The sequence below is a fragment of the Ambystoma mexicanum genome, chromosome 3q (assembly GCF_040938575.1).
Source record: "Ambystoma mexicanum isolate Mex_15411 chromosome 3q, UKY_AmexF1_1, whole genome shotgun sequence".
Classification (NCBI taxonomy): Eukaryota; Metazoa; Chordata; class Amphibia; order Caudata; family Ambystomatidae; genus Ambystoma; species Ambystoma mexicanum.
Genome location: NC_090926.1, coordinates 228,077,642 through 228,365,999, shown reverse-complemented (window position 1 = coordinate 228,365,999; position 288,358 = coordinate 228,077,642). Strand labels below are relative to the sequence as shown.

Here is a 288,358-nt window from a genome sequence, read left to right as displayed (position 1 = left end):
CCAAAAAACAGGAAAATTCCAACATGAAGATTAAACAATATCTGAAAAAGTCTTTAAAAACAATGTGGTGACAATATGCTTGTGTGTAAGCGAGTTAAAGGATTTTTTGGAGGGATTGCTTAGATAGGTCCATATAAATATCCCCTCTTGTCTCTACTTTATTTAATAGACAATATGTGTGCTACACAGAACGATAAACATGACCCACTAATGAAATGCCACAATTACGTTCTCGTTAAAGTGTTATTTGATATTTTCTCACTCAAAGCAGTATCTAATATTTAAAGTGCTGCTTTGTTTCAGTGTATATATATAAAGGTCAGATGTTGCCACATGGAAGGGATAGCTTGACATCTGCATGCAGACCTTGCATGATGACTCTTTTCTTTGTCCTCCCATCTTCCCCACCTGTGCCGTAGGTTGGCGGCGCCGTCCGAGAGATCACGGGCTACTCCACGACATACCGGCAGCAGATCAGTGTGCAGGCTGGCGACGAGCACGGGGACTGCCTGCGCATTCGGAGGGGCTTCCATCATAGGATCGAGGGCTTCCCGCACTGCGTGGTCACGGATGGTGTGGTCAACTTCTTCCTGGCTCGGACGGAGAAGGTTCTGCAGGTGGGGTTTGACCCACGGCTCAGCCGCGTGGGACACCTAGGTAGGCACCTCGAGCATTCCACCCTGCTCACTTGCATGTACTTATTTGGTTCTTGTTTTTGTTGGAGCGCGCCACATGGGGCATTTAGGGCGCAACACTATAAAATATAAGGTGTAATGTGCATATGTAGCCCAAAGAAGAAATGGAATAAATATAACAATGGGGGAGCTAAATAATAACACTAGCAAGCCCCCTCTTCTCTTGTTCCCTCCCTTTTGTCTATAGGTACTTTGTTCTTAGTCCTCATGTGGTGCCTAATAGTGCCCCCTTGCTGATGGCTGGCAGTTCACAACTGTGTCCTATATTCCATTCGCTCGCCCTGGTTTAGCCAAACCGATTAGTTCCATTGATCGGACGCGCCATTTTGATAGTTTAAGGAGATTTCATACTCATTGTTTTTAGTTTGATTTTTGATACTGTGAAAGGGGTGGGTACCGGGTCTATTGCTCGATCCTTTCAGCTCGCCAGTAAGTGGTCGCTAGGTGGGAATGGTGAACCCACTGGCGGCTCTCAACAATTTGGAAAGGTGCAGCAGCAAGGGGGTGGAGTTATGAAATGGAGGTGTGGTGTCCAACCATTAAGAGCAGGGCTAAAGATATTGATTTAAAACACCTACATGTTTATAATATTCCCAACACAATTTAGTCAATAATGTAAGAGAATGGACATACTGCAGTTACTAAATCTCTTTGTTTACAGGGTGTTTACTTCTGTTTCTTGGAAGAACCTGTATCCTTTAGCAGTCTCAATGCTCTAGAAAGCTGTCAGGTGTGGGTGTTTCCTTAGTAATATACGCCAGCACTGACCCCAAAGAAAATGCTATGTCTTTTGCAAATCATTCATGCAGGCATTGCCACTGTAAAATATATTGATGTTGCCTGTGCAAAAAAGACCATCCTGAGAATATATGAAAACGCAGGCCCTCTTAACAGTTAGGTGTGCTAAAATAAAATAATATATGCCAGCACTGCCACTATAAAACATTTCCGTGCAGCTTCTGCCCAAGATCATCATGGGTTTTGCCTCAACACTGTATGCCATTGATGATGTTGGTTGTGCCCAAAGACCATCAAAACGCTTGCCTGACCAATGTATGCCACTGTAAAACTTTTTCATATTGCTGAGTGTTAGTCACAGAGACGGAAGAGTGATGAAGAGATGGATAGTGAGTGAGTGGTGGAGTGATTGCTACAGCTGAAGAACTGCCAACGCTTCTTTAACATGGAGATCCCACTTAACATTTCTAAAGCTCAATCTATTACCATTATGCCTGCATTCCTTTTGATATTCTTTTCACATTTGTGTGGTTCCTTATGAAGATATATATACATTAAAAGAGATGCATAGCTATCAAATGGCCCCATATCATTCATGTATGTCACCTTTAGATGCTAGGACTTGCATTATTACAAGATTGTTACATAAACACAAGAGACTCAGGGGGATTTCTCAGTATTATGATAGTTAACAACCCATGGTCTCAGAGATCCCCCTGTGGTTAGCCACACATGATCAAAGCGTGTGTGTGTGATAGGTCCCATCCTTTTGTAGAAACATCATAATTAAAAAGAAAACACATCGATTGTTAACTACAGTGTTAAGGTTTTATTTGAAACAATTGGCAATTTTTACTCACCAAATCATTTGGTGAACTAAACTGTAGTAGAAAAACAAAATAAAGGAGAATGAAAGAAAATTGAAGAGGACATGAAAATATGATGCCTTCCAAGGGTATACCACTACTCTTAATTTTATTCAGGGGCATGTTTTCCAGGGGTGCAGCATGTTTTCATATGCACATTGAGTGTTCTTCTGCCACTGCCCATGTTTAGTATGACAAAGCCAGCCCACAGACGTTCCCCTCTGAGTTCATTCATCCTTCACCCAGTCGTAACCTGGCGAGGGGTGCGGCTATTCCACAGTGGTGTTGTGAGTTGAGGCAGCTTTGGTGGCCCAGTGGAAGAGGTTATTAAGAGAGCACCTATATTAAGAAGCATTCCTGGCCAGTGGCTGCTGTAGATCTTTTCGTTGACGGTGCGTTTAGGTTTCCCCTGAATTTTTATATGCGACCAAGTGGAGGGAGGGAGCCTGCACCAGTGTCGGAGGGTCTGAGGTGTGTTGCTCCACCTGAGGAATCTGTTTTAATAATATGTCAGAATAGTGCACTTTACACCATTTTACACTGTCTGTGGCGCAGTGGGCTAATGCATCCATTACAGGAGCCTGTTTGACATCATGGTCACCGGTTTGAATCCCGGCCGGTCCACTCAGCCCTTCATCCTTCCGAGGTCGATAAACTGAGTGCCATTAAGATGGGTAACAATATACATCTGTTATCTGTCAATAGCACCAAGATGCCCCTCTGGAGTGAATGTGTGCTCTACAAATACATTAATGTTATATCACAGCACCATTTTTGATAGAAAACTTGGTAAAAAAAAAGCCATACAATTTACAATTAATAGTACCATAATTCCATGTAAACCTGTCGCTATGGTAGGGGTGTCTTTGAGGTGCCAGTGGGCCATCAGTAGGATGGTCCCGGGAAATTGACTAACTACAAACTATGGGCCCAGCGTTTGTGCCCTGGCATAGCATGACTTAACATAACATTGCACAATGCAGCATACCATGACATAACAGCTGCAGAAAGAATTTTCATAAACAACTAAATGCAACTGCCTTTGATTTTTCCGAAGTCACAAATGTTTTTCCGTAGTTATTTGGTGGACTGCTCTACAAAGTATGGCAATAATGATCACTTCTAATAATTTTTACTCCCTCCGTAACCGACAACACATCTTTACACATTACTGCAACATAACAGCAACACCGAAACAACACATGCTATATCAAGAGTTTTTTGTGCCACTTCAATCGCCACTGCAGTGGTCTTATGGCACTGAGACCAGGTCCACTAAATAGTCTGGTAAATAGGGGCAGAATGACCCGCCAGAGATACCCAGGCTGTGGTCTGGCATAAGTAAGAGTAGCAAGGTGAACCAAAAAGTAGAGACAGAAAAAAGAGGTGAAGAGATAAACTGAGGCACAAAGGAATGTGCAGGATGGGGACGGGGGAAGAGGTGGCGTCATTCTGTGCATTTGAATATGCATTGTGCGATGTGGGAAAAATGGACCTGATTGAAGAAAAGGAAAACGGGATTCCTCATGGACATCAGCATTTGCCCATGAAGAGAAGTGTTTAGGGAAGTAGTGAAGCATGCATGCGTGATGGACCAATGCAGTGCTTGGACGTTCCCTCGTAATAATAGCACAATGGAACATACACACACACCAATCCCTGCACTTGGGTCTGTATCTGTAACCATACAGCCCCGCACCCCTTTTTCCTGCACTTATCAGACATACACTGGCCAGTGGCGTCACCAGGAATCAAATTTAGGAGGGGCACAGAGGGGGCCAAAGACAAAAGTAGGGGGGGCACAGACAAATGTAGGGCGAGAACATGGTCACTCCTCGTCTTAGGTGGGGGGGCACAAGAGGGGGCACAAGGTTTCACAGGAGGGGCCCCGGCCCCCACAGGCCCCCCTAGCGACACCACTGACACTGGCTGCTGCCTCAACCTACCACTTGCCACATGCTGGCTGCACCACCACTGTTTTGTTGCCTTTATTATTTATCTGTTTTCCTCTACTCCGCACTTTGCACTTCACCCCTTCCATGCACTTTTCCCCTTATCTTATCCCATGCACTTGCACGTTGTCAATGTCACTGGGCCTGGTAAGATTGTTGTATTTGTTCTCCCCTGTTCCCCTCCCTTGCCTTGTCGTACTCTGAAACACTTGTGTACGAGTGCGATACAAATAAAATATCATATAATATCATTATTTTTACAAAGGTAGCGGGCGCCCTTCTCTCGCAAGAACAGACATGATAACCTGTTCAGTGGTTATTAACCACTTGAGAGTTCGCAGCCACTGCTTTTACTCACTGTGCCTTTCACAGATGGGGAAATATCCATTTGCATATCAGTCTTTGTCCTGCCCAGGGGCAGTCCAGCACCGAAATACAATGGCAACTCCAATCTGAACGAGAGTACCACCAGCAACCCCATACACGTGTTTCACCCTTGTTGGGGATCATCAGTGAGGTGAAGCTGATGCCTCTCTAAGCACAGTGAGAGGGAGACCACGTCTGGTTGCCCCCAGGAGACCTAGGGTTACCAATCCCAGGTTCCTTAAAAAATAGTTTTACAAAGGTAGCGGGCGCCCCTCTCTCGCAAGAACAGACATGATAACCTGTTCAGTGGTTATTAACCACTTGAGAGTTTGCAGCCACTGCTTTTACTCACTGTGCCTTTCACAGATGGGAAATATCCATTTGCATATCAGTCTTTGTCCTGCCCAGGGGCAGTCCAGCACCGAAATACAATGGCAACTCCGATCTGAATGAGAGTACCACCAGCAACCCCATACACGTGTTTCACCCTTGTTGGGGATCATCAGTGAGGTGAAGCTGATGCCTCTCTAAGCACAGTGAGAGGGAGACCACGTCTGGTTGCCCCCAGGAGACCTAGGGTTACCAATCCCAGGTTCCTTAAAAAATAGTTTTACAAAGGTAGCGGGCGCCCCTCTCTCGCAAGAACAGACATGATAACCTGTTCAGTGGTTATTAACCACTTGAGAGTTCGCAGCCACTGCTTTTACTCACTGTGCCTTTCACAGATGGGAAATATCCATTTGCATATTAGTCTTTGTCCTGCCCAGGGGCAGTCCAGCACCGAAATACAATGGCAACTCCAATCTGAACGAGAGTACCACCAGCAACCCCATACACGTGTTTCACCCTTGTTGGGGATCATCAGTGAGGTGAAGCTGATGCCTCTCTAAGCACAGTGAGAGGGAGACCACGTCTGGTTGCCCCCAGGAGACCTAGGGTTACCAACCCCAGGTTCCTTAAAAAATAGTTTTACAAAGGTAGCGGGCGCCCCTCTCTCGCAAGAACAGACATGATAACCTGTTCAGTGGTTATTAACCACTTGAGAGTTCGCAGCCACTGCTTTTACTCACTGTGCCTTTCACAGATGGGAAAAATCCATTTGCATATCAGTCTTTGTCCTGCCCAGGGGCAGTCCAGCACCGAAATACAATGGCAACTCCAATCTGAACGAGAGTACCACCAGCAACCCCATACACGTGTTTCACCCTTGTTGGGGATCATCAGTGAGGTGAAGCTGATGCCTCTCTAAGCACAGTGAGAGGGAGACCACGTTGCCATCTGTGAAAGGCACAGTGAGTAAAAGCAGTGGCTGCGAACTCTCAAGTGGTTAATAACCACTGAGCAGGTTATCAGGCCTTGTTCTGTCGAGAGAGGGGCGCCCGCTACCTTTGCAAACTAAATTTCAAGGAACCTGGGATTGGTAACCCTAGGTCTCCTGGGGGCAACCAGACGTGGTCTCCCTCTCACTGTGCTTAGAGAGGCATCAGCTTCACCTCACTGATGATCCCCAACAAGGGTGAAACACGTGTATGGGGTTGCTGGTGGTACTCTCGTTCAGGTTGGAATTGCCATTGCATTTCGGTGCTGGACTGCCCCTGGGCAGGACAAAGACTGATATGCAAATGGGTATTTCCCATCTGTGAAAGGCACAGTGAGTAAAAGCAGTGGCTGCGAACTCTCAAGTGGTTAATAACCACTGAACAGGTTATCAGGCCTTGTTCTGTCGAGAGAGGGGCGCCCGCTACCTTTGCAAACTAAATTTCAAGGAACCTGGGATTGGTAACCCTAGGTCTCCTGGGGGCAATCAGACGTGGTCTCCCTCTCACTGTGCTTAGAGAGGCATCAGCTTCACCTCACTGATGATCCCCAACAAGGGTGAAACACGTGTATGGGGTTGCTGGTGGTACTCTCGTTCAGGTTGGAATTGCCATTGCATTTCGGTGCTGGACTGCCCCTGGGCAGGACAAAGACTGATATGCAAATGGATATTTCCCATCTGTGAAAGGCACAGTGAGTAAAAGCAGTGGCTGCGAACTCTCAAGTGGTTAATAACCACTGAACAGGTTATCAGGCCTTGTTCTGTCGAGAGAGGGGCGCCCGCTACCTTTGCAAACTAAATTTCAAGGAACCTGGGATTGGTAACCCTAGGTCTCCTGGGGGCAATCAGACGTGGTCTCCCTCTCACTGTGCTTAGAGAGGCATCAGCTTCACCTCACTGATGATCCCCAACAAGGGTGAAACACGTGTATGGGGTTGCTGGTGGTACTCTCGTTCAGGTTGGAATTGCCATTGCATTTCGGTGCTGGACTGCCCCTGGGCAGGACAAAGACTGATATGCAAATGGATATTTCCCATCTGTGAAAGGCACAGTGAGTAAAAGCAGTGGCTGCGAACTCTCAAGTGGTTAATAACCACTGAACAGGTTATCAGGCCTTGTTCTGTCGAGAGAGGGGCGCCCGCTACCTTTGCAAACTAAATTTCAAGGAACCTGGGATTGGTAACCCTAGGTCTCCTGGGGGCAACCAGACGTGGTCTCCCTCTCACTGTGCTTAGAGAGGCATCAGCTTCACCTCACTGATGATCCCCAACAAGGGTGAAACACGTGTATGGGGTTGCTGGTGGTACTCTCGTTCAGGTTGGAATTGCCATTGCATTTCGGTGCTGGACTGCCCCTGGGCAGGACAAAGACTGATATGCAAATGGATATTTCCCATCTGTGAAAGGCACAGTGAGTAAAAGCAGTGGCTGCGAACTCTCAAGTGGTTAATAACCACTGAACAGGTTATCAGGCCTTGTTCTGTCGAGAGAGGGGCGCCCGCTACCTTTGCAAACTAAATTTCAAGGAACCTGGGATTGGTAACCCTAGGTCTCCTGGGGGCAACCAGACGTGGTCTCCCTCTCACTGTGCTTAGAGAGGCATCAGCTTCACCTCACTGATGATCCCCAACAAGGGTGAAACACGTGTATGGGGTTGCTGGTGGTACTCTCGTTCAGGTTGGAATTGCTATTGCATTTCGGTGCTGGACTGCCCCTGGGCAGGACAAAGACTGATATGCAAATGGATATTTCCCCATCTGTGAAAGGCACAGTGAGTAAAAGCAGTGGCTGCGAACTCTCAAGTGGTTAATAACCACTGAACAGGTTATCAGGCCTTGTTCTGTCGAGAGCGGGGCGCCCGCTACCTTTGCAAACTAAATTTCAAGGAACCTGGGATTGGTAAACCTAGGTCTCCTGGGGGCAACCAGACATGGTCTCCCTCTCACTGTGCTTAGAGAGGCATCAGCTTCACCTCACTGATGATCCCCAACAAGGGTGAAACACGTGTATGGGGTTGCTGGTGGTACTCTCGTTCAGGTTGGAATTGCCATTGTATTTCGGTGCTGGACTGCCCCTGGGCAGGACAAAGACTGATATGCAAATGGATATTACCCATCTGTGAAAGGCACAGTGAGTAAAAGCAGTGGCTGCGAACTCTCAAGTGGTTAATAACCACTGAACAGGTTATCAGGCCTTGTTCTGTCGAGAGAGGGGCGCCCGCTACCTTTGCAAACTAAATTTCAAGGAACCTGGGATTGGTAACCCTAGGTCTCCTGGGGGCAATCAGACGTGGTCTCCCTCTCACTGTGCTTAGAGAGGCATCAGCTTCACCTCACTGATGATCCCCAACAAGGGTGAAACACGTGTATGGGGTTGCTGGTGGTACTCTCGTTCAGGTTGGAATTGCTATTGCATTTCGGTGCTGGACTGCCCCTGGGCAGGACAAAGACTGATATGCAAATGGATATTTCCCCATCTGTGAAAGGCACAGTGAGTAAAAGCAGTGGCTGCAAACTCTCAAGTGGTTAATAACCACTGAACAGGTTATCAGGCCTTGTTCTGTCGAGAGCGGGGCGCCCGCTACCTTTGCAAACTAAATTTCAAGGAACCTGGGATTGGTAAACCTAGGTCTCCTGGGGGCAACCAGACATGGTCTCCCTCTCACTGTGCTTAGAGAGGCATCAGCTTCACCTCACTGATGATCCCCAACAAGGGTGAAACACGTGTATGGGGTTGCTGGTGGTACTCTCGTTCAGGTTGGAATTGCCATTGTATTTCGGTGCTGGACTGCCCCTGGGCAGGACAAAGACTGATATGCAAATGGATATTTCCCCATCTGTGAAAGGCACAGTGAGTAAAAGCAGTGGCTGCGAACTCTCAAGTGGTTAATAACCACTGAACAGGTTATCAGGCCTTGTTCTGTCGAGAGAGGGGCGCCCGCTACCTTTGCAAAATCATATAATATCATATCATACCTAGACAAATGTATCTGCACTAAATTCCCCTAAGCACCACACCAACCCAACACAGATACACCAACACAACCCTCCACAGTCTCCTTACACACCCCTGTTCCCGGCAACACAGACAATCACGTTACCAACTTGAAGCACACATATTAACCACTGCTCCAGATAACTTTCAAAATACCTAAAAGATACGCACCACACAGAGCTCTAGCTTTTCGGACCTGCTGACGTTATTCTGCAATAAAGCTGCCGAGTTTCTTCTACTGTGACGCCAGTGGCCTACCCCACTCTTCGCTTTCAGATACTGAAGTGTCAAAAGGACATGAAACGGCTAAAGGTGTGCTCTACCAGACACAATGATAACATAATTACCTAGCAAACAATTTATCATTCTACGAACGGGTAGAGCTCTTTCTTGCCCAAGCTACTCTGGTGACTGGCAGTAGCAGGGGAGGAAGTTAATGTTGGCTCTGCTGCAGCCAGTCCACTGTAGTAGAATCCTTGGTGCCCTGACTGACTGGTCAGACCATAGATCCCCTCCCCCCCCCCGCCAAATCAAGCGATATGGGACACAGACCGAGCCAAGGTTTCAATAATACAATTCTAAGGGACTGCCTGTGCGATCACTGGCAGAGGAGGACCAAGGGACACGCGTTTTTTTCTCCTAAAACATTAGCTCTGCTCCATTGTAGGGGAGACTTTGTATGAATCAGTTTGCAGATGAGACACAGTGGCATTCAATCATTTGCCCAGGATCACTCATTTTGAATAAGTAGTGGACCCATGATTTGAACCTGCTCTGCAATGTAACGACTTGACACAATATTTTCAGAGCTCTAGTTGGTACAAGTATCTAAGTTTGGCTTTCAATAACTTCAATTTAAAGAACACCTGCAAGTTAGCCAAATCACATAGTAAAGCATCCTAAAAATATGTGATTCGTTATAGACCTATGTTAAGCGAAATGAGAATGCTTGTAGCTTTATTTTATGCATCCTGAATAGATGACTAAGGGAGTTTTGTTTGTTTTGGGGCACATCCAAAACGACTGGCGGTAAATGTGCTACTGTCATTTTTACCCAGTTCTCCTCATTTTGTTAAATGTTCAAGGGGCAGTTAGAGGGCAGGCGGGGCACACCATTTCCCCATCTGCCATGCTAAGGTGGGTGCATTAACACGAGCAGGGATTTTCATGCTGGCCTTAATGTAATGGATGGAATCTGGCTGAAAAGATACCTTGTAAAAAGCATGTGAATCATCCATAAGAATCCATTGTAAATGTAGTCTGAAAAGCATACTTTGCAGGTGGCATTTTCAGTGAGGAGTTAAGGTGATTTTACCTATATTTTACTCCTCAATTTTCCACCACTTAGTGGAAAGGATGAAGATTTCACGGAGAGAACATTTTGCACAATAGTGAAAAAGGAGCCAGTTCCCTCTGATGGAATTAACATGGGAATGAAAATGACCCACAAAAATGTGAAGAATGCAAATTATTGCAAGTGTGAAAGGTCTGCTCTGTTTTACATCACTATGAGCTTGCATTACAGTAATTGCTTAGCACAAACACCCAGCCTGCTGTTATGTATAGTGCGAAGAAATGATGAATATTCGGAGCTCTAAAATTCCCGTGGACTTGAGTGAGAAGGACATCCCGTAATGTTTCTTTACACTTTCGATGCACAGACTTTTCGTTTTTTTCCCACTTAAAATTGAAGAAAACTACAAGTCTCAGAACGCAAAACAAAAAAGGATTGTGTGGCTTTCTCACAAATGGTCACAGGAAACTTGAGATCTCTGTCTTATGAAAAAAGCCGACTTTTGAGTATGTTAATGTGAAAGGAAATTTGTACCGCGCACTATCACCACCGGAGTGGTCCCCTGGCGCTCTATGTAAAAATAGCAGACATCATGCATATATGATAAGCTGTACAAAGATCCTTTATCACCACCGGAGTGGTCCCCTGGCGCTCTATGTAAAAATAGCAGACATCATGCAGGTTGCCAGACATTTGGTCGAAAAAAATTGGTCGACCAGACAAATGGTCGAACCAATTTGATCGAAAACCAAATGGTCGAATTTTTTTTTTTTTATTTTAGCCCTTTTTTTTCATTTTTTTGGGGGGTACCCCCCCAGCCCCCTTTTTTTCTCTAAACACCCCTTTTTTTACTAAACGAAAACCCGAAAAATAAATATATAAATAAAAAAAAAATTCGATCATTTGGTTTTCGACCAAATTGCAGTCGACCAGTTTTTTTTCGACCAGTTGACTGGACACCCATCATGCATATATGATAAGCTGTACAAAGATCCTTTATCACCACCGGAGTGGTCCCCTGGCGCTCTATGTAAAAATAGCAGACATCATGCATATATGATAAGCTGTACAAAGATCCTTTATCACCACCGGAGTGGTCCCCTGGCGCTCTATGTAAAAATAGCAGACATCATGCATATATGATAAGCTGTACAAAGATCCTTTATCACCACCCGAGTGGTCCCCTGGCGCTCTATGTAAAAATAGCAGACATCATGCATATATGATAAGCTGTACAAAGATCCTTTATCACCACCGGAGTGGTCCCCTGGCGCTCTATGTAAAAATAGCAGACATCATGCATATATGATAAGCTGTACAAAGATCCTTTATCACCACCGGAGTGGTCCCCTGGCGCTCTATGTAAAAATAGCAGACATCATGCCTATATGATAAGCTGTACAAAGATCCTTTATCACCACCGGAGTGGTCCCCTGGCGCTCTATGTAAAAATAGCAGACATCATGCCTATATGATAAGCTGTACAAAGATCCTTTATCACCACCGGAGTGGTCCCCTGGCGCTCTATGTAAAAATAGCAGACATCATGCCTATATGATAAGCTGTACAAAGATCCTTTATCACCACCGGAGTGGTCCCCTGGCGCTCTATGTAAAAATAGCAGACATCATGCCTATATGATAAGCTGTACAAAGATCCTTTATCACCACCGGAGTGGTCCCCTGGCGCTCTATGTAAAAATAGCAGACATCATGCATATATGATAAGCTGTACAAAGATCCTTTATCACCACCGGAGTGGTCCCCTGGCGCTCTATGTAAAAATAGCAGACATCATGCATATATGATAAGCTGTACAAAGATCCTTTATCACCACCGGAGTGGTCCCCTGGCGCTCTATGTAAAAATAGCAGACATCATGCATATATGATAAGCTGTACAAAGATCCTTTATCACCACCGGAGTGGTCCCCTGGCGCTCTATGTAAAAATAGCAGACATCATGCCTATATGATAAGCTGTACAAAGATCCTTTATCACCACCGGAGTGGTCCCCTGGCGCTCTATGTAAAAATAGCAGACATCATGCATATATGATAAGCTGTACAAAGATCCTTTATCACCACCGGAGTGGTCCCGTGGCGCTCTATGTAAAAATAGCAGACATCATGCATATATGATAAGCTGTACAAAGATCCTTTATCACCACCGGAGTGGTCCCCTGGCGCTCTATGTAAAAATAGCAGACATCATGCATATATGATAAGCTGTACAAAGATCCTTTATCACCACCGGAGTGGTCCCCTGGCGCTCTATGTAAAAATAGCAGACATCATGCATATATGATAAGCTGTACAAAGATCCTTTTTCTTTTGCCTAGTTACTGTTTCAGAGGGAAATGCCCCATTGCCTTTTCACTCATGTGTTAACTAGGTAATTGCCAGGCCCTTATTAAGTGCTGCTACAAGTATCCCGGACATTGCACATCTTCTGCCTGCATGAGAAAGCTCTGAAGGCAGAGAGGACAATGGCCCACTGTGGGCGTGGAGGTGGACTCCAAACACAGTGGTGTGGCTGGTCAAACAGGAAGGGCGCTCAAATAAACGGTGCAACACGTATTGCAGGTGCTGCATCTGGAGGGCATCTAGCGGGTAGACCCTTCAAGCAGGGAGACCGGTCCAACTGATCGACTGCTTAGTGGCGAGGTGGAACCCTAACTTTCAAGGCAAGGATGGGACTGGGATGCGGAATTCATGGTGGGGGTATGATTCTATGGTGGGGAGAAGGTTGCGGTGCAGGGAACGCATGGTGAGCGTATAATTGTCAGGTGGGTGGGGGAATGCATGGTGGGCTATTCTGGTAATTAGGGGAGGGGCTTGGTGTAGTGGGGCCAGGGAAGATGTGAGGCTAACAGGAGGGGTATTGTGGAGGGGGAGTAATACATTGGTGAAACAGGGAAGGGATGCTAGGGGGTGATGCAGTATTGGGGTGGTGGGTGACGGAGTTCGGGTGGTGCGATAGTGCGGTAGGAAAGGAGGGTACAGCGGGTACCCCCCTTAAAGGAAGAGCACATAGAGGGTATTGGTGGAGAGGGAGAAGTGCACAAGGGGAGGTGTAGGGATTATCTTAAGTGAAGAAGTTCGAGCAGTTGCATATGTCGATCACCTGGGTTTTGACCATTATGCAACTGCTCATAGGCAGTAATGAGGGATGAGCAGTTGTGGTCCACCAGTAGTAAGGTGGTCCACTTGGTTGTCTATAAATTAACATTCATTCCAAAGGTGTAACAACAGGAAAGTAAGCAGTGGAATACCGTTCTCATTTCAAATAAATAAATAAATAAATAAATAAATAAATAAATAAATAAATAAATAAATACATTTAACATATTGTGCCTATTCTGGTTTGTAATCCCAGTTGCGTCCAATGAAAACGAATAAAAAAAAAAATAGATGCAAACCAAGACTGGCAATAGTACTGGGGTAGGGTCAGCAGAAAGTTAAGTGCACAAGTCATCGTTTTAACTCTCCCCAGGGCCCTGAAGCATTAAGTGCCACCGCCAACTTCCCCTTTCTGAGGAAATGTCTTTTAGGGATCCTGGGAGGGGTAAATGATTGCGAAATGAATTCTGATCATGAATTCCAAATTGGTGAGTACCAAGTTTAATTTCAAGCAAACCAAATGCTGTCAACCTGACAGCGCAGAACTGAAGGCCTCCTCCCTTACCTTTCCAAGCCTCCCTCTTCAAGCTGTGGAGACCAACAAGACATGGAAGGTTGCAAAAGCTCGGCTGGGGGTTCCAACGAATTGTAGACCCTGTGCATGTGCCAGAGTCCTCAGCCAGTACAGTGGCTTGGAGAGCCCAGCTTTGCCTGTTAAATGCTCACCAGGTGTGGGCAGCTGGATCATTTCCTTGCAATCTCTCCTTTCTCTGCAATGTTTCTTTTTTTTTTTTAACCGAACCTCTCATGTTTTGTTTCTTTCTTCTTTCTCCTTCCAGAGTTTTTCATTGACGGCTTAGGCCGCCTGCACGTGGGCTCTTGTGATGACGTAATCGTGGACCATGCTTCCAAGATCAAGCTGCCATGGAAGAGCGATGAGAAGGGACAGGAGTACGCCAAGTTCCGCTACCCCACGGGCAGCGTGGGCAACTTCAGGCATGAACTCTTTTACTTCAAGAACCGCTTCCAGTGCTTGACGGGAAACTAGGCCCTTGGCTGCCGAGGGAAGCAGCTAAAGCATACATTGAAGGACAAACTCTTTTGCACTTTTTATTTCAAGTGATATTTTATGGAGAATGATATGAGAATGTCATATTTTATGGGCCTCAAAAACGTTCGATGTATGAACAGTCTTCATTTTTGTAAGAAAGGCGCATTGTTTTTGCTTTTTTTGATGACCTCAAAAGTGCAATGGTTGAGCCGGCCCCAGAGATTTCCGGCGCAGTTGCATGAAGGAGCTGGTGCCAGTGGGGTGTCTGGAAAGAAATGTTCGATGCTCCTTCGGAGCCGCTTGGGTTCCTCGGCAACGAACCCTGAGCAATCGAGTGCTGGAGTTCACAGGCAGCTCATGGAATCGGGGGGCACACATTAGGGATGGGATTTGCATTGAGGGTGCACCTGTAAAACGGTAAATGTGACAGTGAGGGTGAAAAGAAAAGTGAACCCCCAATATTTATTTTGCAAACATGCATACCTCATTCAGAGTGTGGGATCCGCGCGGCGCGTGGCTTTTTGGACCATGTTTGTGGGCTTGAGTCTAAAGTAGCTGTGGAAGTGCTGTAGGAAAAGGAATATACATGGACCGGCGAAATCTAAGAGGAAGCTGTGACATGTCCTACTTCATCGGGAAGGGTGGGACACTTGATAGAGGTTTAGGGGCCACCCATAACCCCTAGAGGGGCATGGATCTAAGCGGCTCACTTGCACAAGAGCCAGATGCAAAATCTGTCCATGGCAAATCCGCCATTGTGCTTTGCTTAACTTGGGATCACACCAAACCTTACACTGAACGGAGTCTTGTAGAGTCTAACGCTGCAGTTTGGAGGTTCACGTGGTCATACTAGTGGGCATTAACTGTGGATGGTCGGGCGCCTAAAATTGCTGCACTGTGTCTCTTCTACTGCAGGTGGAGGGCCTGAGGGGCAGCTTAGGGAAGGGTCAGATGTTGAACAAGCCATTTGCTGTATAAAGTTGCAAATCTTTCTCTCCCGCAAATAGCAATACCTGAAGTGGCATGTAGAAAACAAAGCATCGGTGCACTGCAACTTGGTAACAATCTCAGTGCAAACTTTGTGAATCACTTTCAAGGGTTTGCAATAAAACTCAAACAGAAATTCCTACGTACAACCCTACCTACCCGAGGAAGAGCTTACGGCTATTACATCGGAGGTCTTTTTTGAAAAAGAATTTTTGGACACATTGCAAGGCTTATCCCCACTTCCATGAAAGTTTACCTGATATGGCATCCGTTATTGATTTCCTTTGTTGCTATCTTCAATATCATTACATAGTAGATGTTAACATTTCACAAAAATCTCTCTTACTGAATGTTGCAGTGGCCAGACTAACGTGCGATGCACAGGTATCGTAATAGAATTGTTAGTCATCGGGGCTTGTACAATCCACTAGCCCACTCCCATTGGTAAAGAGATATTATGAAGGGCGGGTACCATTTGCTTCCTACTCAACCTTGGTGATGAGTATGGGGATGTTTGAAACTTTTATATGACAGTTACTGCAAACAAACTTTGTTTGCAGTAAATGGCAAATAAAAGTTTCACTGTGCATGTCTGGTCTTTGGGTGGCAACATTGCACCAAATATTAAGTTATGTTGACCTACACCATTTTACAGAGGCACTTGTAAGTATTTTGTCACCGTCACCACAGGGCGAGTGCATTACTCTTAGTTCGAGTATGTAAACCTAGGCACTCGCCCTGCAGGTCTAGTAGGATTCTTAAGAATTTGCCAGGCCTTCTCAGCAGCTGAAAAAACAACATAACAGCAAAGGAAATAGGAAAAGAGATTGCAAACAAAATGTATTTTTGAAATAGAGCACATTGGTTGCATAATGAGAATGCCCACAGAGTCTTCGATCATGAGCGTGCTGGAAATTATTTTGGGCGTCATTACATATTTTGCAACCATTTAAGACCAGGTGTGAACTTATGTTCACTTTTCGAACTGATGTGCATGGTTCGCATATTTTAATATGTATGTAGTGGGATTTGCTATTTACGATTCCTTAAATTTACAGATCTAATCCTTCGCCCTTTCACTTTCTGTTGTCTTGCCTGGGACAGTTTTGTTCGCACATTCTGAACTGGCTTTGCAGCCACCTGAGAATTTGCTACTATTTTGCAAGTCTTCGGCAGCAGAAGGCAGACCACTAGTCCGAAAAGGCCCATAAATCTGGACCATGGCTGTCCTTGATTGGTGGAGACTGGTTCCACCCTCTCTGTGCCCAATACAGTGGTGTGTTTTTCATTGGACTTCGAAGGGACGGCTACGCAACTTCAACGGTGGGCACACAGCACATGGCATTGGCCTGTTGGGGGACATACAGAAAATGTTGTTATGCATTTGAAAAAAGCCTAAACATCTGCTCAAGGGAATCCGCTAGTTATAGGTTCGCATCTGTTTACAGCATAATCAGAGAACATCTAAATATTTCAATGCAGCCCTATCTGTTTGCAGGACACGCATGTTCTTAACAGTTCTGCTAATCCGCCCCAGGTGTCTTCCTTCAAAGGAGGTTGTTGCTGGTCATTTCATGCTCCCTCTGTTTTAAGAGGACTTACCTGAAATGCTAGGAGCTTGTGACATCGTATAGTTCTGTGGCATATGAAATAGAGCGCAAGGTAGCTCTACAGGTTGAGTACCTGTTGAAGAGATCTCAATTTAAACTACAAGTCATGGGTCCTGATCACAGTTAGACACCTTAGTCTTGTGATATGTGCTGCAAAACAGTCAATATAATCATTATTTAATTGAACACTACTCGTGGTTCATAAAGGTTGCACTGAATATTATCTCCTAGTGACTGATATTAAAAGTGACAGTACTATAAGTGGGCCAAATGGTGATATGTCGTGCCACCTGCACCACAGCTTGTTTGACACTCTGGACACCGTTTTCGGAATGCTACGCTTCTGGGCAATGAGCATAATGCAAGAAGTGGAACAGGGCAGCCATGTTGAAGGCATTCCAGCACCGAGAGGAACGCGTGTGCGCCTGTGTAATGTGAACCCTTGCTCCTCTCCATTCCACCTCATGGAGGGCACCAGGCAGGCGGGTCCGTCTTTGCTATCCTCAGCTTTGCATGTCTGATTTTACCCAATGCCCGGATCAGCTGGTGACCGCGGGCATAACTTTGCTTGAATCAGGTTCCCATTAGCGTTATGTTTGGGGATGCGGTGATGAACCCACAATTTTAGTCTTGGCAAGCGGTTGTCTTGTGTGCACCCTCTGAGCAAATGTGCTGTCTCCTTTGTCTCCCGGTACATATCTTGTGCCATATTGACATTTGTAATTTATGAACGGTTCATGTTTCTCTCTCTCTCTCTCTCTCTCTCTCTCTCTCTCTCTTTCTCTCTTTCTCTCTTTCTCTCTTTTTCTCTTTCTCACTCACTATTCCATTGTGCCCCCCATCTCTCCCCATATTAAACCACTTTTAAAGAAATCCGGCTTTGTTTTCGTTTTCTGTAATTAACTGTTTATTTCAGTTGTCCAAGTCTTTTGTGTCAAAAAAACATGTTTGTGTAATGGGAGTTCACGGGGGCATTTGCAGCCTCCACTTGTCCAGAAGCGGGTATTTCCAGTTTCCAAAACGCCTGGCAACAGGTACAAACATCCTATGCTTACCAAACAACAAACATGACTAGTTTCCACATGCCCAGTAACAGGTATAGCAAGCTTCAAAATGGCCACCAAGGAATGGACGGCCTTCAAACGCCGAGAGCAAAATGTATGGACAGCCTCCACATGATGGGTGACCAGCCTCTCCGTGCTCAGCACCTGGTATGTGCAGTCTCCACCATCCATAATATTTCTAACAATAGTCACGGTCAGCCTGAATGTGCTCAGCAAAACCTCTGGGCCAGTGTACCCTAACCAGTGGTACAAGTGTACTGAAAAAAGTAGTGGAACTGTGGTCTCGGCAGGGGAGAGTGTAGGCGGATGCACAGTGTCACATGTAGCAAGGGGTTGCGGCCGTGGCATTGCAATTGTCTGACTAGTAAAAAGGCTGCTATCACATCTTTACACTTGCACAGGGACATGAATGGACAAATCCTCCATGTAGATTGGTGAATATGATCATAAAAAGTAGAGGAACTGTGGTCTCGGCAGGGGGAGGGTAGGCTGAAGCGTAGTGTAACATGTAACAAGGTGTTGCGGCCGGGGCATTGCAATTGTCTGACTAGTAAAAAGGCTGCTATCACATCTTTACACTTGCACAGGGACATGAATGCACTAATCCTCGGTGTAGACTGCTGAATATGGTCGTAAAAAGTAGAGGAACTGTGGTCTCGGCAGGGGGGAGGGTAGGCGGAAGCGTAGTGTTACATGTAACAAGGTGTTGCGGCCGGAGCATTGCAATAGTCTAAGGTACTAGTAAAAAGGCTGCTATCACAACTTTACACTTGCACAGGGACATGAATGCAAAAATCCTCCGTCTAGACTGGTGAATATGGTCGTAAAAAGTAGAGGAACTGTGGTCTCGGCAGGGGGCAGGGTAGGCGGAAGCGTAGTGTAACATGTAACAAGGTGTTGCGGCCGGGGCATTGCAATAGTCTAAGTGATTAGTAAAAAGGCTCCTATCACAACTTTACACTTGCACAGGGACATGAATGCACAAATCCTCCATGTAGACTGGTGAATATGGTCGTAAAAAGTAAAGGAATGGTAAACAGAAAAAAATAAAAGCAGTGGAATGCCACTCCCGACCGTTCCCGCTCATTTCGATCACTGATGTCAACAGTTGATAAGCCCAGCATTCCCACTCCAAGCAACTGAATGGGCAGCTTTCACATGCAGAGCAAAAGTCATGGCCAGGCTGTACATGCCAAGCCACAGGCAAGCAAGGCCTCCACACACCCAGTAACAGTAATGACCAGCTGCCAAAAGTCCAGTAACATGTATGGAACGCCGCTATAATACAGCAACCTGACGCGATGCTTCCACATACCCAGTCATAGTATTTTTATTGTGTTTACGGTTTGACATAAACCTTACACCAACCTTTAACATATAAAAGAACATACATAAATCTGCTTAAGACTTTGATAAAACATCCACCCTTCATAAACAATGTTAGACAATAATGAATGGTGACTAAGACAGTAATAGCAAACACCAGAACCCCCCCAGCTAATATCCAGAGCACGTTCATCATTGGGGGTCCCGGAATCTCGTTAATACAATGAGTAACTGCCAATGTCAGAGAAACCGATCTTCCTTCTAAAATCTCAGGCCAAAACGACTACCGATCAAAGAGCCTACACTGTTTCATAAAAAGGATTTAAGTACTTGTATCTAGTCAACAAGGTTTGTCGACAGCTTAGCAACAGATGTTCCAACGTTTCAACTACACTATTATCTACACAAAATCTACAATGCCTGCGGCTTCTCTCAATACCATTCCTAGCTCCTTCAAACTCTCTAGTGGGGAATACATTCAAACAAAGTCTTAAAAACTTTGTTCTCCACGTAGGAGAGTGGAACCTCTGTATGTAGAATTCTAGAACCGAGAGGGGCTTTATCATTTTTGAAACAGTACGGAATAGGAATGTCCTCTCCCACAGCTTCGCTCGCCTGTATTCAGTCCGTCTCTTGCACAGCCATTTTGACTTAAGATGGTTCTAAATCCAATGACTCTCAGGATCTATCCAGACCGGATAATCCAGACAGAGTACCATTTATCCATCCTGAAAACTCTGAGGGGGAATTATTCACCAAGAGGATAGAAAGCTTAGAGGACAGAGAATTCTCTTGCGGAAATCTGATCTTACTAAAAAGTATAGGGACTTCCATTCCAAGAAGGCCTTCATAGAAAGGAGACCAATTTCATAAAGAATCGCAGAAGCCGGGACTTCATTGGCAAGAATGAGCGCTGAAAGAGACCCTCAAGAAAGTTCCAAGCCGAAACATATGCAGGGGAATAGATATCGATATTATATAATAATAATAATAATAATTTAGCATTTATATAGCGCTACAAACCTTCAGGTATCTGAGTGCTGCTTATTATTACCCACGGTGTGTGATGCTCATTTATTGACCTCGGAAGGATGAAAGGCTGAGTTTGGCCCTGCCGGGATTCAAACCTGCCTGAGCAGGCTCTGCATGTATGTCAAAGCGAGCGCTCTACTCGCAGTGGTATCGGACCGGCGTTAATAATAAAGCAGGCAACGCCTTGGACTTTTAGTATGTTACAACCAGTAATAAAGAAAACGTCCCCAGTTTCCACACAATCCGCTTCATCTGAGCAGCAAAAGGGCCACATTTTTTCTTCATACATTCAAGGCGTACCGCTTTATTTTGACAACCATAAATGGTGTAGCCTAGATAAATATACCTAACAACCTGCTCGAGGGCCATGCCCTTCACTCTCCATTTAAATTCACCTTTCTTCCTCTTACTCCCACAAATCAAAACCTTCGATTTGTGGCAGTTAATTTCCAAGCCATGCACATCCATAAAAACAACCAAAGTATTCAGGGAACGTTGAAGGCCTATGGGAGTTTAATTCATCATGAGCAAATCATCTGCATATAATAGATAGTGAAATTTGAGGGAGCCTAAATTAGGGGGAAAAGAAGAGAGGTATAGATGAAATAAGACTGGAGCCAGGACACGCCTTGTCTAACTCCACGTTAAGTAGTCACTGGCTCTGAGAGCCCGCCCTCCCCCTCAAGCTGGACTTGCACTTTAGTTTCCTCCTGAATGGCCATGAGTATCTCCAGCATAAAATTGGGAATGACCCAGGTCTTTAGTTTCCGCCATAGGGTACCTCAATAAACCCTGTCCAACGCAGACAGTAGGTCTACAAAGGCAACATAAAGGGGATTCTTTTCAGATCTTTCAATATTCACTAACAAAGTTAAAATAAAGGTATTTATCTGGGTGCCAAGCCCCTTCTGAACCCATATTGATTTATATCAAACCACATAGCACGCTGTATGCAATCGTTCAGGGCTTCCTGCACAAGCATAGCAAAAGCTCTGCTGCTCGCATCGAGAAGGGCGATAGGCCGATAGTTAGGCAGAAGCCTATTGCCCTTTTTAAAAATTGGTTCTATGATACCAACCTTCCATGAATCCGGAATGGAATTCCTAAATAAAATTTCCTGAAACAAAGTATATATAATTTCTGCCCAAAGGGTTGGATCAACTGTCATTATAAAATTAGAGATCCCGTCCGGACCTGCCGCTCTAGAGGGCTTGGCGATCTTTATCAGATGTTCAATGTAAGTTCTTGTCGTAGTCCCTGGATCCAGCACAGAAGTAGCACAAACTCCTTCCTCCCCTTAGCAGTTTTGGAGCCTGGGACTTAAAGCACACAGGGCACCACAACCACCACGGGGAAAGAGGGTTAGGGTCTTCGGATTGGATGGGTACGGGGGTTGTAGGATCACCGGGTAGAGGTTAAGGTAGAAGTTATGGATAGGTAGGGGACTTGGGGATAAACATGCCCCTGATCTCTTGAAGGTGCTTGGTTGTTATGCTTAACACCTTTGAAGAACACTTTCATACATACACTCCACACTCTCTCAAAGGGCCACACTCAGTTAGCTGAACTGAGTAAAAGTGGATGGGCCACACTCAGTTGGCTGCACTGAGTTAAAGTGGATGCTTAGCTTCTTGACACTGATTCAAAAGCTGGCACCCTTCCTAGCCTGCTTCGGCTATATCACCATAGAATGACACTTACTTCAGTGTCATACAGAGTAACGTGGAATCACCTTACAGTACTTTCTGTTTTACCACAATCTAGAACCCTCTACACATTGGGTACAGGTGCAGGCTGGAACCCCCACTTACACTGCATATCATGTGATAACAAGTATGAACATATGTGCTCCAACGTTGGTTTTGTACTGGTCCAAATACTAGGCTGTCAATAACACAACACAGATTCAAACCCAAATAAACTGTAAAAGACTTAGCTTCAGTGCTTGTCTGAAGTCCGGTTTGTCAGCAGCCCCAGCGGTGCCTTGGAAACCGTGAGCTGCGTCTGCCAAATGAAAAAGTATTAGTATACGGTTTGCAAGTATGCAATGTTCACCAATGCTTGACTCGCGCACAATTCTTCATGCGATTAGTAACGTGTGCCTGATGGCAAAATGCGCCCTAGGGCTCCTTTAGTAATCGGGTGCTACCCGGGGTGTCAATCCCCCCGTGCCGTCATGCAGTTAGTAGTTCAGGGATTATGAAGCTGGTCTACGCTCCATGCAGAAAATAAGGAGTACTTAGCTTTTGTGCCGCGGGGCCGCGGTGAGGTGATCTGGGTGAGGGATGGCCCCGCGTAGGAGTTTTGCCGTCTCGGAGCTCTGAAGGGCGATAGGCCAATAGTGAAACACCGGGTGTACTTTCATATGGGTAGGTAACTGTAACCTCATGGCCACTGGATTTATGATATGTGTAATGCGAAAAGGTCCAATGAAACGGGGCTTGAACTTGCGAGATCCAGGCAATTTTAAGTGTTGGGTAGATAGCCATACCTTATCCCCAACCTTGTAGGTGGGACACGCTCGCCTTTTAGTATCAGCATGCTTTTGACTTGATTCCTTTGCTGTGAGCAGGTGTTGGTGCACCTGTTTCCAAGTTTGTGTTAACAAATCCAAGCGTGCTTGTACAGATGGCAAAGTACCCAGGATGGCTTGAGGGATGGTGGGCTGGACATGTGGATCATATCGTAGGTGGTGTGGAAGGGCGAGAATCCCGTGGAGGTATGACGTGAATTGTTGTACGCTATTTCTGCCATTCATAGAACCTCCACCCAGACACCCTCCGTACTGTGTGTGTAACATCTAAGATACTGTTCTAGAGTCTGGTTCAAGCGTTCTGTCTGCCCATCAGTCTTGGGGTGGTAATTGCTAGACATTTGCAATGTAACTCCCACTTTTGTACAAAATAGCTTCCAGAACCGTGAAGTAAATTGCGCCCCTCTATCTGACACAATGTGTTGGGGTATTCCATGTAAACGGACTATGTTTTGTAGGAACAGGTCTACTAGTTCGCTGGCAGTTGGGAGTCCTTTACAAGGGACAAAGTGGGCCAATTTAGAAAAAGAGTCCACCACAACAAGTATGACTGTGTAGCCCTGGTCGGGAGGCAATTCTACTATAAAGTCCATGGAGATGGTGTGCCAGGGCTGTGTAGGCGTGGACAAAGGTCGCAAAAGTCCCATTGGTTTTCGATGATCAGACTTACTCTGTGCACAGACTTCACATTGTTGTACGTATTTTTGTGTTTCCCTTAGAAGACCAGGCCACCAAAAATGTCGTTGTAGTAGCTCTTGAGTTTTCTTAATCCCAGGATGTCCGGCCAGTGGGGAATCGTGGCACCACTTCAAAGCTTGTGCTCACAGAGCAGCAGGGGCAAATACACAGAGGTTCCACGATATGGTATTCCGTCCCGCAAATACTGTTCTTTTTTCGGATCTTCCCATTGTAACAGTTCCTGAGCTGTCATTGCTTCCCTAATCTGCTTGAACAATTCATTTGTAACACTTGCCACAATTTTTTCAGAAGGTATGATGGGTTTTGCTTGTTCTTCTGGATTTATCATCGCCGGAATCTCGGGATATCTTGATAGCATATCAGCCTTTTTATTTTCCAATCCTGATTGATAGGTTACTACGAAATCATAATCCGCGGAGTACATGGCCCATCGCAGTTGGCGTGGGGTTAGGGCACATGCAGATTTGAGAAATTGGAGGTTACGGTGATCGGTAAGTACCGTAATGGTGTGTCGTGCTCCAAGTAAATAATGCCTCCATTCTGCAAATGCGGCTCGAATGGCCAGTAGTTCCCGGTCCGCTATAGTGTAGTTTTGTTCTGCCGGATTTAATTTCCTGGAGTATTAGGCCACTGGATGCAAATGGCCCGTTGGGTCCCGCTGAGACAAGATATCCCCCAAAGCGTAACTGGAAGCGTCTGTTTCTACAATAAAAGGTTGCGTGGGATCAGGATGTAGTAAAATAGGCACGGATGTAAATGCTTCCTTTAACTGGTTAAACCTATGATTAGCTTCTGCTCCCCAAACAAATGGCGTTCCTTTCTTTAACAGTTTGGTAATATTTACCACCTTTTTCGCAAAGTCCCGAATAAAGCGTCGATAAAAATTGGCGAATCCAAGAACTGCTTGAACTTCTTTTATGCTTTTAGGGGGCGGCCAATCCAGAATGGCTTGTACTTTTCGGTTGTCCATTTTTACCCCGTTTGGGGATAGGATGAATCCTAGAAACTCTACTGTAGTGCTGTGGAAACTACATTTCTCGAGCTTAGCGTATAAATGATGCTCCCATAGACATTGTAAGACTGATTTAACGTGTTGCACATGTTCTTCCTCAGTAGATGAATAGATCAGAATGTCATCTATGTACACCACTACGTAGCGGTCGAGGAGACCGCAAAGGACTTCATCCAAAAAATGCTGGAAGGTGGCGGGTGCGTTGCAGAGACCGAATGGCATGACCTGGTATTCATTGTTGTCTGCGTGGGGCTGCAGGCCCCATGTGCTTGTTTCTGGTTGTGCTGCTCCCGGAGGCTGCTGGGAATTGTAGTTTTGGAGCCATTTCTCGCTCTTGATGCTGTTTTAGTCCAGCAGATGCCATTCTTCCCCATCTGAGAGTTCTAGAAGTGGGACATAGATGGCATCTGCTGGATGTATAAGTTCCCACACTGGTGGCTGCCATACTAGGCCCTTGCTGGGCTCTGACAGTTTCTGTCCAAATCCAGGTCCCAGTTATGAGATGCAGGCTCCAAAGAGAGAAACAAATTTCCTTCATTGAAGGAGTACAGCACACTAATGTGCTCTAGCCACACATCCACCAAAATATGATTAGCCTGCGTGCTCCTGCCGACCCGAATTACCATTCAGCAACTTCCAAATAGCTTTGGAATATTATACCTTAAAATCTGCAAGATCTTCTCTCCATCTTGTTGATAAAGATGCACCTTTTGGGATTTCATCCAATTTCACCCAATTCTTAAAAAACAGTTTTCATTTTGTAGCCATTACAGATATGCAACACCTGCGGTTGTCTTTCTTAATTCACATACAATTATTTGAAGCTCTTTTCCTACCTTGAATAGCACTGTCAAATATACGGTATTGGCCTCTGCTACCAGAAAAACCAGGGGCCCCGATCCTAGCCTCCAGGGCACAGATTTCACCCTTAATAAAGTGTGCAAAATTAGACACTGAGAGAGAATCCTCCAAAAATTCTGCAAGAACCAACCCAATCGTCCATTTTAACGCAATATTACATTTTGAAATGGTCTCTGGGTGGCAAGTGAAATGGTTGCCTAACTATTCACATATAAATTAGTTACGGAGAAGGGGGCTCTTTCTACAAACGGCAATTTGAAAGAGGAACCTAGTAGGGAAAGTTTGCTAGTAGATAACCTGTAAATGTTAAAATCGGAACAAATATTTAACAGAGAACGGGAGGTGAACATGTAATCCAAAGTCAAAGCGTCATTTAAGGCATGCCAAGGTTTGCCAAGAGGTTCACCACCTGCATGCACCACATTCAAGTAATGCCGATCCCAAGCCCTCAGCAATTCGATCCATCGCATCAGAGACCCATTCTGTAACAGTCAGGACCAGCTGCCAAAGGTCTAGTAGCATGTATGGAAAGCTACTATAATCCAGATACAGTATGCAAGAACTCCACATTCCCAGTAACAATAATGGCCAGCCGCTAAATCTCTAGTAACATGCACAGAAAGTCTACATAGACCAGCAGCAAGCATGACCAGCTTCCAGATGACCAGAATCTGATATGACAGTCTCCACATGCCCATAAGCTTGTATAACCAGCCTCTGCCTATTCGGAAACATGGCCTGCCTCTACATGTCCATCACCATGTCTGATCGGTCTCTTCATATTATGAAACAGATAATCCCAACCTCAGCAACAGTTATGGCCACTCAACACATGTCCAGCAAAAGCCATAGCTATGCTCCACATGCCCAGGAACAAGCATGACATGCCTCAACATAACCAACTACATATGTGGCCAATTTCCCACATACCCATGAACTGATATCACTCGTTTACAAAAACAGACGTGCCACTAGTTTTCTGAAACAGATGTTTCCAGTAGTCTCTGTTCTTATTAGCTGCAGTTTCGGACTGGCTTGAGCATAACTGTTACCCATAACTGTTACCCATGCAACCTCTCCCTACTTCCTTCTACACAGCCTATCTTCCCTTTATCCTTTCACTGTCCACCCTTCGTTCATACCATCTGCTACACCTAATATTCCCTAGCGGACAGGGTAAGTGGAATCCCACTGGGGGTGACCCCTATGACATATCGGGAGGATCGGCCCCTCTCCCCAAGGCGGAGCACCCCCTTTGAGGCTAGGAAGGTGAGCCTGTTCCGCAAGACCCTCCCTAGGGGTCTGGGCAGGTGAGACCTCACTGGGAGTGACTCTCCCTTATGGGAGAAGGACTCCTGTTCCAACAGGGAACTACCAGGTCCAACCAACATATCTGCATTTATAGGACTACCTTCCTCAAAGAATACTCTGTCATCATTCTATGTTGCTCCAGGCAATGGTAGATCAAACAAAGGCAGAGTATCTTTTTGAGAAAAGATTAGTATTTAACTGATACGAGTGGACCACAATGAGTGACAGAGTAGGGTGTGCAGGGGAAGCCCTCTGATGTAAGCACAACTTGGAGAAGCGGAAACAGGAGAAAGCTGCATAGCCCGCAGCAATTGGAAATCTGCAGAACGCCATCCTGAGAAACTGGAGAACCATCAACGAAGAAAATGGGGAAACTGTTGTATCGGCATGCAGAGAAAGCATGTCCAATGTGGTGGCATGACCACAGGTCCACCGTGGTGGGCCAGCGCTCATTGAACAACGCTGAGACCATTACCACAGGGGGTGGAATGCAACCTTTTCCTGAGATGCCGAGAACAAGATGCGAGCGAAGCCAGAGACGGAGAAGTCAGAAAGTCAAACCGATAAGACGACGGAGTGCTGGACCCCGCAAGGTCACCTTGGAGAAACATAGGTACCGAGGTGAACGGGAAGAGCAGGAGGCTGCTGAGGTAACCAAATGTAAGAAGTCAAATGTCTGAAAGAAAGGAGGGCAATATTTCCCTTTAAAACCATCATAACTGGAGACCTGATGAATTCATAAACAATGTAACGAAAAGGGCTGCTTGGGAAAAACAGGAAAACTGGAAAAGAGAGCCCTGGGAAAGAGGGAGAAGACCACCAGAACTACTCAAAGAGTGAGGAGAGGACTCCTTGATACAGTGTCCCATGTTTTGTGAATTAAGACTGTCAAGTAAACATAACAGGAAGAACCCAGGAGAGGGGAGCTCCTAATACAGGTAAAAGTATTCAAGACCTAAGAAAGGGTGAATCTCAAGAAGCTGAAAAGCATGAACTTAAAGGAAAGATTGTGAAAGAATATATGAAGGAGAGACCTTCTAATCAAACCAGAGCGAAGGATATAAAACCCATGAACTGAGCTCCCGAAGGAAACGCCATGAGAGTCTCGGAGAAGAGACCTTTGTACCTCGAGCATAAAAGGAAACATGATAGACCCGAAGAATTAGCCATGAGAAAGGAAGAAGGCATAAAGGTAAATGTCCAGAAGATGAGAGACATTCTTTTCACCTACTTTAGCGATTCATATTGGTGGTAGGGTTAGATAGAGTTAGGTTTGGACTGAGGACATTTATTTCGGACTTCCTGATGACAAATGAGCACCTTGAGGTTCTTTAGTCAGGCAGGGCAGTCCCCATGGCAATAGGCTTAGATAGGCATTTGCAGTCAGCATGTCCAAAATATGTCTGACTCCTTCCTCCGGCCCACAACACCCCCATTTAGGGGACAGGAAATACCCAGAAAGAGATATAAGTTGTCCTCCCGTCCCCCAAACTCTAATACTTTTGTTGGCTATGTCGGAGTTAAAACATGTAACCTAAAACTTCCTGTTACAATGGCTGGTTTGGTTTCTGATCCCAAGTATCTACAGTCCGCCTGAAAGTGCAGAACAGTGTGCAGCCCAGCCGCTTGGAGAAGCACTGGATAAAGAGCCACTCACTCACCAGCCACTCCAGATGTGCACTCAATATACGCCCTGGTCCGGATGTCCCTCGTTATAGGCCACCTACAATGGCGTCGTGGGGCTCCGGATGGGTGTCGTCCTCTACACTACTAGTGAATAGCCAGAGTCACCTGCACAGGTAGAAAAGAACATTTTAGCTGTGACTGTTGGTGTTTGCACTGCATATCACTGTAACTACTGTGCCAATTGGCTTTGTGTGGGGCAATTTCCATGTGCATGCTCTAACTCTGTAACACTTGGGTTGTCTGTGCTTTTGCTGGACCTGTGCAGAAAGGTAGAGTTACCCTGCTCCATGGTTAATGAGTTCACCCCTGTTCACACATCAATACCACAGTTAACACAATCCCCATGCCAATGGACCGTTTGCTCACCTATCAGATCTGTGCTGCTCATTGTGGGGGTATCTTAGCTTTGAATGCCTGTCAGAATGTGACAGGGACCTCGATAAATGCAAGGAATGAGGTGGGTGTCTACATTCATGCACATCTGGCTGCTCCACTGCGATTTACATCCAGATCGCTCTGCACCCGGGGAGGGTGAGATATAGGATGTGGCCTACTACATGCATCTTGTACTCGACATAAGTAGAAGTGGGAGGACAAGTGGTCCTTTGTGGTGCGTCGAGTATTTTTTCCCTGGACACTACTTGGAGGCGGAGCTTTGCAGCAGTGAACAGCTACCAACTCTACTTAACATCATTTCCAGCGCGGAGCGCGCGCGGACAAGTGGTCCTTTGTGGTGCGTCGAGTATTTTTTCCCTGGACACTACTTGGAGGCGGAGCTTTGCAGCAGTGAACAGCTACCAACTCTACTTAACATCATTTCCAGCGCGGAGCGCGCGCGGACAAGTGGGAGGACAAGTGGTCCTTTGTGGTCACTTGTGGACAGCGGTGGACAGCGGGGGACAAGAACCTTAAACCCCTCCAGGATCTACATAAGGGGCACCGGAAGAGCGGTAAGGAACCTGATACACCCACACAGACGGCAGTTGGGCCGGGAGACTGCGGAGGGCGATTCTACCTCTTTGATCCCTATCATCGCTCAATCTGTCACAGTGGGCTACGACACATATCGGTGACCGATATATAACCTGCATAGCACGATCTCAGTTTTATCGTAATCTACGGCACACCCCCCAGTCAGACGTGCGGTGGTGTGTTCCGTAAAGAGAATGACTAAAACAAAAGCAGGAAACACTAGGTACAACCTACGAAAAGGCAATAATGAAAAAGTGGAGAAACTACCCCCTAAGATCGCGAATAAGGCAACAGTAAATGGGGACAGTGTTATACCTGAAAAAGGTACTATTCCTGCCATGTTTGGGAAGGGTAAGCCCAAAGCTAATACGGGGGCGGATATTGCCGCACCAGAAAAGGAGACGCTTTCGCCCACTCACAATGGCAGTGATGTTTTAGACTCTACCAATTATCAAGACATCGACAATAACTCATTACTGGAGCTATGCTTATCTATCCAAAAATCAATGGCAACTTCAGGTAGACCAGTAACCTCAGTTGAAAGATCCACAATTGTGGTGGAAGTGCAGATCCTGAATCCGGCGCATAAGGAGCAACAAAAGGACATAGAGATCCCCAGTCCTAAATGCACGGATAACTGCACAGGCAACTCAATCTCTGATCTATCAGGTATACTTTCCATCCAGCCCACACCCATCCCATCAGCACAACCAACGATGGGACGACTGTCTGCATCCCCCAGCCTCTTCATGGATCCTGAAGAATTGGACCACACGGGCGAGTTGTGCAATGGGATGCCGAAAGACTCCAATGGCTTAGCCATAGCAGAGTTGCAGGCTTCCATGGCATCTCTCCAATTTGCGCAGAAAATTTTATTACAGTTGTGTGGGAGGATTCACACTAACACCATCATGCAATTGGGGACAACAAATCCGACTGGGAGCATGGATCCAGCATCATTAATACCTCCTGCAATGGAAGAAGCTCCAATACTTACGGATCAGCCGGACATAACAAATCCGGAGGAGACTGAGGAGGTTGATACGGCAGTACCTTTAACCAAAAAGCAACGCAGACAACAGAAACGAGATGCTGCGAAGAACGCAGTGGTAGAAATCGCCTCTCCCCTACCGGCTACCATTCCCATGGCTGCTCGATCAAAAAAAAGCAAAAGAAGGGGTCGGAAGGCAAAGAAACGTGCAAGAAAGGGGATGGGATCTTTATCAGGCTGGATAATTCCAGACCCATTGCATGAAGCTAAAAGCATGGCCCATGAAGTCGTGGACTCTGAATTATCGATCAGTATCATCGGTGAATCGACTAAATGCTCGACACCAGGCCGAATTGAAAAAACGGATGGTGAAGAGGTCCGTGCATCCGTGGGGGGAGAGGAATCGGAGGAAGTGGAAGACACCTGTGCAAGTAAAATCTGCATAATCAAAAATCTGCACCAGAAAAAAAGAGACGTATGGTTGACAAGGACGGAAGTACTGGCTAAACTACACATGATACCACAGTTACGTGTTATACGCTCGGAAGACTTCCTGTTTGTCGAACCACTGGAGGTGCGCAATCCAAATGTTTCCGCTCTTCATTGTAGTGTGCTAGCATCGGCACAGCTGATTCGAACACATAAGAAATCTCTAATGCAGATTGGTGTGGAAGTTGATGCGAATAAAGATAAGGAAGATCCTTGCTTGCCCAGCAAGGATTATGGGACATCTGAGAATAAGGTTGGCAGACCCCCGCAACCATCTAAGGAGAAGGTCCAATTAACTGATATTCAGAGTACTCTGAAATGGATAGCAGATTCGTTACCGATGGTGCTTCGGCAACCATGAGATTGCTCCCTATTGAGCTGGAACACCCATGGACATCAGCATCTTCTCTCGGATAAGGGCTCTCTGGCATTCATTAACAACTACCCTATTATATTATTGCAAGAAACTTGGTGGACATCTCCCATGGATATCGATGGGTATATGACATATCACACGCTGGCGAAAAAAGGAGAGCGGGGGCGCCCCTACGGGGGTCTATCTATTGGAGTGACTAATAAGATCCTGAGTAAAAAGATACCAGCGGTCAATTGTGATTATATATGTGCCGTTGAAGTGATTCTCAACATAAAAGGATTAAGTGAAAGAATACTATTAGTCAATATTTATAATCCCCCTGGTGCAAGACTAAGAGAACTTATCCAAGAGACCATGCATGAACTTCTTGCTGAATGGAGATCAAACAATGAGAAGTTCCTTGTTATTGTTGCTGGGGACTTAAATTGTCATATCAACAATGGTGGAGGCACTGGTAATAACCCTCTGTTATCCAGGAATAGCTTATGGGACCTCCCGTCTACTGATGAGGAGGGGGAGGGTTGGCTGGGTTTTTTTGGCTGCTGGGAACTTGAAATAATTAATGGGCGCACACAAAGTGACAGGCCGGGCAGGAATACTTGGAGTAACAGTAGATCGGGAAGCACTCTTGACTACATCTTCACTAGCTGGGAGGTGGCCCTGATAGTTTGTGATATGGTGGTTAAAGAATGTGAATGGAGTGACCATGACCCCCTGATTCTGACTATGGGAGTTTCGGCCTACAGAAGGGAGGAAGTCAATCTGGGGCACTTGTTGAGTAACCACTCCCATAATCGTATCTCCTGGTCGGATAAAAATATATTAAAGGCCACTATGGCTATGGAAGAATGGGGCCCTGATTTGATCAAGCAATTCTAACATATGTCACCAGTGCAAATTGAGAAATGGATTAGTGATTTCTCGGGTAAACACGGCTCCTGTAAAGTGAGAAAGATGGTGGGAAAGACCGAGAAAGAGGTTGTTTATGATAGGGACATTAGAGATAGAAAGCGAAAGCTTAGAAGTGATATCCGACGGATTAAAAATGGCCCTCTAACTAGAATGGAAACGGCCATTAAGCTGAGGAAAGTGAAAAATGATTATCGGTGGTGGCTAAAAACACACAAAAGGTCAAGAAAATTGGCAAATTGGCATCACACGGTCAGCACATTGTGTAGTAGAAACACTCGGAAGATCTGGTCTATGCTAGGTGAAGTCAGAGGACAGAAATCCACATATACGGTCAACCCTATAGGTAACAGTGAATGGACCGCTTATCTGGAAAAGCGTAATGGTGGGATTAGTAACAATACTAACAACCCGGTGCATATGAAACCTAAAGCTCACCCTTTTGTGATAACTATTAAAGAGCTTCAAAGCCGAATTGAGGAGTTAAATTCGTCCCGTGCCCCGGGGCCTAATGGTCTCTCCAATGCGGTGCTGAAGCGTAATCCCCTTTTCTGGGCCTGCCTACTTAAAATACTTTTTAGGAAGATTCTGTATGAGGGCCAAATACCGCCATCTTGGCAGGCAGCAATCCTCATACCTGTGTTTAAAAAAGGCAATAGAACCGAACCTGAAAACTATAGGCTATTGTCCATGTTGGATTGCACTGGCAAGATATTTGCTGCTCTTATACTTAGTGAACTCCTAAAATGGATGGAGAGCGCGGGCATTTTGGACAAATTTCAATGTGGCTTTAGGGCTGGATACTCGACCACACATAATCTGTTCATAATGAATACATTTAGAATTAAGGCCTTAACACATTCTAATCCACCATTGTATGCACTCTTTATAGATTTTAGGGCTGCTTTTGATTCATTCGGTGAATCGTTCTCTCCTATGGAAGAAACTCAGTAGATTGGGATGCCCTGAAACCTTACTTTATTATTTAGAACTCCTACACACAAATAATACGGTACAGGTTCGACTAGATAATGCTGGGGCAGTGACTAACCCCGTTCCCCAGACTAGAGGAGTGAAGCAGGGATGTGTCACAGCCCCCACTCTGTACAACTTATTCGTATCTGATGCGCCAGAATGCTTACAGGGAATCAACAACTGCCCACCAAAGATTGGCCCTAGTCATTGTCCCATGCTTGCATATGCAGATGACTTAGTGATCCTCGACCATACCTTTAGTGGGATCCTAAGATCTGCTAAACAGCTATGGGATTATGCGGAGGCCAACGAACTTGAGATCAATATCAGCAAAACAAATCTATTATTGTTTTCAGCTGGAAGAGTAGCCAGACCCCGCATGATGATAGGAGTGACTGAAATTAACTATACCCCCAGCTATAAATATCTAGGTGTTGAATTTGATCATAAGGGAAATTATCTTACCTGTATTCAATTGCGCAGAACAAAAGCAACACAACTTACAGCACTCATATACAAATTCACGCGAGAACGGAGTGGTTTCTCTATATGGGCGGCACGACAGCTGTATATCCAATGTTTGGCCCCGATGGTCACCTATGGGCTTCATCCCCTCTACAATATGAACTTGGGATGGCTACAGCTGGTTGAGGGTAATTTCTGGAGGAAAATCCTCGGCCTCCCCCAATGTATACCCATGGCCCTGATTAGATTGGAACTAGGAATTAGTTCCCTCAGAGCCATGGTTTTGAAAAAACGGATGGAATTATACATCCGTCTTAAGAACGACCCTGGAAATGGCCTTCTAATTACTATCAGCAGGGAGATGGAGGCAGGCAAACTGAAAAACTTTGAAACCCAGATGAAAAAACTAAGTGAGGAAACCTGCTGGCAGCCGGAGTGGGGTCGAGAAAACAATTGCTTGTTCAACAATTTTGGGTACCGTCTCAAGTTATGGGACTGGCAATGTAATTATATTCACCTTGAAGGACTGAAAAGTTACAGCTTTGTCTCACACGTTCTCTACATTTTTATGAAGGCGCAGCCTTATTTAAACCTCTGTCCGTCGGATCAATTGAGGCGCTTTCTCCTACTCCTTCGTATTAACCATCTCCCAATATTGGCGGCCAGGGGTCAGGAGATGGGTCTAGCAAAAACGGAGAGGTATTGTAGAATCTGTGATCTGCCCAATGAACTTGAAACTGCTCGACATGTTCTAACTTCGTGTATTGGGATGAGAGCTAGCTATATTAAACATCTTGGTAGATTTGTGCATAACCCTGAATTCATAGAGCAAGCAGAATTCTGGATACAATGTATCAATACCCTTAACCCTAAACTACATATGGCACTATACCAGGTATGGCGGGATGCTTTTGCTTGTGCACTACAAACCCACAGAGGGAGCCTTGGAGTATTAATTATGTAATGGGAAATGTACATGCATGCTTGTCTATCCCTTCTCTTATCTACACCTGTTCAAGAAACATAGTTAAACAAAGATGTTTATGTATTTTATTTAGGTATTTATGGGAAGCTGTATAGCTGTAAATCTTGTACATTTTGAAATATTATATGACTATAGGATTCTATGAGGATGAATACCTAATTATTACCTATTTATTTCTTTTATCGTTTTACGCTCTTTTATGTGGAATATGTGTAAAGTTTGTACGTATATACTAAACTATATCACATTAATAAAATAAATAAATAATAGGACAGGCAGTTACATCACATAGTATGTGTGCGTGGCCCTATTTGACGCCTCGGGTATGCTAATGCTCCGGAGGGTTAAAGGGGTGGGAATCATAAAATCATGTTATTGTGAATATGTGCGTATTGCACAGGGTTTAATAGGGGTATGCATTCATGACATATGTAATGTGGGTATTCATGTATCCTGGCAGGGTGTGGTTCCTTAGGAACATTATGTCACTGGTTGAACCCTGAAAACGGGCACAGAGTGGCTGATGGCCAGATTGGCATAGACAGTCATGTGCGTGTTCATGTAATGGCATTGTTTCCAGTTGAGATGCACCTGATTGGCTGCCTGCGGTGTACTAATGCCACATATGCGCAGTCCAATGCTGATATCATATTGAAGATGGGGGCTATAGTGTACAACTATCTGTTTGCTGCGTACATCTGGCCCAAGGTGATGTTCAGGGAGATGTACTGGTAGGCATTTGTTATGAGTGCATCCATCATCTGGACCTGCACTTTGTAGATGGTTGGTTGCAACATGCCATGCAGCGTCCCAACAGTGTGCTTAAACACACCTGTAGCACAGAGGTGCAAAACAAACACTAGCTTCTGCAGGCGTGGGCTTGCAGTCCTGAGTTTGAGCCTGCTCTGGAGGTGTGCTTGATTCATGGTCAGAAGATCTGTGACGGTTTTGTGGTTTAGGTTTTATAGTCTTTTTTTAGATTATTTGTTCCGGACGGTGACGAGGAATGGGTAGCCACGACAATACACGACTCCTCTGCTTTTGTGGTCCCTGCTATGGCCCTGCATGCTTTTCCAAGTCAATGAACACTTTCAGGTTTGTTATGCCATGGTTCATGTTTGCTAGTGGTTGCATGTTGCTTTGAAGTGCCGTTTAGTACCAACTGGTGCACCTTGGACTAATTGGACATCGCCTGGATTCTTTTACTTCCAACATTTAGGTGGAGGTAATTGCAAATTGCACAGTTTTTTTCCTTTCTAGGAATTATTGCCTGTTTTTGGCAGTATTTCTGCAGAATTTCGGGGTGTCATACTTTGGAATTAACATTGTCTTTTCAGGGCTAATTCCACTGGTGCAATTACCACCATTTGTCAGCGGTAATTCCTAAAAAGTTAATTCCTCTGTTGGAATTATCCATTCATATAGGCTGATCAGCAAACACAAATGTGTGAGATGAAATCCAGGACTGGATTGAAAAAGGGACGAGGAATTTACTGTGTGCACTTACAGTTACTTATGTGACGGAACCCAGCAATTCTCAAAGATGGATGGGGATGCAGGAATTACTCATACATCAATAATCAAGCCAACTCAGGAAGTTGGCAAAACTCTGTTCTGTTTTACTAACTATTATCTAAAATGGGAGGTTACAACAGACAACAACAGATGTTCACTAGAGTTCTCAGTAAATCTCATAAAAAACACATTTATATACAAAAAATGTGCTATCACTGATGTCATCCTACGTGGCAAAATAAGAAAACGTATTAGGGAAAGTGATAGGCTTAACAGGAACATCTAAGTATACATTCCATACTGAAGGGAACGGGGTCGTGATTGGGTTTCTAAGATCGGGTTGACAATTAAGCCCATCCCAAGTGCAAGTCATCTTCTGTGTCATACTTATACACAGGACCCTATTGTTTACACAAACTATAGGGCTCTTTACTACGTGGCCCTCCATAATTGATTGGCTCACTTGTACCCTTCTGGAATATTCCACTTGCTAGCAGCACGCAAGCTGGTATCTCCAGGTGCTAGGAGGATTGCCCTGGGCATGCCCTCGTCTGCTTTCGTTAATGCATCTGTACAATTGTAAACCGACTGCATTTTCTTTGGTGCTTCTTTCCATAGACAATCTTCATTTTCATTCCGAAAATGTTGATTTACTTTAATACTTCATCCTCAAATTCTGTCTATATTCTTTCTTCATTGGCACTTCTTCTGGGTGCGTCAGTTCTACTTCGCATGACATCACCAGTCTTCTTTCTTGCTCATTTTCACACTTCTTCTTGGACTTCTGGGTACCTTGTCTCCAGGATTCTTTGCGGTATAGGCTCCCTCAGTGGAACTGCACGTGTCACAATTTCTGGTTACGAACATATAGGCAACATGGGGGTGGAGCTTCTGGTAGAGGTACTTGGCTCCTCCTCTACACTCCCCCATCTCTGGGCGATTCATCAACCACTCACTCATCAATCTTCACATCCAGACATCCTCTTCTGAAGATGTGCTTCTTTGGAGTCCATATCTTTATGACTCCCTTCAGGCATCCTGCTGATTTCACATGCTCATCAATGCTCCAGGTCAAAAGACTGCATTGTCTATTTGGACTGCAGTAGATCCATCTTCCCACATACTTTTTGTGGTTCCTTGGATACAGGAACTCTCCACCTTCGGGTGCATGAACACCGTCCTTTACGTAGTCTCTGATTTCTTCATCTGTCAGCTATTTGGGTTTGAGCTCTGATTCGACATCGATCACGATCTTCATTCCTACTGCTTTCTTTGCAGTCTTCTTGCATTGTGTGATTATTATCCTGATCACACAGACTCCAAACTTGATCATCACCAACAGGGCTCCAAGGAACTTGAAAATGTTCGCCATCCATTGTGGAACCCATGAAAAGATCGATGCAAACTGTCAACTGCAATATCTTCCACTTCGTCTTTTGTTTTGATGTATACGTTTGTCAGCATTGTTATGGCCTCTGTCAAGGTGCCATTCTCGTCATTGTGAAAAGGTATGAATGTGTAACATGATTCTCCAATTTTGGCACAAACACCTGCATCCATTGATGTAATCATATCCAAGACATATCTGTACTGAAGAGTCATCAGCGTTGAATCCCTTGATGGTAGTATTAATTGTCTGCAGGAGCTCCCATCTGGTTATTTGTAACCATTTATCATTTGTCATTGTCTGGATCCCAGGCATGAAAATAATTGTGAAAACTGAAGCAGTCTTGTTGAAAAATCAGTGTTAATATGGAATAGCATCAAAAGCTTCTATTGATTTGGCTGAGAAGTAATTCTCACTTTTCATTCGATTAAGGAGTTCAGCAGATCTCTTCTTCCACAGGTGAGCATCTACCTTTGGGAACTCACCAATGTTCAGGTCACTTTTTGGAATCACCAATGCTGAAACATGAACAATCACTACAGAACGCAGTCCTCCCCAATCTCTGGGCAGCTTCATGTAAGCTCTGGATCCGCAGGCCCAGTATTGATCCATTATCACCACTGTCCCATCTTTCATTCCTGGCACATTGAAGATTCGAATGCACTGTTGATTTTCTCAGACTTTTCTCATGCCATTGTTTCTGAAACATAGTTCTGCACTAGCCAAAGGCACTATCTCCAATGAGCCTCCCTTGTCTTCGACCCATGTCAGTAATTTTGCTAGCCTCGGCCAGAGAGGTTTGCATCCATTTTCCACTCAGTCTATAACTGGTTTATGATGGCCAGTTACTGACACAGCTCTGCATACGACTATGCCTTCTTCCCAACCATCTGGAGATAGTACTGTCCCCCATATTCACATCTGGCCTCTTTCCTTGCAGCTTTGAACTTCTTCATACGTTTTTCTTTCACAAATGAGTCTTCAATTTACTTCCCATCTGATTCCAGCTCCCTTCATGCCCTGCTGTTCATATCTTATCACATGATTCTTTGTATGCCTGATTGCTCTTGTCTCTAAATCTTGTTCACAGTCATCTTCATCTGGTAAGGACCATTCTGTCACCCATACGAAGGATGCCGTTCGACCCTGAAATTGACCTCTTGTATGGCAGAGTGCAAGGTGTGTCAGGCAATAGGCTGTTTGAACATCTATCTCAATAGCTATGAATATCTTGGACTTACCCATAGCATAAGGCAGAAGTGCACATACATAGCAATCCTCCTGAGAAGTCTCTTTGCCACTTCTTTCATGTGCTGATACCACATGTTATTTCTCACATGTGATGTACTGTCTAGATAGTCATTTAACTCATAATTATCTTCCTTTGCACTTTTTTTGGATCGCTTTCTTGCTAAGTGAGCTTACATTAGCAACTCACTAAATACACATCCTCCCTATAGGAGGAATCATAGGAACACTTGTCAAAGAGATAGGTGCCTTCTCATGCATCACTGGTGTAGGGACAATTACATATGGCCTAGGCCTTCTTGTAATATCTGGCTCTGCATAAGTACCTGGAGTAGGAAGAATCAGAGGGACTCTTGCTTTCTTGGGACCAACGAAATACACAATGTGGATTAGCAGAATCAGGAAAACATTAATAAATCTGAACAGGCATATATTATGCACCAATACATTAGGCTCCACCATCAATGTCTCTCCATGCGCTGTTGACTTTGCTCACTTTGTGGAATCGCAATGTGCTCAAAAGACCACATGATTGCCTGTAATTACTTTTGTGGAAGGAAAAACTTCTTTAATCAGGCAATCTTGTTAAGTGCTCAGGTAGCTGCCTTATTTGTTCTTTAATCTCCACAAGTAATGGACTGATTGCAGGATGATTTATAGGATCTTGGGTAAATACATAAGTGTTGGTGTTGCACCAAAGAAGATAAGGGTGAACTTCAAGCAAATAGTAAAAGGTCATGACAAGTAGTTTGCTGGCATCCTCGTTAGATAGGACCATTTGTGTGCTCAAAGAGATGTTCAGGTAATTGTCTGATCTGTTCTATAATTGCTGACAATAAACGTCTAATCGCTGTGCCATTTTTAGGATCTTAGATAAAAGTACGCATATCAGTGCTCCTCCCAACAAGAGCAGGGTAAACTCAGACTATAAAAACAAGGACAGCAAGAAGTGGTCTGTGAACATCAACATCCGAAAGGACCATTTACTCTCACAAAAATACATTTATTGAGAAACGACTCAGGGAACTGCTCCTCTTTGCAGTCGAAGAGAAAAGGACGTCTAAATCAGGCATTTTCCATTTACTTCAGCACTCCTAAAGTCTAACGTCACCAAGCTCCTGTGGCTCAAGAACAGTTGCTTCTTGCACTCCTTCTAAATATCTATAAGAGTGTCCCGGAAAGAGACATAGTCTAAATGTTCACTTTCGTCTATCTTCTGGGTAGTCTTTGCGTCGTTCTTCCTCATCATCGGTCTAGTCTGCATATGCTGAACATTTTCTTCTTGACTTGCTTCTGAATGGTTTGGGGGTATGTCAGGCTCTCCAGTGTAGATGTTCATGTCTCCTTGGTGTATCCAAGCTTGTCTCCCTTGGACCTTTAATGCTGAAGGAGTAATGTCTTCCACCACAAAGGGACCACTTAACCTAGGCTTGTGCCATTTTCGTGAGAAGTTCCTGATTAGAACAGCATCTCTGGTAAATAATTTAGGAACACGTAGCTTCTCAAGTCCGGGTTGCTGTATTGTCTTCATCTGTGTCCTGAGACCGACACCTCTTCCGCTTGAGTTGATTTGAAATGACAATGACATATCTCGTTATGTCTTGCAAGAGCTTATTTTCTGCCACTATCGATGGGAAGCTTTGCGGTCCTCCCGCAAAATGGCGGAGCATGACCGATATTCGGAGACACTTGAAGAAAAAGCGTACTAGATCAATGGGTCTTTAACCATCACCTCTGCTACTATGTGAACCCCGGGACCCTGGGGTCCTTTAAGACGGGTTTGCAATACTCAGAGATGGATAGGGATACAGGAATTACTCATACATCAATAATCAAACTGACTCGGGAAGTTGGCAAAACTCTGTTCTGTTTTATTTACAATTATCTAAAATAGGGAGGTTACAATGGACATCAATGGAGGTTCGCTCAAGCTCTCAGTAAATCTCATAAAAAACACATTTATATTCTAAAGATTCGGCATCAATGATGTCATCCTACGTGGCAAAATAAGAAAACTTATTAGGGAAAATGATAGGCTTAACGGGAACATCTAAGTATATGTTCCATACTTAAGGGGGTCGTTATTGGGTCTCTAAGATCATGTGGACAATTAAGCCCATCCTAAGTACAAGTCATCTTCCGTGTCATACTAATACACGACACCCTATTGGTTACGGGTGACACACTAGTACACTTCTGGAATATTCCACTTGCTAGCAACATGCAAGCTGGTATCTCCGGGTGCTTGGAGGGTTGGCTTGGTCATGCCTCTCCACCCAATTAGCCATCATCCATCATCCCTCTTTCAGTCTGCCATTCAATTAAGGCTTTGAACTTGGCCTTGTAGCGCTCTTCAAGCCTGAGAATAAGAGGAAGTATGAGCCTAGCCTCTCTTCTGGTTTCTGTGTAGCCTGACCCGAAGTCTAATTTCATCTGACTATGTGACTGGAGACCACATTTCGAGCTCTTCTGTTGCATAACACACTATTAAATGATGAACTTGTGACACCTTCAATGTTTTTTCATTCCACTTCAAACAGAAGTTTGTTTCTTTCTCATGTTCATGTAACTTCTTAACAGACAACCAGGCTCACGGTGGCCTCAACTCTTGGTGCTGGGCCAGCCAGCCTTTCTTGAATTCTTCCTCCATCAGCTACTTTATTCAACTGCGCCACAGTCAAAACCTCTTCCGTTTAAGGGGTTCAAGCTTGCATACATACATTGGCGCATTGCCGCAATTAAATTCACTACGTAGCCAGCCTCAAGATTACTTCGTCTGCTTGCGTTACTGCATCAGTACAATTGGAAACCGACTTTGCATTTTCTTTGGTGCTTCTTCGCACAGGCAATCGTCATTTCGATCCTGAAATGTTGCTTTATTTTAATACTTCATCCTCATATTCTATAGAGTGTCTATATTCTTTCTTCATTGACACTTCGTCTGGGTGTGTCAGTTCTACTTCGCATGATGTCACCAGTCTTCTTTCTTGCTCGTTTTCATACTTCTTCTGGAACTTCTTCCAGAAGACCGATATTTCTTCGTGCGTGCATATGAGGTTTTCTAAATGGGTACCTTGTCTCAAGGATTTTTTGTGGAATAGGCACCCTCACTGGAACTGCATGTGGCGCAATTTCCAGTTCCCAACATATAGGCAACATGGGGGTGGAGATTCTGGTATAGGTACTTGGCTCCTCCTCTACAAGACTATTCAAAGGAGACCATGATTTTGAATAAACGTAACAGGAAGGAATTACATGATTTGGGTAGTAGTGGTCCTTGATCTTAGAGTGTTTAAACATTAGTCAGCAAATTACCATCCAGGTATTGGGTGACAAAGCATCAGACAATCACAGAGCTTAGAGTGAGTCCGTAACCAAGGGCAAGGGGAAGAACATGTACCACTGGATGCACTCCAGGCGATGTTGAAGGCCACCTCACGTTATTCCAGTATTAAACATGAAGATGGAATTGTTGCATGCATGATAATCCTTCAAAAGTCAGCACAAATAAGGACACTCCCCCCCAACTATGGCCATCACAGATCTCAAGAAATTTGTACTCAGACACAACATTCTTTTCCTTAATGGGAGATACTTCTTTCAAAAGACCGGAATTGCCAGGGGCCAAAAAGGGCACCTAAGTATGCAAACCACTTCCTAACATATCTCGAACAAGAGTTCTTTCAACACCAATCCCTGAAACCATTAACAGACCTGTGTTGAATTGAAGACATCTTCCTGATTTGGACCGAAGGAGATGACTCTCATAAACAATTTTATGAATCACTAAATGGTTCCAACCAATGCATCAAGTTCACAATGCAATACTCCAAGAAGAGCCTACACTTCCCGGATACAAACATCTCTGTTGGAAGGAATGGTCCACAAAAACTCATGGACTGGGCCAAATACATGCACAGGACCAGTTTCTATCCAAGCCACACAAAACTGTCACATATCTACAGCCATGCCTTCCAGTGCCAAATGAACATGCTATACAAAAGGAAAAGAAGGGACAACAAACCTGCCACACTTCATGCATCCTTCTTATAAAAGGGTCACTCAGCCAGACAAATTGACAGGGTTTTTGGGTGTGCATTGAGACAACATGATACAATGTAGAAATATCATAAATATGATCAACCACCAACATAATTGAATAGTATTGTGAACAACCTACAACCAATATTTAGCAGGCATGCTGAGCTGAGAGAGATTTTCAAAGAAGTTCCCATAATTGCATGCAAATGAGAAAGCTAGCACAGTCTCTGATCAAGAGTAAATATGCACTGAATCAAGAAAAAGGAAGATCTGCAAAGTACCCATATAATGCCAGGAAATGCAAAACATGTCAACACATCTGCACTTGATTTGCCATAACAAACCCATAGAACTGAACAATAAAGACACATGGGAAATAGAACTGCAGGTAATCCAGGTCTGTATACCTCATTCACTGCAAGAGATACCTGCAAAGATGCAATACAAATATGTAGGATAGACCTTCAGAAGGCTGCATGAAAGGATAAACCTACAAAGACACACCATTTCCAACCACAAAATAACTCTATGTAAGAAGGAGTCTGTGTTAATTTGAGAACAATCCACATCTCTTCACCCCCAAGAGAGAAGGGCAATTAAAAACCTACAAACAAACAAGGAAATCAGAATAAAACCACCTGATAGCGGTGGTGTGTTTTGGCCATGGATACACAGAAATGCAAAAGGGAAATATTCCAACAACTCTGTTACATGAATTGTTACCAGGAACTAAATGATGAACCCAACACAGAGTACAAACGCTGTGCAACAAATCATCATATCCATGCCCAGCAGCACTGAGGAACACCTCCAACATCAGATACCAAACAATACAACTCCTGGAATGTTCTATCTGCTCCCAGAGATCAACAATCAAGGAATACCAGGCTGCCTGTTCATCTCTGGAATGAATACATACACCAAAGCCATACCTAGATATATGGAATCGATCCTGATATCTCTGGTGGTGGACTCATAAAGCTTTATAGAGGAAACAGCACACTTCCGCAGTATGCACTCCCGGCCACGTTGGAGGCCACCTCACTTTATTCCAGCATTCCACATAAATATGGTGGAACTGCTGCACACCAAATATTCCTATAAAAAATGACCACCAACACAGACCCTCCCCACAACGATGACCATTGCGGATCTCATGAAATCCACACTCACATGCAACATTTTCTGCTTCAACGGAAGACAGTTCCTTCAAAAGACCCGAACCTCGATGGGCATCATAATGGCACCTCAGTATGCTACCTCTTCATGGCAGACCTCCAACAAGAGTTCTTTCAGCAACAATCCCTTAAACCACTAACAGACCTGTGATGAATTGAACACATCTTCCTGATTTGGACAGAAGGAGGGGACTCTCTTAAACAATTCCATGAATCACTAAATGGCCTCCAATGATCCATTAAGGTCACCATGCATTACTCCAAGAAGAGCATACACATGTATCTATTGGAATCCATGGTCACAGAGAAAAAGCTGTCTACAAAAATCCCATAGACTGGACCCAGCATATGCACAGGACACATTTCCATCCAAGCCACATAAAACTGTCACATATCTACAGCCATGCTTTCCGGTTGAAATGCATATGCTCCAAAAGGAGGAGAAGGGACAATGAACTTGCCACACTTCATGCACTCTTCTTGCAAAAGGGTCACTGAGCCAGGCAAATTAACAGGGAATTTGGTTGTGCATTGAAAACAATTTGCCACAGTCCAGAGATAGAAGACATATCCTCCAGCACCAATGCAAATCAATAGGATTGTGAAGGGCCTACAGCCAATATTTAGCTGGGATGATTACATGAAAGACATTTGAAAAGAAGTTCCCTTAATTGCAAAGAATTGTTCAAACCAGCATAGTTTCTGCCCAAGAGTACATTTCCACTAGCTCAAGAACAAGGAAGACCTGGAACATACTCATGTAATGTCAGGAGATGCAAAACATGCCAAAACATCTGACCACGGATCTGCCATATGAATCCCACAGAACCAAAAACTAAGATAAAAGGGAAATACAAGTGCAGATCATCCAGTGCTGTATATCTCATCCAATGCAAGCAAGTCCTGCAATGAAAATATGTAGGTGAGGCCTTCTGACGGTTGCATGAAAGGATAAATCCCATAGACACACCATTCCTAACCACAAAACAGAACACCAGTGGGCACCCCTACACACAGGATGGACACACATTGCAGGATGGATTGGTGAGGGTTTTGAACGTTGACTTCTCAATATCACACACACCGAAGAACATGGGAGTTCAAGTACTTGAAGATGCTTAACCAAAAATACAGAGGTCTGAACACAGAAATAGGTTTTATGACACACTGCTGTCAACTTTGAGGCCAGGGCCAGAAAAGCAATTACATCAACAAAAGCAATATGACATCCCTCCAGTGCCAACTCCCACCTGTAGGTGGTGGACGCTGCTGTTCAGGACCCCTAATGGTGAGGACATCGGACATCTTGAGTGTCTATGCTAAAATCCTTAGCACCCTTTGTTTCGAGCATGAGAAAAACTGTGATGACAGAGGAGATTGCACAGTTCAAAAATGGGTAATGTATTTGCCATTTGCCACATTGAATACAAGCAGGGAAGCCATACAGATGTAACACCAGAGATTGTACCAGTCAAACCCGGTGCACTTAATTTGTAATGTGGCCTTTTACATTAGGCAGTAAACCTGAGCAGCTGTATTGAAACCACACTATGGTCCTGGCACTGCATAAAGGCTGCCAAATACGTTTACACTCTATGCGAGGAAACACACATCTTGCTTTCCAATGACGCGGTTTTAAATCTTTCACTTTGATATCTTCCTAAAAGAGTATCAGTACTTTTTGGACATTACTGGATCCCATTTTCAGAGTGCCCGTGCCTAACTTTGAGAGCTCTTACAGCTACACATCTGGACTGTTTGTCAGTGAAACCCTTTACATGTTCTGCTTACAGGAGTTGTATGGTCCTTTAGATAAGACAGCCACGCCAGACCTGCATTCTGCACATACTTTCCCTTCAATTCATGAAAATGCTCTTTGTTTTCTTCGATCTGAGAATGATTTGTAATTTGGGTGATTTTTTTTACTAATCATCTGCCTTTGTGCCATCTGATGGAAAGGTCTATTGGGCTTTTATAGCTGATGCATTGCTCCATCTCTGCATATTGTTTCCTCTTAGACTAATATAAGATATCAGAACCTGATGTGTTGTGTGATTTTAAAACGGAATTGACACAGTGCCAGACTTTCCTTTGAGGGACACACTAAAGAGTGTAGCAACAAGTGAATTGAAATAGGTTCCCTGTCCTTCCTAGCCCAGCTCCATGTGCCACTTGTCAGCGTTCACAGTACTGTTGTCCTCTGAGAAGTGGGTTATCTGATGACACACTAGTCTTTCATAGCAGAACATAACACAACATACCATTAATAAGATATGAGTAGTTCGTCCCTGCCTATATGAAAACAATGTATGTTAGGTGAATTAACACTCTGGAAGATGTTGGTGCAGTCGCTTAAGGTGCATACAATAGGTTGAATGCTACATTTAGGTGATACTTAAAGAGGTGGTAAGGAAACCCCAAGAACGAGATAATGTCTTGGGTGGTTGTGCAGAGACTCCTGAGAAGAGAACCTAGGGCAGAGCATTAGAGGGGGTTTGGATGTCACTATGAGCTGCGGTACCATGAGGCATTATGACAGAGAAAAGAGGACAATGGTGAATTTGGAAATAAAGTTTTGTTCTCTGTCAATGCAGATCGCAGAATGCTTATGTTGCACCTTCGCTTGGAGCGCGGTCTTCGTGGGCGTGCGCGCTCGCGCAGCAATAAGACACGGGAGCCGATGCGTAGTGCTGCTTACTTTATTAAGAACATCGGCGGAACTGCCGAACCCCGTTCCCCGTTCCTCCCCTTCCCCTGACGTCACGTCCGGGCGTCATGTCCGTGGGGCCTCAACGGAGGCCCGCCCACACAACGATGTGGGCAACTCGACATCTCCCCCCTTTTTAACATATAAGTCCTGAGGCCTCATTCTTACCCCATTTCTTCAATGAGTCGCATTGGCTTCATGCGGCTCCTCTGGGGTCGCTTTGCCTTGCTCGGGGTCGGTCTTTCTCCGGTGGGGTTTGGGAGATGTGCTTCTTCTCCTGACTCTTCCCCGTCTCCTTGATACGCCTTTACACCTCGCCTGTCGTCGTCGCTGTCTCTGTCCATGGTCCATTGATCTTCCTGTGCTGGACTGACGCGCTTGAAGTGCGAGCTGTTCCTGGTCACTACCGACCAGTCGTCCCTTTGTGCGGTGACCATGGTTCCTTTCTTGTGTGTGACTATGAGGGGGGTGGACGCGAACGTGGCTTCTTCCTTCCGATTCTTGGGTTGCTTGAGCCATACTTCGTCCCCTGGTTGCATTATGCTTTCACAAGCTCTTCTTTTCCTGTCCGTGAATTCTTTTGTCTTCTCTTTCCTCACAGTGTCATTAGCTTTCGCTTCCTGCTCCAGCTGTGTCGGTTCTTGCGGTCTGGGATCCTCAGGCAGCCTCGTGGTGATTGGCCTCCGGAATAGCAGGTCCGCAGGGCACACTCCCGTCGTGCTGTGGGGTGTGTGCCTGTAGTCTCGTAATAACTGATTGAGGGCCTGTTCAAACGGCTTATTTTGGACATGGGCGATTTGTAATGTTCTCTTTATGTTGGCCATGAACCTCTCGACCATGCCATTTGCTTGGGGCCATCGGGGGGTTATTTGTCGGTGTCGAAACCCCATGTATTTTGCGAAGTTTTGGAAGTCTTGACTTATGAAGGTGGGGCCATTGTCCGACTTTATGATCTTTGGGATGCCGTAAGCAGAGAGCATCCTATCGAGGGCCGGGATAACGCTCGATGTGGTGCTGCTTTCTACTATCTGAGCGTCCGGGTATCTTGAATGTTCGTCCATGAGTACGACCACATGTGTCCCGTTGTTCAGTGGTCCAAATAAATCTACCGCTAGCTCCTCCCACACTTTGAGCGGCATCGTGACGATTGTAGTGGGTTTGGATGTGGCGGGGGCGCCACTTGCGCGCAGACATGGCAGCTACCAACAATGGATTCTACTAGACGGTCAAGCTGTGGGAACCAGGCTTTCTGTCGAAGGAGGCGCTTTGTGGCGACTACTCCTCTGTGCCCTTTGTGTGGCAGGTGTACTATTCTCTCACGGAGTGACCTTGGGATGACGACCTTGCATCCTTTTAGTAGCACGTTGTCTTCCATTACTGTCAGCTCTTCTTTTACTTGGTCCAGCCACTTGACGTCCTCCTTTGTTGTTTCCGATTCCTCCCTGGCCTGTTGTCTCATGAGGGTCGTCTTGTTGGCCTGTAAACAGTGCCTTGCAATTCGAAGCGCTGGGTCCGCCTCTGACTGCATCGACAGTTCCGACTATCCTACTGGGAGCGGTTGCAGGTGATGTATGATGTAGTTGATGTACGCGTCCGCTATGGACGGCTGTGAGACGGTTGTGGACATGGGGTGTCGTGAAAGGTAATCCGCGGGGTTCTACTCTTTCCCCGGGTGATGCTGAATTTGAAACCGGTAGTCCTGTAGGCACAGGCCCCATCGGGCTATCCTCAGCGGCATCCTGGCTTTCGGGCTTCCATATATGGTGAGCAGTGCCTGATGGTCCGTGATGATGGTAGATTCCTTGCCAAACAGGAAGAGGTGGAAGTATTCGCAAGCCCAGACGACTGCCAGGCTTTCCTTTTCTGCCTGCGAGTAGGCCTGTTCGGTGGTCGTCAGGCTCCGGCTTGCATATGCTACCATGTGTGTGATGTGTGGCTCCCTGGGATCTTTCTGGGTCAGTATGGCGCCGAGTCCGACCGGGCTGGCGTCCACGATAAGTTCGGTGTCACGGCTGGCATCAAAGTGTGCCATGTCCCCAGCTTGTGATATGGCCTTTCGTATTGCCTCAAATGCTGCTTGGCATTCTTGTGACCATATGAATGGCGTGTCTTTACGGGTGAGTAAGCGTAATGGGTTGCTGACAGTGGCATAGTCTTTGAGATATCTGGAGCAGCAGCTGGCTAGGCCCAGGAAAGATCTTAAGTCTGTGGTGTTTATCGGGGGCGAGGCCGAGTTAAGGGCTTCAACTTTTTCTGGGTCGGGCCTCATACCTTTGTCTGAAAAGACGTTTCCGAAGAATCGCAGGGATCCTTTTGAAAACTCACATTTGGATTTGTTCAGGGTTAGTCCTGCGCCCTCTAGTGCCTGGCATACTCTGTGTAGTGCCACGTCATGTTCTTCCTGTGATTTGCCGTAGACTAAAACGTCGTCCGAATAATTTAGACAGTTGGGGACGTGCCTGATCACCTTGTGAATCTCCTCCTGAAAAATTTCAGCGGCCGAGGAAATGCCAAAACTGAGTCTTTTGTACTGAAAGAGTCCAAGATGAGTAACAAAGGTGGTGATATATCGGGATTCAGGCGCAATTTCAATTTGGTGGTATCCCTTGGTGAGATCTAGTTTAGAGAAGACTCTCGCGCCGTGAAGGAGGTGGATCATGTCGGTGATCCTGGGTGCTTGATGCCTCTACCTTTCGATGGCGGTATTGGCTCTGCGCATGTCTACACATAGACGTATGGATCCTTCAGGTGATTTCTTGGGGACGGGGACGATGGGAGAAACCCAGGGTGTTGGACTCGACACGGGTTCTATGACGTTCATTTTGATGAGCTTGTCCAGCTCCTCTTCCACTTGGCGTTGGATGTTGAATGGAATTCCTCGATAATGTTGGGCCACAGGTTTGACTTGAGGATTGATATGGAGATGAACTTTCCTGTTTCGCAGTTTTCCGAGGCCGGTGAAGAGTTTTGGAAATGAACTTTCGATTGCTTCCGGTTTGGCAAAGTACTTGTGGGCCATCAACCGGTATAAAATGTGCACTAGGCCCATGTCAACCGCTGTCCGGAAACTCAAAATGCATCCGCTGTTGGCCTCTGTGTCCAGGATGTATAACGGAATCTTGGCGGTGTGTTCTTTGTGGGTGCACCATGCCGTGATCATGCCCTTACATGGCAGAGGGGTAGTGGAACCATAGGGGTATATATCTACTGTGGCTTTCTTGATTTTGGGTGGCGTGGCCAGTGATTGGTATGCTCGTTCACTTAAGATGTTGACCGTCGCTCCGGTGTCTACAAGAAACTTCACTGGGGTATCATTCACTTGAAGTGTCAATATGGGACTGTGCTGAGTCGCCGCGGTATTGTCCTTTAGGGCCCACACGTAGCCTTTCCTCCTTTGATCATCCTCTGATGATGGGGAGTCACTGCTGGTGGGGGACCGTGTTTCCACGTATCGTACGAATCGCCGTCTGTGTGAACGTCTTGTGTCCTCTGATGAGCGTTTGTGTTCCCAGGTGTATCGGCTTCTGCGGTCGCTGTCTTCTTTCCTGTTGTGCCTTCTTTCGCTATCCCCCACTGATCTGGGGGGGCTCTGACGAGTGTATCTGCGTCTGTCCTGATTTCGCTGTTTAGGTGGCGTGTGTGTCGGTGCGTTCTTGCACGTGGCCCTGTAGTGATCCATACCTCCGCACGCAACGCATTTTTGTCCTATCGCCGGGCATTGCCCTGCGTGCGGGTATTCCTATCCGCATTTGAAGCATGTGGCTCCGAGGGGTTTGTTTCCTTGGGCGGGGTGGGCGTGCAGTTTGTTGATTGATTCAGTGTTTTCACTGTGTTGTTGTAGGGTCACCTTGCCCAGGCTGTCCAATTGAGAGTCCACCGCGGCTTCCATGCGGGCCAGCGCTAAAATCTCTTCTAGTGACCTTTGCTTCTGTAGGAGTTGCTTGCGAAATGGTTGCGAGAGGCACCCCGCTATCACTTGTGACCTGAGCGCTTCTACATTGGAGTATCTATGGAACTCGCAGTGTTTGAGTTTAATATGGAGGCGCATTACGAAATTGTCTATAGACTCCCCTTTCTCTTGTCTGGTTATGTGGAACATGTGGCGTTCATAGTCGACGTTTGTATGCGGCGCGAAGTATTCTGATAATTTGGTGTGTAGCTCCCCATAAGTGACTGTGTCAACATTTAACAGTTCTCCTGCAATGTCTCTTACCGCAGGTCCCACTGCCATGAACAGTGTGTTTTTTAGCCTTGTGTCATCTGTTAGCCCAATGGCGCCGGTGTAGAATTTAAAATCTCGGAGCCATATGTTCCATCTGGGTCCCAGATTTGAAGTGTCTCGTATTTCAAAGGGGTTGGGCATATGCATGACTTCGGATGCCCCTCCCTCATTTTGTACTTGTTGGCCGATATCTTGCGCCGTGTCCGCATTTCCAGGTGCAGTTGCCGCTGTTCCCGCCCCTCCAGAGGAGGATGCCGTGGTGCTTGCCGTGTCTGACATGGCTGCAAACCGACGATGTGCCCGTGTGTGGGCGAGTAAATGAGGTGCTTGTCTTCCCCACCTGGCTGGTGTCACGTGGTGCAGGGAAACGGAACGCTGTGTCCTTCAGCGTGTGGCGTGGAGATGGCCTTCCGGCGACACCCGCCGGGTGTGCAGCATGCACGTGCGTCCCCTCCGTCGTCAAGGAGGCAGACGCGCGGTGCCCATGTGCTTCTCCGGGCTCAGTCGCGCGGGAGACGGATTGGGTGTGCTGCATGCACGTGCATCCCCTTCGTCATCAAGGAGGCAGACGCGCGGTGCCCGTGTGCTTTTCCCAGGCTTGGTCACGCGGGAGACAGGGCGGCGTGGTTGTATATTGCCGCGAGCCGGCCTTGTCAGTGTGCGCCCTCGGGGACCCGTGTGCTGCTTGTGGGCCTTCGTTCACGCAGGAGGCGGGGCAACGCTGAGTGCAGCTCACCGCTGCCGAGGTGCACCGACGCGCAGAACTGCCGATTGCAGACCTCGACGCGGCTTCGGCGGGGTCCGTACCCGCTCGTCGCCAGTGTTGCACCTTCGCTTGGGGCGCGGTCTTCGTGGGCGTGCGTGCTCGCGCAGCAATAAGACACGGGAGCCGATGTGTAGTGCTGCTTACTTTATTAAGAACATCTGCGGAACTGCCGAACCCCGTTCCCCATCCCTCCCCTCCCCCTGACGTCACGTTCGGGCGTCATGTCCGTGGGGCCTCAATAGAGGCCCGCCCACACAACGATGTGGGCAACTCGACAGCTTATTTCGTGGAAATACATAAGCTGCTGTGTTGAGAGCTTGTGTGAGCCTGCTAAAGAGTAACCTCTCAAGAGTTTTGGAGTACAAAGGGAGTAAAGTGCTAAAATGTTAGAACGGTGAGCAAGTGGCTTTTATGAATGGGTTCAGTGGAATAGTTTGAAAGCAGGAATGGTTGATACCAGAGAGTAGAAAGAAACTGATTTATTAAGAAACGTGAATATGGATCGGTTCCTGTAAGGCCAGCATAAAGCCTGAGCTGGGTTTCCTTGATTTTTTGTTCACCTTTGTATGAAATGCCAAAAGCCTGACTTTACAGAACAGAATGTATTAATAGAGAATTTCGTAGGTCAGAGATAACTTCTATGCATATAATTCTCTAACGATGTCTGTGCGTTTGGGAACTCGCCATCCACACAGGCATCCCATCCTCTTCTTACTTTGAGAGGCTTCTGGTTTCATGGAGAGGAAACATATCTGGAAATGAGATGCAGAGTGGCCTCAGATCCTGCAGTGACAGATATCAAAGCCATTTTATCATCTCATCTGAGGCTGTCCAAAGGGGTATATATATAGCTCAAAAAGTAAGGGTGAGTGTAGTGAAAACTGAAATGAACACCAAGCCCAGTGTGCATTATGTACTTAGTGAATCAATCAACCCTTTATCCCACACATATCACACACATATCCCACATTAGTCCCGGGAGGATAGCTCAGCGGCAACATGCTCACCTTGGAAATAAGACGACACGAAGCAACACAGGTTCGATCCCTGGGTCTGCGCATAAAAACCTCTGGGTATTTAAGCGCGTTATAAATACGCAACTAAGATTGAAAAAAACAATTACGCAACTAGAAAATAAACAATTCCTGTAACAGTGCCTCGATGCCCATGAGCTGTGTGAGTGCTTTAAAAATGCTACATAAATATCTGTCAAATATAAAGATTGGTGGCCATTCTTATGTTCTCACAATGCTCTTTGGTTTTATAAAAAGCAGGCAGCAATCCTGGTCGGTGCTATTTATCTCCTTCCCCTTTCTCATAGTGTAAAGAGTAAAATAGGATGGTCCATCTTAGAATGCTAACCTATCAGAAAACATTTATAGCGATACTCTAGGTTCTAATAAGGTGCTTTGCTCAGAAAGACAAGCATAACTTTCTTATTATAAATAAAATATACACTGGAAGTGATCATTAGAACCAAGCATTCTATAATTTAAAAATTGCCAGTTTAAAATGTTTGTACAATTAAATAAATTACATTTTAAATACCTTCTTTTACCGAAAATGTTGCCTCTCAACACGTCCTTCCTTCTTGAAAAGGGTCATGCTGGAGAGTGACTGTGATCGGGCTAAGATGGCTGAAATTGCCTGAACCCTGACAAAAGAGCTCTCTCATCCACTGCAAAGGCACTGACACCTACCCCGCGCTGGGGCCTTGAGGAGGAAGCGGTCCTGAATGCAGAGTTTTTGGAGAACAAGGGAGTGTTGGGATCCAGCTGATGACTGGGCCATGACGTCTACAACACAAGAACCAGCAGGGCATGGTGACAAGGTGCGCTGGGAAGGTTCCGTCATGCTCTGAGGAAGACAAGGGTGGTAAAGCGTTGAGCATTCCCCCACATGGCCAACAAAGCACCAATGAGAAGACTGCCAGTAAGAAAATCAGTTATTGCCGTAGGCAAGGCCACAATACCACTCTCACACACAGAAGAGTATGGATTGAAACAGCATCCTCTACAATTTCAACAGAAAGGGAACTATCTGTCTTGTTGGCAGACATCTTGGAATAGTATTCATACTAACCCACAGACATAGAAATGGAATCTCCCACTAGTACAAACAGGAGCGTACAGTGAGAATGCTGTGCTGACACCTTGCCTTATTATTGAATGTGTAGACCTTAATCCTATGATTTATAAATAAACACTGACATGCTTCAGCCAATCCTCCATCCAACCAACCAGCTAGCAATAGCTATCTTGCGAAACTAAAACAATACCAGAGCAGTTTTGTTTTCTTATTGGGACACTGACTATTTAAATACAACAAGAGCCAGACTTTACCCCTGCACTTGCGCGATCTGAATGACACCTGGCCTATTAGGATCGTTGTCTGTCTTCCCCTTGTTCCCCCCTCCCTGCCTCGTCGCGCCTTGAAACACTTGTGTATAGGCGCGTTACAAATGCCATATCATAACATAACAATGCCTGAATCAGAAACTTTGGCAGCAAAAACAACCACAGACCCTTTCGTTGGAAACACTGCTTCAAATATGTTGGCTGCTTTATCATAACTCCTCCGTCAGATGTCTGGGCCTTGAACCACACTGAACTCATTTAAGACAGTTACTTTAGCGGCTCACACAGAATTAATATATTTTTTTTCTGAGCAGTTCAAGCAGGCAGACTACTTGACATACAGGAAACGATGGACACAATTAGGAACAGAATTGAGGTTCTGGAGCATATGCAATCGCAATTACAAAAGCTGAAGGAAGCCAACATTGACCTGGAAGACCACAGCAGGCTGGGTATCATCCGCCTTCAGGGAATTCCCTGGAACTAGAAGGGGAAGACTCAGTCTCTTTCCTCGAACAGTGGTTCACAAAACTAGTCTGCATTGACTTCAGCCTGCCACTTGAGAGCACACTGGATCAAACTAAAGGATCCCACCTCTCCTGCAAGACCACCTCCATTCATCGCATGTCTTCTCCGCCATAAACAGACCAGACAGATACTTCCATTAGCCAAGATGCATAACCCATTTATGTATGAAGGCCAGAAGATCTATATAACAGCCAACTACTCAAAACATTTCCCGAGGCTGTGCCCAAATTGGGCTCTTAAATATGTTCGGTCAGATCGCCTCCACAATGATAGTTTCAAATAAGGGCAGGACCATAGAATACGCAGACCCAGAGAAGTTACAAGAGTGCCTAGAATCCCTGGAACAAGAAGGCTTGGATGAATGGTCTCTAAATAAGGAACTCACCACCCACCACCTGGAATGCTCAGCAAAAACCTAAATCAATAGAAGACATATGGCAGTGGTTTCGCTATAAACAAACTCTCAAAGACAAAAAACCCTTATCACTACGTGCCTCATCAGTCTCCGAGAAAGAAGACCACACAAGGGACAAATCATATCCTATTCTGAAAAACACAATCAGAAATGTGAAGTAGAGCGCAATCTCCAGACCTATTGTGGGAAGAAAAAAAGGCAAATTCTGCATCATAGCATGCATCTAGTTGCACGACACCCAAGATAAAAAAAGATAACTCCCAAAGCCCCCAAATGATCATGGTAGTGAGTCCAATACATGGATTCACTAAAACCCACAGTGAGCTCCCTGGGAATACTCAGGAATTGAAGAAGCAACACCAGCGAAAGTTCTGAGAGAAGTGTACTGAAGCAAAGAATTATCAACTCTCAAAGTGCGGGTGACGCAAACATTATGGGGTCAGGTTTTTATATAAGGTCTGCACCAGTTGACTTTGTTTGCCAACTGTGGCACAGCCATACCTCCCTGGAAACCTCGCTTACCAGTTCAAGGAAAAGACCCTCAAAAACTCGGGAATAAGCCAAGGACGACCACAGAATGTCTCTCCTATCAATATAACCCAGGAAACCCATGAAGCCACATATACTCACCCAAGCCCTCACCATATCCATACGTAACGTCCTCTCCATGAATGTCAACGGCCTCAAGAGCTTTGTTAAATAGAAATAAATATACAATACCTCAGATACAGGAGACCAGATGTGCTGTTCAGTCAGGAGACGCACTTGACCACAGAACAGCCATCGCAACTCTAAAGGGATTGGGTGGGGTGAGCATTTTAAAGGTGTTTACATTAAAATCAGGGGACATACAAAATGGCGATTGTCATCCATAGATCGGTGACACGCAAACTATTGAAAACATGATGAGCTGGTGAGGAAAGGATTATCTTCTTTCTCTGGACATGGGAATATATAAAACAACTTTAGGGTATATATATATGCACCAACAGACCCCAAATCTCCTACTGAACAGACTTCTAGTGGAAACAGGGTTTGCGCCTGCAATATTAAGATTATAATGGAATCTCATGTGTGACCCCCCCTCCCTCCAAGACAGGCCATAAAATAAACTCTCAGAATCTCAGAGATTAGTGAATTCTAAAAGACACTCTATCAGAGCAAGGGCTGATTGAACCCTGGCCACTAGAAGACCCAAAAGGCAGAGACTATATGCACATGTCTTGCGTGCACTGCACAAAGATCAATGACTTCCTTATATCGGAATCGCTCATGCAAGCGATAGCATACTAGACGATCATCCCGGCAAGACGTTCAGACCATGCCCTAATAACATTAGAAATTAGAATACAAACCAACAGTCTCTAAATGGAGGATGAAGGTAAGTCACTATATATATATATGCACCCAACAGATACAAGTTCCTTTAATACGAAGCTGAAAGAATTCTTGGAAATTAGGGAAGGCACATCCTCCTCCACCCATTTAATATGGGCCACTCCCAGAGCCTATGCAAGGGAGTAACAGCTACAGACTTCCTCAGTGCGAAGAAAGAGGAAGGCGCAAGAACCTCAGAGCCTCAAGAGACCATAAACCAATGCACTAGTAAATATGTGAGGTCTCCAACCACTTTAATCAAGGCCAAGTAAGAGAATAAGAGTTATGCTCATATTAGATTCCGCACGCTGCACACCCCATCTTTTACTTAAGACAGAGATATTATGAGGAAGGTGAAAAATCGGGGAGGCTCCTTACGGCACAATTTTTCAAAAACTGCAATATGTGTCCAATACCTTATCACAGATGATAATACCTTAGTTACACACCCAGTCAGAATAACACATGAATTCTCTACTTATTACAAACCTCTCGACTTCAAGGAGACACTTCCTACGAATCCAGAGGGAGAAGTCTTTATTAAAAAAAAACTTCATCTCCCCTCCCAAGATGAGAGCACGAGGTTTAAATTAGAAACACCCTCCACTGAAGTTGGCAAGGCCCTAAGAGAAAAAATGGCCGTTTGGAAAATCCAAGGAGAAGACGGATTGCTAATTGAATATTACAAATATTGCGAGACAACGATTTATTTATTTATTTATTTACAAATTTTATTTATATAGCGCCCTAAACCAGGAGGCATCAAGGCACTGGTTGCAGACATACATGTACACATCGTTTGTTTGTTTGTTTGTTTGTTTGTTTGTTTGTTTATTTTATTTTTATTTATATAGCGCTCCAGACCCGGTGGTAGAAGGGCGCTTAAGGAAGCGGTTACAAAGTGGCAAATATACATTTACATAATCGAACCAAATGGGATATGTGCAGTTTCAAATCCAACAATTTGTGCAAATTACAAACATGATTAAGCAGTAGGTCGTATACTTGGATAATTGGCGATAAGAAATAGGTTACTATTAGTTAGGTGTTACATTTTGTTCAGTAGTCAATCAATAACATGTTTCCTAAAAATCTGAAATGACTCGATAGTTTTTATGTTAAGTGGTAAAGTGTTCCAGAGTTGGGATGCAAGTACTGAGAAGCTAGTGCCACCTACTCTTTTTAAGGAAAATCTAGGTGCTGTTAGGCATAAGGTATTGGAGGATCTGGTGGTTCTAGTGGCGGATTTCAAGGTAAATTTATTGGTGAGATAAGGTGGGGCTAGGTGGTTTAAAGCCTTGTAAGTAAGGCAGAGGGTTTTCAAGTCTATTTTTTGTTTTATGGAAAGCCACTTGCATTGCTTTCTGATTGCGGAAATGTGCTCTCGCTTGGGGATGTTAAGTGCTGCTCGTAGTGCATTGTTTTGGAGCACTTGAAGTTTGGTGATTATAGTTTGGTTGGCACCTAGGTACAAGCTGTTGCAATAGACCAGTTTGAACTGTATGAAGGCCCGGGCAAGAGTGAGGCAGCTATTAGGGTATAGGAAGGGTCTGCTACCCCTGATCAGCTTCCCAGTGTAGGCAGTGGCTGAGGCGGTCATATTGATTTATTTGGAGAGATTGGTGTTAGCATCAAGGTAAAAGCCTAGGGTTTTTACGCTTTTAACAATGGGGATAATATTGCCATCAATGATGATGTTCTTGTAGCTGGGGCTCAGTTTAGACAAGTTACCAGGAGAGCCGACAAGGAGAAGCTCTGTCTTCTCATCATTCAGGCATAGGCCGTGTGTAGCCATCCATGCCTGAATGATGGAAAAGGTTTTGTTAATCTGGGTGATGTCCGCGTTGTATTTACCTGAGATGGTAAGGAGTATCTGGGTGTCGTCTGCATAGTTGGTGTAGGTGACACCCAGACGGTCCAGTTTGTCGAATAGAGGTTTTGTAAATATGTTGTAAGACATGGGGGAGATGCAGGAGCCTTGTGGGACTCACATGTGATGGGGATGGGGTCTTCTGCTGCTATTGTGGAGAAGACCCTGATAGTTCTATTCGCCAGAAAGGATTGTATCCATGTGGAGGCGGAAGGGAGAAGTGAGCTGCGGTGGATAGGTGGCTGCAAAGGATTTCGTGATCATCTAGATCGAACGCCGCTGAGAGGTCTAGGAAGAGTAGGATGGCGGCATTACCTTTGTCTTTGATTTCATCAATCTGACTTTTGAGGTCAACAAGGGCAGTTTCTGGAAGGGACAGCTGCCCCCTTTGCAGTTGGACGGTTTTAAGGAGGTGATGATTTTTTGAACTTCTAAGATGGTTACCTTTTTAAATGTGAATCCTGCATCTGTCTGGATGGGTGTTGGTATGCTTGGATTAGTGGATATGCTACTAGAGAGTTGTTGGCGCTTGTCCTCAATTTTGGTTTGAAGTCCTGCAATTTTATTATTGAGGGCGTTTTGGATGCTAGTGCACCAAGGTTTTTCTTTTGTACAGGTATCTGGCGGTGGATTGGGGTTTTCGAGTTCCTTTAGTATTTTAAAAAAGTTCTTTGGTACATGAGCCTGCTTGATCTATCCTGACATTATAGGCATCTTTTTTAGTGCAAATTATCTCCTTTTTATACAGTGAAGATATGTTCGTCAGATTGGATTTGTTTTCAACTGATGGATTTGTTTTCCATAGGAGTTCTAACTTGGCTTTCTTTTTTCTGAGTAGTTTGAGTTCAGGGGTGAACCAAGAGTTCAGATGAGCTCTTAGTTTACCTATGCGTAACTTCAGTGGGGCGATGGTGTCAATGGCATTGGCCATGGTTTCATTGAAGGTGTCGACCAGGAGGTTTAGATTAGCATTAGCTGGTAATGCGTTGAGCGTTGGTAGGACCAGAGGTAGTAGGGGTTCGGCATTGATGTGGCGTTTATTTCTAGTCGGGCAGGCTGGTGCCATAGTGCACTTTATAGGTACTGCAATATTGATGTTAATTTCAATAGGGATGAGGTAGTGGTCCATCCAGGTGAGAGGTTGGGGGTGCTTACAAGAAGTATTGCAGTTGAGGACCGCTACCCAGTCAATGGTTCTGCCTTTCTGGTGTGTGGGTAAGACACTAAGTTGAGAGAAGCCGTGCTCAGTTAGGGCGTTGGCTAGTGATATGGCTGGGGCGTCATTAGGGTCATTTTAACCAAGGGTGAGGTCGCCGAGGATAATAGTTTGAGCTAAAGGTTTGGAGTTTTCAGCAATAAGCGAAGTGATGTCTTCTTTGAAGGCTCCCGGGGGACCTGGCGGCCTGTATATGAGGTGAAAGGAGATTGTGCTTTTGGGAGAGGTTTGTAACTTGACTGTGAGTAGCTCGCAGGGTTTGAGTGATGAGGAGGAGACTGATCTGCAGTCTAATGATGATTTAGATATGATTGCTATGCCTCCTCCCCTAGCATTCGGTCTATTGGCTCTGATGATAGAGTAGTTGGCGGGGATACCTAGCGATAGGTAGTGTCCTGATGCTTCATGTAGCTATGTTTCGGTTAAGGCAAGGAAGTTAAGATCGTTGTGAGAATGATGTCTGCGATTTCAGTGGGGTGGGCGGAAAGGGATCTAACATTAAGTAAGGCACCTTTTAGTGGGGGTGGTTGGGGTTTGTTGGGGTCCTCAGGTTTTTTGTTAGTTTTGTTGTAAGGTCTGGCAGAGATCCTACTAGTGGTGAGCGGGATCCTAGCGCCTAGTCTAATGTTACGGTTGGCAAGGTTAGGATTGACTGAGTGTGTAGGTTCAGGACGCTTAGGTGTAGTGAGCTTGGTATTGCATTTGGTGTGGTTTGGCTTTGCTGGATCGCTAGTCTATGGTGATCGGGAGAACGGTTAAGGATGAAGTTAGCTGGGTGGCCGTTGTCTTTGGGCGTGGTCTGGTGGGGGTGGTAGCTCGATGGGAAGGGGGTCAGGGAGGGTAGGAAAGGCGTCGGGCAGGGGAGAGGGTAGTGTCTTGGACATCAAGTTTGGCTAGGCCGTTCTTAAAGGCAACATAACTGTTGCCACTGCAAGGTACATTGTCCTACACAATGCAAAAGGGGAACATAGTGAAAGTGAGCCAGGTAATCATAGTTTGCTGAGAAGCTGAGAGGCAGTACAATAGCACTCTTAGTACAATGGGGGGTCTGAGTAACACTCTTAGGCTAGGATATGATAAAGCAGCAACTGGATATAGAGTGGCACACTTAAGCTGAGGTGTAGAGCGGCAACATCTAGAATTGAGGCAAAACTCCTGGACTAAAATGCAATGAAATTGGGTAACACTTTAGCAATACAATGCACTGCGGCAACATCTAGAATTGAGGCATCACTCCTGGACTAAAATGCAATGAAATCGGGTAACACTTTAGCAATACAATGCCCTGCGGCAACATCTAGGGTTGAGGTAACACTTTAGCATTATAATGCACTGTGGCAACATCTAGAATTGAATCAACACTCCTGGACCAAAATGCAATGAAATCGGGTAACACTTTAGCAATACAATGCACTGCGGCAACATCTAGAATTGAGGCAACACTCCTGGACTAAAATGCAATGAAATTGTGTAACATTTTAGCAATAAAATGCACTGTGGCAACATCTAGAATTGAGACAACACTCCTGGACTAAAATGCAATGAAATTGGGTAACACTTTAGCAATACAATGCCCTGCGGCAACATCTAGGGTTGTGGTAACATCTAGGGTTGAGGTAACACTTTAGCATTATAATGCACTGTGGCAACATCTAGCATTGAATCAACACTCCTGGACCAAAATGCAATGAAATTGGGTAACACTTGAGCAATACAATGCACTGCTGCAGCATCTCGAATTGAGGCAACACTCCTGGACTAAAATGCAATGTAATTAGGGTGTCACCCTTGAGGTAAGAGACAATGGGGCAGCATCAGGGTTTGGCATGGCACCCTTAGGTTAAGAGTCTATGATACCATTAAAGGCACCTGGAATAGGCAGAGGCACTAACCAGTGTTTACACTAGCTAGTAGGGCTTGGCAATTACGGCAAACATAGTATTAAGATATAGGTTACCTGCCGCGGGCTTGGGGCTGGGCGCAAGGTCGGAGATATGTATAGGTGTACATATGCCATGGTAGCTAGACAATGATTTCAGAGAACATGTGTACAGTGTATGGTGTAGGTCCCCAGTAGGTATGGCAGACGGCCAGGTCATGGGATCGCCTATCTTTCAGGTGAGGTGATTGTTCATAGTACTCACGGTGCAATGTTCACGTTATCGGGTGGCTTGGGTCCTAAGTTCCGGGATCGTGTTTTGCCTATGGAGCATGAACAGCGCTCGTGTTTCTGGCGACAGAGAGGTACTCGAGCAGAGTTTCAGGGCCTGGGCTCTGGCAGTCTCTGGACAGGCTTAGGACAGGAAGCCTTGGTAGCCTGGCCTTAGGAGGCGGGCCGGCTTCTCGCCTGCCGGCGAATCCCCTTGTGGATTTGAGGATGGCTCCAGCCAATCCTAGAGGTGGTTTCCCAGGGCTGGTTCACTACAATGGAGGAGGGGCAGCACCCAAATTAGGGGCGGCCATCTTGGAAGGGGGAAACCCTCGTGGTTTTCGGGCACACTCGGGCAGGATCAACACATTTAGCGACTGATTACACGCTGAGGAAAGATGTGTTTAAATTGGATGAAAAAAGCTGCATCAGGATGCGTGGGACAGCAGCGCTGTGAGCCATTTTGCTAATGATTCTGAATCAGCGGTGGGGCAGCAACAGGCTTACCGTGTGCAGGGTGGCTCATCCAGAGGTCACCCACTGCTCCAACAGTGGAGTTGGAGCTCCTGCTTGTTTAGCTGGCGTTGTGGCTGATGGGGCTTAGGACTGGAGTAGCCAGGGTGCACCATTCAGGCATATGACTTGAGAGAGAGTCAGTGTAGTGTCAGGTAGGCCAGGTCAGTTCAATTTGATGGTTGGTGAGAGCAGTTCTCAGGAGGTATAGGCTTGGGGAAGGAGGGGCCCTTGGTTGCCTCCTGTGAGACTAGCAGGGACTTTAGGTGCATGCGGAAAGTCCTGTGTGATTGTTCAGCTCTCAGCAGTTGTGGTAGTGCGTGCCAGTTCTTTGAGGCAACGACCGGGTGCGGGTGGACCTTACGGTCTGCTCTTTAGTGAACTTCTGCGACAGATACCTAGGTGCTGAATTTGTACAATAATACACCCTTTAACAAAATTCTATAATGAAGCTGATTAAAAAAGGTGATTTAGTCTATGAATTGAATAGTTCACTAATAGCAGTTCTCCCCAAGGTAGGAGGGTATGATAGAAAATGTAGCTATTGACCAATCTCACTCATCAATGTAAATATTCAAATCCTAGCTACACTACTGGCCAAGAGACTACCACATACTGACTCATGACATACGGGTAGGTTATATACCACACAGGCTGGCCAGAGATAATGCCAGAGAAGTCCTCCGTGTACTTTGGAATAGAAGGGAAGCCAAACTCCCCACTCTGGTCCTATCCCTAGACTCTGTGAAAGCCTTTGACAGAGTAGAGTGGGGTTACACGTTAAGAACCCTGTGTAAGTTTGGCCTAGTTGACCAATTTATAAGGAAAGTGAAATTACTATGCACAAAACCGATGCCAGAGTATTCTGCAATGGTCACTTCTTAGAAGAGCTTAGTATTGAAAGAGGAACATGCCAAGGCTGCACACTTTCATCCCTGCTATTTAAAGTGGTGTTAGAACCACTCCCCCTGGCCATACGACAAAACAAACTCATCAAGGAGGTGGCACTGTACTCAGGAGAAATGGAACTTAAATTATACGCAGATGACATTCTCCTTACACTCATTGACCATGAAATTCCATAAAAGCATTATTGGACTATAAACGGATTCTCTAAATAAAAAGTATATACAATTAATTGGTAGAAATCCAAAGCAACGGCAATATGCAAAATCACAACAGAGGCAGACATACACCAATACACCCTCCACTGGGTACCCTAGAGGCTGAAATACTTAGGTATCAAACTAAACCCAGGATTAGATAATATAATATCTGGCACCTTACAGCCCCTATGGGGAAACCTTAGTGCAGACATGGAACGCGGGAGAGGATTAAGGGGTCGATTCATGGACGGGAGCGCATTTTCCCCAATGGCTGTGCACCATGAACGACACTGAGTGCCAATTAAAAAATGCATGCCCCGCGTATTCATGGAATTGACTGCGCAAACTAACCGCATACGCAAGTCGCGCCAGAAACGTCCTCAGCATGCCCCCATGCAAAGTAAAAACAGCCAGAACAGCCACCTTTGCGTGCCACCCCGGCCCAAATAGATGCACCTTTTAAACAGTACGTGTGGTCCTCCATAATGGCTCTGCATCTCGTGGACCATGCGCTGGGTCACGCATAACGGTTATCGGCACCAAACAACATGCGTACGATGTATCGTAACTCGGGTAAAACGTGGAAAATCTCCTTGCGAATCCCCGTTAACCGTTCCTGCACCACACTACACTGCACAAGTGCACCCCTAAGTCCAATCGGAATCCTGGTTGCGTACATGCGCCCCTAAATCCGACATGCAACCCCACCTCCACGCTGCGATTCCTATGCACAAGTGTACTTTTGCCTGACTTTGAGTGGCGTGGAGATGGAGGGATTTGCATGGCCATTTCACAGGTCAGAGGTTGCATGGTCACATCCATGAATACTCATTGTCGTGCACATTTGTGGGCATGCTAGGGACCGCCTGAGGCCGCCCCTCATAACACCCACTGTTTCCCTTGTTTTTCCTCATTTTCCTAGTTCCTCCCCCTACTCCGCCCTCTGCTCAGGCCTCGTCCATGCTCTGCGTGGTGTCTCTCACAAGGCACTTGTTCAGAAACCCTGCAAGTTACTAAAAAGTGATGTGCAGTCGATTCCATGAATCGGTGAACGGGGATTTGCACGCAGTTTGGCTTGCAAATCCCTGATTTTCCATGCATATAATTCCATGAATCAGCCCCTGAATGTTTTACATCTGCAGCAAAGTACAAATATCAAAAATAACAATAATTTTTTTTATTTTTTTTTTTTATTTTTTATTGGTTTATTCAAACCTTTAAAAAGAAGAAGGAGATAAGGAGACACATCATCCATTTCCACCTTCGGAAACATACATGAAATCATATTTCAGGATACAATCATGAGAGGTCTGTCATCCGCAACTAGGGCCAAAAAGGTCTTCGTATGTGACGTCGGATGAGCTGATAAGGATCCATACGGGCCTATACCATCAGCCTTCCTCTTCGATGTCCCTCAACTCTAGGCTTCGTTCAATTTCCTGCAGAAACACGGTTAGCAACCTTGTCAGCTGTGTGTTAGAGCCAGAGAACATCAACTGCCACCATTCTTCTGCATTCCTTATTGAGTGCTCAGATACTAGTTGTCCCAGGTGTTTAGTTCTTTGTAGTTTAAAGAATGGGCAGAATAAGACAAGGTGCTTAAGTGATTCATCACAGGTTTTGCAGTATCTACAAACAGTGTTTGCGACGACGTTTCCTGTCCAGTTCTTTGTCCGATCTTTAGTTCTGAAAAGGTTTAGGCGAAATCTCATGTATGTTGCCCTTTTAACGTTATCCGGAAACAAAACTACGTAGTTTTGTAGTGTGTTGAATGCTCGTGCCTCAGCTGGAGCGTCCTTCATTGATTTGGTCATTCTTCTGTCTTCACTAGTTTGAATCCAGTCAGCTTCCCATATCTTTTTCTTCACCAAATCTGGGTTGTCCTGAAGAGTTTTAATATTCGTTCCGTGAGTGGTTAGCAGGACTTGACATCTTTTGTACCACAACGCTAGGATACTGTCTGGGCTAGCATTATCAGGATTGCGTAGTATTTTGAATTGAGGTGCTGTTACAGACAACACAGTTTTCCTGAAAAGGGCCAAGGTGTTCCACATGATCCGAGCTTCAAGCGAGATCATGCCTAGCTCATAACGTATGCAGGATGTGGGGGTGCTGTTTGGTAGGTGTAAAATTTTTACCCAATAAATATGCTCCAGGGTTGACCAAAAGTCCGCCGGGCATCCAAAGGCATTCTCTGCACCGTATATCAAGGCTGGTACAGCCTTCTGCTGATAAAACGCTATCACAGGCTTGAGTGAGAACTTTCCATATTTTTTGTTTAAGATTGAGGCTTGGGAGGCTAAGTGTCGACATTTCATCTTTGTGAGCTCCATCCAGGGGCTATCGTTTATATTTGTATTAATTTGCATCCCAAGATATCTGGTGCTTTCCACCGTAATTAGTGTTTCCTTTCCCAGGTGCCATCTGAATTTGTTGTTTTTCTGGTGGCATCCAGTTTGCAAATTCTGTAGTGTTAGTATTTCACTTTTTGAGTTGTTAATGATCAAACCGTTGTTTTCCACGTAGCGTTCGACTGCATTTATTTTACGCTGGAGGCCGATTGGGGTAGAATCCAACAAGATCAGATCGTCAGCATACAACATCCATCCTAATGCAGAACCGTGTATCATGGGAGAAAACGATCGTGGCTCGTTTATTGCGAAACCAATGTCTGAGAGAAAAAGGTTGAAGATGATTGCCGCCAGGGGGCAGCCTTGTTTGACACCACGAGAAGTGTTAATTTCTTCTGTAAGCAAACCTCCTTGGTCAAGGCGCACTCTAATGGTGGTAGCAGAGTGGATTTCTCTGATGGCAGCTAGCAGACTCTCGGGACACCCCCAGTTAGACATTTTCGTCCAAAGTAGCTCTCGATCGATGGTGTCGAAAGCGTGGGAAAAGTCTATCAAAGCGAGATAGACCTTTCTCCCAGCTCTAATCGCTTCCATTTTCAGCAAGTTTATCAACAGGAGGTTAAGGCCACAGCCGACCCCTCTTACAAAACCTGTTTGTCTTTCATCCAGGTGGCCACTTTCGACAATCCATTGTGAAAGTTTCTGTTGCAGCATTGTTGCATACACTTTGCCCAGTACGTCTAAAAGAGCAATAGGTCGATAGTTTTTTGGTTCAAGCCGGTTTCCTTTTTTAAAAATAGGCACAATTATTGCTTGCTTCCAAGACTTTGGAGATTCTTGTCTTCTGCAGATACGAATGAAGAGTTCCTCACAAAAGTCCGCCCATAGATCCATATTTTGTTTTAAGGTTACATTGGTCAAACCATCAGGGCCAGGGGCCCTTGAGTCACTGGCGTTCTTGATTATCTGAAGAATGTCTTCTTTGAGGAATGTCAGGTCCCATTTAGTTAGAATTGGTGTTATAGGGGCCTGACAGGTCCCTTGTTTGCTGTACAAATTTTTGAAATGTAATGTCCAACTCGCTGCTGGTACCATGTTTGACATCAGTGCAGATTGAGGGGCACCTTCGTTGTTTAAAAGTCTCCAAAACTCTGCCGAGTTTTTGTTGTTCATTTTTTGCATCATTAGTTCGGCGTCGTTTTGGAACATGAGAGCTTTGTGAGATTTTATCCAATTTTTATATTTCTGTTTTGCAACACGTTTTCCTCGCTCTGCTTCTGTAGGATCTCTGAGTCTCAGGAGTCTGATGGAGGCGCGTAGTTCTCTCTTTCTTCTCATGATCTCGACGTCAAACTTATGTTTGTTAGCAAAGCCAAGTTTTCTCAGGCCCTGCAAAATAACAATAATGCCTAAACTGAATTACGTCTTTGAAATTATATCGATCCAACTAAAGCAATCTTGACTGAAAAAAGTAATGAAAGAAATCAAGGACTTCATTTGGAATCCACTTTGCCCTGCATTCTACACATCTAAACACGTCAGGAGGCCTAGCAGCACCAAATGCGGAACTTTACAGCCTGGCCTACCACATTGCATCATACACCACTTTCTTCCGAAGAGACACATATAAACCGGCTGAGACGGTCCTAGAATGCGGATTCTAGCTCTCTCATAAGACCATTATATGGGAAGATGAAAGAAATCAGAAATCCTATTCTAGTGAATACAACATAATGCTGGTTGAAAGCCCACAAATTGCCACAGATGAACCCTCATATACGTCTTGAGTCACCCGTATGGATTAATTACGGTCCTATGATAGCAGGCCATTCATTCCATGGGCAGGAATGGGCAGAAAAGGGCATTAAGTGTATTAGGGACATCTGGGATGAGAGTCCTGAAGCAGATACCCCATTCCCCATGTAACAGACCAGATTCCGCCTCTTGGATAAACATTGATGCCAATATGTTCAACTACACAGCTGTCTCTTAGTAGCGATATCACACTCTTGGGTGGAGTTAGTGAGTTCTCTGCTGGCAAAGGGTCTTGAAAAATGGGGAATGACAGAGGAACTAACTCTGTTTGCTACAAGAGGCTCCTAGATGCGACAGACAAAGCACATACGTCGGCAACTCTAAAGAACCAATGTGAGAAAGGGCTTCAGCGTACATGCTCAGTGAATGAATGATCTTGGATCCTATCCCAACACACTACTGGCCTGAGAGAAATGAGAGCGAAATTATCCCAGTTCAGAATACTGCACCATTGGGACTGGGCCCAGCTAAACTAAGCATGACCAGACAACACAAGACAGACAAATGCTGGAACTGAGCAGAAACAGGAGTAGACGTATCACATATACTCTGTCATACCCATCCATACAGTTGAATGCCTTTTTTAAGTGTGGCCTCTTTGCAGTGTGATGTTTTGGCCTGGTGCAGTTTCCCTGCTTCTCCTTTTAGCACGGCCTGTTGGCCACTCACAGTCGTGTTCATTTAAAGAACTACTTCTTTTTCTGAGCGTGCACTGTTTGCCTTGCATCTGTTGATATCCTAGGCACCTCATTCATTTAATCGTGCTGTAACTTACCAACGCCGATAGGGCCATGCGCTCGACTAGCTGCGGCCAACAGTCCACGCCAAAAGGAGAAGTGTGGCAAAGGCACTGCACCGAAAGGTCCAGGGGCGAAGAAGCAGCGCCCAACGACCTGATCCACACATACAGGAGTTTTGGTTAGAAATATTTTCAGTAATAAACCAGTTTCTCAACATTCCAATAGTAGTGACTAGGCAACTGGTCCTCGTACATGATTCTCAAGATCTCCAACACATTAATGGGCACAAAGGCAGATGGCTGAGTTCCACTTTAATGGCAGCAAAACAGTGGGGGTCATTACGAGTTTCGAGGTAGCCATGGCGCTATTAGCGCCATTGCTGCCTCCAAACCCGGGTCCGGGTCAGGGTAGGCTGAATGGGGACTTACCGGGACATTCCGACCTATGCGGACCCGGTAAATACCCATGCCAAATACCATTCCCCATTCCCATTCAAGCCCCCATAGGGCTCAATGGGAATGCGCTAATAACGGGCCCGCAAATTGCGGGCCCGTTATTAGCTCCAAGGTCCCTTAACAGGTCCCGCTAAAAACGGCGGTCAGACCAGTCGTTCCTGCTGGGACCCGCTAAGGGACCTCAGAATAGGGCAGTAAGGGTTTACCGGCACTGGCATCCTTACCGGTGCCGGTAAACCCTTACCGCCCAACTCGGAATGACCCCCAGTGTATCCTTAGACATTGGAGACAACCATACACACCAACCTTAGAAGAATGGATACAGGAAGTGGCCAAAATGACCTGATATGAACAATTGGTCTATCGTCTAATGGATATAGAAGAAAGCTTTTAGAGAATTCTGGAGTCACTTCCTAAACCAAGGACTGTAATCCAAGTACCAAAACTTAAATACCCCACTCATCGTTGCATATAAATCACTACAGCTGGGGTGAGACCCGGACCATATCATCGTCCATATTCCACTGCCGGCAATCCTTTCCCCGAGCTTCAGGATCATTGATGTAATGAAAACGAAGACATGGTTGCAAATGAGTCATGATAGCGATCATCAGACTGACTCTATTTAGTTCTTTCCTGTAATGGTAACAGCTTTTGTTTTAAGGTATGCAGCCATACCTTTACTTATGTAGCAATTTATGTGTAAAAAGCTCTGTTCTAATGGTTGTTTTCATATCCATTGCTTATACAGCGTTAACCATCTGCTTCCAACTCCAAATGTTTGCATGAAAGTATTTGAGAGATATTATGACTGAATACTTGAAGGTAAAAGTCAGAAGGAATATTATCCTCTAAAGAACTGAACTATGGTTCTAAGGAGAACTATCTCTAGAAGACACTTGTGTAAATGAGAGGCAGTCACTTATCATGAGTACTGTGTGTCTATGTCTTAACCCTCAGGCTACCTTAACCAGGGTTGGACTGGCCTATAGGGAACTCTGGAGATTTCCCGGTGGGCCTCTGCACCCTGGGACTCTTTTCTGTGGTATTTCCAAATTTTCTCATAGGAAAAGCATTGGGCTTGCTGAACATGTGTCATATGGGGCCACTTTGAACTTTATTTCCAGGGCCTCTTTTGGTCCCCAGTAATTATTTCCAGGGCCTCTTTTAGTTCCCAGTCCAGCCCTGACCTTAACATCAATATCGCTCAATTTGTAATCACTCGAATCAGCACAATGTTCTGCTGCTCATGTTTTGTTATGTCAACAACTCTAATAAGGAACTGAATGTCAATGAAAAAGTAAAGAGTAATGCTAAGGTTAAAACCAATGATCGGTGTGTTCTATGTGCACCAAGGCAATGTTTACTTCTAGTGCTGGTCACTGATAAGTTGGTAGTGCTGCCAAACCCACGCATCCATTACAGTATCCACAAACACTAAAAATTAACCGAAAAGAGAAAATGGCAAATGCATTTGTAGACACTATAGTTTGGCCCTCTGGTGCTTTGCCAGGTCTGTCAGAACATATCTGTGTCCCCCTTCAGCTATTCATATATGAACTATGCGCCCTCAGCATGATGGCGATATTGTTTCAAGAGAACAATGATGACAATTTGTTTCTCCATATAACTGCCCAGTCCCCACCTTGGGGGATGCCTCTCTCGCTGCTGCTCTCATTCTACTTTCATCTAGGTTTTGTCTATGGATGCAATGGGTGGGGTTTTTCTAGCAAACATGCATCTGGTGGCAAAGAGATACTCGCCCAGAGAGAGAGGGTGTGAAAGAGACACAGAAAGAGAAAAAAAGAGTGCAGATAGTGACCGAGAGGAAGCCAGAGAGAGAGATGAGAGAGCAAGGGAGATAGAGAAAGAGAGACAGAGCGAGAGATATAGAGGGGCAAAGAGAGAGACAGAGAGAGAGACAGAGAGAGATAGAGAGAGAGCACTGTAGCGGCCTTATGACACGCCAGGTGCAGCTTGTTGTTTCCTAAGGGTTTTGATCGGTTGGTGGAAGATTCCAAGAATAAGTAGTGTTTCTTATATTAAGGTCTAATTTCAGTTGTAATGACCTCAACAGCTGGGAAATCAGATTTGACATATAGTTCCTGACCCATTTTAGCAAGCTCAGGAAATCCTGTTTCTTTGAAGTTCCTTTAAATGTCAGCGTTGGCCAAGTGATAAGACTGCAGGTCAGTGCTGAATGGAAATGAGAGCTACTGGAGAGGCATTTTATTGCTAACAAGTCTGGTGCTCACACTTAATCATTTATTTCTCTAGGAGAGTGTTTGAAAGAGAGGAACTCGGATGCTCCATAGGACCATTCTACGGAAGCCCGAGTGGAACTGTGCCAGTGCTCTGTCAAAGATGTCAGTTTCCAGCACAAAAGCTTTAGAAATATCACAATATGTCTCAGACATTCTTAAAAGTTTCAAAATGTGCTTTACACCTACTCTCCAATGGCAACTTAAAATCTCCTTCTCAAGCAACTCCCAGAAGCAAAACGGGCACAGCTCTGAATAAATGGCCTGTTATAACAAGTCGCAAAGTCCAGAAGACTTTGGAGGTCATCATTTTGGTAGTCATTACCACTGCTTGGTCTGGCAGATTTGCCACCGGATACCAAGTGGTGGTATTGCAGTGTTAATCCCCATTTTTGGAGTCCATAGCACTGCATGGCAGTAATTCCGCCCATAGTGATACGATGATTTTTGACCTTTCAGTGGAAGATTTTCCAGCAACACAATTTTGTTTTATTTATACATTTATAGCAGCGTGCCAAACCCTAGGGCATCAGAGCACTAGTTACATTGGTGGGAAGGAGTAGTGAGTTCAGGGTCAAGAGATTAGGTAAAAAGGTGAGTGATTCGTTTTTTTCTGAAGAGTTTGTAAGTCGCCTCAGATCGATGGTGAAGTGGCAGATTGTTCGAGAGGTTAGCCACAACCGTTGGGAAGCTGGATCCACCTGCTCGTTTTGTCTGAATTGGACAGTGCGCATTTGTTAGCTCTTGGAGGATCTGAGTGTTCTGGCTGGTAAGTGTCTTTTGACCCCCTGGGTGAGGTACATGGCGGCTTTATTGGCCAAGCAGCAGTGTGAGATAGAGAGGATTTTGAATTTAATTATTTCCCGGTTGGGGAGCCAGTGGACTGACCGCCTTATCTCTGGGATGTGGTCTGTTTTTTTCAGAAGGCATTGTTTTGAATGACCTGAAACTTATTCAGGTTCTTGTCTGAAGTTCCACAAAGTAAGGCGTTGCAATAATCAAATTTGGACAACACCAAAGCGCAGGCGATCGTGAGACATGTTGAGTGAGCCTCAAGATAAATGCCCAGTGTTTTAACTGAGGTGGAGATAGGGATATTGTGACCATCTGTGTTAATGAGGTGGTATGCCGAGTTGTGATTAATGAGAAGAGTTGGGGGGCGACTAGAAGGAGCTCAGTCTTCTCGTCATTGAGGCAGAGGCTCTGTTGCGCCATCCAGGTTTGGATCGCTTCATAGATGGTATTTAAAGTGGAGCAGTCTTGATCATAGGTGCCTGACAAAGGGATAAGTATTTGTGTATCATCCGCGTAGTTAGTGAAAGAAATTCCCATGGCATCGAGGAGGTCGAACAATGGCTTTGTATTATAAATACTGTAAAGAGTTGGGGATACACAGGATCCCTGTGGGACACCACATGACATTGATGTGGACTGGCCTGCGGCTTCACCAGTGAAGACTTGTGAGGTTCTTTTTTCAAGGAAGGAGGCAACCCAGTTGGCTGCTTCTGGTGCGAACTGAGCTACTGATGTAAGGTGACGGCAGAGGGTGTTGTGGTCCACTAGATCAAATGCAGCAGAGAGCTCAAGAAGCATCAGGAGGGAGATTTTTTCTGCATCATTGGCGTCATCCAATTGATTCTTTTCGTCAAGGAGGGCGGTTTCTGTTCCGTGACCGGGGCGGAAGCCTGATTGGCAGGGGCTGAGGATGGAATGTTCTTCAAGGAAGGCCTGAATTTGGAGAAAGGCAATCCTTTCAAGGATTTTTTAGTAGGAACGGGACAGTAGTGATAGTCTGATAGTTGGTGCATATGGTTGGGTCAAGCAATGCTTTTTTTAGTAGGGGGATGACCCAGGGTTCGTTGAGACTGCAGGGGACAGTGTTAGAGGCGAAGGAAGAATTGATAATGGTGGTGAGAAGGGGGTGAGTGGTTCCAGGCACTCTTTGATCAAGGTGGCTGGGCATATATCTCCTTTGCACCGTGAGGGTTTGAGGCTCTTTACCACATTTGCAAGGTAAGGTTCCATGATGGGAATGAACTGGAAGAACTGAGTGAGAGTGGGGGGGGGTGCATTTGGTGGGAGGGGTGTCAGGCTGGCTGCCACATTAAGTGATTTGGCTTTAATTATGTTTTGCAGTTGGGCAATTTTGCCCGTGAGGGTGTACTGGATGTTGCTGCACCAGGTGTTATCTTGGTGAGGGTCTAAGGGAGTGAAGCGGGGGTTTCGAGTTCACGGAGAATGGCAAATAGTTCATGCAAGCTTGATGCTGCTTCTGATATTCTGCTATTGTAGTATGCAGCTTTGGTTGTGAGGGTGGCATGTTTATATTTCCTACCTAAATTGTTCTAAAAAAGTGCCTTATTTGGTGCACTTGGGTCTTTCTGCCAGGCAACTTTGGCGGCTCACTTTTCTGCTCGTATGGTGTAGAGTTGTGTAGTGAACCATGTATTTAGGTGGTTGGAATTCTTTCTTTCCATAACGTGAGTGGGGCTAGGGACTCTCCTATGCATTGAATAGTAGGGAATTATACTTTTCTACTAAGGAGTTGACATTGTAATTCGTTGGTAACTCTGTGGTGAGCAGAGGTAGTAGCCGATCACTTGTGAGGTTCCGGGTACTGCGAGCTAGTGTGGTGGGTAGGCGGGAGGATGGGATACTGTGTTTCTGTGGCATAGGTAGGGAGAAGATGATGCAGTGGTGGTCAGCCTGAGGGCAGGCAGCATTGGAGATGACTGCTGTGTTGCCGTAATGCTCAAGTAGCCATTCTAACGTGCAGCCTTGGTTGTGTGTGGGATGTACTATCTGTTGAGAGCAACCAAGGGCGGAGCTGGCTTTTGCTAAGGCTGAGGCATCAGTGTCTATCGGATCATTGAATCCAAGGTTGAAATCTCCTAGGACTAAGAGCTGTGTATTGGACTGGAGGATGGCACTTAAAGGTTGGAGACAGTCGCCCTCAAAGGTATTAGGGGGGCCTGGGGGTCGGTAGAGTAGGAGGAGTGAGATGGAGCAGTTTGGTGATCAGCTGAGCGTAGTGGCTAGTATTTTGCAATTAGGGATGAGTGCGGTGTTGTTCCGGCGAAGTGGGATGGAGGCCTTGTGTATAAAGGCCACTCCGCCGCCTTTGCTGCCTGGCCTGTCTTTCTCTAAGTATAGGTTAAATGAGGGGATAGCAATGGAGGATGCTGGACCAGCTGCAGGTTTAAGTCAGGTTTCAATGATGGCTAACATGTCGAAATCTTTAGAGATTATCATATCATGAAGGTCAAGTCCATAAGCAGTGACAGATCTAGCATTGAGCAGTGTGCATATCACAGGTGGAGGCTGGAAGCTGTTTGGAATAGTGTTGTGTGCTGTGGCAGGTGTCTTGGAGGTCCTGGGTTTGGGGTGCGGATTGCGAGTTTGGGTACGGAGATGCAGGAGTGCGTTGCGTGTGCTGATGTTGGGGTGACTAGTAAGCATCGTTGATGTCTGTCCATTACAGTGACAAAGGCATATTGGGTCGGAGCGAGGCGTAGTAGGGGATACATCGTGGAAATTGTAAGTCTTGGGGCTAGTTTTAGTGCAGGTGTGGTAGTGGTGCTTTTCTATGGTGCATATGTTATTGCAGGGTTACTACCGATGAGGCCTTTGGGCAAAGGTAGGCTAATGGTTCAGGCTTTTTATGCACAGGGCTGGTGCATACAGAACTCTTGGGTGCGGGTATATTGATATTGCAGGCATTAGCCGCAGTGGGCACAGGGCTGGTGCAGGCATTAATCTGGGGAACAGGTAGGCTAGCAATGCAGGCTTTTGGTGCAGTGGATGCATGGCTGGTGCAGGCATGAATCTGGCTCACAGGTCACTGAAGGCATTAGGTGTTTTGTTAGTGCATCGGGTAGCAGATATGTGCTGTGTGCATGGAGGGGGAGTGTTAGCGTGGCTGTATTGCACCCTGTAGTTATTTTGAGACATAAAGGTGCACAGAATATTGCATGGGGGCTTGTTCAGCATGCATTAGGGTGGGGGCAGGGAGGTGGTAGTGCTGTGCAGAGCTAATGGATGCGGCTTGGAGTAATGTATGGCACAGTATGGCACAGAGCACAGGTCGTGATCACTGTCAAGCTATTGTAATGACGTGTCAGGTGCAGGCTGAGCACGAGACATAGGAGTGGAGCAGAATAGAGCGGGCATTAAGCGGGCGGGGGTGGAGTAGAATAGACTGGGCAGCTGCTGATATATTCCTGATGCCGACTCATTGATTGTAAACATGGTCTCAGCTAACCAACAGACCACAATATGAGAATGGGGAACAAACGGTTCACTCACCAAAAAGGGACCAGACCTTTGATATGAACTACTGCTACCATTAAAACTTAAGACTGATCCCCTGAATTTCAGGAAGGCGGTAAAGGCACCCCAGTTTCACCAACATATCCCAAGGGGAGGATCTCTACGACAGACCTTCAATAAAGTCATGAAAACAATGTTAGCTTGGTGGCTAGAATGCAACTTTTATGTTGAAAATTATGAACTCCTTCCTATGAACTCTTTCTTTTCCATACCGTGCCCTCCTCACATTCTTATCTATTGCATGCCCCTACCCGTTCTCTAAACTTTCTTGAGCCCTGAAACCACTTGTAATGTAAAACTGTAATAATAAACACATTGATAAATAAATACAAACCTAACTATTCCACTGATCGGGGATCTCAAAATGGGTTTGGCCTATGAATGCAGTGTCCACAACCCTTCAGTGATCCTTAAAAGTGTGGAGCGAAGCGTGAGAGGCAATTGGCTGGAGACCAGGGTGACTGGGGAGCTGACTGTGTCCCAGATGCCCTGCAGATTAGTGCATCTGCAGGACTGGGCATCGACCGCAATAGTGTGGCCCGTGCAGGTTATGAGAAGGCGCACAAAGCGAGGCAGACCTGGAGACAGCCGGAAGCCTCAGGAGATGTCTCTGTACTGTGCGGATGATGATAGCAGATGATCAGCAGTGGAGCGTACCTCTCCAGCTCCAAGCCCTGCGACCGTATCTCTCCAGACCTGAAATCTCTCCACCGGCTCCCGGTGGCTACAGGATCAAGTTCCAGACCCTCTGCATCGTCCACAAGGCTTTCTGGGGCCGGGGACTGCACTACATCCAACTCTCTCGTCCAAAACACCTTCCTTCTCTAGCCCTTTGCTCGGCCACCTCAATCTCTCTGAGGGTCAGACCCTTCTCCGGAAGAGAGTGGGGGGTAGATCTCTTTTTCGCTTAAGGTGCCACCCCCTTTAATGACCTTCCTGGCCCTCTGAAACTTGAGCCAGACTATCTGAAGTTCCAGAAGCAGCTCAAGACCATCCTTTTCGCCTTCTCTCTCTCTCTCTCTCTCTCTCTCTCTCTCTCTCTCTCTCTCTCTCTCTCTCTCTCTCTCTCTCTCTCTCTCTCTCTCTCTCTCTCTCTCTCTCTCTCTCTCTCTCTCTCTCTCTCTCTCTCTCTCTCTCTCTCTCTCTCTCTCTCTCTCTCTCTCTCTCTCTCTCTCTCTCTCTCTCTCTCTCTCTCTCTCTCTCTCTCTCTCTCTCTCTCTCTCTCTCTCTCTCTCTCTCTCTCTCTCTCTCTCTCTCTCTCTCTCTCTCTCTCTCTCTCTCTCTCTCTCTCTCTCTCTCTCTCTCTCTCTCTCTCTCTCTCTCTCTCCCTGCCCTGGCTGCACTTCCCCCTTCCCTCTCCCTGGCACTTCCGCTTTCCCCCTCCCCCCTGCACTTTGTGTTATTGCACTTGCACGATCTGAATGATGAAAGGCCTAGTAAGATTGTTTGTTTTGTCCTCCTTCTGTCTTCCCTCCATTGTCTTGTCGCGCCTAGAAACACTTGTGTACAAGCGCTTTATAAATGACTCATCATATCATATCATAGCCTGGTGGGGACACATCAGTCACTCCAGAATGAAATAGGCCCTTCAAAACTACTGGTGTGAGTGAAAGGAGCTGTTGTCCATTAATTATCTCCTGGCACCATTGCTGTGGAGATTGGCTCTGGCTCGGATAGGTCCTAGCACACCAAGTCTCCAAAGAAAGCCCAGGGGAGCAGTTTGACTGGAGTCTTTCCTCAGCCCCGAATGAACAGGCAAGCGGGTGCTGCTTATGAAATGGGCAAACAAAAAAGGGAAGAACTGACCCCCAGTGAACCGGTCCTTCTGAAATAAGCTGATGCCTTTCATCAGAATGTGGAAGGGCTGGAAATTAAGATGTCTGCATTGGAGCCTAAACTGAGGAAAATAACATGGTGAGTGGCGACCTCCTTGCAATTCCTGGGAGGAGCATCATTAGAGTGAAAGATATGACGACGGAGGTGGAGGGCCTGAGGAACAGCACAACCATGTTTTTACACTGTGGCTCAGGACATCCAGCTGGAACAACCGACGGTCGCATCGAGGAAGGAGAACCTGAGGGTGACGGGTCTCCCTGTCCAGGCAAGTTTCAGGTGTCCTGGTTCCTTTTTTATGGGCTTTCTTAGGAAGGAACTGCTTCTGGGCTCTTCAAACTCACAACACAAGGTGAGGTGTACAGGGTACCAAGGACTAGGGTCTATGACATAAATGCCTCTGGAAGACCTGTCATGCTAGTGTACTGTGATCCCATGCCCAGGGAGTATTTATTCTTTGCAGTGGTGAAGAAAATTGAGATTTTGTTTGTTGGCACATGGGTCAATTTTGGTGCCTAATCTTGAGCCGTGGCTTATACACCATGTGTTGCAATCTGATGGAAGTCTGAGGTAGCTTGGTCAAGTAAGTATTAGCTGTGTCTGTCCTGTGCCCAGTAAAAATGGTTCGCAAAGAGAAGACGTGCGCGTTTACTGAGGTGAGGATCCATTGGGATTCCACAGGTTGTTCTCTGCTCTGGCTGTGCCTGCAAGGCCAGTTAATGCTTCTTATATCTGCTAGCCTAGAGGGATGAATTTCTAGCTTGGTAGGTTGACTATATGAAGAGAAGTAACCCTCCACACACTCACTGGTGGGTGGGTTCTAGAGTTACACACCTTTGACCAGATTCACAAAAAGTAGTGCAAATGAAAGATGTGGAGACAATGCACTCATTTCATTTGTGCTACTTTTAGACATGTTATTCGCAAAGGTGACCTGTGCATTACAGGAGGGGCAGGACAGTTGCCCAAACATGCGCTGTCCAGCTCCCTTGTATACATTAATGTCAGGAGGGCTCCTTCAACAAAGGTTTGAGAGGCTCCCATAAACCATGTGGTTGCGGGGAGTGCATTTCACAGATGTGGGCCTTAAAAGTACCCGTCGATGTGAAACCCTAAAAGTAAGCAAAAGTATTTCCATTCCTGTTTTGGGGATGGAAATGCAAGTGTTACAGCTGCGGTTTAAAAAGTGGCGGTCACACTTTTATTGTAATTACTATTATTAGAGTATTTATTGAGCGCAGACCTAGCTTTGGGAAGTAACAGAGCATTTTACAATAATTAGGGAACAACCCGTGAGGGAAACAGAGAAACAAGTGAGCTAGCGAAAGGGGAGGGGGAGGGTGGGCAATTTGGAAGCAAGGGATCTACTAGCAAGCAGGGGAGGAAACAGTGGGGAGCAGATCACCCAGTCTCAGGTAGGCTTGGTAGTGGAGGGTGTGTGGACCTAGGTGAAAGGGAGGAGCTATTTCATGAAGAGGAGGGTCTTGAACTGAACTGTAGAAGCAAAAGGGCGAGTCTGATGTTGTTGGGAAGGAGGTTCCAGAGTCTTGGAGAATAGACAGAGAAGACCTGTCTTCTGATTCTTTCCTTCCTGCAACATACAAGTTCAAGTTTGCACATGTCCTTACTTCTGGTGGATCATAGACCTCTCGAGATGCTGAGTTTCTCTGTGAGGCAGCTTGTGACTTTAGAGAGGCAGCTTTCAAAATGATGCAGCAGGATTTAAAGGTGATACAGGCTTGTAGCAGGAGCCAGTGCAGTTCGATGAAAGGTCAGGGTGATTTGGTCGAATTTGCAGAGTCCTTTGATGAGTTGTGCTGCAGCATGCATGACACATCTCAGGTGCCATGGTAGTTGCCAAGGCCTTCCAAAAGGGCATTGCAACCATCTAGGTGGGAGAGGACCAAGGCCAGTGGAGTAACTTTGATGAAAATGTTGGGGGGACATTACATCTAAAGGCAACGTGCCCCTGCCAAATGAATAGCGACAAAATGGTGTGCCACAAAAGTTGGGGGGGGGGACACCCTTGTCCCCCTCTAAAATTACACCCATGACCAAGGCGTGTACAGCAGTGCAGAAAGTTATTTTCTTGGATGAAAGGATTGATTTTCCGCAGGAGAGAAAGTTGATACCAAGCCGTTTGTTTCTTCCTTGATATCTGCTGTTTGAAGTAAAGGTCTCAGTCAAAGTCAAACCCAAGGGACGGGGCTCAGGTGGCCCGCTAGGGTGGGAAGCACTGCAGGTTCCTAGCAGAGACCCAGGTATGGATGCCAGGGTGTTCAGTGTTGTTAGTCAGCAGTAGGAATTAATTCTTGGAGGGGTTGAGCTTCAGATAAACCTGGACATACAGAACTGGATCAATGTGAGGCAGCCCTTGAGGCTGTGGAAATCTTCGATGGAGGTTATCTTAAGGTTGATCTGTGTGCCTTCTGTGTTTTGGTGGATGAGGATGTTGTGTGGAGGGAGGAGGGTTCAGAGCGGTTCCATGTGAAGATTGAAGATCATGGGGGAGGGGATGGATCCTTGTGGGACTTTCGAGGTGATGTGTACTGTTGCTGATCTAGAGGAATCCATTTGTACAAGCTGGTGGTGAGTAACAAGGTAGGATTTGAACCAGCTGAGGATGACCTTGCTGATCAACATGTAGTGATGCAGATTGGCTATGAGTGTCTGGTGGTTTACTGTGTCGAATGCAGCTGAGCGGTCAAGGGAACCAGGAGGCAAGGATGAATTCAAGAAGAAATCATGGCTGGGTCAGAAATGAATTACCATCCAAGATGCACTCAAATGCCCTTTGTGAATTGAGCTGCTCCTTTCTGTTGCAGAAGTGATGAGATGTGTTAGCACATCTCATCAGTTGCACCGAAAATGTTTTGAGAATCTGCCATTTTTCATTCCTTGGGGGATTAACTTTAATAAAGAGATGAGTGGTGTGAAAAACCAGAGGGTGGTTCACTGTGTAGACCCCGGGGATCCCTTTCTCAGGTGGCCAGGGCACGGCCGTTGCCTTTAGATCCAGACCCTGGGGGTGGACAAGTGCAGGAGGATCACCTGGGTGAGGGGTCCTTCGGGGAGTGGGGGAGGAACGCCCGATGGCGAGACATGGTATCCTCCCTTTCCAAATACCCTTGTCCCATCCTATTTTATAGGATATTCCAACTTACCAAACCCCTCCCCCCTTTCCTACACAAACTCTGATCTGAGGAAGAGGAGGTCTGAGGCTAAAAGGTGAACCACCCAAACAATACATTGTTCATGTCCCACTAATAAGATAAGGCAGGATCAGGCACTTGATCTTAATTACATTCACCTGGTACCTATTAGCTCTGCCCACATGGTTAAAAGGTGGAACACTGAGAAACACTCTGGGCAAGGCAATGCATGAGAAGGAGAAGTTCTTCTAGTGCGACGGTGAACCAGGCGGAGCAGAGCGACAGGCCATGGTATGGAACTGGGGTACGGAGAAACCTTGGATACCGTGGCGAGAGATTGTGACCTCCGAATGGACTTCAAGGTTGCACAAGGAAGCCCAGTCAGAGAGAAGAGACCTCATTTGTGTTTCAAGGATTACAGCCACCCTCATGGGTGAATGGCAGAGTTGGGGAGGTGCAGCAGCAGTTGTGGTATCAGACAGATTACAGGTATCATAGGTTGTGCGCTCCTTCAGTTTTTTATTTACAGTTTTTCAATAAGTTTCCATGTTTAGGATACTTGTGTATACATTGTTCGCATTAACTTCTGATTCTTCAAATTCTGTGCTCTCATTTTTTTGAAATTCACATATTTTTAATCCCTTATTACGTGCTCCAATTTTTTGAAATTCATGTATTTTTAGTATTCAGAAATCCCACTCTAGTCTGTACTAAAAGCACAATTTATTGATGTACCAGGGCTCAAGTTGCGGGTACACGTGGGTGGACATAGTCCACCCAATTTTTTAAGAGGGTGGACTCAGTCCCCCTAGCTAAAATGATAAATATTGAGTGTCCTCTTTGAATTTATGAATTAAATCCGACCTCAAGGATCGAACCAATGCCGGACACTTCACCACTGCACCATATAACTGAATGAAAAATATCAAACAAGTAAAGGTGAAATGTCCCATTTCGGTGCTGCAGGTTCCAGGGAAAACATTTGTATTGTTTCATGGAGTTTAAAAAATGAACACCTTCTAACGTATTCAAAAACACTATTAGAAGAAAATATCCTCACTTGGTTTTGTGTGTGTGTTGATTTTATGAAAGGTTAATGCCATTCGTCCTATGCAATTTGGGTGGTTATGCAAACCCAATTTGATGAAATGTGCATATTTCACCTTGATATGCTAATTTCCCGCGACGTCACATAATATTGCGTTATTCGATGTGTCCCCCCCACTTTGATTTTTAGGACTTGACCCCCTGATGTACACTGAGAAGTGCAAGATCTTAGGAACTGTTTTACCCTAAAGGGATTGCAAATACATTTAATGATAGAACAGTGTATCCCAGGCCATAACTATTATTACGAACCTCCATGCACATCACAGCATGAGCCCAGGACAGTAGAAAGTCAAAGAATTTGTGTTCTTTCACCAAGCATGGATCCCATCTGCCATTTTGAAAAAGGATGCTTATTATGGTGCCTCAGTTGTCAACAGTCCATGGCTTCTATGGAAGTCTGCTCCAAGAACATGACTAGCTGTAGGACCAGTAGTTGCAAAACCTCCTATTAGGAAACAATCTTTCACAGTTTAATGTCAGATGAAAATCTCTATCCCTGACTGATGGGTCCGGCCGATAATAAGAGTCGGCCATTTAATTACATTCCAGTGCATCTCCTAACTGGTGTCTCTAATCCAACCCCACTGCCAAGATGCTCAGTCAAGATTAAAGCTCTCTTCTCAGGTGTTCAGGTACTTCACAGCAGTGGATCTGGTACCTCCTCCAGCCTAGGGGGAAGGAATATTCTCAACCCTCTTCTAAACCCAAGAGCCATAGGAGGGTTAAGCCTGGGATTGGCTCTGAATGATGTGTGCAGGTTTGACTTCCCTCGCCAGTTTTGGATGTTGACATGGCAATAAATCCTCAGGTTGGTTCTATGCCGCTACATCGCCATGATTTTTTTCAAAATCATTTTTTTCGAAAAGAATTATTTAGAAAACATCATCTAAATGTATTTGTTTTTTATTGTGGGTTCCCCAACAAATTCCCCTCTTCCCTTAATTGTAAAACCTACCCCGTCCCCCTCGAGAACCCATATAACCCTTACCCCACTACCCCATATAGTTCAATGAGATTTTTCCATGTATATATTTTTTCAAGAATTACATCGAAAAAACTCCAGGGAATGAAACAATGCAACACCTTCAGGCTTTTTGATCCTGGCGACTTTGTGTCATAGATGGAGTTGAAGGATGCACGACTCTTTACATCCCATTTCAACAAGGAGATCAACAGGTCCTAAGCTTCACAGTGGGAGAAGGTCATGTTCAGTTCACAGCGTTGCCTTTGGCTAGTATCTGCCCCTCAACTTTCTCACTAAGGTATTGCCACCATTGGTAGGACTGATGCATTAATAGGTGGTTCAGGGTGTCAGTGACCTGATCCTGTCTTCTACTTTCTCAAGGGCGTCCATTCTCAGAAGGCCTAATTACACAGACAGACGAGACTCATCTTCACACACATCAAGCCACTATCCCAACACATCCTCTCCCACTGATCCTCCAGCATCCATGGAGCACAGACTCATCCCAGTCTTGTGCAAGGTCTTGAGTGTTCCTCGGCGGTGCCAACATTGTGTATCATCAGGATAGTGCACTCTTAATGGTCGGAGTTTCTCTCAATCACCCAGCGCCAATCTTTGTAACCATGGATGCCAGCCAAGTGGGTTGGGGGATAAGGCTGGGATCCAGGGGAACAGGTAATCCCAGAGAAGGAGGCCAGCGGCCAGAGACCGCACTCACTGCATTGGAAAGTGTTGATCCATCAGGCTCGTCTTGCTCTTGATGCTAGCTTGATTAATCTGAATGTCATGGTTTGCACAGACAGAAAAGTGGTCTGGTGTAACTTCGGCGGGTGGGAGGGGTGGCACAGGAGCCCTTGCTATCTCCACGGTAGCTCAGAAGGTCTGTGTCAAGGGAGAGGTGAATGGGATGTCTACTGTATGATCCAGTGGGTCTCCTGCTGTCACTTCCTTTGAAACCTCGCTTTGTGCAGAGGTAGCATCTCTAATTCAGAAGACTCGTATGGCTGGACTATGTCACCACAGACAACCTCGGTGCCTCAAACCCCAGGTTATTTCTGAGGTGATGGAGCCCCTCTAAAACCACTTGGCCTGTGAAGGACACGACCTTCTGCTCACGAGGGAGCTATGGCAATACATGTGCACATAGGGCAGCCCTGGCCACCTGTTCAACACTTCATTGGACTTCCCGCTGTGTGAACGCTGTGATATGATGTGATATGATATGGCATTTATAACGCGCCTATGCACAAGTTTTTCAAGATGCGACGAGGCAAGAGAGGGGGGAACAGAGGGAAGACAGAGACAACGATCTTACTAGGCCAGGTGACATTGAGATCGCTGAAGTGCATGGGAGGGGGGAAGGGGAAAAGTGCGGGGGAAGAGGGCAGTGCAGTACATAGGATCAACAGTAATAAATAAATAAAATAAATAAAAATGATAGGTTAAAAGTGCAGCCAGCTTGTGGGAAGTATCGGGGTAAGTGCAGACATCAAGTGTCAAGAGCTGGTGGGGAGTGTAGAGAAACAGAAACAGTCCCAAGTTCAGGGGTTTCCTGGGAGGAAGCTGGCGGAGGAGGGGACCTGGGCCCGAGATCAGAGGGTAGCCAGGTGACCAGTGCATTTTCAGTCAGAGGTTCATGAAGGGAGAGGAGGAGAGAAAGCAGAAGCAAAGAGGATGGTCTTGAGGTGCTTCCGGAACCGGAGATGGTTCTCCTCAAGTTTCAGGGGGGCTGTTCCAGAGGGAGGCCCCTGCCGAAGAAAGAGATCTACCATCAACTTGTTGCTTGGAGAAGCAACTGACCCTGATGGAGTTGAAGGCGGATAAGTGAAAAGCTCGAGAAGGAAGATACTTAGGAAGAGAGAGCTGAAGGTATTGAGGCCCCAGGCCCCAGAAGGCCTTGTGGACAATGCAGAGGGTTTTGAACTTAATCCTCGCAGCAACTGGGAGCCAGTGCAGAGATTTCAGACCTGGAGAAATACGATCCCTGGGCTTGAGGCCAAGGACAAGTCTCGCAGTCCTGTTCTGGATGAGTTGTAGAGGTCGGAGAGTAGAAGCAGGCAGATTTAGAAAGAGGCTTTTGGAGTAGTCCAGCCTAGAGAGAACCAAAAGCTCTGGAGACAGTGAGCTTCTGGGGGAAGGAGAGGAAAGGAAGAATACCTCTGAGGAGGTGCAGAAGGTAGTGTGACTTCTTAGAGATGTCAGAGATGTGAGGTGAGAAGGAGAGTGCAGAGTTGAAGATGACCCTGAGGTTTTTAGCCTCACAAGTGGGAGAAGCAAGAGGGCCAATAGAAGCCAGCCAGAAAGCGATAGGCAAGGAAGGAGCAGGAGTGCCGATGAGGAGAATGCTGGGGCCGTCAATAAACAGGGGGATTGTGATGCAATAGGATAGCATCATGCCTCTGCATCTGTACATGATAGGCCCCTTGCTTTCCGCTTTGCCAGCACCAGCTCTATGCAGGTACATGCAGACATCCCAGGAGCGTTCTGCTTAAATGTGTGCATTTGGCATGCCAGCACCAAAGCGGTGTTATGGCAACCCTGAATATGGCTCCCTGTGAGTTATCACCATTTTGAGGTCGGGCAGCATCCAGATGGAGATGCCTTGTGGGAAATAACCTATGAAACCTCGCTGAGCTGTGTCAATGCTTTTGTGAGACTGGGGCTCACTCGGGTGCTCGCTGCAGCAGGAACTGCCTTAATGGTTGCTAGTGGTATTCTATCTCCCGATTCCTCTGGATGACCCGCCAGAAGGGGCCCTAAGGCCTCTCCTTGAATACCCTGTCTTGTGCCAAAATAGTAGACATGTGGATACCCTACTAGCCAATAGGAAAAAAGCACAAAACAACTTCACCACAATGACTCACTTTCTAGAACTGAGGGGAAGAGGTGAAACATGCTCAGAGAAGGCAGTCCTCCAAGTTAAGTTTTCTCAGAGTCTCTTGTTTCTATTTGGAGGTCGCTGCTGGATCTTACGTTTCCTGGGTTGGTATCGGGTGATTTTTGCTTGTTGGAATTCGGCTCCTTGCCTGTGTGATGATCTCTGGCCAATTCAGAGGGCTTTGAAATTGATTTGTTTCTTGACTGGTTGCCAATGTAGACTTCTGAGGGCTGGGGTGATGTGATCTCTTCAATTTAGTAGCAGGATAATGTCTCTCTTTGGAGAACAGCACCCTAATCGTTAAGGACTGTGATGAGGAAGATGGATGAGGAGCGTATTGAAGCATTACTGGTTAAATGGAAGTCAGAATGTTCTTACTTCGCCTATGCATTACTATTAACTCACATACAATAATCCTTTACTACTGCCAGTAAAGTGGGTGCGTGCGGCTAGAAGAGGAGCATACGTCCAGGGCAATTCAGAAACCTGCTGGTTGCACAGGGATGTGCAATCGGCTCACGATATCCTCCAGCCAGGAGGATGTATGCGCATGCGCCCTCGTTGCTAGAGGGGTCCTGCCTGCTATAGAATGGCCAGGATGTCGGCGCAAGTGCCTTGACACATGTCCTGTCATGCATATCTGAAAGGTCATTTAGCTGCCCACCCATGGATGGCCATTGACTCCCAGTACCCAGGTGAGCAGGGGCTTGTGGGCAGACATCCCCCATTGCAGCTGCTGGGTTTAAAGCGCCTGTCATAAGAAGTGCTGGTTTTGATAATTCCAAACCTATTGCAGGAGTGGGAATCAGTGCTGGAAATGGAAATGTTCTCTTCGGGTTCCCCACCTCTTTCTGTAGTGGTAGGCGGAAAGGGACGAGAGGGGGTTAGGAGAGAAGGTTATGTGGGCGAGCTGAGGGGCAGAGTCCCAGGCCAGGTGTAGCAACAGCCCTTCTTTTCAGGGACCCCAATCCTGGCGATTTGCATAAAAGCAAAGAGCATTTTGGGTACATAAGAATAAAAATGCAAGCTAATACAGATTCAGCAAAAATCCTTCTGAGTAACTCTCCTCTTTACTCGTTTCATTTGACTCAAAACTCACCCTAACAGCTGTCTGTGCATTACAAGACATATTTAGCTATTTGAACAGCGTGTGCACAGGATGTGCGGCAAGACAAACTTTGCCAGAGGGCAATTATGTCTTGTTCCAGCCCTACTCTGGCGGGAAAGTAAAAACGAAATCCAAATGTTTCTGTTGCTCACAAGCTTTCTATTTTCATCACTGCAGGGAAGGCAAGTCTCTGAAAAGACCCCTGTTTGCTTGCACTTCCCCTGGGCCTGGCCGGTGAAAGGGCAGACGCGGGTGCAAGGGAAGGCTGCCAGGGCAACGCATGCACTCAGAGACATGCTCAGGGATGTATCCGTGCACCACGGCATGTAAGTACACATCCACACATGTTGCGTTGCTCTAAAAGCATCCACACAATCATTTGTGCATGCTGTGTTTCACTTTTGTGAAGCAGCCCAACGCTAAATGCGTTGCTTTCCCCTATTTGCAGGACCAGTGGGTTTGCACACGTGAGGCAAATCTTCTGTCAATGTGGCCCCACATGCAGCTCCCCATAGATATGTATTGATTTGCAGAGATGTGTGTGCAAACTGCACGGACATATTCCAAGTCCCACAGCATGCCAATCCTTGCCTCCTTATGTTGACAAGAAGTAAGTGACAGTAAGCCGGGCACTAGACACAGCGGTGCTGTAGAGCTTTCAGGAACTCAAGGGCAACACTCGAGCTCTAGAGAGACCTTGCCGAGGACTTGCTTTCCATGCTTGGAAAGTGGTCGAAAGGCACTTGTCCTCATGTGACCTTTTGTAGAAGGCTGGCTATCTCATCAGAACTGATTCAGCCACCACTTTATGAAAAACAAGCATTGGCAAAATCAACAGTTTTCCTTATGCAGAGGCATGGAAAGGGGATTTACCAGGCACTGCCACAACGGTACAACCTGGCCATAATGTGGAAACAACTGGAAATTGGTGCGTGTAACTAGTCATATATTAGCACTCTCTGGCAGATTCCTATGCATTGCCTATATGCATATTAAAATTGTTGGCTTTGTCAATGTTTGTTTTAGTAGGACTTCAGTGCAAGGAACAGATGGGAGGACACACTGCTTATAAATCAAGTGGCTGAGGAAAAACGTGTTTAGGATATTGTTACTACATCAGGAGCACAATTATAACAGCAATTAAGCCATTAACTCACAGAAGAATACTTAGAAATAATACTGACAGATCCTATACAGCACAAGGTTTGAAGCTACTGCTTGACAGAACTTGCTCAAAGAGATCATGGGAGGATGTGATTGGCCACATACCGGGTGAGAATGGCTAAAGGAATTAGCATGGCCATGGGCAGTCACTGGATGGGTAAATAGGCAAACATCTAAAAGTGTATCCCTTCACACATCCCTTCTCCCTCCTAACTGTGCTCCAGTGCAATAGTTTCAGTTTATAGCACCACCTAATTGCCAAAACAATCAAGCTGTGGTGAAGTGAAGGGAATCAGGGCAGTTAGAGTGACAGCAGAGGACGGATGGCAAAGATGTAGCCAAAGAAAGTGAAAGAGACTGCGTTCTACCATGGGTGAGAGGCTGTCTCCACTCCAGATTCCTTGCCCTTGTCACGGGTGGCACAAGAACTTGCGACCAACCTGGGAAAGAGAAGGGCAGCATGGGGGCAATAGAAAAAGCAATACCAGAGGATCTTTGGAGCAAGTTGTGGTTTGCATGTTTGCCATTGAGGTAGAGAAATGGGTCAAACAAGACAGACTTCTTTTGAACAATAAACTAACCTTAGAGGGAAGCTGGCACTTTCTATCTATCCGACTTCACGTTTTATCTCCCATGACGGTAACACGCCCACAAAGAAATTGAACATTTTGGCTGAGGAGAGTGAGTGGGTGCGGAGGGATTGCTAGCCTAGTGACTGAGTTTCTTCAAGTCCCGGGCAGGTGCTACCACTAGGCAAGGTTAGGCGCTTGCCTATAATGTGAAAACGTTAGAGCATCAAATGCCACCAAAGTCAATAACCACTGAACCACCTTCAAGCAGGCTTCCAATCTGGTAAGATTTCCCTGGACCAGGGGTTTCTGCGGCACTTAATCATATAGAAGCACTTGATCCTGGCAAAGACCAAGCAGTTAGCAGCCTTCCACAGCATCCCGAGAGGCCTATTATGGGAGACTCTATGGCCCAAAAACATACCAGGTAACCTCGTAGATCCAATCATGCTCCTTTATTCCAATAACGAGGCTGGAGTATCGGGTGAGAGGTTACGCAGCCGTTTGATGTGGCTAGGAGAGTCAGGCAAGGCTGCGTCTTGGCTCCGCTGCTATTTTCTATTTACATTGATTACGTCATTAAGGAGCTACTCTTGACTGCTCCTGATCCCCCGCTGCCACGGAATTACAAAATCCCAGCCCTCTTCTTTGCAGCACTCCGGCTGGGTTGCGTGCAGCACACTTGTGTTTTCTTACGGAATTCAATGAGCTGGGCTTGGAAATTAATTGCAATAAAACTAAGTCTATGGTCTTTAGCCTCGGAAGGTCCAACATCAAAACACTGCACCGAAGCACGGGTGGCACCGATTTAGAACAGGTGCATTGCTACGACTACCTTGCCATACATTTTGCTGGTGATATAGGCTGGGCTCACCAGCTACTTAAGACCAAGATAATAATGGAAAAATATACTGGAGCACAGGAAAAATTATATCACAAACATGGAGGGGGTGCTATTAAATCAGCATTAGAAAGTTCAGCTTTGAGTACTGCGGAAAAAAGGGGTTATTTGGGTTTGGCTGAAAACTTAAATATCTCTCGAAGCTGAATACTTTCCCCTACAAAATACATTAAGTACTGCTTTCGCTGTGTGCCTGCAATCACCCAGGCATGACATGTTTATCTCTTAAAAGGATCATGAAACAAATGCTGCTGTCACTTTTTTGACTCAGTACGGATAGAGCAGAGGAGTGAAAGTGTAAAGTCCCTGCCCTTCATGTGCTGGACAGACAGATTTCCATCTGGTGATTTGCTAAAGAAGGGTGAGCTGAAGCAGATCTCAATATTTCGAATGTATCCAGTCTGCCCTTTTAAATTTGAAAGTTGTAAACCATTGAGCTGGAACAATATTTTATGGAGTCACTATTGGAAAATGGGGCTTTCTTTAGGCACTTATTGATTTGCTGATGGCCTGTCTAAGAAATCTGAAATGTAATGGTTACAATCCCACCAATTCCAAATCCAAATACTTAAGTGGATAAATATGGCTGTTGCAGAGATCACAGTTATTTCCAAACCCTGGGTAAAATAGCGCAGGAGGTAGTGTACCTGCAGCAAGAACTGTGTTCAGCCTGCAGGCTGGCCTTCTTGGTGCTGGTGAGCTTATCTTAACCATGGCTTCCCACCAATTAGCATCTCTATCCATCATCACCTCAGTGGTCTGCTATCAATTAGGCTTTGAAGATTGGCCTTGAGTTTGTTCTGTACTGTGGAGAATTCAGGGGAGTGTAGGCACGCTCTGCCCTCATGCGTAGGTGTAATCATCTTGTTCGTCCAGCTTCATCCTTCCACGTGACTGAAGACCATGGAATCGAGCTTCTAGTGTCTTTAAATACGATTTTTTAATAGACCTCTGATGTCTTCTTTGTTCTGTTCATGCCTTCTGAACAGGAGTTTTGTTCTTTCACACAATTTGTATCCAATGTCACTTTACTCAACTCTCTTTCTGAGATTTCACTTTTGTAATTCAAGTTGCTTTTAACTGTGACACACTTAGAAAAGAGGCCTTCTTTCTAAAGTCCAGCACTGCTATAACACATAGTGGAAAACATCCATCTTTTACTTGTCCATATTCTATATATACACATTGGCGCTTGCCGCAATGTATTCACTATAAAGCTAACCTCAAGATTACTTTGTCTGATTGCATTTCTTTTGCATCTGTACGCGTGTAAAATGACTTCATATCTTCATCAGTTCTGTAGCATAAGCTTCTCCACCTTGATCCCAAGATGTCACTTATCTTTGATATCTTCTTGATGCCTTATAGAATATCTTCATTCTCTTGTGTCTGCATCCTCTTCATACTTCATCTCGACTCAGTGTGACATCACCATTCATCTTTGTCATTTATTTGCTCTGCTTCTTCGGGAATCTTATTCAAATGGCCATCATATTTTCTTGTATGTAGGTATGGTTTACTCAATGGGAACCTTGCTTCCAGGATTCTCCTAGGTATCGGTATTCCCAATGGTACTGCACGATTTGCACACTCTGGTTCCCAACATAAAGGCAATACGGGTGAGGTGGTTGAGGTGGGGGTACTTGGCTCCTCCTCTACACTGTTGTCAATGGCAGAAGGTTCTAAGATTCCCTGGTTCTTACATGTTAAGAAATGATTGGTAGCACTGGGGATGAGCTTCTACTGGGAAGAACCATCGCTCTTTACATCAGAGCTCAAATTAATGTGGCATTGCACAACTGCAGGAGGAGAAAGATGGCATCTGAGTGTCCTGTTCTGGTTCATGGCTCAGAATATCTGAATCTGAAAGTTATGCTGGGGCACGAGAAGTACCTTGATGTGATTACACCAGGTCATGCGTGAGCCTTAGATATTAAATCCTGCATCGGCTACTTAAATTGGCAGTCTTCCCCAAACCGCTCGGGGAAACTCACATGTACTAGTTGTCCCTCACGAGGAGCTGGGGTCGAAAATCTCCACTTTATGCTATTTTCTGAGAGTTATAAAGGTCTAAGAATAATGTATCTCAAACCATTGTTTGTCCTGCACAGTATCACCACGAACCAAGAGGATGTGAACTTCTGCAAATCAACCTGAAATCTGTACGTGGTTTATGTTTCCAAGTATGTTCATCGGGCATGGCTCAAGAGGAAAATTACCATGGAAAATGTAATATAATGTATTGTTTTGCGCTGTTGTATTACTCTTTGTAATTCATGACTACGATTTCTTAGTTTTTTATATAGTTACAAGAGTTTAAGCTTTGTATGTCAAATGGTTCATTTAAATAGTGACTGTCCTGGATGTTTAACACAATGTTTTTTTTTTTAACAAACTGAGCTGCACCATTTGTATTGCTATTGATTTGTGATGTGTATGTACTTATTGACTTTATGTCGAATAAAGGTCATACAACAGCAAATACCTCTTATACATTTTTGCATACATATATTTATTATTCTCTCTTCAAGTCATGAGGCGGACCGCCCTCTCAGCACTGTCTGCAGCATCAGGCAGCATAACAAGCATTGTGAGGTTCGGGTTGGGACTTGGGGGTTGGTGTGGTGTGCTGTGTTGTGCGCAGGGCCTCAGGCCGCACCTGCAAATGAGCACTGCATGTGCCCTCATGACTGATTCTTGTGCAAATGTTCTTCTTCTCTTCTGACCAGTCATTTGGTCTGGACCATCTGTGGCCGGCCATGTACACTAGCTGCAACCTGCCACTGTGGGCCGTGGGTGGTGGCCCTGCCTGCTGAGAGAGACTCAGACACACGCACAGCACAAGCAGGTGAGGGGTGCCCTATTATTGTAATTGTTCTGTTTCTTAGTCTCTGGGTGGCAACAGCCGAACTGGGTGGAATAGAGGGTAGCTGTATGAAAGCGGAAGGGAGAATGCGTGTATACATGTATGTGTGTGTTATTGTGACTCCTGTGGCCATGGGCCGTAAATTAGCTGGGATTCGCTGGACCTTTTCCCAGGTCACAGCTCATCAGGGAGAGGGGCAGGGCCCAGTCCCGGGGGCCAGGACTGATGCCAGCACTGCCTGCATTGCAGATTGCTACCAACACTGCTTTCCTATACTTAAACAGCCTAGCAAAGCAGAAACTGATTGACACAAACACTGTGACTGTAGCCATTCTATCTCTTTTCCTGTCGACATATGCTCATTGCCCCCATAGGCTCTTTGTCTTTCATTTTTACAATGCTTTGAAACCTCTAGTCTGTGTACCAGGGTGCTAAACATACATAAGTACAGGTGTGCCTGTGTTTTTGGCACCAAGGTGTGTATTTGTGTCCATCTGTCCTACAGGAAATGACTGCTGTCTGCCACCAGCTTTGCCTTTGACCACAGCACCGGTCCTGACAGCTGCACTTCCAAGGCTAAGCATGGAAGACAGACACAGAGCTCAAGTTAACTCAGGCCTGTTATGTACAGCTCATAAAGCTGCCACTCGTATATGCTTTCTTTTAGTCCTATGACTATTGCAGTTGACCAAATGTTTGAGGTGGCACTGCAGTTAAAACCATACTTCAAAAAGCTGGGCTGTACTGTACACAGATGTTATTTAATTATTTACTGCACCTGGAGAGTGGGAAATGAGGCTTTCTGTGTTTTTATTTGCCCCACCCCCATCTTCCTTAGTCCTTAGTTTTGTGGTCTCGTCTCGGTTGTCCTCTGCTAGGGCCTCACTGTCTTTCATCAAGGAGACCTAATCAATTAAATAGCACTCCCATTTAAATACATATTTTCACAAGGAGTTGCTATGTGGTGTGATGCTCTGCCCAAAACTAAGATTTAAAGGCACAGAGAGCGGGCTTGGGTGGGAATACTCTAGGTCAGACTGTGGAAAAACGAAACTATGAGGCAGGTCCTCCTAGGATGTATTCAACTAAGGGGGAGAGGGCTTCAAATGAGGCAGAGGTGCGGAGGAGCATCCTGCTTTAAACCTCCAAGTTATTGTGTCTCCAGAAGCAATTACTTTCTATGCCACTACTCAAGTGCTCGAAGTTGTATATTTTATGGCATAATATAAAGCCCTTTTTCAAGCTTTGTGGCAGGAATGATGATCAAATGAGTGAAAGTAACTTCCCTCTTCTAATGAGTGTGTCACTGTTTGGGTTGCTGTATTTGCAGTCCGTCCTTCTGTTTGTCACTCTCTATAACTGAGCCTAAATACTAACTTCTCTGTGAGTCTGTTCACAACAACCCTATAACTGGGACCGGGCACAGACTGCATTTTGCAGGGCACTTGACAAGGCAGGCAACAGTCACCCACTTAACCAGCATTGTATGAATGTGTGATTTTTGAACTGAGATAAGACGTCAGCAGATGGAGTGCAGTTTTACAACACAGTCTATAGTATGCCATCTTTATGTATTAGAGTCCTCGAGCTGCAAAACATTATGCCCTTAAGAATACATTTGTAGGATGAGACGTTCTCTCTGTACCACGCATGTCTCCTCTGTGTACATTTTTTCTGAGCCAACAAGACTAGTGGCTCTGCCTGAGCAGTGTGCACAGTCATTCTCACTGACCATCAGCATGGTGCGTCAATGGGGGGCACAGTAACAAGGTGTCAAGCCTTTTGCTATGTGGCATTATATTGGGTGATCATTGCTGTGATGGGTGATAAGTGTGAGAGTGACTTAATCTTGAGGTTTATATTAGGCGCACATTTCAATGGGCACTATGGCTCAAAACAAAACATCTATGTGCCCTTTGTGTCTCTTCTCTTGTAAATGTGTTCTATCTCATCTCCCTGGGTGTTGGCATTGTGTGAGATCACAGGAGAATGTTGAGTGAGGAGGTAGAATGTGTATGATTGAAGGAGGTTCCAGCCCAGGCAGTTGATGGATGATAGACTGGCTGGTGGGAGCCAGCGGGTCACCAGCAGATCTTTACATGGTTTGTGCTTCTAATTGATGTAACAGAATGAGAGGAACTGAATGTCAATTTACCTGATCTCCTGTGCATTTTTCATTACCGTTATCTATCATTATTGTGCCATAATACATAGGTTTACTGAGCTACCATCTGCTTGCCAAGTCTTTAATTTGAAAACATGAAATTAATTTAAAAGATAAGGGGGGGTCCAGTAATATTGTTTGTACTTACATAATAAATAGGTATATATGTTCCCTTAACCAATCCCTCCCTTCAATAGATTTTACAGTTTGCCACATAGGATGATATCATAGAGGATGCATATTGAGGTATAAAACCTTTGTATAATCAAATTTGGTTGTGAGTGTGTAAACTACGCTTTTTGTTCGCCAGATTGCCCTACTTTATATTATGATAATAATAAAGTAGTACTTTGCCATATTCTTTGAGTCTTTCCGGTTATTTGGGTCCGAGATCATTATTGGTAATTGCATCTAGCACATGAGACGCTTCAAGGTGCTAGAGCACACTGATTTGGGATTTTGGTTCGAAAACTCTGTTAATCCACCAAGTTTGTAGTTTTGTGTGTTCAGGTATTTTCTTAAGTGTAAGGTGTGCTGCAAACTCTCATCTCAGAACAGGTTATCATGCCATGTTCTTTCTGGAGAGGAGCGCCTGCTACCCTTTTTTTAAATGTTTGTAAGGAACTTGGGGTTGGTCACCCTGATTTACCTGGGGGCAACCAGACGTGGACTCCCTGCTCACTGTGCTCAGAGAGGCACAGCTTCACCTCACTGATGAGGCCCAAAAAGGCTGAAAGACGTGTATGGGGTTGCTGATGGTACTCTTGTTCAGAGAGGAATTGCCATAGCATTTCGGTGCTGGACTGCCCATGTGGGCGGGACAAAGACTGATATGCAAATGGATATTTCCCATCTGTGAAAGGTACAGCTAGCAAAAAGCATGTGCTGCAAACACATCTCAGAACAGGTTATCATGTCATGTTCTTTCTGGAGAGGAGCGCCTGCTACCTTTTTTTGAAATATTTTATTATGATGTGTTAAACTTCTTATTTTTTAGCACCCTAAATTGTGAAACTTAACCTGAAGTGAGCTGTTAACTCAATGCAGGCAGGGACCATAATCTTGGTTACATTTCTGTCTACAGTGTCTAGAAGTAGAAGGTAAATTAGTTGTAAATTCAGCATACTTAATAGCGCCCTGAAAATCAAGCAGAGATTTTGTGCCTGTTGCTCAAAGAAATCAAGCATTACATGTTAAAAACAAGCATTGGCAAATCCAGCCATTTTGGCTTTTTAAAGTTGACGCTGTGTTGACACATGCAGCCATTTAAGGCCCACCATGCCAGGTATTCCATCAAAATGGCAGATACAGAAAAATGATAATAAATGTAAACCAAAAAATTGAGTATGTTAGCAGGCACGCAAACAGTCATCCATATGTATTCATTCATCAGGCGGGTATTTAACCCATGACTATGGCAATACAGATTGAAGTAAATAGGTAAGCAGTGGTTATTCACCACAAGACTTCTAATCATGTGGAAACTTGCGGCTTTGTATATATATTTCCTGTGTTTGAATGGCACACATGCTAAGGAAGAAAACTCATTGTTTTTTTTGTTTCTTTTTGTCTGTTTATTTTCCCCAACTGTATATTTGTGTTGTGTGCTCTTCTTTCCTAACCATCCTCCCCTTCACCCATCCTCAATTTCTATGACTGTACAAACAATGGCAATGATTTCTCAATAATATTGTTGGCATTGGCACAATTGATTTAACATATACATATTTGAATTAACATGTATATTTTTCTGGTCACTATGTATTTCCTTGGTAATTTAAAATGCTTCTGCAAATGTAACAAAATACTTTTAATGGACAATCCTCCAAACCCCCCCCCCCACCCCTTCTATGTCCATGAAATAGAAGGGAGGAACACAATTGTTTAATTTTGCTTGTGAACTAGCCGTGATTTGAGAAAGGCGCTGGAAACGCCGAAACACGTGTCTTCACATAGGGCAACACATACAAAAAACTATCCAATAAAAATTGGAGTATACCGTACCTCTGATACAGTGTGGTATTTTAATCTTTTTTGGCGCATGAATGTACGAAGCAACACCGCTCTGATAATAAATTTATATAGCGCTCCAGGACAAATTCCCTGCAACTCAAACTGCTGTAATGATCAGTGTTATTACTCCTTAACTCAAAGGCCCACAATGTATAGCACTTGCAAAGGCTGAAGGGCTGTGCTGTCACTGCTGCCATTTAAACCTGTGACTGAAGGTTAGGTAATAATAGCATGCCATATTGATATAGCGCCTCATGCCTGTTTATTCACGTATTTAAGCACTGTAAAATGTGCTATTACTTATGCAACTGAATAGTTTTCCATTTTTGAAGCTCAGAAGGATGAAATACTGATTCGGCCTTGGAAGCATTTGAAACTGGGACTATAAGTTGCACACTAATCTTTGCATTGGATACTTAACTTGATCTGCTATTTTATAGAAAGGTGTTGAGAATATATGTCCTGAACTACCATCAAATGTGCAGGTGTATTCACATCAGGGCTTTAAGTGGGCCGGGGCTAGCCTGGGAAGAGCCCCGGCATGCCCAGAAGTATGGGACTGAGGCGGGCCCTGCTGGGGCCCTTTAATGTCCCCTGGCATCTCCGGGCGCTGGAGGACAAGGCTTTTTTCTAAAGCCTTCACTCATAGGCATCGGAAAATAATTCCCTTTCTCTACAATGGTGGCGCTGACAATGGTGAGGCATCCCTTTAATCAATAGTCGCCTGTGGGCCTGTGGGCCGGGCCACCATTAAGGCTGAAAACATGTAGCTGCTGTCCCCCAACATGCATCCTTTTAGGTCATCGTTGCAGAGATCATTACCCTCTCCCCATTTGGGGAGACGGGGAGAGGGTGCTGATCTCTACAAAGGGCTGTCTGGTGGGGTGCCTGTAGCTCATTAAGCCAGGGCTTGTCAAGTGGTCATGGCCTCAAGAGCCAGCAGGAGACCCCCCCCATTGTAAGGTCACACCTGCTTCATGATCTCCCAGCTCGTTTTGCTGTGCCACTTACGGAACCGGTTCACGTTATGTGCCACGTATTGACATCCAATGGGTTGACCAGGTACTCACGTCACATGCCAGTTGGTCTCAGAACTGCAAGGTGACATCATGTAGAGGGTGAATGGATGATGCAGTGGGTGAGATGATGCAGGGCCTAAGTGTTCACCATGGGAGAGGTTTGCAAGTGCAGGACAAGCACTTGCCGGGCCCCGGTGTACAGCTGGGTGCAGTAGCGCTGTTGGCGATCAGCGCTCCATCCCCATAGTCGCTGCTGAGTGCTCCTTTCCCACAACTACATGGCCCTCCAATATTTCCCCAGGGAAGTTTCTGAGTGGTATTTGTAGAGTGATCACATATATAATTGAATTAGGTATTTAATGGGGTTAAATAAGGCATTATATTATAAACAAGCTGCTTCAAAACCACCAAAGCTAAAGGGGGTGTGGTGGAGAAATGGGGGTACCAATCCCATCTATGCTAGGGTTACCTTCAAGGATACTGGGAAACTTTGAAACTGAATAGGTACAGCAGTTCAAATATTTTGGATGGCTCTATTTGGTTTTGTCCTCCTACATGACAAAGTGGTTAGTTACTTGGTGGTAGATTTCTTTGTGGTTTTATTTCTTTTAATACAGGGCCCTCCATATCTCCCCTCCCAGCCCCATCCACTTCCACATCCTTTTCCACTCCTCCACACCTTGTACCCCTCTTAACATCTGTTTTTACCCCTGATGAAACCTACCATGGATTAATTTACCACTTCCTAATGTGTGGGGATAAATACTGCGGCACACAAACCAGGATGCCCTTACAAAGCCCAAAGACATAGTCCTGGGTGAGGTGGGTGGTTTCAGGCTGGGGGGGCTGCTGAAGGCTTCAGGCAATCAAAATTTGAGGTACTTCCTGAACTTCAGGTAGTTTTGCTGGGCTCAGAACTTCCTTGCGAGGTGATACCATAACTTAGTGTCCACAAAGGCAAGGCTTCTTACATGAGCATGCTTCTTTCTGCAGCATGGCTGTTGCGTGAATCATCCGAGGATCCTGGTTGTCTCTAGAGACCTTGTGGCTGATGCTTGCTTCTTTCTACAGCATAGCTGTTGTCTGGATGATCAGAGGATCCTGGTTGGGGCATTAGGCTTGAAAAGCCTGGACAGATATTGGGGCCCCGTATCTCCATAGACCTTGTGGCTGATGCTTGCTTCTTTCTGCATCATAGCTGTTGCGTGGATGATCTGAGGGACCTGGTTGGGGCATAATGTTTGAATAGTCTGGACAGATATTGGGACCCCTTATCTCTAGAGACCTTGTGGCTGATGCTAGCTCCTTTCTGGAGCATAGCTGTTGCCTGAATGATCTGAGGATCCTGGTTGGAGCATAAGGTTTGAATAGTCTGGACAGATATTGGGGCCCCATATCTCTAGAGACCTTGTGGCTGATGCTAGCTTCTTTCTGGAGCATAGCTATTGCCTGAATGATCTGAGGATCCTGCATGGAGCATAAGGTTTGAATAGTCTGAACAGATATTGGGCACCTTATCTCTAGAGACCTTGTGGTTGATGCTAGCTTCTTTCTGGAGCATAGCTGTTGCCTGAATGATCCGAGGATCCTGGTTGGAGCATAAGGTTTGAATAGTCTGAACAGATATTGGGGCCCTGTATCTCTAGAGACCTTGTGACTGATGCTTGCTTCTTTCTACAGCATAGCTGTTGTGTGGATGATCTGAGGAACCTGGTTGGGGCACAAGGTTTGAGTAGTCTGGAAAGATATTGGGGCCAGTGTCTATTGAGATCTTGTGGATGTTTCTAACCACCTTGGCCTGGATCCTCTGTTCCATTGGGAGCTTGTGCAGGGACATTAAGACCTGGTTGATGTGTTCTCGATTCTGTAAGGCCCATATAAGTGGCAGTTCCGCTCTGGATGAGTTGCAATTGATATAGGCCTTATCTAATGCCTCTGTGGGCATTCTCTGGCAAACTCCGCTGGGATAGGACCAGGACTCCAACAAATCTGTTCTTTGATAGGCTCCTAAGAGTGGAAGGGCTATCTTCAGAAGGTGAAGTTGGAAGTCAGCTTTCTATTAGTAGTGGTGAACTAAATTGTGTAGGGGTGCTTATTTATCATATTTATATTAAGTGTACTTCAACTATTCATGAATTGTATTTTTTACATTATATGACGATCTGTTTTTTTATTAACCATCAAACAAAAAAGAAAATCAGCTTTTTGGCATATAACAGCATCATTTATACTTCATGTAACCTGGCACGATTTTTCCAGTTTCTGGCTTTCCTTTTGCAAACTATTCTAATCTTTAGTCTATTGGCGTGAAACACGACTACTGCCAGAATGCATCAGTTTGTTAAGTGAAAGACCAGGATAGGACACAAGGGTGTCTGCGATAGAGGTGATGGCTTACTCGACACAGGTGGAAAGGTCATTCGATGGCAGAGTGGTGTCTTATTACTTGACGGCACAACACATGACCGAGACTGTGATGCCGATCATGAGGGCTATGTTTCTGGGCTTCTTGGTGGTGCCAGGAGCGAGCAATGCCAACATGCCCCCTTGCATTTAGTGGGGGCTCGCTCGTCCTGTTTTTCCTTGGATAGAACCTCCGAGGTAACAGCAGTGACCTCAGAGCAGGGTTGCTTCAAGGCCCCGCCTCCAGGGGTGTAAAAGGATGTGGGTGGGACACAGAGGATGGGGCTGTCCTCTGAGCTAATGCACACCACATAATGCACCCAGCTATGAGCCAAAACTAAACAAGGCAGATGTTGGGAGTTTAGTTGCATAAGGTGGCACCCCAGGGGGAGCATTACTGATTTTAAGGCACATTACACATACTCACATGAATTTTCTGTATGCTAGCGTTGCTTGTTCATTTCCTGTCCATCCGTGTTCCTGTGCTTCCATGCTACCATTGGTCAACGTGCATTGAGATGGTAAAGGCCACTCCTTGGCCCACCACAACTAAACATTTCACCTGTGGCAGATCTGAGCCATCCCCAGTTCCTCATATCCATCCACCCTCCATCTCCGGTGCCCACTGCTGTGTCCTTTGCTTCACAGAAAGTGGTCTCCGGGCCATTTAGTGCCCTATGAGGGCTAAGCATGCGCACATCAGGGCAGTGGTTTCAAGAACAGCTCTTCCAGCCTGTCCCTTAAATCAAGAGGAAGGTGGGGCGGGGGGAAAAAAAACAAGCGATGTATTGCAGGAATCACAAGCTATTGTTTTGGAAACAACAGTTCGTTCTAACGTGCTAGTCATATCTTTTTTTAAATTTTAAACCTCTGTGCCAACGACTCAGTGCCCTCAATCCCATGTGAGCTGATGGAGGAACCGATGCCCTCGCTTTACGCAGGGCATCACTGCCTTGATCCTTGAAGCACAGTCCCTAACTTATTGCACCAGTTGAACCCTATGCTCACCATTATGCAACCCCAAACAATCACATCACTGGGGCTGACCACCTGCAGCCCCTCCTCGACCTTCACCTCTGCTATAAAGGGAAACGTCACCAGACAATGGAAGCCATCAGTGAGCTGGGGTCCTTTCGACGCCAAAATACACACAATGATAACATCAGGGCTTTGTGTATAAATATATATTGTCACTCTCTCATTGGCTGTGAACGAGAATCCGCTCAGTGTCACAAGAATACAAGGATTCCATCTCAGGTCCGCCCGCTTCAGTGCGGCAATGTAAGGGCGGCAGCGGGTCCCATTGTTGACTTCTCCAGAAAGGGGTGGCTCGAACGGGTGCTATGGTTACATAAGGGTAATGCACACATTTCAGGAAGCTTATACTTGCTTCCCTCTACCATTGTTAAATATCAGGTCCTGCTGTAAACAAACGGTATAGAAATGAAGGCAGGCAATAAAAAGTGCATCAGAAGTTGTTCTGATTGAGACCAGCCCTGCATACATTGTTCTCTTCCCAAACCCCGCGGGTCGGATCACTTGCCGCACACACCTATTTCTCCCTCATTTCAGGGATCCGCCGTGTCCTGTGCACCGCCCAGACTCGTCCTCTTTTCTGCAGTTGACACTTTCCACCTATTCCAGCACCAACAACTCCTTGGAAAACGGTGGCGAATCAGGGCCGTGTTCCGGAGCATGCGCAAATGATGCTAGGAATTTGATGTGGCTCGGAGTAAACATTGAACTCGGTAATTCATCCCACTCTTCCGAGTTTCCCGCCAGCCGATGGAAATCCTAAGAGTCTGTCAAGGTGAAGGAGGCGTGCCCTACTCCGCCATGTAATGTGCCTGCGTCTTGAGTTCTGCATGGTCCAAGTGCAGTTTCCAAGGCTCTCTACCCACTACTTCAAGTAGGTCCATTAAAAAGGCAGTCTGTCATGTGCTTCCTTCTGCAAATGGAGCGCTCCACACTGGATACATCCACACGTGCAACCAAGGGAAGCCGACCTTTCTTCAGACCCAAACTGTTGCAGTCTTCTGGCTGATTGCCTCCTGTTTGATGGGTGGGAAAATAGAAGTGATTGGTGTTAATTATTGTTATTATTTGTATAATGTTTTTATTAGTTCAATTAACTATTTCACATATATTACAATTCCATAATCTAGACAACAATTAAAATAGTTGACATATTGAAATTATTTCTTATAAAAAATCCACATGCATCAAACTTTGCACATGCTTTCAGCCATATATTAAATAGTGCAATCATTGATGCAATATTCCAAAAATTATCTAATTTATTTATGTATTGCCCATCTACCATGCCATCACCAATCTTGCATTCCAAGTTAAGATTCTTGAGAAAGCAGCAGTCACACAACTCCTCCAACTCATGGACAGCAACAACCTCCTTCATTCCTACCAATCTGTCTTCAGATCCAGATGCAGGACAGAAACGGCTACCAGAAAGCTGATCGATGATGCCCTTAATATCCTCAATGATGACCATCCTTGCCTCCTGGTTCTCCTCAGCATCTCATCAGCATTCAACAAAGAAGACAACCTGACACACACTGACATTCTGCATTGCCAATTTGACATCATCAAGACCACCCTCACCTGGTTCAACTCCTACCTTGCTAACTGCCTCCAGTCTGTCCAAATGGATTCCTCCAGATAACCAACCCATCAACTGTGGAGGCCCCTTTGATCATCAACCATCACATGGAACCGTTTGGAACACCCCGGAGTCCACACAACACCCACATCCACAAATACAGAGATGACAAACAGCACTACCTCAAGATATCCTCCCTCAGAGACATCCACAGGCTCAAGTACTGCTTCACATTGAGGCAGTACTGGATGTTCAGTGCTCACTTGAAGGTCAACCCCTCCAAGATTGAACTCCTATTGTCTGATCAACAACACCAAACACCCTGACATTCAGGCCTGTCTCTCCGCCATGAAACTCGAGGGTTGCACACACAGTCTCATCACCTGCGCCAAGTCCCTTCGGTTTTATATCAACAGACACATCTCCTTTAAGGAGCACATAGCAAGGAAGACACAAATGGCTTGGCACTATCTTTTTCTCCTGTGGAAATCAAGCCCTTCATTCCAGCAAACAACTTCAGATGGGCATTACCACCTGGATGGCTTTCAAGTGTCCCACTGCACCCCTGAGATGTGACCTAAATGCATCAGCACAACACATCATCAAAAGACTCCACATATTCCACCACATCACCACGACCTTCATCGAACTGTACTGGCTCCTGCTGCAAGCAGGTATACCTTTAAATCCTGCTGCTTCCAGCACCTATCAATGGTGGTCTAACTTTTCCCACTTACCATGTTGCGCTCCACGTAGACGACTGCATCGTGGACAGTCACAAAAACATGCTGAGTGCTCAAGTGCTCCATGAGGCCGCTGGAAGTCAGAGTCTTCAGTACATTGTCTAGAGAAGCAGGAAAGAGCAGGTGAAGCACATAGACTGGTCAGGAAAGTATCTGTGGTTATAGTTGTATTCCGTGTGTGATTATTTGTGGTTTCCCCAAATCATAAAATAGAGCTACACACACATTAATGTGAATAAATGGCCATACACAGTTGTGGCACGTTAAGATATCCTGACCCAGTAGGTCTAGAATATCTTTCCTATGTATTAGGGGGAAGTGATTATGAGAATAAACCATGTTAAGTTAATGTTATAGGCTTAACATGCCTGAGGCCAGGATACTAGACCTGCTGCCCCTAGAGCAGAGAAGTCAAGAGGCCAATAAGACCCACACCCACAGTCAAAAAGTCAGAATCCCTGGCATAAGAGATCAAAAGCCGTTGAAAAGATGCACCTACAGTCCAGCCTTGAATTAGCCACTTGCAGGGTCAATGGATCAAATGCCCCAAATGAGTCGCAAATAGAAGAAAGACTTACAGAGCCCAATCTAGACCTGAGAAATCAAACAACTTCCAAGAGAGGCATGATGATCAAAAGATCCTAGGCCCTCAAAGAGCCTCGGGCAGAGCGACCTCCTTCCCTGGTTTGTCCCTGACAATGTTCTTAGACTGCTCTTTACAATGAATACTGCATAACAACATGTACTGTACTTTGATCTTCAAAAAGGGGTTTGATTGAAAAAACAACGCACAAAGAGAGCAGGTTTGAACCCCACCTCACATCAGAAAGACTTGTGAAGCAATGGGCCGTGTCCTTAGTTCCAAGTCATATAGGCTGACTCTGTCAACGTGACCTGTAGAAGGTGTTCAACCAAGAGAATACTTTATGTTTGGTGATGCGGTTCTCTGCATGTTCAGATATTTAGATGTGGCTCTTGGAGGATATTTGACTCTAGTGCAAACTTTTTTAGCTCACTTTTGTGTCTTGGCTCTAGCTTGCATTCGCTGTGTGCCTCTGATCTCTTGGCTCTAGTTCATATTCTTCATGGTCGTTTGACTGGTTGACTTTGGCAAACATTCCTCAAAAATATCAAACTTTTTCAGTGTAGTCTGGCTTCTTCTGGGATCTCTTAACTTCAGCTTGGATTCTTCAGAGATATTTGCATACATTGAAGGATTCTGTAACCTTGACATTTGTATGGATTCTTCAAGAGATATCAACTCTTTTTCTATAGTACAGGCTTTTCAAAAGTGTGACCTCTTGATTATGTTACACATGTTCTAGGGCCTTTGACCTTTAAGCTGGATTGGTGCGCTTGAACTGTGGTTCTATTTCAGATTATTCAGGAATGTTTAAGCCCTTCACTAGTTTTGATGTTCGACATGCATTTGAATATTTTACTGTTATTGATACTCGTGTAAAGCTTTAAACCTTTTGACCGTACCATGGATTTTCCATGGACTTTGGACTGAGTTTCATTTGAATGCTTCAAAAACCTCTGATATTTTGAGTCCTTAACGGGTTTGTTCAAGGGGTCTTAATCACTTGTTTCCAGTTTCAACACATCAATGGCTGTTGACCTTATGGATCCTCTAAGGTCTTTTGACTTCTTGCCTCTATATTGTATTTGTCAAGGTCTTTGAGTCTTTTGAATCTAGTATGTTTTTCACAAAGTTTTTTTTTACCTCTTGGCTCTATGTTAAATTCTTTAGAGATATTGATTACTTGATTTTAATTGTGGCTTCTTCAAAGTCTTGGTCTCTTGGTTAATTTAGTTTTTTTTTTATTACGCACCTAATACCATACCTGAGTTTGGTTTCTAAGCCCGGATCTGGGATTAGAACCTCAGTTGCTCTGCGTGCTCTTGCTTCCAGGACCAGCGTGTTGGCGCTGTGCTATCTTCTTTTCATTTTAGATCGTTTGCGGGTTTTAGACCTCTTGATCAATTCTAGTGCAGATTCTTCAGGTGGTTTCATTCTTTTGACTCTGGTTTACATTATTAAAAGGTGATTTAACTCATACTTAGATCCTTTAAATGCATTTGACCTCTAGAGTGTGATCAGTGATATATAAGAGCATATGACAGCTCAACGTGAGATATTGAGCTATTCATTGGAAGGATAACACACTGACCCTTTTATTTAGCAATTAAATATCTGCAAAGCTGCTATTTTAAGTGACTGAATTGCTTAAATATTCGACAGCAACTTTAAATTAAATTGTAGAAAGTATATTCAGGGACAAAGAGGGTACAAGCTAACGTATCAGGAGATGGAAGGAAAGCATGTTAAACAATAGCAGTATAAAACAGAATGTTGCCTATCAAGCAGCTCCCCAATGAAACACTCTGTCACTGAAGGCCCCACCCTTATAGGTTTTACAAAACTGTAGAACCCCGTCTTTTAAAACAAACTCGACTCGCAGTCATTTTGGTTTCAGTAGTGCCACCGGTCTGTCCGTTCCTTCCGCTGCGAGAGTTTTACTTTACAAATTCCACTTGGATTCCCTTAAACCTAGAAATCAGTTTTGAAGCGGCATGCTCCCTCTGGCCCTTTATCAGCAGAGAAGGAGAACGATTGGTTGGGTGCATGCTGGATTAGGTCTGTTTCCTTTTGGAATAATAGGGCTAAGTTACCAAAATGGGCATCATCTTACCATTACAGCCCGCCAGGTAGAGGTGGATGCCAGCCTTATGACATTCTATGCACATCTACGAAAGAGAGAGAGAACATTAGTGTAAAACGGAGATTAGGGTGCAGCCCACAGCAGTATAAGATGTGGGTTGCCCAACACTCAAAATGGGAAGCGCACTAGTTCCAAAGTTCCTAACAGATACTCCTTCCTCTATATCCATTCAGAACCTTTCCTTTCCTGTGCTTGACATCCAAAGATGTGCCAATGTGTCTCTTTTATAACATGGGATTATTAGTAGGGTCCGATTTGCATCCTGTTTCCTTTCCTAGAGATCCCAGGAGCAGAATAGTCGGGATAGTCCTACTTTTTTCAGAAAAACAAGTATGAAAATGAACAAAAACTCCCCATCTACAAAATTGTAATTGTAATGAGGATTTTGACAGTCCCTCAAAAGGTACATGGGTGTTGGCGGGTAAGAGTTAACATGGGGAGAGGAGAACCAAGAGGAGTTATGGGGTGGAGGAGAACTCTCCCAGAAAAGGAAAGGGGGATAATAAAAAAAAAACGGACCGACATTAGAGGAATTCTTAATTTATTCATAGAACTGAATGGTTTTTTTTAGGCTTACTATTGTGCAACAACTGTCACAAGTCTAGACAACCCACAGTGCTGGCAGTTTTTACTTCAGTTACTTTTTATGCCCTTGAAAATGTCCAGGCAGGCCTACACAGTAGAGGCACGGAGACTGATCTACAGGGAAACCAGGGGTGTTCCCATCAAGTCAATATCAAGGCGGGATGATAGCCTTGACAAGCTGGTAGAGCTTCGGAGGGTGGACACACACGCCACAAAATCACTAACAGACTTTTTGGATTATTTTGCAAAAAACACATTTTTTATTGTTAACAAAAACAAATGCCCACTAGAGAAGCCAACTGCAACAAAGAGGTCCCTATCCGCCACTCAGAAGACATGTCATTCCATGGAGACATCGCTGATACAGCGCCACGCCAACTCCGGATGTTTACCTGAATGAAGAGCCGGGCGCCCGCCACGTCAATGAAGATGATGCCGCCGCAATTTACGATGACAGACTGGATGTCTTGGGAGCCTGGGGTGGGGGGAGATATAAAAAGGACATTGAGCAGTCTGCATGCTGCCCCTACACGGTGGCCCCCCGCGTATCAGTGACGGAGACCACATGGGCCCTTAGGGTGAGAAGGAAGACGGGACCCGTAGGGATCTGCAATGTCTGCCGGCCTGGATAAAGGGTGTCTATGGGAGAGAGGCTTCCTCTGCCCGCCCCTTCCCCTTGTTGCCCTTGCCCAAACATGCAAACCGTGTATGATTTCTGCTAAAGCCCCTCGAATGCCCCCTCTGATGCCCAATGTCCTTACTAGTAAGGGAGAAAAGAGTGAAGATGACTCCTACCCGCCCTAGAGTTATGGAATATTGATATAGGTGCCTTCTTTGGAATATGGATATATAGGCGTCTTCTAACCCGGCAAGCAGGGATCTGATAGACAGTCACGCAACACGCCCTACCGGCTGCTTTCCAAATGAGAGGATACAACACTAGGAACACTCTGCTAAACCCACACTACTGCAAGGAAATGTGGAAAGCAGGTGAGCAGCGAGAGCTAACGGGCAAGCCTAGCTGATCACTGCAGGTCCAGACTGATACACCATGCGAAATAGACAAACCCTTCATGCTGCGCCTACTGAATTTGGAAATCGACAACATGCCACCAAGACAGCATCCCTCAATTTAAAGCTACAATGAAAAAGTGGAGGCCTCTCCTAAGAGAGCAGGCAGCTGTGGTGCTTAAAGGTCGGAATTTCGGCGCTGGTGAACAGTACCTCTCAAAGGCAACTCTAAAGCCTTACCTGCGAGTAACCCTGCGTGAGATACCCCAGCTGCGTCAGCACCGCGTGGACTATAGCTCCAAATGGACGTCTGTTCATAAGACCACAGGGCAGGCACATGCTTGAGTCTGGCCAGTGGGCTGCAAAGCGGGCAGGGTATTTCCTCATGCAAGTGTTGAGAAAGTGGGTTTTAGTTTTGGCCATTGCACTGTGTGTGGATCGAGGTGTTACTTGATGAATGCAAGCGTAAAGGGAAAGCGTGTAGTTTTGCTTAGTTTATGCCCCCGTTGTACTTAGGTATGATTTGGGGTGTGTAGGTCTGCTGGCTTTCACTTTTGAACTTGGCCCTTGCACTAGAAACATATAGAGATCAAAACGAGTACCTCCTTCTGGGGGCAAGACGTCTGTGTCCGCAAGATACACAGGATTGGCGATTCCATTTGCCTGCAGAGAAAACAAACAATAAAGCCCCAGATGGGAGGGCGCCTCAGATTAAGAATCATACAGGCTATGCAGTCCTACAAGGCAATGACAGACGCGTTAGGCAGGAGCATCCGTCTGACTTTAGGAAAATGAGCACAGGCGCCCCCTACTCAGTGGAGCGGTTATAAATATGCGGGCAATATATCAGTGGTCCTGAAAAAACGCAGGGACACTTTCCTCTGCAAGAAAAGCAGGGCACATGTCTGGCATACAAACAAAGAAGCTTCTTCGCTATAAAAAATGACAGGTTCAAGCATTAACTTTACATGCAATTAATGGCACCCCTATACATTGTGTAGAGTGTGACATCATCTCACCTACATTTTAAAAGGAGCGGGAGGTGGTGCCTGGGGGGAGGGGATTGAGCAAGCCACACTCGGAGCTAACCATCGGTCCTTGAGTTGTGGCTGAATACTCCGCAGCTCACCCTGCGGCAGGGCCAAGGGCGACACAGCCACATCCTATAGAATGTGCCTTCAGGCATGTGGCTTGTCACAAGAAATAAAATAAAGAAATAATCAAATATGAGCTGGAGACCAGCTACCTAGAGGCCATTCATCATCCCATTGCCGGGAGGAGCCCTGCTCCCCGCCCAACCAGTCACCATGAGGCGACTAGATGCTATGGCAGTTGCCAATCTCCTTGCATGCTCTGAACCCTGTCATTTTGAGGGTCAGGAAGCTTGTGGGAGGTGCATGCCCACAGACAAGCTGGAGCAGTGGCGATAGACGGTAGGAGTGCTGCGGGTGAGCTGGGGCTGCTTGATGGGTACTCCCCTGGATGTGCACTGAGGAAGGGGACGCAAGGAAGCTGCCACAGATACACAAGGTCCAACAGCAGCAACACCTGGACTTGAATGGGGCCTCATCTGCCGCGGCGTGAAGGCCGACGCCATTCATAGGCGGAGGAACACTAGGTTTAGTTGATTGTGGCAACCCTATTGCATGATACGGCACCTGTTCGGGAGTGTGAAACGGCAAAAGCTACTCAGGCAGGGACTTGTCACTTGCCTGCTTGAGCAATGATATCATGTTAACCACTACAGCGTACAACTACCACAGGGATGCTCTTGTACATGAGTTCCATTGGACCCATTCATCAACGACACACCAACCCAAAACTCATAGCACCTCCGTCTGATGTCACTGCAGCGAAACATGAATGTCATAGTTCACTCTGGTGATGTCCCACACATCTACCTGCTCTGCACGATGCACCCAACAGAGCACTGGAAAATCTCTGCACAGGTGTCTCTTCATGCAGCCTCCTCAGACGCCTACCAGCAGCGTGAAGCCTGCCCCCAGCCCGCCTGCATGCTGTGCTTAACATGGACGCCTTTGAGGGTCCTACCCTTCCTCCAGATAGACACTCACGTGCAACATAGAATTCTGCATGGGTGACTGCCAACCAAGGGGAAATATTGCACCTCGGGGTTCAGGGTCGCATCATAGGCAACCCGAGCTTCACTCTCATTGCCTATCGGATGTAACTCTGATCCCCCAGGTGGACTATTTCCTTGTAGTCGATAGTCACCCATGCAGGATCCTTTATGTTGCAGTCATGTGGTGGGAGGTAGATTTTGCAGCCCTCTGACAGGGGTTTTCTAAGGGTCAGAACAGACCCCATTTCTCTCTGTTCCCCTCTCGAGAATTAGGCATCCCGTGTCAACCCACCACGAGAGTGGGGATAAACAGTGCACCCCAGCTGAATATTTCCTTAAGAGCATTGGCATCTTGCATGGCCAACGGCATCACCAAACATTGCAAGCCAACAGGGCATTCTTTTGGGAATTCTGGCACCCACAAAGAGCAATGACATTATCACATAGTCCCGAGGAACAAAACAATGTGGACCCTTTCACTATACTGACGTCATCAGTACATGTGCAGGGGGTCGGGGCTATAATAAGATGTGGAAACCATATCACTGTATTGACATCATTAGTACATGCTCAGGTGAACTGGCCTACATGGAAATTAAGATACACGATGTTGACATTATCAGCACATGTACAGGTGAGCTGCTCTATAAGCAAATGAAGATAACCGATGTTGACATCATCAGCACACATGCAGGTGGGCTGCTCTATAAGCAAATGAAGATAACCGATGTTGACATTATCAGCACATGTACAGGTGAGCTGCTCTATAAGGAAATGAAGATAACCGATGTTGACATTATCAGCACATGTACAGGTGAGCTGCTCTATAAGGAAATGAAGATAACCGATGTTGACATTATCAGCACATGTACAGGTGAGCTGCTCTATAAGGAAATGAAGATAACTGATGTTGACATTATCAGGACATGTGCAGGTGGGCTGCTCTATAAGGAAATGAAGATATCCTATGTTGACATTATCAGCACATGTGCAGCTGGACTGCTCTATGAGGAAATGAAGATAGCATGTGCTGACATCATCATCACATGTGCAGGCTCTATAAGGAAATGAAGCTGCCCGATGTTGACATCATCAGGACATGTGCAGGTGGGCTGCTCTGAAGGATATGATGAAAATATACATTTTCAAAAAGCTAGTAGGGCTACGACACAGCTATTCACATGTCAAATGAGTGTGTCTTTCCTTACATTCAATCCTCCTTTGAGTACAGGTCGATCTCTTCATAATACAGTATCACCAGTGTAGTGTGCACGATGCTGACGTCACCAGTCAGTGACTCAAGAATCATCAGTGTATAGAGACCCGTCCTCAGTGTGCGACAGCAGAGTTTCTCATGTCTGCGGGGCCTTACCAGTACACTGATGCCAGCTGTTCTCCCTTTCTCCTGGGCCTTCAAGGCTTTCTCCCGCTTCCTGATCCTCTGGGTTATCCCCAAGAGGCTGCTCACAGCCTCCTTGAAGAAGTTCCGGTTTCCGTAATACACAGGGGCGTTGTATGACAGTATCTTCAGGCCGGGGATCTCAAGGCACTAGAGGCAGGTTAAAAGGAAATAAAGGACCTTTCATTAGTGGATGCTCAGACCAACCGCACGCATGTTCTAGAGTAGCTGATAAAGAAGCGCGGATCCCATAAAGACATTGTGACTGGCTATGGCAACTCCTGTGGAAGGCATGTGCTGTGTTCTGAACAATCACTGGAAAGGACAACAATAACACGTGTTTAGAAATGTCTGGTCCATGGAGTGGCAGCAAGGAATGGAATCCTGCTAAACGTGCATGGATCAGAGACTGGCACAGGGATACAGAGTGTGAGAGTGCTACTGAGGCTCTCAGAGACTGGCACAGCAATACAGAGTGTTGTGAAAACAAAGAAATTGATATGAGGCTGGGAAGCCCAAAGGAAACACACCAACACAGGTTACAAAGGACATACAAAGGGCTTTATTTAAAAGCTACAACAGTTACCAAAAAGTCAATTGACAAACGGATAGCTATTCGGCTCTCAGAGTAACGTAACGAACTTCAACGAAGGTTCGATGCATTAGTAGAGAGACCGTACATTGGGATATTTGTGCTTTTATACTCTTTATCCAGCTCTGGCCAACCCCCTCGCGGGTTAACCATTCTTAGGACCAGGCCTAGGGTTCCTTGCCAGGTCAATCCTATAATTTATAAATTTTGATCAGTTTCGCTGATGTAGTTGTACATTTACACATAGGTCAGGGATAGGACAAGGTCTCAGTTCGCGACCCCGACAAGTGGCCTGCAGGCATATTATTTATTCATGTATGCGGAGGTCACAACGGCCAGAATCTCACTCAGAATGTCATTAGGCCTCCATTTTGATGTTCAGGGTGACTTCCACATTACAAGAGAACCTAAAATGGCGGCTAAATCCAAGATGGCGACTTACACAGTTTTCGTTAAGGTCAAGACCTTGCCGCGGAATCTATTTACACGATATTTTAGACAACTTGGCGTAAGCCAACACACATTCAAATACTGCGATAGGAGGCTTAATATTATTTCAATTCCAACAGACCCTCCTTTTGGCCTATGCCAAGTGCTAACATTATTTCTAATACTTTTGAAAATAACTCCATGTGTTGTCATCCATAGATCCCGAGTCATTGTCTGTAATATCTATAGCCATTAGGTCGTTCATCAAAACCTCTTGTAACACGAATTCTTTAGATGCTGCATCTGGGGCATATATTTTATGCCCTATTGTGCTCACTGCTTGGGCACAACATCCCCCTAGCATTCCACATATACTCGGAAGACATTGAAAACAGCAACAAAGGAATAGCAGGATCCCCAAAATAACCAGAATAATAGAAAGCACCTTCCAACCCCAAGATCGTAAAGAATCCCAGAACCAACTGCTAAGAGTCCAATCTCCTACAGGGATATGTACTTCAGAACTAAGAGTATGCAAGTTCTGTATTGCTTTAAAAATTGTCGGCGAGGAATCTGGTACGAAAAAAAAAAACAAGCGGACCCCACTAATTTGCATACTCCACCTCATTCTGCCAAAATGACATCTAATGCCATCCGATTATGGAGTGCTACCAATCTTATTGCTTTTTGCTCTAAGGTCATATTGTAGAGTATGTCCGTGGTCCGGTTGATCGTTCTCTCCAGTACCCTTGCTAATCCCCTAATGTTCTCTGAGTTTGTTATTTGTCCCCAAAAGGGTACAACTGATTTCGCTATATCTCCCAATACTTGCCCAGGGGTATCTCCGTTCTTGTCCCGCCTTGGGCGAGCCTAAGAAACCTCCAATGTACTAGCTACAAATACCCCGGGTAATAATATTCCTAAATAACAGGTTCCCCATCCTTGGGCAACCAGGGAAATGCTAAACTACCACAAACAAAATAAACAGACCCCCCTACATACAGAGGCCTGTTTTCTCCAGTCAGATTTACAATGTTCTTACAACCTTCAAAATCTCCCATTGGCCTAGTGCCATTTCTTTGTACACAAAAGGGGACCGAGTCAGGGCTATGATTTATAGAATAAGAAGGAGGTACGGCGTCCTTATTGCCTATCGGAGCCATTTTAAAGGAAATTAAAGTTTGAAAAGGAAGAGATAATTTATCAGAAGGCCTAATAAAAGCGACATTAGGTTTACTTCTATTTGCAAAAAGCGAGCATCCCAGGGGAGTCAATTCACGTTTCTCGAAATCATTCAGATTAGTTCCATCGAAGTTCCCTGAGATGCTATCATTCCATCGGCCAAAGAATAGTGCTCTAAGGGAGGCATAGCAAGCAGTCGTTAAAGGTAAAGGATGTATATACCATCCCAGTCCCTTGTTCCCATGTTGCGGTAAATGAGTACAAATCCAACAATTACTCTTATTAAAAATGGCATGAGTTGCATTCATTACTATCATTAGAGTGTTATTATGATACTTTTGTCTATGTTGGGAGTCTCTAGGGGACAGAGTGTGAAGGTGTACAGAAGGAGTCAAAGCAGTTGGTACAATCTCGGTCGGTAGTAAAGGTTTCAGAGGATAGATTTCTTCAAAATAACAAAGTCCTACAGCAGCAGTTGCAAAAATAACAATTATCATTATCAAAACACAGCAGTACGTTTTCGGGGCCCAGGCACATTGTTCATTGTCCAAGTTGGTCACCCCCTTATTCACAAGTCCAATGCGGGGAGCAGCAGCGGAGGTGGCAGGCATTGTAGTTCCTCAATCGACGACCCCAATGTTCGTTGCTGGCGACGCTACGGTCGCACGATTTCTTAGTCCTTCCCAACCCTAGCCAGCAGAATCCCTTTTGTTCAACAGAACTTTCTTATAAAAAGGAAAACTTCCAATCACTTCCTTTTCCCAGATGCACGGAAAAACCCGTGCCGTAGTTCTATTTCCTTCGTCGAAGGTTGTACCTGGTGGTACCCAAAATTGTCTGATCCGGAAATAAGGTGTTGTCACTTCCTGAGGGAAGCGACGTATCGGAGGTGACGGAAGTCGCAGAGCTCGAAACAGTGTTTTCCGGAAGTGATTATTCAAGAGAGTGCGGAGACGAAATGGACTGTTCCCCAAGCTCCTCGGGCTCAGAGGAATTCTCCGACGCACTCACAGCGCTGTTTGCTACTCCAAGATCAGAGACTGTAGCATCAGCGAGGGGTTCTGCTTCTTCTGTAACGTGTGGCGTCAGGTGAGGAAGTTTCTTGACATGCGTCGTGTGGATCCAGTTCTTCTTTCCAGCCACCCGCACTGCTGTCCTGGTGACCAGTAACACCTGCTAGGGTCCCCGCCAGCGAGGCGCGAGACAGGAAGACCTCTCGTAGGCCTTCACTAGGACCCAACTTCCAGGCTGTATATCGTGTCCTGGGCCCGTGAACCGTACAGGTAAAGCCGAGTGCACCTGGTGATAAATGAAATACAGGTTTTTAGTTAACTGGTTACAGTAGTCTACAAGCAATACATTTTCCACCTCTCTCAGGGCTTTAGGTTTCAGGAGACCCCAAATGTTAGCAGGTCTCCCCATCACTACCTCAAATGGAGAAAGCCCGGTTTTAGTCTGAGGTGTGGTACGCATAGCTAATAATACAATAGGTAAGGCATCTGGCCATTTCAGTTTGGTATCAGCACATGTTTTTGCAAGCTTATTCTTTAAGATACCATTGTGTCTTTCCACCAACCCAGCACTTTGAGGATGTCTAGCTGAGTGAAATCGTTTTTCAATACATAAAGCTGTGCATATCTGCAAAATTACTCCTGCAATAAAGTGGGGACCATTATCCGACCAAATTACCCTCAGGAGCCCAAATCGAGGAAAGAATTCTTTTACCATAATCTTTGCAGTGGTCATGGCGGTAGCATCTTTAACGGGAAAAGCCTCAACCCATTTACTGAAGGCACAAATAATTATAAGACCATATTTCAGATTATTACATCGTTCCATCTCAATAAAATCAAAGTGAATGACCTCGAAGGGAACAGAAGGGGGCCCAAAGCTTCCCCTTGGAGTCATTGTCCCCTTACCCACATTGTGCTGTAAGCAGATCATACAGTTCTGGACATGCCTCTTTGCAGTCTCCAGAATCTTGTTATTCACCCAAACTTGTTCTAACATTTTCGTGATTTGCTGGGCACACACATGTGTAGGACCGTGTGCCATCGTAACCATTGCCAATACATATGAATCAGGGAGCAACCATTTTCCTTCGGATGTATCCACCCAACTCCCTTCATCATCCAATTTCCCCATTCCTTCGGCCCACCTTTTAGATTCTTCTATTGTGGCATCAGTTTGAATATCTCGCACAGACCCAATACCTTCATCCATTATGTAAGCATCTCTTATTTCCCTCAAGGCATACATGTCTGTGCTAAGGTCTGTGGCCGTTTGTCTGGCTATCAGGTCCGCAAAAGCGTTCCCTTTGCCCACATCATCTATGACCTTACGATGTGCTGCACATTTCATGATCGCTAACTGTTTAGGGAGTGAGAGTGCCGAGAGTAATTGCACTATCAAAGGGCCATGATGGATCTTGGTTCCATGTGAGGTCAGGAACCCTCTTTCCGACCAGAGCCTTCCAAAGTTGTGAGCCACCCCAAATGCGTACTGGCTATCAGTATATATATTTACTATACGCCCTTGGGAGAGTTCACAAGCTCGGGTCAACGCTATAATCTCTGCGGCCTGTGCGGAGTTATGCGAAATTCTCTTAGTTTCAACAACTTTGCTCAATGTAGTAACTGCATAAGCAGCTGTAGATGTACCATCCGGAAGTTTGAAGCAGGAGCCATCGCAAAACAGCTCCCCTTCTGCATTATCCAAAGGAGTATCTATGAGATCTATCCTGCCCTTCGTTTCTTGTTCAGTGGTATACAGGCAGTCATGTAATTCTTCGTCACCGCAAACAGTGTTTTGCGGGAAAGGTAAGAGTTCAGCCGGATTAAGAACACAACACCTCTTAATTTGGATGTGAGGGGCAAACAGAATTAGTTTATACCTTGTTAACCGCGCAGAGGTGAGGTGTTGCATTTGGGTTTTATTCAATAGAATATCAACAGAGTGAGGTACCATCAAAATCAAATCATGGCCTAGGACCATTCCCTCACTCTGTTTTACAGACGCGGCAGCAGCAGCGACAGCGCGCAAACATCTTGGAAAAGTGCATGCGACAGGATCAAGGGCGGAGGAGGAGTAGCCACACGGCCTATTCTTCCCTCCGTGTTCCTGTGTTAACACAGCCAAAGCACATCCATCAAATTCATGCACAAACAACACAAAGGCCTTGTCATAATTTGGAGTACCCAGAACCGGTGCAGAGCATAACGCGGTTTTGAGAAGCTCAAATGATCGTTGATGTTCCGATTTCCATGGCAGTGGCAGAGAAATGCCCTTCTTCGTCAAAGCCAACATCGGTTTTATCACTAGCGAAAAGTTCGGGATCCACAACCTACAGTAAGAAGCCATACCTATTAAGGCTCTGACTTCCTTCTGTGTATTTGGAACAGACATGCCAGAAATGTGTTTTATTCTTTCAGGTGTCAATCTTCTCCCCTCCTTTGACAGGAGGTAGCCTAAATAGGCGACCTCCTGACAACAATATTGAAATTTTTTAAGCAAAGCTTTATGACCATTTTTAGCTAAATGAACAAGCAACAGTACAGTGCCTTCTTTACAAGCACTCTCAGAGTCTGCAGCCAAAAGCAAATCATCAACATATTGAAGCAGCGTACAAGTAGGTGGCAATTCAAGGGTGTCGAGCTGCTCTTTCAAAGCTATACTATAAATGCTAGGACTTTCAGTATACCCTTGAGGTGCCCTGGTAAATGTAAATGAGTGTCCCCCCAAGGTGAACCCAAACAGATATCTACTTTCCTCATGTATAGGAATGCTAAAGAAAGCGTTTTTTAAATCCACAACGCTGAAGTGCGTAGCCGTAGCAGGGATCATTGTCAATATCGTCGTCACATCGGGCACAATTGGAAATTGTGGGGCGACCACTCTGGTAATAGCACGAAGATCAATTATGAACCGGTATGGAATTGCATTGTCGCCTTTCTTATATACAGGCAAGATCGGACTATTACACAAACGACCTGTAATCTCTTTGATCACCCCACGATGCACAAAATCGGAGACAATGGGCCTCATTACGACCCAGGCGGTAAGGGGTTTACGGCGGCGTAAACAGCGCCGACCCTTACCGCCTGATTTTAGCAGGTGTTAAAATCCATGGCGCTAAGGGACCTTGTTGTTAATTACGCCACCGTAATTTACGGTGGCGTAATTAACGCCTTCCCCACTCCCATTATGCCCTATGGGGCAAAAATGGGAATGGGGAAGGGTAAATGGGGATTGGGGACTTACCGCCCCGCCAACCTCGGAATGGGGCGGTAAGTCAGCCAACCACCATGGCGTAACATAGTTTACGCCATCACCATGGCGTAAACATGGTTTACGCCATGGTGGTAAAGGTACGACCCAGGCGGTAACTTACCGCCTGGGTCGTAATGAGGCCCAATGCATTTCAAAGCACGTTCGCCCTCAACTGATATTTTATACTGCGGAATGCGTGGTAGTTTCACTCCATGTTTCAGAACTATTTTTAACGGGCTCAATCTGTAATACCCCGACATCATTGTCGTCTACCGCCCATAAAGATTCCGGGACAATGCTAAACTCAGGAGGTAAAGGTCGAATCAAGAACTGAGAATTAGGAAGTTGCTGTGGTGAAACCGTCAGCCGTACTCCATCAGATGAACAATGAATTACTGCGTTCAATTTCTTTAACAAATTCAACCCCAGCAAATTCTCTCCACAGTTTGAAGTGAGAAGAAAAGGGCAATGGTCCGTAAAGGGACCCAAAGAAACAGACACCGGTGCAGAAACCAGACAGACAGTTGGTATAACAGAAAACCCTACGGAAACATTTGTTTGCCCTGACAGTGGAATGTTTGGAACCCGAGAATGATCAATGGAGCACTTCTGCGCTCCAGTGTCTATCAAAAACTGGTGATTCCTATTCCCTACTAATAATTCAACGTAGGGGCCTTTCTGATTAACGGGAATATGTGAAGGTTCCAAACCCTGCTTCGGGCAATCCTAATGAAATAGAGTATCGTTGGAAGGAAGCTCTTCAGAAAGGTAGGCAGCAGAAGGGTGATCAAATATGTTCCTCGAGTCCACACTCGAGTTCTGATTTTCCCGTGAAAAAGGTTGCTGAGGATCTTGTAAAATCTGACCTCTATCAGGGCCCCCTGCTCCAGGGCGGCCCCTAGGTCGTCTACCCATACCCCCAAACGCACTGTTTGACTGTTGGCAAAGGGCGGGGCGCTGTGCTCGCCAATGACCTTCCTGGCGGCAATAAGCACATTGATTAATATTCACAGGACCCAAAGGAGCATTTCCTTTTGGGACATACTAACCTCTAGTCTGTGTCGTGCCTCCTCTGGGGTTTCTAACAATTTGCTGTAATAATACTTTGGTTTTCAAATCTCCTTTCCTCTTTTCAATTTTGTCCTTCTCATTGTTAACACGGTTCTCATAATACTGAGCCATGTGCAAAATCTCAGATTGAGATTTTGCCTGCCAAGCGCTCTCAGAGGACATAATCTGTGACTGGATGTCAGGCAACAGTCCACGTACAAATTTGTCTACGAACAACCTTTTCCCAGACTCTGTACCTAAATCCTGTCCACTGAAGTCAGAAAATACCTGCTCGAATCTATTAAAAAATTCAGTGGCGCCTTCAGTTTTTCCTTGGACACAGGCCGTAAGCTTGTCCCAAATAATTATTTTCTCTGGAATTATAGTTTTTAATTTTGCGACAATTCTATCAGGCAAAGTAAGTATTACCTGTGGGGGTTTCTCACCAGCTGGTCTTTCCCCATCAATCCTAATCATATTAGCCCACGTATCTCCCAACCCTGGCACATCGTCTACTGTCCGAACCTGTTTCCATACATCTACGGGTAGGAGTACAGGAAATAGCAAGTCAATATCACTCAAGGTGAACACAGAAGACTGCAAGACGGACTCTATTTCTTTGTAAAACCCCGTCGGGCTTTTCCTGATATCGGGAACTGATTGTCTAATAGTGTTCACTTCCTGTCGTGAAAACGGGACGTGAACAAATTGTGATACATAATGTGCAGGGATATCCACAGCGGGGGCACCAGTCCCAGCGTTGGCGGGGATCTCAACTTTTGGGACAAAGGTCGCAGGAACCTCTCTCATAGGCAACTGAGATATAGGTACCTCCGGCCGCTTACTAAGCAATAGAGCCAGGTCGAGCGCTGAGGCAGCTGTAGAAGTATCGGGCGAAAAAGCCCTTTTACAAATCCCCAATAATTCTATGGGGCAACTAACCTTCTCTCTTACACATTCTTCTTGCAGGTACTGTACCATTACCTGAATTACCTTTCTTTGCATTTCTACTGTATACTGACTATACGTGTCATATACTTCATCTGGCGGAATCGATGAATCCGAGTTCCATCGAACCGCATCTTTAGTACAAATTCGTATTTCCTCAGGTGCCGATCTACGGCACGGAAGGAACTGTTTCTGTACATATATTCTATCGTCTTCGTCGTCCTCATCTCGTGACTTTTCAAAGTCTTTCCTAAACTCAAACAATTTTTCAACATGCCCATATACTTTCTGTTCTGTGTCCCTCGAAAGTGCCAAAGCATTCAGATCTCTCACTCCTTGTGGAAGATCCGAATTTTGTAATCTACCCCACATCACACATAAATGAGTCCCCAAACCTTCGATAAAAACATTTTTCTCGGGAAAACTATCCAAATTAGATAATGTGGAAAAAACATTAACTTGATCACCTTTCTCCATACAATGCTTAGCCCATGCAAACAATTCCTGTTTCCCATCTGCAGAAACAGTATTACGAGTGACGATCTTCGATCCTGCACCTGGATCAACTTTAGTCAATACGGGGCCACTCGGGAGCGGAGGTATAGGTAAATTTAATAAAGGTGCAACTATCGGTGCAGAAGGAAGGGGCGGTGCGATAAGTGGAGGAACAACAACTAGAGGACTAGGAACAATAGGTTGTACAGGGGGAACAGGGATAACGGCAGGAACAACAGCAGGAATGGGCAGAGCGCCCAAAATAGGAACATACGGAGGTGGCGCAGAGGCATCAGGCCTGCGTTTGTTTAACAATTTCTCAATAAATTCCTCGGAAACATGGAAATCTTTAGAGGGGTAAATTTTCTGGATTCCAAGTGAAAAAGCCCTATCCATATTTTTAACTGATTCTGAACGTTTTTCTTTATCATATAACAACGCCTTTTCGGCGTTTGTCTTATGACGGCGTGCATGTTTATCCCTACTTTTAAGCTGCTGTAACGCTTCTTTTTTCCAATTCTGTAAAACATCAAAGGCTGCAGGTCTAGCCTTCTTTTTTAGCAAGATTGATTCTAAGTATTCAATACGGGGGATCTCAAAACTACCATTGATTGGCCACTGAAATTCGGAGGCATGTCTGGTCTGTCTGTGCCAAATATCATTAAATACTATACTACCAATGCCATACTTACAGTACATAGTACATGCCGGCGACCCCTCCTGTGGTGCCGGGCGGCTAAATTCCAAGGATTGTCGATCGCTGCGGAACAGAGCCCTAAAGCACTAGACAATTTCCCAGGCATTTCACAAAGAATTGGTGTTACCTGGTCAATAATTGTGTCTGCAGATACAATACGCCAAATTCAAATTGTCAAGGTTAAATTAAGAGCCGGGTCACGACGGCACCTGACCAAACCTAAGGAGGACCGTACGGTTTATCAAAGAACTTACCTAACGACTTTTACCTTGTGTTTGGTGGTTTCGACAAATCTGCCTGCCTCAAAAATGGACCCTCGTCAAGATGCCGTGTCAGACCACACGACTATCGTCCAAGGATCGGATCGTGCAGCGCTGCCGAGGTATCGAGTCTCGATCGGTCGGTCCCGCAGAATCACACCGTCCGATCCCGGTTCGATAGTCTGTGTCAACCTTCAATGATCCGGCATCAATCTTGAGGGTCCCTATTCGGGCGCCAACTGTGAAAACAAAGAAATTGATATGAGGCTGGGAAGCCCAAAGGAAACACACCAACACAGGTTACAAAGGACATACAAAGTGCTTTATTTAAAAGCTACAAAAGTTACCAAAAAGTCAATTGACAAACAGATAGCTATTCGGCTCTCAGAGTAACGTAACGAACTTCAACGAAGATTCGATGCATTAGTAGAGAGACCGTACATTGGGATATTTGTGCTTTTATACTCTTTATCCAGCTCTGGCCAACCCCCTCGCGGGTTAACCATTCTTAGGACCAGGCCTAGGGTTCCTTGCCAGGTCAATCCTATAATTTATGCATTTTGATCAGTTTCGCTGATATAGTTGTACATTTACACATAGGTCAGGGATAGGACAAGGTCTCAGTTCGCGACCCCGACAAGTGGCCTGAAGGCATATTATTTATTCATGTATGCGGAGGTCACAACGGCCAGAATCTCACTCAGAATGTCATTCGGCCTCCATTTTGATGTTCAGGGTGACTTCCACATTACAAGAGAACCTAAAATGGCGGCTAAATCCAAGATGGCGACTTACACAGTTTTCGTTAAGGTTAAGACCTTGCCGCGGAATCTATTTACACAATATTTTAGACAACTTGGTGTAGGCCAACACACATTCAAATACTGCGATAGGAGGCATAATATTATTTCAATTCCAACAGAGTGACACTGCTACAGAGGGTCTCAGAGACTTCCACAGGCATATAGAGTGTGAGAGTGCTACTGTCGTTCTCAGAGACTGGCACAGGGATACATAATGTGACAATGCTACAGAGGGTCTCAGAGACTGGCACAACGATACAGAGTGTAAGAGTGCTACAGAGGGTTTCAGAGACTTGCACACGGATATATAGTGGGAGAGTGCTGGGGGGTTCTCAGAGACTGGCACAGGGATACAGAGTGTGGGAGTGCTAGGGATGCTCGTAGAGAATGGCATAGGGATACAGAGTGTGCGAGTGCTACAGAGGGTTTCAGAGACTGGCACAGGGATACAGAGTCCTAGGAAGAATCTCAGAGACTGGCACAGGGATACAGAGTGTGAGAGTGCTACTGAGGGTTTCAGAGACTGGCACAGGGATACAGAGTGCTAGGAAGGATCTCAGAGACTGGCACAGGGATGCATAATGTGACAGTGCTACAGAGGGTCTCAGAGACTGGCATGGGGATACAGAGTGTGAGAGTGCTACGGAGGATCTCAGAGACTGGCACAGGGATAGGGTCTCCGAGATTAACACATGTATTCAGAGTGTGAGAGTGCTACATAGATTCTCAGAGACTGGCACAGGCATGCAGAATGTGAGAGTGTTACCGATGGTCTCAGAGACTGGCATAGGGATACAGAGTGTGAGAGTGTTGGGGGGTTCTCAGAGACTGCCACGGGGATACAGAGTGTGAGAGTGCTAGGGATGGTCGTAGAGACTGGCACAGGGATACAGAGTGTGGGAGTGCTAGGGATGGTCATAGAGACTGGCATAGGGATACAGAGTGTGAGAGTGCTACAGAGGGTCTCAGAGACCTACACAGGCATATAGAGTGTGAGAGTGCTACTGAGGTTCTCAGAGACTGGCACAGGGATACATAATGTGATAGTGCTACAGAGGGTCTCAGACACTGGCATGGGGATACAGAGTGTGAGAGTGCTGCAGAGGGTCTCAGAGACTGGCACAGGGATGCAGAGTGTGAGGGTGCTAGGGAGGATCTCAGAGACTGGCACAGGGATACAGAGTGTGGGAGTGCTAGGAAGGATCGCAGAGACTGCCACGGGGATACAGAGTGCGAGAGTGCTACAGAGGGTCTCAGAGACCTCCACAGGCATATAGAGTGTGAGAGTGCTACTGAGGTTCTCAGAGACTGGCACAGGGATACATAATGTGACAGTGCTACAGAGGGTCTCAGAGACTGGCATGGGGATACAGAGTGTGAGAGTGCTACAGAGGATCTCAGAGACTGGCACAGGGATACAGAGTGTGAGGGTGCTAGGGAGGATCTCAGAGACTGGCACAGGGATACAGAGTGTGGGAGTGCTAGCAAGGATCCCAGAGACTGCCACGGGGATACAGAGTGTGAGAGTGCTAGGGATGGTCGTAGAGACTGGCACAGGGATACAGAGTGTGGGAGTGCTAGGGATGGTCATAGAGACTGGCATAGGGATACAGAGTGTGCGAGTGTTAGGGAGGATGTCAGAGACTGGCATAGGGATACAGAGTGTGAGAGTGCGGGGGGGTTCTCAGAGTCTTCCACGGGGATACAGAGTGTGGGAGTGCTAGGGATGGTCATATAGACTGGCACAGGGATACAGAGTGTGGGAGTGCTAGGGAGGATCTCAGAGACTGACATAGGGATACAGAGTGTGAGAGTGCTACAGAGGGTCTCAGAGACCTCCACAGGCATATAGAGTGTGAGAGTGCTACTGAGGTTCTCAGAGACTGGCACAGGGATACATAATGTGACAGTGCTACAGAGGGTCTCAGAGACTGGCATGGGGATACAGAGTGTGGGAGTGCTACAGAGGGTTTCAGAGACTGGCACAGGGATACAGAGTGCTAGGAAGGATCTCAGAGACTGGCACTGGGATACAGAGTGTGAGAGTGCTACTGATGGTTTCAGAGACTGGCACAGGGATACAGAGTGCTAGGAAGGATCTCAGAGACTGGCACAGGGATACAGAGTGTGAGAGTGCTACTGAGGTTCTCAGAGACTGGCACGGGGATGCATAATGTGACAGTTCTACAGAGGGTCTCAGAGACTGGCATGGGGATATAGAGTGTGGGAGTGCTAGGGATGGTCATAGAGACTGGCATAGGGATACAGAGTGTGAGAGTGCTACAGAGGGTCTCAGAGACCTCCACAGGCATATAGAGTGTGAGAGTGCTAGGGAGGATCTCAGAGACTGCCACAGGGATAGGGTCTCAGAGATTAACACATGTATTCAGAGTGTGAGAGTGCTACATAGATTCTCAAAGACTGGCACAGGCATGCAGAATGTGAGAGTGTTACCGAGGGTCTCAGAGACTGGCATAGGGATACAGAGTGTGAGAGTGCGGGGGGGGGGTTCTCAGAGACTTCCACGGGGATACAGAGTGTGGGAGTGCTAGGGATGGTCATAGAGACTGGCACAGGGATACAGAGTGTGGGAGTGCTAGGGAGGATCTCAGAGACTGACATAGGGGTACAGAGTGTGAGAGTGCTACAGAGGGTCTCAGAGACCTCCACAGGCATATAGAGTGTGAGAGTGCTACTGAGGTTCTCAGAGACTGGCACGGGGATACATAATGTGACAGTGCTACAGAGGGTCTCAGAGACTGGCATGGGGATACAGAGTGTGGGAGTGCTAGGGATGGTCATATAGACTGGCACAGGGATACAGAGTGTGGGAGTGCTAGGGAGGATCTCAGAGACTGACATAGGGATACAGAGTGTGAGAGTACTCCAGAGGGTCTCAGAGACCTCCACAGGCATATAGAGTGTGAGAGTGCTACTGAGGTTCTCAGAGACTGGCACAGGGATACATAATGTGACAGTGCTACAGAGGGTCTCAGAGACTGGCATGGGGATACAGAGTGTGAGAGTGCTACAGAGGGTCTCAGAGACTGGCACAGGGATACAGAGTGTGGGAGTGCTAGGAAGGATCCCAGAGACTGCCACGGGGATACAGAGTGTGAGAGTGCTAGGGATGGTCGTAGAGACTGGCACAGGGATACAGAGTGTGGGAGTGCTAGGGATGGTCATAGAGACTGGCATAGGGATACAGAGTGTGCGAGTGTTAGGGAGGATGTCAGAGACTGGCATAGGGATACAGAGTGTGAGAGTGTGGGGGGGTTCTCAGAGACTTCCACGGGGATACAGAGTGTGGGAGTGCTAGGGATGGTCATATAGACTGGCACAGAGATACAGAGTGTGGGAGTGCTAGGGAGGATCTCAGAGACTGACATAGGGATACAGAGTGTGAGAGTGCTACAGAGGGTCTCAGAGACCTCCACAGGCATATAGAGGGTGAGAGTGCTACTGAGGTTCTCGGAGACTGTCACAGGGATACATAATGTGACAGTGCTACAGAGGGTCTCAGAGACTGGCATGGGGATACAGAGTGTGGGAGTGCTACAGAGGGTTTCAGAGACTGGCACAGGGATACAGAGTGCTAGGAAGGATCTCAGAGACTGGCACAGGGATACATAGTGTGAGAGTGCTACTGAGGGTTTCAGAGACTGGCACAGGGATACAGAGTGCTAGGAAGGATCTCAGAGACTGGCACAGGGATACAGAGTGTGAGAGTGCTACTGAGGTTCTCAGAGACTGGCACGGGGATGCATAATGTGACAGTTCTACAGAGGGTCTCAGTGACTGGCATGGGGATACAGAGTGTGGGAGTGCTAGGGATGGTCATAGAGACTGGCATAGGGATACAGAGTATGAGAGTGCTACAGAGGGTCTCAGAGACCTCCACGGGCATATAGAGTGTGAGAGTGCTTTGGAGGATCTCAGAGACTGGCACAGGGATAGGGTCTCAGAGATTAACACATGTATACAGAGTGTGAGAGTGCTACATAGATTCTCAGAGACTGGCACAGGCATGCAGAATGTGAGAGTGTTACCGAGGGTCTCACAGACTGGCATGGGGATACAGAGTGTGAGAGTGCGGGGGGGTTCTCAGAGACTTCCACGGGGATACAGAGTGTGGGAGTGCTAGGGATGGTCATAGAGACTGGCACAGGGATACAGAGTGTGGGAGTGCTAGGGAGGATCTCAGAGACTGACATAGGGGTACAGAGTGTGAGAGTGCTACAGAGGGTCTCAGAGACCTCCACAGGCATATAGAGTGTGAGAGTGCTACTGAGGTTCTCAGAGACTGGCACGGGGATACATAATGTGACAGTGCTACAGAGGGTCTCAGAGACTGGCATGGGGATACAGAGTGTGGGAGTGCTAGGGATGGTCATATAGACTGGCACAGGGATACAGAGTGTGGGAGTGCTAGGGAGGATCTCAGAGACTGACATAGGGATACAGAGTGTGAGTGTACTCCAGAGGGTCTCAGAGACCTCCACAGGCATATAGAGTGTGAGAGTGCTACTGAGGTTCTCAGAGACTGGCACAGGGATACATAATGTGACAGTGCTACAGAGGGTCTCAGAGACTGGCATGGGGATACAGAGTGTGAGAGTGCTACAGAGGGTCTCAGAGACTGGCACAGTGATACAGAGTGTGGGAGTGCTAGGAAGGATCCCAGAGACTGCCACGGGGATACAGAGTGTGAGAGTGCTAGGGATGGTCGTAGAGACTGGCACAGGGATACAGAGTGTGGGAGTGCTAGGGATGGTCATAGAGACTGGCATAGGGATACAGAGTGTGCGAGTGTTAGGGAGGATGTCAGAGACTGGCATAGGGATACAGAGTGTGAGAGTGTGGGGGGGTTCTCAGAGACTTCCACGGGGATACAGAGTGTGGGAGTGCTAGGGATGGTCATATAGACTGGCACAGAGATACAGAGTGTGGGAGTGCTAGGGAGGATCTCAGAGACTGACATAGGGATACAGAGTGTGAGAGTGCTACAGAGGGTCTCAGAGACCTCCACAGGCATATAGAGTGTGAGAGTGCTACTGAGGTTCTCAGAGACTGTCACAGGGATACATAATGTGACAGTGCTACAGAGGGTCTCAGAGACTGGCATGGGGATACAGAGTGTGGGAGTGCTACAGAGGGTTTCAGAGACTGGCACAGGGATACAGAGTGCTAGGAAGGATCTCAGAGACTGGCACAGGGATACATAGTGTGAGAGTGCTACTGAGGGTTTCAGAGACTGGCACAGGGATACAGAGTGCTAGGAAGGATCTCAGAGACTGGCACAGGGATACAGAGTGTGAGAGTGCTACTGAGGTTCTCAGAGACTGGCACGGGGATGCATAATGTGACAGTTCTACAGAGGGTCTCAGTGACTGGCATGGGGATACAGAGTGTGGGAGTGCTAGGGATGGTCATAGAGACTGGCATAGGGATACAGAGTATGAGAGTGCTACAGAGGGTCTCAGAGACCTCCACGGGCATATAGAGTGTGAGAGTGCTTTGGAGGATCTCAGAGACTGGCACAGGGATAGGGTCTCAGAGATTAACACATGTATTCAGAGTGTGAGAGTGCTACATAGATTCTCAGAGACTGGCACAGGCATGCAGAATGTGAGAGTGTTACCGAGGGTCTCACAGACTGGCATGGGGATACAGAGTGTGAGAGTGCGGGGGGGTTCTCAGAGACTTCCACGGGGATACAGAGTGTGGGAGTGCTAGGGATGGTCATAGAGACTGGCACAGGGATACAGAGTGTGGGAGTGCTAGGGAGGATCTCAGAGACTGACATAGGGGTACAGAGTGTGAGAGTGCTACAGAGGGTCTCAGAGACCTCCACAGGCATATAGAGTGTGAGAGTGCTACTGAGGTTCTCAGAGACTGGCACAGGGATACATAATGTGACAGTGCTACAGAGGGTCTCAGAGACTGGCATGGGGATACAGAGTGTGGGAGTGCTAGGGAGGATGGCCCATGATAGTAAGTTGGGTCAGGCGGGACCCATTGTGTGTTGATGCAAACTGGGTGAAATGCCTGTCATACTCAGTCCCCCACAGCATAGCACCAGGTGTGTACCTGCGCCTTCATATCAGAGTGGACATGCGCATTATGTCTAGGTCTTCCAACCCCATAAGCAGTGCAGAGCCACTATAACATGTTTTCCAGGCTTATTGAAAGCTGTCGAACCTGTGACTGCATAGGAAATCCAAGTATTTTCTGTTCATTTCAAGTTCACATTTCTCAGATGAGGTTGGATTTTTAGGTAGGACTATTAGATGGTGCTAACGCGCTGCTCATTAGCTGCAAATATTGCTCTGGGTTCCAGCTAGGAGGAAGGTGGAATATGAGAACATGAGGAGGGACAGACAGCTTGTAAGTTCTGTTTGGATCGGCTGCCGCGTAATAGACATGCGCGTCGCACTAATATCGACGTCGGACAACCAGCGACGTTCGTTGAGAGGCTACGGCACTTCATCAATGCTGTGCCCAATGAGGAGCCTTTGTTGAAGACACGCGCGTAATACAGTACGTTATTAATTTGGGAGGTAGCAATGATAGTGAATGGAGGGTTAGCCCTTATACCCTATGGGGCGTCCATACGAGAAATGTAGACACTCAGTGATATATTAGCCTGTGCTTACTAGTATTAGCCACACTATACACATTGGTTGTCGGCTTAGCACCTTAGAAATTGTGGTTACCGGGCTCATATTAGCCTGTTGTTCACCATTATTGGGTAACTGCAGTAGGTATCGACTTTCAGCAGTATTCTTTGGTTCATGTGAATATTTGGTTTCTGCTCCAGCCTTGACTGGTGGTAGTCATGCCACTCTTTGCTGCCTCCACAGGATGGCAACTAATATAATGTATATTCACATACCCATACGGGTTGATGGCATTCAGTTTTCTTTTGCCATAGAGATGTTTTCAGTGCAGACTCAGGCCTGAGACGCCCCGGTAGGACTATTGCCTTAGGACTTGCGATTGCCTTGAGAATCGTGATTGAATCGATTGTTGCGGCACTACCTCTCTAATGTGGTAAATGCCTTGTCTTTAGTTGGGGCTTCAGTTCCAGCAGCCATCATGGATGGGTTGGACCTCAATATATTTTCCATTGCACTCTAGACCTAGCTGACCTCTGGCATGTGTGGCCACTGCTGCAGAAGCTTTTGATACCTTGGGAAGCCGCCCCTCCTAGCTACAAGGTTAGTTATAGCACACTACCCTAAGGCTCCTTGCATGAAACATTCTTGAACTATTTTCTACTTGTGAATGGTGCGGCTCTCCGATGCCACTATGGTTAAATACACATCACCAGTTTATGGCACAGGTGGGCTGATTTTCTTACATTTTATGAAATACCTCCTTTATTCATTCTTCCCTGTGACATGAGGTTGCAGATGTCTTGGCCTACTCCTCCATGGCACCTCAGGGCACGAGTGGTTTATGGTGGCACTTCCTGTTTGACACCGTAGGAAATAAGTGGTGCACCCCAGAGATAATTTTCCTGGGCTGCACCATTTGAATGTTTTTATGTATTTTGTAATGGTGCTTAAACTTATTTGAATTGCGGGGGCATTTCCTTTACGAATGGTCCCTTTCAGTGTCTATTGTGTTACCTGAGAGTTAGGGTCTCATAGTTGGTTTGTATGCTTCCCTCTCTTTTAGAGTATAATCTTGTTTTCCTGATGAAGACGTTGCTAAGTGACTCAAACACGTCGATACCGGTAGAAAAATCGGGTAGTGGTTGTGTTGCATATCTAATTGACCCACCCCAGGAGCAGACCACCTTTCTCATAACTATGGTGGTCGTGTACATTGAATGCACTTCATTAAACTAAACCTGCTAGCTATGATTTGTAACAGACTTGATCATATATGTATTGTTGTTGGGTATAAACATTGTATAAAATGTGTATGTATGGGGGCTGTGTGTGGACGAATGAGTGAATGATTTATTGTCAACTGTATGAATTGTATGGAGTACTATGTTCTTAATTCTCCTGCAATGTAAATAATATGCTAAGTGCTGATTAAGTCACGATTAATTTGTCGGTTCAAATGATGTATTAAGCATAATAAAAACGTTTTGATATCTTGTTTATAAACTAAACTCCTCTGGACTTTTTCCTTCCGAGTTAATTGTTTATTTTCCCACACATCAGATGCCTTTGGCCATGCTAATTCCTATGGCCATTCCCACCCAGCTCCTGCCCCTCCCAAAAAACATCATCCTGGGATCTCTTTGAGCCAGCTTTTTCAAGCCTTGCCATCAAACTGTGTGCTCGAAGCACCTGCATTTGCAGCAAAATCTATATAGGAAGCACGATCCGAGAAATACGCACAAGAATACGAGAACACTTGGCAGTGATTGGAAACCAAGATAAGAATCTACCATTGGCAGAACACTGGCAGAGTCTTCATCAATTGGATTGCAAGCAGGACATCAAATTTATTGGTCTAAAAAAGGTATCCTTGGGATGCCGAGGTGGAAACCAGGAACTAAGATTGCGACAAGAAGAAGCGAAGCTAATCAAGTATTTCAGATGTATTGAAACAGGTTTAAACACAGACAATGAGATGTCCAATTTTCTATAATAATAACCCAAAAAGAGTGAACCAAAAAGGACTTATGTCCGAAAATGTAGAATCATGCCATTGAGAAGATTGAATCATACACTAACCTTTGTGTTTTTATTGAAATAAGTGCTCTATGTATCAGTTGTTTGTATGAAAATGGCAACTATTGGGTTTTCCGTGTATATTTGTGGACATATCTTTATAATCAAAATAAAAACAACACATACAGAGCTAATAGACTACTATCCCAAAAAAATTCATTTAATACAGCAGTAACTACAGTTCCCATAAGACATTGGGAGAAATAGATGCACCTGAACTTACCACATATAAAAACTACATTGTTCCCATAAGACATTGGGAGAAATAGATGCACGTGAACTCACCACATATAAAAACTATATTGGTTTCATTAATGAAACAATGTTTAATTTAGATAACAATCAAAAAGTGTTTGAACCAAAAAGGACCCACGCAATAAAACTTGTAACTATGCCATTGATAGTGTTGAACCATTTATTAAACTTTGTAGTTATACACAAGCAACTGCTCTTATGCACTTACCGTTTGCACAGAATGTGTAAGTAATAGCATATCCCTGTATATTTGTCCCCATAGACTGCACTAACAATGTAAAAATAAGAACAGTACACACTGAGTTAAAGGACAGATAAAAAGCTACTAAATATAGCAGAAACTACATTTCCCATAAGACTATGGGTGAAGGGTTTAAAAGCCACTAAATATAGCAGAAACTACAGTTCCCATGAGACTAGGGGGGAAGGAGATACACGTGATTTTACCATACAATAATAAAGATTTACTAGGTTTTCACACGAGCCAACAATAAAAAGGGCTCCGTTTGTAAAGCTAAATGCATAACTATGCGTTTAAATTGCATAATGGAATTAAACTTCGTGTAACCTCATGACACAGGTCAATAGAGGCATAGTATCCCAATCTATGGCCGACGGCAGGGAGAAGGTGGAAAGAGAAGTAGGACGAACAAGTTACCTTGGTAACAGCATACATACTCCCCATTCAGTAGGAGGCGAACGCCTAGTAAACACACGACGCTTGATGCCGGAATTGTGACTTTTCAGGTAAGCTCTAACTAAGCATGAGACCACCCATTGCTACCTTCCTATCAGTCTCAGGTCCGCAAACAAAAAAAAGACGAGACGGCCCATGGAGCCGCACTAACTCAAGAATGAAAAGTCAAACATATAATGAACTGCTGTTAAGAAATGAAAGTGTGTATGTGCCGTAGCCGGCCTCCATGCGCTATATATAAAAAACGCATTGTGAATGGCAGAACACATAGAAAAAGGATTACTTATGAACGTTGCAATTTTTATCAATTTATAATTTCGTATTGTAACTAAAACCCCTAAAAAAAGCAAATGCACCTGTCGCCTAGATTCGAATTCCTAAACCAGTAAATGGTGAATTGCGAGCGGGATAATGAGGGAACCAACCCATTCCCAATATTTCATTTTTTTACCTTACCAGGACGTACCTCGTCCACGAGTCTGACGGGACTCTCTCCATTTGTATCACCCACGTCATTTAGAGAAACCATGAACAACAAAAGATCGGTAAGCTCTATTTTAGATAATACTTGCACTTAATAAACAAATGATACTTGGAAGGACTAACGGCATTAACTATATTGCTATACTATTTTTGCCCCCTACCCCTCTCATTAAATTTAAAATTTCATTAAAATTTCGTTTATTTCTACTCTCTCTTTTTCTTTTAATTTAATTTACCCCACCCCTCCCTTTCTCCATCTCCATCGGAACACTAAATCATCACGCATGGACCTACCTTGCAACTGGACAATATTCTGGTATGTGCTCTTTTTATTTAATTTTCTCATGATGGATATCTATGATGACAAATACGTTTTGCTCTACATTATATGTTTTAAAATAATGCTTTCTGAATTTATTTTCCCTTTTTTTTTTTTTTTTTTTTTTTAAATAACTGTGAAAATTGATTTTTTGTTGGTTCTTTACTGATTCTTTACTGATAGGTTTGGATAGTAATTTGTATAAGAATAATTGCCCAGATTTGAGAAAGGCAAAGTGAGAGTGCCGAAACACGTGTCATCAATATGGGCTGCAACTAAAAATAAATAAGGCTGAAAATGAACAAACATAACTGCTTTTGAACAATAATTTTTTTGGTGGCGCAGTAATGGATGTGTTTATAGTTTCATTATCTGTGCTTTAAGAAGCACATTTTTTCACTGACAATCCTCAGATTTCAGAAAAGTCGAGGGTCTGACTTGTGCACATAGATTCATAGAAAGTGTAAAGGCCGAGGTGGCAGTTTATTACTACAGGCGGAGCGGCCCTTTCAGAGGACGCAGCAATGCTATACATTCATTGACTACTGGGAAACCCAGTGAATGCCAGACCACGTGACGCCGCTGAAACGCACGCAGGGCGCGTGCAATGCTTCTAAGGTAATCACATGGGCCATTTTATGATGTTAAACCTATTTGACGAGTCCCCCTAATTCCCCTTAATTTCTGTTCACATTCTTGCCTTATATTAGGTGTACATCATTTTTTCCGGTCTCCATTACACATTTGCGAACATGACTATAAGGGTGAACTGCACCCCAGCTTTAGCTGCACAATGGTCCCAAAATTAATGGAGGCGCACATCGAGAGCTAAATGTCAGCTAAAATGCAATGTCTGCTTGCTTGGCTATGCTTTTTTCAATGCTTGTTCATAACAGTGGGCCAAGGAGTAAGGTCTTGGAGTAAGGTTTAGTGTTAGAGGGAAGGTTTAGAATGTCCTCTTCAAACGCAAGCCCAGGGCCAGCGGGGCAGTAAACTAGGTGGATGGTTATCGTAGAGGTGTGAGATAGTCTCAGTTTGGTGGTTATGAGTTCACTGGAGGAGATAGGGGAGTTGCAGATGTCTCCAAGTAGTAGGGAGTCTTTCGCCACGATGGCGACACTTCCCCCTCTCAAGTCAGGTCTGTCGTTGCAGTCGATGGTGTAATTAGGTGGTAATGCTAGTGTCAAAGCTGGGCCAGAGGTAGGTTGGAGCCACGTTTCAGAAACAGCTAGAAAGTCTGACAGTCGTTAACTAGGATAAGTTCGGCTCTATCAATATCAAGCGGGTGAACTGGGATCGATCAAGCGGGTGAGCTAGGATCGATCAAGCGGGTGAGCGGGGATCAATCAAGCGGGTGAGCTGGGATCAATCAAGCGGGTGAGCTGGGATCGATCAAGCGGGTGAGCTGGGATCGATCAAGCGGGTGAGCAGGGATCGATCAAGCAGGTGAGCGGGGATCGATCAAGCGTTCACCAAAGCTTCTTTGAGGGCAGTGGACATAGTGTAGGGCGTGTCGGGTACCATCTGTATTGACGTTGTACAATTCCGACCAGAAGGGTGGGGGGGGCTAGTAATAGTTTCATGAGAGTCAGCCTCCAGGTTGGTAGCGGGGCAAGTTTTGGGAAGTGTGTCAAGGATTGCGGCATGGTCCACTGCGGGAGAGTGAGTAGGATTAAGAGAGTAGGTGCAGGCATCTGGCACTTGAGATGGGAATCAGTATGGCAGAGGCAGCAGACATGCAACACAAAGGTGACAAAGCTAAAAGGTTGGAGTAGGCAGAGGAGTGGAACGCAAGCGTACAAGCTGGGAAGAGACTGCAGGAGGAGATTAGCGGAGCTACCGTCAGTGCACATTTTGAGCGCGTTTGAGTTGCGAGTCGCCCCAGTCTGGTACACCCAAGGCATGGGGTTGTTCTAATGAGGTGTAGGCCATCTGGTTCCAGGCTGGCAATGGGAGTGTGCTTGGAGTGTATTCGAGAAGATAATCACAGGTGTCTGGTGCGGCCTAGACAAGTGGTGGAGGTAAGGTCAAGTGGACTGGGTACACTGAAGCAAAGCGAGGTCATGTGTGAGTTTCTGCCCATAGGATCAATAAGCTAGGGAGTTTTGGTAAGTATGTCTACCAGGCATGGCAACAATGCGGGGCGCAAATGTGAACATGGCAGAAGAGCAGGGCACCTGGGTGGGCATGGCAGCAATGCGGGGCACAAAGGTGGAAATGGCAGGAGAGCAGGGCTCCTGGGTGGGCATGGCCTGAGTTTCAATGTGTAGGAAGCTAGAACTAAATATTTTTAGGGGGAACATGGAGGAAAGTACCCATTGACTGAACTGTTTGATACAGGCACACCGAGCATTTCACCTCAAGACCATGCCACAAACTGTCTCGAAAGTGATTCTGTTACAAGATATCCATCCTGGGGGTTCCCCAAACCTGAAACGTTTCCTCAACTTGTGTGTCACTCATGCATCAAATCCGTGAGACTATTTTGATGCCATTGGGGTTACTGGCGGAGTCGACCTGGATCAGATATGCTCCTCTAACAGGAGTCTGCATTGACATATTTCGAACATTAGCCACATGGAGCAGATGCTCTCACAGGAATGTGGGTGGTCCCCAGATTTCCATGCAAATGTCTGTTTGATGCAGCTAATCCTGCCGGATGACAGCCATGGGAGCATGTGTGTATGGCAACGATACATAATGCCAGCCGCAAGCTAAAAATGTGGTGGCCACCATTTCCAGGGATCTCAACAGACTCCAGCTGCCCTCTTCACATGAAAAAAGGTGTCCCTTGCCATTCCCAGACCACTTATCCAGCCTCCATGGTCTGCCGGCAGGCGCAGCCGGCTGCATGCAAAGGCCCGCTTACAAGGCCAACTATCCCTGTCTAGCCCTGTTTATACCCCCAAGGAGCTCCTAACATCACCTGAGCCTCCCCAATGATACAAGCAGCAGTAACTGTCTATCAGATATTCCAGGGTGCAAGTATGCATCTTGAACCACAAGCTACCAACAGTCCTTCAATGATGGCCGCCGCCATCGACTGACCCAACGCTGGATCAGCATCACAGGGCTACAGCGTAGTCTAGCGACAAGCTCCCAGCAAGGGATCAACTGAATGGACTGCCCAGACCCCTTATCCAGCCTCCATAGTCTGGCAGCCGGCAGAGCCGGCTGCATCCAAAGGCCCGCTGGCAAGGCCAACTATCCCTGTCCGGCCAGACCTGGCCCTGTAGTTGGCCCACGTATGCATCCCCAGCTCATCACTCTGTACCCACGACCCAATCCTTTCCTTAGACCAACCACCTGGCCACATCAACCTAAATCCAGTGAATCTAGGATTTCAGGGAATCCCTGCCGCTCACCCACAAGGTAAGGCCATCTCAGTATCTCCTGTTACACTTAGCAGTTAATATTAATACACAGTCTTACCCTGTGTACTCTCCCACGCGGTATCAACGACGGATGCACTGGAATCCCAGTTTTTGGCCAGTGCTTGACAAATCAGCCATGATCCCCACAATCTGAGGCACCCATCCCTACAAAGACCTGTAGTAACCATCTTCCACCACCCACCACATTCCGGCCTTCTGCAATACCAATATCGCGGTTAGCAGATCCTCCACAGCTGATCCTGAGCACTAATCAGTTTAGCTCTAATGTGTAAAATCCATCAAAGAATTCCCGCACTTTGTTTTCCTTGTACACCTCTCACCGCCCCCTCCCACTACCCGCCCCTACCCCATTCCTGCCGAGAGCATGGTCCACTCTACTGTTGATAAACGCCCAGTGGCAAAATCACGCACCACCTTCACCAACAGTGTCCCCACCTGCTCCGCATACCTACTCTAATGTCCTCCCTAAACCTATCCCCTTCCTTCCTAAACTCAGATGCACCTTTACACCATGCAAACATGCATTAGTTGCAATCAGAGTGGCCACCACCCTTCCCAGTTTCTTTCTCACTCCCCGTGCTCCTGGGCACGCCACCACTACTCACGTCACGCTTGATCTACAACACAAAGGCACCCTAAGCCTCTCCCACCCTTGACGTGGTAACCAAAGGCTACTGAAACTTAGTTCCAGAACTTGCACAGCAAGAACACTGCTGTCAGGCGTTGCATGCCCTATTGGGGAAGTGTCTAGAAGGTTAAGGCTCCATTCCCGTACTAGCCCCTCCGCTCTCCCCGACACCCCTAACATGGTCACCGCTCATTCAGCCATCCTGGCCTCTCTTTCACCAGCTGACCAGGATGTATCTCTCAAATGCGCACTTATCAATGTGCGCTCCGTTGGAGCACATGCCACTTAGATTCATGACCTCATTATAGACCACCACCTAGACCTGCTTGCCACCACAGAATCCTGTCTCCACAGCACATCTGGCCCAATTCTCTTACTAGCCATTCCTCCCATCTATATCATTTTCAGGGCTGACCACACCAGTACCTCAGGAGGTGGCGTCACCCTCATTGAGAAATCCACCCTTCTCATCAGAAGCACCCCTACTCCTCCCATACTGGGTTACAAAACACTGCTCCTCAAACTCACGATAATCCGCAGGCCACATACACCATCCTTCTCCTCTACCGACAACCCAACTCTCTCAGTATCCCAGAGTCTGACATCCCCCTCTTGATCACCCCCCTCATCAAACCAGCTACAGAAGGCATTATGTTAGGTGACTTCAACTTGGGCTACAATGATCCTACTGGTCCTAAAGCAGCTACACTAGCGCACTCACTGCAGGATATGAGCTTTACTCAACTTATTTCTTCCCCTACTCACGCCAAAGGATGCCTCCTAGACTGGATTCCTACTACCAACACCACTATCAACTTCTCTCTCATTAGCCCAGTACCGTGTTCGGATCCACACCTAATAGAATTTGACCTCTCTCATGTAAACTACTCCCGACCCCCACACATTTGCACAACCCTATTTCGGTCAGAAACACACATAACCTCATGCATGAGACTCTCAGGCCCACTCTCCAGATGATGCACACCTCCATTCCTCCAGGAATCAAAGGTCCCGAAGGCCTTGCAGACCTTTACCACGAGATCCTCTTCCACCCCATAGACCAAAATGCCCCTTTAATAGCTAAAATGACCAAACCGCACAAGCCTGCTAATATCTGGTTCTCAGATGACCTTGCTACCCTGCTCAGAAGTAAGAGAGCATTTGAACATCTCTGTAGGAAGCACCCTACCCCTGTTACCTGCATAAACCTTTCCAATGCCACCAAGTCATACAAGAAAGCGGAAATCTCCCACAAATCAAACTCCTATGACACCAGCATTTCAAATGCAAGTCCCAACACCAAAGAATTATTCTCTATTTTAAGAGAACTGGAAAACCCTGTGTCCTCAAACACCCAGATTAGGTCTGACAAAGCTTGGTGCTCCACTATTGAAGATGCCCTTGCCAACAAAATGTACCTTTTACGCAGCAAAATAAATGCTAAGAAAACACATCTTGCTTCCAATTCCCCACCTCTGGCTGCCTTGAGGCCCAATCCCTCCTATTCCTGCCTTGCCATCCCCATTCTCCTTCCAAGTAACCTAAGTAATTGTCCTGGATACCACCCAGTCTTTAAAATCATCCAACTGTAATGGAGATTCTTGCCTGACACATATTGTTAAGCTCTGTGCTACGGCCATAAGCCCTGCCATTAGAGACCTTGTCAAAAATATCCTTGAGGGCCAATGTCGTTCCTATCAGTATCAAAACAGCCTGGGTCACTGCGCCTCTCAAGAAAATGTCACCTGACCCTGTGCTGCCTACCAATTGCCGTCCCATCACAACCATCCCTTTCTTGCTTAAAATTCTAGACCGCATTGCCTACTCCCAAGTACAACAATTCACGAACACCGCCATCTTGTAGGAGCAAGATAGTCTGATTTCTGCACCAAACTCAGCACCGAAACAGCCCTACCTGACCTCAAAATGCAGGTTGACAGTATCCGTGACTCAGGTAACTTAGCCATCCTTCTCCTACTCAACCTCTCAGCAGCGTTTGGCTTTGTGGACCATGACAAGCTATTCCAGCACCGTAACTCACATTCACACCTCTCCCGAGATGCCGTCATCTGGGTCAAATCATTCCTTAGTAAATGAACTTAGAGAGTCCTTATTGAAAACTCAGCAGCTGACCCCATCCCAGTTCTCATCGGCGTCCCCCAAGGCTCCTGCCTGTCACCCACCCTTTACAACACCTACACCAAACCCCTATTCAACATCCTTAGCTTGCTTGGTATCATCTACACTAACTTTACGGAAGACAGCCAAATTCTCATCCAGGCAACCATCCTCAAGACACTGCTACCATAAAGAGCGTGTACAGCTCCATTCAGAATTGGATGGCCACTCATAACCTCTTCCTCAATGACGACAAAACAGAGCTACTCATTTTAGGATCACCCCACTGTCTCAAAAACCGGTTCTATGTAACAATGTCCCCACAAAAATATCGCCATGCAAAAATATAGCCGAAAAATGGCCGTTTTTTGTGGGGACATTATTGCATGGAGCATGCGGGGGACACCCCTGCAATCCCCAAACCGTTTATTTATTATTTTTTTTTGGCTGCCCCAATCCCCATATATATGGTCACCCATATAATATTGCCACAACCTTTTCCCGGCGATATTATTTACGGCGACCATATATATGGAGATAATATTACCTGATACCCAAAAACCCTGACACAGCCTATTCTTTATTTCTCATTGATGGCACTGCAATACCGGTCTTCAAGCAGGTCAAAATTGTAGGGGTCTACCTGGATGCAGAGCTATCTATGACTAAGCACATCAATGTCCTTGACTCAGCCAAAGCATATACCTCTAAACTCATTTCCTTGAGTAGACAATTGTTCTCATCCAGTAACTGCCTTACGCTTGCAAGAGCCATTATACTCAGTAAACTAGATTACTGTAACGCTCTCCTCAAGGGCACGTAGGCAACTAACCTTCCCAAACTTCAACTCCTCCAAAATAAAGCCATGCGGTCAGCACTGGGGCTTCGTCGTTCTGACCACATCACAGCAACACAGAGAGAATCCAACTCCCTGCCCATTAAAGCCCACATCAACTTTAAAACCGCGTCTTTTGCTCACTGTTGCATCTACGAAGAAGCCCCTCGCTTCTTGAACAGTAACATCACTATGTGACAGCAGGTGTGTTCTCTTCGATCATCCAACAACATCTCTCTGCTCAGTCCTCAATTTAAATATGCTATAGCAGGAGGCGTTAGCTTCTGCGTCACAGCTCCTACCCTCTGGAAATCCCTACCTCCTAACATCAGAATTGAACCTTCCTACCGGCCTTCAAGAGACTTGTGAAACCTTGCTGTTTGACAAATATGACTAAATGTACCATGTACTTGCTGCTACTTGATGTCTGACTGTCTCTTCTGTACAAACGCTGCGATACCCCTGGGTTTGCGCATTACATAAATGCTATGAATAAATAAATACATAAATAAATCAAAATTGTGGCATGGGGAAAGATGTGCGTGGATTTCCTTCACTGATCAGAGAAATTTCGTGGATTTCCTGCACCTGTGGATTTCCTGCTCTGCATCCTGCTCCGTGAAGAGCCACCTGTCCAAAAGTAAAAAAACACAAAGTAGCTCATTATCAATGCACAGTAACATAAGAAGCATGCGCAAAAGCCTTGCCAAGGCTTTTACCCACGTTTCTTATGTCACGCCCATTTTCCTTTATTTGTGTGGAGGAGAGGAGGGACAGATGCAACTTGTGTTTCCGCCGCTCCTTTCACTCCGCCATAAAAATACTCACATGCATTTGCGCAGTCATGATTTTCATGCCAGCGCAAATGCTGTGGATCCATATGGGGTCTGCCGGCTTTATGCGCCAGCAAAATGCAGGTGGAGACCCCATAGGCTTCCATTGCAAACGCTGCCTGCCATGCGTTCTTAACTAGCAGCATTTACTAAATTTGCACTGTGGAGTGCAAAAGTGGAGTGCAAAAAGTGGCACAATTTGTATGCTGCCTTTTGCCCTGCACTTTTGCACTCCTCAACGGAAGTGACCAAAATCCAGCGGTGGGGACCCGCTCACATGTATCTCTACACAGAACAGCTCCCTGCCACCGAATTCCAGGCTCATATAAAATGAGCTCCAAAGGGAATCAATAAAACAGCATCCCTACCCACAGGAGCGCATTTTGTGTTGCCCCTTCAAAAAGCCAGTAGATTCTTTGGAATAAACATACTTGCTGTCTGCCATGCAGAGACATGGTAGGTCACATTTCAGATTAGTTTTACACAGGTGTAAATATAACGTGTTAGAATTACACCCTGTGACAAAACAAAAATCAAAGTAGCACGGACTTTCACGTGAGAGCGCCTGGGGACCAATTACGTTGGTGATGGTGCGCTATATAAGTACCTTTAACATAACATAACAAGTGTACTCCGAAGCGACCACAACGCCATGTTCTATTAAGGGGGAGATCGAAAATGAGCCCCTTCTTCGTATGCTGTTAGTAATCCATGCCATTTAGGATGCTGATCAAAATGGGCACATGTGAGAAATATGGTGGATGGTCTGGCCATCAGTACCCATGCGCCAGCAATAGGGTTACCAGTCATTTGGTCGAAAACCAAATGATCGAATGACCATTTGATCGAAGTAAAATGGTCGAAAAAAAATGGTCGAATTTTTTTTTTCTTTTTTTATTTTATGGGGGGGTTCCCCCCAAGCCCCCTCTTTCTTTATAAAAAATATTTTTTAACCAACCAAAACTAAAAAAATATATATAAATAAATAAATAAAAAAAACTTTTTTTTTTCGACCATTTTACTTCGATCAAATGGTCATTCGATCTTATATTTTCGACCTGTAATTCAGTGCCGGGGACCTGTCATGTTTGCGTGAACAGGTCCCCGCCACCGAATGTTTTACTCATGTTTCTAGCGAAGTGCAAAAGGGGAGGGTAAAAAGGCACCGTAACCGGTTGCACGTCACCCTTTTATACTCTGTCATGCAAATGAAGTAAATGCTGCCTGCCATGTACGCCATGGATTCCAATGGAGGCTGCCTGCTTTTGCTGGTGCAAAAAACAGACGGACTCCTAAGGAATCCCCGGCACTTGTGCCAGCGCGAAAATGCATGCCAGTGTGAATGCTGGTGTATTTAAGTAAGCGGTGGTGGAATCCTAAGTTACGACCTCCCCTGCTACGCATGGCTTTTACAGCTTTCATTTACATTACGCCCCAATAGAAAATGAGCTCCATTGTAGAGAAACAAGCCCTGCTAGGCACATCCAATTTCACAACCTGGAAAAGTCACCTTTGTGTTCTGCCGAACCGGCTTGTAGATCTCAGTGTTGCTTGCTCGCCCTAGTACAGCACATTCAGCTCTGAAAAGCAACACAAAACACAATTGTGAACCAGCAACGAAGGGTGGCGTAGAGAGACATTGTGGGTCCGTGCCTGTAGAATGGTGCAACGCCAATTTTAAACATTGGGAAGAGTTTGTTACAAATGCCAAGAAAGTAATCGCATTTGATATGCAGAAATCCTTCAATTTAACCACAGAACACATTGGCGTTGCATGCAGATATGAACCGCTGTAATGCATCTGGAGGCCCATCGAGCAAAGGAGATCCAAAAACCCACAGAGCCATACTACTAGTTTGGCGGCAGTGGCAAAGCGTCCAGTGTTTGACAACAGTGGATTTTTCCGCCAGCTTCAGAGTGCCACAACTTAAACTCTTCAAAAGCGCCTGCATTTACGTGGCAGTAATTTCCTCCACACAAAAGCAGTACCGGCTGTGACATACTGCATGAGGTAAAAAAGCATCCAGTCACATGGCATTGCCCATTGGAATGTACTGTTAATGAGGCACACCGGGTTGAAAACTGTCCAAAAGCAATGCAGTGGGTTCCATGAGACCTTATTCTATGCTACATACATACCTCTGCGTCCGGCATATAACGGTCATCATGGAGAACACCACGCCCAGTGCCAACCCCAGCTCCACGTTGAGGACCACCACCGCCAGCCAAGTGATGGCCCACACCGCCTGTAAGAAGGAAGAGATTTAAGATCAGAAGGACACCCAATGCAGGAAAAGATACAACAAGATGGCCCAAGGGTCCCCAACCTCCTCTCTATGCTCTTATTATTTGGGCTTTCTCTATGAAGGTGGGCGATATGAGCAGGGGATGCCGGGCACACATATGAAATATGCCAAAGCACACAGCAATGGCGATAAGGGTAGCCTTGTCCCTACAGCTGCCCATGTTCTTTCACAAAATAAGAATTGAATGCATAATAGAGAGCACTCCTCAAACGAGTCACCCTTCACCCGATCAATGTTGAGACTCACTACTCTGTTTCCCCTCACGCACACACCATTGGCAGGAAGGTGTTTGTGTCTCGTTCCAACATTATTTGATCTCCTGCAACAATGATACCCTAACCTGCTCCTTCCTCTCCTCTAAATGTACACTTTTTCCTTGGCTTAGGATCTTCATTGCTTACTACAAAATATCTACTGTCCTACAAACAATCAAATAAAAAAACGTGAAACCTCAATAACCCTGGTAAGTTGTAACTATTGGCCTGTCTCCCTCCCTGTCAATACTCCAAAATCGGAGAGTGTGTAGAACATTTTTGGGCACCCTGTGGCCCTCTAGATGATTCGACCTACAACACCTACTATCCCTCTCCATTGATTACGCTGGCTAGGACTGAAGGGAGTTGTAGTCCAAAACACCTGGAGTGCTGCTAGGTGACCACCAATTGTGTAGTGTTTGACCATATTTCTACTTACCTAGAGACCATTGGACTTTGCAGCCTCCTTGGTTATGGGTTCCGAAGTAGACTCCACAGAAAGGACACTCACAAATATCTCCAATTTCCTCAACTATTCCCAACACTCTAAACTCTCTGTAATTCTCATTATGCTTGATCTCTCTGCAGCCCTCAACATTGTCGATCCTCACTGTGAGGAATTTGACCATCCGCACGGTGGGTGTTTGCCCGCCCCGGCTTTTTTGAAATTTTAGATTAAATTGAACGATGATAGATCGACCTCCAGAAAATGTGTGGCGATAATTTACACACATTTTCCTATGCTCACTGCATGACATACGCATAGACCTGTGTACTCTGGGTGGACACAGCCTACAGACTTTGTCCCCCCTGTCATATTTAGTTTGGATATGACAGTCAGGAGTACACCATGGCATCTCAGAAGGGGGAGGGTCAAACCTTCCTAATTAACTAACAAAGGCTCCATGAATCTGACATGTCGTTTTGTTGAGCCATGTAGCTGGTGGCAGCATGCATGTACTAATCAGAGTTTAATTCTAACAGGCCCACATGGCGCTTTGGCTGCAAAGGCTAACAAAGGAGACAGGAAACCCCAACACCCTTTCATGCACTGTGTCAACCTGTAGCCAGCTCCCGCCCTCAGTATCGATTGACAGTGAAATGTCATGTCTGGGACTGCATGCTTACAGTAGTCATCCCTGCAGGGGGAACCCATTCAGAAGGTACCAGTATGTGGTTTGGCATAGCCAGAAAGTCTGGTCTCACTGCAGCTTCAAGGGAGACCTGTCGCTATAATGGGAACCACAGTTAGCTCCATTAACCAGAGAGACTCTTCGATACACAACAGACAGGAAGCTGGGTGGGACTTAGTATTACATGTTTTCACCCCTTTACCTTTTCTGGTGCAAAACACTCTGGTTGTGACCTCATACATATAGGAGATTGTTAATGAGGAACCCGGAAGTGGTTCATTAAGGAAGGTTTAGCCTACATCAATGCCCCAGAAGTAGATTAGTCATACTCACTCTCTCCTCACTAGCTAGTATTGGCATCATCTCCTACCAATCAGACCAGAGTACTGTTCTTGGGCCACTTCTCCTCACACCGTAAACCTCTCTCAGTAAATAAATATTTTCCCTTAGCTTCACCTACTTCCTATTTGTTATATATTAATTACTTCTACTGCCACTCCTACAAGAATAAACCTAGTGAATAGAAGTGCAATCTATCCCACACACCATTAATACAATGATCTCCATTCCTGGCACCAGCAATCCTCACTACTGCTTTTGGCCTTTCTTGCTTCGTCCTGCCCCCTCAACAAAATGATTTACCTTGCAATTCACACTCTCTACGTCTCACTCTCCTTTACCACCTCTGCTCACTGACTACATAGCTCTTCATGCAACACTAGCTCTTCCCCTTTCTATTCAATTGCACTCATGATCTTCCCCTCACCCATCTGGTTAATCATGTCTCAATTTAGTCACCACCCTGTACCCTGGGCTCTCTCGCCCTGTTCAGTGTACTAGTTCCCTGCTCCGCCTGTGCTTTCTCTTCCTCCTGCGTTGGCTCCTTCAACCTGTCCCTCCCCACAAGTGAAGCTTCACACACCAATATTAATAGTATAGACACTTTACAGGCCTTCAAGATTGCTCTCAAGAAGCACGTTCTATCCAGGGAAGTGGCATCGAGGAACTAGGGTGGCATCACCTCTCCTCCCTAATGTCCACCTTGCCCTCCACTGCACACTGATGTAAATAGCTGTACATAATGTAGGGAGTGTGTGGCCAGTCTATAATGGCATCAATCCATGTTCCCAGAGGTACAGTCCCCATGAACTAACTGGATGATATCCAACTCAGTAATCATGAACAATTATTGTAAAGCATCGGGCAAATGGATGGCTCTGCTTGGAGGTATTTGACTCATTTACAGAGTTTGTGATAAAAGGGCTCGAATTTCTCTTCAATGAATACAAATACATTTTTTTTACAAAAATGTCAGTCCTTCGATAGCAGCACCCCTTATGGCTTTGCTTCAGAAATCCAAACCTGGTGTTAAACACCCCGTTTTTAATGCGACCACTGAAAATGCTGACTTATTTTTTTATTTTAACACACTTTTCACCCCATATATATGTGTGGGATACACCCCTCAGTCCCTCAAATCTCCCTTACATTCATTGTATACTGTACCCTTCCCCCCACATATAAATGGGGGTCGACATTTTTAAAAAGCAGACATTTTCGGTGGTCGATGTTAAAATTGCCTGGTAGTTGTATGATTCCCCCGGTTTGTAGTCTTTCCATTGAAAATCATCCATTGAAAATAAAATCCAACAAAATAAAAGCACTGAAAATGAATACATCGAAATGCTATTTTTATAATTTAAAAGTACATATCCATCGAAACCTGTCCATTGAACATAGGAATAGGTTTGACGAAAATAGCAGATGCAAGAGTAAAGCATGTAAACTCTTTATCGTTATATGGAGCTGCCCAGTGCTTAAATCTGAACAGCTCCGTATAAGATGTGTAGTGTGCACTTTTATTTTATTGGGGTGTCCAATAGAAAAAAATCAAGGTCCTCAGTACAAGAAAATAAAATGAAAATGCACACTACACATCTTATATGGAGCTGTTCAGATTTAACCAGTGGACAGCTCCATATAACGTTATATGACTACACACAACACCACTCAGAGAGAGCTGTCCAGTGCTGAAATCTATAATGTATTTCAGCACCGGAAGGCTCCCTCTAGCTTGTGTTTATTGGGGGGTGCCCCCTCCCAATCCCTCCCAACACCCAGGTGTCCCCTTTCCCTAACCTCCCATTCCAACCCACATTTGCAAAAATTAACCCTTTCCTCAATCCATCGAAATGTATTCAATGAAAGTGCATTTCGATGGAAAAGGCTTTCAATGAATACATTTTGTTGGATTTTAATTTTATGAAAGTATTTTCGATGGATAGACTGGATACCGGATTCCCCACTCTTGCCACACACAATGGTAGTCACTATCTGTTATGAAAGATGGCAGATGTGGAGATGGGCATTTCTATCAATTTACTGGCCTGCTGTGCCCCATGGGCCCTGCTAGATCTCTGGCTCTGTCATTGCTCTTAATCCCCTGCATTGGCCACAGGTTTTTTTTCTTAGTTAATGTTGCTGCTTGAACCTCATCATCCTGTCTGATTGTCACCTTCCGCACTGTCAAGAACTTCCATAGCAAACTTACAAAATCTGTTTTGCTGATCTTCCAGAGCTCCGGCAGATCCTGGAACTGCAGAAACATTTGCCTGAGACTTACAACGTTGATACACGCGAGGACTGCCTGCAAAGAAGACAGAGAAAATAGCCAGTGTGAGGATATATGCAATGATGCAGAATGTCACGTAATATGTTGTGTATCTACAGGAAAAGAGAACTCGGTATCTGAGCTCCTGGCATGAGTCGCGAGTTTCAGCAGGGAAGGAAATTGACTTCTTCATTGGAAGGATCATAAATAGCAACCAAACTGATAATGCATGGGTGGTGTCACCTAATCGTGACTCTATAGGGTAAAACCTGCTTAACATTCCACAATGCTTTAACAGTAGACATTCAGACATTACTTAACATACAACAACAACTAGACCCAATGACACTCTGAGGTCCATGTGGATTTGGAAAATGCATGCACATGACATTCCCACCTAGGATGAACTGGGATTTCTGCCCATTCATTTCTTCCTCCCGCTGGTGAATCGCAGGGTTTCGGGTAATAGAGACATGAACTCTTGACCACTTGTGGCACAGTCATGGAACCACCGCGGCACCTAACGACAAGGAGCCATTTCAATAAACGCCATAAAACCCTAGTTCAAGGAAATGATTCCAGATAGCCTGTAGTCGGAAAGGGCCACTCTCTCATTAACACAACATGTTCATCCCAGAATGTGCCCCAAACTCTCTACATTATTCTCAGTTCTGGGTGGAATGTGATTGGAGGTTTTTCTGTTTCCGGCAGATGTATGGCCAAAAAGCTGAAATGGGCAATTGCTGAGCAGTGTCGGTTATATTTAATATTTATGACGGAAAGTCATGATTCTATTAATGGCATGGAAGCGAGTTTTACGCATTCTCTTTTCAATTCATTACAACAGCAACAAGAACAATGATATATGAACTACTACTCCCAGAATACTTATACCATGTGACATGTCTCTCCCACTCCCAATGTCGTTCACCACTCAGTTCTATAATAGTTTCTGCATGCTGTCAGCTGTATCGATCCATGTTCAAGTTATTATGCTGCAACACTTGGTGCTGTGGGCTTAGAAAATCCAAGATGGCCGAAAGGCCCACATTTGCGCCAGAATCCAGGAAAACCGCACAGTTTTTGCACACACTAAAATAGTCGCCTGACCTGCCACCCGCCAGTGCGAGTGTGATGGGCCAGAAGCGCCATGAGTGAACCGTGGTCCCAAAGGAAAAACAGCAGTGCCTGTTAGATCAAAAAGCACTTTGAAATCACCTTTGTTTCTCTGAAATGCAAGCTCAAAATGCCTATTTCAAACATTGCAAGATATTCAAAAATCTTACTGAACACCAGCAGATGTCTGGTAGAAGGAAGTCTTGTGTGCATACCAAATCTGGAAAGACGAAGAGCCTAAAATAATGTTCATAACACAACTGGCTGAGCTGTGGATGTCAGCAGCTTAAGTGAAATGGGATTTAAAGCCACTAAAATCGAAATGTTTAAAATAAATGAGTGACCTACTTTTGACTGTCACATAGGTTGCAACTGTTTAAATGTCATAGTTTTGAACTTAGAATCAGCGTTCTAGTTGCATGTGTTAAAATTCTAAGTTTGATTTGAATGAAGAAAAATGGGAACAAAAGTGACATTTGGCTGAAGCCTGGCTTAAAGGGATTGAATTCTGCCCGGCAACTACCCCCGACAGGAGTTGAAACTTGCCCAGCAACTGCATTCACAGGCCTGGCTGCATTCTGCTGCCCCCACCAAAAGGAGATCACACTTCTCTGATTGAATCAGGGGAGGAGTACCTGAGAGCAGGGAAGCAGAACAATGAACCTCCCTTTGCTCCAAGCAATTTCTAAATCAGGGGGTCGTAAATGGCTTCCTCTTGGAAGGAAATGGAAGGGGCACTGCCTCTGTGAGCCAGCTGAGCTTGGAGGAAGTGGACAAACCAGAAATGTCCCCATGTGCTTTGGGAAACCACAGCCCTCTGGGCCAGAGCATAATTTTAGAAAGATGGATAATTCATTGTACATAATTGTCAAAATTATATCAATAATATCATGATTCCTGTGATTTTTCTGTGCACATTTTAAGAGGTGTTAGGACTCTGTGGTATGTTCTGGGGGTAGTAGCGGAAAATAGGGTATTACTCCAAATGTATGTATGTTAAAAATCTGACACTTCATCATCTGATGGCCATATTCCTTGCGCACATTTGTGTAAATTCTGGAAAAGTTTAGAGGTTGTGTTCTGGATGAAAAGGGCAGAATTCTGTCAGAAGTGGACACAAAATCTTACAAAGACAGGGATCGGATGGTTTGGTGCTACAGAAAATATGTTAACTGGACATATAATATTAGAAGAATTGTACATAGATAAATATGCATTTAAGTCAAAAATAGATTTGTGTGCAAAGTGACAAGGGGAGTGTTCTTTCTGTATGCCATAAAAAGGATACCGGATGACTCACAACTCCGTTCCCCAGTCAGGCGACAAAGAATTTTCTAGCCTATCAGGACCCTCAGACGGTTGGGCATAGAAAGTCAGCCTTCCCACCCACTTTCAAAAGACATAAAAAGACCCACTGAAACCCAGGTAGGGACTGCTCTTTCCACTTTCTTGTAAAGCACTTTGCCGATCAACTTCAAATCCAGACAATATTCAGAGACCAGAACTTAGAAAACCAGAATCCAGACTTCAGAACTTGTAGCAGAGAGGCCTAGTCCACAAGCTGAATCATCCTTCAGAGGCCCCAGAATCCAGCCACCTAACCAAAATATTCAACAGCCGGGCTGTGCTGTTCGCTTCTGGCTAGAACTTTTGCCAGAACCAGAGACCCAGACCAGACCGCGGTGCCAGTACCAGACCCAGAAAGCAGAGCTGTATCCCAACCGCAGACCAGAACCAGACCATTCCGCTGTGCAGTGCCAGAACTTTTGCCAGAACCAGAGATCCAGACCAGCAGAGCAGAGAGAACCACATCTAAACCTGTTGACCAGATCTGTGACGAGGCCCATTCCTTCCAAAATTAGGAGTGAGTATCCACCCAGAGCTGTGCAAACCAATCTCTTAGTTTAAAATAATCTAATTCAAACACTTCCACCTATTTAGAACTGCATAGAAATCGTGTGTCCATTCTGTGATTTCAAACCTGTGAAAGTGTCATTTGTCATTTGAATCTTACCTTATTTCTGAGAATCTACCTCCACTAAATTGTCTGTATCTTTTGAACCACACGTCCTAGGAGCGAGATTAAACTTTCATTTTAAAGCTAAGATCCTCAGCTTTCCGACAAGCTCCTTCCAATTTTTCCCTAATTGTGCTTTACACACTCAGAAAAAGTGCGGCGGATTGAAAACTAGCTCAATCTCACCACACGTTAAAAAATTGTTATCTCTTGCTTGCATTGCTGAAATTCGTTTTTCAACCTGATAATCCCTCAGGAATCATTGCTAGTGTTGACCTCAACTAATTCAAAGTAGCTGTCACATACCCTGAATCTCCTATAGGGAATTAAAATCATTTTTAGCATATTTTTCACTTCTTTGCTAATCCCATATAAAATTATTTTTGCCTGTTTAAAAGCATACCGGTTGCTCTAAGCTTGCTAGGGGGGAACTAGAATTTGTATTGCATTTGATTATATTCCTGAAAATTGTGTGCTCTACTTCCATCTCTTTATATTGCATAGGGGGGGGGGGGGGAGTGAATTGCCACAAGGGGAAAAAGTGATCATATTATCTCTTGTGGAAACCATCTCAGTTATTTCTGTGCTGCATTCTTTTCCATCATTGCATTCCCTTGAAACCATAAAAGCATTCTCAGCTACTTTATCCTCTCTATACCAACTCCTAAGTAATTAAAAAAGTGTGCTAGTGTAATATTATCCATTTTTGATCACTGTCATATTCATAAGTGTGCTATCAAATATTAATTTATTCATAAAAGTGATATATATATATACATATATATATATTGTTTAATTTTTCAAATAAATCTTTTAATTTGCCAAACAAACCTACTTCTTGGCTCAGTGAGGTCAGGGGGATTCAAAGAGAGGGGCGTTATTCAGGGGTTTAGCATCCAGATCTATGAACTTATCATATAAATATATAAATAAGGGCTTCCCTTGGGCATCCCAGACTAGGCATTGACTTAGTTGGAGTGTTGAATTGAAGTCACTTAACAAATCATGATCACTTCCTGTTTTCGTACAGTGACCAATCAACTTGGCGATGATCGAACCTTTGCAAAGAGAAGCAACAGGGCCCTCACCCCTGGATTCCAGAGATTTAATAGAGAAAATTCAACCCCATTTTAGCGAGCCCTTTCTATAAATAAGTTCTGATTGTGGAATCTTCCTACAGCTGGAATAAAATCCAAATGAACAGTATTGGAAAAATCGGGTGGGAATTGAGGCGGAATTATGCTTGCCTCCATGCCATTAACACAATCACGACTTTCTGTCATTAGTACTAGAAGTAATCAACATTCAGTGCCATGGCATGCGAGGGTCCTGTTTTGGTTGTTCAAGGATGGGAAAGAACCAGGGCCGAATCATGCACAATAGGCTTCCTATAGAATTTCTCACAAATTGCATCATTTGACCGTTCCACCAATCTGAGAATGTCTGAGAGCATGGCTGTTCATCAAAAAGTCCTGCCACCTCTAGAAGAATGGTCTCCAAAAATAGACACATCCACCCCAGGTCTAATCATAATCCATCTACCTACCCTGTCAGGATAAAGGAGGAGAGGAAATGTGCTGAGGTTAAGAGACGATCTGGCTATCTTTCTCAAGTTTTCAGTAGAACACTGACATTTCTGAAGACAATATGCCACACAAATCTTACCAAAGTTCTGCAAATCCAGAAATTCAATGACTAGGAAATCAATCATTGTGATGAATTAACTTTTGGGGTAGCAGTGGTCCAGGGGTGAATATCGGTTTCAAAACCATGAATCAGCTCCACACCTCTAATGGGATCCCTACATATTGGAATATCAAGCAGATAATAAACCTCCTTGTCCAATTCTGGTAACGTGGATGGAATGGCAGGCTTATCTCTGAAAGGTTGCTGATCATTGATTAGTTGCAACACAACGAACATACTATTATTACCCAATGATAAAAATAGTCTCCAGTCAAGGTTATATAAAAAATATCTATTTTATTGATCACAATAGACAGTCCAATAACACTACAAAATACAACCCACCCTGTAAAGAAATGCAGAGCACAGACAGTTTCAAAGAAGGAAAGGGGATGCACTCTGGATACTAACAGTAGGGCAGTTGATAGGGTTAATAACCACAACAGTTTGTTAAGGTTTCTTGGCTTCAGCACAAAGGGAGCAATGGCTCTTTAAAAGTCTCTAGGGGCCTGCTGGGAAGGGCCAGGGGGCAGAACCACAATGTACCTTGTGCTGTAGGTGTTCTTGGTGCTCAGCAGGGTTGAACCAGCTTCAGGGTGCTTTGCAGGCTTCTGTAACAGAGTTCGAGATGGTAGTCAGCTGCGTGTTTCAGGCGGCAAGATGGTTCGGCGAGAAAAGCCGCACAAGCTGCTGCAGACTGGCCTACACGGTGGCTTGGGATCAGGATTGTTGTCTCAGTGCAGATCGGCTATTTTGAAGCACTGTTTGAGATGTCTCAGATGTCTTTAAGCGTTGGTGGCTTGACAACAGTCAGCGTTGCTGTTGGTTGCGGATCGAGGAACTCAACTTGCTCGAAAATGTCCTTTAAGGCGGATGTTGGTAAATGCTTTTTGAGGCACTTCTCCCAGCTTTTTTAATGGGCTTGTGTGGTCCTTTAAGGTGGATGGCCCAAAGCTGTGGAGTGTGTTGCAGACATCTGCCTCGTCCTTGGTTGTAGGTTTAGAGAACCTCTGGCATGCCCTATCCAGGAAGATTGCTGCAGAGCCTAGCATGGCACACTGGTGCTGGCTGGGTACCAGTGCTGGAGCGGCTGCAGGGTTCTCTGAGTTCTGTTTCTCCTCTGTTCCCTGGGAGAAGTTTAGGGGAGGGATATTACTTCCCCCTTTGGATATCTTGACCTTCCTTCACTAGTGGCAGATTTATGGCAGACTGTACCTTCAGCTAGAGTGCAAGGTTGAGTTCTTCTTTCTTACTTTTTTGGAAGTCTTCAGATGATCTGCTTGAAGAGGGGGCTCCAACCCTCTTTCAAAGCCAAGAAGGCCACACGGATTGCTGTAGGCTAAGCCTACCTCAATGAACCAATCCGGGGGTCCCTACCAACATTTCTATATGTGTGTGAGTTCATAGCCGAGTGCCTTGCAACAAGAAAAGTTTAAGGGGTGGAGCAGGAACCAGGGGTGTCCCAGAACCAAGATGCGGAAACCTTCTCTCTTCAGAAAGAGCTCTGGGCTCACTTCCTTCTCCCACCAATCTCTATGCCTGCTGTGATCAAAGAGCCTCTCTGGTTAATGGATATCCCTGCGGTTCCTGATTACAGCAGCAGGTCTCCCTTGAAGCTGCAGCAAGACAAAACTCTCTGGTTCCTGCAAACCACATTCTCGTACCTTGCCAATAGGGTTCAATGCCATTGATACTGAGAGGCGGGAGCTGGCTTTAGGTTGACACATTTACATATGAAAGGTTGTAGGTGTTCCTGTCTCCTTAGTTAACCTCTGCAGCCAGACCCCATGTTGGCCTGTTTGAAGTGCCCTCTATGGGTTATTGATATGTTAATCTCTGCCAGCAGCTGCAGGGCCTAACACAGGAGCAGGACCGTTCAGGGCCTTTGTCAGTTAATCAGGCTGACCATGGCCGGGGGAAGGTTGGTCCACCCCCTTACTGGAGATGATATGGCTGCCACCTTCCAACTAAATATGACAGGGGCGGTCTGCGCCTGTCGGCTGTGTCCACATCAGAGTACACAGGTCTATGCTTTTGTCCTGGTGTGAACATAGGAACATGTGTGTGGTTGGCCTACCATCATTCTATTTAGTTAAACATTTAAAAAAAGGCCAATTGAGCGCACTCACCCTGCAGATGGTCGAATTCCTCACATTCTCCCCCGCCTCAACATGTGAACCACAAGTCTAATGAGGGTGTACTTTGTCATAAAGGCAAAGGTACTGGCTTAGGTCATCTGAATGTCCATGCTGGGAGCCTCGCTTGTGCTGGATGTCCATATCTAATCACTCTAGGGATAGGGCTCAATGCAAAAGCTTAGGGTTCTCCCCTTGCATGGCCATTAACCATCTAAGAGGCCGGTGGTCTGTTTGGATGGTGAAGTGGGACCCAAAGATGTACAGTTTCAGCTTATTCACCACCCATACGCCTGTATAAGCCTGTTTTTCAACAATGGCCCAGTTCCTTTGCCTTTTTGTTAATCACCTGTGAATGCAGATAGGTTATTCCTTCTGATTTTTGCCTTCACTTCTGTCTGGAACTTGACTTCCAGTGGCCATCTGTGATCCTTCACATCACTTCCTGTGGCCATTTTGGACCAAACCCATCTGCAGCCGAAAGCCACAAGAGGCTCCTCTTGCAACACCAATCAGGATGAAATTGCCTCATCCCAGCAACAGCGGGGACAATATCAGAGAGTCCAATCACTGATTTATCTAATTTAATTTATTTTTATAATGTGCCTAATATCATACCTGAGTTTGGTTTCTAAGCACAGATCCGGGATTCAAACCTCTGTTGCTCTGCATGGTCTTGCTTCCAAGACCAGCACGTTGCTCCTGTGCTATCCTCCGTTCACTTGACTAGGCGATCAGGTGACAAGAGTGTGTGTCATCCCTTTTGGACTTCCTAGCGGCATCCAGCCAGCGGCATCCCAGTTAAGGGTGCAACAGTGAAGAGTAAAGACCACCTCTTGACCAGCCTTGTTCCCTCTTTGCTCAGGAGCCTTTGCTTTCAACTTTCTCCCTGTTGTACCTGTGAGTACACAAAGCTTCCTAATTACTGTGCAGTCTCTCCACACCGTGCTATTAACCTATAATGCATTCACTCCTGCTGCTCCTGCTGCTCGTACTCACCTCTTCCTACCCTTTCTCCAATCACGCTACAACGTCCTCCTTTCTTATCCCTATTATAAAACTCACCACTCAAATCTCCCACTACTCCTATCCACCTCTGCTCTCTTCCTCTGGGACTCAACTTCTCTTCTCTTCCTTACCTCATCAACTGAACATTGCACTCTGTAATGCTCAGTCTGTATGAAACAAAACGTCCCTTAGCACTGACTACTTTCACTCCAGTTCTCCTCCCCTAGACCTTCTTGCTATCACTGAACCCTGGATATCTTATCTGCCACTCTGGCAGCCCTACACGACTCCAACCTATCTTGCATTCACTCTCCTCGACTGATGGGCCGATGTGGAGGCGTCGGACACCTACTCTCTTCCCACCTCAAGGCCTCATAAATCCCCAATGACACATCCTCTCCTACCTCTTTTGAATTCACCATCTCTACTATTGCTCTGCCTCACTTGGTTCACATCATTTCCATCATCACCCTTCTGGTCCCACTGGACCATTCTTAGATGACCTTGGACAACTCCTTGATTCTCTTTTAACTAAACATCACCCCATTCTCATAGGTGACTTTAACCTTCCCTATCCAACCACTTCTCAGAAATCTGAACTTCAGTCTTTTCTTAGTGACCACGCTCTCCGCTCTATCCATAACCTACCTACCCGCGCAGGGGGTAACTATTTGGATCTCTTATTCATCTCCTCCTCTCTCACAGTCACTGATACTACTGTCACACCATCCTTATGTGATGACTCAATTGTTTCCACCACCATCTCCTTTCCAGCCTCTGACCTTTCCTCGCCACTTGCTTCGCCTATTCCTGAAAGGAAATGTAAACCTTCTGCCATTCCCCCTTTCTCCCTGACATACAGTTCTTACTCTCCTCCTTCACACCCGATACCTCTTCCACCAACACTGCCTTCTCCAGCTTCCAATCCCTACTATATGACTCATTTTCCTCTTACTTCCCACTGCTTACTTTCACCCCTAAATCTCAGGATTCTCAACCATGGGTCACCCCATTCATACGCTCTCTCCGCACCTATATGCATTGGCTGCTACGCAATTGGAGGCACACCCACTCAAATGAGGACCTGCAACTCCACCTCTCTACCATGAACTCTCTCAGGTTCACTCTTGATAGAGCTAAAAGGGAATTCTACCTAACCCTCATTGACTCTCTCTCAAACCACCCATGCTTCCTACAGGGCAACCTAAACTCACTCCTCACTCCTCCTAAGTCTATGACTAGCAACTCCACTCTCGCAGCTAATGACCTAGCTGAATACTTCACTGCAAAAATTGCCAAAATTAGAGACTCTCTCCTGATCTTCCTCACTCCCTCCTCTTAAATTTTACATTCTGCCTACTCTAGCATCATCCTCGGCCTCCATCTCCCACTTTAGTCTGACTAATACTGACAAAGTCATAATTCTATTGATGAAGACTAACCCCTCTTGTGCCCCATCAGAACCTCTTGCTCCTCATCTAGTCAAGCCTATTGCCTCTGTAGAGGCCTCTCACCTCGCTGAACTCTTCAACCTGTCTTTTGACTCTGCTTGATTTCCCTCTGTTTTCAAAACAGACACAGTCATCCCTCTCCTAAAACAGCAAGGGGCTGAGCCTGACCTAACTGCTAACTGTCGCCCTGTGTCTCTCCTTCTGCCCTAAAGTGCTCAAAAGGGTTGTGTTCAACCATCCTACCAATTTCGTAGACATCCACAACCTTCGAGACCCCCTCCAAGCAGATTTTTGCTCCTGTCACTCCAGGGAAACTGCTCTCATGAATGTGTCCAATGTCCTCGTCTCTGTAAGCACTCAAACCTATCCTCTATCCTAATTCTCCTTGACATGTCTACTGCCTTTGACACTGTTGATCACTCTGATCTCCTTAATACGCTTTCTTTTGGGATTCATGATCAAGTCCCTGCCTGGTTTGAATCCTACCTTGCACCTCGCCAATTCTCTGTCTCCTGGAGCAACAACACCTCTCAGTTCACTCCTTTAACTGTTGGTGTTCCACAAGGCTCTGTTTTGGGTCTGCTCCTCTTCACTCTCTACACTTCTGCTCTTGGGGCACTAATCTCTTCATTTGGGGTCTCATACCAATTCCTCACGGATGACACCCAAATCCTCTTCTCTTTTCCTGAACTCTCCTCTGATCTCTCTAGTAACATGTCCAACTGTCTCTCTGCATTAAATATTGGATGGCTTTGCACTCTATGATGTTAAACTCTACCAAAACAGAAGTACTCTTCTTCGTTTCCGAAAGCTCTCTCTGATCTCTACCTCTGCCCATCCAGTTCCCAACTGGCACTCTCCCCTACTCTTCTTCAGCTAGAAATCTCAGTGTCATCTATGACCCTTCTCAGACCTTCACTACTTTCATCTCCAAAACAGCAACAGCAGCTCGCCTCAAACTCCTAAATATTAGGAAAATCAGGCACCTCCTTCCTTTCAAAATCAACAAGTATCTCTTAACCACGCTTGTCTTCTCTAAACTGGACAACTGTGCCAGTATCCTCCTTGGTCTACCCAAACGTGCTTTCTGTCCTCTCGACAAGATCATTAACTTCACTACCAGGACTCTCTTTGAACTCCCTCAATTCACACCCACTTCCTCGAACTGTCACCAGGCTGGATGGCTGATGATGCAAACCAGGGCCAGATTTAAATGTCTTCTCCTGGTTCACAAATCTATCCATGGTTAGGCACCACTTTATCTAACCTCCTCTATCCAACTCTATAAGCCTTCTCGTAAACACTGATCTGCCTTCTCGAATATCCCTGTGTCTCCTCACCCTCTCTGTGCTTCCTCTCATTTCCGCTCTTTGTCTCTTCTTGCTCCACTTGCATGGAATTCTCTCCCATCAGACATCTGAGAAACAGTCCACGTGAATTTGTTCAAAACCAAACTAAAAGCTTACCTCCTCACCTCTGAGTTACCCTCTTAAAACACCTCTCAGCTGCCTTCTAGCTAATATTGTTCCCTCGCCTCTAACCTGCCTCTGTCTCTTACTTCCTCTGCCTCCATTTTAGCACTTCACTCATCATGGTCATGTCCCAAGCACAGCTGGCCATACTGCTGACCTGCACTTAAAAATGTCCAATGTTGCTTGCCCTTAATCTATGAATGGCCACTTTTATATTGTCCCCGGCGATTGTTCCATTTACTCCCCTCCACAACCTGGTCAGAATGTCCCTCAAACTCACCCCATTGTAAGGATCTCACTGCTTCCTGTCAAATCTGTTTTCTCACCTATTGTACGTTCCTTTGTGATCAAAAGAGCATTATTGCTCCTGTATATATAAATAAATAAATAAATCCATAAACACATAAATAAGTAAATAAGGTTGCTCTATCCCTTTAGAATTCAGCTGTAATAACACTGCTCCAATGCCAAAATCACAGGCATCTCTCTGGAGAATGAACTTCTGACCATAGTCTGACACTCAGAACTGGAGCCCTGCACAATCCGTCCTTCAAATCGTGAAAGAAGGTTTGACAGATGGGCGTCCAAATTACCATCTTTGGAATTTTCTTCGAAGTTACATCATTCAGGGGCATGGCAATGGTCCCACGCCCCTTGATGAATGACCAGTAGTACCCGGTGAGACATAGGAAGGCTCTCACCTCTGTCTGTGTGGTGGGGATGTCCCAATCCTTCACAGCATATACATTAACTTCCAGCGGTTGTTTCTTATCCCCACTGACCAGGTGGCCTAATTAAGCCACTGTGCCCTGCGCTATCTGGCACTTTGTGGCCTTGATAGTCAGACCTGTGTTCTGCAGCACCTGAAGCACTTGTTTCAGGTGGGATAAGTGATCTTCCCAGGTGTGGGTGAACACATCATTGTTGACTAACTATGCAACACTGAAGTTTTCCAGTCCAGACAAAATCTGGTTAGCCTTCCTATGAAAAGTGACACAGGCGTTCTAGAACCCGAAGGGCATCACAGTGAACTGATAATGTCCTTCTGGGGTTGAAAAGGCTGACCTCTCTCTCACTCTGTCTGTCAAGCCAACCTGCCAGTAGCCTGCCGAGAGGTTTAAGATACTCATTAACATGGCAGCGTTGAGGCTTTCAACGAGCTCATCTGCTCAAGGTAAGTGGTGAGCATCTCTCTTCATGACAGAATTGACCACCCTGTAGTCCACACAAAAGCAGGGACCAGTCCAACTGGGCTAGCCCAGGGGCTGTGGGATGGCTCTATGACTCCTATGGACAACATCTTGAAAACTCCCTCCTTGATGGTGTCCCTGAACTTATCGGCGATTCAGTGAATCCTGAGCTTCACTGGCTTACTGTCTCCAGTGTCCACATCATGGGTGCACCAATCTGCGTGACCTGGAGTCAGCGAAAACAGACCGGCAAACTGTCCAGTAAACAGCGACTGTCTGTGAGTTCCTGTTCTGACAGGTCCACTGCAATGTTGACACCTTCACTGACCCATCTGTTGCTTCAGTGTGCAGGAGATTTGGGAGGGGATCATCCTGGCTATAATGGGGTTTGACATGAAAGACCCTGCACATCTGTTTAGGTCCTTTAATGTCAATGTGATCATTTACCTCACTGACCTTTTCAAGCACACAGTGAGGCCCAGTTCACTTGTCCTGAAGGGCACTGGGTTTGACAGGTTCCATAATCCACACCCACTGGACTGGAGAATAAACTGTCACTGTGGCCTTGTGGCCGTGCCAGTGCTTCAACAGCTCCAGACTGCCTTTTGATTCTTTGTTGACTGTTCCATGTACTTTGTCATTCTAGTCCAAAGGCCAAGTACATAGTACACCCCATCTCGAGTGTGGTATGAGGGGTTGCCCTCCCATCCCTCTGTTACTAGACTGAGGAGACCTCATACAGGGTGTCCAAACAGAAGCTCCAAGGGACTAAACCCATCTGCATTCTGTGGCACCTTAGACGAACAGCATGCAGGGCAGGAGAACATCCCATTTTCTACTCAGGTGCTCTTCCAAGCCATCTATCATGCCTTTCAGGGTCTTGTTGAACCGCTCAACAAGCCCATTCATTTGTCGATGGAAGGATGTACAGAACCGGTAGATGATTCTACACTCTTCCCACAAAGCCTCCATATGTGCGGATATGAAGTTTGTGCCCTTGTCAGAAACGATTTCCTTGGGGTAATCAACACAAGAGAATATCCCTTCGCAACCATGGGGGCTTTGATGTTCATCAGAGGGACAGCCTCAGGGTACTTAGTGGCATGGAAGACCACCACCAAGATGTATCTGTTCCCTGAGCTGGTTTCGGGATCCAAAGGACCCAATATGTCCATGCCAATTCTCTCGAAAGGCCTACTAACCAAAGGTAGAGGAATTATGGGGGCCTGTGTGGCACCACCTGACTTGCCAGAAGCTGGACAAGTCAGGCAGTGGCAGACACATTTGGCCAGTAAAAGTGTGCAGACAACCAGTTCGATGTCACTCCCAAGTGAACCTCTATAGGAATTTGGTGAGCCAAATGCAAAAGGAACTTTAAGTGGCATTAGGGAATCACCAACCTTCTGCTGCACTCACCCTCAGAGTCTTTTGTCTCACTGTACAGGAGTCCATCCTCCCAGTAGACTTTGAACAGTCCAGGGGCCTCACCCTTAGCTTGCTATTCCGCCTGTTTTCGCAGTCCCGCCAGAGTGGGATACTCTTTCTGGGCTTTGAAGAAGTCAGTCTGATCTAGCACCCCTGCTGATGGAAACTCATCCAGCTTGACCAGGCCCTTAAAATCTGAACACACTTGGCCCTCCTCCTCAGGTTCCTGCACTGTGTCAAGCAACTCAGAAATCACTGAGTCCCATGCTACTCAAGTAGGGTGCTTAATATTTGCTGCCCCCTCTCCTGCGGGAGTAGGCGACTCAACAATTTGTGGAACTGGACCAAGGGCTACCGGCCGTGCTGGTCCCTTCAACAAGCCCTCTGTAAACACTCCAGGCCCTAAAGCGTTGAGAGATTTCAATCTGGTCGCCTCTTTGGCCTTCAATCTGCAGTAGCCGCCACGACTATCTTGGGGTCAGGAAGACTATTACCCAACAGACATGGGACAGGGAGTGAGTCTTTTATCGCTACACAGCACTGGGTAGTTTCAACTCACCAGCTGAACTCTACTATCACCAAGGGGCTCTTATGCTTTTGGTCAAACCCACTGATGCTAACATCAGGCCATCAATATACTGGCCTGGCTGTACCCACTGCTGGGGGAAAACAGTGATGCTAGCCATCGTGTCTATTGATATGCACATGTTCCAAGAACAGTTGAATATTGTGGGAACTAGGACCTCTTCTGGAGATCTGGTAACTTTCCTACTCAGTGTAACCAGTCCACATTCAGGCACTCCTTTAGGAGGCCAACACTAATGATGGCCTCCTCCATGAGTACAACATTCACTATAGCTTGCTTGGGTAAGCCCTTGCAAGCAGGATCCCCTTTCCTATGGCCCATCTCCTTAGACACGAATCAACCTTTGGGTTGTAAGAACTCAGGTATCCCAGTGACAGAGGTGCTTGTGCTCTGCTTTTCAGAGTGCACAGCTGAACTAGAGTTGTGGGATTTCCCATAATGCTTTTGGGGATCTGACCTAGAAGAGGAGTGGGTTGGACTTCTGTCCTTCCCATGCTTGGCACTTTTCTTGTCTGAGGGTTTCTCGTCTGGTTTGGGTGTGCACACTTGAGCCTTTTTCTGGACTCCAGGACTTATAGGGCCTCATTACGACCCAGGCGTTAAGGGTTAACGCCGTCGTTAACCCTTAACGCCTATTCTGATTTTAACGGCTGTTCTCAGCAGCCGTTAAAATCCATGGCGCTAACCTGCCATGATGCTAATTACGCCACCGTAATTTACGGTGGCGTAATTAGCGCCTTCCCCACTCCCATTATGCCCTATGGGGCAAAAATGGGAATGGGGAAGGGAAAATGGGAAATGGGGATTTACCGCCCCACTCACCTTGGAATGGGGCGGTAAATCCGCCATCCACCATGGTGTAAACATAGTTTACACCATGGTGGTAAAGTTGGCGCAATTAGCGCCTGGGTCGTAATGACCCCCCATAGACCTGTCAGCAGCCTTTGCAGGCACCCTAGGTTCTGTAATAGTCTTGCTCACAAAATGCTGGTGTAGGTCAACGTCACAATTCTTCAAGACATGATCAAACGCAATCAAATTCTACATCCTTTTAAATGTGTCAACTTTGTTACCAGACACCCACCTGCTCAGATATTTCAACGACAAGTGTGTGAATGCTTCAAATGTCTTCCCACGTTTCTTTATAAGCTCTATGAAGCTCTTTAGAAAATGTTCTGGGATCTTACAGAACTTCCTGAGGAGGGACTGCTTCATGCTCTCATAAACAGACCATACTCAGAAGTTAACTGAAGAATTACACCAATCCCCTAAGTCAGCAAGCGACTCACCAGGGCTGCACCCCACAGTACCTCCTCCACCTCTTGTAGTTGAATAAGCCTGTACTAAATCTTTCGGGATGTGGTGCCGGGGCTTATGCTGGGCACTATGGTTTGAGCCACTACTGCTGCTTTTGCCAGAGGTGGATATGTAGTCCTCCTTTTTCTCTTCAAGGGCCAGCTTGCGTAGCTCTATGGTGAGCTTGTTCAGCTCTTTTTGTTCCTCTAGCGCTTGTCTCCTCTCGGTCAATAGGCGTTTTCTAGCCGCTACATTTACCACCGGCCCGGCAGAGGTCTAGGATCTGTGGGATGCCACACTAACCCCGACCTCCCTGACACTCTGGAGTGTTAAGAACCCACACTTGCCACCCAGAGGGATGGTTTATGAGAAACACGACTCATGCCATCTTCCTCGCCATCTTCCATTATCCCTTCTGGAAGGCCTTGTACATTCAGGTACATGTGGCCTAGCACATCCCCTGGGGTCTCTTCCCCAGCCACCCTCGCTTCTACCCAAGCTTGGAGGCTGGTCAGCAACACAGGTTTATTAATCATGTTGCTGTGGGTGAGTCCCCTCTCTTGACACGCAGGACATCCTTGCCCATTCCTTTCACAGTGTCTATATAAATATCCATGATTACTAAACAAATACCTAGCTGTGTTCTAAACAGTAACTGAGATCATACTTTTATTGTTGGGGGCCTAAGCTGTGCACAAGGCTAAAACTAGATCCCACTTCTCCCACCAATGTGACAAATCAACTTCCGGGGTGCCAGTAGTCCAGGGGTGAAGATCGGGTTCTGAACCACCAATCAGCCCCACACCTATAATGAACATGAAGGGATCCAAACAGATTGGTATAACAACCAAACCTCCTTGTCCAAGTCTGGTAACGTGGACGGAATGGCTGGCTTATCTCCTAAAGGTCGTGGATCGTTGGTTAGTTGCAACACAGAGAAAATACAATTATTACCCAATGATAAAAGGAATGTCCAGTTAAAGTTGTATTAAAACGATCTACTTTATTAATCACAACAGTTTAACAACACTACAACCCACCCTATAAGGGAATGCAGAGGACACACAGTTACAAAGAAGAAAAGAGGATGCACTCTGGATACCGACACGAGGGTAGTCGGTATGGTTAATAACCACAACAGTTTGTCAAGGTTTCTTGGCTTCAGCGCAAAGGGAGCAATGGGTCTTACAATGTCTCTAGGGCCCTTCTGGGAAGGACCAGGGCAACAGAACCACAATGTAACTTGTGCTGTAGGTGTTCTTGGTGCTCAGCATCATCAAATCAGCTTCAGGGTGCTTTGCAGGCTTCTGTGACAGAGTTCGAGACGGGAGTCAGTTGCGGTTTCAGGCGGCAAGATGGTTCGGTGAGCGAAGCTGCATGAACAGCTGCAGGCTGGCCTTCATGGCGACTCAGGGTTAGGAATCATGTCAGTGCTGATTGGCAGTTCTGAAGCACTGGTCGAGACATTTCAGATGCCTTTAAGCGGTGGCGGCTTGACAACAGTCAGCATTGCTGGCAGTTGTGGATAGAGGAACTCAACTGGCTCGAAAATGTTCTTTAAGGCAGATGTTGGTAGATTCTCTATAAGGTGCTTCTCCCAGCTTCTTCAATGGGCTTGTGTCGCCCTTCAAGGTGGACAGGCCAAAGCTGAGGAGTGTTTTGCAGGCAGCTTCCTTATCCTTGGTTGCAGGTTCAAAGACCTTCTGGCACTTCCTATTCAGGAAGCCTGCTTCAGAGCCTGGCAGGGCCTGCTGTGTGCTTGCTGGGTACCATTTCTGGAGCGACTGGAGGGTCCTCTGAGTTCTGTTTCTCCCTCTGTTCCTTGGAGACATTTAGGGGAGGGATCTTGCTTCCCCATTTGGATTTCATGGTCTTCCTTTGCTGGAAGAAGATGTAAGGCAGACTGTACCATCAGCTAGGATCCAAGGTTGAGTTCTTCTTTCTTACTTCTTGTGAAGTCTTCAGATGATCCACCTAAAGAGGGGCATCAGCCCTTTTTTAAAGCCAAGCGGGCTACAGTGTTTGGTCTAGGCTATGCCTACCTTAATGAACTAATCCTGGCGTCTCTATCAACAGTTTCTATTTGCGTGAGGTCTTAAACAGAGTGCTTTGCAACAGGAAAAGGTAAAGGGGTGGAACAGGATCCCAGGGCGTCCAGAACTAAGATGGCAGAAACCTCCTATCAACAGACAGAGCTCTGTGCTCACTCCCTTGTGCTACTAAGCCCTACCCATCTGTTTCTCCCCTATGATCAAAGAGTCCTCTAGTTAATGGATCTCCCTGTGGTTCCTGATTAAAGAAACAGGTCTCCCTTGAAGCTGCAGGGAGACCTCATGAATCGGGTCCCCAAGTGTGGTGACCTGCTGTAAACAACAGACCCAGATATGACAGTTCACTGCCGTCGATATTGAGAGGCAGGAGCTGGCTTCAGGTTTACACAGTTACATATGAAAGGTTGTAGGTTTTCCTGTCTCCTTTGTTAACCTCTGCAGCCAGGCCCCAATGTGGGCCCGTTTGAAGTATCCTCTATTGGTATGTTAATCACTGCCACCAGTTGCAGGGCCTAACACAGGAGCAGGACCACTCCATGCAGTCTTTGTCAGTTAATCATGCTGACCATGGCAGGGAAAAGATTGGTCTTCCCCCTTCCTGGAGATGATATTGTGTACTCCTGGCTGTCATATTGCAACTGAATATGACAGGGGCGGACTGCAACTGTATGCTGTGTCCACGCATGAGTACACTGGTCTATGCCTTTGTCGTGGTGTGAGCATCAGAAAATGTGTGTGGATTAACCCCAGCATTTTAAAAAAGCTGAGGCGAGCACATGCCCACCCTGCAGATGGTCAACTACCTCACAGTCATACTGTACCAAGAAATATGGAAGGAAGCTACCCATAAAATGGCCTGTTAAACCCAGGTCTCTTACATATGCCATTTTTCTAAGGGTGGTAACATAGATTAACATGACCAGTTTAGCAGGAAGTGCCTTTACAGATAAATCACTATTAACCTGCCAATCTTGACAAAAGGTCAAAACTAAACTTTCAACAAATGTACAAGAATACCAAGGATTAAGAGGGGCCTAAATCATACATTCCTACATAATAAACACAGTAGAGGATGCTCCCCTAAAGGAAAACCAAACCATCCACCAACCAATGATTATACAAGAGTGTTGATCTCTACTGATCACCAGGGCAATAATAAAGAGTGGAAGCAAGGCCTGCTAGAAATTTCAAAACTTGAACAATATCAGCAGTGAAGTGATCAAAACTCCCTTGCTCACACCAGTGAACTCTGGCTTCTGAGGCAAAGCTTTGGGACCTGATTTTACTAGGTAACCAGGATTCGCTAACAAATCAGAAGTTTTCTCTGAAAGAGCTAGGGTGCTCATCTACCCATGAGATCTGCCAGGTCAATACCTGAAGTTTTCTTGAGATTGCAACACATTGTGGTTTCAACCAAATACATTTGCTCACAGGAAACCCGACTGGAAAACCTTCTGATAGTTCTAGCGTTAGAAGATACTGGACTTGGGATTCATTAATGTTATCATCAACCTCAGCAATTCGGTTTACAGTGGATTTTAGGATATAAGTGAACATGGAGGGGGGGCATAACCCACCACTTGATCACATCATTCAAAATGGCATCAGTGGCTTCTGTACCTGGCATCAAGTTTAGTAATTCCAGGCACTATGAATTGAGGCAAGGTGCAAACAGATCAAAATGGATTGATCCCATCCATTCCAAAGACGCTGAAGCGGTTATATGATACATGGTGCTATGCTCAGTTTGCCAAATTCGCTTTAGCCGGCCTCTCTTTCAAACTGGGACCATGCATCATAGCCACCTCCGAGAAGGTCCCTCAAAGTTGCCAACCCAGCCCACTGTCACAGCCCTCTGCAAGTATGTGGGACACCCCCACATCCCTGGGCCAACCATGTCACCCCCTGTAAGTGTGCTGACACCCCTATAACACCTTTCCCACCTGACCCAAATATGAAACCCTATTTCCCTCTTGAGTACATCCTCCTTGCCTACTCTCAGCCGCCGCTTGACCCTCATTTAATGGCTGCTCCTGATTCTGCGGAACTCTGCGCATGTGCCATGTCCTGACAAGCCAGTGTTTTGGGCCAAATTAGCTTGTCAGGAAATAGTCTTTGAGAAAAGAGGGCTACATGGTTGAAAAAGATCTGAACATGTGAAGCCAATCTGAGGTATCTACCGAAGGATGAGATCAACAATCCCTGACCACATGCAGTTTAAGAAGTTAATCTGCCTGGACTTTGATATATTGAGGAAGGGGAAACTCCCAAAAGACTGTCTCGATAAGATCTTGGACTTGGTCCTGCCCAACCTGTTTATGTAACAGAATTCTCTATCTATAGCAATTGGTACACTAGTATCAGCTGTATGAAAACATCTGACCACAAAGGACCCAGCAATGATTTCTAAACATTTGATGTTGATATGCTTAAGAAACTTACAAGGAGATCATAGTATGTCATGCATTGGATTCATAGTATTCAACTACAGCCTACATGTTGCATTTCAGAAGTGGAATCCTCATGTGTCAGTCCAGAAATACTAAACACCCCTTGGGCGGAAGGAAATGCATGATTATTTGGTAGGCCGAAGACCAATCGTCTCATTTACAGTGTTAAGAATATATACTCATTAGTTATTACGTAGCTATCAGTCCAACTAGAGTGAGGCCATTTTAAGATGACCAGAATCGCCATTTTGTTTTCTCTCTGCTCTCTCTAACTTTGCCACTTTGCCTCATGTAAAACTGCTTTGCTGTAGATATTATTTCGCTTCAATGATCCAAGGCTAAGAAATATGTTGAAACATTACACTGGAAAGCCAGACAGAAATGCCTGATTCCCTCCCTCACATATCCTTGAAGGCAAGGCATTTCAATCAGTACACGAATGCCAGCGAGTCTCCTGAAAGAATAGCAAGGTATGAAACTAGCATTTAAAGAGTTGAATTATGTTCTTCTTTACGGCCCCCCTTTCTGAGCACAGTGAGGCCCCGGAGAGCGGGCTGACCTCTAGAGCGAGAATTGAAACTAAGAGATAGTGAGGCCTGGTATGTGCCAGTCTCCTGCGTGCAGCTTGCCCATGAAAACAGAAACGCTGTGTTCTCGCAAATAAAGAATGGTGTCTGTAAAATTGGAGATTGCAAACCGTTACTAAATATGGTGGTCTAAGGTGTCATATTTGTCACAATGGTCAATCATCGCCTCTAATTCAAAGGGAAATTAATTGGGGCGGCATCGAATGTGTCATACTGTGTCATTGCTGATTGTAAGGTGCCCCTTTTGTATATATGTAACTGATGTACGTCTCTCGCTCTCTTGCGTCCCCCGAGGTCTGTTAGACACACGTCGCGGGGCGTGGGACCATTTGGCCAACTGGGACTATTTTGTATTGCAATAAACCCTAGATTCTGGGAACAGAACCTCGTGTCTGGCGTATCCATTCGTGTGTGGTGATTGTGCCTTGTTTCCACATCCGAGGGTCCCTCAGGGGCCCCTTCACATGTTCTTATGTGCATGTATCCATACTTGTTTTGCAATGTCATTTCCAGCTACTTTGAAAGCACTTAGAAGTAACATGACATTGGCTCCTGTAGCCATAATTGAATTAGTGTGACATACTATAGGAACCAGCAGGTCCATCACCATGTCTGTTGGGGAGAGGGCCTCTGGGACTTGCATTTTATTTTCCGCCCCTCCCTGATCTTTTCTTTTTTCTTTCTCTACATGTTTCCTTTCTGCCTCTCTCTGCATGCTTTTGGCTTCCCCTATCTCCCTCCACCCACCTCCTGCTTCCCTCCCGCTTCTCCCCTGCCGCATTATTGGGCCTTTCCCTGGTGCAATCTGGGAGTGCGATTTCCATCGCCTGGTCTGGTGAGGTGAGTGCCTCTGGGCCTTGTGCTCATTTCTCTCCCTGGTCTTTTGTTTTTTCTTTACCTCTATGTTTCCTTCTGCCATTCTCGACATGCTTTTTGCCTTCCCCTACCTCCCTCCACCCTCTCCCTGCTCCCTCCCACTTCCTGTTCCTCCCCTGCCGCATGATTGGGCCTTCAGCCCCATATGTTTAGGCCCATTGCACAGCCCCCTGTCCATGCAGCTCCCTGCGGCTAAGGACCCCAAGGCAAAGGGCAGCTCCTCCAGTAGCAGTCCCAGACTGTGAATGCCTGTGTTTGCTGATGGAGCATGTATAGCAGTCGTCAACCAGCAGCAACTGACAAGGTAAGAGTGGTGCAGGCAGGGGAACAGCCATTACTTCTCCCTTTTAAACTAACACTCCTTATTTCAACTTTTACCAATGCTTTAGTCTGCTGTACGTCGCCCACACTGGATGTTGTCCATCTCAGGCACTTAGGCCCTTCCTCATACCTCGTATCTTGGTGTTTATGTTTTTTATGCTGTATATTGAAACTTAGGCTCCCCCCCCTTCCAGGAAGTTTCTCATCTGGTGGTTTGCTTTTTCTGATGTATGTTGAAATCTAGGCCCTTTTCCACCTTTCCAGGAAATTTGTATCCAGGTGTTTTGCATTTTCTACTGTATGTTGGAACTTAGGACTTTTCCCCTTTTCCAGGTAATTTTTATGTAGGTGTTTTGCTTTTTCTACTGCATGTTGGAACCTAGGCCTTTTCCCCTTTCCTGGAAATTCATATCTAGGTGTCTTGCATTTTATGTACCTCACACCATCTTCCACTACTGCACTTCCCTTCCTCCCCATCCCCATTTTCATGTTCAGCACTTGCACATTCCAAATCATCTCAAGACCTAGTCAGAACACTTTTTATTCTTTCTTCTAGGTGTTTTGCTTTCTATGCTGTATGTTGAACCTATGCCCTTTTCCCCCTTTCAGGAAATTCAGTTCTAGGTGTTTTGCTTTCTCTACTGTATGTTGAAATGTAGGCCCTTTTCCCCCTTCCAGGAAATTCGTATCTAGGTGTTTTGCTTTCCCTACTGTATGTTGAAACCTAGGCCTTTTTCCCCTTTCCAGGAAATTTGTATCTAGGTGTTTTGTTTTATCTACTGTATGTTCAAACCTAGACTCTTTTCCCCCTTCCTAAGACATTTGTATCCAAGTGTTTTGTACTTAATGTACCTCTCACCTTCTTCCCCTTCTGCACTTCCCCTTTTTTCATTTTAGCACTTGCACATTCCAAATGTCTCACAACCTAGTGAAAACGTTTTTTGTTTTGTTTTCTTCCCTTCTAGGTGTTTCGCTTTCTCTACTGTATGTTGGAACCTAGGCCTTTTCCCCCTTTCAGGAAATTTGCATCCAAGTGTTTTGTACTTATTGTACCTCTCACCTTCTCCACTGCTCTCATGCCATAGAACTTGCACGTTCCGAATGCTTCAAGACCTTGTAAGAACGTTTTGTTTTTGTTTTATACCTTTCTTCCTCTTCCCTCACCCCCCTGTCTTGATGCGCCTTGAAACACATTGTGGATAGTGTGCCTTACAAATAACCAATGAATAAAACAAGAGCAGGTCTGAATCGATTAGCAGCTTATCAGAAGGATTCAAACCGCATGAAAATGTCCTCTGAAGGGGTTAAGAATTTTTTTGTCAAGAGCTATTCTGTTTTAACTCTCATCGTAAATGGGTCTCTTCAGAACCAGATCAGAGTGCTCAGGCCTCCATTGAAAGAGCAAGACTTTCTGGATAATTTACAGCGTACTCCGGCTCTGCACTCATTGACTTCCCACCCCCATTTGACTACTATCCTGCCTGCCAGCAAACCATCCGCTGTACCCAGCCCAAACCTCAAAACCTGTCAGGAGATCCAGGCCTCGCTGCCAGTCTGCAGATCAATGGGACCCTGAACTCCAGATCAGAAGCAGGTGAGCCTGATTCAATCTCCTAGTTATCATTTGTAATTAATGTACTGTCAATTGGTCTCACGCTCAATTTGAAGGCTGCACGCAACCACCACTAGCCACAGGTTTAGCCTCATACAACAAACTACAACCCCACACATAGCTTCTGCCTGTAGTGCACTGCTAAATTTACTAGGAAGCCTTTGGACTATCCCTTAATGTTGTAATTTTTATGTCACTATGAATTCAATGTATTATCGGTTTCTGATTTCTGTCTACCGAAACCTGGTTATGTGCAGCAATTCACGACTGAAAGGTCAATTAGCGCTACACGGCCACCCCCATGGCAGTTTAGCTCTTTACAAGCATCCAGCAACATTACATAACATAACATTGAAACGGGCAGAACCTCTCCACTTCTATAGAACTCAGGATGTCTAAGCCTCTTACATTTGTCATTGAATATAATGATATTCTCATTTAAAACGTGCAATTACATGTATGTTCTGATGACAGCTCTATGTGCGTAAGAAAGGGATGGGCTAGAGGTCTGTCTTACCTTGGGAAGGTAGTAAAAGAGGGGGCCGACCCACAGGAGCACCACCAGCACCACCAGGCTCGTGAAGAACCCCGAAAACTGAGGAATCAATGGAAGACATAAATGTTTAAAAGAACCTAGAAGCCAGCCGCTGGCACGCCAAATTCCGGGACTGGTATCTGCCATTTTATAGGAATTTATCACTATTTACCAGCAGGCCAGGGAGTCTGAAATTGCTCAAGAGCAGAGGCGGAGTCAACTGCATGTCATGCTCGCCTTCTCGCTTACCACCATGCTAAAGTCCTTTGTGCACATTGTCCGAATTCCACTGCTGCCCGCCGCGCAGGCGCGCTAGTTATCATTGTATAGTCAGCCATATTGGAAAGTTCTCATGCAGGCTTTTCACTAACTCACCTGCGTGTTGCCGCCGGCGCTCTCCAGGATGCTTGTGGTGGCTAGCGTGGCTGAATTAGGAAAGCACATGAACAGCGAAGAGACAACGTTGGAAATCCCGTGAGCCAGAAGCTCCTACTGGACAAAAGATACATGATTTACATAGCATGTTACCCAACAACTCCAAAAATGCAAAGATCAACAGTATGTGCACTTGGCGAAAAAACAACAGGCAGTTTTATTGTGTAGCTTTTCAGAGGATCAGGGTAGGCAGAATGAAGAGCAAACAAAAACCTTTTTGTTCAGATATGCCCCCTGCTTGTTTGCTGTCTCGTATTTTGGTTTAGCTATGTTTCCGCTGATTAATGTTCCATCTGCGCCATTATACGGTTCGGTACATTTTGTGTGCACTATAAATTCAAAAATTCAAATACAAATACAAATACAAAATACAAGAGCTGTTCATTTCAAGATACTGACGATACCCCGTGACGATACCCATGATTTCGAGAATCTTCAGTAGGCTTTTGACAATATTTGCAAGCATTCAGAACTCGAACTGGGGGAACTGGGATGGGGTACCAGGGAATGCTCTTACCCATTGAAGCACATCGTACAAATGGTCAGAGAAAATGATGACCAATATATAAAAAAAATCTCAAATAAAGCACAAGTTAGAAAGAAATATGAAGAGCTGGTGTCTGAACCATAAATGCGGACAGTCTTGCATGAGTAGCAGCAAGAAAAGCCACCTTCCATTCATCCCTCTTCCATGGGAAAAGACCAGTTTTGATAAATAATACTGCCAATTTTCTAACATGTTTTCCATCATTCTTAGCCTGTCCTGAAATGTAAGGTGTGGAACAAATCCCTATTTCTGCCCCAAAATTCTAGCCCTTTTCTACTTTTTAATGTGAAGACTACTATAGTATGACCCAAGAAGAGAATTGCTTTTTTAAATGTATTTATTTATTGTGTACATTTAGTCGACATTTCGAATTTTAATACACACTTTCATAACCTTTTACACATTTTAGCACTGCATTTCCGCCATGTCTACTGTGACCTTACATTCATTTTCTTGCTAAACAACACTAGAAATTCAAAAAATGGTCCATAGGCACCCCTCTGTGAGAACGAACAGGGCCCATTGACCTGTTCTTTGGGAAGGTATCCACTCGAGAGTCCACAGCCACACTTTAGCTCACTGTAACTTTCACAGATTGGAAATATTCATTTGCATATCTGTCTTTGTCCCGCCCACATGTGCAGTCCATCACCAAAAAGCTATGGCAGTTCCCTTCTGAACAAGAGTACCAACAGCAACCCCATACACGTATTTCAGCCTTGTTGGGCCTCATCAGTGAGGTGGAGCTGTGAAATTGAAAACTGGGTAATTAAAATTCTATTCACAATTTAATCATTCTTGCTTATTAGCATGCCAGACTGATATTTTCTCCTAGATAACAAAACATTACTTAAGTCTCTTGTTTCCATGTTACTCAATTAAGTCCAGCTCTTTTAGGATTTTGACTAACTCGATCATTAACGGTGTCTCATGTCTGGCAATTAACCGTTCTCAACATGATTCTGTGTTTAGCCACTCCATGTGACCGACAAAGCAGCCCAATCGAGCTGCTCTTAGTTCTCTTATTCCCGTGCATGATGTCAAAATATGCCTCAGCAATTGCACTATAGTACTCCCACAAAGATCAGATTTTGGGGCTTTGTTGACTTGATCTCTCACAACCAGGACTTCCTTCGATTGGACTAAGTTTAGGCGAGCTCTGAGGAAGGCCATTCTTATAACAGGGTATGTGAGGTATTTGGGGAGGAAATGTTTTGGCTTGTCCAGTTGCGACTAAGATTTAAAGAGTCTGTAAGATCGCATCTTCGCTATGGTCTTAATCCAATCTGCGTGTGCCAATACTAATTTGATGCCAATTGGATTGTCTTCTAGATCCACTAAGGCACGGTCACATGCCTCCAGTAAAGACATCACATACTTTTCCAGTCTATTTAGGAAGTAATTTCCTTTATTTATAAGTTCTCTTTGTATGTCTGTATGTAAGGCGTTTTCTGGTGGCATAGTTATGTTCCTTTACAGACCAATGATTTTCCAATTGAACACCATTTGCAGAGAGGGCGACCCTAGTTCGTATCTTAGGCTACTGATTGGGTAGCTTGTTGGAAGACATAGTACATTTTTCCATAGCTTTCCTTCAAGGTGATCCCAATTGATTAGCTGTGCTGTCGGAATGGTTTCGTATCCATGGATAAGTGCTGGGACTACCTTTGCTCTATAGAAGGTGTGCGAGGGAGTTATTGAAAATTTGCAGTAGACTGCATACATTTTTTTTCTTTTGAGCTCGTAGTAAAATTATTTTTAAATCTAGATCTTTTTCACGTGCGGTTTTTCATTGTCTGGCCTGCACTTTAATTCCCAGATAGATACGTTCTTTCTTCCTCTCAATTGATTTGTTTTGTAGGAGCCAGGTGTAGCTTGTTGTTTTAACACCCTTGTTTTTAAAGGTTAGTATTTGCTTTTCTGGGTTTACTGTTAAGTTATTTTCATGTGCATACCGCTCAAACGCACATAATAGTTGTTGTAGACCACGTGGAGTAAATTCTAATAGGAGCACATCATCAGCGTATGGCATCCGCTGTATAGATTGATTTCCAATTTTTGGGCTTGCTAGTGCATGGAGAGCTAGTGCTGTTAATAGGTCGGCAAGGTACAAATTAAACAGGCATATTGCGATGACACATCCCTGCCGCACTCTAATCGTTTTTAGGATCTGACCAGTTAGGTCCCCTTCAGCATTTAACCGTATTTGCATCAATGTTTCCGTGTAGAGAGATCTAGTATTGCTAGGAGGCCTTTTGGAATTCACCATGCATCCAGTTCTTCCCATAGGTGGTTTCTGTTGATCGTATCAAAGAACTGAGAGAGGTCTAGCCATGCTCCATATAGTGGTTGTCCTGGCTTTGTATAGGATTGCTGTGAGATGACTTACAATATTAATCCATTTAGAGATGAGGACAGCCTTTTGCGAAAACCTGCTTGGAATTTACTTAGAATATTGTTCTGGCTAATCCACTCCTCAAGATTTCGCGGGACCATAGCAGAGAATATATTCCCATCTACATCTAATAATGCAATCACCCGATAATTCGGAGGTGTTTCTCAGTTACCCTTTTTGTGTATAGGCATTACAATTGCGCTCTTCCGGGATGATAGTAGAGATTCTTTGCGTATGGCCTCTGCAAATAGTGAACTCAGTATTTTGGTCCAGAGATTGATGTCTGAATTTAAAATTGCATTGGTCAATTGGGGCCCGCAGCTCTATAGGATGAGAATTTCCCGATCAGTTCCTTGATTAGGTCTTCATCAAATTCAAGTACCAATCTGCTGCAGCTTTGATCTCTGGGGCTGTATTGACCTCAACTTGATAAATCTCCTTGAAATAGGCTGCCAATATTGCTTCCAGAATCACATTGCTTTGTATTTCATATTGCTGTCTGTTCACACCATTAATTATTTGCCAGAAGTTAACTGAGTTTTTTGAAAGGAGGATATTTAACATTATTTCACTGTCTTTCTGTATTCGCAAATGGTTGTGAGTTCTTGACCAATTCCTGTATGTGTTCGTAAGAGTTTTTTGGCCTGATGATGTTCTGCTGATGGTAACTTTAGAGATTTCAGTGTGGAAATTACTTTCCTTAGTGTTCTCTTTTTGTTCTGGGACTCCTCATCAAATTCACGTAAGTGAATTTTTGCTTTGAGTGAACAGAGAGCTCTTGGACATTCAATCTCCCATAGAACATTTGTAAACTCTTCAGGAGAGCACATTCTCCAGGCTTTCTCTTCTGTTGCCTTAGATATGATTGTGCATAGTTTGTTGTTCAGGACTTTGCCACTTTGTATTTTCTTATGCGGTTTTTAGCGGCATTCACCACCACGCTCTCTGTGTATTTGTTAGCAGAGTATTGTTGATCGTGTTTTATCATGGATGAGAGTTTCTTATGGTCTCTCGTGCCTTCATTTAAGATGTCTAATGAGATACAATGATCATAAAGGTGTCTGGATACAATGAGATAGTCGATGCTGGATGCACTGTTTCCTCTTTCCAAAGGTGCTTGTGGTGGACTGTTTCCTTTTATATACCCGTTCACAATTCTCAGGTCCCAATCCTTTCGAAATTGTGTCCACGTATTTCCATTGTAAGGGATTTCTCTTAGTTTTTTCCCTTTTCATTTTGTCTCGCAATGGTATACATTGAGAATTCGAGTCTCCAAGTATCAGAATGTCAATCTTCTTATATTTTACGTTGATCTCGGACAGTAGGTCAGAGAGTGCTTGTAGGAGATCTTACAAGCTCATGCTCCCAGGGTTCCAATACAAGTTGATAAGAATCATCTGTCCTATTGTCGTGGTGTTTTTTAATGTTATTTTGGCTGCAAGTAGTCCTGTGAATTCAGTGTGGATCTGTTCTAATGCCTCACAGACGGGAATTCTGACAGCTATAATTAGGCCGCCTGCTGGTTGACCTTTGGCTATTGCCGTAGCTAGTCATTCGATAGTTGAATTTTAAGTCTTAAATGTGACATCACAACCTTTGGACAAAAGGCATTATGTTATGATAGTGCACATCTGAGACTGATACAGTCTCGTAATGCTATATTTTTGTTCGGGGCACATTGCTGCACCGCTCTGTGTTGAAGAATCTAGGAGCATTAGTGGAGGGCTACATGGATGGATCATGTCTTGGGGGGCGGGATGGATCATGTCCATTTGTGAGAGGCAGAGAGGTGCTCCGATATGGGTGCTGCATTCTTGTCGCTATGTTTTACGCGTACATGTGCAGCCACTAAGAGTCAAGGACAGTTGCAGTGCAAGAAGGATTCCATATTATTCATGTGAGCATCTTTAGAGTTAGAAAGGTATGGGTTTGGAGCATGTCCTAGTTGGATGGCTACTGTCAGGTGTTGCTTGAGGGCCAGTAATGTGCCCCAATCAGGGATCTATGCCTGCGTGCTAGTGCGCATCATATGCAGAGTCACAAAAGACAAAATCAAGCTTAAACACTATGCAGCCAAGCTCAGGTCATGCAGATAAAGAGCAGGAGGTGGGATTCGGGCATGGGGTTTGGTGTGAGGTGGGTTCAGGGTTAGTCTGGCATAGTGGGAACTCAGGTTTTCCAACAAGTGGAGGCAGGTTTCTGCAAGGTCGGTGTGACGGAAGCATAGTTTGTCATCATTTGAAGAATAAGTGACTTTTGGTCCAGTAATGTATAGAATGAGTCAAATTATATTGTAGTGTACGGCATGGGTTCCTCAAATGCCACCTCTCCCCTATGACCAAAGCTCACACTAGCACTGGCCGTCAGGTGTCAAGGATGCTTCCAAGCTTGACTGAAATGAGCCGAGCTCAGCATCCATTCTAGGGTGTTGGGGAAGCGGTAATACTGCCGCCTTCCTTTGGAATTAACCACTATTGGGCAGAACATTTTCTCCCCTATCAGGATAGCCCAGAATGCCAAGGGCCATGAAAGTGGCACACTTTACACTTTGCTTTGCAAATTCCACTTAGATAATAGACATTCTAACCCCACCAACCAAATCCACATAGTTATGGAACACAACTCCACTTCCACCTCTTCAACCCCCCACCCAGCCCACCTGTGACCTCTTCAATGGAATGCGAGGCCATAACCCCCCACTCTGTGCCCCAATAGGCTCCCTTCTGTGAGATATGGCCTCCATTACCATTGATTCACTGATACTTTACCTGGTTAGCGTCAATAGTGTATCTGTGTTTTTCTGCATAGATCATGGCCAGTGACACAGACACTGCATAGCCCACGAATGTGATGGCCACTGTGTCCCCCAGGACATCAGGTAGGACCTCCAGGGCTGGAAACCTGGGTCTAGGAAATCTGGGAATAGAACACAAAGTATCAGAGCAACCCTCCTGCAGCAGTCCGATCAGTCCCTCAAGCATCAAATATCCGTCTTTCGGTCATTGGACATCTCTCTTTGAGGCACAAGGCCATCCTCCCAGCGACATAAGCCACTCTTATGCATGGCAGAGGCAGTATGGATAACTCTCCCTGCTGCAGCAGCCACCCAGAAACCCATAACAGTCACACCACCCGTGGGCCACAGGCCACTACAGGAGCCATTTGTCAGAGCTACGCTATGACTTGTCAAGAGGCTCTCCCTTCACAACTGCCATTGCTGACAACAGTCTTCAGGGCCTTCGAATCTGCACCTTCTTACCGGTATTCATGACACTGGGCATGAAGACCGGAACACTCTATGTCACCAATCGGCTTTGAAGACTAGAAGTTTGTTACTATCACCTGATCTTCTTTCTGCAACACTTACCCCGCCGGCAGCTGCCCAACGATCTGAATATCAAAACGAGCCTCGAGAGACGAGGCAAAGGTAATGCCTGTAGCCAGCAGGACCTGCATGAGGGTAACAGACATGTGATGATGCCAGGATGAAAGTGTGATTCACTTATAAGGTACAGTCTATGCATTCATCACCTCTACACACTAACTAGAGATCTGTCAAAATTCGTAAGCGGTAACTAATGTGCGCCACACCAGCATGACACCCGCCCTTTCATGTTTGGAACATGGTGCCATGACCCGATGGCTCAGTGAAAATCACCAAATTCTGGTCTCTTTGACCGTATTTTAGTTAACATTACTATTATTGTAATGGTATTTATTGAGCGCGGACCTAGCTTTGAGAAACAACGTAGCACTTTACAGAGGTATCCAATAATACAGATGCATAATGTAGCACTTTTCAGAGGTAACAACAGAACAGATGTACAGCAGGGGGTGGGATACAGAGGGGCACAGAGGAGGGGTACAGCTGTAACGGATGGTGAGGAGGCGAGGGGTTTGCGGCATCTAGCGAGTCAGGTGGGCGAGGGCGATGTGATGGCATAGGTGTTGAGGCAGAGAAATTCTCTGAAGCGGTGGGTCTTAAGTTATTCTCTGAATTTTAGGAGCATGGAGGCTAGTCTGATGCTGATGGGGAGGTGATTCCATAGTCTTGGGGAGTAGGAAGATAGGGCTTGTTTTCTGGTCCTTTCCTTTTTGCAGCAGCAGATCTCCACTCTGCAAGTGTCCTGGGTTCTGGTGGTGCGTTTTCTGCCGGAGATGCATATTTTCTCTGCAAGGTAGCTGGGTGACATGAGTGTGACTAACCTATAGATGATGCAGCAAGACTTGAATGTGAAGGCAGTGGTGATGTTGTCCCATCTGCGTAGACCCTTGATGAAGCATGCAGCCGTGTGTAAGACAATTCTCAGGGGTACAAGAGGGAGGACGGCATGAGGCCTTTGAGGAGTGCATTGCCGCCATCCAGGTGGGATAGGACCAGTGCTTGAACAGTGGATCTATAGATGCCCGAAGGGAGGAAAGACTTGACCTTTCACAGGCGGGTGAGCTAATACCAAGCTGTCTGTGTTTTCTTAGCTATGTGTGTCTTGAAGGAGAGGTGTTTGTCGATGTGGAACCCGATGGACTTGGCGCAGGCGGTGAACTCGGATGTGAAGCCCTCAGAGTTCATGGTTGACAGCCAGGTCTGTATGTCTGGGTGTTCGGAGTTGTTGGTGAGGAGTAGGAATTCGGTCTTGCAGGGGGTGAGCTTCAAATATGCACTGGACATCCAAGACTGGATCAGCGAGAGGCAGGTTTTGAGCCTGTGGATGTCATTGATGGAGTTGATTGCGAGGTTTAGCTGTGTGACATCAGTGTATTGATGGATGTGGATGCTGTGTGTGGCTAGGAAGGCTTCAAGTGGCTCCATGTATAGATTGAATATCACTGGGGAGAATGGAACCCTACGGGACTCTTCAGGTGACGGGTAGCATTGGTGATGTACAGGTGTCCATCTGAACAAACTGCTGGCGTTTGGGAGGTAGGACTTGAACCAGCGTAGGACAAGGTCACTGATCCCCATGCACTGATGTAGTGGAACCAGGAGGCAAGGGTGGCCATCATCAAGGATGTTGACCACAAGTTATAAATTACTATTTATTGATGTGTTTTATAAGCATTAACTTTGTAGGTTCCTGACTAGGCCTGGGTTAACTTGGACCTCATCAATCCCTCAAGTCAAAACAAAATGCCATATTTGGGATTCAGCAGAGTCACAAGCTCTCGCAAGATTTGGCAGAACACACCAACAATCAGCTTAACTCAGCCAAGCTAGCCCTTTTTTAGTTATTAGAAGATGACTTATGTGATTTACACACCTAGACAGACTCACTCAATACTCCATGGGGTATAACTGCAGGGTCCGCATAAACTCTAAAACATGCATACCCTTCCCGTTGCCACATACAGTAACCCTATTTCAGGTTGGTGGTATTTCCCAGGGAAGTACTGTCAAACTCTTAGTAAACCCCTGAGTGTATTGGTTTTGTTTTTTGGGTGCTATTAGCAGTAACAGTCAAATGCAGTATAACATTTTAAACCAATATGTAGGAGCACAAAAAAATGAGGATACAACGATTTAGCAAACGTAAGAGTGAGGAGATATACTAACCTATACATTACCAGGTTTTCCATAATGTTAAGAGAAGCCCTTAGGAAGTTAAAGTACATCAATATAGATATTCGTTTAGTGTGTTAAGAATCCTCCAAATATTAATAGAGTTTGAGAGCTGTTCTTGGCTAGTATAGATAAGTGTTTTTAATAATAAATCCTAATCAGTTTAGATTTCCATTATTCCACTGAAGCCATGCATGTGCTAATTTCAAATGGACCTTATCTATAGCAAAAATATAAACAATTATTGCCCCCTTGTTCACTTTATTATGCCCCTAATTAATCAATTTTGTAGATTCAGTGATCGGCATACCACCATTTTTGTTTAATTCATAGAAAACATATGACCACAAGTTATAAAAAGGGACATTTGGCAAACACATGAGACAGATTGGCACCCAATGATTCACACCTAAAACACTAAGGTGCTGATTCATGGAATTATTTGCACCGAAAAACAGGGATTTGTGCGCCATTCTGCCAGCAAATCCCTGTTCAACAAATGGGGATTTGTGGGCAGAATGGCGCACAAATCCCTGTTTTTTGTTGCAAATAATTCCACAAATCAGCCCCTAAGAGTTTACAGTCAAACCAAATTGAAACATCCTAATCATGAGTGAATAAAATCAAAATTACATATTGTATTGTTGTGGTTTCACATTACCAGGCAATTAAACTGTATGCATGTAGCTTATATTGATATATTCAACGTAGGCTTTACATCCCAGTTCTGTGTCAATTTCCTACTTATCAAAGTCAAATCATCTGTGCCCTTCTCTAGAAGAGATGTATAATACTGCAATATGGGTCGTTGGGTCTTAATAGTAACCCATTCCCGAGATGATCTTGTATACAGCATCTCTGTTGTGGATTTTTGAAAAAATTCTGAGACACTAGTTTACAGTTTCCCTGAATTTTTTTATAGGATTTAATATAATATCTCCTATTACCAAACAGTGTCGTATAATACCCCCGTTTTTCCATATGTTAGCAAATCCACCTGGAACTCTTGAGAAAAGTTTGTCTTTGTACCCAAAAGGCCAAAAGGAATGTGGATAGATAGGAAGGAGATTTTAAATTCTTTGCAATTATTTTGCCCCCGAGATTCATTTGCATTCCTGAGCTTCAATTTAACCTGAATACACACTACTACATTTCAATAGGCTATTTCTTCACACTTCTTGTAGTACATTTCCAAAATGGGGAAGAAATATTGACAAGTCGAACTGAGTTAATCATTTTACCCATAGCAGTCCTGTATTAACCACAACCGTAGATGTAATCATTTGTAAGCATGTCTTTTCCCACGAACGCATTTAAAAGAAATGATTATGCTATTGAGGTGTTTAGAAAAGATAATAATATGTATCGTAGTAACTATACCAATATATAAGAATTGAAGTTAATATTAATCATAATTAAATTACCCCTCCAATACTCGAAAATGGCAGATTCTTCTGTGTGGCAAACTTCCTCCTGTAGACTATTGTGGTCGAATTGGAAACAAGTATTGCATCTAATTTTGTTACTATTGATGCATTTCTAACTTGTCAATTTACTGTAATATTTATCTCTTATTGAGGACAACTATCCAACTTCGCAGGAAATATTGATTGCTTAGACCCGCGTTGGAGGGTGCCCTCTATATATATACAGGTTTTGTTTATTTTTCCTTCCCCCTCTTTTCTTTATCTCCTTTTCTTCTTTCTGCCCTTCTTTTGTTATATAATTTTGTTTTTGAATCTATACTGGGCAGTAATTTGAGATTGGGGCCATGCTCTTGTGCAATATGCTTTTGAATTACTTTATGCACATTGCATCCACTTTATACTACAGGACGCTTATTAGATTAATATGCACTTTAACTGGAGAGATCCACTATTGACTGTCTGTTTTATGCTGTTCTTATTGTGATTTCAGCATTATGTGTAATGTCATTAATTATATGTATATTAAAGATTGGTTGATTTTATACTCTCCTTGACCTGATCTATCCCCTCATTGAGCTCCTACACATAGAGCAATTTATCCTGTTGATTTGTTCTATGGTTTGATTCCCGTGACCCCCTATTCTCTCTTGCTAATTGTCCTGTTACTCCCCTGGGTCCACGTGGGTCCGGACGCCTATCCTAGATCATATAAACCTCCTCCTGTATTCACCAGTCATTTTTCAAAGTTCATTCTGAAAATGTGTGCCATGCTTATATGGAGCTGTAGAGCTACAAAGGTAATTTTTTGGGTACCATTACAGTGAAAACTAAATGCGGTTATTGATAGCCAAGAATTGTGTGTTTGAGTCCATTTCAATTTACTTCTTGAGTACATGCCAAATTCCGCTATAAGACCCTCTGTTGGTGGAAGAAAACAGAAAGTCTTTTTACCCTTCCTAAGCCCTAAGCCTTACAAGTAATATACGGAGAAAAATGTATTACATTCTTTAATTGATGACCACAAGCTGCAAGAGAGCAAACAGTGATGGTAACAATCGGAATCCCTGTCATATGCTTCTGGTTAAATGAAATGTTTTGGATAATTCTCCATTCATGCATACTGCAACAATTAGATTTTCTAGTGTATCAATAAACTCTGTCTGTACCTGGAATTTAACCTTGGTTGTCCATAAAAGAATCCCAATTGACATGGACAAATACCTTTTTGCTGTAGAAATGTATAACTGCCAAGGGTTGGTTTTCTAGTTCAGCTGAATCCAGCAGTCCTGTAGCTGGGTTGGCATGATCAGCAGGGACACAACTTGTCACAAAGCCATGTTGTTACAATAGTTGGAATAGGTAATGCAATTTGGTTTGCTGAGCTATTTGCATATATATTATTGTCTGAGTTTTAGATTAACATTGGTCTGTATGATCCAGAAAGATGCTAATCTGTATTTTGTCTTGGACAAAATTCTATGTTAGCTTTATCCCATGAGTTATGTGCACTGCTATAATACATTTTTATTTAATTATTTCCAAAAGCCATGGAGCACGTTAATTGACAAAAGTTTTCTAAAGTTTGATCGGAAAACCCTTTTTACCAGCTGCTTTATTATTGGACAGTTTCTAACAGCTTCCTTCAGTTTGGTTAGTGTAGCAGGTTTCAATAGTGAACTTTTCTGCATGTCCGATATTGCAGGCATATCAGGAGCTTGAAAATATTGTTAAATGTCTTTATTATTGCTTTAAGAGTCTTCTTTATAAAGTTGTACATTATACTTTATGAATGTTCCTTACATTGGCCCCTAGTTAAAATATTATTCTGTGTAAATGTCTTTCAAATTGTGGATTCATTTTGAATTTCATTAACTGATTAGTCAAAACTCAGTCAATGGCCCTCATTACGACCCTTGCGGAAATTGACTGACCGGACCGCAACAGCGTAAATAGCGTTTCCGCCATTGCACGAAGGAGCAAAGTGCGGCCAATCACGACCCATCGGGCACGAGCATTACGCCATGGCGGAATCCGAAAGGCTGCGATGGCGGAAATGACCCCAAAACGGCCCTTACCGCCGCCGTACGCTGCACCAGGTGCAATACCGCCACCCATCTTAGCGGTCACCGTAATGAGCGGTCACCGTAACGAGCGTGCACCGCAAATTACGGCCACCGTAAATATACGGAAACGGAAGTAAAAGCATGTTGCCGGAACGGGAAACAGCACGCCGCACAACTATAAAATCCGAATCCCAACACAACCATAAAAAATCCGACCCTGACACACATCCCAACCCGTTAGCAACCCCAGTTAAAAAAATAAATATGGGAAAGGTAGCCAAGAAAGCGTGTGACCGCAAGCGGCAGGTACACTTCTCCCGAGAGGAACTGACCGTGCTCACCGAGACCCTACAGGAAAATTCCGCCGTCGTCTTCTCCAGTCAAATGACCAGGACGGCCCTTGCCAACAAGAAGGCCATATGGGTCCTGGTGGCACAGCGCGTAAGTGCGGTGGGGACAACACCCCGCACGCCACAGCAATGTCGCAAGCGGTGGGACGACCTGCGGATCCGCGTACGCAGCATACTTTCTGCGAACAGGAACATCGCCACAGCTACCGGGGGGGGTTCAGAGTCGCCCATCAAGTTGACCCCCTGGGAGGAAATCTGCGCCTCCACCATAGGAATGGAGAGCATAGAGGGAGTCGGAGGGATGGAGAAAGGAGTGCCGACATCCGGAGAATCAGGTAGGTTGGCCAAGAGAAACAATGCGAAATCCACAAACCACGAACATGTGCAGTACCATGTGACCCCATAGTGCAATACATACTTAGCCCTGACAGCGCCCTCTAAAAGTCAGAATGAACAAACAAATCAATCAAGAAGCCATAAACAACCCCTACATGTGCAGCATGCACCCCCTAACTGCAGGCAGCCAAATGAATGCATCCTCAATCCACACGAAAATGAGACCACCTCCAAGGCCCAGTCCCAAATCAGCCTCATGTACCACCCCAATGCATTTGATACGTTGCCATTCCAAATCCGACAGACCCATAACTAACGCTCGCCCCTCTTTACTCCACCACAGGGTCCGATACCAACGACGAGCTGCAGGACACCCCTACCAGCACGCCTGCAAAGAGGGCCAGGACCAACGTCCCAAGAGCCTCCACCTCAGGTGCAAGGATCAAGACACGGCAGCAGCAGGAATCAAGTGGCAGCACACTGGAGGGGACTGCAACAGGCACCCCAGCAGCCAGCAAGTCCACAACCCCAGCACCACAGGTCCCCCCAAAGAACGTATCTGATGGCACTGCCTCTGGTGGTAGCAGCACCATAGGTGACACAGCTGTCATGCCAGCATGCTCCGACACGGAAAACAGTGCTGGCGACGTAGGTACCATCCATGACCTTTCCCAATCCCCCTGCATGTTCCATCCCCTACACCATGACGAAACCACGCAGGGGCACCCTGAAGACGACGACTGGCCAACCCCCACAAGTCCTGTGCCAAGGCAACATGTGTTGAGCAGCCCCCCTGTCACACCACCGCAAATGTCCATGGCCCAGCAGAGGCAACAGTCCCTCGACCTGCTGATCGAGCAACAGCAGGAAGCGTCCACGCTACTCAAGGACCATGCAAATGAATGCGGGGGTTCCAGGGCAGCCATGGAAACATCCACCGAGACACTCAGGGCACAAATAGAGAAAAGTAGTGAGAGCCTCAGGGGAGAAATGGAGAGAAGCACCGAGAGCCTGAGAGCACAAATGGAGAAAAGCACCGAGAGCCTGAGGGGGGAACTGCATGCGACGTCCAAAGACGTTTGTGCTGAACTTGCTGCTGTGCGCCGTGTGCTCTCGGAGCTCTCACAAACCCTCAGAGACATGCATGGACGCGAGCAGGCAGAGACCTCATCCGTGGCAAGTTCCGTCCAGGGCAGCCCCCAACGCAGATCTGGCAGGAACCTGCGCTCCACGGGCAGGGGTGCCCCTGATACCCGTAGAGGGGGCTTGCAATAGCGTCTACCCACGGACAGCATGCATATTTGGACACTGGTGTTGGGGGGGGAGGTAGTAGGGTGGAGGGGGTGTGTTGGGCTTCACTGGGTGGCGGGTCCATAGGGTGTATAAATCAAATCACATCAACAATACAGCACCTCATTATCATCCAATGACATGTGTGGACATTGATATTTGCGTACGAGGCCTTCATAGGCGTACAGTCCACAATGTGCCTGTACTACACACACACAGTGCCACAGGTCCCCTTTCCGTGTAATAGGCACCATGCGTGGTTGCTAGAAGCATGCATCTATGATGCTCTGTCGGATTGCACGTGCATCCTGTGCCTCATGGACTCCTTGAGGTGCCTCCACATCCCCACCCTCATCATCATCATCATCTTCAGGTGCATGCAGTACAGCGTCAGGGGGCATGGGCACATTCCTACGTATGCACATGTTGTGCAGCATGACACATGCCATGACCATCTTAGAAACCTTCTCATGGCTGTATATGAGTGCCCCGCCAGACCTGCTGAGGCTGCGGAAACGAGCCTTCAGTAGGCCGAATGCCTGTTCAATGACCACACGGGTACGTGAGTGGGCATGGTTGTAGTCCTCCTCATGCTCGTTCTGTGGGTTCCGGATTGGTGTAAGGAGCCATCTCTTCAGTGGATACCCGGCATCACCTGTATGAGACGAATAAAGGGTGTCAGTGGAATGATAGTGCTAAGTAGCCCCCCCCCCCCTGCAAGGTCATTGACGCATCAAATGGGCCACGATGTCATGCATGGAATGAGACTCACCGAGTAGCCAGGATCTGTGCCCTGCGTGTCGCTCCATGTAGCGTGGTATTCTTGTGTTCCTCAGGACCATAGAATCATGGGTAGATCCTGGAAATCTGGCACAACAATGCGTAAATATCTTGTTGGAGTCACACACCATTTGCACATTGATTGAATGAAATTGTTTCCGGTTGCGGTACTGGACCTCCATGGCATGTGGGACAACCAATTCAACATGGGTGCAGTCGATGGCACCAATGCAACCCGGGATGCCGCCAAGTGCATGGAATCCCACTTTAGCGTTGGTAATCTCCTGGTACGTGCGTGGTAGTGTGATGTGGTCGTCGGCGTGCTTCAGGAGGGCATCGTGCACTTGGAAGAGTGTCCGTGAGAACAGTGGCTGTGAAATGCCATGCAACTGTCCCACTGTGTGCTGGTAGGTGCCTGTGGCCAGGAAGTGGAGTGCAGACACCACCTTCAGTAGGGGTGGGATGGCGGTTGGGCTATCTATCATGCTCACGAGGTCAGCATGTGTCATGTCCACAATGGCGATTATGGTGTCCCGGTCCAAACGGTAGAGGGTGTGGATCTGCTCAGCAGTGAGGTTGAACGGATCGGCTCGGAGGCGTGGGATTGCGGGCCGCCTGCGTGGTGGTAGTGGCAGTGCTTGTGGGCCTTGCTGACCCTGCCTTGCCCTCCTCCTCCTCCTTCTCCTCCGTCTCCCCTGTGCGCCCGGTTGTTGTACCTGTTGTTGTTCGTCGTCTTCTTGTAGTTGTAGCACTTGCAGTGCTATCTGGTACCCCAGGCCCAACATCGCTAGTCCTGCCGGTAGCATTTTGGAGTGGGAGTGGTTGTGGGAGGGGTTTGGGTCTGCAATATATGTGCTGTCGGCCTGTATGGCCTCCACCTGTGCTGATTGAATGAATCTGTGGCAGATGCAATCCCTTCTGGTCGAGCACGGCCCGCACGTAAGGCTGCATTTGGCCGCATGGCATCTTGGGATTGGAATCATGTATCAAATCCCGATGGCAGTGTGATGTACTTTGACTGATTTTCATGCTATGCTCCCATTGTTACACATGCTATGATTGCAGCCGCTTACATACCTGTGAAGAGTCAGTGGTATGTAGGGCTCGATCGATGGCCGACCCTCATGCAGCACAGTAACGTACTTCACCGACGGGCGTGGCGTCCCATTTGTGATTGCAGCCAGTTAGCATCATGACACACAGCCGCACTACATTGATGTAATTGTGAATGCAAGCGTTCACAGAAGCCTTTTCGACGTAATGTTGCAAGTGAGGAATTCGAAGGCCAGCATTTTGGGTTTTGAAGTAGCGGCGAGGATACGCCCACAGGTCTGGCTGGAAATGTAACGTTCTATTGTAGAATGTCCTTGGGACATGGCCCATAACGAGCAGGCAATGAATGATATGAATTGAATGGGATGCGCAATAGCGTAGTGGACGATGAGGCAGGACGTTCCCAAATCCATCTTGCTTCACAACACTACAGATCCGGCCAGGGGCACAGTGGTTTTTGCGGACTGCATTACGCACAGACGCGATGGAAGTTTCACATATTATGTGAGTGAATATTCATGCGTTTTCATTGCGGGATGAGGGAATGATGTGTGGATGCATGGACTGATGAATCCGTTTAGGGTCTGCCATGTACATGGGTTTTTTGGTTCACTCCCCTTCCCCTGCGTTATGTGATGCAAGGCTGCCATAGTGGGACATACGTCTATCTGCCCTTGTCGGATCCTCCCTGTCTCGACGCGCCTTCATACACTTGTGTCTAGGCACGTTACTAATCCCATGTCATGGGTTCTATCTTGACGGACGCATGCACAGTAACCGACGTTGCCAATGGTGTATTTAGCTCGATTGGTTTCGTTGTGATTCGATACTGGATTAGGGGTGTGTATATTCCTTTGGAGTGGGCTAGCATGCATATGGGTGTGGATTTGGTGTGTTGAATGAAGATTGTAATGCATCATGAGACCCGTAATGCAATCGGTTGATTTGTGTTTCTTTTGGGTGACAGGTATCTCCTGCCCTATTGCAGATGCCATCTCTACGCCACTCCTCCAGATGGTTTTTACTCTCGACTCCTGCAGCTTCGGGTGAATCAGTGGAGCACCATTTCGATCATATGGGACGATCGCCAATGGGCCACATGCCCTTACGCTGTACTGGTGGCTAGGTGCAACATTTCGGCCTTTCAGCTCGACTAGTGCCTGCCTCATGGGACGGACCTGCGGTTCTTGCCGCTTCCATGTTGCCTTTTGGAACGTTGATGTAAGCCCTGTGTGCCATGATGGTACAGGGCGTCACACAAGTGGAAGCCGGTCAATTATTGCAGATGCAGCCCTCGGTGATGATGGTTGTTTTGGTGGGATTTTGCAAATTGATGTGGGGCCTTTGTCATTTGGATGTGCATTTAAATTGTATTCCGATATTTGTCGTGTTGCGTTGTTCTTTGCAGGTGATGTGGCGATTTTCGCTTTGTGGCGGTATGTATTGCGTGATGATCTGCTTTGTGTTCCGCCTTCTGAGTTGAGTTGTGTGGTACAGTACTGGCCGCGTTTGCCTACGTAGCACAGTATGGTCACGGATAGAGGCTGCCATTGTGACTGTTTACATGATGTGCTGTTCAGGGGCGGGGGATTGGCTTTTGGCCGACTGGTGCCTGTCAGCCAGGTCGATTGGTGGAATGATGGGTTGTTCAGAATGTGGCTGGTCACAGGTGACTGTGTTTGCGTGCGTTTGTTGGAGGGGGACTGGGGTCATGTCCATTGGAATAGCTTCTGTATTGATGCCATCTGTGCCCTGCAGCTCCCATCGGCCCCTCTTGGGATGAGCCTGGCTGCTCAGTCACTCTGCCGACTTGTGTGGTACATGCTTCTGCTGATGGTTGGTTTGTTTACTGGCATGAGTACAGGGCTGGTGCAATCCCCCTCAGGATGCTGTTGTGGATGTTGCCTTGCGCTGGTGGCAAGCGATGGGGGACTACTGTTGTTTTGTGTCATGTGTTCTTGATTTTCATTTTGATGTGTTGTACCTTCACATGCCTGTGCTGCGTCAGTACGGCTATGGTGACATGCCGTACATGGATGCCCACTCACGGGGCGCTTTGAGCCCCTGCATGCTTTTCTACGTTGGCATGCATGGGTGAATAGTGGATTTCACTGGTTGCATAGTGTGAGTACATTGCGCCTGCCAGGAGTTGTGCAATGAGGCCAGGGAGTGGAGTACAGGCACTCAGTGGGCCATTTACGGTTGGTTCGCGTTGCCGTATTTCTCGCCATGGCGGAATGGTACTTTACGACGTGCTTGATGGCGTTCAGTACATGTCCGCTAGGGTCAGAATTCGCGTACCGTTGCGCCATGGCGGTGATTCCGGTTTTGCAAGGCGCGCGTGCGCGTACTTGGTGCAGTTAGCGTTGCCGTTCACTGCGGTGTCGCTAATGGCATCGTACTTTACGGTGACGGGTCATGATCGCAACGAGCGGTGTTCGATGGCGGTATTGCATTTCCGCCATCATTTTTCCATTTCCGCAAGGGTCGTAATGAGGCCCAATATATTGATTTTTCTTATGTGTTTGAAGCCTCTGGTTTTTTAATTTCATCTTTCATTTCAACCTTCATTTTCATACTTTTTGCTTGGTTCCCAATTAGGCCTACATTGTGTGTCATGTTGCAAATTCTTAGTACCCACCAACAGAATCTCCCCTGGGATGGGTGTCCGCAGCTTGGACCGGAAGCGCGAGTTGATCTCCTTGATGGGGACCAGAACTGCCAAGCAGAGGAAAGATATGACAAGCTCCGCCACGTTCGTCATGGGTAGTGCCTTGAAGACTGAGGCCAGGGTCTAGACAGACAAAAGGACACAGAGTTAGATTCTACACCCATTGATGCATTGATATATGTTCACCTTGCTGGGCTATGTATGGAAGGAGTACTGAGACACACGACTCTGCACTGTGCTTTCAGAGTGGACCAGAAGCATTCATTAAAAACTCTCTGCACGCAGTCTAAGGGCCTCATTACACGGTAGGCGGTGGACCAAGGTGCTAATAGCACCTTGGTCCATGCCGGTAAAATACTGCCACTGCCTTGGAGGAAAGGGGAATTATCGCCCTATTCCAAGGTTGGCGGGGCGGTAATTCCCCTTTCCCCCATTGCCCTTCCCCATTCCCATTTTTGCCCCATAGGGCATAATGGGAATGGGGAAGGTGCTAATTACAGTACCGCAAATTGCGGTACCGTAATTAGCACCCTGGTCCCTTTGCGGGTTGGTTTTTAACGCCTGCTAAAAAGCAGGCGTTAAAGTGCCAACACGCAAAGGGACCTTGTAGTAAGGCAGTAAGGGTTAACGGTCACCGGTACCATTACCGGTGACCGTTAACCCGTACCGCCTTCCATGTAATGAGGCCCTAAATCTCTTTAGAGTTGGTCCTCACTGACGCCACCTCAGCACATGCTAGAGTCACTCGCGATTTCTGCCTTAAAACCTTCCTGGAAGGCTCTGGTGCATTCTGTGTGTGTGTATGTGTGCCATCCCCAACCAACAACCCCGCTTCTCTCAGGTCAGCAGTACAGTGTTTATTTGGGAGCTGAATCCCGTACGTGTTTGGGCAGCCCGTATTGTGTTATGCCCAAGTAAGCGCCAACTGCTGGCAGTGTACAAGGCCACTGTAGTGTTCTCCGGGTAGCTGCCATCTGCCTCAATCATGGAACACTGCTTCCATCAGTTGCATTTACCAAAGGCATTTTTTGTGTATTTCTGCCACTAGGAGTTTTCTTTTAATTTACAGGCCCTCACTTCATGTGGCTTGAGCTGACTTTAGGATTACTCTTCCTCCATCGTCTATGAAACTTTGGGGTAGGCAACACATTCCAAAGGGGAGACAACTGACCTGGCGCCAATGTGTTCAAATAAATTGGCCCTCCAAACGCAAATGAATTTGAATATGTATATTTTGTAATCCAACTGGACCACTGGGTTTCTGAATGTACATGCACACACCATTGCAATCGGTCATTTAGAAATTGCTGATTGGTCAGTGGCATATTTGCTACTAGAATTTGAGGGGTCCACCTTCTGCAAAGGGCCAGAATACTGCCAATTTCCACCATTCTTACTCAAATCGATGCTGGATAGAACTGCACGGATATTATCCCCTCCAGTTTAGCAAGCGTTACACTTTTAAGCTTGGCCATGAAACTACAAGATATACATTAGTCTCTTGGCACAAATGCTGTTGTTTCCAGATAGACTGGCGTCTGTGAATAGTTGCCAGGGCGACGGAAGAGTCACTCACTAGACAGATCATCCAACATGAGTGATTCTGCCTAATCTCCACGGGGCATTCTGGTGCAGCCAGTCTATTGGGACCTTAGAGAGTGAGCAACAAAATTGGTGAATCCAGCACGCAGGAGTTATAAGGCTTAACTAGTGGCCCTATATGTCTTCATAAATTTACATTTCTTGTCCTCAACCCAGCCTGAATTTTCAGATAAATCACCATTTTGATTGTTTTTTTTCTTCTCTTAAACCTTGACTGCTGAGGCATTTCCCACCAAATTGGCTTTTAGAGAACTTGGTCTAAATGCTAAGCAAGCTGTGGCATAGGAGGCACTATCATCTCCTGAACTGCTTGCAATATTGTTGTTGCTTAGTGAATAATAGCCTACTGGTAATTTAACGAAAACAGTCCTACCATCGTACCTTCTCTCCTAGCAAAAGCACCATGATAGTCATTACAATCCAATTGTGGATGGCAGAAAACTGGTTATGCTTCAACACGGAGAAGACCAAACTCCTATTAATTGGTTCCCCGTCCACATTGGGTAAACTGGATGAACAATATTGCTCCTTCAAAGTTGATAATATCCCTATCGCTGTGGCCAAAACCATAGAAACAGTGGGCGTCTACATTGAACCTGATCTATCCATGAATAGACAAGTCAACGTTGTAGCCTCCACTTCAGCCTACCACTCTAAAATTCTCACCGCAGCCAGACCCTTCCTCTTCCAACATAACTGCCTCACCATTGCAAGGGTCATTATAGGATCAAGGCTTGACTATTGTAATGCCCTCTTTGCTGGCACCTCCCAAAAGAATCTCACCAAACTCCAATTAGTACAGAATAATGCCCTGAGGGCTGCAACTGGCATTTCCAGACGTGATCACATCTTTGAGGTCAGGAGGAAAGTCCACTGGCTCCCTGTGAAGGAAAGAATTACCTTCAAGACACTAGCATTGACGCACAAATGCCTTCACTGCCTTGCCCCACCCTATCTAGCTCAAATAATCTCCTTCCACACCTCCTCCAGACCCACTAGAGCTGCTTATACCAACAGAATCACTGTCCCCATCACCCGCAGAGTGCGGGCGGGCGGCTCCAGCTTCCCTAACATGGCAGCCACCCACTGGAACTCCCTTCCCCCCTGCATTAGGATGATTGACTCCCATGCATCCTTCAGGAAAGCCATCAAAACCAGGCTCTTTTTTTGACATTGCATGTCTGACATCTGCATGTCTGACATCTACTTTCATGATGTACACACTCATGTATACCTTTTTGCTGTTTTTCTAAACGTGTAACTGCAACAAAACTCTCTGTACCAAGATTTCTATGCTGAGGCTGCATTCGTGTAACCTTGAATCAAGCCTTCTTAAGTTGTCTCATAGCGCCTCGATGCCCATGGGCTGAAGTGCGCTCTACAAATACAAATAAATAAATAAAATAAATAAGCACCAAACACATCAGTAAATAAGCACAGGTCTCTGCGAAAAAGACCCATTTTGACCTACCCAGCTGGAACCTTTCAAGATAGAAAAGAAAAGAATATATACCACAAAAGGGAAAAACTCAAAAGGCATCCAGGGGACACATGAGTAAAGCAATTAACACACAAAGGGAAGTCCCCTAAATGAACCACTTAATGTAATTGATTAAAAAAAGCCTGGAAATCACTAAGGCCAGGCCACACTAGATAGACTTCAAATTTAGTCAAACAGACCGCACTGTTTTCTGAAACTCTGTTAACATACATGCATAAATGTTTATGATTGCAATTTTTCTGTTAACATACAATGTTGGGACTGGGGTATAGGTTACAAGTGTGAATTCATTGTTTTTGTCAAATTTTATGTGTGTTTTATCTGTATAATCAAAAACAGATCTAATATATGTTTTTTGGTCTATGTAGTAGGACCAATGGCCTACTGAATACATTAGGTTTTTTTATTCAAAGGTGTGCGGTCTGTTGGACTAAATATTAAGTCTATCTAGTGTGGCCTGGCCTTAGTGAGGTTCATGCTTTTTTGAATCATTAAATTAAGTGGTTTGTTTAGGGAACTTTGTAAGTTAATTAGACAAGAAAAGAAAGCATGGATCTGATATGATTCTAGGTCTGCAGAAAATGTCAGCTCTGAAGTCATGACACGTTGTATGTGAGGGTTGCATCCCCTCCAATAATGGATTGACAGGCAGTAGATTACAGGATTTTTGTAGTTAAAGAAAATTATTAAAAGGGACCTTTGCTTATCTCAAAGGTCCATTGAAGGTTATTTAATTTACTGAAATTCCAAATATTTGTAAAAGTTTTAATACTGAATACAAATAAATAAATAATAAAATTGATTAAAATTATCACAAAATAGACATTGCCCCTGTCATGTAGTGGACATCAGGACCTTCGAGTTATGGAGGCTCACCTTGAAGATAGTGAAGGAGCCTGTGAACCGAGGCAGGGGGAGTCCGAGCATGTTCTGCAGTTGCGATATCATCACGTGGAAAGCGGCGGCATTCGTGAAAGCCTTCACGATGGGCTCCGAAAGATAGGTTGCGAGAAATCCCAACTGCAAGAAGAACATGGCTACCTATAAAAGAAAAGCGGGATATGAGTCACATCACTTCTCAGCAGAGCAACACATTTCCTGCAGCAATGGTAATCTTCCTGGCAACTTTTCATAGCGCAACAAAAATAACCAACTACCAAATCCCTTAAGGCCTGGAAAACACAAAGCCCACCAATGGAAGTAGGGACTAGGCAACTGACAGCTAGAAGGAGCTGGTGGCGAGCTACTAATGGTACACAGCCTTCTACCCAGATGCGGGAGGATGGGCACAGGCAAACTGGCCCGTAGAAAAATAGTACAGTGCATTGAGTCTCGCAATTTACACTTAAGCCCTCCCTCCAGACCTCTGGGACCTCCTTTGAAGAGCGCAGGACACTGAATATGTTTGAACAGCACAAAAGACTTGAAAGTGTAGGCTTGAGTTCATGCACGGTGGTGCGTAAATAAGACACTGCCATTTGCACGCTGGCTTCCTGCACCTTTGTCTTTTTCTTTTGAGATGGGAGTTAAGGGTGTGGGGAGTGGGACCTCTGTAGGAGTACTAGACGACTTTTGGGTTGTGGATACAAAATGTCCTCAGAGGTGCCCCCATGATGTAGTTAGACAAATCATATCTGCCTTGATGGAGACCTCTGGGTCTAAACTGAGATACAAAGTTTCAGACAGAATAAGGAACAGAAAGCTGGTGACCAGGGCTGCGTTGAGATAATTCCCATGAGAACAATTAGTTGGATAGGATTAGTCTTAGCTGTGCACAGTGGTGGCACGAGTTATGGTTGCTTAGCTTACCATAAGTGTCAAATTTCGGAGGTTCTTCGGTTTTACTTGTGACTATAACTTCCCTTTAAGCAACCTTTTTCATTGAATTTCATGGGTTTTTATTAGTGCAACTTAACCAGAATGTCCCTTTAACAAAGTTGTCTTAGTGAAATTTATAGGTTTTTATTAGTGCTACTTAACAATAACGTCCCTTTAACAAAGTTTTTTCATGGAATTTCCTACATCTTTATTAGTGCAGCTTAACCATAACGTCCCTTTAACAAAAAAATGTCTGTGAATTGTATAGGTTTTTATTGGTGCAACTTAACCATAACGTCTCAGCGTTTTTTTCAGAGAATTCCATGGGTTTTTACCAGAGCATGCTATTTTCCTAAAACTTTATAATATCATACTTATCCTAATATAACAACGTTTTTGTCCAATTTACATTTTTAACACTTCTATACTTTTTCCACTGTTTTTGCTTCCATCGACGTCCGTGAACGTTTGACGTCATTGGGGACCTTCCGGACAGTGCCACGTAACCATGCGCTGGCGCGCGGCATGATGATGTGTCCATGAATGCGTTTGCACTTCGCGTTCATGTCCTTGCTTTGAGGACAGTTCGGAACTGCATTTTCTACTGATCTAGGAACTTTCAAGCTCAAAATTTACTCTTGCACACTCCTACACCTATTCTTACTCATTATCCATTAACAGTCTAGTACAAAGCACACACTTGGAAGAATAGTAGCAAAACTGCTATTTATCTTAAAAACGGCATCAGCTATTGCCATCCCTCCTCCCCAAGAGCCACCGCCACTACCAGCTGGGGGACCCACACAACAAAAAAAGCACAGTATTCCCAAAGACAATGAAGCGGACCAAGAAGATGAGGTAGAGGAAGTGCCTACCTCTAGCACCCAGAGAAAGACTAGGATGTGGCAGTTCTTTACCACTGTTGGGAATGTACAAAAGGTAAAACTACAAAAGTGAAATGCACTGAGTGCAAATTTGCACTCAGTCGCAGACTACCTGGACATTACTCCTATGGGACCACCTCCATGCAACGCCACACCAAATCCAACTACCGCAATGCTCTCACAAAGATTGCTCCTTTCTTAGCAAGTAGTAAGCTGTCTTCCTCCACATCCTCTTCCTCAACCAATACTGTAACCACACAGCCTACTTCTGTGGGACACAAAATCCCACCAGCTACCTTGCAAGCAATAAAAGAGGCTGTTGATCCATATCTTTGGAAGACAACTGTCCTCTGTATATACTTCAACACAGCACTCTGCAGGGGGAAGCAATTTCGACGTGCGTTTGAAGCTGTAATCAAGGAGCATGAGAAACACTGCACACTACCTTAGAAGTAACACACACGCAACATCTTCCCTTGTCCACCTGCCCATCCATATTGGTGGTTGGCGCCTCTTCCCTCATTACCTTGCTCACCATATGTTCTAACACCACCTGCAAACCTTCTTTTTAAAACAACAAAAGAAAGGTTCCCTTAGGAACCACCTTTCACAGTTAAAAAATAGAGAAGAAAAATCTTATAGGCTCCATCTACTTTACATTTGTCAGTAAAGTACACAGACTCAATACGTTTTTCCAACATTTCCATTAGCATTTTGTGTTATGCTAATGGGAATAATGTGACATTCATCCCCCGTTCCAGGGACCGGAACAGGGGATAACAGCCCGGCAGCCCAAGTTATCGGCCCAAGTGAAGTGTGTCTGTGTGCGCCCTGAAGCCTGCGGGCTTCTGTGCGTTATAAATAAATAAAAAAAATAATAATAACGAGGGCTCCGGACAATTATCCTCCATTGCAGACCCTGCAATGGGGGATAAAGGCCATTAGCACGCCTGGTTCATAAAGCGGGAACCCGGGGTGCTAAAAAATGATTGTTCTTCAGGGGCCGGCTGTAGGGAGGAAGATCCTATTCCAAGATGGCCACCATGGAAAGAAAAGGCGGGGCTCCATACAGAGCCCCTCTTCCCTTTCTATGGCAGCCTGCAGAACCCTATGACCATGTTACCACTAGCACATTTTTTTCCCTTTCAAACCTATCCTACTTTCGAACACTTTACCACATAGCCGGTCCCAGGTGGATATGGCCACTTGAACACAATTTTTCGTCCCTCGCATTCATGGCCAATAGACGGATTGTCCGGTTCATGACCTTATACCAGGACATGGACCACTTGGCCACTGGCCATGGCCACAGGCTATACATATACCTCAGTCACCAAAGGTATATCACTATTTTTTGTACCTACATTATGACAGTTGTCAAAAAATAAAACACAGCACATTTGCAAAACCATGCTTTAAGGTCCTTGCCAATGCTCCTTACACGAGTTTGCTTGAAATCCGCACGTTTTATTTTTTCAAAAGTGTCAAAATGTATGTACATACATCAGTCATATAACTTAGCCCCCACTTGACAAAATGCATTCAGTCTTTACACACACATTGAAGGTTGGGTCTATAATCTTTCTCAAAACATTTGTCCACCTTCGTCAAACGGCAACAAAGTTATAAGCCATCTAAAAATGTTGAAACCCCCCATCTAATTTCACCCCCTCTTCAGAAAATCCCAACAAACTTTAGAAAACACATTTATATGTCGATCTAAAATCTTTTTGCAAACTTTTGTGTAGATTCGTCAAATAGCACCACATCTATAAGCCTTTACATTCTTTTGGGACCCCCTCTAATTTTACCCCCTCTTGACAGAATCCCACCAAATTTAGTAAAACCGTTCAGAATTAGGTTTACAATAAAATTCCAAAATAACATGCAGTTTCATTGAGTGGCGCCAAAGTTATAAGTCATCCAAACACTGCTTTTCACCAACCCGCTAATGCAGAAATAACCACAGATGACCTAGGACATCTAGTGTCCACAGACACCACAGGACTGCCCAGGACATTTGGAATGTTCGCGGATGGAAAACACCTGTGTTTTGGCTTCTTATGGCCATATCCCATCCCCTCCTCATCACCCCCACCTCCACAGAGATTGTTTGTTGGGTTTGACAAGTGCAATGTTGCGTTTTTTTGTTAGGTTTCTACTGCGGTATCCATAAACACCGGAAAAATTCTGCGAATCCAACATGGCGGGCGTTTCAAGGAAACTGATGCAATTCACGCTTTTCCCCATCCAATCAGCGGGCACGCCCAATGTCCGCAGACTTCACGTTGCCTGATAGGCCAATCAGAGGACTGCCCGCGGACCGAACAGGGAAATGGGTTCGCGGACTTAACCCAGATATCACACATTTTTTTGATCTACTTTTAGTCAGTTAAAAAAAATCTACTGGTCGGATTTACACCAAATTTACAAAAGCACGTTATCGGGATCAAGCCGCCACTTCTGCTACAAATATGGTGAAAATCCATCCAGCGGTTTAGGCTGTAGGCGTGAGCAAAGTTTTTTCAATTTTTCCATTATGCCCCCCCCCCTTGACTAAACCTCACCAAACTTGCCAAACCAATTCAGAGCCGGCCATATTCTTTTTTTGCAAAGTTTGGTGAGGATTTTTTCCAAGGGGAGCAAAGTTATAAATCGCCCAAAAAAGTGCTTTTCCTATGGGTTTATCAACTTAACCATAACTACACGGCCGCTTCCACAGGCCGTGCAATATCAATATCTATATTCACTGAAAAATCCCTAGTTAAGGTAGAGTTAAGTTGAGCAGATTTAGCACAACAAAACCATTGAAATTCAGAAGATGTGGGAACTCATGACCAGCTTAACTTGGCACGCTTCTGATGATGTCCCCTCTAATGCCATGTCCCCATAATGCCATTTTGTTTGTCATTGTGAATCCCTTCTCTTATAATATGCATGTGCTCATAGGCTTTTCAACGGGCATCCACCGAGTTAAGTAGCTAACAGCCTGAGGAAGTTCCGTTTGGGATGGAACGCGTGGTGAATTTTAACCCGTTTTCATGGGTGTTTTTTAATGGTTTATGTCCACGCTTGCACAGATGAATTGGGCTATTTAACCCTTGGACTTACACAATAAACTTGATTTGCACTTTTCTAATTCGATTGCCAGGTCCTCTTTTTCAATTTACTGGTTTCCCTTCCATTCAGAGGGACATTGCAACAGTTGGATTTTTTTTACCTGATATATTACAGGGCCCGCGGTAGCAGCCCTGTAGTTATGGCTAAGTTTGCATAACCCATAGGAAGAGCACTTTTTGGGCGGCTTATAACTTTACCACCCTGTACGAAACCTCACAAAACTTTGCAAAAAAAGTATGTGACCCCGCCAGATTAATTTTGCAAAGTTTGGTGTGGGCTTGTGCAGGGGTGGGCAAAGGTATAGAGTGATCCCAAAATGTGTGGTTTTTCCCATAGACGCAACAATCGAAAAACAGATTTGCTCACACCTACAGCCCAAACCGCTGGATGGATTTTCACCAAATTGGGGTAAATCTATCCAGTAGTTTTTTTTTAAACGACAAAAAAGTAGGTGAAAAAATATCAGTGATTTCTGGGTTTGGTCCACAGACTCACTTCCCAGTTCGGTCCAGGACAGGCCTCCGGAGGATATGATGGCCAGAGGAGGACGTGATGTCCACGGATATCGGACGCACCCGCTGATTGGTCAATTAAAAACATGAGGTGCGTCAGATTTTTTGAAATGGTGGCCATGTTGGATTCACGGACCACCATAGTCTGTGAACATCATGGTAAAAATATATTTTTAAAAAATGCACTTGTCAAACTAATAAAACAATTCCTCATGAGAGGAGGGGTGATGAGGATGGGCTATGCCTTTAAAAAGCCACAAAAATGTGTGGCTTTCCAACTCCGATGTCCACAAACTGTCTGCATGTCCAGGGCAGTCATGTGATGTTCACGAACATCTGAGATGTTAGGGGGCGTTTATGCTGTAAGGAAGGCAATGTATCAAATTAAGCCAGACACAAGTGACAAGACGGGTGTGATAAAAACCTAATCTAAACCAAAATCTAAGATGGGAGCAAGCTACGGCCATCAAATAATAATAACACAGTCCTGGTAGAGTCCAGTCAAATAAAAAGGGCCTACACTAAAAAATAAACTATTGCCAATCCTTACCGCTATGCTACAAAATAGTGTGGGTTAATGTTCACAAGAAAAGAAAGAAGTGTCCACAAAATGATAAGTCAGGATGTTACGGCCAGTGTCTCCTTTCCCCACGTTGTTAGCACAGGACAAGACGGGACTCTTGAGCACAGAACACTCCTGGGCTTCTCCGGTATGGGGTTAAAGTTCCTTTCCTCAATATCAGGGCCTTCTGTGCCCACGTCTCTTCTCATGCAAAGTGTCTTGTGCGTCAGGGTGCCTGATATGCCAAAACCAACCAAATAAAAGGTTCCTTCTACTATCTGCATGACAGGCGATTATTCTTCACACTAGTATCCCACTGAGCTGGGTTCCGATGCTTCTTTCAGCGTTAGCCTCCCAAAGCACTTGCCAATTTAAACAGAGACTTCCAAAGGGTCATCACATCTCGCTGGGTCACTCTGTTATTCTAGGGCAAGTACGTGCTTCACAATATCACAGTTTGCACGGCGTTCCCCTCACCTGGGTGCAAACGCCAATTTCACAATTCCCTCAGTCATGTTCACACTTTAACATTCTTCAAAGGCTTCTGCAGTGTGTCAATGACCTTCGATTGTACAAGGGGTTTGGCTTAACCCTTGTATGACCACTTCGACACCTCACGCCAGCCTCCCCTACGGTCTCTTGGTAAGTTTCAACAATCCTAGTTCACTATGATCTCTTTGTTCAGGAGAAGGGTACCAGCTAAAGATCTTCGAATGAGAACCCACGTGGTGCTGGACCACTCTATCTCTGGTACTAAGTTTGTTCACAAAAAGAACTCTGTCTATTAATCTTCTTCCTTCATGTATAACGTTTCCACTGCAACCTTGAGTCTAACAGAGTCTGGTCCCCTATCATCAGTTCTTCCGACTCACCGGCTGTGCTAAACTTGCTGGCGTTTCTTTTGCTGCTGGAGTCAAGGGCGGTACCACAATGGCAACCGCGAATCCCCACCCTGGCTATCAGTGCAGGAGTGTCCCATGTACCATTGACATCCGTCGCACCATTCACCACTGCGATTCCCGCTCTTACGTTTCCTTTTTCTGAGGCTTCGCGGGTCTGGGTTGAAAAGGGCAAGGGCAATTCACTCCTTGTCTTCCTTTCGGTTTCACCGCCTTTCTCTTCCGTTTGAACTGCCATCCCATAATAGCTGCTTTCTCATGCGTTGAACCTTGCTCAGAGTGTGCTATGGGGCTCAAACTTTTATCCCCATGTTGAAGGTAAGGGGCAGTCAGGTGTGTGTAGTTATCAGCAATTGCTTGCCTCTGCCTGACCCGTGTGTTGGGACATGTCAGGTAAATGGCTCTGGTGTTAGTCTGTTGTTGCTCACGGCATGAGAAAGTGTTTGTGTCGAAAAAGGGGGGTATAGCTTCTAAATAACCCACTGGGCAGGATGGGGAAAAGATGTCATAAGGAAGGGGATACCGCGTCTCACCCTTTTTTGTCCCACTTCCACTCACCGGAGACACCCCATCCAGGTGATCCTCCCGCACTGGTCCACCCCCAGGAACTGGATCCAATAGTGATGGCCGTGTCCCGGCCACCTGGATGACAGATCTCCAGGGACTAGCAGGTGAGACACCTTCAAGTTTCTCACAATGCTTATTTGTGAATTACAGGATTGGTGAAAAGCAGTTTTTGGATGGTTTATAACTTTGGCGCCAATCAATGAAACTGCATGAAATTTGGGGATTTCATTCTAGGCCTGCAAAGTGTGGTGCTGTTTTGTGAAGTGGGAAAAAAATTAGATGGGGGTTCCCAAAATATTTTAAAGGCTTATAAATGTGGTGCCATTTGACAAATCTGCACAAAAAGTTTGCAAAAAGATTGTAGATCTAGCTATGAGTATTTTAGAAGTTTGGTGGGATTTTGTCAAGAGGGGGAAAAATTAGACGTAGGGTCTCAACATTTTTAGATGGCTTATAACTTTGTTGCCATTTGACGAATGTGGACAAAAGTTTTCAGAAAGATTATAGACCCAACTTTGAGTGTTTGTGCAAAGTCGGAATTGATTTTGTCAAGTGGGGGCTAAGTTATATGACTCTTGTATGTACGTACATTTTGACACTTTTGAAAAAATAAAACATGGGCGGATTTTTAGTACACTGTGTAAGGAGCATTGACAAGGACCTGAAAGCATGGTTTTGCAAATGTATTTTAATTTTTGAAAAATGTCACAATGTAGGTATAAAAAATAGTGATATACCTTTGCTGTCTGAAGTATAGCCTGTGGCCATGGGCAGTGGCCAGATTGTCCAGGTCATGACCTAAGGCAATGACCCGGACAATCTGACTACTCGCCCTGACCACGAGGGACCAGCATTGGGGTTAAAGTGGACATGGCCACCAGGGACTGGCAATGTGGTAAAGTTTTTCAAAATAGGGATAGGTTTGAATGGAGAAAAAAAATCTGCTTCTGCTGGATGGGATTCGAGCAAATATGCACGAAGAGGGTCAGCAAGAACTTCAAAGCATGATTTTGCAAATATGTCCTGTTTTTTATTTTCTTTCAAAAGTATAAAATGCAAGTACACAACACAATGATATAACATTGGTGTCTGGGCAATGGGCCTGGCCGTCAGCAAGGAGAAATGTGTACTGTAATTTGCTTATTGGGGCATGCAGCATGGCCGAAGAGGTAGGCTTGAATGGGAAAAATATTCTGCTTGTGGTTTCAGCCTGAAGTGGTGGACTACTAGATTACAACAAACTTGCCCCCTTCTAAATATAACTGCCCGATTCTCCAAAAACAAACAGCTGAAAAACCAAACTCCAGTAGAAACACCTTTGCCTTGCAAAAAAACCAACAAAAAAACAGCTAAATAAAGAATCGACCAATCCAATCCAGCTATTCACATTTGTAGGGTCCTAAAAGGGGGGCCCCAAATCCAGCTTGCAACAAAAGGGGAAGTTTACTGGTCCAGCGCAAACCATGACAAACCCAAACAGGGCCCCTTCTCAAGAGGATCTACCATTTAATGACAAGACCGCAGAAAACTCAAAAATCTTTTTACGACCTGCGAAAACAGTCGAACAAATTGCTCTAATAGCGGGAAACGGAGCTGTCTCACCATGTGAAATATTGGACCCATCAAAAAAAAACACTGAGAACAGTGGAGAACCAAGGTGTCCTATGCAGAGCTCCCACCTCGCCAGGAATTCTACCCAGGCCTCTGAATAAAAATCGCTGATTTTGGCAGAGGATTTCATGAGAGATGAAACCTTCATGAATATTACTCTACACATATCACCGGAAAGTGCCCCCCGGGACCAGAAATGGAAAAATGGAAGAAAAACCTCGACCACCAATCTTAACCGAGCAGAATCTCCAGCCTCAAAAAAACGCAGAAGGCACAGTAATAACAACCAAATAGAGAACGGCGAGAATAACTCCAGATATTCGAGAGCGCCAGAATCTTTTAGAACCCGTCTTCTATCATCAAACAAGCACTACAAAGGTGCCGATCAATCTAACAATGACAAAGAAAATCGAAGAGAAAGATGCACCTCACCTAAGCAGATAAGAGCAACTCAGCCATCGAAGCAGAGCAGTCCGCATAGGGCTAAAATGAGTACACAAAAAAACCCAAATCAGCGACACCTAACACCAACAAAAACTTTCAAGTTAGAACAGATCCTGCAAAACTCTAAGGCCATAACCCTGAACAGGGGAATGGTCCTAAGAGTCCTGAAACACGCTAGAGATTTTAAATACCTGACGACGGACGGTCTAATCTTAGTCGAGCCATACCACAAAGACCAAAAGGAGAAGGCCTACTTACACGTCAGAACTAATGCCCTAGGCCGGAGGTAAAAAGAAGGGGCAGTAGACCTCCTCCAAAGAGGCTACTATGTCACAGAGTTGACAAGTTCAAGACGTGAAAGAAAATCTCAAACCCGGGACAGTCTCACGTCGCCTCGGAAACCCCACTACAGACCTAAAACAGAGGCCTTCAGTCAGCAACCAGAAAAGGCACCAAAATCTCACGAGGCTGCAAAAGGGACTTAAAGATCTCCAAAAGAATAACTCAAGTCCTGGCTTGTACAAAGAAGTTGCAACGAGAGTCCAGAGCTCCACCGACAAGGACTTCCAAGCTCCAGCACATTTGAAATTTGCAACCTCCTGCAATACCTCGTCAGCATTTAGACCAATCAAACAACTGCTAGCGTGGCTTCCGAAAGCCCCGGGGTCCAAATTGAGTAAATAGCAACTAACACCACCTAGTAAAACCACAAGACTTGTTGCAGACCCTACAAAACCAACTGGATCTCACATGGAAAAGACAGAACCTATCGTGGAGCTCAAAATGATGTCCTGGAACACCAGAGGATTCACCCATCTTACAAAAGCAGGAGATGTCAACCTGGGAGACTTCGACATCATAACATTACAAGAAACATGGATTCTCGATACCCCAGCAATAGATGGTTTTTCCGTAATGGTTTCTCCAGCAATCAAAGGACGACTGGGCCGCCCCGCGGTGGGTCTGTTAGTGGCAGTTCGATCAGGATCGGGTCTGTCAATCCAGAAACGCCTCGCTTACACCCAGATCCACTTAGCAGTATTAGTGAAGTGGGAGCGTCCGGCCTCTCACCCTAAACTGACCTAGACTTTCTTGCTCGCGATAATAACAACTTATTGGAATCCGCAGGCCATTACGGACAAGAAATTCCTAAACATCATTGAGACCGAGATCGACGGAATAATGGCTGCCCAGGACGAACCTCTAATAATAATAAGTGGAGACCTGAACGCCAAATGCCCGAGAGGAGCATCCAGCATCAATCCACTATCCCACAAACTCAAGGCAGAATCTCGTGGACAACTATGGCAATCGCTCATGAACTCAAGAAATCTCCACAACATTGAGCAGTCCCTCCCCCGAGCTTGCCATATACCAACATGGGAAAGAGGAACACAAACAGGGACAATAGACTATATCTTCACATCAGAGGGGATGCAAAGCATGATAACATCGTTCGAGGTTATACAGACGGAGGCCAGTGACCACAACATCTTGACAATTGGGTGGCCCACAACGAGTAGCACACGTCTCTATATACTCGAAGAATCTGAAACAACAGGGCAAGGAAATCACCTCAGATTAACGGCGGAAAGAATCAAAGAACTTTAAAAAAACTATGCTACTTCAGGAAGAAGAGTGAACCAAGGCCTCAAATGGACTATCAACCTCTACTATTACCATACTACTCGAGCTAAAAGAAAAAACTAAGGGGAAATTCACAACCCCTTCATGAGTACGACAAGGAGCTGGTGATGAAACAATGAAACCTGAGGAAATTAAAAAGACAGGCGAAAATCGGGAACACTGATTGTTTAAAGAAGGCCTACTTAGACGAACAAAAAAAGTACAAATCTTGGCTAAGATTTTATCGATGTTCCCTTTACCAGCAAGACTCCGAGGAAACGCTAAGAAAGTCAGCAGACAAAAATTCCGGAGCCTTTTGGCAATTGATCAAAAAGACCGGCAATGCACAGTCTCTTATATCGTCAAATAGCGTCACGGAGGAAAACTGGAAATCTCACTTCACCTCCATATTTCAGCTCCCCGAGCCAACGTCGACCTTTAATAAAGAAGACCCTGAAGTATCCAAATGAGAAGACTTCTCGGATATAGACGACATAGAGACGGCTATAAGAAGACTAAAATCCTCCAGGGCCCCGGGCCCAGACAGAATTACTAACATAGATCTGAAAAATCATCCGCCAGAATGGGCTTTGTTCATCAGCCAAGTCTTTAAGAACTGCTCCATTTCAAGATCAAAGTCCTGGACCTCCTCTGTGGTTGCTCCAATTTACAAAAAAGGAGATAGGGTGGTCCCTGGGAATTACAACCCCATTACGCTGCTGGATACGATCGGAAAGATCTATGGCTCATTCATCTTAAGGAATTTCCAAAAATGGGCAAAAACCGCCCCGTGCAACGACCCCTTTCAAGCGGGATTCATGAAAAACTCTGGAACAACAGCAAATAATATGATACTCAGTATCATAAAAAACAAACTCATGACTGGGGCAGGAAAGGTATACTTGGCGTTCATAGATCTCAGTCACGCGTTTGATCAGATTGATAGAGAGATGCTATGGTCGAAACTGATCCATTGAACTGTCCGAAAGAAATACTGGAGCCAATCAAAGCTCTGCATACTGGGACCACCATGAGAGTCAAGCTAAACCAAAAGGGTCTGCTATCTGATGAAATTCCAACGCACAGAGGGGTAAAGCAGGGCTGCCTGCTTGCCCCAGTCCTGTTTACTTCTTTCCTGGGCGACTACAAAGAAGGGAACTGTCTCATAAGATCTTTTCCTCCAAAAGTTGGTTCAACAGCAGTGACCCGCCTACTTTACACAGACGATATTATTTTTCTTGATCAGACCGCAATTGGTCTCCTAAGACAACTGGACAATTTGACCAACTATATATCAAAAAACCACTTGGAGATAAACAAAGAGAAAACAAAAATCCTGATTCTAGAATCAGAAACCACCGAAGAAGAAGGCGAAGGACCAAGGCTGGCACATCGAAAATTCAAACATCGAAGTAATGAAAGACTTCAAATACATGAGCATGATGGTGGACAGCTCAAAAGGGGAAACAACGATGCAAAAGCACCTTTGGGAAAAGACAAGAAAACTTACCATCCAGGCTCGTATACTAGATAGGAAATACGTCCGTTTCTCGCTGCTACCAGTACTAAAGTACTACAAGGGAAAAGTGGTGCCCAGCCTTGTGTACGAATGCGACGCAATGCCAACGATCCCCCCGACAATATGGCATAAACTGGAGGATTATTTCTGGCGCAAGGTCCTACAATTCCCTAACGCCACTTCCATCTCGGCAATTCGAAGAGAACTGGGACTACTTTCCTTGAAAGCAGCTAACGAAGCTGGAGAAATGGCCTTGTACAGAGAAGAGATGAATCTCCTCCACTGTACAATATGATAAAAATGGAAATGAAGGCCGGAGGCTGCAAGGCGCTAACAGCATGGGCCACCAAACAGAGATCCCACCTGGCCAACATTGCATGCTCAGAAGAAGTTCTGATGCAGAACCCTACAAAAGTCAGACGTAAAATGGACCAGGCTGACTGGATTGAAACTCAAGCTCTGGCAGAGAAAAACAAGTTACTGACCTACTTACCTTTTCAGGCTAAAAAACTGCACTTCACTAGCCAAATTCTGAAAAGGTTTCCGGACTTTTTTAAGGTCACGTCTAAATCTACTCCCGACAAATGAAATCCAGGCTGTTAGGGGCCTATCAACAACAAACCATTGTCGCTTATGCAAAAACCAATCAGAAATCGAATTGGTGAAACACCTCCTGATGACCTGTCCAGCGACCATCAAATGGAGAAGAGCGTATCTCGGTCCTCTAATTGAATCAAGGATCCTGTATGAAGAAGAAGTATGGTGGAGTCGTCTTCTGAGTGGCACAAAGACATCTTGGTCCGTAGCAACTGCAAAAATTCTAAGGGCTGCCCTCGACGACTGTATCAAACAAACCAGCGAATAACAAAGATTAAGAAATAAGAAACAATGAACACTAAAAAGCATGAAATCAAAGAACTTTGCAATATCATTGATTTGATAAAGGCAAATAAATAAAAAAAGAAAAGAAAAAAAAAGAAAATTACAACAAACTTGTGCAACGAGCATTAGCAAGGACCTTAATGCATATTTTGGGAAATATGTCTTGTGTCTTATTTTTCGAGAGTATAAGAATGTAAGTAGAAAAACTAGTGATATAAATTTGGTCTCTGGGTATGGAGCTGGCCCTTGGCAAAAGCAGATGTGTACTCTGATTTGCTTATTGGGGAATGCGGCATGGCCATAGCCTATGCCCCATGGATCTGGAGACTGGCCATGGCTGCAAGCCATGAGCACTGGCCATTGGTTACATTATTAGGTTATAGTGGGAACTGAGCTAGGATACAGGGTAGGTGCAGTGAATAATAGGGGTAGTTTGGTTTGGCTGGGGTCATGGTGGAGCCTTATGTCGTAGGCAATTGAACGATGATTAGCATCCCCAGCATGTGCTGCTGATAACGACAGACATAAGTATGTGTTGCAAAAAATATGTTTCTTAAAGGCAGTTTATAGTTCTTTCATATATATATATGTGAAAAGAGGAATTTTTAATAACTTACATACAGTGATGTAACACCACGAAACATTTTCACTTATAAAAACTGATTCAATTGTATCCCACCCATGGGACTCCTCTGCTCCAGTAGTTAGCCAGTGGCATTCCACCTTGGCATCCTTGGCATTTCCCTGTTGGATCTCATGAGCACTTGCCCATCCGTACTGCACCCTGTATTTATGTACTTCTCTCACTGCACAATGCATATGTGCATTTATAGGAGCACTGTGTGCAATGTTTTTATATAAGGGAAATGCAGATGCAAAAGATGTGTAGAAGATTGTTAAGTGGCAGTTGGTGTGTGGCCGCTTAATATGGTCATAGGTCTATATGTACAGTTTTTGGAAGTGATTGGTGGATGGATGTCTGACTGTTTGAAAGCAGGTATTGAGGGAGTGTTGCAAATATAAAATTAAAAAGGGCAGAAGGGCTGCCCTGTGCGATGGTGTGCACGTGCCATCCGGGTCTTTTAATGATCATGACCTGGAAAGGGGACTGTGGAGACCTTGGATAGTTATAAAGGTCAATCGGTTATGGTCCTTTTTGTATGCTAGAGAAAAGTATTTGGGGAGGAAAATTGTTTCTGTCCTTTTATATTTTTCTCTAGTATACATTTGACCATTATTCCCTTCAGGGTAACACAAAATGCAAATGGAAATGTTGGAAAATCTTATTGAGTCTAACTACTTTACTGAGAAATGTAAAGTAGATGGAGTCTAAACGCACCCAAGCAAGTCCCTGAAAGTCCCGCTTGGCCGGGGTACTCTGCTTCCGTGTTGGAATTCGAACATTGAACTGCTTTGAACTGCATAAACCATAAGGTGTTTGGAGCAACCCCACGCCTCTTGTAACGTGCAGTGTGGGAGTGTCTATTTAACTTTGCAAGTGCACGCACCGTTCACGCGCACCCAAGCAAGTCCCTGAAAGCCCCGCTTGGTCACGGTACTCTGCTTTCGTGTTGGATTCGAACATTGAACTGCTTTGAACTGCGTAAACCATAAGGTGAACTTTGGATGTGGACTTTATATCAGTACTTCTGTCACGTTATTTTTATTTATACTCTTTTTGTTTTGTTTATTTAGGCGTTTGGAGCAACCCCACACCTCTTGTAACGTGCAGTGTGGGAGTGTCTATTTAATCTTGCACACGTGCGCACTGCGCACGTTCACCCAAGCAAGTCGCTGAAAGTCCCCCTTGGCCCCTTTGCCACGCTTGTCGCAGCCTGAGTAAATAAATCTGAGTTTGTTCTCAAATCCGGTAGAGGTTTGATTGCTCTAACTTCAGGCATGCCTCCAGATTGTTTTATGGTCACTCTTTCAGACCCATCAGCCAGTCTAGTGACTCCAGTTCAATCAAGGAAAAGAACATGGAGTGATGCTACTCCGTTTCCCAAAATGCCCAGATCACACACAAAAACAATTGGTCATCCTGGGAAACATGCGGACATTCGCTCTTTCTACAAAGATTTGCCACAGACATCAACGCCAGTAACAGGCGCTAGGACTCTGACTCTGCCAAGTTCTATGTGTATGGCCAGACTATCAATCACAGAAAATGGTTCAAAAAACCAACAGCACTTCATACTGGTGTTTTGCCTTTAGAACATCTCACTTCATCTTTGGCTCCACGCAAGCTGCAAGTAGCTAAGTGATATCAAAGCTGTTTCTATTCCACATACAAATCAACAAAATGTTTCTCTGTCTGATAGTGTTTTACTGTGCAATGTGATCACTACACCAGTCTCTGTAACTATGAATAAGGCACAATCTGTCGTAGAGACAGATCCTGCTGCAATTAATATTGATTTAAACGATTCATGTTTTTCTTCCCATACGTTACATGAAAAGCTATATGGCACACCTGAACTGTATCCCAGCATTGGCAAACCGTCTGTCTTAGAACTTTAATTTGCAGCTCCAACGCCACGGAACACTCATCAGGGTGTATGCACTGTGAATTCTATCAATGTTGAACCGTTCCATGTAATCATTGAGATTGCCTTAATTTCGATGAACTTGACCATACAATCTATGGCCAAGCTTTTTGAATCTTTGGATCTTAAATTGTCTTTGCAAAGTAAGAAATTGATCAGATTCTTATTTGGCAACAAATTGTGTCTAAAACACATATGCACAAAAGAATTGTTGCCACTCAAACTGAAGTACAAAGAACAGAAGGTTCTATGAAAGAACAACTTACATCATCAATTCCTCATTTTGTAGAAATTATAACTGATACGAGTCACGGGAACGCAAAAAAGAACTGAAGAAACCTTGAACTCTGTTGTCTCTTTACCAAATAAACCTTTATATTCACTGTTTTCAGTAGCTAGCTCTCAAATTGATGCCGTTAAAACCAACAAAAAAGTAACTTTTGCTTTGGGGAAAAAATCTAAAAATATCAAAAATGTCAAAGCTACTTCCTCCACGCAAACTAAGCAATTCATTAAAGCAATACACCAACCATGTCCTGTAACTTTGAAAAAATCTCAAGAAATCACAAAGAAATATCAGCATTAAGCGTATTTAAAGAAAGTCTGCATACTGCACTCAATGACAAGATCTAATCTATTTTACAAACCAAGTGATGATTTAATAGAAGCAGCTTCGACTCCTTCTTTACCTAGCAAACCAAACCAAATGACAACTGAGAAACCGAATGACACATATAAACTACACGCCTCTCAGGATCTTGATGCTAAAGTGAAATTGAATAATCATCGAAGAGAGATTCGACGTGCAGTTGATGACTAAATGGCAATGCAACCAACTCAGACTTTCCCCTTAAAACATGCAAATGAGCAGAATTCACAAACAACTGACCAACCTAATTTAGAACAAAATTGTCAAATTGAAAGAGAAACCTTGAAAATACAAACTCAAGCTTCTCTATCAAATGACAATGCAATCAACTTAAATAAATCACAAGAAGCACGAAATTTGTCATCATCTGCAGTGCTTGCCTTACTAGAACCTCAACTTAAACAATTCATAACAACAGCTATTTCGTAAACTTTGCAAAATAGATCAGCGGCAATCTCTCAGGTAAATAAAATATTGCCAGTCTCAATAAAGGAAATAGGACAAATAACTTGAGAGTTAAACAACCAGCCAATTTTTCTTTACTACTATGCGCTTCACCTGCAATCCAATAATCTTGAATCGGAAATCGGTTCTGGAAATTTTCTCTGAAATCTCTGCTTTGGATGACATAAATTCAAGTGATATTGAACAAGTGGAGTTTCTTGCAGATGGAAACAGAACTTCTGTTAGGCTGTGGATTAACTCATGAGTAATTTTGAATATGATATGGGCCGTGAAATCTCAATTGAATGACTAAGGTTTTGTTCTTTTGGAAGAATTACCCAATCTACAACATCCAAAGGATAAATTTGCAAACCCTTCTGCCAGTTTTACGAATTTCGGCAACCAAACCCTTAACAAAACCTGTGCTTGTAATCAGCAATGTAGTCAGCCTTAGCTGTCCCATCAGAAGGATGATCTACTTTCATTACTTAGCTGGAACTCACAAGGTTTTAGACATATTCTGAATAATCCAACAGAGTTAAATATGCATGATATAATCATGCTTCAAGAAACCTGGCTCACAGTTCTTCCTTCATGGAACAATTATGACCTCCAACTAGTTCCAGCTATAAAGGCTTCTCATGGGAGGCCCATGTCAGGGCTATTAATTGCCACTGAGCAAAGTTCCCACATAAAAACTGAATCTTGTGCTTCGCCGAACCCGTACATGCAGATGATCAAATTACATCATAACATGAAATCCTATGCCTTAATAAATCTGTATTGGAATCTCGAGGGAATCTCTGATGAGCAATTCCTAGAAGATATCACATATCTTTTGGACCTTATCTCACTAGATCATTGCATCCATTACACAATTCTAGCAGGAGATTTCAACCTTCATTGTTTTGACAAAAAACAATGTCATCAGCGAAATCGCTTGGCAAAATGGCTGAATCTGTCTAAGGAGAGAAATCTATTTGTAGTTAACGGCTCTTTCCCCTCTGATTTTCCACCAAGACCAACTTGGCAAAGAGGGGAGAGTGCCAGAATTATAGACTATATTTATGTTGATAGAAATTTTATGTCGCAAATTACTGTTTTTCAAGTAAGTCTTACTGATTTGAGTGATCACAATATATTACTCATGAAATGGGAATCCCCAAATGTTATGGGGCGTGCGCAATCTGATCATATTCAGGGCAACACATCTGTAAATACAGCATGCAACAGATTATTTTGGACTGACGCCTCTTTGAAGAATTTTTGGGATTATTATGCTTTACAAATAAAACAAGCAAACTGTAATTTAGAATTGAAAGAAATAATCTATGCCGATACAATGCAGTTGTTTAAAGCAAACTCTAAACGGCAGACGACAAAGCAAGCAAAAACCCACCTTTCACACCTTTAACAGTGAAGTTAAAGCTAAGAAAACACAAGTTTGTCAGGAAAAACGACAAGCTTTAAAATTACCATTAGCTCTACAGGTTTCTGCTTTAAGACATATTAAAAGCAAGTACAAAAACTGACTGTCAGGCAGAAAATCTGAATTTTATCAACTTGATGGAGCCATCATTTTGCGTCCTTTATCTAATAAGAACATATCACAGATTTGGTCAATATTAAACCATCTGCAGCTGGAAATTAGGTTGCCATTCAATCCAATAGTGTAAATGAGCAAACTTGGGTTGGCTATTTCACAAGTATTTATACGCAACCAATTGGAAAAAATTGAGATTCCACTTCTACTCAAATTGGAACTTTCTTTCTAGATTTTGACAGATGACATTTTACACTTCATATATAAATCCAGTAAATCAAGAGCCCCTGGCCCAGATGTTGAAATAACATCCAGAGTTGCGGGCCGATACATTTTGTACCATGTTTAACAACATAAATCCAACGCAAGCTATTCCTGAGTCATGGACACGTTCAATTACCATAGCAATATATAAAAAGGGTGATTGCAATAATCCAGCAAGTTATTGACCGATATCTTTGCTTGACGCGCCAAGCTAAATTTTTGCTCGTATTATATTGCGTAAATTTAACAACTGGTCAGCAAGACTTGTAGACGCAATCCTTTTCAATCAGGTTTTGTATCTGGTTTAGGCACCACACCGAACATGATAACTTTAAATATGCTGAAATCACAAAGTGCCATTGAAAATCAACCACTCTACATGGCCTTTGTTGATTTCAAAATGGCTTTCGATTCCATAAACAGGAAAATGATGTATGACAAACTCTCTCGACATGGCTATCCCCCCTCTTTAATTGCCTTAATTCAACACTTACATTCTAACACTTCTATGCAAGTGCGTTTAAATACAGAAGGTTTATTGTCCCAGCCTCTTACAACAACTCGGGGCCTAAAACAAGGTTGTATACTGGCCTCGACCTTGTTTATTTTCTTTATTTTGGATATAGGCAAATGTTTTCCAAATATTTCTTATTATCCTCCTAAACTTGGAAGCCAGCATGTGCCTTGGCTTTTATACGCGGATGATCTGGTGCTCTTGTCTCGTACTCTGACTTGGCTCCAGAATCTAATCAATGCCTTAGCCAAATATACGGAACAGAATAACATAATTGTGAATCAAGAAAAAACACAGATACCAGTGTGAAAATAAAGAACTAAAAATCGTTTTACAAAATACAATTGGCATTTACAACAAAGAGATTTGCAAATTGCATCTGAATGAAATCTATGGCCTACGAACGATATTCTAGCGAGGAGGAGACAATTTTCTAAGGAATTAAACTTCTGTCGTTTTTTTGTACAAATGTTTCGCAGCCAGACCCTTTAGAACATCTCATAGTCTTGTGTCCTGTTTTAATCACGCCACATAATTTGTTCTTTGCAAATCAACTTTGTATACTTAGACCAGCTGATCATGATGAAATATGGCAGATGATCTTTTCCAACACAAAATTTGCCATGAGAAAAGCAACAGTCCATTATCTTGATCATGTACTTTCTGATAATATTGTCAACAGTGAAACATCTGACTGAAAGTTATAAGTTGTTGTTCAAATGAACTGTCAATAAGCTTTTCTTTTTACAATTTTATATAAAATTAATTTGTGTTTAGTGTTTTTCAGTATATGTAATATAAGTGAAAAAGATTTTAAAATATTGTTGTAAAAATTCGAAAGGTTAATGTAATTCAGCCAAACAAATAAAAAACAAAAAAAAAAGATTCTTTATTTTAGTTCTATTTTTTAACTGTGAAAGGTGGTTCCTAAGGGAACCTTTTTTTGGTAATTGTTTTTTTGCAGGAGTTGTCAGAAAGTAAGGTGGGGTGGGAAATGAGGGAAGTGGCACCAAACACAAATGTGGAGGAGCAGGTGGACAGGGGAAGATGTTTCACTTGTGTTACATCTAAGGTAAGGGCAATGTTTCTGATGCTCCTTGATAACAGCTTCAAAAGCACTTCGAAATTGCTCCACCCTGCAGAGTGGTGTGTTGCAGTATATACAGAGTAATGTTGTCTTTGAAAGATATGGATCAACTGCCTCTTTTATCGCTTGCAAGGTAGCTGGTGGGATTTTGTGTCCCACAGAAGTAGTTTGTGTGGTTACAGTATTGGTTGAGGATGATGAGGTGGAGGAAGACAGCCTACTACTTGCTAAGAAAGGAACAACCTTTCTGAGAGCATTGCAGTGTTTGGATCTGGTATGGCGGAGCATAGAGGGGGTCCCCTAGGAGTACTGTCCAGGTAGTCTACGACTGAACAACGTTGCACTGAGTGCATTTCACTTTGGTAGCTTTGGCCTTTGGTACACTCCCAACAGTGGTAATGAACTGTCACACCCATGATTCTCTCTGGGTGCCAGTGGTAGGCACTTCCTCTACCTCATCTTATTGGTCCTCTTCATTGTCTTTTGAAGTACTGCGCTTTTTTGTTGTGTAGGTCCTTCAGTTGGTGGTGGTCGTGGTGGTGGCTGTTGGGGAGAAGGGATGGAAATAGCTAATGCAATTTTTAAGATATATAGCAGTTTTGCTAATATTCTTCCAAGTATGTGCTGTGTGCCAGATTGTTAATGGATAATCTGTAAGAATAGGTGTAGCAACTGTGCAAGGGTAAATTTTGAGCTTCAAAGTTCCTAGATGAGTTGAAAAGTGTAGTTCTGAACTGTTTAGGAAGTACGGACCCATTTGCAAAGTGCGAACGCATTCACAAACATGTCATCATGCCACTCATGAGCGCGTGGTCACGTGACACTGTCCAAAAAGTCTGCGATGGCATCAGACGTTCGCAAATGTCGATGAACACAAAAACAGTGAAAAAAGTTACAAAACGTGCATAGAAATATTTTAAATGATGCTTAGAGGTGGGGATTGGCAGAGTTTCTATGTAACTCTTTGTAGATTGGACACAAATGTTGCTATATTGGGATAAGTATGATATTAGTAAGTTGTAGGAAATTAGCGTGCACTGGAAAAAAAACTTGAAATTAACTGGAAAAATGTTGTTAAAGGGGTGTTATGGTTAAGTTGGACTAATAAAAACATGAAATTCACTGAAAATACTTTGTTAAAGGGACATATGGTTAAGTTGCATTAATAAAACCTATGACATTCAATGAAAAAATGCTGATAAAGGGACGTTATGGCTACAAGTGAAACCAAAAAAAAAACAGAATTTCACCAGTTATTATAAGCTAAGCAACCATAACTCACACCACCACCGAGCACAGCTAAGACTAACACCCAGGACATGAAATATGACATTACAAATGTCATTTAAAATCACTGATGACATCACATATCTGGGCCACTTGTTTTTGTTTACTGACATGATTAGGCTCGTTTTTTGTTTTTACTGACAATGACAATTTCCAAAAACTATCAGGGGACATCACCCCAAGCCCCTTTAAAATGTCCCCCTGCAAGGATGGTCAACATTGCGGTGGGCTCCTGGGTGGGCCCCCAGGCCAATCCGCCCCCAACCTTACCCCCCAAAAATGCCAACAAGATGGCATCATGTTGTTTTGCCTTCTTTGGGGGCAAATTAGTGATGTTTTGCACCCAATTGTCCCCAAGGAAGGAAAACAACATAGGGCAATTTTGTCAGTGGCACACTTGGGGGCATCAGGCGTCTGACCCTAAGCCTGTAGGACCAGCCCCTGCAGGACTCCCCCCATGGAGGGACAGATCATTTCCGCTTTCTTGTGGGCGGCAGAATTGAGGGTCTGTTGCCATTTTGCCAACCCTGGAAAGCAGTAAGGAGCACTAAGCCACCAGGCAAAATATTTTGAGGTTGGAGGGCTGTTTTACCTGTTTCCTGTTGCAGTACTCTTGGCCATTCTGGATCTCTGGCTGTGCCAACCTGGAGCTTTTCCACCCAGGGATGGATGGGGACCCTGCGGTGGACTCCCTGGGACTGCTGCTGGGTTGTGAGGTGGTCAACCCACGGGTAGAGGCAGATGCCCAAGGCTGGGGGCAGCACCACTGGCATACCTAGAGCTCTGGCTGGGCTGCTTTACAGCTTTTCTTTCCGGGGAGGATGGGAACCCTGCCAGGGCTCCCTGGGACCACTGCTGCACTTTGGGATGGTCAACCCACATGGGAGACAGGCGCCCAAGCCTGGCAGCTACATTCCTGACTGTCTTGGAGCTCTGGAAATGCTGCATTACAGCTTTTCCCTACAGGGAGGGATGCAAACCCTGCCAGGTCATCCCATGACTGCCGCTGGGCTGAGGGGCGGTCGATCGACATGCGAGGCACATGCTCAAGTATGGGGCCAGCACTTCCAGCCACCCTAGAGCTCTGGATGGACTGTGTTACAGCTTTTCCCACCACAGAGGGATGGGGACCCTGCCGGGGCTCCCTGGGACCACCGCTGGGCTTTGGGATGGTCGACCCACATGGGAGACAGGGGCCAAGCCCGGCGGTAGCACCCCTGACTGTCTTGGAGCTCTGGAAATGCCACGTTACAGCTTTTCCATTTTGGGGTGGGATGTCAATCCATGACTGCCGCTGGGCTTGGGGGTGGTCGATTGACATGCAAGGCAGATGCCCAAGTCCGTGAAGGGATGTTGACCCTGTCGGGCTCCCTGGGACCATGGCTCGACTTGTGGACTGTCAACCTACATTGGAGTCAGGTGCACAAGGCTGGGATCAGCACCCATGGCCTTTGCGTGGCTCTGGTAGTGCCGCGTTGCTGCTTATCCCTGTGGGGAGGGATGGTAATCCTGCCGGGGCTTCCTGGGACTGCTGCTGTACTTGGGGCGGTCCACCCACATGGGAGACAGGTGACGAAGGCCAGGGGCAGCACCCTAGGCCGGCCTGCACCTCTGGCTAAGCTCTGTTACAGCTTTTCCCTGCAGTGTGGGATGAGGACCCTGCCGGGGCTCCCTGGGACCACCGCTGGGCTTGGGGATTATCGACCCACATGGGAGACAGGTGGCCATGGCTGGGGACATGACCCATGACCATCCTAGAGCTTTGGCTGTGCTGTGTTACAGCTTTTCCCTCCAAGGAAGGATGTGGACCCTGCCTGGGCTCCCTGAGGCCGTATCTGGACTTGTGGATGGTTGACCCACATTGTAGACTGGCGCCCCAGGCCACTCTCAGCACCCCTGGCCATCCTGGAGCTCTTGCCATGTCCTGTTACAGCTTTTCTGCGGTATAGCCATCTGCTCCAGCGAGGGAAGGTGACCCTGCCAGGGCTCCCTGGGACTGCCGCTGGACTTGGGGACAGTTGACCCTTTTTTCTTTTCCGCCCAGGAAGGCTACCCACGCATGTGAGGTACTGTTTTTTTCAGGGACACCTGTGCAAATGTGGTGGTTTCTTGGAGGCATATGTCTGAAAATTGTGATTTTCCCCTACATTTTGGACTTTGCCGGGCCTTGTGGGTAATGAAAACTAGGGAAATTTGCGCCCAGGTCAGTGCACCCACACATATGAGGTACCATTTGTATTGGAAATTAACATGGGAGTCCCTCTACCAGACATTAGTCATGGTTACTAGAGACTTACCCAGAGTCTTTAGCTCACTATCTTTCACAGAGAAGAAATATCCCAAACATATCAGTCTTTGTCCTGCCCTGGGGCCGTCCAGCACCGAAATGCTAGGCAATTCTCCTCTGAACAAGAGTACCAACAGAAACCCCAGACACATGTTTCGGTCTGGTTGGACCTCATCAGTAGGGTGGATCTGTGCCTCTCTAAGAATAGTGATCAAGGGGTCCACGTATAGATTCTCCGAGTACCTTAGGGTGACACCCAAAGTTACTTAAATATGCAAATTAACAAGGGGGTCATTGTATTGGGAGACCTGTGGGAATGTGGAAAGGTAGGGCATTTGTTGTTTTCTCTTGGTTTTGATAATGTTTTCATACATTTCCTACTGCACTTTGTTACACAGCCCTTTCATTTCTAAAATGTGACCTACATTTAGTCGCTGCTTTGGCACTGTATGCTTTTGTAACCTGCACAAGTCAACTATCCTTTAAAAGGCTTGCCATTCTTCACCAGATTCGTTTTCCTTATTTTCAAATGCTAAGTACGTCTGTTTAGGCAGCCAGCATAATACTCCTATGTACCATGGCTCAGTTTTTGGCTCATAGTTTTGCTTGTTTTGTGAAACATTATGAACAATTTGTGATTTCCTAACTAGATGAGTATGGGGAATGTAGCAGTGCATTGCTTTTCCATATATTCACAGAAGCCATTGCCTTACAAGTGCAAACATGTCCAGCACATTCTTTTTTTTCTGTCACTTTTCCGAATTTGAGGTACATACTTGTTGCCTGACCTTCACAAATGACCCCTACCCTCCTCTTCCATTCTGTCCAAGCATGCCCTATTAAAAAAACAGGGGGGCATCGCCTCCCTCTCACAAAACTGATGGTAACTGCATGTAAAATATGTTTTTTTTTCCACTCAGCCTGTTCTTGAAAGGTTGGAAAATGGCAAATTCAGAACTGCAACCTATTTGTTCCAAGCTCTTACAAGAAAAAACCACAGACTACTGTGTACGTTATTGTATTCCTATCCTCTGAAAACACACAAAATGTAGTCACATTTGTGTTACTTTCTCACACACCCCTACAGCAATCGACTAATCCTTGGTGGCATTATGACCACCTACATGTGGGGAGAAAAGGGTACATATTGCTGGGATATCACTTGTGACAAAATGTTACAAGGTATTGAATGCAACATTTCCAAATGTACAAAAAAGGGCTTAGCAAACGGAGCGAAAACTCTCAGCAGTTATGGGGTTAACCTACGGCAACCCCATTGGACCATAGCGGGTCCCCCTCGAGTCGACCAGCATGATAACAATGGGCCCGTCATTAACGGGCCCGTTGTTAGCATGCTCCCCATTCCCATTGAGCCCTATGGGGGCTCGAATGGGAATGGGGATGGGTTCCTGGAATGGGGAAATACCGGGCCCTCCAAGGTCCGAATGGCTCAGTATTTCCTCATTCCAAGAACCCAGACCTGGTACCCAGAATGGGGGTAGCCATGCCGCAACTAGCGGCATGGCTACCTCCAATGTTGTAATGACCTCCTAAGACTTTTCATACAACAGCATAGCCACAGCCAGTATACCAATACACACAGTAATAACATCACACACTCAGTAACTATGGGCAATGTGTGTTCTTGTGTGTAGCAATATTTTAAACTCCCACACTGCGAAGATGTAAAAAGAGCCACTGTAGTCCTATGTTCCATATGTCTCGTCTACTTGAAAAGGGGTGTTCCCCATTAGTACTACCTCATATCATCCACCTCAACAACAAACACTAAAACATTTACATTAAATAAAATCATATATGACAGATGACTCCACATGACACACTCCATTACGCACTTCAACTCCCATTACCACTCACTCCAGTGTAGCAAATCTGAAAAAGATTGAAAGATATAAAGCCTGCCACACCTCACACTCCACTGCTCAGAATGACTGAGTTCAAACACCATTGCTGTGGTGAAAGCAAACCCAGAAATGCAAATTACATTTTGCAGAAGCAGAGCATGACAAACAGCGTAAGTTCATTCTTGCCCATAATGTAGAGTGCCAAAACAAACAAAAAAGAATACTATAACAAATGAGCAAAGAAAGGTGCTTAACTCCACTAGCCCTAGCTCAAATCCCCATTAACCCTACCTCAAATCTCTGCATACCTAACTCACCCGAAAATTCACACAACCAACTCTTGCCCAGAAAACCGCACGCACTTTACCACATTGCATCAACAACAAACCAACAACACATAAACAGCACCAAATGTCTCGCCCCAGTACAATACTTACACCAAAGCTCAGCGCACAGTGTATACCGAATTGAAGCCGCCATCAGCACACCACCTCCCTCTTCTCCGGACTAACCCAACCCCGCCCACCTTCTTGTTTTACAGATCCACCAGAGCGCCTGGGGACCAGCTCCGTTGGTGATGGTGCGCAATATAAATACCTTTAACATTCAACATTTAATATTTAAGAGGAAAACACACAGTAAGCCACTAAAGTGCAATTCCTCACCAGCTGGAGCAAAATCAACAACTTACAGTATACGCCAAATCGAAAACAAACGTGACTCACCCTACTGCATTTTAAACAGTTGAATCATTTCACTGGTAGGAAACAAAACTCCACCCCCACAATGCATTGTTTTCTTAAAACCACCAAAAATAAAAAAATAGCAAAATATTGTGAAATGCAAAGTGAAATTATGGTGCCAAAATGTCCCTGCCAAAACAGCACAAACCATACAAATGTAAAACGGTCCCGCACCTACAAAAGTAGTGAACTGATTAGAAACCATTCTGCAATCCAACATGAAAACAAGTGGAATGGAATCAAATGTACGCTGTGATACAAGACGCATTGCAAAATTCTCTTCCATTCCATGGTGCAAACATAATGGATCAATTAATAATACACAATACAAATACACAAAGACAGGAATTGACCCGGAAACTACTTCTTACCCAATAATCCTAATAGGGAGACATATAGTACAAATCACTTGCCACAGATATTTCTTTAAAGTTTCAAATCATTTCCAAAATCTGCTTCAAAACTGTAATCATATCCTAAAAAATAAGAACAACATACAATACACATGATCACACATTACTACTTTTACAAACACAACTTAATGTGAAAGCATAACTTAGATGCACATTAGTTTGAACTAAGTCCTTACAACACACATTAAAATAGCACACCAATCATGTGTTCTAAGGTCATAGCACCAAATGATCAAGAGTGCCTTCTTCAAAGTATTACAAAGAACAGCATACCAATCAAAAATTCACATTACACTACAGACTAAGACCCTGATTCATGAATTATTTGCGCCGAAAAAAACGGGATTTGTGCGCCATTCTGCCAGCAAATCCCTGTTTAACAAATGGGGATTTGCGGGCAGAATGGCGCACAAATCCTGTTTTTCTCGGCGCAAATAATCCATGAATCAGGGCCTAAGGGTGCAGTGTTCTGCGCTGCAGGTGCACGAGATGCTGCTTGACCGTCATCAGCCTACACTTCCGCCATACAGGCATAACTTTTGGTGATGACCCGCTTATTATCCCGGGACCGAAGCCCAGACAGGCAAAGCCCGCACAGGCTAAGAACTCCGAGTTATGCTACGGCTCCCACCTTGGACTATTTTTGCCTGCAACCCCCCTGCTTCAGCGAATTGTGGACGTGCACCTGAATCTAAATTGTCTGCCCCTGTCTTGCTGTTAGGCCACCTGGTGAGTTACTCGTGCAATGTGAATTTCCGCTCTGTGTTTTTCTCTCCTTGCCTTCATGATACTCTCCATCTTCCCTATCTATTATAACTGCTACTCTATCACCTATCCTACTCCTCTCTCGAAGCCTGGAAGGAAAAGGTGTAAGAAAGCTCTCCCAGTCTCCAACCCAGGCCTGCCCATCGCTGACACCTACGTCAATGCTTCCTCCAAGCAGACTATCACTGACATTCTCTTTGTCGTCCCCTCTTTGGATCATGGACTCCCCATATGGTCTCAATCCACTCCCCTTTAATGGTGGTACCAGATGGGAGGTTCTCGTGGCACACTACTCATCCTCTAGGTTTATCATTAATGTCTATTTGAATGGCACTGTCATGCTCCAGGGCTCTCAGCCCAATCTACTCCTTCTTGATAGGCGTCTGTGTGATGCTGGAAATGCATCGGAGGGACAGGGCCTCCATATCCTTGTCCTTTACTGCTTTTTATCGTGTGTTCTGTCGTGTTTTCCTCGCAGGAGTTCATGTGGGACTCCTGGCGGTGCAGCTTTCTCTTTTGGTTTGGTGAACAGACCCGTGGGATACCCTTATGGCACCCATGGGTAGGGGTACAACCCTGTGCCCCTAGTGTAGGTTTTTGGGAACCTGTGTGTGACCCACAGAGCAGGGTACAGGCTGGTGGCAGCTCTGTGCTGAAATGACTGGTGCCCTGAGCGTCCTCCATTTTGGGATGCCCAGGCCCTGTCATTGGAATCGGTAGATTCCAGATGGATACAAAATGGCCCCCATGGCCTCTTGCCTTCGATCACCTGTTACCCTGATCTTCCCGAAGTCCCGGGAAGCCCTGCCTCTGTCCCTTCCCCCTGATTGGCTGTTGGGTGGAAGTTCCGTATATGGTAGTGTGGGGAAGTGCCAACCAGACTGGCTGGAGCCTTCCCAACGACCGTATGTTGTGGGTACGCCTGTGGGTGGGACCTGGGTGAATGGAGTGTGTGACGAATATACATTCTATGTTGTGACTGTCTAGTATCTGGTGATTGACACAATGGTTGAGACAGCCCTGCAGACCGGTATGAATGCAGCTTGGAGTGTTCAATGGCTCAGTACTTGTCCCAATACACATAACTTGTTGTGAGTGTCTGGAGAGAAGTGAATGGCCTGAATACCTTGTGTGCCTGATTGGCTGCCTGCCTGCATGAATGCCCGTAGTCATGATTGGATGCTTGAGTATGACCTAGCGGAATGAATGGGAGATCAACAGTATATCTGGAGACCTCTCACTGCTAGGAATCGTGTTCAGAAGCTGAAGTCCACTACGATGAGTAACTGGAGTAAGCAAAGCTTAACCTTGAGCCCTGCTGGACGAGAAGAATTGCTGTTGCTCTCCTTCAAAATCTGAAAGCTGCTGTGGTTCAAGAACGGACCCAGAGAGGACCTGCTAAGGCGCCCTCTTCCCGAGCTATGAGGGACCATCGTGCACAGCTGATCTTTGCCTAAGCTCCCTGGTAGACAGACATTCAACAGGCTGCCGACCCGATACGGGGACTGCTGCAGAACTCCAAGGAGAAGCGCCAGACTATTGTCTGTCACTGTCGTCGACCGCCGTCGCTGACTGGAGCCGCCGTGATCCCGTTGCCTAAGAAACTTCATTGATCCAAGGACGCTCTCATCCGCATCGTCACCGCTGTATCCTGCTGGAGAAGGCTTGACCGTCGACGCGCCGAGGAGCATCCACCGGTGGGTTTCCCGCCACCCAAAGACCACAGAGACGCTGACGACTCGACGCCCTTGCTGGGCCACAGTTTTTCAACTCTTTGCGGTCCAGAACTATCGACACCGAGGTGCCCCGCACGCCTCTTCCTTGCAGGACGTTTACGCTTCCCCGTCAACGAGCACCGCTAGGAACGATGCAGCCACTTCACCGTCGTAGCTCGACCTGTTCTCCGTCGGACGTTCGACGACCCGTGACTCCTGCCTGAAAGGGAGGACATTCAAGAAGGGTTGTCGATTTCCCCGACGCGGAAGGCCACAACACCAAGGTACTTTGGAGTTGCAGAACTATTGGGAAGTCTAAGGGTGAACAATATATGGACTGGGCTTGTATCTTTCTTCTACAGGTTTCCCAGGTGGGGGGATATCCAAACAGAACTGTGTTTAATGGTAGTTACCAGTATTCTGCCTATTGCTCAACCATCCTGCTTTCCTTCCTCTCTCTACTGCTGGTTTCCTCTTTATTTTGATCTGTGTGTCATTCTGACTGCATGCACTTTAATAAGATCTAATAACGTTAGTGGTACCACTTTAGAATTGTACATATTTACCATTGTTGATTTTCGGAGTACAAAGTGAGTCATCGTGATCGTGTATATGACCTTGAATATTAATTATATAAAGACTGTGTTTTAACCGATACAGTGTGTGGACATTCCTTCGTGGGTGCTCGGGGACTACACTGTACTTAAGAACCAGCTTGCATCACCTCCCGAGATGCTAGGCCTTGATTGCTCGACTACGTTACCATACTAGAGAATCTTGGAAGGGGTCTCTGTGCCTCCCCTCTACCATATAGAGAGCAGAAGTGCAGACCCCCCTCCGTTCTTTACAGTCTGCCATCTATAATTAACTTCCTCCCGTCTCCTGACACTCCTCCTTCCGTCTGGCCTCTTCGCCATCACCGCCAGGTGTATCTTCTCCCTGTACCCCTCCTGGCAAAACCTTCAAAGGCATCAACTAGCTTCACCTAGCTACCCTCAATGCTCGCTCTGCTGTTAAACACTCTTCTGACATCTGTCTCCTTCTTCAACATTTTGACCTTGACATCCTCCCCCTTACTGAGACGTGGTTCAATGTCAGCTCTGTCACTGCTCTTGACACTCTTCTTCCCGAGGGCTACAAGATCCTTTCCAAAGAAAACTCAGCCCAACTGGTCTGGAGGCGGAGTGGCCCTGATCTTCCATGAATGGGTCCCTGCTACTATCATACCCACTCAATCCTACTTCCTTCAAATGCCTCGTTTGCAGGCTTGCTGTCTCTCCTGCCTTCTCACTTACTCTTGCCACTATCTACAGCTCCCCTGCATGGTTTCCCCCTTCCTTTCTGAATTGACCAACCTCACCTCTTCTCTCCTGACCTCTGCCTCCAAGGTTCTCCTTCTCAGAGATATCAAGATTCATCTCGACTCTCCTGAAGCATCCACCTTACTCTAATGCAACCTCTGTAAATTGCTTTCCCTCACCATTCTTCCCCTGGTTCAACTCACTCAGCCGGACACACCTTGGATGCACTCAACACAGCAGACATCCCTATCTCTAACCCTCTCACTGCTCCTCTCCCCTGGTCAGACCATTCTCTCCTCTCCTCTCACCTGGAGCTCCTTGGCTCCCTGGCTAAGCCTCTACTCCCACTGCCAGTCTTCTCTGTCATTCGACCGATGAAGTGAGTGTCAGTCGCTGGTTTCGCCAGTGCATTCATCCCTCTTCTGTCCTCCCACCACTGCTATTGACTCTTCCACTGACGCAGTCCTTGCTAACCTTCACCTCCCCATCCCCAACACCCTTAACACTCTTCCACCTGTCATGAGGATTTGCATGAAGCCCGCCTCCATGTGCAACAGCTGGTATGATTCCAACCTATCTTCACTGAAACACAAGGGCAGAGTTGCTGAACGGAAATGGCAGGCTTCAAGTTCATCTACTGACAAACTGGCCTGCAAACCTGCTCCAAAGGCAATACTGTATCTGCATATGCTCCAAGAAGAGGGCCCATATCCAACCCCTATCTCGGGGGCCACAAACAATACGGCTGAACTTTTCAAAATCTACATGGAACTCGCCAATCCTGCTGCAGTCTCCACTTCTGCTCTTCCATCCCAAACCATCTATCCTGCACTTGTCTCCCATTTCACTACCAAAACCCAGGTAATTCTGTCCTCACTATCCTCTACTGCCCTCCCTACTCCCCATCTGTTCTCAGGGCTCCCTTGGCCCCCCTCTCTCCGTCCCCCTTACTCACCTCCTTCTCTCCCATAGCACTGGATGAGGTCTCTAAAGTCTCCTCCAAACAGATGCGCCCCTGCTCCTCCAGAACTATCAAGGACAATATTTCCTCTCACGCTCCTGCCTTGACTGATATCTGCAATCACTCCTTTGCCACTGGCTCCTTTCGACTACCCTCAAGCACTCCCTTGCACACCCTCTCCTAAAAAGTAATCTGCCAACCGTTCCTGCCTGGCTAACTATCACCCTATCTCCACCACCCCTTTCGTGGGCAAACTCTTGGAAAAGTTGGTAATCTCCCAACTGATCCACCACACTGAATCTGTTGGCTGTCTCCATGACCACCAGTCTGGCTTCAGAGAATCCAGAGGCATGGAAACTGCTCGTGTGAAAACCCATGAAGACCGGCTCTCAAACCTTGATTCCAACTCTTCTTCCGTTCTCATTCTCCTTGATCTTTCCACTGCCTATGACATGGTCAACCATGCCACCCTCATAAATCAGCTCTGTGATACCCTTGACATCACAGACCTGGCACTGGATTGGCTGACATCCTTCCTATCTAATCGACCATCCCAGGTGCAACTAGGGCCTTTCCTCTCTTCCACTTCATACTCTACCTGCGGCATCCCTCAGGGCTCTATCCTATCACTGTGGCTCTTCAACATCTATCTTGCCCTTTTGGCAAACTTCCCACCTCACTTCCAGTGTTATGTTGATGACACACAACTCTCCTTCAAGCTTCCCGCCACTACCTCATCTTCCTCCTCTCTCATTCCTGACTGTCTCACTGCTATTCAGGTATGGTGCATGGCTAACAATCTCTGTCGTAAGGCCAGTAAGACCGAGATCCTTCTCATAGAGACCACTGCTCCCTGATCCCCCTCCCACTCACTGGCAGCACTCCTTGGGTCCTCTCTCCTCACCATCCTGTCAGGCTAAAAACCTCAGCGTCATCTCTGACTCCTCTCTCTCCTTCTCCCCTCACATCATGGACCTTGCCAAGGAGGCCAACGTTCAACTACACCTCCTTAGAGGCATTCTGCCCTTCCTCACTTTTGCCCAGAAACTCATGTCTTCAGAGCTCTGGTTCTCTCTAGGCCGGACTACTGCAACACCCTCTTCCTCAATCTTCCTCTTTCCTCTCTTCACCCCTTCAACTAATCCCGAATAAGGCTGCAAGACTTATTCTTGGCCTCAAGCCCAGGGACTGCATCTCTCCAGCCCTAGGATCTCTCCACTGTCTCCCTGTGGTGTAAGGATCACATTCAAGACCCTCTGCATCATCCACAAGGATTTCTGGGTCCTGGAACCCTGCTACATCCAACTCTCCCTAAATACCTCCCTGCTAGAGCCCTTCGGTCCTCTAGCTCCAACTCTCTGCATATCAGACATTTCACCAAGCAGAGAGTGCGGGTAGAGCTCTCTCCTTGGCTGGTGCCTCCCTCTGGAATTACTTCCCCGCCCCAGTCAGGCTTCAGCAGGATCTCCTTAAGTTCTGGAAGTCTCTCAAGGCCCTATTTTTCTCTACTTCCTTGCCTCTCGCCCTCCCTTGCTAATGCCCCCTTCTGCCGCTGTGACTGCCGGCCCTGCACCTTATGAGTATTACAGGGTACCAGGCCTCCCTGACCAGTTTTCCAGCACCCCCTCATACCAGCACCACTCTCCCGGCACCCTCCCTGACTAGTCTGGGGGGTTGGACCCCCCCCAAGTCTGGTCCTCACACTTAGAGGGTGGTCCTTGCCACTGGCATCCCCTGGCACTTAGCCCCACCCTTAGCTCCCCTCAGCACTTGACTAGCTTCTGCCCCCAACTTCTCCTGATCTTCAGTCCCGCACTCACCTCCCCCCTGCACATTTGCTACTGCAGTTGCACAATCCGAATGTCACAAGGCCTAGTAGGACCGTTATTGTTACTTATCTCCCTTGTCCCTCCCCATTGTTTTTATCTAGTGGCGCCTTGAAACACCTTTTTGCTGTAGTGGCGCCTTATAAATATTCAATAAATGAAATAAATAGATAGTGTACCAGTACACCACCAAAAGTCAAACCTTATCCATGGTACAATTTCTAACCTGCACGCAGTCAGATCATTTGAAAAATAATGCATACACACTTATGAAATAGACCATGGAAAACAGATATTTGTAACATTCCCAAAATAATACACACACACACTAAAAAATAGAAAATATGCAACAAAGTGAGGAAAATGGTATGTAAGGAAAACATAGGCAGCATGGGACAAGGCCGGCAGTGCACAGCAGCCACACATGTCGTTGCTTGCAGAGACTTTGTCAGTTCATTTTCAAGCGTAGAGATGAAGAAAATACACTTGATAGGTTAGCGAATTTTAGTACTGCACTTATTAGTGTCTCAATCCTGCAGAGCAACTCATTCCTGCATTGCAGCCATGTTATTTATTTAAGCAATATGCCCCGAGCAGCAGTGGCAAATTGCTATGAGTACTCCGGCCCGCAAGATCTTGCAGACCGGGTACTAAAAGCATTTTTTTCTGTCCCAAAACGCTGCAGCGTTTCGGAACAGAAAAAGAAAGAAAAAAAAAATGACTGAGAAAATGGCCGTCGGGGAAGGGAAAACGTAGTCCATTTTCCCTTTCCATGGTGGCCATCGGGAGTGGACGCCACTTCTGTTCCCAGCGCGTCCACTTCCGAAAAAATAAAGAGAAGAAGGTAAGTGGGGTTGGAAGGGCAGAAGGGGAAAAAAAATAAAACATAACTGAGTCCCCGGTGGGGGACGATGGAAGCCTCCAGCTGTGTAGAGGCTCAGAGCGGGGATGGCCGTTCTCCGAGTCTCCACACGGCTGGAGGCTGCCCTTGTCCCCCACCAGACCGGGGACAAAGTAGCCTGATGGTAAGTGGGGTTGGGAGGGCGGAAGGGAGGGAGGGGGAAAAAAGAAAAAAAAGTTACCTGGGTCCCCGGCGGGGATGGCCCAGCTCCGATTCTTCACACGGCTGAAGGCTGCCGTCGTCCCCCACCGGGGACAAAGCAGGCTGAAGGTAAGTGAGGTTGGTAGGGTGGGGAGGGGGAGGGAGGACAAACAAAAACAAAAAATACATATCTGAATCCCCGACGGGGGACGAAGACGGCCTCCAGTCGTGTGGAGGCTCGGAGTGGGGATGGCCCCGCTTTGAGCTGCCTCATTGGCTGAGGGGCTGCTATGCCCCCGCTGGGGAGAAAGGCGTGGAATCTGAGGTATTCCCAGCCGGGTAATGCCCCGGCGAGGGCCAATCAGAATGGTTCTTTCATTCTGCTTCTCCCTCGCCGGGTACTAATTGTATTTATTAAATACCAGGATGTAATTTCAGGTACAAATGACATACAGAGGTACATCACAAAGGCTGGAGCAGTTCCTAGTTAGGGCGACATAGGCTCTATGAAGTAGACGACCAGGAAGTGAAGGGATAGCGTGAGGGAAGATAGGTCAGAGATGAGAGGTTAAAACATAAATAATTTGACATTTTACGCTTGGGGCTTTGGCCCATTATAAGTACTGTTTTCATGTGTGTGCTCCTGGGAGATGTTGCTAAGGGCTGTGGGCTGGTCAGTCAGATGAGATGGGACTGTGTGGGTATGTTCCTTCACCATCTATCGAGTGGAGCCTGAGCCTGATCTTCAGCACTTCCATCGATGGAATGGTTTTTATGGTCGGGTGAGCCCATTCCAATAGGTTGTTGAGAGAAGAGGACAACATAGTCCGAAAAAGAGAACACAGAGAGATGCAGTGGCAAAGTAATATGGGCAAGACCATGGATAGATTCAAAGACGAGGAGTAGCAACTAAAAGTAGGAGCGCTCTCCTGACCTACGAGAAACGCACCAGTTTCAGACCTGCAGTAGGTGTTCTCTTTCAATTGTTGTAGTCCTCAGTGCACTAAAGCTTCAGCCCTGCAGTGAGGATCAGCTTTCAAGATTGCTGTGGTGGTGTCCTGTCCTCACTAATGCTTCAGCCCTGCAGTGAGGATCAGCTTTCAGGATTGCTGTGGTGGTGTCATGTCCTCACTAATGCTTCAGCCGTGCAGTGAGGATCAGCTTTCAGGATTGCTGTGGTGGTGTCATGTCCTCACTAATGCTTCAGCCCTGCAGTGAGGATCATCTTTCAGGATTGCTGTGGTGGTGTCATGTCCTCACTAATGCTTCAGCCCTGCCGTGAGGATCAGCTTTCAGGATTGCTGTGGTGGTGTCATGTCCTCACTAATGCTTCAGCCCTGCAGTGAGGATCAGCTTTCAGGATTGCTGTGGTGGTGTCATGTCCTCACTAATGCTTCAGCCCTGCAGTGAGGATCAGCTTTCAGTTTTTCTGCATGGGTGGTTGTTACCACCATGCAGTGACAGTAGTTTCAGTCCTCCAGTGAGGATCACCTTTCAGGATTGCTGTGGCAATGAGAGGTGTGCCTTATTGTGATGAAGAGATGCACTCGGATTTGCCGTGAGAATACACCCACAATGTGTCCTCTATGCCCACCTGAGACCCTGTATATATCATAGCTCCCACGTGACTCTCAATTAGTGGATATGACCAGAGTTTTACCCTCCTACCTAGAATGAAAGTGACATGTTTACACAGAGATCTTCTAGATACAATTCTCATAGTAATAGAATTCAGCAGACGGTCCTTTTAAATTGCTGTGTAAGTCATCCAGCAGTGTGGGGTGGAGCGGGGTGAAGGAAGAACCCAGGTATGGTATTTGTATTGGGCGGTGAGTATGGAGCTGGTGGGAAATGGGGGGCTAGTGAGGAGAAGAAGGGGCAGGGAAGGGGAAAATAGATAGACTATTTTGTTTTCACAATTTGACCTCTGTCTGTCAGGATGAACCACCAACCTCCCTGCACCCAACTGGCCACGGCCATCCTTCCTGGAGGCCACCATCAGGAGTGGAGATGGGTGCTGTCTTCAGAGGTGTCATTCTGTTCTTCAGCAACTTGGGAGCAACACTGCCGGAGTAAAGCAGCACAACAAGGGGTGCTTCCTGAATGCACCGATACCTGGGATTCCAACCCTCATTACTATTATGAATAGTCGAGATTTATATATTTACAGACAGCTTATTTTGGGGAAAATTGCCTCGTGTATAAGTATCCAAACTCGAGATGCTGCAGCCTCCAGATTTCCAAGAGAACACATTTATGTATGTCTGGAATGTACCAACCAGCTGTGAGAGAAGCGTGCTATGAATTGGGAGAATATACGTTTAAAGAACATGCTACTTTCTGAACTTGTGCAAACCTCTGCCACACCGAACTCACAATGCAAATGAAATCCCATTTTCAAGACTCAGTGCACTCGTGAGTTCTAGTGAGTCTTGGCACACTTGAAATGTGTTATTACCGACTCGATCCTTGTGTGATTGTATGTGTGTGTGTGTGTGTCAGTGTGTCGATTCACAAAACAAGCAATCTATCCTAATTATTCTTCATCCTCAACTACCCCACTGTACCTCTCAGTAAAGCCTCTTGGATGTCTAATCACACTAGCCAAACAGCCAGCAACCTCTTCCATCTGCCGACAAGACCGACCATGAACTCCAACCATTCACGCCTCTTACGGATCCTCAAGTAGAACTCGAACGAAGCTCTTGCCCACCAGTGTTGTGGTTTCATTGGTTTCTGCCCTGCTTGCTCTGCAGATCCAAGGCTCTTTCGAGCTTCTTGTAACTTTTAAAGAGGCCTTGCTTAGCCCAGAGTCCCATTTGTATGGAAAGGAAGATGGCTGCTTGAGACAGGAGCTCCCATGCTGATCCAACCTGTGCAGCTTCCACTCGGCTTTTGAGACAACATCTAGAAGGCTGATCCATCGCCCACACAAAGCTGGAGGAGCCAAACAAGAAGCCCAGGTGTGCAAAAAAAAGTGCAAGGTAAAGGAAAGGACAAAATCACCTAGACTCCTCCAGGTGAACAAGAAAGGATAATACTTATGCTTGAAAAGTTCTCAGGTGTGGTAAACTCCCTACCCCACAAAATAGAAAGGATAGATAAGAGACAGGGTTGGCTGATAGACACATTTGAGGAAATGGAGGACAAGGTCTGGGCCCTGGAGGTCAAAATCTCAGAAATGGCCACTGAAAATGCCTCGCTAAAGACTTCCACCCAGAAACAGGCCAACAGGGCACCCACTCTGGGAAAAAGCAGGTGGGGTAACCTGCACCTATTTGGCTTCCCTGGTCTCTTTGAAGCTGGTAATGTTTTAGAGTGTGCACTAGCACCTTGAAACATCCCATGTGCTAGATGGAATTACCAATAATGATCTCAGACCCAAATAACCGGATAGACTCAAGGAATATGGCAAAGTACTACTTTATTGTCAGCTTGAAAAAAGTAGAGCAATCTGGCAAACAACAAACTGTAGTCCACACAGTCACACTTCAATTTTGATTATACAAAGGTTTTATTACTCAATGTACGTCATCTATAACATCATCCTATGTGGCAAACTGTAAAAAGTATTGACAGAAGGGATTGGTTAAGGGAGCAAATGTACCTGTATATCATATCATTATTAGTAATATCACTGGATTCCCCTTATCTAATGGGCAAGCCTTGAACCACTTCTCAATAAGTATAATGAAGTTTATAGCAGAATAACAGCAGTGGGTTGGTCTTTGCAACACTGTATAGCTTGTTGCTACATAGACCCTCTGATTGGTTGGCATGCTCGCCCAACCTTGGACTTTCGGCTCGTTAGTAGCACGTAAGCAAAACGAAACTCAGATGCAGAGAGCAATGTCAGACTACTACCCACTTGCCCAATTAGTCCATCATCTCATAAGTCAGGCTCTAAGCCATGGGCTTCTTCTTTATAGTTGACTTTGCAGCCTGTTTTCTGTTCTAGGACGTTCAAGGGAGTGTTTTCAACCTCTGACTCGCGTGTGAGGAGACCATGATTTTGTCCATTTCGTCCTTCTATTTATTCCTAATTGACTTCATTAAGCTCGGTGTCATTATCCCACTTGGCCTATGGAGACTTGCTCTCCCGACCTTGCATAGGCTTTCCTCATCTCTGATCATCCAATACTTGGCGCTTGAAGATGTTTTTGTTTTTTCTTAATCTAAGAGAAATATGTCTTACGTGCATGGCTTATCCTCTTGACTCACATGGTGCCCTGCAAATATTCCTTGACGTGGTATCCTTGATCCCAGGCCAATAGACTCCTCTGTGTTCCTCACACAAAACTGTTATTCCAGCACCTTCTGCAACCCTGGTCTGTCTCTGAGGTAGCTTGACTGGTTCATTCACAAGTCTGGCGTCCATCTTTTTCTAATGGATGCCTTAGCCACGTTATGTTTTCTTCTGCAGCAAGCTTCTATATGTCTCAGCTACTCTGCGTTTCTGCGTATATACATTCACTTCATCTCTCCTCGCTTATTTCTTTTGTGCATATGATTTCGTAGTCTTCGAATACATGTTTCTCTTATTACTTCAGTTGCATCTTTATTCTTTAAGTATTTGCATATCCTTTCAGTTTGTCTTCATGTCTTTCCCTCATGATGTCACTCTGCCTTCGTCCAATTTCACGTATAGCTCTTTGATGTCCGATGGTGTGTGAAGACATCCTTCCACCCTTTCAGTGCTTGGGCACATTTCATACGGTTGTCTGAGTGCATATCATCTCTAATACACTCAATGTGGTATTGGGATAATAGCTGGTGTCCCACATAGGGCTATTCTGCTGCTGTTATAATATGGTGAAGGTTAGGGGGGACTTAGGGATGACATGTCCACCTGCTCCTCTACATGGGTTTCTTTAACTGGAGCTAGCAAAGTTGCTACATCTCCCTCCCAACTCTATGCATATAGAAGGATCTCACAGGAACGGAGTAGGCAAGAATGGGAAAGGTCATTCAGCAGTCGAGGGTACCTTCCTAAAACTGGCAAGAGAGAAAAAACAGTGTGTGTGGAAATCAGCAAAATAGAATTTCAATTTACTAAGAATTCAGCAAGGATATATGGGGCAAGAGAAGGAGCTTTAATGAAGCGAAAAAAGGCTTCGGACAAGAACCATATCCTCTTCATGAGATATCCAGCAATTGTCAAAAATTAAATTGGGCGTAACTAACATTCTTTCAAATGTCCAGGAAGAGATTTGCCTTTATCAGAAAATGCACATGACCTTTATATGGCTGACTGTCTTGATAGGAGCAAATTTTCCCCTATGCATTCTCATGGCCTCTCATGACTGACTGGCTTGATAAGATGAAATGTGCCACTTTGCATTCTTTTGTATTCTTATTTGGTTCATTTTTGTTATGTAGTTGATTGTTTCATGTTTTCTATATAATATTTGAAAAGGGGGTCCTGGCTTGTAAATAGGGAAGTGTAACCAACATGAGATGTCCCACCTGCTTTTTCCCCTCGAGCATGGATTAATGTGTATATAATGTTTTATAATTGATTAACATTGTTTAAGTTGGCGACACCGCCCAGTGATTATTAAAGACCCTTAAGGGTAGAGGCAATGGTCACCATGGCATCAGACTCAAAACGAACAAGAATGAGCAGAGAATGATGTGAGTGTGGAGCTGTAACCGTGACTCAGGATCTCACCGCTGAGTGTGACCGCACTCGGTGCAAGCACAATACTGGTACTGGTTAGACTTGAACACATGTTAACGGTACACAGACTGGGAGAGGGAGGCATTCTTGGCAGGGGGGAATCAGCTTGCGTGGTCCCCCATAAAGGAAGAAAGAACGCAGCAGTCCATAAAACACTCGCTGGCCCAAACGTGGTCGTTATATATGGTGCGTCTTAGGTGTTGGTGGTCGATAGGACTAGTTACTCGGGACGTGTGATCTGAGTTTTGAGTTTAATACCTTTGTTGTCCCAGTATACTGACACTACAGAGCCACACACAGTAGTGTAGGTCTCTGCACAGGTTCCAGCATACAGCAAAGTGTTACGCCAAATGAGTATCTTTTCCACAGGGTAACTCATCTCTATGGGCCTCATTATGAGTTTGGCGGTAGGGCACGGCTACCGCCAAACTCGCACCGGCCCGACACCCGTGAATGGGCCATTACCGGCCCATCACGATTTGAATGGGCCGGTAATTGCCCATTCGTGGGTGCCGGCATGGCCGGCCTCCCGATCCCCATTCTGCCCTATAGGGCAGAATGGGGCTCGGGGGTATGGTTGCACCGGCACTGTCAATAACGGTGCAATCATGAGGTCTGCTCGCGGGTCCCGCTCTGCATGCCTGGTCAGACCACGCGTGCATTCCGGCACCGGCAAGCAGAACTCGTAATGTTGCGGAGAGGTAACAACGGCACCGGTAGCACTAATGGCGCCGTTGTTGCCTTTCTGCAATACTTGTAATGAGGCCCTATGACTTTTAACAAGAGAGCAGACAAGGCTAAACTGACCAGAAAAACCTCACGGACGAAAAATAATAGGTTTTGCAATTTGAAATTAGTGAATGAAGTTAACTCTATAGCAGTTTGCACTATGAAAATGCAGTAACTAAATCCCTCTGTCTGTGGTGATTCGCGTCACACAGAATTGCAAATGTTGTAAGGAACAATTCACTATAACATGTTGTAATATTTGCTGAAATGCTCCATCACACGTTGAGCGATTGGAAATGATGTTGTATTGCATATTGTTCAATTAAAAAAGAAAATCTGTGTGTTGGCTCCATCACTGATATTTTCATTCTCAGCTTCTGCTCGTTGAGACGGTTGCATTCCTCTAATGCGTCCTTACGTATCTTCGCTCTTGTAGCAATGCTGCGAAAATGAATACACAACCAGATGGATAACTTTCTCTGGAGATCACAACAGACGGCCTCTGCTAACATCTGGGCACCTAAATACAGATTTTAGAAGTTCAAAAGTGTGCTTTATTGGGCCTCTGATTTTCATGTGGGCAATGTTATATCTTTTGCCTGGTTGACTAAGCGTGAGCAGCGCAGGGGTGAGTAGCCTAGGCTTTAGGGGGTGCACACAGTCTTATGAAATGTAAAGATAAGATTCAGATTTACAGTTTTATTTCAGTGAAGTATTAATCTATGGCAATGCGGGATGATTTGTTTGTATTAGCATCCAGTAATGATTTAATGAATATTTTATAGCATGGTTAATACAGGAGACCAGTCTCTAAACGCAAGACCCGGATTTGAACCTGTGTTGCTCTGCATTGTCTTGCTTCCAAGACAAAGGATTTGCCCCCGAACTATCCTCCCGGCAGTAGGCTGTCGTACTCACCTGGTAGCCAGCTGTGCAGAATGAAGGGGTGGCGAGTTGATTCACGAAGACAAGAAGGTCAGCTCAACATACAATCTAAATGGTGATTCAGTGATGCATGTTCCTCTTCCAGACAAACTTCTGTCTGCATGTGGAGGCATCACGCATACATGCGTACAGTCAATGGACACTATGACGTTAGGTAAATGTGCCAAACGGTAGAAACCTGCCTTAATATCCCTCAATTCAGATGATCAAGAAGGACATTGAATGTACATCTGAATCTCAAGGAGCATCACATTTAACACATGCTGCAGAACATTATAGAAGGCAGGTTGGGAAAGACCAGCTTCCAGTACTTCATTATCCTGACAAGATCCAGTGGCAGAGAAGTGCAGCAAGGCCAGTCATTTCACCAGAAGTGCAGAGCTTGTAGGGATGGTATTGTTTGCTTCTAATTTCTCATTCACTGCTTCCAAAGTGTACAGAATGGTCTGACGATCAAGCCACTACAATTGAAGACCTTGGGGCTCAGACATTACAAGCATGACCCTCTTGAACTTTACATTCCCAATGTCTTGAACTTCTTCGGTTTCTGCACAGACACTACAGGTGGTTCTGCAATGTGTGCATCGTCTACTGCATTAAGAGACTTCCCAACGCAAGTATGTTTTTGATATTTTCTATAATCCTGCATGGGCACTGCCTTGCTTCGAACATGCACAGCTCACAAACACATTAATCACATGAATGTCGCCAAATCCGACCCTGACGTCTTTCCTGTCTAATGAAAGGTGCTGCACTTGCATGAAATAGTGCAACATTCTTCGCCCACCAGAAGGAGGTTTGTTTGCATGCAACCTGGTGAGTTCATTTGCACAGCTTCCTCTCCTCCATGATTCCTCACCATTTTAGAAATGAATAGACAGAAGGTTGACACAATGCCTATGAGCCACCATTTCTATAACATCATTGGGATCTGCTCTAGTGAACCTTTTCCTCGCACCCTTGAGTTTCTGTATCCCACTTTCATCTTCTGAAGCAGAGCAATCTGGAGTGGCCAATCACAGACAGGTATAAGTCAATATAAAAACATAAATTGCTTCTCTTTCAGCAGAGGATTCTGTGTGAAACTTGTCTAAAGGTCGCCCACTGTCATGGCGTGGATGGTAAACATGCATCAGGCCTACAACCTGCAACTTAGGTTTGTGGATGGAACACACTTTTAATCTGGCATTTTGCAATGAAAGATAACTACTCACCATGATGAGTCCAACTAGGAAGGCGATTGCTGCAGCTACTGCGATGCGCTTCTCCTCAAACCCCACCTGGGAGGTGCTGGTCGAGTTCAAGTCCACTGGTCTGGGAACCAGTTGCTCAACCACCGACCCTGTCATCAAACTCAAAATGGCAAACGTACCTGAGGACAAAAATGAGGCAGGAACAGGTGAGGGGGGCTTTCATTTCTAACTAGCATCTCAGAAGACAGGAGCCTGTTGCACATTCAACGTACCCATCGGGAGTTGAGGAGGAGATACATTCTCAGCATCTTTCAACTCCTCCACTCTACTTCATGACCGGTAGAATTGAAGGACCATTCTCTACCTCTTGGTTTTGAAGACTAATGGGTATTGGCTGAGTGGGGCCTTCCTATTGACTAATAGGCACACAGTGAAAGGATCTTGGAGGCGAGGATAGGTGGAAGTGCTTCAGGAAAGAGTCAAGGGCCTCATCATTCCTCACAGCAATTCTCAGCCTTCTAGAATGAGCTTTCCTGACATGTGTTGCCTCTTGGAAAATCAGCAGAGAAAGTGCTGCCCTCATCTTGCCATCTCACTTCTTATGGCATGAGAGAACATCACTATGCAACTCCTATCCCCATATGACTCTCAAGAAAAGTATCATCTGCTCCATCCTCTCTTCACCAACTCTCAGTAAACTTACTACCGAGCCTGTACCAAAAGAATTAGCACTCAATGCATACTCCATTATTGTGTTATGAGGGAAATAGTCCTTATGTTCAGGTGTTGTACAAAACCCCAAATTAGGAATCATCTCCTCCAAGCAACTCATTAGGTCTTTGGTGAGACAACCAAGACATCTGGCAATGTCCCCGACAGGCTCCATATTTTTCTCTTTTGCACCCCCTTCCTAACTCACCTACAATATTCACATAGCATCCAACCTTCACCCCAAACTGCTGTCATCTCTCCGTTGGCATGCTCCTCCAAAATGCACTTACCACAACTCTCAATATTCTCACACTACCATCCCTCGTGTCCAACATATCCACAGCATCTCGTCATACCATACATTTACCTCAACAGCATCTTGACCCACTGTGTCAACCCACAACCACCAAACTATCGCCTACTTACCAACCATTTGCACATCACCCATCTGAGAAATACCACACCACCATTGTACAGTGTTAATCTCACATTCTACTTTTACCCCATCAGAAGTGCCATGAGAACTGCCAACATTCACATACTGACGCCCTGCCTTCACTCCCTGTGCTTATTATTGTAACCAACAGCCTCCTGTACTGCTCCAACCTACTGAGTCAAGCTACTTGTGAGCTAAGCATCACCTTCAGTATTCCAACATTCTGGTCCTCTCATTCTACCTTCATCCATCACACAAGTCTGAATTTGGTAGCTCAGCTCTCCATCACATCCAACCCACCCAAGCAATATTCTAGGGATTCTGTACATGTACACACATCCAACACTAAAATACCCTACATCAAAATTGTGTATCACTGGGTCAACCAAGAGCGACCTTAACACCTGCTATTAACTCACGCGTTCCGCATAAGCATTACACATCTGATAGTGGACACCGTGATTACGCAACAGAACATGTACACACACTTTTACAACTGAGTATCATGGAAGCAGGGCCAGCCCTACCCAGGCATGCTTGAGCTGTGCACTCATTAGTGCTATGGAGTCACAGGGAAACCAAGAGCTAAACGCTAACACACCTTTGATGCAGGAAGTGTTTCCTTTATGAAGTTTCCATCCTTCTACTCTTCATCAGACCCCAGGCAGCTCCCTACTGGTTGATGTAAGGCTCTGTAAGGGACACAAGGTGGGATCTCCTCATTCCACCGTCATACCATGAATGAATTTCTCATATCGCGTGCAGCGAGTGAGCAGCAGGCCCCAGTATAAGAAGAGGCTGCACAGATCGGAGGCCACTTGGAGCTGGAAGAAGCCGGTGCACATATGTCTCCACATCAGGCAGCAATGGAGCAGCAATGGAGCAGGGAACTGCAGGAGCTTTCAAGGAAATTGTGGAGGCAAGTGAAAAGTTGGAACATGATTAAGGGCAGCCCTATGAACCTGTGACAATGCACATTGTATATGGTAACTGCTCCATACATATGAAGCATTACCTGACATTTCATGTCTTTTCTGGGGCATTTGAGGCTGTATTTGACAGGTGATGGAAACTCTTGATCACGTGAACGTGTTCCCTACATATGGTGGCTATAACCCGGATATGAGGCATCAACTGGCTTTGGAAGGCATTACTGATGAATGTAAAATAAATAAATAAATACATATATCACTGGCGATTTTGAGAGTGCACTTGGCATATGGCAGCACCTTGACATATGAACCAGCACAGTTCAAAATACATATGGTGGCATTCCCTTGACCATAAACAGTGTTCCTACTGGCCGCTGAAGGGGTATGGAAAGGGCATTGGGTGGGAACTCATCTTCCCACCCTCATACCATCGCCAACTTTCTCATAGGATATGAGGGTAAAGAGAAGAAGGCCCTAGTATAAGAAGCGCCCTTATGGATAGGAGCCGCCTGGGGGCTGAAAGTAGACACTGCTGTAGGTGTGTCTCTGGGGCAAGCAGCTGCTAGTGTAACAATGGGGTATTCAGTATGTGTATAGTATGATCACATTGGTTCATCCCAGCTCTTTTTTACTGACAATTTTGTACCGATTTTCTTAACGCAAAATGGAGGGGGGTGGGTTGGGTTGTCTGGGTAAGGAAATATGGGGTGGGGCTTGGTCGGGAGAGGGTGCGGGTTGCGGGAAGGGAGGCTGTCATGAAAAGTCAGGGAATAAAAGACGCAGAACCAACAATGAAGCAGGGAAGAGCATGGGCATTCAAGGGAAGCGTGGATGCGAGTGAGGAGTTGGGGCATGGCCGAGGGCAGCCCTGGGAACATGTGATGCCGCACATTCTGTATGCTGACTCTACCATGCATAGGAGGTATGAACTCGCGTTTGATGGCATTTCTTAGGCATATGAGGCTGCACTTGACAGGTCATAGAAGCATGAGAACTTGCAAAGTTGCACCTTATATATGGTCACTGCACGGTGCATCTGAGCAATTAACTACCATTGGGTGACAACACTGTGGCATTCAAGACTCCATGTGTTACAGGATAGCAGACCAAGCCATAGGGAGCCATCACTGGCATAACATGGCAAGACTGTGGCGTTTGAAGCTGCATTTAGTGCACGGTGACATGACATGCATGTGTCAAACTGTGCCTTAAATATTAGGATTATACCTGGCATGTGAGGCTATGACTGGTACCAGCTAGAAGCAACGGGCCATATGCATCTGTGATGATATCGGTTCTGCTGGGGAAGTGCCACTACCTTTTGTAATGTCTGACCTTCCAGAGAGAACATGATCACGCGGAGAAAGACACACAGCTCTCTGTTGCCCTCACAGAAAGAAAAAAAAATACTTACAATGGCATAGCACTTGCTATGCAGAGATTTTAAACCTGGCCACTTGGGGCAAACAGACCCACACTAAAATCCACACAGATGTCAAGGAAGGTCTAAAGACATGCCAAATCTGAGAAGACACAACACAAAGATGAGAAAAAAAGCATTCCATTTGCCTCCTCCAGAATGTCACAGTTGTGTGTATTGGAAGCTTGTGGACCCTGACACCATGAGCAAACAAGCTCACACTAACGTTCACATTCAGGTTTTGCAGAGGGTTCAAAGTCGGACCACCATGCGGTAGCAAGGCACATCCCCCAAGCAATCCAGGGTGCTAGGGAAGGCTGTAAGCCTGCGCCCTATAACCACTGTGAGCAGGTGATTATCGCACCCGCCCATACAGCCATCAATACCAAGAGGCCATGAAAATGGAGACAGTTGCGCTCTGCAAATGCTGCGTAGCACATCACTCTAGGCCCACGCTTCTTCCGAAGGTGCGCCTCGTCACAACAAGGATAAATGGGCTGGCGTTAACATTCTGCTGTTGTCAAGAGATCATGAGGAATGCGAGTCTAAAATGATGATGAAACCAGTGCTTACACCCCTATATATAACGTGGAATTCATAATCCATAACTATATTGTTCAGCCAAAAAATGCTCCCTGGCCACGATGTAGGCATTTGGTTATCCTCTTTAGTAGGTGTGGGTGAAAGTAATGGAATGGAATATTTCACTTTGCTCGGCTTCCACGCCCAGAGTGGAATTTCAAGAATTATGGTCCAATTTCTGTCAGGAGGGAGTGTGGGGATCAAAACTGGGCCTTGATTAGCTGGAATGCACAGCATTCCAGCCAGTCAGAGTGGCCGAAGTGCTCTGTCCTATTGATTGGCTGGAACATCAAACATGCTGGCCAATCAGGGTGTGCAGAATGTTACAACCCTTACATTGTTGTAGTATCTGTGTGCCTTTATTGTAGCAATAAACTCCGCTAAGGGGTGTGTGCAGGGCCGGTAACAGGCCCACCAGCCCAGGCCTGGGTAGGGCACTGTAGGTACACCCTGAGCGTGGGTGATTGCTATTGGGGTGCAAATAGTTTCGTTTAAAAAATAAGAATAATATGGCTGCTGCCATAGGAAAAGGGACCTAGTCCTTTTCCATTCCCATGGTGGCGCCGCAGGCGGGAGGAGGGCCGGGACCGGAGCACAAAGGTTCGGTCCAGCGGGGAAGTGGCAGGGGTTTGGAAAAGGGTGTGGGATATTTTTGGGGGGTGGGGGAGAGGGTGGGGACATGTGGAGGCAACTGGGAGAGGCTGCCTGTTGCCTCCCCACAATCAAGATGGAGCCACCCAGGGAAGTGCCTCAGGTGGCTGGACACATCGGGCGGTACACAGTGGGGGTCATTCCGAGTAGGGCGGTAAAGTTTAACGGTCACCGTTAACGAGACCGGTGCCGTTAAACCCTTACCGCCCTATTCCGAGTGCCCTTTGTGGGTTGGTACTTAACGCCTGCTTTTTGCAGGCGTTAAAAAACCAACCCACAAAGGGACCTAGGAGCTAATTACGGCACCGTAATTTACGGTGCCGTAATTAGCGCCTTCCCCATTCCCATTGAGCCTTATGGGGCAAAAATGCGAATGGGGAAGGGCCCTTGGTGAATGGGGAATTACCGACCCCGCCAACCTTGGAATGGGGCGGTAATTCCGCCATTCTCCATGGCAGAGTCGGAAAGATAACGGCGTCAACCAAGGCGCTAATAGCGCCTTGGTTAACGCCAGGGTCGGAATGAGGCCCAGTGTGTTATTGCCCACTGTTCCAGCCACCTGAATGGCTGGACACCCTTTCCTGGGTGTGAATGGGTGGTATTTTTGGCTTTGCAGATTCCAATCTCAGAGGCCGATGGGTGGCAACATTCCAATTTTGTACTGCTGCGAAATGGCAGAACGGACAAATAGTGTGTCCAATCCACCATTCTTATTTTTTGTAATAATGGTACATTTTTCTCTTGCCCTTCTGAATACGGATCATCATTAAAAAATATATAAAAATATCAAGCATCCTTACCAGTGGACACGTGTCGCCCAGTCCCAAAGATCATGTACAGCACCACGGGGAAGAAGGACGTGTAGAGGCCGTAGATGGGTGCCACGGAGGTCAGAAGAGCGAATGCCATCCCTGAGGAAACATTCAAAGAAAGACTTGAGCTTAAGTTCTGCTCACCAGACTGGTAGATGGTGCAAGAGTCAGAAATCACTGTATCACCCCATGGGCCTGATTCACAGAAAGGTTTTATAATGGTACAACCTTATTGTAAAACGCTCTGGGAATCAAGCCCTACGATGGGAGCACCACAATGTATACCACCTTTTAGTCTTAGAGGAGTAATACACCTGTAAAGGCAAGTTTGGCCTTGTGTGCTATTGCCCTTCCTTCCCCTTGTCCCATCTTGAAAATCCTGCTCGATCCACAGCCCACATTCCCTCCAGCTGACATTCAAGCTCGCAGTGCCCTCCAAAATGCTAAGACAAGCTTCATTTAAATAAAAGGTGAACGATGGACACAGGTGTTCAAACTAATCCATCTTGGATAAGCTAAAATTGGCACACAGGCAAGTATACTGTGAACATGCCTGTTCCGACTGAAAGGGTGACACCTGCCAGCCTTAGGCCCCCTCAGTAAACATCATGAAGTCTAAAGTATGATGACGATGTGGACGACTCGACGCACGGCTGTCTCAAACCCTGCCCAGTATGACCGACTCCCCATCAGCCCTACTCCAAGGAAGAGGATTATTGAGAAAGTCCACAAACAGAATAATACAATGAAGTGTGCTCTGTGAAATTCTGGCTCATACACCGTCCACCCCCATACCACCCCTATCCTGAAACTCTAAAACAGCAGTTTACAAATCATTCTAATACGTTGTATTCCAAACTAAAATGTAGACAATAGACAATAAAAAAACAGGGAACACTTAATATAAAAAAACAGCAAAAAATCTGTTAATTGATCACAAAGTGCTGATATCAGTAAGCATCATGCAAACGCTACTGTCATCTATTCCACAACTACACTTTATCCAGTCTCAATCCCTAAAGAGCATAGATCACTGCAACAGTCTAATGACAGTACATAGATTGACCTATTGCAGGACCCGCTTAATGATCCTTTGTCAATGTCTTAAACAAAGTCTTATGATCACGCTTGACATCCTCCACATGACACGTTTCTGTTCATAACTCTACTACTGCACGACCATTCATCAGGGAAATGAATGTTGACTCGTACATGCAATGATGGACCACCATCTGCATTTGTTAGGACCAGAGGAGTTTCCCTTCTCATGGCTCTAAAGGGGGAGTGAGGGGCCTTTGCCCTAGAACAACTATCCTTGGAATATGAGGTAGGCTTATAACCTCCACATACCATAATATTTCAATGTATACCTTTTACTTCTTTGTGTCTTCGTAACCTTATAGTATTGGTCTATAGTTCATTGAATGAATTGCATTAAATGAATTGTGAGGTGGTAGGAGTAATAGACGGACACAAAGGTGGTATGATGATTATCATAGAATTTTTTTCTCAAAATAAAAGGGGGTAAATTGGTAGAAATCCTAGCTTTCCCTACTTCTAAGAGGGGTTTCCCTGCCTCAACAAAACTAACTATAACTAATGAAACTATGGATGTCAGAATGTCCACAATTTAAATTCATTGTTCTGAGTACAAATCCTAACCTATTCCTCACAGCTAAACTTAAGAAACCGTGAAAAGGGTAAATGGCTCTTGACTGTCGGCCTGCCGCCCGACCTTGGAACTAAAACACCAAAGTTCCATAAAGGTGCAAAAAGTAAATATAAGTTCCACTGGACTCAAGGGGTTGACTCCCTTCCCCCAGAGTCCTTTGAAGAATACGCAAGGTCGTTTTCTAGGGCAGTACCAGCCAGCTAGGTACTGCAACAATGTTATTTATCTTGGTATAGCCCCAAACTGCGAAGCTTTCTCTTTCTCAGTTACTGCGGGCCTCAAGCCCTGTTCTCTGTACCCTTCCTCTTGGTCCACTCCCCTGCCAAGTGGGATTCACCACACTCTTGTTTTTCCAATCCGGTTTCTCTGGTTTCACTTGGACCCACAGCCTTGGTTTTACTCTCCTGCCAAGGTCTTCGAGTGCCAGTCACATATGCAAACTTCGGATTCCCCTTTGATAGCACTTGTGGGGCACTTCCCCAATAAGGCTTCCAGACTCCCTTCTCTTGTCTGCTCACAATGTCTTTATTCTAAAATCTCTCTCCGTTCCACAGCCCTGGTTTACTCTCATGCCAAGGTCTGTGAAGGTTATGTGTTCCCACAAAGTTCATGTTCCCCCTTACTGTTAGTCAGGGCATGCTGTCCCAGCACCCTTTCTCTAGGTTCTTTTGCTTTCGCCTCACTTCTGTCCATAGCCCTGATTTACTCTCCTGCCAAGGTCTGTGTGTATCCCTTCTGTCTGCCAGTCAGGATATGTCTTTCGGATGTGGGTCCCAGACCCCTTTCTCCTTATCACCCTTTCCTAGTGATTTTTTCTCTTTTACTTTGTTTCCTACTCCACGTATTCTCTGGATCTCCCCAACTGCCAGCGTAGTTACCTTGATACTTGTAGGGCCTTGGCTGTCTGTCTCCTATGGTTGGATTGTCTCCCAAGCGCTTCGCAGGTCTCCCAGTTGCAGCGGTATCTTTCCCGGTCGCTCACAGAGTTCCCCTGCAGTTTTCCGATGCTTTGAGGACATCATAGCAGCTCTGATTCCCAGCGGGCAGGTTTTCTACTCTCTAGTTTGCTTCCCACTTCCTGCGCCTTCCATGGGTCTGCTTCACTCTGGCACACTGTGGGCTTCTTTTCCTTGTGGATCTTGCCGGCTCCTGCCAAACTCTCGGTCTGCATCGAGTGGAGACAGTAGACGCGCTTGTTCTGTTTGCTTTCTGTCTTTAAATGACAGCTGGCCAATCACGTTGCTGCAAAGGCTCGATTGTATGCCGGCATTCAGGTTGGTGATCCTCATTACCCGTCGCCTCTTCCTCATCCCAGTGGTTTCTATCGGAGAAGTCTTGCCAAAGCACATCCAAAGCACATCGGGACATTATGTATTTGGAAATGGAAAAGGTATTAAGGGAAGGTTGGTGGGTCAAGGGGATACTGCATTCTCCCAAGTTCACCACTGTTCTCGATGGGGTCGCTTCTCCCCATGAGATCCTCCCACTGAGCACCACCACCAGGGGAACTCTTGGGTAGCGGCCTCAACTCCCTGGTCTCATGGGAAGGGGCCCTCCGTCTGAAGCTGTGACGAGACCCCAGGATTCGTCACAGAAGTTATTCATCAAATGTCGTCTGTTTAAAAACTAGACCCATTTTCTGCTCCATTTGAAGTTTACCTTCCATAATCCTTCTACATAACTGAAATCCGTTTCATGACTGGTTTTTCTCTGTTTTGGCCAGCAGTGAGTGGTTAGAAGAACTAGGACCACACCATAAGAGGCAGTATTTCAGAGAGAGAAATTAAGTTTATTATTGCTTATAGAAGTGGCTGGCAAAAGTCCTCTCTCTCTGGCAATACCGGTATTGGTTTTTTGTTCATTAGAAATTGCACACAGGCCAGGCTGCCACTGCTTGCAGAGGGGTACACTGGATTTGATGTTCTCTAGCAAGACTACCAGGCCCACCACTATTATGTACAGAGTGAGTCTGGGCATTCGGCCTGACCTACAAATAAATCACAACACAGTGGCAGGATTGTCAGCAGGACTGGCTGGGTGACATTTAAAGAAATATTGTGGCGGTGGATGGCATATTCCAGAAATCAGGTTTCCACCATTCAGTGCCACTTTTTTTCTCTGAGTTGTCTATATTGTTAGTGGTAGAAATGTAATTTCCATATATAAAGGCCTCGAAATTGTCAAAATTGTGCATTATGTCCATTGGTGCATGAAATTTGCATGGGCATTTCGGTTGTTGTGGCGTCAGTTTTGGCACACAGAATCCCCTTTTTACAGGGAAAAGAGTACAAGCAAAATATTAGGCAAATGTTTCCAAATTCGGTAAACCAGCTGTAAATACACCCTCCTCTACATTTTCAGGGTTAATTCCAAACTCTTGGTTGGGGGGCTCTAACGAAAAACAAAACAATATTTGGGGTTGGGGCATACAATGCGTCTGACAAGACCTCAGAATAGCAAGCAACTAAGGAACATTTAAAAGACACGTGAAAGAAAGAGAGTGAGAGAGAGCTCTACATCAGCTTATTAAATGCCCAGTACAGCAAGAGAAATTTAAAATGATATATTGGGGGTGTGGCCAGGTGCCGTATGAGATAGCCACAACTCCAACTTCTTTATTGAATTATGCCCTGAAAGGTACTTTGTCACATATTTAAAGATTACATTACATTATCTTCTTTCCACAAAGGTGGTTTTTGCATCCTATCGCTTGCTGAGAGATGAATTTATAAGAGAATACTTCTCATTTTCAACATGATTCTCTCATCTGGATCTAATCAAACAATAGTTGAGAACTACATGTGGGAAATAACGTTTTATTTGAACACTCTGTCATCTATTGATTGGAACTCCTAAGAGGTGCTGGGGTAATAGCGACATCTTGTGATTGCTTTGCCTCTATCTTCAAGCATCATATTGTTGATATGCTGTGCTCTTACACATCTAGCCACAATAATGAAAGGGAAGTAGTGGTTAGGACCTAGAGTGTGACATAAGTGTTTCCTAGTTACTCTGATTTGCCCCTCACTATGGCTTCACCAAAAGGCCAAGCAAAAAGCTCTGCTAATAAAGAAGCTTCTGCACCAGTGGCAGCCACTTTAAAAAGGCCAAAAGTGACTCCCTGCCTCCTGTTCAAACACTGTTGGAATCTAATATGGAGACTCTTTTATTAGAAATAAACCCTTCAGAGGAACTCCTGGATGAGCGATGGGCGGATTTTGAAAACAGAATGGAAGAGGTTGAGAGAAGAGTTAGTGTTGCTGAAGACGTTGCCACTCAAGTTGTTCATTTGGAACAACTCGAAGCAAAACGAGGATTTGGAAAATAGAAATTGTAGCAATAACCTCCACATATTTGGCTTTCCGAAGGGAGTTGAGGGGGATGATGTTGTTCTCTTTCTCAAGAAAACCCTGCCTCACATTCTGAATCTGCATTCTTCCATTGTCCTTAATATACAGAGTCACACAAGAAGAAAAATGCGAAAAGAACAATAATCATTTTGCTTCTTGAATATACACAACTTTAACTGATTATGCAGAAGACAAAGGGAATTGAACATCTGGTTTGAAATGGTCACAAAACTTTTATCTCACATAGTGTGTCTAAGGCTTCGGCCCAGCAGAGGAAAGAGCTGCTCTCCTATCGACCTGCGCTCAAGCAACTGAATGCGAGATATGGCCTGATCCATCCCTGCACTTATAGAGTCACCATCAATGGCAACACTTCTTTATTTGAGGATCCAGCTGATCTAAAGAATGTTATAAGACTACAAAAGATGGAGGCAATGGATACCTGAACCACCAGTCACATATATTTTTTCTTTTTCTTCTTCTCGGTATCAACCACTTGATCCATTATAATATGAAATTTCTCTGGAACAGTTATGCTCAAGAACTATGTGGAATGGGCAAGTTTCTTGTTTACTTGCTGTTTTGTCCTTCTATGGAATGTGCCTACACTCCCTTTTTGTACATGAAATTGCAATTCTGACATTCAAACTTTTTCTTTTTGTTATATCTCCCCTTCATATACATTTTGAGTGGGGTTGTCGTCAGCACTGTAACGTCACAAGTTTTCATTTTTTAACACCCTGTTGTCAGGTTCAGCAATGTTTGCTCTCATTTTTTCTTCTTTTTTGGTGTTTTTCTTCCCATTTCTACAGTTTTTGACAACCTAAGTGAAAATACCTTTGATTTGGTGTATATTAGCTATTGGCTATACAGAAATGATCTTGATTGGAAACGGGTTTTTAAGTGTTTATTCATTGTTGAAATAATGTTTTTGCCTCTCTCATCTATCATTGCAAGAATCCATGAAATTGTAAAGAATTCGGGTGGTTGCTGTATTGGCTAGTCAAGCAGACGGTAAACATAATGGTGTGGCCATTTTTATTAAAAAGGGCATTAATGATTAGATCCTACATAAAAATACAGACTCTAAAGGCAGATGGGTCTTAGCTAAATTATCGATTGACTCTCAGATTTTTTGATTCTTAATATTAATGGGTGTTACGCTCACCTCGTCTCTGCTGGGACGTTGGGGCATGGTTGGAGCTCTCCCTCGATTTGGCTCCCCTGGATAGACTCTCTCCCGCAGCTGCTGCTGGGCCTGCTATTCTGGACGCAGGTATTGCCCCTGAGAGAAAATGGGAGGGAATGAGAATGGCGTGGTGGTGTCTTGAATTCCCTCGACCCTCTCGTGCCAAAATGAAGTGCGCAAGCGTTTTCCCATGCAAGCTCACCCGTGGTATGTAACGCTGAGCTCTCCGTCCTGCTTCCTGTTGCAGGCGAGTGTAGAGTGGACATAGTTGCTTCACTAGTCCATGGAAGTGGTGATCCAGACCGGCTGCGACCAATCCACTTAGAAGGTAAGTCTTTTGATTATGATTAATGTTCGTTTTATTATAATGTATTTTGCCTTGATTATTAATAGTCCTTCTTGCAATGTCTTATCTCTTTCCGAATAGGTGTGAAGATGGCAGATCTGAGTCGCAGAGTGAGTGCGGGTATTCCCTTGAGGATGATGGAGCTCCCGAATTAGCTGGTAAGTTAGCCTTTATAATGGAACTCTAGACTCAGGTATGGTGCGGCCAAGCGTTCAATTTTTAATATGGTTGCTAACCTGTTGTGTTCTTTTTCCCTTGCAGGAGAAGACTGGCGGTGTAGAGCGGAGTCTGGATGCTCGGGAGCAGCTCTGCGGCTGCAAGATGAAGGTACCGCGAAGTTGAAGAAAAGAAGTGGAGCTCCCGTGTTGCTGGACGCCCGGATCAGGTGAGGAAAGGCTCCGACTCCGATAGAGATGGGATGCAGGTAAGATGCGCGCACAGCGATGGAGCGGCTGGAATCAGGTATGGTGCGCCTTCAGCGATGGAGTACCTGGAATCAGGTAAGATTCGCCTTCAGCGATGGAGTGGCTGGAATCAGGTAAGGTGCTCCTTCAGCAATGGAGTTGCTGGAATCTGGTAAGATGCGTCTTCCGCGATGCAGTAGCGGGATTCAGGTAAGATGGTCTTCAGCGATGGAGCAGCTGGAATCAAGTGGATGCACGAAGAGATGAAGAACAGGTAAGGACAGCGGTAAGCGTTACACTGCTTGAAGCAGAATAACGCAAAGCTGAGGCATGTGGGTGGGTTGGCCTTAAATAGGCTGGCCCTGGCCCCTCCCTTTGGCCTCGCCTTGTGGCTCTACCTTGCCCCTCCCAGGGACTCTTGCATGTGCCTTCCAATGATGGTCTATGGCGACGCCCGGCCCTGATGCAGGTGCCCTAGGCACAGAGTGTGCAAAGCACACTTTTCCATGAGCCTGGCGCCAGAGGCGCCAGGACTGGGTCCATTTGGACCCTGGGGGTGAGGAAGGCCTGGACCCTTGTCCAATGACCATGACAGCAGTGCCCACAAATCCCGACCCTAGCTTCTGGATTGATTTGAAATAAATGATTCTACAATCATACTTCCCTAACTTTGTGGGGACTTTTATATTATTATAGACCCTTTTCTAAATAGAAGAAGCTCATGTCAATTTAAAAATAGCAAATTATACACTCAATTTACAAGATGTTTATCGGAAATTCATGTTTTTGACTCATGCACATTTTCGCACCCTACAGCTTTGGATTTCATCTTTCCCTCCCACAGAATTCACTATTGCAAATCCTTACTACATGCACTAATTGACTCCACTTTGGAATGCTCAGTAATATCAGATCATTCTCCTGTATTAACACATTTGGAATTGGGATGCTTTAGTGCATAAGTAGATGGACATTTAATAAATCATTACTTGAAGATATTCATTTTGAAAAATCTTTTCTTGACTTTCACAAGTTCTTCTTTCAAATCAATAAAGCTGATGACACATCTCCAGCCAATAACTGGGATGCTTATAAAGCAGCCTTGTGGGGACATATTATCTCATATGAAGCCACGAAAAAGAAGGAGGTTAAAAAAGATCTGGATGTTCTTCACAGTCAACTGAGGGACTTAGAGAAGAAATACAATACAAAAGTGAACAATTTTATTTTTAAAGAGATCCCTGCTCTTCATTTCACTATTAATAATAAATTGACGGAGCTAGCTTGCAGTGTTGTACTAAAATGTAAGTCCAAAATGTATCAATCATCTAACAAAGCAGGTTAAGGTCTAGCCTCATGTGTCAATGTCAAAAAAGAAAGATCTAGACTATCTGCAATAAAGAATGACTTAGGAAAAGAAGTATCCTCTGATGTGGATATTTTGAATGTTTTTACCAATTTTCATGTGAAATTCGATTCCTCAAACCATTTACACTCTAATATCGACTTTACTTTATTTTTGTGATTGTTTAAAACGTAATCATCCAGTGGACATTGATTTAAGTAATCTTAATTACCCTATTCATGTGAAAGAAATCTCCAAAGCCATTAATGACCTTAAGAAAGGTAACGCTCCTGGGCCCGATGGGTTTTCTATGGATTCTCTTGCAAATGTTTCTCTTACCCTCACACCAAAACTGGACTTTCTATACAATTCTTTTTCAAGTATTGGTAAGTCATCGGGCTCCTTTACTGAAGCTCTTCTGATCCTTTTTCCCAAACATAATGAAGACAATATGAATTACCCAAACATGATAGACCAATTTCATAAATCAATTCTGATTGTAAAACGTTTGCAAAGATTTTAGCCAATAGAAAGAATCATTCACTCATAAATTAATTAAACCTGATCAAGTAGGATTTGTTAAAGGAAAAATTATTTCAGCTAACACTAGACTTTTTAGGAATCTTGTTCACTTTATAAATAGAAATAACCATCCAAAAAACAGCTACATAGCGGTAGCATTTGATGCTGAAAAAGCATGGGTTTAGAATGGGATTTTTTATTTCAAGCTTTAAAGTGGCATGGTATGGGTTGGAAATGGTTACATTCATTTGGTTAAACTTCTATATTCTGACTCAAAGGCATCTATATTTATCAATGGACAATTGTCTCCCTGAATTTCCCTTCATAGAGGTACAAGACAAGGCTGTCTCCTCGCCCCTATTTTATTTGTTGTGGACCTTCCTTAAGCCCCTATTTGAATTAATAAAGATATTGTAGGCATTATTTGTGGCAATTCTGAATTCAAACTTTCTGCATGCTGATGGCATATTCATTTTTCTGTAAAATCCAAGCACAACACTCCCTCATTTACTAAATACGATAGATTCTTTCGCTAATTTCTCAGGGTTTAAGTTAAATAAAGACAAGTTTGCGTTCCCTCCACTCAATATTTATTGTCTAAAACAAGATTTAACTCATTTAGGCCTTAGTTTTTGTCCAGTATCTATTACATATTTGGGTATTTCAATTTCTCCCTCGCTTTCTCAAATGGATATGATAATCTGCAAAGCTTGCAACTTAACTTATTTGAATCTGTTGCCTTATGGTCCCAGTTATTCCTTTCATGGTGGGTAATATTAGAGACCATCAAAATAATGTTCACACGAGTAATATTATACTATTTACAAATGCTGCATATCCCTTTACCATCCTCCTTTTTCAGATCTATTAATAAGATACTTTTTGATTTCCTATGGTGTCTTAAGAAAAATAAAATAATTGCTTGTAGTAAACTTAAAAATGCATAAGCTTGCGATTGTGTAGGTTTCCCAGACTTTAAGGATTACCATAGAGCCTTTGTTCTAAAACAAGCCAAAAATTGTTTTTCATTTTTTGAAATCATTAATGTACCTACTTAGTTGACGGTTGAAAAATATCTTTGTTACCATTTGACGTCAAGGATACCATCTATTTAATGGATATAAGGCGGGTTTCTCCAAAACAATATATCTTACTATTTCATACTTGAGGAATTTCCTCATCCATTAAACTAACATACCTACCAAGGCACTTTCTCCATACATATCGTGCAATAAAAAACATAACTGTAAATGATAGCCCTATTTTATGGAAAGCTTGGATTAATAAAGGAGTTAGAGTTATCAATAAGATAATTACGGGTGGCGACATCCTTACTACAGAAACATTTAAAACCAAATGTTAATTGTCAAGATTTGCTACCAGTCAATATCTTAGTTTAATAAATGTGTGATTGGACTCCAAGAGCAGGAATGATACGCATAACTTGGTTGTTGATCCTATTAGATTATGCTTCATGGAGTACCTTGATGTCCTTAAAGCTTCTAATGTCTACATCATTTTAAAGGGGAAAGGACCTCCTAATATTAAATAGTCATCAGACTTGCAGTACAAAGAGGACCGTAGGAAGCATTTTGAAGATGAAATGTTGTCTATACTTTGGACTAAGATTAACATGGTATCTGTGTCTGCGAACTTAACCCAAACTCTTTATTAAATCACACAGATGGCCTTTATTACTGCTAAGAGACTGTTTAATTCCAACATTTCTGACACTGGTTTATGTTGGTCATGTCACTCAGCCACTGCATGTATGTTTATTTAATGCTTGTTGGTGAAGGCCTTCTAGAACCAGATATGGAATGTCCTTTAACACATTTTTGAAATTCTATTTCTTAACTTTAACCAATATCCTTTTGGGAAGTCAATCATATAATGCTGGGAAAATTAAACCATCTTAAATTATTTTTGATTTATTCATACTTCTTGCAATTCACTTCATTACATTCAATTGGACAGATTTTACAAACATGTCTATTTAAGGATGGTGCAATAATATCTGTGAAGTACTGTCACAACCGCGGGTTCCTGGCGCTTGTGGAAGAGGTGGAAACATGGCTGCCACCTGACTGTGCCGCCACGTTGTATACCTAGACGTCGTTAGCGGTCTAGTCTTTTCAAACATGGCCGCCGCTGAGTGTATTTACTAGCTTACGCTCGGAGGTTCGGCGCGTTGCAACTCTTGGATTTCTCCTTTGTTGCTTGCGCTCCTCTTTACTTCGCTTGGCGGTGATCCGCCTCTGTCCTTATTTTCTCCTCTCCGTTGCTCCACTCTTTTCTCCTTGACCTCTCTCCTCCTCGCCCCCCGTGTATTCTCCTCCCTTCCTCCTTTCAGCCTGCATGCTAGCCTATTCGCTGTTTCTCTCCCGGGTTTCCATCCGTTGGCTCCCTTCTGTTCAGCATTCCAGCATTCTCTCCTTCCCCGTTCTTTTGTGCTTCTCCTTCACTTACCTGCCCTGGATCGTCATTTCATACTACTCCGGCTTGAAACTTCACCTCATATATTCCAGTCCAGCGGGGATTCAGCACTCCAAAGGGGTTTTTGTGCTGCAAGGCTTTTCCCCTTGCTTCGTGTGTCTGTCGCGGAGGGGAGTCACCGTTGATTCCTACCCAGAGTCACGGTGGCTTCCTTCCGAGGTCGGCCCTATCTACTCAAGAAGAAGAAAGCCCACGTTCCTCGCTCACACGGAAAGAAGTTGGATTTCTCTTCAACGTCAGGTGAGGAGGAAGGGGAACATGGAGACTCTCCGAGCTTGAGTGGGGAGGAAGATATTACAGATAAGCCTGTTGATATACCCACACAGTCTGGTACCCCTGATATGTACATAGAATGGAGAGTGCATCGCCACCTCGCCTTCTCTCTCACCAAGAAGAGTGCCCACATCCAAGCCTGCGTCTCTGCGGCATCTAACAACTCGGCCAAACTCTTTAAAATCTGCAAGGTGCCGGCCAATCCTGCTGCAGTCTCTACCTCTCCTGTCCCCTCCCAGGCCCTCTGCACGGCCCTGGCTTCTCATTTCATCTCTAAAACTCAGGACATCCTGTCCTCTCTTTCTTCCTCTCACCCTCCTCCCTCTACTCCCTGCTCTTCCACTGGCCCTTCTTTTGCCACCTCTCCTCCCTCCTTCTCTGCCTTTCCCCTGTTCTCCCCAGACAAGGTTTCTAGACAAGTCCAATTTATGACCGTCAAGGACCACATTAACACCCTGGCCCCTGCTCTGGCTGACTTCTGCAACTACTCCTTCAACACTGGAGTCTTCTGTTCCCCCCATGAAGCACTCCCTTGTGTATCCTCTTCTTAAGAAACCCTCTGCCGACCCGTCCTGCCCGGCTAACTATCGCCCAATCTCCATCACTCCTTTCCTGGCAAACTCCTGGAAAAGCTGGCCATCTCCCAGCTTAATCTTTACGCTGAATCTGTTGGTTGCCTCCATGACCATCAGTCTGGCTTCAGAGCTGCCAGAAGCACCAAAACTGCTCTGCTGAACATCCGTGAAGACCTGCTCTCCAACCTCGATTCCAATACCCCCTGGTCCTCATCTTTGTTGATCTCTCTTCTGCCTTTGACACCGTCAACCATGCCATCCTGCTCAACCATCTACGTGATAACCTGGGTATCAACGATCAAACCCTAGCTTGGCTGACTTCTTTCCTCTCCGATCAACACTCCCAGGTCCAACTTGGATCCTTCCTCTTCTCTATCTGTACTTGTGTTCCCCAGCGGTCTAACCTCTCTCCCTGGGTGTTCAACCAATACCTGGCACCTCTTGCCCACCACATTGCCACTCTCTGCCCCAACTTTCAGTACTATGCAGATGACACTCAACTCATTTTCAGGCTCCCTTTTGCCACCTCTTCTCCTTCTCTCATCTCTGTCTGCCTGCTAACCAGGAGTGGTGGGCCACCAATGATCTCTGTCTTAATGCCAGTAGGCCCGAGATTCTCCTCATCAGCACACCTACTCCCTCCTTTCCTGTCACTCTCTGGCCGGCCTCTCTTGGCCCTCTTCCTGCCACACTACCAGCTGCACCTCCTCAGAGATATTCTTCCTTTCCTCTCCTCTCCTCACTGTCTCCAGAGCTCTGGTTCTCTATAGGCTGGACTACTGCCACAGCCTCTTTCTAAATCTGTCTGCCTCTACTCTCCGCACACGGCAACTCATCCAAAACAGGACTGCAAGACTTGTCCTTAGCCTCAAGCCCAGGGATCGTATCTCTCCAGGACTGAAATCCCTTAACTGGCTTCCAGTGGAGGCGAAGATTAAGTTCAAAACCCTCTGCATTGTCCACAAGTCCTTTTGGGGCCTGGGGCCTCAATACCTTCAACCCTCTCTTCCTAAATATCTTCCCGCTCGAGCTCTTTGCTCATCCGCCTCCAGGCCCAGGTCCCCTCCCCCGACAGATGCACACCTGCACTGCCCCCCTTGGCACCCTTGCTCTCGGGGGGTGTTTCTGTATCCCTACAGCCCTCTACCAGCACTTGACACCTGATGTCTGCACTTACCCTTGCCACCAGCTGGCCGCTCTCTTTATTTATTGTTTTATTTATTGTACTGTTTATCCCATGTACTGCACTGCCCCTTCCCCGTTCCCCCTGCACTTTCCCCTCCCCCCTACCCTGCACTAGTGCAATCTCAATGTCACCTGGCCTAGTAAGGTGCTAAGGTCGTTGTCTCTGTCTTCCCTCTGCTCCCCTCCCTTGCCTCGTTGCACCTTGAAACACTTGTGTATAGGCGCGATGTAAATGCCTTATCATATCATATCATTTCTCTTTAAAACATGACAATTAATGGCAACACTTTGCTAATGATTTAAATGATACTAATGTCTAATCCAGCGAAGTTTAATATTAATAGCATTGATTGTTACTCTTGTTTATTTCTTTAAATGTGATGTATTATGTGCATACACCTCCCTTGTTTTCTTTCCTCGTCTTATCTCTTTCCCTCTCACTAAACCAAATGTCTTTTTCTTGCGTGTTTATACCATGTTTTTTTTATTTATCCTTATAATATCATTCTGATTTGACTTTTATTCTGATCGTTCATTGTTATCTAGTTACCCTATTATGGACTGTATGTCAAATGTGATATTATTTATGCATTTCTCATTGTCATATTGAGACTATTGGTTTGTAATTAGGATCTGAATAAAATAAAACTTTATAAACTAAATAATTATGTATTGTTCATCAACCCATCCAGAAGCCAGGTCCCACGTGCCTGCACCGTTATCTTCCCAAATATCGTACACCAGGAAACGTGCAATCTACAGGCGACATTAAAGTCAATGACGCAAACAACCACCCGACTCTGACACAGAGGGAAGACACTCAGGCCCTGATTCATGGAATTATTTGCGTTGAAAACGGGGATTTGCATGACATTCTGCCTGCAAATCCCTGTTTCATGAATGGGGATTTGCAGGCAGATAATTCCATGAATCAGGAAAATCCTAATCTCTGGCACAAGCGATACACTTCTCTGAGAACTATAGTTGCTCACAAGCGGTTAAGGAAACTATTAAAAACACCCATTCCCAACGTGCCTCCAAACTGCATCATGTACCAGGGATCTGCAACGGGTGCTCTCCAGATGTTCCAGACTGTGTCTTCCATGATCCCTCAGCATTGACTATGCTGGTCGGAGCTGGTGGGAGTTGTAGTGCAAAACATATCATGAGACCCTAGAACCTGGCATCTCGACACATAGCTTTGCTCCTGCATCTTTTCGTGGCCACCAGCCTTTGGACACGACCTCCACTCGTCCCCGTTTAACAAATGGGGACCTTATTAAGGCATAACATTTAGAGTTATGTCACTGCTGGGCCAGCTACTCTGTAAAGTATTGCACTTATAAAATCTGGAAAGAGAATATACATTGTAAATGGTTATTGTATCCCCTAACTGTCTACTAACTGTGTTCCTTCTGGTCCCCAATTCCCCCTCGTGCCCTGCTGGGCTTACACTAGAATATGCACATTCATTATAAATGGTAATTGGACCCGCACCCCTTTTCTTTTGCCTTCCCCTCCCTAGGTGAAATAAATAAATGAACCCCTAATGAGAACGATCAGCCACAAGCCCTCCTCCGTGACTAGCCCTGCATATACCCACAGCCCTCGCCCATCAGGGTGGAATAAACATACACACTGGCAAAATACAAAATAAAACATCTTTCCAATTCAAAGATGTACCAGAAATCCTTTGTCTGCATATCATATTTCAGAAGGACTTTAAAATCTTATGATGGGGGAAACTGAAGAGAAAGACACAGGATTTCCAGGGAAAGGGGGGTGGTAACGTGCTGGCACAGAGATAAGAGAAGACACTGCGCCAGAGACAAGGAGCAGAAGGAACTTAAAATAAGCAGCCATTTGAAGGAGCAACACTTTTGCCTTTTCTACAGGCAGACATATTCCCTCTATTCAGCTATCTTAACATTACATCTTTTACAAGGCACTATTTAAAAAAAATGCTCCAAATCAATGAAATAACATGTTGCTAGTGATCTCAACCTTTTCTTTGCAAACCAATATTATCCCACGACCTTTCAGACAGAGGCTTTAGCAGGCGGCAGTTACTGTATTAAATCATTTAATGTGACAAGACTGTAGAAAGGACTGAGCTGAATTGATGCAGTTACCCCAATCAACCTTAAAACTGCTGGTTTTGGAGGCTGAAACGACTGTTTTAAATCACACATATTTAACAAGAATGAAGATAACAGAGAATATTAGATCGGTCATAGCACTGGCATATATGTATCCCCCAAAAAGGCCAGAAATAGTGCCACGCCCACATTTACTTTCTGGAAAAAAGTTGCTTCCCCGTACATGTGGATATCTTATTGTCTATGACCCAAAACTAAAAAAGAAATATTCAATGGCCCACGACAATACCAATGAGAAATACCAAAAGAAAAGAGCAGTAGCAATCAGATGCAGGGCGATGAGTCATATAGTGAATAAATGATATGATATGGTATGATAGTTTATTTATATAGCGCATATATACAATGTGTTTCAAAGCTTTTCAAGAAAAGGGAGGGAACAAGGGAAAATACAATGATATTCTTACAGGCCATGAACAGTAAGGATGTGAAATTAACTATCATACGTGCCTGACGACATTTCAGATAATGCAAGAGCAAAGACAAAGATAAGGAAGGGCAGAGGAGTTGCTAGGGGGGGCTTAGGAGGCTGTAGCCCTGGTCTTTTGGTTGTAGCCCCGGATAGAATCTCAGGAGCTGCAACCAAAAGGCTAGCTAGCCCCCAGTCCCGACAGTTCTGACATTAGTGTAGCCCCGGGTCTTTTCCAGACCTAGCAACACCCCTGGGAGAGTGGGAAGGAAATGGAAACAGACAGGCGACTACCGTACTAGGCCTGATGACATTTCTGGTAGAGCCGGAGAAAAACAAAAGGTGAGCAGTGTAAGGAAGCAGAACAATTATACAGACAGCAGAAGAGAGAGGGTACTTCGAGGGAGGAAAAGGGGAGGCCAGAGAAGCAGCAGAGGGGCCGGAACCAGAATCAAGGAGGAATAAGATGGGATCATGTGAAAGAGATTTGGTGGGAGAGAAAGGCACCTAACTTGGCTTCGCAATGCAACCTTGAGTCCCCTCACAAGACAAGAACATCATGTGACTGTCTAAATCCACAGTGGGATCATAGGCACTGGACGCGAGCGGCCCACTTACCCAATGCTTTGTAGGTCTTGGGTGGGCACTTGGCAAACTTGAGATCCACCCACCAGCTTTCAGGTACCTGCTAATGGGCCCTTTTCAGCCACTCCCCTTTATCGATTGACCCTTTCTGCTTTCAGCGGTGCTTCCTCAGCTCCAAATACGAGCTCCTGATTAAAGGTGAAGAGGCCATTTCACTTCACCCTCTTTGCCCTTATGTTCTCGTAATCCACCCACCTGACTTCTTTCGTCTCAGGCTTCTGCGATGAACCCATCAGCTCCCCCCATTAACTGAGAAAGGGCTGTTTGTGCTTTGATTAGATGCTCCCCAAATCCAAGGTTCACCTCCCTATTCGCTCAGCCACCTTGACTGATGCTGGGTCTTGACCCCTTTGTCTTCGGGATCCTTTTAGCCAAGAGCAGACATGTGGTGGTGCCCTGTCTGATCCAACACTCAACGTACCTGTTCCATCATCCTAAAATATTTGGAAGAATATTTGCCCATCTACACATGTGTGGTGCGGGAGCCACCCTGGCACACTGTGTTGCGGCACTCCACATCGGTGCATGTATATCAGGGGAAACATGCCCCCCTTTTGGACTTGATGGGTTGATAAACTATCCCTTCTTTGAGCAATTGTTCAATTTTACTGATGGCAAAGGTTTGGGGGTGGGCATACTTCGCTATACAGTCTCGCACCTGTGTCAGGTGGTTTGAGGAATCAACTTCCGGGGCACCAGTGGCCAAGGGATGAATATCGGTTACTAAACCCTCATTCAGCCCCACTCCTATAGTACACCAGAAGGGATCCAAACAGATAGGAAACACAAGCAAATTATAAACCTCCTTGTCCAATTTTGGTAACGTAGATGGAACGGCAGGCTTATCTCCGAAAGGTTGTGGATTGTTGGTTAGTTGCAATACAGAAAAAAAAACAATTATTACCCAATGATAAAAGGCACTTTCCAGTCAAGGTTGCATAGAAATGTCAACTTTATTATTATCACAATAGACACTTCTAGCACACTACAAACTACAACCCACCCTGTAAAGGCATGCAGAGGACAGACAGTTTCTAGCAAGGAAAAGCAGTGCGCTCTGCATACTGACATGAAGATAGTCGGTATAGTAATTAATCGCAATAGTTCACGGATACTTGGTTTCAACACAAAGGGAGTAGTGGGTCGCAAAGTGTCACTAGGGGCCTGCAGAGAAGGACCAGGGGGACAGAACCACCATGTACATTGTGCTGTAGGAGTTCCTGCTGCTTGGCAGGGTCATGCCATTTTCAGGTCGCTTTGCAGCTTCTGTGACACAGTTCAACACAGGAGACAGCTGCGGGTATCAGGCAGCAGGCAGTTCGGTGAGCAAAGCTCGATGGACGGCCACAGGCAGACCTACACGGCGGCTCGTGGTCAGGAATTTTTGTCTCAGTGCTTGTCTGTGGTTCTGAAGCACTGGTCGAGGCGTCTTGGTTGGATTTAGCGACTGTTGCATAACAACAGTCAGCGGTGCAGTCGGTTGTAGCTTTAGGGGTTCTACTGGCTCGAAAATGTCCTTTAAGGCAGACATAGGTAGATGCTTGTCGATGCACTTCGACTAGCTTCTTCACTGGGATCGTGTCATCTTTTAAGGTGGATGGCCCAAAGCTGAGGAGAGTGTTGCCGGCATCCGCCTTGTCCTTGGTTTGGTTCAGAGACCCTCTGGCACTTCCCACCTAGGAAGCATGCTGCACAGCCTAGCAGGGCACACTGTGTGCTGGTTGGGTAATGGTTCTGGAGCTGCTAGAGGGTCCTCTGGATTTGGTATCTCCTTCTGTTCCCTGGGAGATGTCTTGCTTCCCTCTTCAAGGTCCTGGCCTTCCTTCACTGGTGAACGATGTAAGGCAGACTGTACCTTCAGCCAGGGTCCAATGAAGAGTTCTTCTTGCTACTCCTTGCAAAGTCTTCAGATGCTCTACCTAAAGAGGGGCCCTGCCCTCCTTGAAAGCCAATTGGACCACAGGGATTAGTGTAGGGTAAGCCTACCTTAATGAACCAATCCTGGATACCCACCAACAATATCCTGTATGCATCAGGTCATGACTAGAGTGCTTTGCAACACAGAAGGTAAAGGGGTGAAAACATGTAATACTAAGTCCCACCCATCTTCCTATCTGTTGTGGATCTCTTGAGGGGCTCTTTGGTTGCTGGAGCTCTTTGTGGTTAGTGATTAAAGTGGCAGATATCCCTGGAAGCTGCAACAAGACCAGACTTTCTGGTTCCGTCAAGCCACATACTCGTACCTTCTGAATGGGGTCTCCATGCAGGGATGACTACGGTAAACATGCAGTCCCAGACATGACATTTCGCTATCAGTCGATTCTGAGGGTGGGAGCTGGCATCAGGTTGGCACAGTGCCTATGAAACAGTCTTGGGGTTTCCTGTCTCCTTTGTTAGCCTCTGCAGCCAGACCCCATGTGGGCCTGTGTGAATTAAACTCTGATTAGTATGAGAATGATGCCACCAGCTATAGGGCTCAACAAACGGACATGGTGTATCCATGGAGCCTTTGTTAGTTAGTTAGGCTGGCCATGGCAGGGGGGAGGTTTGCCATCCCCCTTCTGTGTGTGCATTGTCCACTCCACCTGTCAGATCCCAAATAAGCATAAGAGGGGAGGCTGCGCATGTAGGCTGTATCTACCTAGAGTACACAGGTCTATGCATATGTTGTGCGGTGAGCATAGGAAAACATGTGCAGATAAGCCCCACACAGGTTTTAGAGGTTGATCTACCAGCATTCAATTTCATTTAAAATTTAAAGAAAGCCCAGGCGAACGCACACCCACTGTACGGATGGTTCAATTCCTCAAAGGGGCCCCCTGGGTCATACCTTCCTGAAACTTGTAGCTTGCTTTGCCCTGAATTTTGAAAGACGAACTGAGCATACACAGACAAGAGAAGCCTACCCACATGAGCCATAAACGCTGGCTGCCAGCTTACCATCCACCAACCAGCTTAGTGGAACTGGACCCTCGAAAGAGAGAGCCCAGCAATCTATTCTGGAGCCCAAACCAAGACACAACCAAAAACGAGCTGCAAAGTTCACGGTGAGAGTTTGGTGACCCCAAGCTGTCTGGACCAAGTACACACCCACCACACCTAAGCGCTTTTATTTATTGGAAGTACTGACAGTCACTTCTCCCAGAAATGACGTACATAAGGACAACCTTCCAGAAAATAGAGACAGTCCCTGGGAAGGATGCCTTCCCATAATTGCATGAGTGTAACAGCCAGTTGGTCAGGGAGTGGTAGAAAGGCACATATAAACGGGTTAAGCGACATCAAAGGAATAGAAATAAGTATGATACGAGGCTTTTGCAATGGACCAGTATTTATATGCGTGTGAATTACATATATACTTCCGGCTTGCATCTCAGAGTGCCATGCAGAATAGTCGGAGTCGAGGGTTCTGTTTGGTTAACAGCACTCTTTCACCAGTAGAGACGTGGATATTGCGCCCGTTTTCCCGAAGTTCAATGCTGTGTATTGGTTTGAGGTCCGAGGGTAGAGATTTACCTTGGTGAGGGGCCATGGGGGTGAAAGAGTGCAAGCAAAGGGTGCGCAGCAGGTAACAGGGGGACCGAAATCATGTGAGGGTGTACTAGAGAGAGCAGCAACCTGCCATGTTTTGAAGGGCAAGGCCTTGGATGGTTTTAAAGACAAGCACCAGCAAGTTAAAGAGGGATTGATTCTGCATCAGCAGCCAATGGCGTGCCGGCAAGGGAGGACCTAGGAATAATAGAAAGAGCATGGGTGGCAAAGATGATTGGAGTAAAGGAGTAGAGGGGAAGGTCCACGTGTAGGCAGACGAGAAAGGTGGGGTTTGTGACGAATCCGCTTCCGGGCACCAGTGGTCCAAATAGGCGGCAACGTCACCGGCAAGGATGGAGGAAGATATAGAGCACAGTTTGGGAGGGACAATCCTTGCCCAGAGAAAATCTAAGAAAGCCAGCGTTCCCCCAAAAGGGCCTGTAAATGCCTTGGAGCTGCATCAAACCAAAATAAATAAAAACGCAAAGGGTCCAAAAGTAGTCTTTTAAACCTATTTGAAATGCAAAAGGCAGGAAACAAAGGTTGCAGAAGGCAATACCGACTCAAGAAGGTTCCCCAAAAGACAAAAGTAATCCACAATTGGTCATAGAGCTTTTGTGGTTAGGGAGCAAAGGAGGAGGGAGAGTGCTGGAAAGCACCATTAGAAACATCCTGCAGAGCTTCAGCAGGGGCCTTTGTACAGGGCGGTGCAAGCTCCGAATTGCTAACTTTTGAACATTGGTTTTAAGCGATGTCCTAGTTGAACATCCTTAAGATGCTATTTGAGAGCACCTGAGGCATTGTTTACTTTTATTTGTCCGTATGCAGGGCTTTAAGTGGGCTGGGGCTAGCTGGGGTTCAGTCCCAGCGGTCTCTAGAAAGGGCTCCCGAGCGGGGGCCCACCACCAACTAGCCCCAGCTATCCCAACACCTCAGGCAGCCTGTGTAGCCAAAGCACTGCAGGGTTACACAGGCTGCCTGCAGGTGTCAGCACTTCAAATTAGGCATTGCCTTTTCTTTTTTTCAAAACCGAAGTACTGGTCCCCTCGTCCTGTTTCTGAGTAGAATCATCATGCAGCAGACAGATCTTTCACTCAAGAAGCACGTGGTTGTTAACCACGTGGCTCCTTGAATGAAAAGGCTGCCTGCTGAGTTGGAGACCTGGGGCCCACTGGTGTCACACCTTTGGTACGCTAAGCCAATCCTTTTGTTTAAAAGGTAATAATGCCAGTGCGTCCCAACTCCCTTGCTTTCACCAGCACCACCCCCTTAGGCGAGGGGGAGCTCACGTTAAGGGCATGGCTTAGGTACACTTCTACTTAAGCCTTGTCCCCTAATCAGAGCCCCCCCCCCCTGGATTTAGCATCCCACTTAAAGCACTGCATGCATTTGTTTTATTTTATTGTTCACTTGTTAGGCACTTATACAGTAAGTACATTCTGAGGGAACATGGGATTGAAATATATTGAAATAGACAACATTGTAAATGCTGTCAGCAAAGTGTAATTTGCAGGCAGCATTTATATGTTTTACAAAACGGAGTAAAATGAAAGAATAAAGGCGATTTGGCCTGTTTTTACTCTTTAGTTTGCTAATTGATTTGCTATGCTTACATGCGAGGCATTGTTTACTTTTATTTGTCCGTATAAAGGGCTTTAAGTGGGCTGGGGCTAGCTGGGGTTCAGCCCCAGCAGTCTCTAGAAAGGGCTCCCGAGTGGGGGCCCACCACCAACTAGCCCCAACCATCCCAACACCTCAGGCAGCCTGTGTAGCCAAAGCACTGCAGGGTTAAACGGGCTGCCTGCAGGCCTCGCCTTTTCTTTTTTTCAAAACCGAAGTCCTGGTCCCTTCGTCCTGTTTCTGAGCAGAATCATCACGCAGCAGAAATACCTTTCACTCAAGAAGCACGTGGTTGTTAACCACGTGGCACCTTGAATGAAAAGGCTGCCTGCTGAGTCGGAGACCTGGGGCCCACTGGTGTCACACCTATGGTGCGCTAAGCCAATCCTTTTGTTTAAAAGGTAATAATGCCAGTGCGTCCCAACTCCCTTGCTTTCACCAGCACCACCCCCTTAGGCGAGGGCTGGCTCATGTTAAGGGCATGGCTTAGGTACACCCCTACTTAAGCCTTGTCCCCTAATGAGAGCCCCCCCCTCCCCGGATTTAGCATCCCACTTAAAGCACTGCATGCATTTGTTTTATTTTGTTGTTCGCTTGTTAGGCAGTTATACACTAAGTACATTCTGTTTCAAAGCGCCTACAGGGCAACAAAGAGGGAACATGGGATTGAAATACATTGAAATAGACAAAATATTAAGTACAGTGGCGGAATGAAATGACAAACCTACTTTGCTTTGTGAGTATTCAGAACGTGCAAGTGCAGCAAGGAAGGGGGGCAGTGGGGTACGTGCTGGGGTGTCCATGGGGTGTCCGATCTATGAAAGCCTCTTCAAAACAGGTTCATCCCTGTTCCTCTAAAACCATCAAGGACCACATTGACACCCTCGCTCCGGCCCTTGCTGATATTTGCAACCACTCCTTTGCCTCTGGATCCTTCCCCTCCCCTCTGAAGCACTCCTTTGTGCATCCTCTTCTCAAGAAACCCACAGCTGATCCTTCTTGTCCTGCTAACTATCGCCCAATTTCCATTACTCCCTTTCTTGGCAAACTCCTGGAAAAGTTGTCCATCTCTCAGCTTAACCTTCATTTCAATTCTGTTGGCTGTCTCCATGACCACCAGTCTGGCTTCAGAGCTGCCAGAAACACGGAGACCGCTCTCCTGAACATTCGTGAAGATCTGCTCTCCAACCTTGACTCTAACATTCCCTCTGTCTTCATCCTCCTTGATCTCTCTTCTGCCTTCGACGCGGTCAACCATACCATCCTGCTCAACCGTCTCCATGAAAACCTGGGTATCACTGACCAGGCTCTGTCCTGGCTGATCGTTTTCCTCTCAGATCAACCCTCCCAGGTCCAACTTGGGTCCTTCCTTTCATCTATCTTCCTCTCTACCTGTGGTGTTCCACAGTGGTCTAACCTCTCGCCCTGGCTTTTTAACCAATACCTGGCAACTCTTGCCCACTGCATTGCCATTTTCTGCTCAAATTTCCAGTGCTACGCTGACGACACTCAACTCATTTTCAGGCTGCCCTCTGCCACCTCCTCTCCCTCTCTCATCTCTGATTGCCTAACTGACATTCAACATTGGTGTGCCGCCAATGATCTTTGTCTGAATGCCAGCAAGACGGAGATCCTCCTCATCGGCACACCTTCACCATCCTTTCCCCTCACTTTCTGGCCAGCCTCCCTTGGCCCTCCTCCTACCCCCACCTGAGAGGCTAAGAACCTCAGGGTCATCTTTGACTCCTCCCTTTCCTTCTCCGCCCACATTTCTGAGGTCTCTAAAAAGTCAAATTTCCGACTGCACCTCCTCAGAGGTACTCTGTATTTCCTCTCCTTCCCCCCGAAGCTCATGCTATCCCAAACTCTAGTTCTCTCTAGCTTGGACTATTGTAACAGCCTCTTTCTAAATCTACCTGCCTCTACTCTCCGCCCTCTGCAACCAATCCAGAACAGGACTGCGAGATTTGTCCTTGGCCTCAAGCCCTCGGATCGTATCTCTCCAGCTATGAATTCTCTCGACTCGCTCCCAGTGGATGCAAGGATTAAATTCAAAACCCTCTGCATTGTCCACAAGGCTTTCTGGGGCCTGGGTCCAAAATACCTTCAGCTATCCCTCCGCAAATTCCTCGTCTCTCGAGCTCTTCGCTCCTCTACCTCCAACTCCCTCAGGGTCAGTCGTTTTTCTAAGAAACGAGCTGGGGGTAGATCTCTGTCTTCGGCTGTGGCCTCCCTCTCGAACAGCCTCTCTGCCACTCTAAAACTTGAGGAGAACCATCTCCGGTTCTGGAAGCACCTCAAGACCTTCCTCTTTTCTTCTGCCTTTGCTCCCCCTCTCCCCTGCTGATCTGTTCTCTCTTGGCACTATGCACCTGGCCACCCTCTGTTCTTTGGGCCCAGGTACCTGCTCATCCTGCCACCCTCCCGCACTGCCTCCGGGCCACCCCTTGCACTGGGGTCTGTATCTGTACCCATACAGCCCCCCCTTTTTCTTCCTGCACTTATCAGACATACCCTGTCTGCTGCCTTAAACCTAGCACTTGCAAATTGCTGGCTGCATTACCACTGTTTGTTGCCTTTATTATTTATTTATTGTTATTTATCTGTTTCTCCCCTGCTTCGCACTTTCCACCTTTGCCCCTTCCATGCACTTTTCCCCTCCTCCCTCTCCCATGCACTTGCGCGTTCTCAATGTCACTGGGCCTAGTAAGATCGCTGTTTTGTTCTCCCCTGTTCCCCTCCCTTGCCTTGTTGCGCTCTGAAACACTTGTGTACGAGCGCGATAGAAATAAAATATCAATCAATCAATCAATCATGCTTGTGAGTGAGCTACAGATGAAGTGCAAGGTATGGTAAGTGCTACATGGCCTGGAACTGCATCGGGTGGAGAAGTGCGAGCCTCCAGGCGGAGGGGGTGCCGAGGCAAGTCGGTAGACAGAAGCTGGGGCGATTGGGTGGGAGAGGTCACAGACCCAGAGGATGCATAAAGGCCCAGGACACTAATCACAGAAACTGTGAGATTAGCAGAGATGGGAAGATGAGAAGGAGGAGGAAAAGAGGAGTCCTGAGTTGCTTCCGGAATTTAAGAAACACCAGCTCAAGAAGCAGAGTGAGGGGGAGGCTGTTGCATAGGAGTGAGCCAGCTGAGGAAAGTGATCGGCATCCTGCCCTCTGTTTAGCGAAACACTTTGCACACAAGGAGTTGGTGCCAGAGGAACGTAGGGGTCTAGCAGGAGAGTATTTGGTAAGAAAGAGTTGCAGATAGTGTGGTCTCCATCCCCAGACAGCCTTGTGGATCAAGCAGATGGATTTTAATTTAATCTGTGCACCAACTGGGAGCCAGTGAAGACTTTTTAGGGCTTGAGAGATGCAGACCATGGGCTTGAGGCCAAGGATAAGTCTTGCTACCCTATTCTGGACTAGTTGAAGGGGTTGCAGAGTGGAGGAAGGTAGATTAAGGAAGACACTATTGCAATAGTCAAGCCTAGAGAGAACCAGGGCTCGGGTCACATTGAGCTTCTGGGGGAAGTGAGAAAAGGGAGAATTCTTTTGAGAAGGAAGAGCTGAAAGTGGGACTTCTTGGCAATGTACTGAGTATGAGGGAGGAGGCGAGAGAGGAGTCAAAGATGACTCTGGGGTTTCTGGCTTCAGAAGAAGGAGCAGGAGGAGGGCCCATGGTAGAAGGCCAGAAAGAAGGGAAGAAGGAGGGAGCAGGGGTCCCAACGGGAAGGATCTAAGTTTTGTTGGCATTCGTTGGCAGTGCACAATGCCCGGATGGCAGCTAGGCAGTCAGTGATGAAGGAAGGTGCAAGAGGGTCAGCAGGAAGTTTGAAAAAGAGTTGAGTGTCATCGGCATAACACTGGATGTTGGGGGAGAAAGAGGAGATGAGGAATGCCAGCTGAGCAAGGTAAATGTTAAAGAGCCAAGAGGAGAGGATAGCACCCTGGGGGACACCACAGGTGGAGAAAGAATTAGGAGAGGAGAAGGTGCCAAGGATGACTTGGGAGGAGTGGTTAGTTAGGAAAGAGGTCAGCCAGTCCAGTGCCTGTTCTGAGATACCAAGGGTATCATGGAGCCTTTGTATGAGGATGGAATGGTTGACTGTGTCAAAGGCAGACACGAGATTGAGTAGGAAGAGGACAGCTGGGGAGTTGGTATCCAGAGATGCGAGCAGTTCTTCAAAAGTGTTTCGAAGAGTTTCTGTGCCTCTGGATGCATGGAATCCAGATTGATGGTCTTGGAGACCACCAACAAGTTCAGCGTGCAAGTTGAGTTGGGGCAAGGCCAGCTTCTCCAGCAGTTTCCCCAGAAAGGGGTGATTGAAGTAGGACAGTAGTTAGCTGGACAGTTAGGGTCTGCTGAAGGTTTTTTCGGGAGGGGTTGCACAAGGGAGTGCTTGAGGACGGAGGGGAAAGATCCAGTGGAGTGGTTGCAGAGATCAGCGAGTGCAGGAGCAAGAGAGCCAATGTTGTCCTTTGTGGTTCTGGATGAGCAAGGGTGAACCCGTTTGGAAGAAACCTTCATAGAGTGGAAAACTCTGGTAACTTCTTCAGGTGTTGTAAGCAGTGTTCCCAATTGAACAGAAACTGCCAGATATGCAAGCATGTACGGGAGGGTTTCTCTGTAATTGTACACGGTGCCTCCCAGTGTGTAAAATGGACCCCAATGTGGTCTGCCTGTTTTATGCTGGCGCATGAAGCTGGCGGACCCCATGGGTATCTCCAGCATGTATACTGGCATGAAAATGCATACCAGCACAAATACTGGAGCATTTGAATGGCGGAGAGAAAGGGAGGCAGTGGAAACGCGGAAACGCAAGTTCTGTTACGCCCCTCCTCTACGCCATACAAATGATAGAAAATAAGCTGTGGCATGGCGTGGTCGAAACAGTGCATTTTACAGCACAATTTTCAGAAGACATATTACAAAAATCTATAGCGTTTTCAGGCAGTTCTGAAGACATGAGTTCTCATCAACAGTCACTCAACCTGCTGAGCTACATTTTTAGCTTTGTGCATGAGTACTGAACTTTCAAAGAATCCAGCATGGTATGTTGGTATGTGATATGTCGCTCCCCTGAGTCTGGCCAATGCCACTGTATTACCAACAGGGTAGCTCCGAAAAATGCCTCAAAAGTCTGGGTTTTTTCATCTCCCGCAATAAAGACACTGCACACCATGGCCTCACTTAGGACATACAGTTAGAACCCGAAAACGGTAACCATCGCTAAGGGGGCAAGTGAGGCTCCTGTTCCATTGCTAAAGAACAGAGGGGTGGTTGATGCCGTGCCCCTGTGTGCCCGCCATCATGAGCCGCGCTGTGTGAACCTCGTCCAATTAGACAAGTCCGTAGATTATGCGCCCAATTCATGGATTTATTATTTTGCACGGTTGAAAGTGACTTTGCACCACTGAAAAGTGACTTTGCAGTGCCGACACAAACCCAGATTCATGGAACTGTGCAAAGTGTATTTTGCAGTGCAAAGTCAGTACAAAACCATTTTTGCAGTACAAAATGACTTGACTTTGCACTGCAAAAATACACTTTGCACAGTTCCATGAATCAGGGTTTGTGTCGGCACTGCAAAGTCACTTTTCAGCAGAGCAAAGTCACTTTGAAAACATTTCATGAATCGGGCCCAAAGTATTTGATTTAAGATTGTAAGCAATCGATGTAATATGTTTCATGTAACAAGCACCTTTAGCATGGTGTTTATTGGAATTATGGTTTATATACAGTAATGTATTGATATAATGAATTTTCTTTTAATGTTGCTGATGTAACTGGGTAAATGTTTTTTTCCAACCAATAAACCTAATAAAAAAAAATGTAACAACATTTTAAACATTGGTTTTCATGTAGAACCTGGTACTACCAAATTGTTCCTTTTTGAAGCGCTACAAAATCACCCCAATTCATGAGCTCGAAAAACCGCAAGCAACCGGCACATCTATGGAGTGAATTCTTAACCCACTGAACTATCATACATAATACGCTAAACTTACAAGGCTTCCCCAAAAAGAACAAGTCTATCTTGACATCTCTTTGTAATCATTCCAAAGCCCAATAGTGATAGATCAGTCTCGCTCTGTTATGCTGAATGGCGCGTGGGCTTGTTAGTGCCTTCGTTTCCTGCTCGTTCATTGATTTGCAGCCAGCTTTCTAGAAAAAGAAATCACATTTCAAAGCTTTTGGCCTAGAGAAAGTTAGCTCTGTGGGTTGTGCGCATGCTTAGCAATCTGTATGTGTTAGGCAGGTTGCAGGTTTCGTTCCCAGCATGGCCCTTGATGGTCCATAAAATGAGGACCACTGAACTGAATTCGGCAGTACGAATTATATTCTCATTGCCACGGAAAACATCTACTTCAGAGTTCCAGAGAGGACGTCACTGGCTGCCAGTACAACAGAGGATAGAGTTTAAAATTGCACGCCTTGTTTTCAAATGCATCCACGGCTCGCCTCAACTGATTTGACATCTAAGATGGTACTCCATGATCCCACTTGTACTTTGCGATCCAAGGGATAAGGTTCACTAGCAATTCTCCCCTCTAAAACAACTACTTGGGGAGATAGGCGGTTCTCCTTTGTGGGCGTCCATGCCTGGGTAATTCTCTTCTGCAATATCTGCGGCAAGCCAATTCCTTATCTAGTTTCCAGAAGCAATTGAAAAGGTACCCGTTTAAATAAATTCCGTGGCTACTTTAAAGCAGTTATCTATGTCTATGCTCATTTAATTTGATCTGCGCCCAGGTGCAGTTTCTGCTAGGCGCCCTCTGGGGATATGCACGTTAGAAATAACAAAATCAAATCAGAAAATAGTCTGAGGCTCCAGTGGGGTGCATACATTTTAATAGAGACAAAGAAATAGAGCTGGGGCTTAAAAGCCGCTGATTATCAGCCAGCAAGGAGCAGAAACACTAAATGCCCACTGAAAAGCTATAAACCCTTCTTTGTCAGCAAGTGACTGATATGGAGAACCGATGTTAAAAGGCATCAGACATCGAGGTAATAACACTTCTGTATACCCCGGAAGAAGTTACGGCAGGAAGGGCTCCAGCAAATGCAGCTTGCAAGTCACGCTGCAAAGCCCCAGAACGAAATCAATATCCAAAGGTAAATATTGCCGTGTTATAAGATTGCTAACTGGCAACATGGGGGCAGTTGCTGCCACCCCCACTCTTCTCCTTCCGAGGCTCGAAGCCCCTTCCAAATGAAAACAATGAAAAGCCCCGACGCCGTCCATGTGGATGACCCCGCAGACAGGTAAGGGAGGGCTTCAATTTGGAGACCCCCATCCAGCTGAGAGAAAAGGCACGAGTCTGCCGCCCGAACAGGCATGGGAACCTGTTAACACGTGTGTTAAGGCTTAGAGGGGACTGTGCCCCTCTAAGCCATTACACCATTCATTCAGCACCATTGAAATGGTCCATCAGACGTGACACGGGTTGGCACCCTCATCCTTCACGCACGCTAGTAATACATTGTTGAATCATTTTAATTGCATTGGCGCTATTCGTCCACGGTATGCATTTTGTATTTACCTTGCGGGATATGGACGATGCCCACCGTCAGGCCGGCCACCAGGTCCCCCATCAGCCACCTGCGCACCTTGTAGCGTGGCAGCCACGCCAGCAGCGGCACCCGCTCCGTCAGCGTGCGGCGCAGTGCCTTGACTGAGCCCCGGCACCTGCGTCCTGCCCACTCGCGGAGGCTCCCACCCGTGGCGTGCCCTCCTGCCTCCTCAGCGCCGAAGAGCTTCGCGAACTGCTCCTCGGTGTAAATGCTCCTGTGGACAGACACTCCAGAGGCCATGGCGCACCCTCCCCTTGTGATCGCGTCCTCCGACTCACGGGCTTTTATATGGCTGATGGACGCTGTGCGCCCACTTCTCGAGCGGGAGGTTGGTCAGTTGGCCGTGGTCCCGCCAGAGGAAAAGGTGTGGTAGCTTGAAGTCGCTGGCAAGTACATAAAAGCCCCCTTGGCAGCGGCAGCTGTGCAAGTCCTTCCAGGAGAAAGAAAGACGCTGCACTATCGCAATGGACGGTATTGTAGAAACATAAACCATTGCCGGAACGAGTGTGTTTGTAACTCTTTCTACCGGTCCTGCGACCAGGTGCGGGGTCTCGCACGGTTGTTCACGCTCTCTCCCTCACGCAAGCGCACGCACATTTATCTATCGGACGATTTAGGGACGAGCAAAGCGTTTTTCCTACCAGCTGGCAAATTTCGAAATCCGTGGAAACAACGGATGAGCATGAACACCAATGCTGTCTCCAACCTCAGAACACAGCTGCACACGCTCCATGAAATATAGGCCTACTGGACCATCCCTCAGCCCCAATATACTCTCCTCACATACCCAGAGCACATCGTGGCACAGTCCCAACAAATATTCACGCATGCCTGTGGCCTCAAGAGACTCACGCAGCCCCAGAAGCCCCTCACCCAGCCACAACAGGAAGCCAGTCGCTCGTGTCCCACTGTAGCACACCACAACATGTGAAGGTCCCCATTGCGAGCCATGCTGAGGGGGTCCACCCAAGAGCCACAACAAAGCATGGGACGCACCACACTTCAGGCTGGCCCGGACCACCGGCGCACCCAATGTCCATGATGATCATGTCATGCAGGGGCACAGACCCACTACACTAGTTGAAACATACGAGTACTTTTTTAATCAACACTTAACTCTTTTACCTAGAGTAAAAACAAGGGGTGGTGCCTGGTACCCAAGTGTACCAGCCACCAGTGACTGCGTTTGCTGCATTCTCCACACGGGTGCGCACGTGCTCACACACACACACTTAATCACATTCATACCCATTCATCCACCAGTCACTCACTCATAGACCTTCTCTCACATTCACTCACACAGCATCCGGCTCCCACCCACCCAGAACACACACACACACACGCACGCACGCACACACACACACACACACGCTGCCATCTAGACACATTCACGCACCAGTCACTCACACATACACCTTTTCTCACACTGCATTCTCGAAACGGGCACCCACCCAGAACATTCACACACACACAAAATCACATTCATACATATATATACACCATATGCATACATCTGTGACAGGCACCGCACGCAGGCATAATAAACACATTACATATAAAAACGCTTTGTTACCTTTTAACCACTGTAGTTTCAGTTCGCCGGTACACTGCGTCACTCCAGGGCTCTGGCTCCTGCATTCTATGCAGACAGGAGCCAAGGAGCAGGGAGAGCTTCCCCTGCTTCTGGGTTCCAGTATGACGTGGTGCGCAGGGGAGCCAAAGGCGGAGCACCTCCATCCCAGGCCCCGATCCGCATTCGGCCTCATCCAGTAGAGGGCTGGGGCCGACTGCGGCTGGCGGTCAGGGTGAGGGCCGGGCCCCTACCTGGACATGGTGCACCAGGGCACCCCACACAAGAGAGACGGCGATGTATCCTGCTATGCCAGTGGAGCCCCAGCAGACCCTCTCAGAACTCACTACCGACTCTCACACATCCTCAAAATAACTCGCACAACTGTCTCTCTCGTAGCTCCAAAAGACCCTTATGCAGCTTCTAAAAGGTCCTGACACAAAGAAAAGTCACCACAGGCAGCTACTCATCAGTCTCGTACAGGCCCTGAACACGCATACTTTCACAGAGCCCACATTAGACCCTCACACTGACCCAATGGTTTCTCATATTCAGCTTCATTATGAGTTTGGCGGTTCAGTACGTGCTTGGCGTTGACTCAGTTACTGCCCCTGTGGATGCGTTACTACCAGCAGATTACCCCCACTTTGCCTCCCAAAATTGGAGTATTTATCACATCATAATTACCACTCACTATAGATCCTCCAAAATTCCAATGGAGCCTAGTGGAGTGCAAACATGGGCACAAACACCACTGTTACCCAACTCATTAGCCCATGGTAATTCTGCACCGCTGAGCGGCAGTAACAATAAGCAAGTTTGACGATAATTCCAGCAGAGTTACAGCCAACTCGTAATGATGCAGATTGTTTTTACAGGACCACCCGCTGAAAATATGCCCCTTTCCTGCTGCCATATTACCATTCTTATTTCACACATTCTGTCTCACCAAAGTACTTTGCTGCCTTTTAGGGGAGATATCATACAAAACTAGCCGATCAGATAGCACAGTGAGTTGAACGCTCGACCTTGATATCTGTGCACGATATGCCTTAGCAGATACGATTCCTGGCATGGTCTACTCATCCTTTCATCACTCCGAGGCCGATACATTGAGCATCACTCTGTGGGATAATAATGTCATCTGTTATTTAAGCGGTAGATATTTTTATTGTGTAAAGCATCATGTTTTGTCCTCCCTTTTTTCCTGGCCTTTAATGCTTTGAAGCGTCCTTAGGGTAGCATTAGCAATATTGAAGAGATGAAAATAGCATATTTGTAGCTTTCACACCCCGGCTCCGGCCCGTCAGCTGTGAGGGCTTCAGCTCAAGCTGTGGTTCCAAAATGGCCGCTGTCATCCGAAAAGGCACCTAATCCCTTTCTTAAGTTTATGGCAGCCATTTTTGTTGATATTTTTATTTCCACAGTGGGTGGTGAATGCACAATTGTGCCCTGGAAAGGCGGATTGTGATTGGTCAATCTGCCTTTCCTGAGTGCGAATGCCTATTCCCTATATCATCTTTCTCAGCACAAGCAAAGTGCTAAAAAGTAACCAATATATCTGAATACAGCAGAAGCCCCTCCCAAGAAATTGCAGCCTCCATAGGAGAGCAGCTGGGAGGCAGGTTCGCCGCCAGTGTTGATACTTTTAGGAGGCACTTCCTTCTGGTTTTCCACTGCCAGCTTCACAGTTCTCTTTGCCTCTATCTCTTTTCTGTCATATGAATTACTCGTCTGTGGAACCTTGAAGGCTAATGCATTATTGCACATTTTGGGATATTGTGGATTAGTTCTTACTGCAATAAAAGCCATGGATCTCCTGAAGGAATCTATTTACTGAATTAGCAAAGTTCCTTGTGAGTCATCGCATGCTTGGCATGCGGCATGAAAGAAGAGATGTAGGCGAACTACCTCCGGATATTAGGGAATCGGTCATTGTCATGAATCTTAAGAAAGGCAAGGATAGGGAATTTTGCCAGTCTTATCGGCCAGTCTCCCTACTCAAATGCTGAGTTAAGGTTTTGGCCAAGGCATTGGCCGATAGGCTACTAACGCCCCCCACCCACACTTTGGTTCACAGAGATCAAAATGGTTTTATGTAAGGAAGAGGGACTCGCCTCAATTTGCAGTGGCTGTTTTGAGTGATTACCTCAGCAGACTGGCTGCCGGGCGATAACAAGGACATTCTTTTCCTAGACTCTTATAGAGCTTTTGATTCCATTGACTGGACTTTCATATGGGGAGTTCTAACAAGGATGGGTTCTGTACATATGTTCATTGACTGGGTGAAGCTACTTCATAACTCCCTGATAGCACGGGTAAGGGTGAATGGACACCTCTCACGTCCCTTCCATTTACAGCGGGGCACAAGGCAGGAGTGCCCCGTTTCTCAGATTTTGTTCACAATCCTTATTGAACACCTGGAGGCAATGAGAGGCGATGGATTGGTTATGATATTGGATAGCCGGGGGGCATGTGGATAACTAGGGCATGTGCAATACTACACAAGCTAGGTACCCATAGTAGTCTATGGGTCAGATGGGGGAAATCAGTATACTACATCCTCATGGGGGAACGAGAGGCCCACGAGCCATGGGGGGAACTTGTACCCACTAGAGAACTGTTAAACAATGTGGCAGCCATGGTTACTAAGTGAGAGGAGTAATTCCTCAGCTTAAGTTGGGATCCAATAGTGGCTGGTTTCCTAAGGGTTCTCGAGAGATGGGCAGAGCTCCGACAGTCTCTTGGGCATGGTGACACTCCTTTTTTATCTCTTACAGTTTTGAACTCCTGAAAGAGTAGAAAAAGATAAATGAAGAGATACACTGCCATTTTATATAAGCGTGCAAAGTGTTGCAGCTCATTGGTTTACCTGGACCAAGGTTAGTAAAGTGCACAGAGTCTTGATAATGTGCAAAATGATTCAAGATAGAAAGAGAAACTAATGGAGTTACTCTCACATATTGATTTTGTAGAATAAACACAGGAAAATACTGATATCCCCACCTGAAGAAGGGCAAACAGATCGCCCGAAACGCGTAGTGGAAGTCCTAGGTTAAAACCCTAGAAGCCAGAAATTGGGCTTTTTGAATTTGAACAACAGACAAAGGATATCAGGACATTTTGGAATATTTGACTGTATTTAAGTGAAGTTTTGTTGTTGAGAAAAAAAAAATGTGTTGAAAAAATTATGTTGAAAATGATGTTGAATGTGTTATCACGAAGAACCATGTATATGACAATATAAGGTTATATATACAGAATGCTTAAGTTGAATTGAAGGTTAAGTGAGTCAATAGAAAATGATTGTATAAAACCTTTTTCATGAAAAAATAAATATACACATATTATTGTGTTTCTTATAAAAAATACACTTCTGTACACGTTAAGTTTATTGATACGGTTTGGCTGTTGTAATTCAGCACAAAAGTGTGCATTTGTTATGTCTTCCGGCTATAACGGTTGACCCTCACTATGTGTTAAGTTTTTCAGTCTGGTAGCACAGACTTAACAGATTGCACCTAAGACTATAAAGCAACATAGACAAATATTTGGATTCATTCAAGGAAAATACTAGCAGAGAGTGCACCTCCTCAACCAAATCCACTCCTTGAAATGGTACAATTCCCGAAGTTTCACTACATCATGCAGGTTACACCATATGTGATACCAAATGTCAGCTTTGATAAGCTAGACAGAGGGTTGAGAAAAATGCTTTAGTACCCCTAGGATAGACCTTGACACACTAACAAAATCGGTCTGGCAAGGGGACTGAACCTCCTGAAAATACAGAAATATTTCTGGGCCATCCAATTGGTCACTGCAAATGATTGGCTTGTTTGGGAAGAGGAGGATCCCGCTAGTGGTCCAGAGAGATGTCAGATGGGAGCATTGACCCCCAGTCAAATTCTATACAGGTGCAGATGCCTTCCTTGGGGAGGAAGGAAGGATAGCTCAGAGGCAATGCGTTTGTCTTGGAAGCAAGACAATGCATTGCGACACAGGTTCAAATCCTGATCCTGTGTTTAGCAACCACTTGCTAGTATTAAGCACACTATAAATTAGCAATAATAAATAAATGCCAAAAGGCTGGTGATCAAAGTGTGAAAAGCCCTAATGGATAAGGCAAGAGAAGGGAAAAGGCTGGCTTTGGATCAAACCCTATGGAGCAGCAGATTGATCCCCAACCTCAAGACGGTAGAGGGATGTTCGGGTTAGATGGAGAAAGGGGTAATGCAGGTGGGAGATGTGATAAACACAGAGGGCATAGTGCCAGTCCGGGACTTGAGAACCACTTCTGAGGTGCCTCTGACCAGGCAATAGGGTGCAGTTTGGTGAGGAATTCCATATCCATCGGGAGTCCTCTTTACTGAGACTCGTAGTTACAGAGAAATATTAGGGTAAGACAGCTAACACATCATGAAGATGGACGACACCCAAATCCTCATCACAGGCAATCATGACCAGGACACAATTATGATTAACGAAATCTATGCAATAATCCAAAACCGGATGGCAATTAACAGCCTGTGCCTCAATGACGAGAAAACGGAGATATTCATTGTGGGCTCCTCGGCCAAATTCAAGACTCTCCACCCCAACTACTCCTCAATTACTATTGATGGTACTATGATACCAGCCCTCAAACAGGTAAAAACCTTCGATGTCTACTTAGACACACATGTAACAATGACTAAACATGTGAATGCACTCTCTTCGGTCACATTTTAGACATCCAAATTGATTGCATTAAGTAGACAATTCCTCACACTACAAAATTGTATTACCCTGGCCCGAGCTCTCATTTTATCAAAGCTCGACTACTGCACTGCACTATTACTAGGCACCTCAAATGCCAATTTGGCCAAACTACAGCTGCTGCAAAATAAAGCTTTGCGACCAGGTCTCGGACTAACAAAATCAGACCATATCTCTACAACCAGGAAGGAAACCCACTGGTTACCCATAAAAGATAGAATTATATACAAAGCTCTCTGCGTCACCCACAAATGCCTCGCTAAGAAGGCTCCCATATATCTTAACAATGTTGTCACCCCCAACAAGAGTTTGAAAACATTAAGATCTAATAAGAATTCAAAGCTTTTTGTACCACGCTATAAATGTTCCAGAGTGGGTGGAAGTATTTTCCCTGTAATGCCTCCAAAAACCTGGAACATGCTCCCAGCACATCTCAGAGACAAGCCATCTCACCACTGTTTCAAGAAATCCTTAAAAACGTGGCCATTCAACCAATTCTAGACCAGAGTCAAACACAGACATATCGAGGGCGGCACAACTTATCACCATTCTGTCCTTATGCCCCATTTCTGGGATTGACCTGCAATACAATGTGAACGATTATGAAGTGCGAACTATGTTTGCTCCCATGCACAAATATATTTATTGTTTTTGATTTTTGTCCTACTATGTTCATACATGCTAGATGTCTGTAACTACGCCGTGACACCCCTGGGTTTGGGCGTGTTATAAATGCAATAAATAATTAAATAAATACATAAATAAATAAATACATGTAGATGGATAGCCAATACAATGTCGAAACCACTAAATAAATGGAGAGAAAGTTGGGAAAGTGGTCTGGGTCCTTTGGACATTGAGGACTGGCAACAAGCTTTGGGAATGGCTAATTTGAAGCGATTGATTCCAGAATCAGGGATATTCAATAGATAGTGTGTATTATACCGTAGGATACTCCGTAAAAAGGGAAGGAGAGAAAATGAGACATGCCCCATTTGTAAGACAGAAGTGGGGACCTACTTCCATATGATATGGACCTGCCCAAAAATAAGTACCATTTGGGGTGAAGTAATTGACATCCTGAATACCTTGGTAGAAGACGGCCTAGACTTTGACCTGAAGCTCTGCTTATTGGGAGTTTAGGGGTATTCTTCCCTCACAGCCAATGAGAGAACTCTGACGCTTCGAACCCTAGCCTTGGTGAAATGAGGCATAGCAATAAAGTGGGGAGGGAAGGATGTTCCTTCCCACCGAACCTGGGAAGAGTCGATGCATAGATGCATGGGACTGTAGAAACTGGTTTATAAAAATAGGGGGTGCACACAGAAACATGAGAAGATTTGCAGCAAATGAATAATGAGGGTTCAGGGGACTTAGTGTTTGATTGTGACTCAAGATATATGCACAGGAGGTTCAAATTGGGAGTGGGGATGGATGCCTGTGGTTTTAGGATGGGGGGTCCTGGGTTAATGGGAGAGGGGGATACCGGAGTACACAAGTTCATTGGGCGTGTTATGTTGTTATTCTTTAATATGACCTAGATCCGTCTTGAACCCGATGTGGCTGTGTGTTGTCCACTAATGTTATGTTATGTTATGTTATTTTGCACTTATATAGTGCCTCATATACCATTGGTATGGTCTGAAGGCACTTGTAGGTTGAACGCCCTTGGGAACCGAAGTTCAGATCAGTAGAGAGAGTAGGGAGAGTCAAAAGGTGCGTGTGAGCTCCGGGTATGTGTGCAGCTCGTGTGGTACTCGTGTAATAGCTGCTTCTTAGCGGTAGGTGTGGTGGTTGAGAGATCAGGAGAATGTGTTCGTTCTGGCAGGATTTATCTGGAACGGATGTGGCTGCTTTAGGCCTGAGGAAAACGCCTGGCTGGGGGTGTGGAACCAGCGGTGATTACATAGAATGATGTGGAGTAAGCGGAGGAATGTTGGTATGAGAACAGTTATACCGAATGGTGTCATAGTATCTCTGTGTTCTAGTTGTGTGGTGATGTAAGGAGAGAGTAAGCATGCAACTTTCCCAGAGAGGGTACTGGGCACACTTCTAAATACAGTTTTCCACAGAGAGGCTATTGGGCACACTTCTAGATTCAGTTTACTAGAGGCTATTGGGCACCCTTCTAAATGCAACTTTCCAGAGTGTCTATAGGATACATTTCTATAGTCAACTTTCACAGATGCTATTGGGAACACTTCTAAATTCAACTTTACAGAGCGTCTATTGGGAACACTTCTAAATTCAACTTTACAGAGCGTCTATTGGATACGCTTCTATAATCAACTTTCACAGAGGGTATTGGTTACACTTCTAAATGCAACCTTCACAGCGATGCTATTGGGCGCAATTCTAAATTCCATTTTCTACGGAGAGGCTACTGGGCGCACTATTAAGTCAATTTTTCAGAGAGGCTTTTTCCAGAGAGGCTGTTGGGAACACTTCTAAATTCAATTTACTAGAGAGACTATTGGGCACACTTCTAAATGCAACTCTCAGAGAGGCTATGGGTACACTTCAAAATTTCACTGAGGGGATATTGGACATACTTCTAAATGCAACTTTCACAGAGTGTCTATCGGGAACCCTACTAAATTCACAGCGAGGTTATTGGGCACACTTCTAGATGCAACTTTCCAGAGTGTCTATTAGGCACACTTCTAAATGCAACTTTCACAGAGGATCTTGGGCACACTTCTATATTCATGGAGAGGCTATAGGGCACGCTTTCTTAATGCATCTTTCACATGTTAACATTCACAATTCCATCTAGATGCGACGCAGGCCAATATTCACAACTCCATCTAAGTGTGGACATGCTAACATTCACAATTCTATCTAAGTGTGGACATGATAACATTCACAGTTCCATCTAAGAGTGGACATGCTAACATTCACAATTCTATCTAAGTGTGGACATGCTAACATTCACAATTCTATCTAAGTGTGGACATGCTAACATTCACAATTCTATCTAAGAGTGGACATGCTAACATTCACAATTCTATCTAAGTGTGGACATGCTAACATTCACAATTCTATCCAAGAGTGGACATGCCAACATTCACAATTCTATTTAAGTGTGGACATGATAACATTCACAGTTCCATCTAAGAGTGGACATGCTAACATTCACAATTCTATCTAAGTGTGGACATGCTAACATTTACAATTCTATCTAAGTGTGGACATGCTAACATTCACAATTCTATCTAAGAGTGGACATGCTAACATTCACAATTCCATCTACGAGTGGACATGCTAACATTCTCAATTCCATCTACGAGTGGACATGCTAACATTCACAATTCTATCTAAGTGTGGACATGCTAACATTCACAATTCTATCTAAGTGTGGACATGCTAACCTTCACAATTCCATCTGAGAGTGGACATGCTAACATTCACAATTCTATCTAGGTGTGGATATGCCAGTATTCACAATTCCATCTGAGAGTGGACATGCTAACATTCACAATTCTATCTAGGTGTGGACATGCCAACATTCATAATTCTATCTAAGTGTGGGCATGCTAACATTCATAATTCTATCTAAGTGTGGACATGCTAAGAATCATAAAACTTGAGAATCCATCTAAGTGTGGCATATGCTAACAATCATATTTCTGTCTAGGTTGGCGTAGGCTAAGCTTGAGAGTTCATCTAAGTGTGGCATATGCTAACAGTCACATTTCTGTCTAGATTTGGCGCAGGCTAGTCTTTGTGGTTCACTCGTGGTATGGTTAGCATTATTCCATCTAGATGCGAGGCAGGCCAATATTCACAACTCCATCTAAGTGTGGACATGATAACATTCACAATTCCATCTACGAGTGGACATGCTAACATTCACAATTCCATCTATGAGTGGACATGCTAACATTCACAATTCTATCTAAGTGTGGACATGCTAACATTCACAATTCCATCTAAGAGTGGACATGCTAACATTCACAATTCCATCTAAGAGTGGACATGCTAACATTCACAATTCTATTTAAGTGTGGACATGCAAACATTCATAATTCTATCTAAGTGTGGGCATGCTAAGAATCACAATTCTATCTAAGTGTGGACATGCTAACATTCACAATTCCATCTAAATGTGGACATGCTAACATTCACAATTCCATCTAAGAGTGGACATGCTAACATTCACAATTCTATTTAAGTGTGGACATGCTAACATTCATAATTCTATCTAAGTGTGGGCATGCTAAGAATCACAATTCCATCTAAGTGCTAACATTCACAATTCCATCTGAGAGTGGACATGCCAGTATTCACAATTCCATCTGAGAGTGGACATGCTAACATTCACAATTCCATCTAAGTGTGGACATACTAACATTCACAATTCTATCTAGGTGTGGACATGCCAACATTCACAATTCTATCTAGGTGTGGACATGCTAACATTCACAATTCTATCTAAGAGTGGACATGCTAACATTCACAATTCCATCTACGAGTGGACATGCTAACATTTACAATTCCATCTACGAGTGGACATGCTAACATTCACAATTCTATCTAAGTGTGGACATGCTAACATTCACAATTCTATCTAAGTGTGAACAGGCTAACATTCACAATTCCATCTGAGAGTGGACATGCTAACATTCACAATTCTATCTAGGTGTGGACATGCCAAAATTCACAATTCCATCTGAGAGTGGACATGCTAACATTCACAATTCTATCTAGGTGTGGACATGCCAGTATTCACAATTCCATCTGAGAGTGGACATGCTAACATTCACAATTCTATCTAGGTGTGGACATGCCAACATTCAAAATTCCATCTAAGAGTGGGCATGCTAACATTCATAATTCTATCTAAGTGTGGACATGCTAAGATTCATAAAACTTGAGAATCCATCTAAGTGTGGCATATGCTAACAATCATATTTCTGTCTAGGTTGGCGTAGGCTAAGCTTGAGAGTTCATCTAAGTGTGGCACATGCTAACAGTAACATTTCTGTCTAGATTTGGCGCAGGCTAGTCTTTGTGGTTCACTCGTGGTTTGGTTAGCATTATTCCATCTAGATGCGACGCAGGCCAATATTCACAACTCCATCTAAGTGTGGACATGATAATATTCACAATTCTATCTACGAGTGGACATGCTAACATTCACAATTCCATCTATGAGTGGACATGCTAACATTCACAATTCTATCTAAGTGTGGACATGCTAACATTCACAATTCTATCTAAGTGTGGACATGCTAACATTCACAATTCCATCTAAGAGTGGACATGCTAACATTCACAATTCCATCTAAGAGTGGACATGCTAACATTCACAATTCTATTTAAGTGTGGACATGCAAACATTCATAATTCTATCTAAGTGTGGGCATGCTAAGAATCACAATTCTATCTAAGTGTGGACATGCTAACATTCACAATTCCATCTAAGAGTGGACATGCTAACATTCACAATTCCATCTAAGAGTGGACATGCTAACATTCACAATTCTATTTAAGTGTGGACATGCAAACATTCATAATTCTATCTAAGTGTGGGCATGCTAAGAATCACAATTCCATCTAAGTACTAACATTCACAATTCCATCTGAGAGTGGACATGCCAGTATTCACAATTCCATCTGAGAGTGGACATGCTAACATTCACAATTACATGTAAGTGTGGACATACTAACATTCACAATTCTATCTAGGTGTGGACATGCAAACATTCACAATTCTATATAGGTGTGGACATGCTAACATTCACAATTCTATCTAAGAGTGGACATGCTAACATTCACAATTCCATCTACGAGTGGACATGCTAACATTCACAATTCCATCTACGAGTGGATATGCTAACATTCACAATTCTATCTAAGTGTGGACATGCCAACATTCACAATTCTATCTAGGTGTGGACATGCTAACATTCACAATTCTATCTAAGAGGGGACATGCTAACATTCACAATTCCATCTGCGAGTGGACATGCTAACATTCACAATTCTATCTAAGTGTGGACATGCTAACATTCACAATTCTATCTAAGTGTGAACATGCTAACATTCACAATTCCATCTGAGAGTGGACATGCTAACATTCACAATTCTATCTAGGTGTGGACATGCCAACATTCAAAATTCCATCTAAGAGTGGGCATGCTAACATTCATAATTCTATCTAAGTGTGGACATGCTAAGATTCATAAAACTTGAGAATCCATCTAAGTGTGGCATATGCTAACAATCATATTTCTGTCTAGGTTGGCGTAGGATAAGCTTGAGAGTTCATCTAAGTGTGGCATATGCTAACAGTCACATTTCTGTCTAGATTTGGCGCAGGCTAGTCTTTGTGGTTCACTCGTGGTTTGGTTAGCATTATTCCATCTAGATGTGACGCAGGCCAATATTCACAACTCCATCTAAGTGTGGACATGATAACATTCACAATTCTATCTACGAGTGGACATGCTAACATTCACAATTCCATCTATGAGTGGACATGCTAACATTCACAATTCTATCTAAGTGTGGACATGCTAACATTCACAATTCTATCTAAGTGTGGACATGCTAACATTCACAATTCTATTTAAGTGTGGACATGCAAACATTCATAATTCTATCTAAGTGTGGGCATGCTAAGAATCACAATTCTATCTAAGTGTGGACATGCTAACATTCACAATTCCATCTAAGAGTGGACATGCTAACATTCACAATTCCATCTAAGAGTGGACATGCTAACATTCACAATTCTATTTAAGTGTGGAGATGCAAACATTCATAATTCTATCTAAGTGTGGGCATGCTAAGAATCACAATTCTATCTAAGTGTGGACATGCTAACATTCACAATTCCATCTAAATGTGGACATGCTAACATTCACAATTCCATCTAAGAGTGGACATGCTAACATTCACAATTCTATTTAAGTGTGGAGATGCAAACATTCATAATTCTATCTAAGTGTGGGCATGCTAAGAATCACAATTCCATCTAAGTGCTAACATTCACAATTCCATCTGAGAGTGGACATGCCAGTATTCACAATTCCATCTGAGAGTGGACATGCTAACATTCACAATTCCATCTAAGTGTGGACATACTAACATTCACAATTCTATCTAGGTGTGGACATGCCAACATTCACAATTCTATCTAGGTGTGGACATGCTAACATTCACAATTCTATCTAAGAGTGGACATGCTAACATTCACAATTCCATCTACGAGTGGACATGCTAACATTCACAATTCCATCTACGAGTGGATATGCTAACATTCACAATTCTATCTAAGTGTGGACATGCTAACATTCACAATTCTATCTAAGTGTGGACATGCTAACATTCACAATTCCATCTGAGAGTGGACATGCTAACATTCACAATTCTATCTAGGTGTGGACATGCCAGTATTCACAATTCCATCTGAGAGTGGACATGCTAACATTCACAATTCTATCTAGGTGTGGACATGCCAACATTCAAAATTCCATCTAAGAGTGGGCATGCTAACATTCATAATTCTATCTAAGTGTGGACATGCTAAGATTCATAAAACTTGAGAATCCATCTAAGTGTGGCATATGCTAACAATCATTTTTCTGTCTAGGTTGGCGTAGGCTAAACTTGAGAGTTCATCTAAGTGTGGCATATGCTAACAGTCACATTTCTGTCTAGATTTGGCGCAGGCTAGTCTTTGTGGTTCACTCGTGGTATGGTTAGCATTATTCCATCTAGATGCGACGCAGGCCAATATTCACAACTCCATCTAAGTGTGGACATGATAACATTCACAATTCTATCTACGAGTGGACAGGCTAACATTCACAATTCCATCTACGAGTGGACATGCTAACATTCACAATTCTATCTAAGTGTGGACATGCTAACATTCACAATTCTATCTAAGTGTGGACATGCTAACATTCACAATTCCATCTAAGAGTGGACATGCTAACATTCACAATTCCATCTAAGAGTGGACATGCTAACATTCACAATTCTATTTAAGTGTGGACATGCAAACATTCATAATTCTATCTAAGTGTGGGCATGCTAAGAATCACAATTCTATCTAAGTGTGGACATGCTAACATTCACAATTCTATCTAAGTGTGGACATGCTAACATTCACAATTCCATCTAAATGTGGACATGCTAACATTCACAATTCCATCTAAGAGTGGACATGCTAACATTCACAATTCTATTTAAGTGTGGACATGCTAACATTCATAATTCTATCTAAGTGTGGGCATGCTAAGAATCACAATTCCATCTAAGTGCTAACATTCACAATTCCATCTGAGAGTGGACATGCCAGTATTCACAATTCCATCTGAGAGTGGACATGCTAACATTCACAATTCCATCTAAGTGTGGACATACTAACATTCACAATTCTATCTAGGTGTGGACATGCCAACATTCACAATTCCATCTAAGTGTGGACATGCTAACATTCACAATTCTATCTAAGTGTGGACATGCTAACATTCACAATTCCATCTAAGAGTGGACATGCTAACATTCACAATTCTATTTAAGTGTGGACATGCTAAGATTCATAAAACTTGAGAATCCATCTAAGTGTGGCATATGCTAGCAATCATATTTCTGTCTAGATTTGGCGCAGGCTAGTCTTTGTGGTTCACTCGTGGTACGGTTAATATTATACCGCAGGCAGTGTTTGCTGTCCCGCCATGAATAGGTTTGGGCTGGTGGTCACATATCACTCTAATAATGCATGGTGCAGGTCTGTAGCAGTCTAGGCCATTGATAGGTAAATTAGAGTGGCAGGAGCTTTCTGGAGTAGAGTGATTGCTCTACTCCCCACCCATGCCACACTCACGGTTTTTGTTGGTGTCTGTTGGTTGCTGGCTTCCTTGGCGTCCCCTGCGGACACCTGCAGACACTTTCTGGATCCGCCTCTGTTGGAGCTGCCCGTGGCCTCGAGGCCCTTAGCCGCTGGGGGCTGCCGGGCAGAGGGCTGCCCTGAGAGGACCAGTGATGAAGGGTGGGAGGCGGGAGGGGGCGGGATACACCAGGAAGGGGAAGGAGGGAAGCAGGGAAGCACGGGGCAACGCGGGGCCTTGGGTGGCAAATTAACCACAAAAAAACACAGATGGGGTCGCGGATGGGGGGCGCACTCACCTGCTCCTCAGATGCAAAAGAGGAGTGGGTGCACCGACACGGGTCACTAGACCCAGGCGACTGTTAGCAAGTGACCAATCAATGTCTGGATGAGGTTAGCATATTTTTTATACCGGGAATAATTTGGCTTGGGACGAAACAGGAGGTGAGGTGTGGGGGAGAATCACTGTGCCTAGGCCACTCTACTGAACCAATGCTTCTTTTGTAGGTGAAGGTGCACGGTCTGTTGTGCGTGACTTTCCGATGTTGATATTTCATATGTTAAAAGTCTATTCGTGCAAACCTTAATAAAAAAAACGTTTTATAAAAAAAAAATAAGGTTCTTGTAAAGTGCTTGCGCTGCTGGCTAGCTGCTTCTGAGTGATTGGGCCATCAATGCGAGGTAGAAAACCTCGAATTTAAAATTTAAACAACAAATTTAGCAGGAACAAATAGAAATAGATGGGGGAGTTTGTTTGGGGGGTTTATTAAAGTGGGGGACTGCATTGTGGGGAAAGCGGGGAGTCTCCCCCCATTACATTTTTCTGAAATGTGTTGTTTTAAGTTCAAGGTTTTCTACATCGCAGTAAAAAAGTCCACACATCTAGTACACCAGAAGCCATTTGAAACGATTGAAATACAAGGAAATTATAAGACCTCCTTGTCCAATTTTTGAAAACGTGGACAGAATGGCAGCCTTATGTTTGTTTGTTTGTTTCTTCATTTGTAACGCGCGCCGGACCCGAAGGTATCAGGGCGCGAAGATAAGAATACTTTAGGCTTACAAGTTACAAGGTTACACAATCACAAAAACGTACAGATCAATGACAAAAACGTGCAGATCAATGACAAAAAAAGGTGCAGATCAATGACAATATAGCAGGTAATACATTTACATAGCAGATAGATACAGTGGAAAGGTCTGTTTGGCTATTGGTCAGTTGGTTGGTAGGCTCACCTATGGCTCGTTTTCTTTGAGCCACTTGATGCAGTTTGATCTGAAGTGAGGGTATGTTTGGTCAAGTCTTAAGGTTTGCGGGAGGGAGTTCCACAATTGGGCAGCTTTGACCAGGAAGCTGTTCCCTCCAATTGTAGTCATTTTGAAAGGGGGAACTGCGAGGCAGTTCGTATAGGCAGTTCTCATGGGTCTAGTTGTGATTCTTCTTTTGAACCTCTCTGTCAGGTAGCTCGGTGCTAAATTATTGAGACATTTGAATGTTAGGGATGCCGTTTTAAGTTTAATTTTGCTTGAGACATGTTCTCTTTTTGGAGATTCCTAGTGCCACTGTAAGGGCGTTGTTTTGCAGTATTTAGATTTTCTGCGTGATGTATTTATTCGCACCTAGATAGAGAGCGTTTCAGTAATCCAGTTTGGACAGCACAAGTGCTTGTGCCAGTGTGGTGCAACTAATTGTAGAGAGGTAGGGTTTAGCTGACCAGATTAACTTACAAGTGTAGGCTGTGGATGAGGCCATGGCAGTCACTTGTTCTGCTAAAGTCAAACTGGCGTCGAGGTAAAAACCTAATGTTTTTACCTCCTTGGCAACTTTGATTATGTGGCCGTCTATGACGAAGGTTGTGTAGTCTTGACTGAGTTTCTTGATGTTGTGTGTAGACCCCAGTATGGTGAGTTCCGTTTTTTGTCATCATTAAGGCATAGACCATGACGGGCCATCCATGCCTGGATGATGAGGTATATCTTGTTCACCAAGGCCAAATCCTGTTTGTAAGCCCCAGAAAGTGGGATGAGAATCTGGTTGTCATCTGCATAGTTAGTGTAGGTGATGCCCAGATGGTGTAAATCATCAAAAAGGGGCTTAGAAAAAATGTTATACATGGTGGGGGAGATGCAAGATCCCTGGGACACACCGCATGTGATGGGCACAGGGTCGGCAGCTGCTGAGGTGGAGAAGACCCTCATTTTTCTCTCACTCAAGAATGATTTAATCCAAGCTATGGCTTGTGGCGAGAAGTGAGCTGCTGATTTTAGATGGTTGCAGAGCACTTTGTGATCCACCAGGTCGAATGCTGCTGAGAGATTGAAGAGGAAGAGTAAGGCAGTTTTCACTTGGTCTCTCAGCTCGTTGACCTGGGCTTTCAGATTGATAAGTGCTGTTTCAGTACCGTGTTGTGGTCTGAATCCAGATTGCCTAGTGCCAAGGAGATGGTGCCTCACCAAGAATATTT

At 45.3% G+C, this 288,358-nt stretch overlaps 2 protein-coding genes across 5 annotated transcripts in view; one reads left to right on the top strand and one right to left on the bottom strand.

Moving 5' to 3' along the window:
* Nucleotides 1-17,863, top strand: part of B4GALNT1 (beta-1,4-N-acetyl-galactosaminyltransferase 1) — a 654,742-nt gene extending 636,879 nt beyond the window's left edge. For all 4 annotated transcript variants that reach the window (XM_069653609.1, XM_069653610.1, XM_069653612.1 and 1 more), the window contains 2 exons: nucleotides 420-657; nucleotides 14,182-17,863. In XM_069653609.1, coding sequence (XP_069509710.1) covers nucleotides 420-657; nucleotides 14,182-14,390 — 447 coding nt within the window. In that variant the 3' untranslated portion in view covers nucleotides 14,391-17,863. The remainder of the gene's footprint in view (nucleotides 1-419; nucleotides 658-14,181) is intronic.
* Nucleotides 17,864-100,152: 82,289 nt separating this feature from the next.
* On the bottom strand, nucleotides 100,153-270,968 carry LOC138582358 (solute carrier family 26 member 10-like). Its single transcript, XM_069653608.1, has 18 exons — nucleotides 270,690-270,968; nucleotides 241,415-241,525; nucleotides 235,904-236,061; nucleotides 192,516-192,680; nucleotides 188,507-188,659; nucleotides 176,377-176,459; nucleotides 175,778-175,925; nucleotides 170,008-170,121; nucleotides 169,615-169,692; nucleotides 145,759-145,854; nucleotides 141,654-141,760; nucleotides 141,025-141,094; nucleotides 110,504-110,680; nucleotides 107,651-107,711; nucleotides 106,430-106,512; nucleotides 105,423-105,477; nucleotides 102,721-102,827; nucleotides 100,153-101,417 (listed from the first exon to the last, which is right to left on the bottom strand). The coding sequence occupies exons 1-18, from the start codon at nucleotides 270,958-270,960 to the stop codon at nucleotides 101,379-101,381; spliced, it is 2,076 nt and encodes a 691-aa protein (XP_069509709.1). The 5' UTR covers nucleotides 270,961-270,968; the 3' UTR covers nucleotides 100,153-101,378.
* Nucleotides 270,969-288,358: the final 17,390 nt, after the last annotated feature.

What these genes read in the sequence shown, in the direction of transcription:
- LOC138582358 (XM_069653608.1), bottom strand. Translation starts at nt 270,960, where the DNA reads ATGGCCTCTGGAGTGTCTGTCCACAGGAGCATTTACACCGAGGAGCAG. An exon ending in CATCGTCCATATCCCGCAAG is followed by an intron (nt 241,526 to 270,689) that starts GTAAATACAAAA and finishes ATGTTTCCTCAG; the next exon opens with GGATGGCATTCGCTCTTCTG. An exon ending in TCCCAGGGGAGATTCTGTTG is followed by an intron (nt 176,460 to 188,506) that starts GTGGGTACTAAG and finishes ACCCTCATGCAG; the next exon opens with GTCCTGCTGGCTACAGGCAT.